The 288,358-nt window shown below is 44.8% G+C and overlaps 2 protein-coding genes, 1 long non-coding RNA gene and 3 other non-coding genes across 9 annotated transcripts in view; 4 read left to right on the top strand and 2 right to left on the bottom strand.

Annotated features, from left to right (window-relative positions):
• The window catches only part of traf7 (TNF receptor-associated factor 7), a 66,179-nt gene extending 30,975 nt beyond the window's left edge, over positions 1–35,204 (bottom strand). For 2 of the 3 annotated variants that reach the window (XR_008725119.1, XM_055651668.1), the window contains exons 1-4: positions 23,165–24,209; positions 10,511–10,632; positions 6,578–6,635; positions 805–896 (exon numbers count right to left, since the gene is read on the bottom strand). Coding sequence is in view for 2 of the 3 variants with exons in the window: in XM_055651668.1 (XP_055507643.1) it covers positions 805–896; positions 6,578–6,635; positions 10,511–10,591 (231 nt within the window). In the remaining variant the exon portion in view is untranslated. Of the gene's footprint in view, positions 1–804; positions 897–6,577; positions 6,636–10,510; positions 10,633–23,164; positions 24,210–35,090 lie in introns of those variants that run through there. The other variant, XM_055651669.1, reaches the window with a different exon arrangement.
• A 182-nt stretch (positions 35,205–35,386) lies between these two features.
• LOC129706971 (uncharacterized) lies at positions 35,387–44,131 on the top strand. 2 transcript variants are annotated; one of them, XR_008725117.1, is made up of 5 exons: positions 35,387–35,514; positions 39,287–40,411; positions 41,064–41,184; positions 42,690–42,741; positions 43,808–44,131. It is a non-coding gene; the product is annotated as an uncharacterized LOC129706971 (long non-coding RNA). The 2 variants fall into 2 exon arrangements; XR_008725118.1 differs by having other exon boundaries at positions 35,450–35,523.
• LOC129707135 (small nucleolar RNA SNORD60) lies at positions 42,529–42,616 on the top strand. Its single transcript, XR_008725148.1, has one exon. It is a non-coding gene; the product is annotated as a small nucleolar RNA SNORD60 (small nucleolar RNA).
• Positions 43,656–43,735, top strand: LOC129707134 (small nucleolar RNA SNORD60). Its single transcript, XR_008725147.1, has one exon. It is a non-coding gene; the product is annotated as a small nucleolar RNA SNORD60 (small nucleolar RNA).
• An 8,624-nt stretch (positions 44,132–52,755) lies between the features above and the next one.
• Positions 52,756–274,788, bottom strand: LOC129706970 (ras-related protein Rab-26-like). Its single transcript, XM_055651667.1, has 9 exons — positions 274,325–274,788; positions 270,105–270,215; positions 134,320–134,361; positions 131,165–131,231; positions 115,785–115,837; positions 59,375–59,440; positions 56,417–56,473; positions 55,501–55,577; positions 52,756–53,512 (listed from the first exon to the last, which is right to left on the bottom strand). The coding sequence occupies exons 1-9, from the start codon at positions 274,511–274,513 to the stop codon at positions 53,410–53,412; spliced, it is 765 nt and encodes a 254-aa protein (XP_055507642.1). The 5' UTR covers positions 274,514–274,788; the 3' UTR covers positions 52,756–53,409.
• On the top strand, positions 69,148–69,220 carry trnaf-gaa (transfer RNA phenylalanine (anticodon GAA)). The gene has a single exon. It is a non-coding gene; the product is annotated as a tRNA-Phe (tRNA).
• Positions 274,789–288,358: the final 13,570 nt, after the last annotated feature.

The raw sequence follows: 288,358 nt of genomic DNA, 5'->3' as shown, positions 1-288,358 counted from the left end.
ATATCGTGCATTTATCCTATCATTCTTCTCAGTCTTATACACCTCTATAAGATCATTACTCATCTTCCTGCTTTCATTGGAATAAAGTCATAGCCTGCTCAACCTCTCCCTATAGCTCAGGCCCTTGGTTGAAAATATTTTTACCCCAGATCTATCTCAGATACACAAACCTATCACTTCTGCTTTTATACATCTTTGTTATGGGGAGAAGTATTTTTCCACTATCCACTCTATCCAGGATCCTCATCATTTTGTACTCCTCTATCAGGTCCCTCCTCACCCATCAGGAAAACAAATCCAGCCTATCCAGGCTCTGCTCCAAACTGAAGCAGGCCAACCTAGACCACATCCTGATGAATCCTCTCTGCACATTTGGCTGTGCATTAGTCTTAAAGTGTGGCATCCAGAACTGCACACACTACTTTAGCTGTGGACTAACCAAAGTTTTATAGAGTTGTACCACAAACCCCATGTCCATATGCACAATGTCCTGATTTATAAAGGCCCAAATCCTGCATTACCCTTTCACCATCTCATCCACCTGTCTTGTCATCTTAAGAGATCTATGGACTTTTACACCCAGGTTGTTGCATTCATCAATGCGCCTCAGGGCTCTATCACTCATGATGTATGTCCTACCTTTATTAAACCTCCAAAAAAAATTTAAAGGCGGCAAGAAAATGTAATTGTGGTGAAGGCTGTTACTTTCAGTACAGATAATTGGTAGAGATCGCTGGAGCAGTTTACCAATGGTGGTGGGTACCAAAGGGGAAGATAAGTTTAATGCAGCTACAAAATACATACCATTGCATCATCCTCATCCCTGGGTGAAAATGGCAGTGTACTAGAGGAAGACGGGGTCCTCCGATGCTGCTTGAAGGTATTTGTCCCATCAGCTGCATATCAAACCAAAGTAAAATGGGTTATCCTTCATTTAACAGTCATGCAAAGATAGCACCTTAAATTCTACGCAGGAGGAAAAAAAAGTGAACCAAACAAACCCCCAACAAGTTGAGAAGGCTGCAATGTTGCCAGTTGGAAGCTTCCATTGGGCTCCAATGTCACACTGTAGGAGACCACAGGTTGCAAGGTTAGGGTGTCATAGTTATACTGTAGCACTGAGACTACAGTCCGTCGGCCCAACTCACCCATGCTGACCAGGTTGCCTAACCAAGCTAGTCCCACTTGCCTGCACCTCGTCCATATCATTCCAAACCTTCCCTATCCATGCACCTGTCTAATTGTCTTTTAAATTCTGTAATTGTACCTGCCTCCAGCACTTCCTCTGGTGGCTCAATCCATTCTCTCTCCCACTCCCTCTCTCCCTCCCTCTCGCTCTCTCTCTCTGGGGAAATGTTGTCTCTTAGGTCTCTTTTAAATCTTTCTTCTCGGTCTCAAATTAAACTTATACCGTCTGCTTTTAGTCTTCCATATCTAGGGGAAAAGACTGTCCATTCACTATATCCATGCTCCCCATGATGCCCTGCTATAAGAAGGCATCATTAAAATGGAATGGCCGCAAAATAAATCTATTTTTTTTTTTATTTTTTTTATTTTTTTTAATTTCGAACGGAATAAAAGAATAAAAAGCAAGTGTGAAACAGCATACAAAAAAACAAAACAAGAATATCTATAAAGTGTCATAAACAATATCTATAAATAAATGAAATCGTATGTGGCCGAAAAGGAGCTGGAAGCCAAAGCTTATTAATTCCCACCCATTATTCAACTGCTTGTAATTATCTTATACAAATTTAGCAGTTATATGTACACCATATGTACACCAGCCACTATATGTACACCAAATTATTTGCATTTATACACTAATCAAATATTTACAAAGCCATACAAAAAAAGCAAAAGAAAAAGAAAAGAAAAAACCCTCATATACTATACAGTATCTTAGTCATATATACAACCCATCACTCTATAATCATCCTTCCCAATACAATCAGTATAACAAATATCCCACTCACAATCACCTATCCTCATCCCAATATCCTTTTAAACAGTGTTTTTGTACATCTTTTTAAACTGAATTATGCTTGTACTAAGTTTTATCTCCTGTTCCAGACCATTTCATAAATTCACACCACAGATTGCTATGCACATAATTTTAAGAGTTGTTCTGACAATGAGTTTTTTAAAATTATGTTCCCCTCTCAAATTATACCCACCCTGTCTTTCCATAAACAGTTTTTGTATATTTCTTGGAAGTAAATTATTTCTTGCTTTGTACATGATTTGCACAGTCTTTAATCAGTCAGTCAATTTAATTGTCATTTGGACCCCTGGAGGTCCAAACGAAATGCCGTTTCTGCAGCCATACATTACATACAAATAGACCCCAGACACACAATAATTACATTTAACATAAACATCCATCACATAGCTGTGATGGAAGGCCAAATAAACTTATCTCTCCACTGCACTCTCTCCCCCCCCCGATGTCAGAGTCAAAGTCATAGCCCCCGGCTGGCGATGGCGATTGTCCCGCGGCCATTAAAGCCACGCCGGGTGGTGCGAGGTCGCACACCGGGTCTTGGTGTTAGAGCCCCCGGTGTGCGCTCGCAGAGTCCGCGGCCATTCCAGCCGCGCGGGGCAGTGGTGTCAGGCCCCGCTCCAGGAGCTCTTCAACCCCGCAACTCGGGCGGGAGAAGTCGCCGTTGCAGGAGCCCTGAGAAGCGGTCTCCCTCCAGGGAGCCGTGGGCTCCCGGTGCCGTCGTCCACAGACCCGTCGTTGGAGTCTCCGACTCTCCGGTAGCAGCAGCAGCAGCAGCAGCAGCAGCAGCGCTCCTCCACCGCTCCACCCGCTCCGGACTCGGCCAGCTCCGCGACGGCAACGGTGAGTCGACACCTGAGTCCCCGGCTTCTTCCTGTTGGAGGCCGCTCCTCGTTGCGGCCCTCAACGACACCTGAGAACCGACGAGAAAAGGTCGGGTCTCCAGTGCAGGGAGAGATTCAAAAAAAGTTCCCCCCCCCTCCCACCCCCCCCCCCCCCCCCCCCCACACACACACCCCCAACATAAAATAACAAAAACTACATAAAAACACAGACAAAAAATAATAAAAACGCGGACAGGCTGCAGAGGCCGCTGCTGGCCAGAGCTTTACAATTTAACCAGATCGGTGAACTTCAGTGTATGTGACTTTAAGAATAATAAATTGGTATGTTCAAGATATCCAACGTTATTGATAATTCTTATTGCTCTTTTTTGTAATGTGCATAACGGCTGTAGGTTGGTTTTGTAGGTGTTACCCCATATCTCCACACAGTAACACAGATATGGCAATAGGAGTGTATTATACAGAGTATGTAATGATTTGTGGTCCAGAATGTGTCTTGATTTTCCCAATATTGCTTTCGACTTTGCCAGTTTTGCTTTGACATGGTTTATATGTGGTTTCCAGCAGATTTTGTGGTCTAAGGTCACACCAAGAAATTTATTTTCATATACTCTTTCTATACTTATGACAAGGACTTTACCGGATCGAGAGGATTTTATATAATTTGATAAACCTCTACAAGGTGATCCTTCAGCCTGCTACGCCTCCAGATAAAAAAGACACAGCCGCTCCTTATAACTCAAACCTTCCAGACCCAGTAACATCCTCAAATCGTTTTTGCACCTGCATACAGCAGGGCAACTAGAACTGTGCATCAAATGTAGGCATACGAATGTCTAGCACAGCTGTATTCAAATATCCTGACTGATGAAGGCAAGCGTACCAATTGTCTTCTTCAACAGCCTATCTATCCGAGTCACCACATACGGGCAACTATGTACTGGCATCCCTTGTACATCTGTTTTACAACATTCTCCTACCATTTACTTATGCCCTGGTTTGTCTTTACAAAACGGAACACTTATCCCAATTTAACTCTATCTGCCACTCCTTGGCCCAATGCTCCAGCAGGTCAAGATCCCGTTGCAATCTCAGGTAACCACAAATGTTTGTATCATCTGCTAACCATGCCACTTATAATCATATCCCAATTGTTAATATAGATAGTGAACAACAGGGGACTCAACACTAATTCCTGTGGCACACCACTCGTACAGTCGGAAAACAAATCTCTATATCATCCTGTCTCTAACCTTGCCTATCTCCACCTAGATCCCATGTGATCCAAATTCCAGACCAGCTTCTACCTTGTCAAAGGCCTCACTAAAGTCCACGGATACAACATTGGTCATGTTTCCCCGTAAATCTTCTCTGTGGCTTCTTCAAAAAACCCATCAAATTTACGTGAGGGCCTGGGAAGTAGATTTAGAGTGGCAGGCAATGGGAATTTCAGGGTCTGTGGACTGAACATAGGTTGGCCGCAAAGCGATAACCCAATATGTGTTTGGTTTCTCCAATGTAGAGCATACCACACGGTGAGCCCCAAACTTTGCTAGAGTGGAAGTAGTAAATGATTTACAAATTAGCCTTAGACCGCACTGCATTGGGTTAGAATTGGCATTTGCCCTCCATCCGTGATTTTAATGTGCAGCTCGTAGTCTCATATGAAAAGCTTTATCAAACTTTTCCTCCAAAATTCACAAAATAGATGTTCTTCTGCCCACTACTTGAGACAATTCCCTAAAACAAAAATCAGTCAGGCTCACAAGGTACGAGTTACCTCTGTAAACCCATGCAGACTCTGATACCTACTCTGCTTCAAGAGTAAAGCATGCAAAAATGTAAAGAAGAAACGGCTATCTTTGAAGGGAATAAATAAAAACAGCAAGTGAATATGTAATAAGGGATACTAGAGGGAATTAATTTACAGAAGAGTTTGCAAAACACAACAGGAAATACTATTATACTTGGCGTGAGGGTGGTTACTTCATTGTGTTCCTCTTAATCACAGTTAATGGTAAAATCATCACGGAATAAAAGAAAATGTTACATCACTATGTCATCATCTATATTTGGGGGGGGAGAGGGCGGCTGGGCCACGCAACTCACAGCTCATGGCTGCGCGTTGAAAACTCTGCGCAGTTTGCCGTGAGGAGCAAAGGCATTGTGACTTCATCCAGCACGTTAGATTTTAAAAAGATGTCAGATTGGTGAACAATTTTTGTACAAAACTGGAGAAATAATGAATTAAATTTTCAGATGAGGGGATTTTCGGAATCATGAGGTAAATCTCTACCGGAATATGTAAAATACACACACACACTAACTACTCCCCGCACACACGTTAACTACCCCCATCGATATTATATTAATATTATTCATTTGCTCCTTTTACCCCATAACTGCCCTATCCACTGACGCATAGCCCCCAACTCGCAGGCACATCGAGAAAGGGGGGGGGGTAGAGAATGATGGCAGAGAGAGAGGGGGCAGAGACCAGGAGAGAGGGGGGTGGAGGGTAGGGGGTGGAGGAGAGGGAGGGTGGGTGATGGGGAGGGTGGGGGAGGGAGGAGAGAGAGAGAGAGAGAGAGAGAGAGAGAGAGAGGGGGAGAGAGAGAAAGATTAAAAATTGTTAAATCTTTTCTTAAGATATGGATAGATGTTTAGATCTAGTAATTGCATTTTGTAATTAGCTACAATTGGGTAACTAACTAATTATATGCTTTAATTTCAAGTCATCCAAGTAAGATTATTTTATATCTGTTTCAGAATGGTTCAATCTATGATAACTGAAAATTTCATTCAGTTCTCTTAATTTTTAAGAAGGTTATGGGCTTTTGACTGCACACGATCACAGCTTTTTTGTTATGTCCATAGAAAATCAATAGGGAACAAGATGCTAATTTCCGAGTATGAAAATGGCCATAACATTTTTATTACTTGAGATATGAAAGTGAATTAGGTGTCAAATTAAACTTCTTTTTATGCTTTATCTGATGGGATAAATTGCAGACTTGATTTTTTAAATCTCAACATTTTGTAACATTGCTACTCTTTGCTGAGGACTGCCAAAAGCAGTGGACGTTACAGACGATCAGGCCGGGGAGACGGAGAGGAGGTCGTCCTCTGTGATGGGTAGAGAGGAGAGGGAAGGAGGTGAGAAGAGGAGGAGGAGGAGGGGGGGGCTGACTCTCTGGAAACCCGCAGCTGGAGTGAGCGGGCGGGGAGGGGTGTGGCTTCACAAGCTGCGCCGGCCGCTAGGAGAGAAAAAGTTCTTCAGTGCGTGAGCGTCAGTGACCTCGGGATCTGCAGTGGCCAGCGGCGATATTTGAAAAAAAAGTCTGTTTGGTGAACAATTTTAGTGAAAATATCGGGAAATAATTGACAAAATTTACAGTGGAGTGGATTTCTAAAATAAGGCAAATCGCTACTGAAATATGTAAAATGACATATATACACACACACACACACACACACACAGAGTTTTAATAAGTATATGATATGATAAATTAACAGAGTAAAAATAATGGCACCAGGACAATTCCAGCGACCAGATAGCCCTCCTTAAACACTGAAGAATAAACGAGGGGCTACGTGTTCCTACCAAGAATAACTTTCAGTTTTGGTACAGTTCTTCAGAGTAACCACAAGTTAAATTAAATAGTAATGTGTGGATCATATGTAGATAACGAAATACTTCGACAAGAGGAACACAAATACACCCGCTTACCTTTAGTGATGGTAGTGACAGTGGAATATGCTGGACCAAAAGTCGTTTCCATTCTTGTCTGTTTTTGAAAGAAAAATAAAAGTTTAAATTCTTGGGATTGTGAAAGACGACATAAATCAACCCTCCACCCCCTCCCCACACCTGTATCCATCTATCACTTGAAGACACAAAGTGCTGGAGTAACTCAGCGGGTCAGGCAGCATCTCTGGTGAACATGGATAGGTGGCGTTTCAGGTCAGGATGCTTCTTCAGTCTGATTACTTATCAAACTGATCATTTATTCACCTATCACTTGCCAGGCTATCTCCTGCCTACTCCTCTCTTCCAGTTTTCCTTCTCCCCCTGCTCCCAATCACAATCAGTTTGAAGAAAGGTCCCGACCAAACACATCACCTGTCCTGTTGCTGCGTGACCTGATGAGTTACTCCAGCACTTTGTGCCCTTTATTATAAGAAGACAGGTTGTGCAATCAAAGCCAAAAGCCTGATTATTAGTATGACCCGTTTATTGTTTAGTATGTAAATAAATTCCGCCAGATTTGACTGCAAACCCATTAAAAATGGTCAATGCTATTACCAGTGAATGAAAACTACTTTTTGTCACATAACATTACAGAGAGAATATTTATGTCAGATATCAAGGATAATATTAAAGGAGAGATGAGTATGCTTTAAAATTAATGTATGCAAGTTGACAGTAATGAAAAGAATAACCGTACTTAAAAACACGACAGATCACGACGTCAAAATCCCAAAGAATTACTGTCATGAGGAAAAATCGGCAGTATGAAATTATACATTTATTGTCCACCTCAGCTTGGAACATCTCTATGATGCAAAAATAAAAATTATTTTTGTAGATATGAGCATCACTGGCAAGGTCAGAAGTCACTGCCCATCCACAATTGTCCCTGATAGAGGTTGTGAACTGCCTTTGTGTACTACTGCAGAACATGCAGTGAAGAATGGTTCAATAGTGCTCTATTGTTATGTGTGCACTGCACAGTGAAATTATTTTTGCTTCAATCACACATGCACGAATCGCCATATTTTGGCACCATTTACAAAAAGACCAAAGATTGGGCATGTTGGTCGGCGTGGGGAAATTGAGCCGAAGGGCCTGTTTCCATGCTGTATGACTCTGTAACTAGTCCACGCTCCAGGAACGCCCCAGGTTGCTGCAGAGCCTCCTCCGTGGCCCTCGACCGATGAACTGACGTCCCACTCCTTGTCCAACCGTCTTTGTGTCTGGTGGCTGCCTCCTGCAGCCGATCATGAAGGCTGTGGAGGCAATACCCCAGCCCCTCTCCAAACGGCCCACTCCTTGTGTCTGTCATCACCAGTGGCTCCCACCTCTTCAGCTCTCTGGTCTTCGGGTCTGAGCTTGGCGTTTTCTGGGCTGAGCTCGGCGGCTTCCGAGCATCCCCTGCGCGGGACGTGGCCCGCAGGGTCTTTCTTTGCGGCGGCGAGCCAGGCCTGCCTCCATGCGTGGCCGCGGGTGACTCAGTGGCAGCTTCTATCATATTGTTATATCTTCGTCAAGCATCCTAGTGTTAGGAGGGAGTGACAGGCCTTGGATCTCGTGAAGGTGAAGTAATGCAGAACAGATCCTGAGCAAATGAGGAACTGGGTAATTTGCCTCTTTTTAAAAATAGTGCTGGATAATTTAAATGGAATGAAAGCTGATAATTTCCCAAGGCCCATATCCCAAAGTTCCTAAACAGCTGTGGAAATAGCTGATGCATTGTTTGCCAGCTGGCAACATTCCAGAGTTACCAGAACACTTCCCACAGATCGGATGATAGCAAATTTAAACCAATTATTTTAGAAGGGAGGGAGGTTAAAAAGCATCGACAAGGACCAGACACAAGGAACTGTAGGTGCTGGTTTACATAAAAATACAAAAAGTCCTGGAGTAACTAAAGTGGCGCAGTGGCACAGCGATAGAATCGCTGTCTTACAGCCTCAGAGACTGTGGTTTGATCCGGACCAGGATGCTGTCTGTTTAGAGCTTGTACGTTCTCCCTGTGAATGTGTGGGTTTTCTCTGGGTGCCCCACTTACCTCCCACTCTCCAAAGATGTGCAAGTTTGTAGGTTAATTGGCTTCAGTAAAAAGTTGTAAATTGTTTCTGGTGTGTAGGATAGTGATCGCTGGTCTATGCAGACTCGGTGGGTCGAAGGGCCTCTTTCTGTGCTGTATCTTTAGAGTCTAAAAGTAAAGTCTAAACTCAGCGGGTCAGGCAGCATCACTTGAGAATATGGATAGGTGATGATTCAGGTCAGGACCCTTCTTCAGACTGGATAAAAGACTGAAGAAGGGTTTTGGCCCGAAACGTTGCCTATTTCCTTCGCTCCATAGATGCTGCTGCACCCGCTGAGTTTCTCCAGCATTTTTGTGTACCTTGGATAAAAGACTAATTCATTTGACATTAGTAGTACAGTGAGGGTATCTTTCATCAAGGATCTCCCACCATTCCGGCTGCACCCTCGTGTTGCTACTACCATACAGCAAGAGGTACAGAAGCTTGAAGTTTCACATCACCAGGTTCAGGAACAACTGCCTTCCTATAACCATTAGGATTTTGAAAACCGACCTGCACAACCCTAAACCTATCCCAACTACGTCTAGCACTCACACAGACTAGTTTTCTAATTGTGTATTTTTGCACTGGTGCCTTATTTATTGCAGGGCCCTTTTCTCTTCACTCGCTTGTGGAATTTGTGTGGAATTTATGCGTCCGTGTGTTGTCTGAGTGTATGTGCCTGCGATGCTGCTGCAAATAAGATTTTCATTGTAACTGGCTCACTGTGCTTGTGCACATGACATTAAACTGAATTTGACTTTATCATTGCGAGATTTCTGCAGCTCCTATTCTTCTGTTAATGTCAAATAAACTTGTTACGGAGAAGAGGTTACTAATAGCCAGAAAAGGTCTCATCTACTCAATTTCTCTGGGAACGCATATGACCTTCAAGTGGCATGACTCAAAATATACATTGATCTGTGTGTGTTAAGGGAAACACAGGTTTAAAGCTACGTTCCATTACACCGTGTCATATTTAATCTCAATATAAACATTTGCCAGACCATGCTTTAGGCTTGAGATACATCGAGGAAACAGGCCCTTCGGCCCAACTAAGCTGCGCTCACCAGTGATCACCTGTACACTAGCACTATCCTACACTAGGGTTATTATAGAAGTTAACTAAACAACAAACCTGCACGTCTTGGGCATGTGGAAAGAAACCAGAGTACCCGGAGAAACCCACAGGGAGAACGTACAAACTGCAGACAACACACATGGTCAGGGTTGAACCCGGGTCCCTGGCACTGTTAAAGGCAGCAACTTTGTGCCGTATTATTTGCTTTATGGTATATTATTCAATTTACTCCAGTTTAAAGGATTTCAGAGAATATCATTTAAACACAAGCAGCTACGAAAAGTTCAACATTTCTGGTTTTACCAGCTAAGAAGCCACTCTGCTTTAAGTTGTGGGCGTAGCCTAAACCATCACACTAGCCAACCTCACTTCCATTAACTCCAACTACAGCAAGGCCGCCAGCATAATCAAGGACCAGTCTCTCCCAGATCACTCCCTCTTCTGCCCTCCTGTCAGGCAAGAGGTACAGAAGTTTGAAAACTCAAACCTCCAGATTCAGGGACAATTGTTATCAGTCAATTGAACCATCCTATCACCAACTAGAGAGTGGTCCTGACGTCCCATCTAGCTCATTGGACACCCTCGGACTATCTTTAATCAGAGTATTTACTGGACTTTATCTTGTACTAACCATTCTTCCCTTCATCCCGTCTCTGTACAGCTTGACTGTAATCATGTATAGTCTTTCCACTGCACACCACAAAAAAGCTTTTCATTGTACCTCGGTACACGTGACAATAATAAACTAAAGGTGTGAGGTGTGGTACTTACAATACTTGTACTGTCTGCTGTGGGTATGTTCGTTGCACCTGCTGAAAAACGGTTGTAGCGATTGATCTTGGTTGAGGTCATAATCTAGAACAGCAGCCAGTTTTCTAATTCATGTCCATTTCCTATATTGTTGGGAAGAAAAAAAAAGTTGCTGAATATACAATTAATAGTTATATTGGCATAGTAAAAACAATTCTTTCAGGATATAGAACATCAAACATTTACTGCAGATGCTGGTTTAAACCGAAGGTAGACACAAAATTCTGGAGTAACTCAGCGGGATGCTGGTTTAAACCGAAGGTAGACACAAAATTCTGGAGTAACTCAGCAGGTCAGGCAGCATCTCTGGAGAGAAGGGCTGGGTGACGTTTCGGGTCGAGACCCTCCTTCAGACATTTACTGCTGCTGTAGAATGTTCAATACAAAATTATGAGCCAGAGACCACCTAAAACCACATTAAAATTATTTGATTAACCTGGAAAGAATGATTTTTCAAGCTCATCTGTTTCCCTTCCCAACCTACAAAAATGGGCAGATGGTAGAGCTGTTGCCTCTCAGCGCCAGCGACCCAAATTCAATTTCTGACCTCGAGTGCTGTCTGTGTGGAGTTTGCATGTCCTCCCTGTGATCGCATGAGTTTCCTCCGGGTTCTCTGGTTTCCTCCCACATCCCAAAGACCTGCGGGTTTATTGGTTAAGCAGCCTCTGCAAAACTACTCCAGGTGTCCGAGTGGGATAACATAGAACTAGTGTGAACGGGTGATCGGTGGTTAGCATGGACTCTGTGGGCTAAATTTTAGGGCCTGTTTTCATGTTGTATCTCTCTAAAAAAACATATAGAAAGGAATGCATGTAAAAAGCAGTGAGTAAATGAATTGTGAAACAAGAAGTACAAGCAAGTTATGGACACAAAATGCTGGAGTAGCTCAGCGAGTCAGACAGCATCTCTGGAATAAAATGGATAGGTGATGTTTCATGATGGAACCCTTCTTCAGACTTGATTATCTTCTCCCCATCCCCCACTATAGTCAGTCAGACTACCAGACAGAGACGGGAATCACCGCCACTGAGTCTTGGTAATCTCTGGCCCACGACCACTCAAAACGGAGGAGGTGCATTTGACATGGTGCTGAGAACCAGGAACACAGGAAAACCCAGCATAAATGGCAGGAGGAGTGAATCATCTTACAAACTACTTTAAAAAAAGAAACCTAAAGTGCTGGAGCAACTCAGTGGGCGAGGCAGCATCTGTGGAAAACACGGACAGATGACGTTTCGGGTCGGGACCCTTCTTCAGTCTGATTAGAATGTTCTCCGGAGATGCTGCCTGACCCACTGAGTTTCTCCAATGCTTTGTGTCTGTTTTGTAAGCCAGCATTTGCAGTTCTTTATTTCTAAGTTTTTACAAACTACTCTATAGCGCATACTGTCCTACAATGGACTTGTCACCACAGAACCAGAACAGATCCTCAATAACAAAGGATGGACTGAAATGAAGGCAGCAATTTTTTGAATCACTAACCTGCAGGATATTGAGATATTTTGATGATATTTATTAATTCTGTTAAAATGAATATTTAAACAATATATGCTGATAAAATTCTATACACCAGAATTGTTTACTTTAGACTATACATCACATAACCAGTTATAATTGAGATTGCAGTTGGGCATTTTTAATTTAAAATTATACCAGTGCAATAGAAACAAAACCAAGTGTCCAAAAGACCACAGGTCCACCACCGATTTTCCGGCAACTGGTGGCCCGGCATCCCATTTAATCCAGAGAAAATTACAAGAGCGCACTTGAAATCCCCCATGGAAGTCCCACTGAAAATGTGGCGCCTACGCTGGGTGAGACGGCCGATCTTGACCTAATCGGGGCTTTCGCGGCCGATAGAATTTGCCCCCTTTGGCCAGGGCACTGGAGCTCCAGACCTGCCGGAGTCGGCAGACCAGTTCCCATAGCCGACTTCCATGCCAACTTTGCAGGCCGGTATCTCGCTAAAACAAATTATACAGCCAGGCCATGGAACCAAGGGTGCTGGGAAATCGGTGGTGGATTATGATACAATCCAAATGTTGAAAATGATATGTTAAGCCAAGTGGTTAGCTTTGTTTAATGTGGCTTTACAACGTGTTGGGTGGAATAAATTTCAGCAAAGGAAATGAAATTGGGCGGAGTGCTGATGGGCATTATGCTGAAACTATGAGCTTTAAACAGCTCCCCATGACTAATCAAGACTCTGTGCTCTTGTGCAGAGCTGTTGGGGAGGGTGTGCAAAGAAGGATTTTATTTCTCATTCAGACCCGATATATTATACAGCACACAAATGTCGCTCGAATCCTTTTTTGACGAAGGTGGTGTTTGACTAAGCTACAAAGCCATCCATGAAACTGTACTATTGTAGCACATTGTACCATGCCGGTAACAACAAACAAAATACTTGAATTTTTTATTTTTTAAAAATATTTTATTTTATTAGAAGTAAGTACAGTCATATGGCACCAAAGTGCCTAATATATATTTTCATAATACATTTTATGTACAACTTCTTTTTTTTTTGTTACATTGAAAAAAGATGAGAATAAGAAAAATAAGTTAGATAGTAACGGATAGAAAGATGTGAAATATATAGTGTGTGAAGAAAGAAAACGAGTAAATGAAGAAAGTTGAGAGAGAAAATAGAGAAAAGAAAATAAAATAAAAAAGAAAAGGAGATCATTATTTATAATCTTGACCAACCCTCGTCCAGTCCTGAAACAGTTATTTTTTACAATTGTGTTGCACCATATGATTCCAAAAAAACGACGAATGGAGACCAACTCGTTATGAATTGGTCTGATTTACCCATTAGGAGGAATCGCATTTCCAACAAAATACTTGAATGATTACAACCAGCAAAGGTTTACTGACAAGGAGCAGAATGGGAATCAAATCAAACCATTAGAGATTGTTCGTTGTCAGTAAATGCAATCTAGAGTGTCACAGCAGGTTGAGCAGCATCTGTGGAGGGAATGGAATCACTTCTTGGAGGGTTTCAACCCAAGAACAACATTCCTTTCCATCAACAAGCAAAGTGCATTTTCACCATCCAACTTTGTGAAGTCTTGGGATATAAGATTAACAATGATGTTCAAAATGAAACATTCCTGATCCGAAACGTCATCTATCCAAGTGTAAGAAAGAGGTTCAAAGGTTTCTTTATTAGTCACATACACCTAGGTGTAGTGAAATTCTTGTTGCCAATGCAGAACATAAAAAAAGAATACAAACATGATTATAATAAAGAACTTTAACATAAAAAACATCCCCCCACAATGGTTCCCATTATGAGGGAAGGCACTAAGTTCAGTCCCATCCCCATGTCCACCCATAGTCAGGCCTATTGAGGCCTCTGCAGTCGCCGCTACGGAGGCCCGATGTTCCAGGCCGTTCTCGCCGGGTGATGGTGCTCCGCCGTCGGGAGAATCCTCTCAGCGGCATGGGACACCTGGAATGGCCGCCTCCTTACTCGAGACCACGGCTTCCGAAGCCGACAAGGCCGCGCCGGATGGAGCTCCACTACTGGCGATCTCGTCGCGAGATCCCAGACTCCCGGCGAAAAGTTCAGCGCCACCGCCCGCGGCTGGCCACTCCGCAGACCCGCAACTCCGCGATGTTTTACTCGGCGGTCTTCAGCTCATCGGAGATCCAGCACGGCGACCCGGGCAAGGCATCGTCCGCTCCGCGATAGCGCTCCAGCGCTGTGCCGCCGCCGAAGCCAAGGCTCCGGGCCGTCCCCTCAGGAAACGCTGCTCCAGGCCCGCTGGAAGGCCGCGAGGACGGGTCGACGGTGCAGACCGGAGAAAAGCTGCATCTCCGACAAGGTAGGGACCCTGAAAGATAGTTTCCCCCTCCCCCACCATAAAAAAGGCTAGAACTCCTAAAAACAAAACACTCAACTAACTAAAAATAAGAAAAAAGATGAAAAACAGACAGCTGCAGGCTGGGCAGCCATACCACTTGGGTCGGCGCCCCCTGGAACTGCAGATGCTGGTTTAAATCGAAGATAGACAAAATGCTGGAGTAACTCAGCGAGGCAGCATCTCTGGAGAGAAGGAACAGGCAACGTTTTGGGTCGCGACCCTTCTGCAGAGAGGGTCTCGACCCGAAACATCGCCCATTCCTTCTCTCTAGAGATGCTGCCTCAACCGCTGAGTTACTCCAGCATTTTGTGTCTACCGTCACCTATCCATGTTCTCCAGAGATGTTGCCTGACCCACTGAGTTACTCAAACATTGCTTCTCTTATCATTGAAGCTGCTGAAACTCCTGAGCACTTCTATCAGTTTCTGTCTTTATTTCAGATTTCCATTTTGCTTTTTATTTGCACCTTACAGAATTATAGTTGAGTGAAGATCAAGAACCACCATTTATGGAAGATACGGGCTGGAAGACGAGTAGGAGCAGCTCGAAGGAAAAGGAAAGAACCTGGAACGACAGGGGACCGTGAACTAGAATGGGGAGGTAGGGAGGGGTTATCATGCATGCCAGGGAAGAGAGAAGTAGAGGGAGATAAGGTTACTGCAACAGCATGTAACCTCAATGCTGACGACAAATAAATCCTTGAACTGTCTACATTTGGTGTTAGAGAGAAGTTTGAAAGGGCAGTGGAGCGTGAAATTTGTCATGAGGAATTGGAGCCATGTTGTCCATCCTCTCTGGAATGATTGTGGAACAATGCACGGCTCTTCCCGGAGTATGGGACACAGAGCTTAATATTATTGAATTGACGGGCTAAGGTTAGACGGGTCAGACATGCACCAGGTGCTCTGCAGCTTATGGTTCTTGGCCTGAAGGAGATGGAAGAGGAAATGTGCCGAGGAAACAGCAGGACAAGAGCATAAACTAACTTGCAAAGAACAGAGGTGAGGGAGCAACTGAGCAGCCCAAACCTAATGGTTGGGTTGCAGGTGAAAAATCAGAGCATTTGTGAAATAAACAGGAAGTTAGTGCTAATTGGTATGTAAATGATTAAAACTCACAGATTTTGTTGTGTAAGTTTAATAACAAATGAAGGAAATAAACACAGAATGACATTCTGCAAAATCTTTAAATTACTAAATTTAAATTAATTTGTAATTAATTTGCTGCAAACTAACCGGGAATAGAATTAATAGCCTTGAGTAAAACCATGCCTTTGTCGCAATAGACATTAGGTGCAGGAGTAGGCCATTTGGCCCTTCATGCCAGCACCGCCATTCAATGTGATCATGGCTGATCATCCATAATCAGTACCCCGTTCCCGCCTTCTCCCCATATCCCCTGATTCCGCTATTTTTAAGAGCCCTATCTAGCTCTCGCTTGAAAGTATCTAGGGAACCTGCCTCCACCGCCCTCTGAGGCAGAGAGTTCCAGACTCACCACTCTGTGAGAAAAAGTGTTTCCTTGTCTCCGTTCTAAATGGCTTACTCCTTATTCTTAAACTGTGGCCCCTGGTTCTGGACTCCCCCAACATCGGGAACATGTTTCCTGCCTCTAGTGTGTCCAAGCCCTTAACAATCTTATACGTTTCAATGAGATCCCCTCTCATCCTTCTAAACTCCAGAGTGTTCAAGCCCAGCTGCTCCATTCTCTCAGCATATGTCAGTCCCGCCATCCCGGGAATTAACCTTGTAAACCTACGCTGCACTCCCTCAATAGCAAGAATGTCCTTCCTCAAATTAGGGGACCAAAACTGCACACAATACTCCAGGTGTGATCTCACTAGTGCTCTGTACAACTGCAGAAGAACCTCTTTGCTCCTATATTCGATTCCTCTTGTGAGAAAGGCCAACATGCCATTCGCTTTCTTCACTGCCTGCTGTACCTGCATGCTTACTTTCATAGACTTATGTACAAGGACCCTCAGATCCCGTTGTACTTCCCCTTTTCCCAACTTGACGCCATTTAGATATTTAGATACTTGACAGTCACACAAGCACATGGTGTATTTGGAGTCCCCACAGTGTACACCGTCTACCCATGCTGTATAACTACCAGCAAATTTAATTTGCACGGCAGTTCCTTTTAATTTAAATAACTACATCAGTGACAGTATTCACTTAGGTTTGTTTTGTATTTGAAATAATGAAGGGCAAACAAGAACATGATAAACATCTGTTTCACCACATATCAATAGCACATAAATGGTTATAAGATTCAGTGAGGACATTGCTGTCACACATTGTTAGCAAGCAGATTAACTTCACTGATACAGCAAATATACAGAAATTATATTAGATGCTTAAAAATAGACCTTACAGAAAACGAGCAACCAGGAACGGCAAATGTTGGTTTACAAGAAAAGCTCACAGTGCCAAAGACACAGGTTCGATTCTGACAATGGATACTCCCTGTGCGGAGTTTGTACATTCTCCCTATGGCCACGTGTGTTTTCTCCAGGTGCACTAGTTACCTCTCATATCCCAAAGATGTGCGAGTTTGTAGGTTAATTGGCGCATGTTGAATTGACCCCAGTGTGCAGGATGCAGAGTGGGATAACATAGAACCAGTGTGAATGGGTATCGATGGTTGACGTGGAATCGAAGGACCTGTTTCCACACTGTGTAACTAAACTATAAACTCAGCAGGTCAAACAGCATCTCTGGATCAAAAGATTGGTGACACTGTGTGTCTGAATAAGGGTCCCAATCCGAAACATCACCCAGCCATGTTCTCCAACTTACTTTACAAACAATTTGCTTGTTCAACACCACAAACAATAACAACACATTACGACAACATGATATAAAATTATTCCCTCACGAGACACTGCACAATCCTTGTTCGAGGCGTACCGTGGCCCTATCCCTGAACTCTACCTCCGCTACATCGACGACTGCAATGGTGCTACCTCCTGCACTCATGCAGAACTCACTGGCTTCATCCATTTCATCACTAACTTCCATCCGGCACTCAATTACCTGGACCATTTCCAACATCTCCCTACTGTTTCTGGACCTCACTATCTCCATCGCAGGTAACAGACTACTGACCGACATTTACTATTAACCCACTGGCTCCCATGGCTACCTGAACTACACTTCTTCCCACCCTGCTTCCTGCAAGGACTCTATCCGCCAATCCTAATTCCTCCGTCTACGCCGCATCTGCACTCAGGATGAGGTGTCCCAAACCAGGGCATCGGAGATGTGAGACCAAGCATAGGCTTGGCGATCGCTTTGCCCAACACCTCCGCTCAGTTCGCAATAACCAACCTGATCTCTCGATGGCTCAGCACTTCAACAGCTCCAGAGTTTCAAGTTTTGTCAGAGCATTTCAGTATTCTAGTAACTGAAAATCAGTATTATTTGCTGAGGAAATCAGTATTTTTATGCGGTGCCACTTGGCTGAAATTTTTTTTTTTTTTAAATATGTGGTCATTCCCGTGTAAGAGTACAAGAATGCATAACTTTGCTGCCCATTGACATGTCTTCTACGCATCTTACTTGACAGTGCATTTGTTGCGATCTCTTTGTATACTTCTGTTTGAACGACTGCTTCCTGCTTTTAGCACCAGATGATGATGTTGAAGCCATTTTGGAAGCCGCCCTCTCCCTCCCTTTCTTTCCCTCCCTCCGTCTTTCCTTCCTTTTTGTCTCCCCCTCTCTCTCTCTCTTATCCCCTCCCTCCCTCTCCTTCTCCCACTCCCTCCCCAAACAGTCTGTGACCCATAGCACTGTGGCCATAGCGCTATGTGTAAAGGCAATAGCGCTCCAGCTGGTAGCGCTGTAATTAGAACCCATAGCGCTGTCCCCACATGCTAAATTGACAACGCTGTTTAAACCTGTAGCGGGACAGGCAGATCAAAGCTTACAAAAATAATCATCCAGATCTTGAAATTTAAAATACTAATAGGTTTAATCTGCTATAATTTTTAGAGTTACAGTATAACCTTTTATATCCTTGCATTTTTTAAGCAGCAAGATGAAACAGGAAGTCGGGTAGATTTTTTTTTAAAATCCGGACTTTACAAAGCAAATCCGTACATCTGTATTCTTATCGCATTTCCATACAAAATACGGAAAATCCGTACTACTTGGCAGCTCTGCCCCTCTCATTCGGAATCCGATCTTTCTGCCTTGGGCTTCCTCCATGGTCAGAGTGAGTCCCACGTTAAATTGGAGGAGCAGCACCTCATATTTCTTGGGTAGTTTACACCCCAGCAGTATGAACATTGACTTCTTCAATTTCAGGTAGTCCTTGCTTTCTCCCTCTTTCCCTTCCCCTTCCCAGCTCCCCCACAGCCCACTGTCTCCACCACTTCCTTTCTTCCCCCCCCCACCCCCCCCCCCCCCCCCCCCCCCCCCCCCCCCCCCCCCCCCCCCCCCCCCCCCTCCCTTTCAGTATCTGAGTGAAAGTGTCTTTGGGATGTGGGAGAAAACAGGAGAACCTGGAGAAAACCCACAAAGCCACAGGGAGAGCGTGCAACTTCCACACAGACAGCACTCAAGGTCAGGATCGAACCCTGATCCCTGCCCCTGTGAGGCAGCAGCTCTACCAGCGGCACTACTCTGCCAACCTTAAAAAAATTGAAAACTATGATCACGCTTGCCATCTTAGCCTAAACAGTATTATAACAATCTTAAAGAAGGATGGTCTGAAATCTCACAGGATTTCATTGTTAACTTTAGAACTAGATTCTTCAATCAGACAATCAAGTTGCAGAAGCTAAAAATGGAAGGATATACATGTTGATATCTGTTGGCTGTGTCAGGCTGTCTATATTAAGTTTAGTTTATTGTTATTAATAGAGAGGTACAGCGAAAAGCTTTTGTTGCGTGCTATCCAGTCAGCAGAAAGACCAAACATGATTACAATCGAACCATTTACAGTGTATAGATACATGATAAGGGAATAACGTTTAATGCAAGGTAAAGCCAGCAAAGTCCTACCAAGGATAGTCTGAGGGTCACCAAAGAGGTCAGCACTGCTCTCTGGTGGTGGAAGGATGATTCAGTTGCCTGATAACAGCTGGGAAGAAACTGTCCCTGAATCTGGAGGTGTGCTGTTTCACACTAAGATTGTTGCAAACTAATTTCACTGAAAACTCCATCAAATTACTAAGACTTCATTACTACATTCTTCGCATGAGTCGCATTCTGCTGCACCCAAATTAAAAGTTTCAGAAAAAAACCCAACAAGTTATCACATGTGAGCAGAAACAATTACATGTTACACCATACACCTATGAGACTCCCTCCCTGAAATAACTACATTATTTCAAATACAGTACCAAATTAAACTTTGAGTGGGCACTATCACCAATGTGGTTTAATTTAGTTTAGAGTTGCATGGAAAAAAGGCCATTCGGCTCACTGATGCCTGTATTACTGGAGATTCCGATGAAGGTTCTTTGTCGTGGAAACTTGCAGCAGGATAATTGAATTTAGTGAGAAAAGCATTAAGAAGTCTGAAAAATGTGCAGCTAAGTGGATAGAAGTGACTTAGTGACTAAGTGGATAGAAGTCATCACTCACACTCACATTCATTCATTCACTCATACATTCATTCACTCACTCATTCACGAAGTTGAGGGCCTAAACTATATGTATCAATAACAAGGTAAATTAAACATTTTCACTAAATGCCAGCTTGTTGTAGAGCAGTGGTTCCCAACCTTTTTTTAGTCATGCCCCACCTAATCACCTCTAAAATCCTGATGCCCCCCCCCCCCATATGGTGATATATAATTCTTATCATTTAAAAAGTGAACTCCGTTTCAGCTGAAGAAGCTTAAAACGCCAATACCTTGGTTTAAACAAGCTTCAAAAGAACATGGCATCCATGAAAAAGAAAAATGAAATAAACAAAAGACAGTTAAAGTTCTGAGCAAGAAATTACTAAAAAATTGTAAAAACAAATAAAACGAAAATTTGGACCCAGACCTCCTCAGTCGCGCTCAATTGCCCCCCTTAAAAATCAAATTGCCCCCCTGTGGGGCGTACGCCCCACGTTGGGAACCACTGTTGTAGAGTAATAAGTCTTAATCATCTAATCTTGGAGCTGCCTGCGATAACTTACTAGGAAAAGGTGCTCCGATCGCGGGGCCTATGTATTTAACATAGTGAAGCCGCGGTCTCATTTAAAAAGTGTCTGATTCGTGAACGCGGAGCTGCGGATCTTCTCCGTGGGCGGGGGGGGGGGGGGGGGGGGGGGGTTGTACATAGTGCCGTCACTAGCGGCCGTTTCCAGGAAAACGGAGGAATATATCTACCTGGAATATATATTGGTATAATAATATATTATCTGCCTGACCCGCTGAGTTACTCCAGAACTTTGTGTCTAATGTCCACAAATGAATCTTCTTTACTCTGCATGCTCTCCAATGCAGTCATATATTTCTTATAGTGCAGTGACCAGAACTGCACACAATGTTCCAAGTGTTATTTATATCATGTTTTTAAAATAATACATTATATTATTATACCTATATTACTATCTGGAATATATGTATAGGCAAAATAAAATATAATATAATATTATTATACGTAAATATAATATTATTATACCTATATTACTATCTGGAATATATATAGGTACAGGTATAATGATATATAGTTTAAATGGACTGCCCATCGTGTAATGTGGGCATTGGCCACTAGATGCCGCTTACTTTCCCAATCTCATTTTCTAATTAGTTTAATTAATTAATGTGCAACTTTCGCCACTGACAAGTTATGACTTCCTTCTCATTTGTATTTCATCTACATCTGTGGAAAATTTCATGTAGTTTGGTGACGGGTCTAGGCACATTTTTGATGCTTGGCCCACAGCCTAGAGAGATAAATCATTCAAAGAGAGGGTGATGGGTAAATGAAATGATCTGCTAGAGAAAGGTAGTAGAGGTAGGAAATATAACAGCACCGAAAAGCCACTTGGGACAGGTACAGTGTCCTCCATAATGTTTGAAACAAAGACCCATCATTTAATTATTTGCCTCTGTACTCCATAATTTGAGATTTGTCACAGAACAAATCACACGTGGTTAAAGAGCACATTGTCAGATTTTAATAAAGCCCATTTTTATACATCTTGGTTTCAGTATGTAGATATTACAGCTGTGTTTATACATAGTTCATTTCAGGGCACCATAATGTTTGAGACACATGGCTTCACAGGCGTTTGTAATTGCACAGGTGGGCTTAATTGCCTCCTTAATGCAGGTATAAGAGTGCTCTCAGCACTTAGTCTTTCCTCCAGTCTCTCCATCACCTTTGGAAACTTTTATTGCTGTTTATCAACGAGGACCAAAGTTGTGCCAATGAAAGTCAAATAAGCTCCTTAACCTCAAGTTCCTGTATCAAATCTGGTTCATTACATAACACTAAATCCAGAATTACCTTCTCCCTGGTAGGCTCCAATACAAGCTGCTCTAAGAATCCATCATGGAGGCACTCCACAAAGTTTCTTTCTTGGGGTCCAGTACCAACCTGATTTTCCCAGTCTATCTACAGGTTGAAATCTCCCATTACAACCGTAGCATTACCTTTACTACGTGCCAATTTTAACTCCTGATTCAACTTGCACCCTATATCCAGACTACTGTTTGGGGGACTACTGTCCATGTTCAACGAGTTCTATGCATCCTCTGCTAGCATGGAAACACTCCCAAAAACCCCATGCCAATTCCTAACACTATACCCAAAGTATACTGGCAATAATCCACAGTACATTATATAAACAATTTTGTTCAAGCTGGATAGCAATAGAAATAATGTGCTTAGTTGACAAAAGCAAAACAGACACTCGAAAACCCTGATCCACAACTGTTTAAATCTCTACTGTCTCAGTACTGGAATAAATTATTAGTTTATCTTAACCAGTTTTCTAATCTGGACCCAATTCCTAACTGAGAATTTTCTGGCTGAAATCAACGCAAAATACAAAGTAAACCAAAAATACTGGATTAATCAAGCCTGCTTCATAGCAATGTTTCAAATGTATCATATTGCCAGTGAAGTGATTTAATCAGGCATTAAATATCTACAGTAAGAAAAATAAATTTTGATCTTTATCTAATTGTGCATGATACACAAGGATCAAAATGATAGAGGTAGAAGAATATTCAGATTCCAAAGCTTTTGAAATAAATCATTCACATTTTAGATTTGGCACAAGATTAGCAGTAACAGAATTGTACTACAAATACCATCTGGAGTTTGAGGAAACTAAAGCCTGAAAATTTCGAGAACTCGTGTTGTGCTAATCAGACTAGATTTGTAAGAGAAAAGCAGCTTGAAATCGTTGGAAGCTTGGTAATCTGTTTCCCTCTGGGTATTAGCGAATGATGCAACATTGCGAAAAAAAAGAGTAGAACTAAGTTAATGAACCGAAGAAGGGTCTGGACCCAAAACATCACCAATTCCTTCTATACAGAGATGCTGCCTGTCCCGCTGAGTTACTCTAGCACTTTGTGTCTACAGCATATCCAGCACAGCATATACAGCACAATGGATTCCAAATAAATATCTTCAAAAGGGAGTATTTTTTTCTTAAGGCCTGCAGTACAGAAGGCTTCAGATTTCATTCCTCTGAACAAATGCTGTTGTTACTTAGAACCCCTCAAAAAAACTATACTCAGGTTCTCTATTGCAATCAATACGTCAGCACCTAATCAAAGTCATATTACCTGCTGCACAGCAAATCAGACGACCAAAATGTATGCAAAATACAATGCAGCTTCATGGGAGAAAGACAATAACATTCTTTTTAAATCGAAGTACCATCTTCTTCCTGTCTTCAGCTGGTTTCGCAAGTGGTCTGATCGGTAATGATGCATGTAGAAAGGCATATGTCTGACAGAAAGATATGCAAATTAAACTGGGAAAAAAACCCCATTCCAAACCAATCAAGTTGTTTGGCAGACTTGAAAGGTTGCACCACTATTGGCCTGACGTCACAGGATCACAAGCTAGAGGCGTGCGAGCACAGTGCAAATTACCAACAGAAGTTGGCCTAACCCACATAAAGACATTGTTGTCAAGGGCAACAAAACAGCCACACACAAAGCGAAAACATAATAAATTCAAATCAGGTTACTTCAACACGAGAACTCAGCCAACTTTAACATTACATACCAGATATTGTCACATCATCTAAAACTCAACAAATCCCACATGAAAACCCAGAATGTTAAGCGATGCCAGAAAACAAATCTCTGAAAGAATTATTCAACCAATCAGCATGTAATAAACAGATCATCATTTCAAGGGAAGATACGATGGGAAAAATAACCACCGAATTATGAATCATAAACAAGAAGTGTAATTCAATATGCAAAAACATCTTCCTTTCTCCCCCTCATCTTTATCTTAAAACTAAACTTTTAAATTGGCACCAGCTTGTCATTCTCAACATTTATTAGAAGTGTTCACATGGTGTTTCATGTAACAAACAACGCTTGTGGTCATAAATCAATATGCCTGGACCAATGCTTCTTTAACCACAGAAGAGCAATTCAGAGCAGTCATCGAACTAGTTTCCTGTTTGTTCTGTGGCTTAATTTTCCAACTTGGGTATTTATGAGAGCATCAAAAAAAAATTCCAGTGCAACTTAAACCAATTTTATTCTCTCATGATGGCCTACAAAAGCCTACTCTCCACCGAATAAATGTCATTAAGTGAATAAAATGAAAAAAATGAAATACCCCCTACTGAGCATGGCAAAAATCAGACTAGGATTAAAAGGTAAAATTTTGTTGAGATAGTTACTGTGAAGAAAAATTAAGAAATTTGTACAGCGGTCAGCAAGGTTCAGCTTATGAGATTTTATTTGATAAATAAAATGCGAAACAAAAATCAGCATTTTGCAGCTGTTGAGATGCAAAGGTTCGCATTTTGCATCTGTAGTCGAACTGCCTAAACCAATAGATATCTTTACCTGAATGTCCTGCACAATAATTATGTAATATGCCATAAAAACATTTCTTACCACACAATTATTTGGCAAAGTATATACTCGATAGCGAGCTGCTTTTTGTGATAGTTTCTCACATCAGTCCCATTTCCCATGTTCCTTCTCACATCTCATTAATTTCCTTTTAGATCGCTTGCTATATACCTGCACTAAGGATTAATACATGGCAGTCAATTAATCTACCAGCATATTATTGGAAATGTACGAGGAAGCTGGAGCATACCCTTGTGGCCAAGACAAAAAGTGTGGAAGTTCCCCACAGGGAGCACGTCAGGATCAAACCTGGGACCCTGGAACTGAGTTCATTGCACTAACTGCTGAGCTAATGTGCCAAAATTAATGCCAAGCTACCAGTGCTGACTGCACTTTCTTGTAGAGGAAATGCAACTACAAGATGGGCGACATATTTGTAAATACAAATGAGGAAATGTGTACTGGCAAAAGATGAGGTGAAATGAATGGTCAAGATTTTAACGTCTATGTTCAGAGAATTATAGATTTTCAATAATATTACCACCTGCCTTCCATGACACTGCAAATGGTGGATCAAATCAGAGTATCCTATTCTAAAACCAGAGCTTAACTGGCCACAAGTGAGAAGGGGAGGAAAAAAAGGAAGCACATAGAGTAGACAATAATGAGAGGGAAGGAATATGGGGAGCAGAGTGTCAGGGCAGGGCTCTTCTTTCTTAATAATCCCAGAATGTAAGAAAAATATGATCTTCCAAATTATTTTTCTTTGTATTTTACATTGTAAACTATGCTGCTGTGCAATTGGGGTCACGTCTTACTAGTATAAGATTCTGCGATTCACAACGCACTGTGAATGACAACTTTCTAGTTAAAAGGGTAATTCCCCTGCATTCACTGAACAAGTGCGTCACTTTTACTTTGTTTTTAAAAATGCCACCAAATTAAGATAGGTTCTGTCCCAGCTATTAATCACTTATCAATTCACACACCTATCAAAATAGTCACTTCAAAATTGTTTTGAATGAAATGCAAAAAGTCTTATCCGAGGTGGCTGCCAAATTTACAAAGAGCTTGTAATAAAATCTAACAAAATAATTTGGCTCATAAGATTAGGAAGGTTTTACAAAACTCAAAATTGTATGGCACATATTCTGTGAAGTCATGAATATCTGTGTGGGCCACAAATCCTTTAAATAAACCATTTAAAAAATCAAATTCACCCAATGTATGGAAAAGATTAATTAAATTATATCTTTGTGAAGCTCATGCAGAAAAGATAATAGCATATAAAACCTTTTTGCATTTGATAAAGCATCAGGCTGTGCTAAAATATCTCACATTATTCAAATTGAAAAGGGCTTTCTGGCTGCAATGTGCTTCTATGTAATCAGATTAACTTGGAAAGCAGCAAAGATAAACCATTCTTCCAATCTTCAGGCTGGAATGATTGTAATCACTCAAGGAAGACTAAATTACCTGTCTATGAAGAATAAAAATGGTACGCATTATGCAAAACAAGGACGGCACAGTGGTGCAGCTGGTTGAGCCGCTGCCTCACAGTGCCAGAGACCCAGGTTCAATCCTGACCTCGGGTGTTGTTCGTGTGAAATTTGCATGTTCTCCCTGGGATTCTTCTGGCTGCTCCAGTTTCTCTCCCATTTCCCAAAGACGTGCGGACTTATAAATTGGTTTATTAATTAGCCTTTATAAATTGCCGCTAGGGTGTAGGGAGTAGATGTAAAAGTGAGATAACGTAGTACTAGCGTGAACAGGTGACTGATGGTCGGCATGGAAGCGGTGGGCCGAAAAGGCCTCTTTTCATGCTCTATCTTTCAAACAAAAGTAGACTAGCTTAGATAATTTACCCACTAAAAATTCAAATTAAGACTTTAAAAGTAACAAAAGTAAGCAAAACTTGGCTATTGTTTTTAATTTAGCAGTCTTTTTCCAACAGTGCATTACTTTCCAAATAGGTAGGTTGGAACTATCAGGAGCATGTACTTGTTCGGGCATCTATCTATTCCAGCCAATTTTCAAGCTGCATTTAAATAGACTTCTTAGAATGCAACTGTAAACATCAACATGTCAATTTCATCTGACATTCACAGACCAATAAAAACAATTCTCCATTCAGTTTGCAAGGATGTGAAGACTTTAGAAAAGGTGCAGAGGAGGTTTACCAGAATGATGCTTCGATTAAAGTATATTATATTAGTTATTCTCCAATAGGGAGAGGTTGGACAGACTAAGTTTGTTTTCCCTGCAGAGGTTGCGGGAGACCAAAGGGAAATATAAAAATCAAAAATACTGGAAGGCATAGGTTTAAGGTGAGAGGCGCAAAGTTTAAAGATGATGTGCTGGGCAAGCTGTTTTTTTACGAGGGTGTTGAGTGCCTGGAACACGCTGCCAGGGGTGGTGGTTGAGGCAGATACGATAGTGGCATTTAAAAGACTTTTGGAAAGGCACATGGATATGCAGGGAATGGAGGGATATGAATTATGTGTAGGCAGATAAGAGTTAGCCTTGACCGTATTTGGTACAGACATTGTAGGCTGAAGAGCCTATACTTGTACTGTACAAAAATCTCTACAAAAAAAATTCAATTCTGCTAAGCCAACCGTTAAAGCTTAGTGGTGCAGTAATTGCTGCAAAAATCCTGTAGTCAAATATATTTCAGCATAAGCTGGTAACCAGAGTAGAGATGACTGCAGTACCTAACATAACCAGCAATTGAAGCAGATGGGAAAATCAACTAGACCAAACGTGGGTAGAATAGTATTTTATTGTTTTGGCTTCAAGTTTGAGCTGGAAAGTACACAAGTACCAGTGACACGAATGTATGGAAAAATATAGTAATGCAAGCTAATAGAGCCGTTGCCTCACAGCACTAGAGACAGCTTCAGTCCTGATCTAAGATGCTGACCGAGTTGAGTTTGCAAGTTCTTGTCACCACGTGGGTTTCCTCCTGGTGCTCTAGTTTCTGAGACTTTTGAGAATATAGCTCTTTGGAGAAGGCAAAGTGTCACTGGATTGCTTATAGAACATAGAACAGGCCCTTCGGTTCACAATATCTAGGTTGAACATAATGCCAAGACCAACCCTTAACTGCATGCACATTGTCCACATTCCCCTCCATTCCCTGCATATCCATGTGTCTATCCAAACGTCTTTTAAATGCCACTCGTATATCTGCCTCCACCACACCCCTAATCTACTATATTTAAAAAAGCAGTCTAATAATATCTATAATATTAAAAACACAAAGTCTAATACAGGAGGTTCCTACACAATCTGTGGCGATCCGAGCCTGCATTGGTTAAAGCCACAACAAGAGTTGTAGCAGAAAGAAACATAACACAAGTTATTGAGTGGACTTTAGGAAACCATTGGATCATGATTTACACAGGAATTATGAACTCAGCAGTCTAAAAATAATTAAACTATGAAAAGTAATAAATTACTGATAATTAAATTAAATAATTAAGCTGACATGTACAATGTTGTAGTAGCATAATTTGTCATGATAGGGAGATAGTGAAGATAAAATCTAAGTTTCTGAACAATTCAATTATGGTGAAAATGTAAACAGACTGAGGCTGTAAACGATTCTAGCGAATAAATGAATGATCAGAAAAATGGCAAATAAAAATTAATAGACTGTACACATATGGAAACAAGGAGCTGCAAAAGGACACAAGGTGCTGGAGTAACTCAGCGAGTCAGGCAGCATATCTGGAGAACATGGACAGTCAACTTTGAATCAGGATCCTTCATAATAAAATAAGGTGGAAAAAGTGCAAAGAAGATTTAAGTGTCTGAAGAAGGGTCCAGATCCAAAACGTCACCTATCCATGTTCTCCAAAGATCTGCCTGACCTGCTGAGTTACTCCAACACTTTTGTGTCCTGACAGTAAATACATGTTACAATGCAAAATGTCCTAAAGACAAACATCAGTCCACACAAAGGATAGAATTGCAGGGCAGAGTGGAAGCGAAACTAGTTACAGAAGTTGTGCACACTTTAAAAGCATATTGCCAAAACCAGAATTATGTTTCATTGTTTAATCAGAAGCACAGAATTTAAACTATTTCACAGTCAACCCCCCCCCCCCCCCCACCCCGATAATAACTGTGAATGGTACTTGGTAACCAGCCTAGGATTTAACTCTGAAAAAGAACAGCAATGAAAACAAGATAATGGTGAGTGAAGACTTAATTCATCTTCTCCCCAAATGTTCCCTTTGGAGTCAAAGAGGACATATTTACATGCAAATATCACTCGAAAAAGAATATGCTATTCTTCATCATTTTTGAACATCCAAAGTGCTTTACAAATAATAAATGGGTGCTATGCCAGTATATCCATGTGGAAAACAGAGCAGCCCATGTTCAGCAAGCTTTCATAAACCAGACAATGACAGGCCAACCAGTTTATTTTCCGAATAGCTTAGACGTAGAGATAAATATTGGCAAAACAATATTAAAAAGCAGCTGTCAACAGCATGCATTTCCCCTATTTTTAATATCTGATTTTATGGCTGCAGGATGAAAAATGATATGGGAAATCACTTATTTATTCTAACAATACAAGTTGCTATTCAGCCCATAGGGTCTATGCTGGTGCTCAATAGGCAATCTCAATACACCATCCTAGTTACCTGCAACCTTGCAACTTAATCTCTCTCATATGTCCGTCTATTCTCCTTTGACTCCATGACAGGCACTTGAACTAAGGGACAATTTATGGTAGGTAATTAACCCACCGGCATGCCATGCAATCACACAGCATGGAAACAGGCCATTCAGCCTACCATACCATTGAGCACCCATTTACACTACCATGCTCTATTCTCCCTAGATTATATTGCTCATTTATATACTTGGGGTAATTTATAGTGACTAGTTTAGAATGGCATCATGGTTAGCGCAGACATGGTAACGCCTGTTCCCGTACTGTATTGTGCTATGTTAATTTTGGCTGAGAAAAGATGTTTGCATCCAGGTCTGTTGGAGTAAAAAGCTTTATAAATTTCAGGGGAAACAGTGATATTGTTCACTTGCACACTTAATTTCACTATTAAGAGCACATGGGGGGGAAAATCGATTTTTTAAGAAACGGACACTTTCAGACACGACTGTTGCCAACTTTGCATATAATTTTTGTATCATATTCTGCATATTTACATTTTTGCAAGAATTAAACCATATTCAACAACCTGTGACATTACATGAAAATCATTTAAAACACATTTTAATTGCAATCAGTAGACAATTCATATCTCACATATCCAGCAGAAATGAGACTAAGAATTTACACTATTTTGTTTCTAATCAACGTGACAAACTTAAATGGGTCACTGAATCAAAAGAGACTCACTTTAATAATTGTATGGTGGAATCTCACAACTCAAAATCCTATTACTTGAAGGTGGGGGTGTACATGTATGTGAGAGAGCAAGTGAAACGGGAAAAAAAGACACTTAAGTGCCGGTGTATCTCAGCAGGTCAGGAGCATCTTTGGAGAATGTGGTTAGGATGTTTTCCAAATGTTCAAATGCACAAATGAATGACAGATCTTTGTATAATCAGTAAATATGCAAGTGAGGAAATTAAATGAAATTATTTCACTGAAGGCTAGTTTTTAATATATTGAGTTGGAGTCATTTAAACATTTTTTTTTCCGCAGAAGGGTCCAACCTGGTTGGTCAGAAAAAAGTAGATTAAAGGACTCCAAACCAAAATGTCTTTATAACATACACAAAGGAAAAATCATTGTCAGTTATGGAACTGAAAATAAATTTACAAGCACTAGCCCTTAGTGAAATAATTACATTTCATTTCCTCTCTTGCTTATTTGTCAGTTATATAAAATCTGCCATTCAGTGATGCATCTGATGGAAGGATTTAAAAGAAAGCAAAAGAGCTGGACGGAGTTCATAGAGAGAAACGGCTCCCATTGGAAGTAAAGTCAAGAAGAGGAGGACATAGGATGAAGGTGTCTTGCAAAAAAACACGTTAAAAATATTTTGTTTAAGAAATCACGTTAAGTGGTTAACATCAGGATCAGCATTTGAGATGGGGAAGGCGGAATATTTAATCATGCTGGTCAAAATGTGACTGGATTCGTACTTCAAAGGAAAAACACATGCAAGTTAATGGTATGGCAACGGAGTGAATCCTTTGGATTGCTCTTGCATATAATCACATGGGCTCGAGGGGCAGAATGGCCTCCTTCCATGCTGAAAATGCATTTCTGTGAATTAATTAAGGCCTTGCATAGAGTGAAAAGATTTTGCTGCATGCTATCTAGTAATAAAAGACTATACATGATTATAATCAAGCTGCCCACAGAGTACAGATAAAGGATAATGGGCACAACATTTAGTGCAAAATAAAAGATGGTCCAAAGGTCTCTGATGAGGTAGATATAGAATTCGGAATGCACTCTGGCTAGTGAGAGGAAGGTTCAGTTGCCTGAACTTCCACATCAAAGATCAACAATCTATCACGGTATTGAATCAATTCACAGATCACGCAGTGCATTGCTGTCTGGGATAGAAATTCCAGAGATTCTTGAGATTGTTAGGTTCGCAATGGAAGAATTACAAGCACAGTTCATATTCACAGGACCTCAGTGCTCCAAGAGCATATAAGTAGACAGAAGAATGCTCAGTCTGATGTTTCCTAGATCAACATTTCTGCTAAGGTTCACTGACAAACCCATTACACAAATAATAAAAACCTGGTGCCTTTAAGGTGTTAAAGGAACCCAACACCTTAAACCAAGAGATGGGGAACAGAAGATTAAAATAAATTTTAATTTAGAGATGCCCACCGAATACCCACGACCATCAATGAGCCGTTCACTCCCGGCGTGGGGGGACCGCCGTGAGTGGGGGAAAGAGGGGAAGAACAATGGTGGACCCGGCGAGGGGGGACCACCGTGAGGGGGAAGGGGACCTCCATGGGGGGGGGGGGACGGGGGGGGTGGACCAAAACCGGCGCAGTCACAGGGAGAACCACAGGGGGTACAGGCAATCTCTGCACAGACAGCACCCGAGGTCAGGATCAAACCCAGGTTTATGCCGCTGTGAGATAGCAGCTTTACCAGCTGTGCCACTTGCAAGACTTAAATCTTTTTGAACTATCAATGGTATTTTCAGATATTAGTTGTGTGAATAGAATCTATTGATTATAAAGTATGTGATAATACATAAAGTTTTTCAAACATGAGCTCTTTATGAAATATTTTAAGAGTTGCAGATTTTACATAGTGTTTCTTTTTCAAACTGATCTATCAGCAATACAATATCAAAATATGATATACAATTTAACAGAGAGACAATATGCTAGTTTAAAAATCACAATAAGTTGTTGCAAGGCTTGAAGGCTGTTGCCACTTGGCTTTTCTGGTTTTAATAGTCTATTTAACAGACAGCCCAAGGTTTCTGAACTTGCCCAATGTACTTTGAAAAGCCAATCAACCACTACACATTACCTTGTTGGATTAATTAGGGCTCCCAACAGTATAATTCCTGTAATCTTAGATAAATTGATAGTTTTGCTTTATTAAAGTCAGAAATATGGTAATACTACAACCTTCCCTATCGATATTTCGATTAAGTGGAAAAATGAAATTCCTACCCAACAACCAACTTCACAAAGCAAATTTCTCTATATGAACTTGTATTCAATATTTCCATCCTAAATTGACAGAAAGACACAAAATGCTAGAGTAACTCAGCGGATCAGGCAGCATAATTGATGTTGCTTTTGTGTCTTTCATTGATGTAAACTAACCCGCAATTCCTTGTGTAGGAAAGAACTGCAGATGCTGGTTTAAATCGAAGGTTTGAAGAAGGGTCTCGACTCGAAACTAAACCCTTTCCTTCTCTCCTGAGATGCTGCCGGTCCCACTGAGTTACTCCAGCATTTTGTGTCTATCTGCAATTCCTTGTTACTAAATGGACTTTCACCTGATCAGGTTTTTGAATGATACAGGAGAGGAAACGAACGTTCTTGAAGATTATAGTTCATGTATCTATGCAGCTTTACAGTACGGAAATGAGCCCTTCAGCCCACCATGTCAATGATGACCTTTGTGTCCATCTACACAAATCCCATTTGGCCACCTTCAGACCACATACCTCTATGCCTTTACATAGAACATAGGTCAGTACAGCACAGGAGCAGGCCCTTCAGCCCACAATGTCCATGTCAAATATGATGCCAAGTTAAGCTAATCTCCTCTGCCTGCATACAATTTGCTTCATTCCCTGCAAATCCATGTGCCTACAAGTACAGCACAGGAGCAGGAACATTTTCCCACAATGTCTGTGCTAAACATGAGATGCAGCTTCACAGTACGGAAATGAGCCCTTCAGCCCACCATGTCAATGATGACCTTTGTGTCCATCTACACAAATCCCATTTGGCCACCTTCAGACCACATACCTCTATGCCTTTACATAGAACATAGGTCAGTACAGCACAGGAGCAGGCCCTTCAGCCCACAATGTCCATGTCAAATATGATGCCAAGTTAAGTTAATCTCCTCTGCCTCCACACGATTCATATTCCTTCAAATCCATGTGCCTATCTTAGCCTCTTAAATGCCACTATCGTATCTGCATCCACCTCTACCCCAACAGCATTAAAACATTTTTTTCCCGCCAAAGTGCCCACTAAAGATGGTCCTCAGCCTTTCCCTAATGCATTATTTTGTTGATATTACAATAACATGCCTTTATATTGTAGAATTGACCTTAAAATGTACCAAGATACTTTATTAATTATGCAAGGAGATATCTAGGTAATTGACCAAAAAAGGAAGGTTTAAGAATGTTTAAGGCATTTAGATCAGCACTTAGATATGCAAGGAGTGGAGAGGAATGGACCAAGGGTCAAGAGTGTTTTATTGTCATATGTCCCGGACGTAACAATGAAATTATTACTTGCTGCAGTACAACAGAATATGTAAACATTGTACATAAAGGGGGAAAAAAAAAGAAAAAGTTCAATAAATAACAAATATAGCGCAAATATAGTGACCATGTGCGAGCAGAGGGGACTAGTTTAACTTGGCATTATGTTCAGCATTGAGGCCGATAGGGTCTGAAGAAGGGTTTCGGCCCGAAACGTTGCCTATTTCCTTCGCTCCATATATGCTGCTGCACCCGCTGAGTTTCTTCAGCTTTTTTGTGTAACCTTCGATTCTCCAGCATCTGCAGTTCCCTCTTAAACAGGGTCTATTCCTCTGCTGTTTCTATGTTCCATGCATTAAGTAACGTAGAAAAGGAGTGAAAAGTAATAAAAAAGACACACGTTTATATAAAAACCTTCCATTAATCTTTCTGTACTTTATAGTCAATTAAATATTTTGAACTGCAGCAATGCAGAAAAGATTGCAGCTCTCTCAAAGACAGTATTGTGGTCATGGCAAGATAATTAATTGGTCTTGGTAATATCAGGAAGATGACAAATATTGCTCAGGATACTAAGCAAAACTACTCTTCATCACACGAGATGCATGTCATTTTTAATAACAACCTGACAAGGAAGACAGACAAAGACACAAAGTGCTCGATCTGTAAATCAGTGGGTTAGGCAGCACCTCCAGAGAACATGGATAGGCGATGTTTTGGGCCAGGTCCTTTTGGCAGACTGATTGTAGTTGGGGTGGGAAAGTTGGAGGGTATAGAGAGAGCTAGTAAAGAAGTGGGGAGGGACAAAGTCTGGCAAGTGATAGAAACATAGAAACATAGAAATTAGGTGCAGGAGTAGGCCATTCGGCCCTTCGAGCCTGCACCGCCATTCAATATGATCATGGCTGATCATCCAACTCAGTATCCCGTACCTGCCTTCTCTCCATACCCCCTGATCCCCTTAGCCAGAAGGACCACATCTAACTCCCTCTTAAATATAGATAGGTGGATACAGCAAGGGGGTTTTGGATGGGCAGACGACGAACAAAGGCTGGAGATGAACAGACAAATATAAAGATGACAAGTGTGTGATAAGGATACAAGAGTTCTGAAGCTCAAGGTACAATTTGAAGCATTTATCAATTATCACAAATCAGCAAACAGCAGCCTAAACCAAGCTCTGGGAGTTTTCCACATGCAATGCAGTAAATAATCTGATAAAGGCACATTTCTGTCTTACACTAACTATAATGCCAACTCGGGCGAGGAAAAATAAGGGAAGAAGCAAGAATGGGGAAAGGAAAGAGATGAATTGTGGGGAGGAGAAGAGACAAATTGGGGGATGAAAGGACAGAAGAATGGGAGGGGGGAATGGGGTAGTAGAAGTGTGAAAAAGGAACACGGGGGGGGGGGGGGGGGGGGGGGAGAGGAGGGAGAGAGGGGAGAGGAGGAACGAAGGGAGGAGGGGAGAGAGGGAGAGGAGGAACGAAGGGAGGAGAGAGGGAGGGGAGAGAGGGGGGGGAAGAAAATGAGGGGGGGGGGGGGGGGGAGCTGGGTCGTCTGCCGCCTCAGACACTGAGCCCCAAAGATAATAGAGCGGATCTTTGCTGATCCCGGCCGCACCGCCAGACACACGGCGTCTGGGGACTTTTTCCAGACAGTCGCGGCCCGTCCGACCGCAGAGCCTCCCCTGAGGTTGATAACAACAAACCGTGAACGCTTTTCTGCACGGACCGCCTTACCCGCAAGCATCCACGGTTGACATTTTGAAACCTCCTCGTCCGCCAACTGTCCCAAATTTCGAGGAACTAGCCGACAGTTCGCGCCGCGCACGCGCGGTCCTCGCGGTGCACTCTGGGGGTTGGAGTCCACCCACCAGCGTCAACGCGCAGGCAGCGGAGTTTTGGACTACAACTCCCACAACGCCGTGCGCGGCATGTCCCGCCTCCGGACATGGACGTTCTAGTCCCGCCTCCACCCGCTGCAGATTGGATGGAATTGAGTCGGACTATTGGCGGCCTCTGATGCTGATTGGCCACCTCGGACGTTAGTTACAGGTCCCTCCAATGGGCACGCGGCAGGCGCGGCGTTTGGCAGTTGGCGACGGCGCCTTTGCCGGACGAGGAAGGTCGAGCGTCCTTTTGGAGAGAGACGGTGTGGTGAGAGGTTGGTTGTGTAGGTCACTCTTTACTCTGAATAAAATATCGTTTTTGAGCGAAATGCTTGTTAAATTGTGGGGGGGTGGAAGTAAAATAATAGGAAATGTTGTACATATGCTTTATTAGAAATCCAGCAAGCGGAAGTTTTGTATAAATGCTTTATCCTGAATAAAGTTTACTTTCGAATATAAAATAGAAATACTTTTTACACATCTTTTGTTTTGCACTTACACTCTTTGTGAATAATAAGTGCATTTTTGCTTTTTTTAAATTGGTACGTTTTTTGTTTTCTATGTTTTGTATTCGATAATTTTAAAATATAAAATTGTGTACGTGGTTAAAATTTGGTAGTATTTAATATATTGACACTGAGAATGTGTTAATAGTTTTGCACGTTTTTTGTTTTGTATATATCTTATCACTTATATATAAAATGTATCTTGGGAAATAAATATGCACGTGGTTAGTCACGGGTGAAAAAATGTAATAAGTCACTAGTTTCACTCTCGGTAATGGCGTTCCTTAACATAGTTGCAGCAAAATGTAATTTTGATTATTCTTTAAAGAAAGTTCTCCGCCGAGAGTTGGGCCTTGCCCTGATTGCAGCCCGGCGCCACATGGCTCATTTCATTAGACGTGGGTTCATTGCATCCTATAACAAAGCGGCCCTTTCGGCCCACCTCCTCCCTGCTGGTCTTCATACAACGATCCCATTTGTCTTTATTTATCTCGCTCCTTGTATTTTCTTATTTCTGCTTCCATCTTGGGCAGCTCGTGGCAGATATTACTGTCCTCTGATTAAAAATCGTTATTGTCGTGTGCATATTACCTTATCAGCGAAAATATTACATATATACATGAAGAAACCATCCTATATAGATTAGATATAGGATAAGGGTATAACGTTTAGTGCAGGAAACAGTCTTATTCAAGATAGCCTGATGTTTCCAATGAGGTAGATGGTAAGTTAGAACCATTTCCTCTTTGGTGAGAACAATTCAGTTAGTTTGGGGAACGTTTGTTGCTGGCTTGGTTTGTCCAGGTCTTTTTCTTTCCCTCCCACAACCAACACCATCTGGGCCCAACCTGAAAGATAGATGCAGCCATAGGTCACCTATTAGTTTACTCTAGAGATGCTGCCTCACGACTCCAGCATTTTGTGTATCTTTGGTACTGGTGGGAAGTCTGAAGAAGGGTTCTGAGATGAGAGCATGGTGTGTGGCACAGTGGTAGAATTGTTGCCTTGCAGCACCAGAGACTCGTGTTTGATCCTGGGGGGGGGGGGGGGGGGGGGGGGGGGGGGGGGGGGGGGGAAGGATTGCATATAAGGTAATTGGATCAAAGGGCGTTAACACACAAAACGTTAACACACAAAACGTGTACTTTCACACCTGTTTAAAAACTGCTGAAATGGTCGATTTTTGCGCTGTAAATAATTGTGGAGGGTGACTGAGCGTTCTGAACCAAATGCTGTAGTATCTTTGCTCTGAACCCGAGCACCAAGGTGTAAGCGGCCGAAGGAGCGCATCCCTCTGAACAGCCCCCACTCTTCCCCTGGGGTCAGCACTGTCTGGCCACGACCACCCGTCTCCCCGTGCGGCAGCACTGCCACGGGCTGCGGGTCGGCTGCGTCCACACACGGGGACGAAACCCAGGCAATGTCCCCGTCAGTTGCAGCGAAGTTGAACTTGGTCTGCCAGGGAGTGTCTGGAGGGAATGGATAGGTCATGTTTGAGGTGCAACTGTTTGTGTTTGGGTAGGAAAGGTGAAGGGAGATGGGTTCAGCATAGATAGGTGTGGGTGAGGGAGGCCTGTTTATAATGCTATTGAATTCTGACAACTTTTGAACATGACAGTTTACCACAGGGGGTCAGCACTGCCCCAACTAAATCTGTAAGCCATGCTGCCATCTGATAGTCAGATTTCTTTCAACAGCATAATAGTCGAGGCGTTTTATTGTCATATAATCCCGATACAGATCAATTAAATTCTTACGGATCGTGGCACAGCAGATGTGCAAGTCTAGTGCTTTGTTAATCACATAATATGAAAAACGAACAAAGGTTCAATGTGTGTTTGTTAATTAGTTAAGGGGCTGTCCCACTGTACGAGCTAATTCAAGAGTTCTGAGTTTCCCCTGATTCGAACTCAGAATTATGGTAATAGCCGCTCGTAACTACTCGGGGCTCTCGTGGACATTTTTCAACATGTTGAGAAAATCTTCACGAGCTTTCCACGTTTCAGAGTACCTGTCGTTAGCGTTACGAGCCGCTAAGAGACGTCCCGAGACCCAACGTAGCCGCTACGTACATTCTACGTGCTTACCACGAGTTTTTTTTTTTTTTTAAACTCGGGAGCGCTCTTGAATTAGCTAGTACAGTGGGACAGCCCCTTTAATGTTTATTGTCACGTGTACTGAGGTACAGTGAAAAGCCTTTGTTGCATGAAAGACTACTCGAGCCATTCGGTGTACAGGTACAGGATAAAGCTTTAGTGCAAAGTATGTATGTATCGGGATTCTTCAATGTGTCTATTTTTGTGTCCCGATACTTGAATGCCGTACAGACGGAAAATCCATTATCTTGTGCTATTTCTTTTTCTAGAGTGTTAATAAACATAATCCTGATAATAAAGATAAAACCCTAGAGAAAGTGTTAAACACGTAAAAACTCCAGTCATATTTATTTGATGGGGGATCTATCATGAAAATACACTTAAATGCTAGGTATTATTCACAAATCTTTTTCACCCTTCAAAGTATGCCTCTTGATAAAATTATAGATCTTACTGTTTTTTTCGAAAAATTCTTGTCCAAACGATTTGAGTCGTACCGTTGCCAACCTATGTAGCGCCATCTATAGGGAGGTTGCATGCAAGGTCAAGGGGTGTTGCGCACGGAGCTGCTCAATCCTTCTGGAGGACATGGCAGCCTCTGGCAAGCACTGTTAACATACGAAACGTGTACTTACCTGTTTAAAAACTGCTGAACTTCATTTTTTTGCGCTTTAAATAATTGTGGAGGGTGATTGAGCGCTCTGAACCAAATGCTGTATCTTTGTTCTGAACCCGAGCACCACTCCCTGGTCAGCGGGGGGGTTCGGGAGCCCCCAGACAACAGAGGGGGATCACTGAATTTTGGAGCCTTCCCTCAGTGGGAAACTTTGATCCCATTATGTGGGGATGTCGGACCGCACATTTCACTGTACCAATTTGTACATGTGGCAAATGTATCTTGTACACCGTCACGGGCATCGCCTTCCAGCGAGCCCATGCTGGGCTAAAGGTTTGGGCCATCATGTCAGTGGCGCTCATCTCCGTCACATTACCCCTGATCTCCCGTGTAACGGATATGACAAGCAGTGAAACTGATAGAACGTTCAATCATGTTTGTATAATTTAGTCATTGTTTTGTTTAGCATTCATTAAAGTTTGTTCTTATAATTCCTTTAGTTTGGTCAGAACCAGACCAGGCATCTTTTTTTTTTGTTTATTTGTTTTAAAGCCAACCAGTATTTAGTCAATTTTTATGTATGCATTGCTGAAGCAAAAAAGGGCAAAAGACTTGGACCAAGTCGCATTTCCATACAAATATTCTGAATTTTAGCAAACATCCTTCATGTTCTCCACCATAACCAAAGATTAATTTGGTGAAAAGGGAATGACATTTGGATTAATATTCTACCAAGTACTCAAGTTTGAGTGCCTAGACTTGTGCCAAGTCAGGTTCATTTAATTCTAGCAAGTTATTAAAGTAAGTTTGCAATTTTGATATATTACAGAATGCCTCGTACACCAGCAGAACGTGCCAAGAGATATCGTGATCGTCAGAAGAATGACCCAGTGCTGAAAGCGCAGTATTTAGAAAAAGAGCGGAATTGCAAGAAAGCTACCTATGCTCCAATTGCAGAGAGACGCGAGCGGGAACAGAGAAAAATAAGAAGAATTTGGCGCACAAGTTCAAAGCAATACCGTGCTCATCACTGTGTCCAGCTTCCAGGCAGTCCACCAGTAACACCAGTGATTTGAAATGCTACAAATCTGCCTCCACCAATTCCACGACGACCAGTTGATCAGAGGACCAAAAGAGGCTGTATGAAGGTCAAGAGAGATCTAGTCAATAGACAACTAGAAGCCATGAAGAAACAATTAGAGGAACAAAAAAGACTGGCGGAGAGGTGGAAGACGAGATACAACAGGGTGAAAGAACAGTTGCTTGACAGGATGAAGGATGAATCAATGCAGATGGTAACTGGCTTCTTTAAACTAGAAGACGCCAGCCACTAATGCCAGGCATTAGACACGATCACGAGAAACAAGATAGAAGCAGAAACAGCTGTTAAATGACCACTTGAGAGTTCTTCATGCAAAGTTCCTGTGAGAAAATGCAATTGTGACAATGCATTGCTCTATGTTCTATAAGATGAGGCCCTGGTGGGTAGTGAAACCAACAATCAGCGACCTACTTGCATGTGTAAGAGATGTGCCAACATGAACCTTATGAATAAGAAACTAGCTACGGAAAGAGTAACGACTACTGTTGAATCAATGAAGTTAACCATTTGCCACGTCCAAAACAAAGCATGTATGTGTGTATGGCTAGTGTGAAACATGCCAGGGGGAACGAGTACATTTCCAGCTGCCTGCATGTCAAGGAAGTTGAATATCAGCAGTGGGTAACAAAGGAAAAGTGGTTTGGTGATGGAAAATCAACCAATGTAACTGAAAGAGACTTTTAAACTTCCTCTCTCCAGTCCTCACTGTGGGAAATATGAAGCTGAGCTGAAACACCCCTATACAACATCGCTTCAACATTTTCCATAAGTATGCAGAGCTTAGAAAGTTGAAGGCTAATCTGGATGGAAAGTCTGTTGTAGGGCACACCGACTTCTCTGAAAATTATGGCTGTAAGTACTCGGAGGAGATCCAAAGTGTTGAGGGAACACTAATCCCCGTTCATATGTTGCTTCCTGTACTCGGCTTTTAACAAACTGTTGGAGCTTGAAGATAGTTTCAGTCATCGCCATCATGTGGCATTCCCATCACGCTGAGTCATATCCGTCACATATTTTATGCTCGTAATGTGTAAAATAATGCAACATTGCCCGTAATTATTTATTGTGATTGATAACACTGATTCTGCCTATTCGTCTGAAGTGAATATTGTTTGAGGAAGTTGGTGAAAAGTTACGTGACAGTTGCCATTTTTGCTGAAAATCACCACTGTTTCCGTGTGTAAACTGATACAAAGGTTTAAAATCAATGCATTAGACTGCAAAGGTACTTTTTTGGGGGTCTATTTGAAGAAGATACTCTAATTTGAAAGTGGGACAAAAACTTGATTTTCTTAAATCAGTTATTTTACAGTGTTGCTCATCATAAAAATGCGATGGATATGACTGAATGCAATGGCCAACCTGGAAAAAGAGGAAAAATTAAATTCTCTAAAAGATTGCGGCAAACATTTTTCCCATAGTAGATCTCTAGAACGTGTATGTGGGACATTCTCATGAGGAACAATAGTTCAAATAATTTAACCGTAACATTTTACCATTTCAGGTATCCTCAAAGGGTGATGACTTTATAGAGATGGGCTGGAAGATGTGTGTTATATGCCTGCAAATTATCCTGATAAACAGGCCGGAAGCTTAAGAGTTGGTGCCTGATTTCTTCATATGCTGTAAGTTTCTACAATTCTACATTAGTGTGTATCTAGGGGTAATGTGCTTGTGCCAGGGGTGTTACAACAAAACTAAATTGGCCAAATTAAGATTGCTTGTCTGCCAATTGTGGTTCTTGGATATTCACATATTTAATTTGACATGTTGAGTCATAGAGTGGTACAGCGTGGAAACAGACCCAACTTGCCCACACGACCAACATGTCCCAGCTACACTAGTCCCACCTGCCTGTGTTTGGTCCATATCCCTCCAAACTTGTCCTGTTCATGTACTTGTAACTGCTTCTTAAACGTTGGATAGTTTCAGCTCTGGCAGCTTGTTCCATAGACCCACCACCCTTTGTGTGAAAAAGTTACCCCTTGCATTTCTATTAAATCTCTTTCCCGTGTTCTCTAGTCATTGATTCCCCTACTCTGGGCAAGAGATTATGTGCATCTACCCGTTCTGTTCCTCTCATGATTTTATACACCTCTGTATCCCCTCTTCCGTGCTCCAAAGAATAGATACCCAGTCTACTCAACCATTCCCTTTAGCTCTGACCTTCTAGTCCAAGGAGTCAATTTGTTGATTCTGGGTTTGTACATTTTTTCTCATTGACCGACTGCTTCTAGGATACCGTTATCTGTTCATCATTAGTTGATCATAAATAAATGAAATAACATTGTTATGTGCTTTTAAAGTTGCTGGGTTAAATGGGCGAAAAATGTTGAGAGCCCCTGCTCTAGTCCTGACAACATCTTCGTAAATCTTCTCTGAACCCTTTCCAGCTTGACAATTTTCCTATGACATGGACTGAACACAATACTCTAAATGCGATCTCGCCAATGTCTTATACAACTGCATCATAACCTCCCAACTTCTATACTCAATACTCTTGACTGGTGAAGGCCAATGTGCCAAAAGCCTTTTGACCACCTTATCTACCTGCGACTTGACCTTCAGGTACCCATGCACCTGCACTACTAGATCCCTCTGTTCTTCTGCACTCCCCAGAGGCCTACCATTCACTGTGTAGGTCTTGCTCTTTCTAGACATCCCAAAATGTTGTTTAATTATCTTGCATTTCTGTTTGGCCAGAGACACTGGTTCAATCCTGACTACGGGTGCTCCAGTTTCCTCCCACATGAGTTAATTGGCTTTGGTAAAATTGTAAATTGTCCTCCGTGTGTACAATAGTGTACAGGGTAATCGCTGTCGGTGCGGACTTGGTGAATCCCAAGGGCGTGTTTCCTTGCTGTATCTAACTCTAAACGAATATACGACACCCTATGTAATGCAGCAACTGTGCCACACCAAAATTCAAGGAACAGATGATGTGGGGGGGGTGCACTTTAGGAGTATTGAGCCTATGATGAAACATTCTATTTCTGACATCTCCACTGAAAGTGTTGCATTTAGCAATGCTTGATTACACACTTGTGGCTGAGGCTCTGCTTTATAATGGGCTGATTCACTGCTTCATTGTTGCTGATTCACTGCTGCTGACACAGGTATGTAATTTCAGGTTGCCATTGCCAACGAGACAGGCCACCACGTGAGCAACATTTGATAAACTGGTAAGTATTTGGTAGTTGGACGATTTTAAATCAGTTTAATGATGAAAGTTTAGAGACTGGCAGCATCTGTGGAAAATAGTTGAATGTTTCAGGTTGGGAATCCTTCATTAAGAAATGTAGACTCCCTTCATTCCTGTCTTCACTCTCCTTGTATCCTTGCAATTCCCTCTCTGCTCATCAATATGGCAGAACAGTGGTGCAGAGCTGTCTGTACATTCTCTCTGTAACTGCATGGGTTTTGCCCGGGTCCTCTGGTTTCCTCCCGCACTCTTAAGACGTACAGGTTAATTGGCTTTGGTATAGACTACCAATTGTCCCTAGCGTGTTGGATAGTGTTAGTGAACTGAGTGATTGCTGGTCGGAGTGGACTGTAGGGTCCGTTTCTGTACTATCTCGAAGCGGAACTACATGATTGCAATGGAATCATCCATGTACAGATACACGATAAAGTGAATAACGTTTAGTGCAAGTTAAAGTTCAGTAAAGGCCAGTTGAAGATTGTCTCCATTGTGGTTGTAACTGAATATATTGATGGCCGATATGTTGTACATCGTATTTTAGAGATACAGCATGGAGACACTCTTCAGCCCACTGAGTCAATGCATATCATTGATCACTCATTCACATTCGTTTCATTTAATCACATTTTCTACACTGGGGGAGGGATGTCAGTTTGCTGAAACATCCAGATGGAGGTGACAGCTAGAGGGCGTGCAGCAGCCTGACTTTAGAAATTGCAGTGGCCTTGGAAAATAATTTCACTGTTTTGCACGTGACAATAAAGCACTGTTGAACCATTGTTACATGTGTGAGCTTGAGGTGCCTATTGCATTTGATGTGTCTTGTTGCATTAGTCCAGGAATCTGCAACATTTTATATTTAATTAGTCAATGTTGACTATTGCATAGCTCCTGAGCCCATGATGAGCCTTTCCTTCTGACACCTCAAATGAGTTGCATAAGCAATACTTGATTATGCTATCTGGCTGAGGCTCTTGCATCTTTTATCTGCTGTTTGAATTGAGAATGTGATGGCACCGACTTGATTTACACTTTTACTATTGCAGATGTTGCTTGGATGATCTCCAAAATTTGGTACAGCAATTTTGAAGAAGGGCCCCGACCCGAAACATCGCCTGATCATTCCTGTGTGTGACTTGCCGCGTTCTTCCAGTGTGTTTTGGTACAGCCAATGAGTGGTTTGTTCATATGTCATTAGGAGCAGAATTGGGCCATTCAGCCAGCCCATCAAGCATGGCTGATCTACCATTCCTCAACCCCATTCTCCCGTCTTCTCCCCATAACCCGTACTAATCAAGAATCTGTTAAACTGTTCAACATGTTTGATTTTTGTACTTGACATTAAAGAAAATCTGGTCTAATTTACTGTTTATCCTTGCCTGTGTACGCTGCTTTTGTTTAGTGCTGTTATCTACCATTTCAGACAGCACAGGGAAGAAACATGCCAGTCAGTCCTCTCAATGTAAACTATCTCCTGCCTTGTATTTATTGATCATTGCAGCTTCTGTAAGTTAATTTCAATAATTGTAGTCCAATTAATAGTTGACCCATTGAGATTTATGAAATAATTTCTGCCTTTACAAAAGTGTCGTCTGTCCTTTAGGGCTCTGGTTTAATTTGATGTTACCCTCAGAATTTCACTCAAAGGTACACTTAATGCCCGATTTCAAGATACAGCACAAACAGTCCACCACATCCGTGCTGACCTTCAATTCTGATATTACACATTAATCTTCCAACCCATCTTTGGGAATAAACTGCAGCACCCAATGAGAACTATGCACTTAAATTGTTAAGAATAGAAGCATGAAAGTTTTTCACATTCCATTTATCTACATTGGATGGTTCAATTGTGATTATGTATTGATCTTTTCCACTGATTTGTTTGCACACAAGTTTTCCACTACCATGGTATACATGACAATAAACTAGAATTCAAAAAGTGAAGCTATTCAGCCCCAGTGTTGGCTCCACCATAATCTAATTTAATAATGCTTTCCTGAGTTAACTAGAGTCTCACAATTTACTGACATCTTGTGTATAATTTGCAATTTAACTAGCTCAACAGGAAGCTTCACAAGAGTCTAAAGGGTCCTTATCCGAAATGTCATGTCCGGGTACGTAGGCCAAAAAGGAGGAGCCAGGGGTCTTGTCTTCGGCACCCTCTCAGGGTACGAAGGTTGAAGCTGCCCAGGCGAGGTACCACTTGGATGGAGGAGACTGCTTCAGTTGGGATTGAAATGGCTGGTGCCCAAACCTGGCAACTATTGCATGTAGACTGGGATGTTTCTATTCATTTAACATATACTGTACCTTGGTACATGTGATAAATGGACCATTTAAGTTATGTCCTGTGCAGTAAGAGTTGCACCCTCCCACCCCAATGTTTATTGTTTTTAGATGTTTAAAAAATCCAATCCAAAGATTGACCTGTGGGTTTTTTATCTGGCTGGTGCTTCCAGCAATTCAAGAGGGTATTGTCATGTGCCAACAACAGAACAATGAAATTCTTCAGAGGACAAAGTGCTGGAGTAACTCAACAGGTTGGGCAACTTCTCTGGAGAACATGGATAGGTGACATTTTGGGTCAAGAACCTTCAATCTACCCATCTTAACAAGCCCAGAAAAACAATACACAGAAAATAAATAATTGAATAACTAATTGCAAAGTCTATAGTGCAATCAAAGACACTCGCCTTTAGCAAAATAGTGACTGTTCCAGGGTGCACATTGGAGCAACACATATTTCGCTTGGGTAGCTTACAACCCAGTGGGGTGACTAGATTTTTCTAACTTCAAGTAACCCTTGCATTCCCTCAGTCTCCCCCACTCTAGTCGTCTTGCAAATTTCACCATTTGTAATCCTTATCACCTTGTCTCTTACCAACAATGAACTATTGTGGGCTCCACATTTCCCAAATCTCCACTTTGTTCTCTACCTTCCCGAACCTAGAGTTTCCCCTCTGTCTTTCAGTCTGAGGAAGGGTCCCAACCTGAAATGTCATCCATCCGTGGTACACAAAAATGCTGGAGAAACTCAGCGGGTGCAGCAGCATCTATGGAGCGAAGGAAATAGGCGACGTTTCGGGCCGAAACCCTTCTTCAGACTTCATCCATCCGTGTTCTCCAAAGATAGGAAGAGTATTGCCCTGAAAATGTTTTCCTTTTCTCCAGAAAAGTTGCCTGGCCCACTGCATTACTCCAACCTTCGTGTCTAAAGCAACAGCATTAGTGCTGGTTTTCCTGGTTAGATGGGAGTTAAGCTCCTGGTTAGACCGTCAAAAAAACGGGCCCATCAGCGACTGCACTTCCTGAGGAAACTAAAACAGGCCTCACTTCCCACCAACATCCTCAGGACTTTCTACAGGGGTACGGTGGAGTCTACTCACGTACTGCATAAATACGTGGTACTGCACCTGCAACTGCTCGGACAGGAAGGCTCTGCAGAGGGTAGTGAGGGGAGCAGAGAGGATCATTGGCGTCTCCCTACCCTCGGTACAAGAACTGTTCCAGAGCCGCTGTCTGAAAAAAGCTCAGAGAATTGCTAAGGACAAGCTGCACCCCCTCCACATGTACTCAGTCACTTGATTCTGCGGCTGGCACGGACACTTTAATAACTGGCACTGGCCACTCAAATCAGCTGCCCCGGACATTTTTATGATTGGTTTATTGTATTTTAACATTGTGTTTTACCTGCTTTTAACTATACTGTTCCATCAGGGACTGGATTGTTTTTAGTGTTATTATGTGTGAAATGTTTTAAATTTCATGTGCGATGCTCCGCTATTCACTGGGAAACGTCTTTTCATTTTGCACTGTACAACTGTTGCTTGCAAGATGACAATAAAGGTTGATTGATTGATTGAGTATAGTACGGATCAGATGCTAAAGGTGCTTCACTAAAAACAACAGCAGAGGGCACTCCAACTCCATATTCATGCCTACCATGGGAGGGATCTACACGAGTCACTGCCTCAAACAGGAAACCAGTAACACCATCCTCACCATCTAACATGCAAAAACACAGATGTTACAAAATCCTTTACAAAAAAGTTTACAAAAAACTGCTGCAGTAACTGAATGGGTCAGGCAGCATCTCTTTTTAGTTTAGAGATAGAGTGGAAACAGCCCCTTTAGTCAGTCCACAACGACCAGTGATCCCCATACACTAGCAATATCCTACACACTAGGGACAGTTTATAATTTTTACTGAAGTCAATCAACATACAAACCTAGCAGGTTATTGGCTGCAACCTTCCCTCCATTTACGAACTGCACACTGCAAGGGCCAGGAAGCGAGTGGATAAGCTAATCTCCAACCCCTCTTTGAACCACTTCCCTCTGGAAGGCGGCTGGGCTGTCAAAGCTGCCACAGCCAGACATAAAAGCAGCTTTTTTCCACGAGAAGTAGCTCGACTGAATAACCAAAAATCTGCAGCCTCCTTTTGCTCCGGCATTTTATTTAATTCACATGTTTAATCGATGTTTTATTATTGATGTTTTATGTGTCATTCCTAACTCACTTGCAGGCAGAGCACCATGGCAAATTCCTTGTATGTGAATACTTGGCCAATAAACTTATTCATTCAAACCTGTATGTATTTGGAGAATGGGAGGGATCCCAAGCACACAGGGAGAACGTACAAACTCCATACAGACAGCGCCCTTAGTTAGGATCGAGCCCATGTCTGATGCTGTGAGGCAGTGACTACCGCGATGCCACCGCACTGCCACGGGTAGGTGATGTTTTGTGGAGTGGCCGGGGGGGGGGGGGGGGGGGGAAGATGAAAGCTGGAAGAGAGGATGGAAAGTGACAGGCGAGGAGGGGTTTGGATTGGCAGAAGTTAGGACAAAGCCCAGAGATTAAAAAAAAGGTGATAGACAAGGATAGAAGACTTGTGAAACCAGAGGAAATAATGTAAATGGAAGAGTAATGGGCAAGAGTCCAGGTGAGGGGGTGCGGTGAGAAGTTGATTAGTTACTTAAAATTGCAGAATTGAGTGCCATACTTGTGTTGTAAGCTACGCAAGCAGAATACGAGGTGCTCTTCCTCCACTTTACACATGGCCTCACTCTGACAATGGACGAGGCTCGGGATACCAAGTTCAGTTTGGAATTAGAAAGTGAAGTTAAAGTGGTTAGCAACCGGGAGATCCGGTAGGCCTCGGTGCAAGTGTTCGGCAAAATGGTGGCCGAGTCTACACTTAGTCTTGCTGATGTAAAGGAGGCCACACCGGTAACAACAGATGCAGTAGATGGTCTAAACATTTGCACTGTGATATTTCCGGTCAATATTGGGAAGCCAATAACATTCCGCTACTTTGACAACCTTATTAGACCTGCAATCTCCTGCACATTCTAATTCGCGTTGATCATTTGGGGGCCTGTAGTACACCTTTCTTGTTTAAGAAGGAACTGCAGATGCTAGAAAAATCGAAGGTAGACAAAAATGCTGGGGAAACTCAGCAGATGAGGCAGCATCTATGGTGAGAAGGAATAGCATCTATGGAGTGAAGGAATATCAATGGCTATTCCTTTGCTCCATAGATGCTGCCTCACCCGCTGAGTTTCTCCAGCATTTTTGTCTACCATCCCTTTCTTGTTCCTCAGCTCCACCCAAATCATCTGTAGTGTCCCCTTTGACCACTGCCGTGATATCCTTCTTAACTGATAACGCAATCCGCCCTCCTATTTTACCCTCACCCCCGTCTCCGCTGAAGCACCTGTACCCCAGAACATTGAGCTGCCAGTCCTGCCCCTCTCTTAACCTGGCTACAATGTCCTAGTCGCACATACCTATCCAGGCCCTGTTAATCTGCCCTACCTGTCAGTGCAATATAAAATTACCATTTCTTCCTCACTTCCTGTCTATTCTGTCCTCTACTTTCATCACCCTCCATAACAACTTCTAACCTCTCACTTGACTCAGTTCTGTATAAGATCTTGCCCCCCCCCATCCCATTCTAGTTAGCATCATTGGTGTAGCACTAGCAAACCTGTGTGCAAGGATATCAATACCACTCCAGTAAAGGTGCAACCCATCCCTCTTGTACAGGTCACCTCTGTCCCAGAAGAGATCCCAATCGTCACAAAATCTGAATCCTTGCCCCAACTCCTCACCCACCCATTAATCCCAATGTTCTTGTTCTTGCTCTCACCAGCACTGGAAGCAATCCCAAGATCACTACACTGGAACCCCTGATTTTCAGCTTTTTACCCAACTCTATACTTATACTGCAGAACCACCTACTTCTTCCCACCTATATCATTTGTGCCAACATGCACAATGACCTCCAGCTGCTCTCCCTCGAGGATATTATGCAGCTGCACAGGGACATCCTGGACCCTGGCACCAGGGAGGCAACGCACCATCCTGGAGTCTCGACTGCTGCTGCAGAACCTCCCATCTGCACCCCTAATTATAGAGTCACTCACCACTATGGCTCTGCCTGATGTCTCCACTCCTTGCTACACTTCTGTGTCAGGGTTGGTATCACAGACAAGCCTGTTACTGCTGCTTAACCTTGTTCTATCATCCTGCTCAACGGCACTCAAGAGGATGTTCCTATTTTGAGGAGGTACAGTCACCTGCGTTTCAAGTCCATTCCATTTCTCAGTCATCCACCTTTCTCTCTTCCTGGATCTTCAGTGTGACAATTTCACTACACATCCTGTCCAAGACACTCTCATTTTTCTGGATAGTCCAGAGGTCATCCAGCTGCTCCTCCAGTTCCCTAACATGGTCTTTAAGGAGCTTCACCTGGAGACAGTTCACACAGGTGTAGTCAGCAGTTTCCCACCTCTTGCAGGTGGAGCATTGTACCAACCATCACAGATAAACCAATAAATAAACATGGAGACTCACCCAAAAGAGTAGATTGAACATCCTCCTATCCGTCTCTGAGATGGCCTCCTTGCCAAAGATTCCTCAACCAATAATCTCCCCACAGCCTCTTTCCCAACATGGCTGCTTCTCCCAATTCCTTACCTTATTTTAATTTGCTACTCAATTAACCAATTTGGATGCTCCAGCCAGTCAAATTGTCTACAGTGGTTCCCTTCAAATTGCCTTCTCACCTTAACTGCTTTCAGCTGACTGCACTAATCAGACTTTCAAACTCTCCCCTCTTATCACACTGAAGGGGAAAAAAAGACAGACACTGCTTACCCTTTAAGCTCTTCAGCTTTGCTCCTGCTTCTCACCTTAACTGTCTTCAGGCCCACTGTGCTAATCAGACTCCTTTCAAAATCTTCTGCTCTTTTCACACTGAAGGGCGGGTAAAGATAAAACATTGCAATTTCTTATGGTCTTGGATGGAGCTGTTGCCAAACGAGGTTGTGAAGCACCCGGATAAAATGCTTTTGATGGCACATCTGTAGATGAGGGTTGGTGAGGGTTGTTGGGGATATGCCAAACTTCCTAACCCCTCTGAAGTTCTCAGGGAAAGTGTAGCTGTAAAGCATTTTTAGTTTGAATGCTCTGCCATTCTGTTTAGTTTACTGTCATGGGTACAGTGAAAAGCATTTGTTGCATGTTAACCAGTCAGCAGAAAGACAATACATGATTACAACCGATCCATTGTATAGATACATGATAAGGTAATAATGTTTAGTGCAAGGTAAAGCCAGTAAAGTTCAGCCAAGGATAGTCCGGGGGACATCAAAGAGGCAGATAGTGGTTCAGCACTGCTCTGTTCTTGTGGTAGGTGCTTCAGTCACCTGATAACAGCTGGGAAGAAACTGACCTTGGTGTGCGTTTTCACACTTCTATACCTCTTGCCTGATGGGAGAGAGAAGAGGAAGAGGCCAGGATGCAACTTGTCCTTGAATATGCTGCTGGCAAGGTATAAATGGAGTCAATAGAAGGGAGGTTGGTTTGCGTGATGGTTTGGGCTGCATCCACAATTCGTTGCAAATATCTTGCGGTCTTCCCAAACCAAGCTGTGATGCATCGTGTTTGTAAGTGCCTAAGAATCTAACATATCAAAGAGAATCTCAAATATTGGGATTGTGTGAGAAAATGATTAATGTTGCACAGAACGGGTACAAGTTTTGTTTATTTCGTCCCTTGTTCCCTTTTGTTTCGAAATGCCCTGGGGCTAGATTAAAAATACCGAGATCTGCAGTGTGGTTAATGCCGTACTTAGTCCCAAATCCTACGATCGTTCAGCCAAAACTTTCCCTTCGAGTCGGTGCTATGTAGTCAGTCAAAATATTCTGGGTGAGAGGCAAGTCTCGAATAAGTGAGTGGCTCGTACTTAAGTAAAATGAGAGCTGATCTAGTTGAGAGATTGAAGGGGTTTACTGAGGAGATATCAAGAGGGTGTTATCTTTGAAGAGTCTAGACGTAGGGGGTCATTGTCTTCATTTAGAGTTCAGCAGTTTTGGGTTTGGAATGAAATATTTCACACATGGTGTTTGTATTTCATGCAGAGAACCTTCACCCTAGACATCTGTCTGTTATTGATTGTATTTAAGTTCTGAGATTCACTGATTTATGGACATTAGGAGAAATTAGGTCAGGTGGGAAAAAGGGCTTAGGTTTATTATTTTCGTCATGTGTACTGAAGTACAGTGAAAGGCTTTGAACTGCAAGCTACCCAATCTTGAGGCGGCATAGTAGTACATCACTAGAGCTGTTGCCTTACAGCACCAGAGACCCGGGTTCGATCCTGGTTTTTAGGTGCTGTCTGTACGGAGTTTGTATGTTCTCTCTGTGGCCACATGGGTTTTCTCCAGGTGCTTCAGCTTCCTCCCACACTCCAAAGACGTACAGGTTTGTAGGTTATTTTGGCTTCGGTAAAATTGTCCCTAGTATGTAAATTGTCCCTAGTATGTAAATTGTTCGCTAGCATGTAGCATAGCACTAGTGTATGGGGTGACCGCTGGCTGGCGCGGACTCAGTGGGCCGAAGGGCCGGTTTCCCCGCTGTACCTCTAAAGTATAAAGATAATACTATATACCATTACATACATAAATAGAATCGTCAAAATCAAGTACAATAGGTAGAGCAAAGGGGAAGATAAAGAGTGCAGAATATAGTTCTCGGCATTGTAGTGCATCAGTTCCTTAGACAAAGTCCAATGTCCACAATGGGGTAGTGATGAACCGTACAGTAGCCTAGCTTATGGAATTCAGAAACATTTCAACAGAGGGAAAGAAGCTGTTCCTGAGTCGGGTGGCGTGAGCTTTCAACCTCCTGTGCCTTCCAACTGACGGGAACAGGGAGATGAATGGCCTGGGTGGGACAAGTCTTTGATTATGTGGCTGCTTTTCGGAGGCAGCGTGAAGTGTAGATGGAGTCTGGTCTGTGTGATGGACAGGGCCACATCTACAACTCTCCACAATTTCTTGCAGTCTTGGGCAGAGTTGTTCCCAAACTGAGGTGTGATGCAACCTGGCAGTGTGCTTTTATAGTTTACATGCAGAAGCTTTTAAGAGAGATTGATTCATCAGGATTAAGCCAAACGTTGAATAACAAAACAGTCAAGCCTTCTATCTCCATCTCACATGATCTGGTATTCTAGTGTCATAGTCATATAGCGTGGAAACAGGCCTATCGGCCTAACTTGCCCACGCCAACCAACATGTTCCATCTACATTAGTCCCACCTACTTGCATTTGACCCATGTTCCTCCAAACCTTTCATCGTTTTGTTCTCTGTACCTTTTCATACCTCTAGGTTCTCAGTCTGAAGAAGGGCCTCGACGCGAAACGTCACCTTTTCCTTCTATCCAGAGATGCTGCCTGTCCCGCTGAGTTAATCCATCGTTTTGTGTCTCTCTAAACCTATCCTATCCATGTCATGTTCTTGCGTGAGAACAGGCTTAAATCTGAAGAATGTGTCTCGATCTGAAACGTCACCCATTCCTTCTATCCAGAGATGCTGCCTGTCCCGCTGAGTTAATCCAGCATTTTGTGTCTATTATGACCAAAATTGACCGTGAAAATAGGATTGGAAACCGATGCTCAGTATAAATAAGACTCACGTGAGAACAGTTTTGAAATGTTTACTTTCTGCAAAAAGCAATATACTACACAATTAACAGACCCGTCAATCATTTACACTGTCACTTTTGTCCACTGTGATGTGGTTATTTCGAAAACACTGTATAGATCCTGCAACTATTATTAAAATTCTAATCAAGTCCAACTACTTTAAGTTAAAAAATTGTTTTCGGCAACTTGCTCAATTGCTTGACAAATTATTCCCTCACAAACAGCACTTTGATTTATGTTCAGACATTTGGACTCTCCACTCTACCCCAATTAAATTAAAGTAAGCTGGTAAAGGATTAAAAAATATACACAAGGTACAATCAAGTACATTTAATGTCCTACAAGTTTTTGTTTTTCTACAGATACAAACTTACTCAGCAAAAGCAGATTTTTGATTAAGTAAACAATTAAGTACAGTCATTTCGATCCTGGTTTAAACACCATTTTACTTACACCTTCTTTATTCCACGCACCCTCTGCATGAATTCAAGGTCTTCTCATTGAATAAAGACTTGTCAAATGAACAGACAACAAGTACGTACATGCAAGGACTTTACAAAGGATGGCGGAGCCGCAAGAGGATCTGGCCAGGCTGTTGTTGAACACTGATCTCTCTTGTACCAGCAGGTCAGCAGGGTGGCTGGAGAAGTTATGAGCTGCAGCAGCCTGTGCCTTTCATCTCCGAGTTCACGTAGTCGTGAAGCTTGAACTTGGGGTCGCTTGGTGACTTCATCGACCTGTGCTTCAGCTCTCTGGAACAAACAGTGCAAAGACAGGACTTACCCCAAATGTAAAATATAGTACCAGTTCACCACCCATTTCTGGCTCCCTTGGTTCCAAGGCAGTGATGGCACAGTGACGCAGCGGTAGACTTGCTGCTTCGCAGCACCGGAGACCGGGGTTCGATCCTGACTCCAGGTGCTGTCTGTATAGAGTTTGAAAATTCCTTGTGACCGCGTGGGTTTTTGTCCAGGTGCTCCAAGTCCCTCCCACACTCCAAAGACAAAGATTTGTAGGTTAATTGGCATTGATAAGTTGTAAAATAAGCGAGTTCAGTATTACAACTGCTCATGCCCAGGTCATGGGTCATTCAGGATAACCATTCTCGCCAGCTGAGCTACTGTGTGTGTACGGAACTGCGTATTCATTTCAATGCGATTTATAAATAAATGTATCCGTCAAATATGTCAGCAGTAGGCCACAACGTACCGCAGGCTGCACAAATCCACAATGGTATCTATTTAAATTATTGACTCAATGCAACACCTGCCTTGAAAACGCAAGAATGCCTAGAACAAACCTATCAATTATCAAATCCCTGGCATTAGCCTGAGTCACAGCCATTCAAATTCGATATTGATTTACACAAATTACAAGTTGTGTGGTCAACTAATTTGAGTTAGTCCTTACATTCCAATCTAAACAACCTTCCTGGATTGAAGGAAACGAGGTGAATGTGCTGTGTGGGGGGTAGGTTGGAAAGTTCAGATTGGATTCGAACAGGCTGGTTAAACTTTCGAGGTGGGTTGGCTTAAATAAAGATGCAGTCACTTTAACCTCTGGGGTTGGTTCCAGTCTGTCAGGGCACACTGTTGGGAGCCGGGTCCGGGTGACCGGCAGTGACACTTATGAGAATTTGCAGCCATTTGAACCGCAGCCAAACTAGAGGCTTCACTCAAGAGTGGGTCGCAGCTCCCCAACTGACCTGTTCTCGCCCCACCGAGTGGGCAAACGTGGAGCCAACCCGTAATATGAGTGGGAGCATTTTCTCAGTCAGACTTTGTCGACAGTTGGGGTGATGGATCTGGGAGAGAGAGAGAGCTGGCAATGCCGCACAGACGGAACAGTTTAATAACGACCCATTAAAATCCGCCCTTTGACCACTTGGCAACCTGGGCTAATCTGATCTGACAGCCCTCTCGCTAGCTCGCTGCGTGACCGATGCTAAGCCAGAACTTCCACAACAGCTTTGGGATTTGGGTAACTCCTGCACAAAGAGCCTCTGCTATCAAGGGCTGGCGATCTGTGCTGGTGAACGTGCACTGGGTGAGATGGCTGGGGGAAACGCACTACAACCACTGCAAACGTGGAACATCACAAACCCTCCACTCAACCTATCCAATATGAAGAGCAGGCATTTTGCAGATAAATGTCTTATATCGGCCAACCCTGTACTCAGTTTTCCTCGTAGATGGATCTTTGCCTTAACGGTACCTTCATACCGCCTGTAGGTAAAGCACCAGCCTACATCACACTGATACTGTCGCCGTCTGCCTCAGATTAAATAAAATTTTACACATAAATTATGAATATAGATAAGAAAATGTTTCAAACACAAGTAAAATTTTCTAATTCCAGTAACAAACAGATTAAGGATTAAATAATAAACTGTTTAACTTTTTGAATCATATACTTATTAAAACTCTGATCTTAGATGTGTGTGTCTTTGTTCGTGTGTGTGCCCGCACTGTAACCTCAGGATTACACCTCATATGAAATGCACACTATTTTTGCTTCATTAGATATTAAGACATTGCTACTTCAGCCAGCACTATGGGAATACCCTCACTGTAAAGCTTACAGTGGTGCATAAAAGTGCAGCTCATCAGTATCGTGAGGGTGATTATAGATGAGCAATAAATGCTGGCCTCACTACAGGGATTTACAGTTTGCTACTGAATTATAAAATATGCCTTTGAAATGGCTGGTCAAGTTGTCTAAAATACCTTGCATAACTTACTTTGCAATGGCTGTAAATGCCAGCTCAACATTTAGACCTGTTTTGGCACTTGTTTCCATAAAAGGCACACCGTACTCCTAAAAGAAAATGAACATTGATCAGTTAAGCCTAAAGTCGGACACCACCAGGTTCAGGCACAGCTACTTTCCTACAAGCATCAGGCTCTTGAACCGACTGCACAATCTGCACAACATGTAATAGGAACTCGAGGGGTAACTTTTTTAAACATAGGGTGGTGGGTCTATGGAACAAGCTGCTGGGGAAGGTAGATGAGGCTGGTACTATTGCAATGTTTAAGAAACATTTATACAGGTTCATGGATAGAATTAGGTTTAGAGGGATATGGCTGTGCAAAAATAACAGATGGAAGCCAGTATAGTCATGGAGTAATACAGCATGGAAATAGGCCCTTCAGCCCTACTTCCCTATGCTGACCAGGAAACGCAGGGAGATGGGACCTCAATGAGATCAGTTTTAATTTGGGTGCTAAAGTTCTTTCTAATGTGTTTAAGTTCTAATTTCTATGTGTTAAGTTCTATGTTCTATATCCAGCATCTGCAGGCTTTTGTCTTTCAACTTGTTGACCTGGGTTCAAATCGACCTGTGATTTGTAGAAACCAGCTCTTTTCCTATTTTCTCTTTATTAGCATTCCTGCTTTCAGGGCATTTGCAGACTATTTACATAGAAACATAGAAAATAGGTGCAGGCGTAGGCCATTCAGCCCTTCGAGCCAGCACTGCCATTCAATATAATCATGGCAGATCATCTAAAAATCAGTACCCCGTTCCTGCTTATCCCCATAATCCCTTGATTCCTTTAGCCCTAAGAGCTAAATCTAACTCTAACTTTCTCGTGAAATCAATTACACAATTTTAAAGACAGCATTATGCAGGGGTATCTTACAGAGTAACGTACCTTGGCTAACTTTTCACCTGCCTCTTTCTTTACTGCTCTCTCTTGTGTTGCATCAGCCTACAAAAAAAAAAGATATTGTAATGAGTAAACTCCACAATCACAGCTTTATGTGAGAGAACATAATAAGAACAGATTGTTAGAAGGATTCCAACCCCGAAATGCCACCCATCCTTTTTCACCAGAGATGCTGCATGACCTGCTGAGTTACTCCAACATTTTGTGTCTGTCTTTGGTATGAACTAGCATCTGCAGTTCCTTTCTATGCAAGAACAGATCTTTGCTTGGTGCCCCTGTTAAAAGAAGTCGCACTTGGCAATACTTGTTTAAGGCAGGACTGCAGTAGCTGGAAAAATCAAAGGTATATGGTCTGATCTGGGGCGCAGTTCACTGTTAAACCAATGGGTGACAGCACCTGACCACGGCAAAATATTTTGAAGACAGGGAACCACAGATGCTGGTTTACAAAATAAATTGCTGGAATAACTCTGCGGGTCTGTAGAAAAGGGATACGTTTCAGGTCGGATCTGAAGAAGTCTCTCGACCCGAAGCATTACCTATCCATTCCCTCCTTCATTACTCTGAAGGGAAGTCCGACCTGAAACGCCACCTGTCTATGTCTCCAGAGGTGCTGCCTGACCTGCTGATTTACTCCAGTACTTTGTGTCTCTTTATCATGGACAGACTGGTCATTCAGCTATAACAAATGTTACCACAACACGAGTTGGATATATCGGTCTGTCTGAAGAAGGGTTCCGATGTGTAACGCCACCAATCCATGTTCCCTAAGGAGCTGTCTGACCCATTGAGTTACTCCAGCACTTTGAGTCCCCTCTCCCATCAGGCAAGAGGTACAGAAGTTTGAAAACACACACCTCCAGATTCAGGGACAGTTTCTTCCCAGCTGTTTTCAGGCAACCGAACCGTCCTTTCATTTAACTAGAGAACGGTCCTGACTTCCTATCTACACCGTTGGAGACATTTGAATTATCTTTTATTGGACTTTATCTTGCACTAAACATTATATCCTTTATCCGCTATCTGTACACTATGGTTGGCTTGATTGTAATTATGTATCGTTTTTACACTGGATAACACACAGCAAAAAATATTTTTTTCAGGTTTCAGGTCAGGTCTGAAGTAGGGTCTCGACCCGAAGCATCACCTACCCATTCCCTCCTTCTTCATTACTCTGAAGGGGAGTCCCTCCCTGAAACATCACCTATCTATGTCTCCAGAGATGTACATGCGACAATAACAATAACCTAAACCAAACTAATTGTGCCAAAATAGTTGTAGAAACGAAGAACTGCAGATGCTGATTTATACCAAAGATAGACACAAAGTGCTGGCCAGGCCACACCTCTGGAGGAAGAGGGTAGGTGACATTTCCGCTTGGGACCCTTCTTTAGACATGAAAATACAGAGAACGGTGTTTTGTAATCAAACCATTACAGAGTATTAGGTGAACCCCAAAAGTATTTATTAAAACCTATGCAGAGAGAATACGCAGCCACGCACACTCATCTCTCCGCTACCATCGGGCAGAAGGTACAGGAGCCTGAAATCTGTTACATCCAGGTTCAGGAACAGCTCCTTCCCCACAGCCATCAGGCTATTAAACTCGCCAACAACCAGACTCTGAACTGTAACAGCGTATTGCACTTTATCTGCTTATTTGTATTTGTGTATGTTGAACTGAACTGTTCTGTATTATGTTTGCAATATTCTGTTGTGCTGCAGTTTGCAATATTCTGTTGTGCTACAGAAAGCAAGAATTTCATTGTCCTATCTGGGACACATGACAATAAACTCTCTTGACTTGACTTGACTAATACATACTGTTGCACTCGTTGCATCATCTTACAGACTGCCGAGCCAGGGACAAGCAGCCGGTTATCAGTAACTGCATTCCTTACTCAAATCCCGGACTGGATTACATGGTGGAATGTGTATCATGCATAATATATGTGGTGAAGGCTATATTGACGGAGATTAATATGGTTGATCTACAGTGGTGGTGGGGGGGGGGGGGGGGGGGGGGGGGGGGGGGGGGGGGGGGGGGGGGGGAACGGACACAGGCCCTTCGGCCCACTAAATTCAGGATAACCGTCGACCCATTCACACTAGATCTATGTTATCCCACTTCCACTCTCACCAGGGATAATTTAGACTTTAGAGATACAGCGCAGAAACAGGCCCTTCGGCCCACCCCATGCAGCAATCAGCCCCTACACTAGCTTCTGTAAACTTGTAAATTGTCCCTAGCGTGTAGGATAGTGCTAGTATACAGGGATCACTGGTCAGCGTGGACTCGGTGGGCATTGCTGGCCAGCGTGGACTCGGTGGGCTGAAGTGCCTGTTTCTGCGTTGTATCAAAATCTAAACTAGCACTATCCTACACACCAGAGACAATTTACAATTTTTATTTAACAGAAGCCAATTAACCTACAAATATGTACATCGTTGGAGTGTGGGAAGAAACCAGAGCACTTGGAGAAAACCCACGTGGTCACAGGGAGAACGTATAAACTCCATACAGACAGCACCCGTGGTGAGGATCGAACCTGGCGCTGTCAGGCAGCAACACTACCGCTGCGCCACCATGTCGCCTTAAATTCCGAGTAGCCTACTAGGCCAGGTCTCAAGAGCTGGAGCTGGGAGACAGACAGACTGGGACTGTGTTGTATTAGGTAAGAGGGTGTCTGTCTAATGAAAACACAGGAACATTCCGTCTTTGGAACGCGGGAGGAAACGGGAGCACAGGGAGAATGTGCAAACTCCGCACAGCCAGCACCCGAGGTCAGGATTATACCATGGTCTCTGGCGCTGTGAGGCTACAACTCTACTGGTGTGCCACCGTGCCACCTTAACCATGCATGAACTGGGCATCAAATTAGAATGTAAGTAGTAGTGCTTCCAAAGTCACATTCGAGTCAAGGTCCCTCCATTTGAACTCACCTTGTTTCCCAGTAACATGATCACCACGTTCTGTGTTGCATATTCGTGAATCTCTGTTAGCCAGGCCTGAAAGGGAAAGGAAGGTGACGTTAGTAACTCACAAATGATGAACCACAGAGAAAAAAATATGTTTAGTTTAGTTTAGAGATACAGCACGGAAACAGACACTTCGGCCCACCAGGTCCATGCCGTCCAGCGATCCCCGCACACTAACACTATCCTACACACACGAGGGACAATTTTTTACATTTACCAAGCCAATTAATCTACAAACCTGTACGTCTTTGGAGTGTGGGAGTGAACTGAAGATCTCTGAGAAAACCCACGCAGGTCACAGGGAGAATGTACAGACAGCACCCGTAGTCGGGATTGAACTCGGGTCACTGCCGCTGCATTCGCTGTAAGGCAGCAACTCTACCTCTGTGCCACCGTAACCGCTGTGACCATGTGAAGTGTGTTAATTTACTTTGGCCAAAGTCACCAATAGTTAGAATCCAAAACGCTGAAGGTAATGTTTCTGTAGCTCTGGGACAAAATAAATTCTAAGTATGGGATTTGTTTAGTTTAGTTTAGAGATACAGCATGGAAACAGACCCTTCGGCCCACCAAGTCCATGCCGACCATCGATCACCCGTTCAGGTTAATTCTACGTTATTCCACTTTCACATTCACTCCCTACACACTTGGGGAAATTTGCAGAGGCCAATTAAGTGCAGACAGTTAAGAGTTGGTCTTGACATCATGTAAGTCATGGACATTGTGAGCCTGTTCCTGCACTGTACTGTTCTGTAGTTTACCTTAGAAAAACAGGCCACTTCAGTCCACCGTGTCTATGCCAACCATTGATCATCCGTTCACACTAGTTGTATGTTTTCCCACTCTCTCATCCACTCCCTACACACTAGGGGCAATTTACAGAGACCAATTAACTTACAAACCCTCACGTCTTTGGGATGTGGGAAGGAACCGGAGCACAGAAACAGGCTCTTTGGCCGACCAATTCTGCGCCAACCAGCGATCCCCGCACACTAACGCACTACACACTAGGAACAATTTACAATTTTACTAAAGCCAATTAACCTACATACCTGTACGTCTTTGGAGTGTGGGAGGAAACCGGAGCACATGGTAAAAACAGGGAGAATGTACAAACTCTGTACAGACAGCACCCGTAGTTAGGATTGAACCTGGGTCTCTGGCGCTGTGAGGCAGCAACTCTACCGCTGCGCCACTGTGTCACCCTGAAGATAGGAGGGTATCTGGCTAGTCTAAATGAACAGTCAGTTCCGTGATTGAGAAAACTCAGTGCCATTCAGTCCACTGGATCCAGTCTGCCCTCAGGTTCGGGTCTTGGGCACGGCAAGGCCTGGCAGGGTCGGCCTTAGAAGGTGCGGAGCAAAATTGGGAACAATTTTTATAGAAATATAAATATACAATTATAAATGAGTCATATTCAGGTACGTGCCGTGAATAATTACTCAGGGAGGGCAGTCGGCTTTTAAAAAATCTTAAACGGCGCATGCGCAGATTGTTCTCCTCTCCGTAGAAATAAAAAATACAAATAAAGAAAGTAACAATTCAATTTGCCCAAGGCTTCCAAATTCCTTCTTTCTGAATTACAGAATGGGTGGGGGTGGAGGGTGACGGCAGGTGGAGAGATGGTGGGAAAAACGGGAGCACACCGTGACAAGTTGAATCAGTTGTCATCTTATTGAATGAGAATACTAGTTCAAAGGGCCAATTGGGGGGGGAGAGTTCCATTCGCAGCGTGTGGGGTGTCTGGCTGGAGGTAACGTTGCAGGGAGGGCAGCAACGTTGAGAAGGAGGGGGTCGGGGGTCATGCCAGTAACCCACTCACTCACCGCCGCCGCCGCGCTCCGGGCGCAGAGCCACCGCATTGTGGCCGGGGAGGGAAGCAGCTCGCGTGGCTGCAAGTGGCTGCCGGGACCTCAGCGCCTTCTGTCGCCCGCTCACCTATGGCAGTGCTCTCTGTCTGAACAGTGAGGGGACCAACTCAAGAGCAAAGATCATAGAGCGCAGTGGATCAGCGGGTGATGGATAACAGGACAGCGGGCAGCGGAGCTTACTCCTGTGTCAGCGCGAACAAGGGACCAATTGAGGTTACTCACACTAACATACGGAGTAAGATCCACCACCCGCTGTCCTGTTATCCATCGCCCGCTGACCCACTCTTGAGCTGGATGCTGGCATGATCCCCGACCTCCGCCTTCTCAACGCTCCTGCCCTCCCCGCAACTTTACCCCTGGCCGGGCTCCTCACACGCTGTGAAAGGAACTCTCCCCCCCAGCGGCGCTGTCCTTTCACAGCCGCTTCCCATCAGCTGCTAGCAATGAGGGATAGACATGGCCATCCCTCAGTACAGCAACATCGTTCTTGATCAATCTTTCTTGGCTATCGATCCACATTCCTCAGTAAATGAAATTGTGTTTTGACCAAGTATTAATTGCACCGCGTTCCTTTGAATTTTATTCAAAGGAACACGGCGTCATTAATACTTGGTCAAAACACAATTACATTTACTGAGGTATGTGGATCGATGCACTGATGACACATTGTATAACTAAGTGTTAACTACTCGCTGTTACCAAGTGCTATCAGTGGTAGTTAACAAATCATTTTTGTCTGAGGGCTGGTGCAGCGGTTTTTAATCCATGTTCGTTAAAAAAAAATATCCGTATTTAACAAGGCAAATGTTTATTAAAGAAATCTGTATTTAACAACACAAATTCGTATTTCCGTACGAAATACGGAAAATTAGCGCGGGGGCCCCCTTAGGCGCGGGGCCCAATTGGGAGCAATCGGTCCAATTGACTTAAGGCCGGCCCTGACCTAGATCTACATTTTACCCATGGCTGAGCTTTCGGGCGAGGTTGGACAGCAATCACCGTACACTCGTTCTAATCTACATGCTAGGGACAATTTACAGAAGCCAATGAACCTACAACTCTGTACATTTTTGGAGTATGGGAGGAAACCGGAGTGCACAGAGAAAACCCACGCGATCACAGGGAGTACTTAGAAACTCCCTATAGACAACACCTGTAGTCAAGATCGAAGCGGGGTCTATGACACTGTGAGTTCAAGTTCAAGTTCAAGTGAGTTTATTGTCATGTGTCCCTGATAGGACAATGACATTTTTGCTTTGCTTCAGCACAACAGAACATAGTCGGCATTGACTACAAGACAGATCAGTGTGTCCATATACCATTATATAAATATACACACACATGAATAAATAAACTGATAAAGTGCAAATAACAGATAATGGGTTATTAATGTTCAGAGTTTTGTCCCAGCCAGGTTTAATAGCCTGATGGCTGTGGGGAAGTAGCTATTCCTGAATCTGGTTGTTGCAATCTTCAGGCTCCTGTACCTTCTACCTGAAGGTAGCAGGGAGATGAGTGTGTGGCCAGGATGGTGTGGGTCTTTGATGATGCTGCCAGCCTTTTTGAGACAGCGACTGCGATAAATTCCCTCAATGGAAGGAAGGTCAGAGCCGATGATGGACTGTGCAGTGTTTACTACTTTGTGTAGTCTTTTCCTCTCCAGGGCGCTCAAGTTGCCGAACCAAGCCACGATGTAACTGGTCAGCATGCTCTCTACTGTGCACCTGTAGACGTTAGAGAGAGTCCTCCTTGGCAAACCGACTCTCCATAATCTTCTCAAGGCGCTGATGTGCTTTCTTGATAATTGCATCAGCGTACTTGGACCAGGAAAGATCTTCAGAGATGTGCACACCCAGGAATTTGAATTTGATCCTTTCAACCATTGATATAAACGGGACTGTGGGTCCCCATCCTACTCCTTCCAAAGTCCACAATCAGTTCCTTGGTTTTGCTGGTGTTGAGGGCCAGGTTATTGTGCTGGCACCATATGGACAGTTGCTCGATCTCTCTTCTATACTCTGACTCATCCCCATCAGTGATACGTCCCACAACAGTGGTGTTGTCAGCGAACTTGATGATGGAGTTCGCACTATGACCGGCTACGCAGTCATGAGTATAGAGCGAGTACAGCAGGGGGCTGAGCACGCAGCCTTGAGGTGCTCCCTTGCAGATTGTTATCGAGCCTGACACATTTCCACCAATATGAACAGACTGTGGTCTGTGAGTGAGGAAGTCGAGGATCCAATTGCAGAGGGATGAGCAGAGATCCAGTTCTGCGAGTTTGGTAACCAGCTTGGAGGGGATAGTATTAAATGCCGAGTTGTAATCAATGAATAACAGCCTGACGTATGAGTTTTTGTTGTCCAAGTGGTCCAGAGCGGAGTGTCGGGCCAGCGAAATCGCATCCACCGTTGATGTGTTGTGGCGGTAAGCAAACTGCAGTGGGTCCAGGATTTTGTCGAGGTAGGAGTTGTTTTGCGCCATGATCAACCTCTCAAAGCTCTTCATCACCACAGGCGTTAGTGCCACAGGTCGATAGTCATTGAGGCACGTCACCTTACTCTTCTTGGGCACTGGTATAATTGATGCCCTTTTGAAGCAGGTGGGAACCTCAGACCTCAGAAGTGAGAGGTTGAAAATGTCTGTAAAAACTCCAGCCAGTTGGCACAGGTTTTTAGAACACGACCAGGTATACCATCAATTCCAGGTGCTTTTCGAGGGTTCACCCCTCTGAAGGATTTCCTGACGTCGGCCTCTGTGACTGAGACTGAAATACCATCACAGCGAATGGGGGCTCGGGAAGGCACATCAGTATTCTCCCTATCAAAGCGTGCGTAAAACGCATTGAGCTCGTCAGGGAGTGATGTTTCGCCGACATTGGAGCTGCCTCCTGATTTCGCCTTGTAGGAGGTGATTGCATTCAGGCCCCGCCACAGCTGCCGATGAGTCCATCACCTATCCATATTTTGGATCACCTATCATATTTTCCGGAGATAGTGCCTGACCCGTTCAGTTACTCCAGCACTTTGGGTCCTTTAATGGCTTGTCTTTCATGTATAACCATAAATTTACTAATTTGATCACTGTTCTGCATTCATAATCCTTACAATAAATTTATTTTAAGAGAGGTACAGCCTGGAAACAGGCCCTCAAATCCACCAAGCTCACACCAACCACTGATCACTCATTCACACTAGTTCTGTTATCCCACTTTTGCATCCTCTCCCTACATACCAGGGAAGTTTCACGGAGGCCAATTAACCTACAAACCCACTCCTCTTTGGGATATGGGAGGAAACCGGAGCACCCGGGGGAAATCCACATGATCACGGGGAGGACATGCAACTCCATACAGACAGATCAGGATTTAACCCAGGTCTCGGGTGCTGTGAGGCAGCAGCTAAACCAGCTGTGCCGCCCACTTTTATAGTTTCACTGGACCAAGTGGGAACCGTTGGGTCCCTGTCACATGGGAGGCTTGGTCCCCCAATACAACCCGTTCCCCCAACGCAATATTCCACCACTCACCCATAGCCCCCAAGGGAGGCTTATTCCACCACTCACTGTTCCCCCGACACAACCCGTTCCCCCAATGCAATATCCCACCACTAACCCACAGCCCCCAACTGTGCTGGGGCAGCTCTTTTCCCCTTTTTCACCCTGCTCTCATTTTAAATTAAAAAAAAATGCTGCCAGGAAAAAAAAATCTGATTTTACTTGCTGCCAGGACTCAGTGTCCTGTGATTGCAACATTGTTGCCGGCAGGGCCAGCAATTGGTTTTGGATTATTCACAGAGAGGTTAAGTGAAAATAAACATTTTCAAAGTTTTAAACGTGAATAACTTGTAAAACTCATCATCAATCTGAAGAAAACATGTTACAATGCACCACAGGACAATGGTGAGTAAGGTGGTCCAAAAATTGTAGTGCTATCATGTATGATTTTGGCATAATTCAGGGCATGGCTCGCACACACGCACGCACGCACACACACACAGACAAATGAGAGTTTTAGTAATATACTAGACCAAGTGCAGACCCATTGGCGTAGTCCTCCATCTCAAGCTGTTCCCGAACGTAAGATTCCAGCACTCCCCTTGCCTCCCTCAGCAGTGCTCTTTAAAAAAAATTCCAATTGCACTTGCCTTGCGTGTTGCAATAGCAATTCACCCTCCCCCGCTAGTCTATCCATTGTGACGTCATCAGTTGAAGCTGCCATTGTGATGTCATCAGTTGAAGCTGGTTGCTTAGAAATTGAAGGTATTTTTTTTTTTTAAACTATAATCAGTAATAAGTCGAGAAATAAAGTATAAAATGTTCAGTGAAAGTGATCTCTGCCTAGAGGGGGAAAATGTGAATCAGAATATGTAAACAATCTTGCGAAAGTTGGCATTTTTAAATGGCTTTAATCGCGAAAAACATGTCAATAATAGGATGAAATCCTCACTGAGGCTCAGCACTGCCAGCTGAGCCATTGTGATGTCATCATTTGAAGTTGGTGGTTTTAATTTCAAAGTATTTTATTTTAAATGAGTCGAGAATAAGTCGAGAAATAAAGCATAAAATGTTCAGATAAGGTGATCCCGGCCTCGACGGGAAAAGTCAATCGGAATATGTAAACATGTAATCGTTACCGCGTAGTATTTTTGCGAAGATGTAAAGGCAACCACATATACACACACATATACACATTAACAAGATCAGACTTTTAATAAGTTTATGATATGATATAGATAGATAGATATGAAAGGGGAAGAGATGAGCTTGAAAAATCATTTTTCTTTCATGGATCCATCTCTATAGTCAAGGATCAAACAGGTCTTTATTATTAATTGTCATGTAGCAGCTCGTATTGTGTACTTCCTATTAAAAGTAATGTCACTCTCAATGCACTTTATTGCCACATAATGTAGCGGACTGAATCATACACTTCAATAAAATTATGAAGAACTTACGGCAGATAATCGCCCCATTTGCTATGACTGGCTCACCACCCATCTTCATCTCAACCCAACAGAACAATTTTATATTGTTTAAGAAGGAACTGCAGATGCTGGAAAATCGAAGGTACACAAAAATGCTGGAGAAACTCAGTGGGTGCAGCAGCATCTATGGAGCGATGGAAATATTCCTTTCCTCAATTTTGGGTGGCACAGTATTGTAGCGGTGGAGTTGCAGCACCAGAGACCCAGATTCAATCCTAACTATGGGTGCTGTCTCTACAGAGTTTGTACGTTCTCCCTGTGGGTTGTCTATGGTGCTCCGGTTTCCCAAAGATGTGGGAGGAAACCCATCTCACCGTAAACCCATGTCCTATAATTTCTGATTCCCCTACCCTGGGTAAAAGACTTCCTATCCATGTCGACTAACTCTAAGAATTATCCAGGGATGATTGATGGTACGGTGGTGCAGCGGTACAATTGCTGCCTTCCAGCGCAAGACACCCAGGTTCGGTCCTGTCTACGGATTCTGTCTGTACCGAGCTCGTACGTTCTCCCTGTGACTGGGTGGGTTTTCCCGGGTCCTCAGGTTTCCTCCCACACTCCAAAGACGTACAGGTTTGTAGATTAATTGGCTTCTTTAAAAATTGGTCCTAGTGTGAAGGATAAAACTAGTGTAGGGAGTGGATGAGAAAGTAAGATAACAGTGTGGACAGGATATCATTGATCGCTGTGGACTCAGTGGGCCGAAGGGTCTGTTTCCACTCTGTATCACTAAACTAAATTAAACTAAACTAAAAAGATGAAGTGCCAGTCTTCTGTTAATACATCTGCCGGGTGTAGTTACATTGTAATTGTAACTGGCTTAGTAATCACACAGTCCACATTATTGATCCAGAGATGAGAAGGCAATTCCAAATTTGCAGGCTGAGAATTTTAAGTAAATAAATCGAGAATGATAAGCTGCATTAGTAAGTGTTCTGTTTAGTTGAGAAATACAGGCCCTTCAACCCACCGAGTCCACGCCGACCATCAATAACCCGTCCACACTAGTTCTATGTTATCTTACTTCCTCACCCACTCCCTACATTTTAGGGGCACTTTCACTGAGGGCAATTAACCTGTAAACCTGCACGTAGTTGAGACATGGGAGGAACCAGAAGAAACCCACGCAGACACAGTGCAAACTAATGGCATTTTGGCCTTCATAACGAGAAGATTTGTGTATAGGAGTAAAGAGGTCCTTCTGCAGTTGTTCAGGGCCCTGGTGAGACCACATCTGGAGTATTGTGTGCAGTTTTGGTCTCCTAATTTGCGGAAGGACATCCTTGCTATTGAGGCAGTGCAGTTTACTTTCCTGAGGTTAATCTCCGGGATGATGGGTCTATCATATGAGGAAAGATTGGAAAGACTGGGCTTGTGTTCGCTGGAATTTAGAAGGATGAGGAGAGATCTTATAGAAACGTATAAAATTATTAAAAAACTGGACAAGCTGGATGCAGGAAAAATGTTCCCATTGTTGGGGGAGCCAGAAACAGGGGACACAGTCTAAGAATAAAGGGGAGGCCATTCAAAACTGAGATAAGAAAAAACGTTTTCACCCAGAGAGTTGTGAATTTGTGGAATTCTCTGCTACAGTACGCAGTGGAGTCCAATTCATTGGATGCATTTAAAAGAGTTAGATAGAGCTCTTGGGGCTAGTGGAATCAAGAGGTATGGGGAGAAGGCAGGCTAGGGTTACTGATTGTGGATGATCAGCCATGATCACAATGAATGACGGTGCTAGCTCAAAGGGCCGAATGGCCTCCTCCTGCACCTATTTTCTATGTCTATATTCTATGTTAACTCAACACAGACTGCACCCAAGGTCAGGATCGAACCGGGGTCTCTGGCACTCTGAGGCAGCTGCTTCTACCAATTCCGCCACTGTGCCGTTCAAGCGATGTTGTGAAATCTTAGCTTGCTCACTTCAAAGGACAAAGGAAAGACCCACTCCACCCTGGCCATGCTCTCATCTCACTGTTACCATCAGGAAGAAGGTAGAGGAGCCTGAGAACTGTGACATCCAGGCTCAAAAACAGTTTCTCCCCATCAACCACCAGGTTCTTGAACCACCCTACACAACTCTAACCGCAGCACATAATTACTATGGACTTTGTATTAGGGTTGCATTACATACTTGCACTATTATGGTCGTTTAGTTTAGCATAGAGATACAGTGTGGAGATAGGCCTTTCAGCCCACCGAGTCCACGCCGACCAGCGATCGTCCGTATGCTTGGACAATCCTGCACACTATGGACATTTACAGAAGCCAATTAACCAACAAACCTGCACGTCTTTGTGACGTGGGGAAAAAACTGGAGCACCTGGAGAAAACCCACTCGGTCACAGGGAGAACGTGCAAACTCCGCACAGACAGCACCCGAGGTCAGGATTGAACCCGAGTCTTAAACATTTCTGACAATTACTTCAGAATTTAATCTCTTTCATGAGGCCTTCTGGAGTTAATCAAGTTTTAGATTGAAACATGTCAACCTCATCACATCTGTGGAAAATAAGATGCAAGCTACATTAATGAAACAATTCCCAAAGGGTATAAAATGATCGTCATTCTCACAGAAGATCAATTATAAACGATGAAACTTCAAAGGGGTGCATTACAAACCCATAATGAGGCAGTTAGACGTGTGTTCAAATTATTATTACATCGAGTTCCTAAAGCAAGCCATTATTTGGGAGGCTGGTGATAATGAAAATTAACACATTTTTAATGACCCTCTTGTTGCAATTTTCAATGCACATGTATCCTCGTAGATCTCCATGTGTTCCACTGAACAAGGAGGTTGAGGGGAGAACATAATAAAATGAGGGAAATGGATAGGGTGGGTGGACAGTTAGAACCTTTTTCCCAGCATGGAAATACAGCCGAAATAGCTCAGTTGGGAGAGCGTTAGACTGAAGATCTAAAGGTCCCTGGTTCAATCCCGGGTTTCGGCATTGATACTTATTACTTTAAATTGATTGATGCATGTATTAACAATTAAGCTTTACTGAAGAAGGGTATCTACTGTAACATCACTTATCCATGTCCAGGCATCTCCAGAGATGCTAATAGAGATCCAGAGATCTCTGCAGAGCTGACCCGTCAAGTTACTTGTATCCTTTTTGAAAACATTAAATACTAGGGAGGCATAGGTTTAAGGTAAGAGCAGCAGAGTTTAAAGGAAATGTGCAGGGTGGGGGTTTTTTTACACAGTGGATGGTGAGTGCCTGGAATGTGCTGCCTTGGGTACTGGTGGAGGCAGATATGAGGTAGGTGTTTAAAGGGCCTGTCCCACGAGCATGCGACCTCCATGCGGCAAGTGCGACCTAAAGGGCCAGTCCCACCAGCATGCACCTTCATGCGGCAAGCGCGACCAAACCAGAAGCGGGGGCCGCGCGGAGGTCAGGTGAGTGACATGAAGTTCGAGCGAAGACCGCAGGAAGTTCGCGCGTGACGTACGGCGTCGAGGCGGCTGCGGGCCGGCAGGCCGTTGCTGCGCGGAATTTTTAAACACGGTCAGATTTTCGGAGCCCCGCGCGATGTCGGGACCAGCTCCGCACAACTCCAAACGGCTCCAGCGATCGAAGTGGGACCGGCCCCGTGAGGCCGTACGGCTCAGGCGACCACGTTTGGTCACGCTTGCTGGCATGGAGTCGCTTAGGTCGCGCTTGCCGCATGGAGTCGCATGCTCGTGGGACAGGCCCTTAAGAGGCTTTTACGTAGGCACATGGAAATGCAGGGGATAGAGGGATATGGGTCACATACAGGCAGTTTTAAGGTACAGGAAGATACTGCTGATGCTGGTTTATACCAACGATGCTGGAATACAAAATGTTGGAATAACTCAACAGGTCTGGCAACATCTCTGAAGAAAAGGAATAGGTGATATTTCAAGTTTGAGGAAGGGTTCTGACCCGCTAAGTTACTCCAGCATTTTGTGTCTATCTTTGCGATTCGTTTAATTTGGCAACATGTTCAGTACAGATCAATACATCAAGGGCCAAAGGGCCTGTTCCTGTGTTGTACTGTTTGATGTTTTATATTAAGAGAATCAAGATGTGAGGTTAGTAGAGAACATTTATGCTGAGGTAACAGATAAGCCATGGTCCCATCGAATGGTGTTGCATCAATAAGTGGCTGAATGGTCTAATCCTGTTTACGTTTCTTATGTTATGAGTAGATTAAGCTACTGATTGGAGCAAGATACCTGGAACAGGACAGCACAGGACAAGGCCATTCAGCCCACAATGTCCATGCCAAATATGATGCTAACTTGAACCTGCCTGCACAGAATCCATGTCCCCCTATTCCCTGCATATCCATGTGCCTACGCAAAAGCCTCTTAAATGCCACTATCATATCTTCCTCCACCACCCCTGGCAGCGTGTTCCAGGCACTCACCACCATCTGTGTACCCAACACATCTCCATTAAACTTTGCCCCCTAGTATTTAATACATCCATCCTGGTAAAAAGGTCTGACTTTCTACCCTACATGTCTGTCATAATGTTATATACTTCTATCAAGTCTTCCTGCAACCTCTGGTGCACCAGAGAAAATGATACACATCTGTCCAAACTCTACTTATAGCTAAAACCCCTTAATCCAGGCATCATTCTTTAAACCTCCTCTGTAGCCTGTCCAAAGCTTACACATGCTTCCTGTAATGGGGCAACTGGGCCAAATGTGGCCTAACCAAAGTCCTACAAAGCTGAAATGGACACAAAGTGCTGGAGTAACTCAGCGGGTCAGGCAACATCTCTGGCGAACGTGGATAGGTGACATTTCGTATCCGGAAACATCACCTATCCACATTCTCCAGAGATGCTTCCTGACCCGCTGAGTTACTCCAGCGCTTTGTATCTTTTCTTGTAAACCAGCATCTGCAGTTCCACGTGTCTACAATATCCTCTCAATCACTTTTGCTCCAGTTTCCCCTCACTAACATTGCAACTGAAACTGTTCGTTCCCAGAACCATTTTAGTAAACATCCTCTCCATGACCTTCACCATTTTCCTAAAGGAAACACCAATTCAATGGTTCAATGGTTCTTTATTGTCACGTATCCACAGCACAGTGCAATTATTTTGCACGATCCATCCACAAATGCATCCTTCCACAGATTTTGCCGCTGTTTACAAAGAAAAAAGTCCCAAGGTCTCTTGATTCATGTGACAGTCTCTTTATGCTTTGTCTCTGGAGCTACCTGCAAGGCCCTTCCTTCCTCAGGTCATTTGTCGCAGAATTCTCGGTCATGTCCCCGTCACCAGTAACCTTCATTCTTCTCACGCACCCCCAAACTAACCTCCTTCCTTCTAACCTAAATAAACTCGCTCATCCAAAACTCTGTCGACATAGCTTTGGATGTGCAAGACGCCGGAGAAAGTTTAAAGAAGATTTTCAGAGATACGTAGAATCATAGAGTCTTACAGCGTGGAAACAGGCTCTTTGGCCCAACTTGTCTACACCGGCCAACATGTCCCACCTGTCCCACCTGCCTACGTTTGGCCTAGATTCTTCGAAAACCTGTCCTATCCACGTACCTGTCTAAACGTCGCGATACTACCTGCGTCAACTACCTCCTCCAGAAGCTCATTCCATACACCCACTACCCTTTCGACCCACTGAGTCAGCACCGACCAGCGATCACACAAGCGCCATCCTGCACACTCAGGACAATTTACAATTTACGTAGGAAACTGGAAGAAAACCCATGCAGTCACAGGGAGATCATCCAGACTCCGTACAGACAGCACTTGTAGTCAGGATCGAACCTGGTCTCTGGCACGGTAAGGCAGTAAAGGGCCTGTCCCACTTTCCCGAGTTACTCACAAATTCTCCCGAGTTTTCCCCTTGATTCAAACGCGGAGAATGTCCGTAGCGAGTCCGTAGGAGGCCGTAGATATATCGTAGCGGCTCGTTATGCCATCCGTAGGTACTCGGGGCATCAGGTAAGTCGGGACGTTTTTTCCAGCATGATAAAAAAGTCCACGAGTAAAATGATAGTCAGGAGTAGGAGTTCGTAGATCACAAAAATCTTGAATCTTTTTTTAAGGTCCTTGCAACTCGGCAGAGCACTCGGGAAAGTGGGACAGGCCCTTAACTCTACCATTGCACCACTGTGCCGCCCTTATGTGACAATAATAAACCTAGACTTTTAGTTCTAAATCTGCCGTAGCTTTCGATAGCAGGGACACCTTCTCTCAGGCCAGATCACCGTTACAACCTTCCCCCGATAAAAACAGGTCATTTGTCAGTACAATCTTTCCACGTCCCACACAGCAGAGACTTTAGAATTAGTTCACTGGCTATAAAACCAATTGTAATGTGGCTGGAATGCAAGTGTGAGATTCTTCTTCTTTTTAACATTGGAGAATTAGTCTGGCTGTTTGAAATGGGGAAGTGTCGGCATTCGGCAACCTTCCATCAGAACTGTGGGCAGGATCAGAATGTGTTCTCAGTAATATTGGGAAAGACTATTAATAAACCGTTTTAATTAGTAAACAAATGCCCTTGAGGTTCGTAGCAGGAATCGATGGCTTTGTGAACAAAAGCTTCACGTTGACAGACTACAGTTGGTGAGAAAACCCACCAACAACACACACAGCTTCAATTCTTTGTCATTGTATAGTTATCCATCTGGACCTAGTGCAAGGTTTGATCTCACACTCGGCCCCAACTATCATCCCCGAGATCAATGTGAAGAAATCCCGTCAAATACCCTCTGTCACAGGGACGGCAGAGTTGCACCCTTACAGCACCAGCGACCCAGGTTTGATCCTGAATGACTATGAGTGTTGTCTGTACAGAGTTTGTACATTCTCCCTGCGACTGTGTGGGTTTTCTCCGGGTGTCCTGGTTTCCTCCCACATTTCAAAGATATGTTAATTGGTCTCTGTGAAGATTACCCCTAGTGTGTAATGTATGGATGATTGTTGGTTGGCCTGGACTTGGTGGGCTGAAGGGCCTGTTTCCAAGGTGTATCTCGAAACTAAACTAAACTAAATACTGCCTCTCCTGGTGCTTATTTCACAGAGGATTATATAGGGTGTCGAGCCCTGAACGAGGCAATTCGGTCCAAAAATTTCACGCTGGAACAGCTTCTCCTTCTGTTATCAGGCTTCTGAACGGTCCTTCGCTAGGCTAGGGTACGGTCCAATTCACCTCTACCCTTGCTTTCCCTCTACTCCGTCTCTCGCCCACCCTAGTTCTCCAACTAGTTTCACTGACCTGATCAATTTCACTGTTTGTAAGCCTCATTGTCACCTTCTCCATCAGCCAACAATGAACCATTCTACATTTCCTTGAACATCGTCTGCTTTAATCTGTCCTTTTCACACCTTACATGCTCTTTGTACCTTTCCATATCGCTAGTTTCCCTCTCCACTTGACTCTCAGTCTGAAAAAGGGTCTCAAGAAGAAACGTCACCCATTCCTAGAGGAGATGCTGCCCCTCCCGCTGAGATTCTCCAGCATGTTGTGTCTATTTTCGGTTGTATAAGACATTAGTGCGGCCACATTTACAGTATCATGTTCGGTTTTCATCACCATGTTCCAGTAAAGATGTTATAGTAAAGCTGGAAAGGGTGCAGCGAAGATTTATGAGGATGTTGCCAGGACTCAAGAGCCTGAGTTATAGGGGGAGGCTGAGCAGGCTAGCACTTTACTGAGCAAAAACAAAACCTGTTGCATTAAGTATTTCCACCATTTTCTGTTTTTGCGTCTAAGAAACATTTAGACAGGTGAATGGATAGGACAAGTTTAGAGTAATATGGGCCAAATGCTGACAGGTGCTAGGTGGGCATGTTGGTCGGCTTGGGCAAGTTGGGCTGAAGGGCCTGTTTCCATGCTGTATGACTCCATGGCTGTGAAAGAGCCTTTGTCATTTCCAACTCCAGTGAGTTTATAAATGATAAACAAAGGTGTTCAAAGTAAAGGGGGGGGGATGGGGGAATGCAATTTTATTTAACGATCCTGTGATATTTTTCTGGTCTGTTGTTGACTCCAGTGTGTTGCTGATTAATCTTCCAAGCCTTGGAGTTCCATGCTTATGCTGGGAAATTGGCAACATTGGTTTGAGTCCCGAAGGAAATGAAAAATGAATCAGTTAACTGCTGACTAATATTTGCACTGTCTACAATAGACAGAGGCTCAGAATTTACTGATGATTCAAAGAAGCCATGACTTCCAGTGAACTCGGTGGAGATCAGTTAGTTTAACAGCAGCAGTGGGAGCATGTTTCGAAGCATTTTATGGTCCACTATCAGTGTTCATTAAATAACCGCCTTCATCCTGCCAAACCCATTGCACAAGCAATTGGCATGTCAACAATTTATCAAATGCTTTGAGCAAGCAGAGAATTCACGATAATGGCTTTGGAAGAAACCATTGGATTTTGAATATCTATGGCTATTTATTTGGTTTGAGGAATATATTGACAATAATTTTTTAGCATTCCTGGCATCTGAGTATCTCTGATTTTAGAACAAAGAACAGTACTGCACAAGAAAAGGCTCTTCAGCCCACAATGTGACACTAAGACCATCTTTAGACTTTAGAGATACAATGCGGAAGCAGGCCCTTCAGCCCACTGCATCTGTGCTGACTACAGATCAACCAATACACTAATAGTTGGGGTAATTTTACAATTTTTACCAAAGCCAGTTAACCTACAAACCTTTACGTCTTTGGAATGTGGGAGGAAACCGAAGCACCCGGGGAAAACCCACGCAGTCACTGGGAGAACATGCAAACTCTGTACAGATAGCACCCATATTCAGGATTGAACCCGAGTCTCTGGCGCTGTAAGGCAGCAGCTTTACTGCTGCCATTCTGTTAACTTGCGTCACAGATACTTCCCACAGAGAGAGGAGAGAGGATGTGGACGAATAGAGATAGAGAGGTAGAGGATAGAGGATGTGGAGGGAGGGGGAGGGAGGTGGAGAAGGCATGCTGATGTGGGTTGGAAAGGATTTCATAGAGCATAGAACATAGAACAGTACAGCACACAAACGGGCACTTCGGCCCACAATGTTTATCCCAAAAACATACTGCCAAGTTAAACATCTCATCAGCCTGAACCTGATCCATGTCCCTCTATTCCCTGCACTTCCATGTTTCTATCTAAAAGCCTCTTAAACGTCACTATCGTATCTGCCCCCACCATCAATCCTGGCAATGCGTTCCAGGCCCTCACCACTCTCTGCGTAAAAAACTTGCCCTGCACATCTCCATTAAACATTCCACTCTCTCACCTAATAGCTCTGCCCTCTAGTGTTTGACATTTTCACACTGGGAAAAGAGTTCTGACTGTCTACCCTATCTATGCCCCTCATCGAACAGTACAATGCAGGCATGGACCTTTCAGCCCACAGTATTCGTGATGGGTTAAACAAATCTCACCAGTCTGTACACAATCCCTCTATTCCCTGCATTTTCATTTGCCCATCTAAAAGCCTCTTAAATGCCACCATTGTATCTTTGATAGTCACTATCGTATCTCATAATTTTATATACGTCTATCAAGTCTCCCGCTCAACCTCCGATGTTCCAGAGAAAACAATCCAAGTTTATCCAACCTTTCCTGGTAGCCAAAACCCTCTAATCCGGGCAGCATTCTGGCAAACCTTCTCAGTACCTACTCCAAAGCCTGATTAGTTTTCGGAGCCAGACTCGTTTATTGTCACATACACCAGGGAACTATGAAATTCCTTGTTCATGGGAAATCTTACAGAGTTAACAAACAAAAAATACAGCAATGATAAATGCAACAATTAATACAAATCAGCAAAATAGCGCAAAGATTGTAGTGTTATCCGAAGTAGTACAAAGAAACTAAATTGTGAAGTACTAAAATATTAAATCCATCAGCGAATGGAGATGATGATTATTTATTTGCTTCATACCCATTTTTGCCTCATTAACAAATCTGCGGCGCTTGCACTTTAAAAAATGTCAACAGTGGCCTTTATCAAAAGGGCAATGAGATCAAATAATAAAATGTATAAAAAACAAACTGATGTAATATTTTAGCATTCTCAAGAATTCCCAAATATATGAAGTGCAGGTACCAATCACACAATCCACAATGACCAGATCATCTGCATAGAACACATAACAGTACAACACAGGAACAGGCCATTCGGCCCACAATGTCTGTGCTGAACATGATGCCCAGATAAACTAATCTCATCTGCCTGCACATAATCCCTCAATTCCCTGCATATCCATGTACCTATCTAAAAGCCTCTTAAAATATTGTATCTGCCTCCAGCACTACCCCTAGCAGCGTGAATCAGGCACCCACCACCCTCTGTCTGAAAAAACATGCCCCGCACATCTCCTTTAATCTTTGCCCCTCTCACCTGAAAGCTGTGCCCTCTTGCCTCTGACATTTCCACTCTAGGGAAAAGATTCTGATTGTCTACCCTGTCTATGCTCTTATAACTTTGTCCACTTTTATCAGGTCTTCCCCTCAACCTTTGTCATTCTAGAGAAAGCAATCCAAACCTGTCCAAGGATGGCCACAAAATGCAGGAGTAACTCAGCGGGTCAGGCAGCATCTCTGGAGAAAATGGGGAGGTGAAGTTTCGCGTCGGGACTCTTCTTCAGATCGGAAACCTTTTTCAGAACTGAATTTTCTTCAGTCCCGACACCAGACGTCACCTCTCCATGTTCTCCAGAGATGCTGCCTGACCCGCTGAGTTACTCCCGCACCTTGTGTCTATTTTTGTTATAAAACTGCATCTGCAGTTCATTTTTTATTAATTCAAGTCTGTTCAACCTCTATTTTAAACTTCTGAGATACAGCGTGGAAACAGGCCTTATGGCCCCCGATCGTTGCACTGACCAGCGATCACCCTGTACGCTAGCACTATCCTACACATACCAGGGGCAATTTACAATTGCAATTACAAGACCGGAGCAGCTGGAGAAAACCCACAGTCACAGATGGAACTCTGTACAGACAGCACTCATAGTCAGGATTGAACCTGGGTCTCTGGCGCTGTAAGGCAGCAAATCTACCACTGTGCCACTGAGCCGCTCTTCTTGCAGCTAATAGCCCCCAATCCAATCGGCATCCTGGTAAACCTCTTCAGCTCCCTCTCCAAAGCCTCCACTTCCTTCCTGTAATGGGATGACCAGAACTGCACGCAATACACCGAATGCAGCCGAACTGAAGGCTAATCAAAATGTAGGTGATCTTGGTAGAGAACTGACTTGTCTGCTCTACTTGAAAGCATTGTCACGGCATTTCTTTCACACACCTGATAAGAAATGAGACCTCAGCATATTCTTTGATCTAAGTGATGGGAACCAAGCCAGGACAGCAATCCCCCAGTGCAATGTTGAAGAGTCCGTCTAAACTAGGCACTCAAATCTCTGCAACAGTATTTAAACCAAAGATGAGAGTGTTCTTCAACACTGTTAATGCATGTTAATCTGCTGCAATTAATTTTGATTCATGTCAGCTCTAGAATGCATCCCACTGACAAAACCATGTAGTGACATGAATTGTCATTGTTCACACCTTATAAAGTAAGGAAGATAGCCTTGAAAATATTCCTTTCTAGTCAGACTGAACAAATACAATCTAAATAAATACAGAACCAAAATGCATTTATGATGGGCTCTGCAAATCTTTAGTTAAGTTTATAGAAACAGCATGGAAACAGGACCTTCGGCCCACCAAGTCCGTGCCTAACAGGAATCACCCGTACACTAGTTCTATCCTGCTCACATAGGAACAGTTTTTTTACGGAAGCCAATTAACCTTCAAAGCCGCATCGTATCTCTCAATAGCAACGACACTAAACTCCTTTCACATCATTCTAAAGGGTTTCATTGCCATAAGTCCTGAAACGGACCAATGAAATTCTTACTTGCAGCAGCACAACAGATATGTAAACATAATGTCCGTAAAACCCATAACAACACAAAAAAACTCAGTATATATATTTAAAAAAAAGTCAAATAAATAGTGCAAAAATAATGTCGCCAAGTCTGTAGAGTTTGGAGCATATTTGGAGGTTGTAGTGTTTAATAGCCTGATGGTTGCGGGGAAGAAGCTGCTCCTGAACATGGTTGTTACAGTTTCCAGGCTCCTACACCAATGGCAGGAGTGAAATGAGAGTTAAATCTATCTGGAGTGTGGACTCTACTCCAGGGGGGAGGTGGGGGAGGGGGGAGAAAAGGGGGTGACTTTGAAATGTAACGCTTTATTACCATTGGGTGATGTTTGGCACCCCAGTTATATTTGAGATATAGCATGGAACCAGGCCTTTCATCCCACCAAGTCCACACTGACCATCAATCAACCATCCACTCACTAGTTCTATGTTATCCCACTTTCCCATCCACTTCCTACACACTCGGGGGGAATTTACAGAGGCCAATTAAACTGCAAACACCGCACGTCTTTGAGATGTGGGAGGAAACCCTCAAGGTTGCAGGGAGAACATGCAAACTCCACGCTGACAACACTCGTGGTCAGGATGGAAACCGGGTCTCAGATGCTGTGAGGCAGGGGCTCTACTAACTGCGTCACTCCGCTGCCCATTAGCTTCACCTCATCTCTGGGGCAGTGGATCAATAGGTTACAGTGGACAGGGTAGAGACAAGTAAGCCCAAGATGTAAATAATATAGACTTTAGACTGGAGATACAGCTTGGAAACAGGCCCTTCGGTCCACCGAGTCCGTGCCACCCATTGATCACCCCATACATTAACACTATCCTACACAATTTACACTTTCACCAAAGTCAATTAACCTCCACATCTGTTTATCTTTGGAATGTGTAATGAAACTGGAAAACCCGGAGAAAACCCACGCGACCACAGGGAGAACGTACAAACTCCGTACAGACAGACCCTTAGTCAGGATCGAACATGGGTCTCTGGCGCTGCGAGGCAGTAACTCTGCTGCTGTCCCTAAATTCCCACGGGATTAAAACACTATCCTCCAGGACCACACACTCAAACAAACCCATCTTGGCTTCAAAACTTTTTTAATTACAGATAGATTACATTGCTGTAAATATCTTGCCTGTTCATCGCTTCACGGGAACGAAATAACCTGGCATCACTTGAAAGGCATTCTAGAGGGATGATACGGCCAGAAAGTGTGTTTACTTCACACACCAGTATGCTGAGCTTGATCATGAACATCACACGGACATTTAACCAACGCTAATGGAAGCAGCCATTTGCTCTGTTTACATCTGAACCAATTACAACTTGGGATGGATGTACCGAGACTTGCTTAATTTGCAAATCGACTGCTAGAATGCTCTTAATTATTTCATTGATTTCCTCACAACATGAAACAAGACCATTCAGCCCATAGAATCTATTTATGTATCATTCAGAGGTGCAAAGGAGAGATTTGGGAGAGCTAGTGCAGGATTCTCAAAAGGTTAATTTTGGAAGTTGAATCGGTAGTAAGGAAGGCAAATGCAACGTTAGCATTTATTATGAGAGGACTAGAATATAAAAGCAGGGGTGTAGGGCCACTGGTCTGACCACATTTGGAGTGTTAAGAAGAGATTTTCATGTTCATATGTTCTAGGAGCAGAATTAGGCCATTCAGCCCATCTACCCGACATTCGTTCATGGCTGATCTATCCTTCCTTCTCAATCCCATTCTCCTGCCTTCTCCCCATAACCCCTGACAGTCTTAATGATCATTTTTGGGGCACATGTTTGAGGAAGGACATGCTGGTGTGGGAGAGGGTCCAGAGGAGGTTTACAAGAATGATCCCGGGGATGATTGGTAACGTATGATGAGCGTTTGAGTTTAGAAGGATGAGAGGGGACCTCATTGAAACACCCTGCACACTAACACTATCTTCCACACACTAGGGACAATTTTATAACAATACCAAGCCAATTAACCTACAAACCCTGTATGTCTTTTGGAGTGTGGGAGGAAACCGGAGATCTTGGCGATGACCCAGCAGGTCAGGGGGAGAACGTACAAACTCCATACAGACAAACACCCATAGTCAGGATCGAACACAGGTCACTGGCGCTGTAAGGCTTGCAACTCGCTGCACCACCGTGCCGCCCATTTTCTGTGGAGCTGACACAAGTGATTGATGAGGGGAGGGCGGTGGATGTTGTCTACATGGATTTAGGTAAGGCATTTGATAAAGTCCCCCATGGCAGGCTGATACAGAAGTTTAAGATTCACAGGAGTAGCAGTGACTTGGTGGTATGGATTGAGAACTGGCTTACTGATAGAAGAGAGAGAGAAGTGGTGGAAGGACAATATTCAGTCTGGAGGTCAGTGTACACTGAATGGGGATAAATATCAAGGCAAACATCTTTTAACCTCATCATTTCAGTGCAATTCATCACACATGGGGAATGATTATGGTTCAGGTTGTGGTTCTGTTATTGCTGAGGTTTCGTTCTGAACCTTCTGATGTTCCTGATTTAATAAGTGCCTTGTAGTTCACTGTTATCCTCTAAATAATCTCTGCTCTGCGTTCAACTCCCACGTTGCAAGATCTGTTAGCGGAATCACAGCGGAATAGTTATTATATTTTTAAAGGGCAGCATTGTGGCGCAACGGTTGAGTTGCTGCCTTACATCGCCACAGACCCAGGTTGGATCCTGACCGCGGATGCTGCCTGTACTGTTTAGTGTAGTTTAGTTTAGAGATACAGCGCGGAAACAGACCCTTCGGCCCACTGAGCCCACACTGACCAGCGATCCCCGCACATTAACACTATCCTACACATAGTAGGGAAAATTTACACTTATATCAAGCCAATTTACCTACGTACCAGTACATCTTTGGAGTGTGGGAGGAAACCAAAGATCTCGGAGAAAACCCACGCAGGTCACAGGGAGAACGTACAAACTCCGTACAGACAGCACCTGTAGTCAGGATCGAACTGAGTTTGTACATTCTCCCGGTGACCGCGTGGGTTTCCCCCAGGTACTCTGGTTTCCTCCCACACTCCAAAGACGTGTAGGTTAAATGGCTTCTGTACACTGTAAATTGCCCTTAGCACATAGAATAGAGCTTGCATACAGGTGATCATCGGTAGGTGTGACTTGATGGGCCAAAGGGCCTGTTGCCACACTTTATCTCTAAACTAAAATAAATAACACAGTATCTTACGGTACTGTCTTGGTTCTTTAATTCCACAGTATCTAACAGTTGATGTTAACAACAGAAGCAGGCCCTGATTGTACAGCCATTAATTTCAAGAGGATGAGAACTGAATTTTAGCATTCTGTGGTTTTATTTTGGTTAGAAATTGCATATGATAAATAAATTAGACACTTACGCATCAATTATTTTAAAATGAAATAAAAATGAAATGAAATGGGGAAAAAAAACATAAATTTAATTGTAATTAATTTAAATGCAAACCTTGGCAACTTGCTCATCAGTGTTTAGATTCCCCTCAATTAATCAGCTCCGGTGTAACAGATAATTAATTAATAACAACCATAAATTATCTTGAGGGAGGTTGATGCTCCCTATTCAGCGGCCAGAGCAGAGAGAATTTTTTGCATAGTTTAGTTTAGTTTAGGCATACAGCGCGGAAACAGGCCCTTCGGCCCACCGAGTCTGTGCTAACCAGCGACTATTGGTGGTGTTGCGCACACCATGTGCTACAATTTTCCCCCCAAACATTAGGCCGCTTCACCTCCTCGAGGATTCTGAGATTATCCTCATGACACCTTGTCCGTGACGGCAACCATTTTGCCTCATGCCTTTGTGGAAACGTTCTAACCTGGAGGAAATTATATCGACAACATTCAGCTTGAGTGCTTGAATTAGAAACTGGAACATAGAAGAGCACACCATCAGAAAAAGCCCTTCGGCCCACCTTGTCTGTGCCGAAAATGATGTTATGATAAATTAGTTCAGTTTAGTTTATTTAGTCAGATGGTGGTGAATCTGTGGAATTCATTGCCACAGTCGACTGTGGAGGCCCAGTTAATTGATATGCATAAGGCGGAGATTGATAGATTCTTGATTAGTTCAGTGGGTAGGGGCTATGGGGATAAGACAGGATAATAGGGTTGAGAGGACAAGATAGATTAGCCAGGATTGAATGGTGGGGTAGACGTGATGGGTGGAATGGCCTAATTCTGTTTGTATAACGTATGAACTTATTGTTGTTTATTATTGCCATGTGTACCGAGGTACAATGAAAAGCTTTTTTGTTGTGTGCTATCCAGTTAGCGGAAGGCCATACATGATTACAATCAAGCCGTATACATCGCACATATACGGGATAAAGGGAATAATCTTTATTGCAAGATAAAGTCCAGTAAAGTCCGATTAAAGATAATCCGAGGGTCAAGCGGGGCAAGTTTCTTTATCCAGGGAGTGGTAGGTGGCTGGAACACATTGCGGTTGGTTGTGGAGACAGATAAGATAGTCGTGTTTAAAAGGCTTTTAGATAGGCACATGGAAGTGCGGGCAACAGAGGGATACGGATCAGTCTGAAGAAGGGTCTCGACCCAAAACGTCGCACATTCCTTCTCTCCAGAGATGCTGCCTCACCCGCTGAATTACTCCAGCATTTTGTGTCTACCTTCGATTTAAACCAGCATCTGCAGTTCCCTCCTTAAACCTCCCTTCCGGCACTGTTCTTTCTGTTCTATACGGTCTCAATTGGCCTATGGGCCGGTGTCCGTGCTGTATGACTCTATGACTTGGTATTATTAATTCAGTCATTTAGTTATTATGCGAGAGCACCCATTGAATGTGTACATTGTGTCTGATATCTGATGATTTCTGTGTTATTGGTATTAAAGTGATTTAGCTATTGTACACTCTACATTAATTTTATGCAAAGGGACTTTAAAATCATTTCAATTATTTTAATGTGCTGACTTCTAAAGATCCCTGAATACAAGTTTAATTGAAACAAGTCATTAGCGCCTTTGGCTTGTTTTGTGTGAAAGGTAAATATTAAAAAGCCTAAGCTTATAGGGTCTGAAGAAGGGTCTCAACCTATTCCTTTTCTCCAGAGATGCTGTCTGACCTGCTCAGTTACTCCAGCTTTTTGTGTCTATTTTCATTTTAAACCAGCATCTGCAGTTCCTTCCTACACTTATAGCGTGTGTGTTGTTTGAGAGCACAAGACCGAGGAGAAGTTAGTCGTACCCTTTCGACATCCCTGAATTTCTTTAAACTCTCTTTTAAAGGGCGGCACAGTGGTGCAGTGGTAGAGCTGCTGCCGTATAATGTCAGAAACCCAGGTTTGATCCTGACTATGGGTACTGTCTGCGTGGAGTTTGTACGTTCTCTCTGTGACTGCATGGGTTTTCCTGGGTGCCCTGATTTCCTCCAAAGATGTGCGGGTTTGTAGGTTACTTGGCTTTTGTAAATTGTCCCTAGTGTGTAGAATGGAATTGGTGAATGGGCGATCAATTGTCGGCGCAGATTCGATGGGCCGAAGGGCCTGTTTCCATGATATATCACTAAATTATACTATACTAAATTAAACTCAACTAAGACATTTGGACACGTACGTGGATAGGAAAGGTTCAGAGGGAAAAGTTTATCTCTGAACTAAAGTAAAATTAAGGAAAGGCAACAGTGACTTTTGTGTCATGTTTAATACGTCAGTCGAGGGTTTGGGAGATTTATTCTCTCATTTGCCGGTGAGAAGCAGCAGGAAAAGAAAGGGAAGCAGCCTATGGACAGAAGCCGCTTTCAACAGTGTTCTGACATCAATCAGCCTACTGTGCTCACCATTTTAGAAAGGAATAAGGCATGGATAAGGCATAAGACAATGTTCGGTGATACGTGACAGTGAATGCAGGTGGTAACGCATGTGCATTGGAGTGTTATCTTGGATCGGACTTTCTCAGGATCATTCACGGGTCAATTTGATTGATATTTTCTCCCTATCAACAATGTCAGGCATGTAGAAACAAGGAACTGCAGATGTGGGTTACAGCGCCAGAGACGCAGGTTCGATCCTGACTACGGCTGTCGTCTGTTCAGTGTTTGCACGATCTCCCTGTGACTGCAAGTCTGCCGTCTGAAGAAGGGTTCAGACCTGAAACATCACTCATCCTTTTTCTCCAGAGATGCTGCCTGACCCGCTGAGTTACTCCAGCACTTTGTGTCTATCTCCCTGTTACTGCATGGGTTTTCTCCGCGTGCTCCAGTTTCCACCCACATGCTAAAGACGTGTAGGTTTGTAGGTTTAATTGGCTTCTGTAAATTGTCCGTCATGTGTAGGATCGAACTAGTGTACGGGTGATCGCTGGTCAGTGCAGACTCAGTGGGCTGAAGGGTCTGTTTTCATGCTGTATCGCTAAATGAAACCAAACTGAAGATAATTAAACTCCCTTTTGAAAACTACAAATGAATCTATCTCCACTCACCTATAATTACTGCAGAGAATATTACAGTAGGACAAATTAGGCTGAGGAACAATGCTATTCTTCAACAAATTACCATCGGAAAGGAGGATTTTTGAAATATTTAAGCATGCTTCACGATGGATAAGTCCCCAGGACCTGATGGGATCTATCGTAGGTTGCTATGGGAGACAGGATAAGAGACTGCTGGGGCCCTGACCAAATTTTTCAAATTGAAGACAGGGAATGCGGTTTCTTATTCAAGAAAGGCAACAGGTAATTATAGGCCAATATATCTAACATCAGTGTTAGGTAGGGGTGGGGGGGGGAATCCACTGAGAAGTATTTGCTCTTGGGGAAGCAGATATTGATCAGGGAAGGTCAGTATGGAATCAGTCCTTATTTGTAGAAACACACAAAGTGCTGGAGGAACTCAGCGGGTCAGGCAGCATGGTATGGGAACAGCTCCATCCAAGACCACAAGAAATTGCAGAGAATTGTGGACGCAGCTCAGGCCTTCACGCAAACCAACCTCCCTTCCATTGACTCCCCATCTACACTTCATGCTGCCTTGGCAAGGCCATCGGCATAATCAAAGATGAGTCGCACCCTAGACACTCCCTCTTCTCCTCTCTCCCAACAGGCAAGAGGCACAGAGGTATGAATATGCACACCTCCAGATTCAGGGGCAGTTTCTTCCCAGCTGTTATCAGGCAGCTGAATCATCCTATCACCAATTAGAGAGCTACCATCTAACACATTGGAGACCGTTGGACTATCTTTAATTGGACTTTACCTTGCACTCTCCCTTTATCCTGTATCTGTACACTGTGGACGGCTTGATTGTAACCATGTACAGGTGCACAACCTTTTATCCGAAAGCCTTGGGACCAGGCACTTTTCGTAATTCAGAATTTTTCGGCTTTCGGAATGGAAGATTTTTAGCGTAGATTTTAACGGCTGGCTCAGTAGCAGAGTGCTCGGCTCGTATCCGCAAGGTCGCGAGTTTGCGCCTCGATCCCGGCAGTTACTCGATCGCGAGTTTGAGTCTTCACTGTAGATTTTTCTTGCAGAATAGGAGAGAATAGGGAGGGTTAGGCTGGGATCATTCTCTGCGAGATGATCTTAGTGCGGGAGACAAGTGTAGGAGAGGTGTACTGACTGTGTGGGCAGAACTTTGGAAGTGATTGCCCACCATTCTCAAAAGCCGCTGTGTCTCCCTGTCCCTCCAACTCCAGAGGAATCCGCTCCCCGATGGGCCGCTACGGCGCCAAGTGGCAGTTCGCCCACAGCCCGAGCTGCGCCCTCTCATCCGCAACCCGGGTTCCTCTGGAGTTGGAGCGGGGCTGGGCTAGAGTTGCTGCTGGCTGTGAGTCTCTGGGATCTCCGTGCTTGCAGTGGGCCTGGGGGTCGGTGTCCCGATGAGGGGGGGCAGCTCGGGCTGTGGGCGACCTGCCACTTGTCGCTGTAGCGGCGCATCGGTGAGCGGCTTCTGGTGGTCCTGAAGTCTCTCAGCTCCTGTCCAGGGGGGTGGCCGGAGACGTCAGGACCAACAAGAACCCGCTCCCCGATGCGCCGCTACAGCGACAATGGGCAGTTCGCCCACAGCCCGAGCTGCGCCCCCTCATCCGCAACCCGGGTTCCTCTGGAGTTGGAGCGGGCCTGGGCTAGAGTTGCTGCTGGCTGTGAGTCTCTGGGATCTGCGTGCTTACAGTCGGTGTCCCGTTGGTCCGGACGTCTCCGGTCACCCCCCTGGAATGGAGCTGAGACTGGGAACTTTACCGCCCTTGCCCCCTCCCTCTGCAACTGCAAACAACCCCACAGTTCCCAGTCTCAGCTCCTGTACAGGGGGGTGGCCGGAGACGTCACAGCCCGAGCCATCAGCTTCTGTCCCTACGGGGACATCGGAGAGCGTGTTCCTCTGGAATTGGAACGGGGCTGGGCTGCTGCTGGCTGTGGGTCTCTGGGATCTCCGTGCTTGCAGTGGGCCTGGGGGTCGGTGTCCCGTTGGTCCTGACGTCTCCGGTGACTGGCACTGGCTCCAACATGAAGGCAGTGCAAAGCCCCCGCGCCGGTGCAATGAGCGGGGAGCTGGAGAGGGGAGGGATGGGGTCACACACATGGCCGGGAAGCAGAGGGGTGTAGGTGGGGTGAAACTGAAGGGAGCGACAATTTGCTGCTGCCTGCCCGCTGTTAAAAGGTTCCCACGCAAGGCTCACGATACACTGTGTATCGTGAGTCTACCGTGGGAACTTTTTAACAGCGGGCAGGCAGCAGCAGCAGATTGTCAATTATTAACCCTCCCGCGCAATATACCCTCACCTTCTCTTTTATGAATGGGGATTTAGTTCCCCTTTCTTCGAGGACCGACCGGAGGTTCCGCGGTCACCTTGGCGGACCGCCCTCGGTGAACGTTTTCAAGGACCTTTCTTCAAGGACCGAAAAGATGTCGCTATTCGGAGCTTTTCGTTATTTGGATCTTCGGATAAAAGGTTGTGCACCTGTATAGTCTTTTGGCTGACAGGATAGCACGCAACAAAAAAGCTTTTAACTGTACTTCGGTAAACGTGACAAAAAACTACTCTAAACTAAACTAGACTAAACTAAAATAAACTAAACTAAAATAATATAAACTAAACTAAACATCTGGGGAGGAACTTGTGTCCCCATTTTACTGCATCATTTGGAGAGTTTTGGATTGATCAACGTTAGTCAGCATGGCATTGGTACGTGAAAGTCTATCTGAAAAATACAAGTGAATTTTTCAAGGGGGTGACTGATAGTATCAATGAAGGCAGTGAGTGATAGGTCTACATAGAATTCAGGGAATCCTTTGATAGACGTGGGAGACATACAAAGGCTAACACCTCAAAGGATCCAAAGAGATTTGGCAAATTAGATCCAGAATTATCTTGGTGATTGGGGCAGAGGGTGATAATAGACTTGTTTAGAGTTTTAGTTTAGAAATACAGCAGGGAAACAGGCCCACTGAGTCCACGCCGACCATCGATCACCCATTCACACTAGTTCCATGTTATCCCACTTTCTCCTGCATAACCTATAAACCAGGAGCAATTTTATAGAGGCCAATTAACCGGGGCGCCCGGAGAAAACCCTGCGGTCACAGGAACAACGTGCAAACTCCACACAATGAGATATCACACAAAAATATGACAGTTACGACAGAGACTTAGGTAAGTGTTGTCACTTCAATATGGCAACTCAGCTTGTGTCAATCTGTTCCTGTGCCGGCTGACAGGTGTTAATTGGAAGCATTACATTACCTTTGTACATCTTAAAGGGAAACACTTTGAGTGCTCGAGTTTCCTCATATATTACAAAGACGTGCAGGTTTGTAGGTTAATTGGCTTCTGTAAATTGTTCCTAGAGTGTAGGATTGAATTAGTGTAAGAGTGATTATTGGTCGAAGTGGACTCGGTGGGCTGGAGGGCCTCCCTCTAAACACTAAATCTAACTGTTCATCGAAACTGTCTCCACCTCCCTCAATACCAGTTTAGTTTAATTTAAAGATACTGCATGGAAGCAGGCCCTTCGGCCCACCGGGTCCACACCGACTATCGATCACCCATTCACACTAGTTCTATGTTTTGCCACGTTCTCATCCTACACACTAGCTGCAGGATTAGTTTAGAGATACAGCATGGAAATAGGCCCTTCAGCCCACTGAGTCCATGCCAGCCAACAATAACCAGTACACTAGTTATATCCGATACCCTAGGGACAATTTACAGACAATTAACTAGGGACAACTAACCTAAAACCTGCCGGCCTTTGTGATTTAGATGGTAACTAGAGCCACCTGGAGGAAACACATGCGGTCACAGGGAGAATGTGCAAACTACGCACAAACTGCACATTTGGTCAGGATCGAACCCGGGTCTCTGGCACGGTGAGGCAGCAACTCTACCGCTGCGCCACCGTGTCTTCCAGTGACAAATGTTCTGGAGGAGCGTTCTATATCTTCACAATACTTTGCCCAAACTGATTCATCACCTTCTTCCCAGCAGAGCTGACCTGATTACAGCCCTTGGAGTTAAAGGTTGTGGGCAAGCTAATGCCAGCATTTACTCCTCATCCCTAATTGTCCTTCAGGAGGTTGTGCAGTGTGCACTGTTGTGGTTTGCTTGGTGAAGCATAGCTTTAGGTAATGTAAGGCAAAGAGTTCCAGGATCTTGGCACAGACACAGAGAAACAAGGCAGGAGGTGCTTCAATGCACTTACTGCCTTTGTCCTTTCAGGTCAGGTCCCCCTGAACCAGAATTGTCCCAATGGATAAACATTTCCATCCATCTATTCTGTCAACAACTTTCACTGGACTTACCTTTTCTAATTGAAACAATCGAAAGAATTCAGTGACGTTCAATTTCTAACATTTTGGTGTCATGCCATTAAATCTTTGGGTATATGTGCCTCTGATTTACAAATCCTTCTTTGCTACAGCTAGTAAGAATCTATAGCAGCAAAGGATTGTGAATAGAACATAACTCATTATCCATAGGAATGACGGCCAAAATACTCACAGTGCATTTTGCCCAGCATTTTTTGATTTATTAATTTACACTCACAAAAAATTTTTTTCTAAATCTTAGCAAACACATGCTCCATGTAATGGAGGCACGGTGGTGCAGCGGTAGAGTTGCTGCCTCACAGCGCCAGAGACCCAAATTCGATCCTGACTACGGGTGCTGTCTGTATGGAGTTTGTACGTTCACCTTGTGATCGTGTGGGTTTTCTCCAGGTGTCCTCTCACACCCAAAGACATAGACGTTTGTGGGTTAATTGGCATATAAATTGTCCCTAGTATGTAGGATAGAGCGAGTGTATGGGTGATCAATGGTCGGTGCAGACTTGGTGGGCCGAAGGGGTCTGTGTGGGGGAGGGGGATGTGGGGGGAGGGGGAGTGTGTGGGGGAGGGGAGATGTGTGGGGGAGGGGGAGTGTGCGTGGGGGGGGGAGATGTGCGGGGCAGGGGGGTGTGTGTGTGGGGGAGTGGGTGTGTTTGCGCCAATTTAAAAACACCGCAAACCGGAAGTGGTCAAGATGGGAGTTTTAGTTATAGTATAGAAGATGGATCGTGTGCAGGCAAAGATGAGTTTATCCTGGCATCATTTTCGGCATTGTCATTGTGGGCCAAAGGGCACGTTTCTGCGCTGCATCTCAAAAGTCTAATCAAGCTCTTAACACAAAGGCTATGCTGAGGTAGAGGGAAAGATATCTATCTACTTCTTCTCAAGATACATGAATTATGAGTGTGTGGGGGGGGGGGGGGTGAAGTCAGTTTGTGATCAAAATTGTTTATATTCATAGTGTTCTGCCCAGGGAAAATAAAAAGGTATTATGGAAATGTGTGTCTGCTGGTTGTCACAAACCAAGAGCACCGTGGGCCTGTTTCCATGGCTCTACTTGATAGCAATTATAATATATTTAATTAATACAGACAAAAATTAGTTGATCTCATTAGCTGAGCACTCGGGGACAGAGATACAAACTTTTTCATACAAGATATGCAGTGGGAATTTGTGCCAAATTAATTTTCTATGCAATAAGTATCTATGCGATTAGAGTTTCTCTTTTAGAAACAATTTCTTTTTCTAATTCTGTTCACATGTAGAACTAAGTTTCTATGCAATCAGAGGGCGGCGCAGCAGCAGAGTTGCTGTCTTACAGCGCCAGAGACCCGAGTTCATCCTAACCACGGGTGCCGTCTGGATGAAGTTTGTCCGTCCACCCTGTGACCGCGTGGGCTCTCTCCGGGTGCTCCGGTTTCGTCCCACACTCCAAAGACATACAGGTTTGTAGGTTGACACAAAGTGCTGGAATAACTCAGAGGGTCTGGAGAAAAATGATGAATGATCTTTCGGGTTGTGACCCTTCTTGAGGCACATACTAGGCAATTCTACTATGGAATTCGTACTAGGCAATTGTTCATAGTGTGTAGGATAGTGCTAGTGCACGGGGTAATCACTGGCCAGCACAGACTTGATGGGTCAATCCGCTGTTTCCACGCTGTATCTCTAAAATTTAAAGTCTGACTTCTTCAGAAGAAGGGTCCCTCCTTCAGACTCATGCAGAGATTCTCCCTGACCCACTGTAACCATAAGAGGACTAGACATAGGATCATCATTGGGCCATTGGGCTCGTAAAGTCTGTTGGGCCATTCGATCGTGGTTGACTTATTTTTCCCTCTCCATTCCCCTGCCGGGGTGGGAGATAGATTGCCACCTTCACGTGGTCCACCCTGTTTTGACTAATGCAATCAACCTGACGTGCACAAACAAGATCAAATAGAACAACTTTAGGCTGTGCGCGCCATACGCAAGAAAAGAAGATTCCCCTGCCTTCTCCCCATATCTTTGACATCCTTCACGATCACGAACCTATCAATCTCCCCTCCAAAAGTACCCAATGACTTGGCCTCCACTGCCGTCTGTGGCAATGAATTCCACCCTTGGCTGAAGAAATTCCTTCCCATCTCCATTCCGAGGCTGTGCCCTTTGGTTCTAGACTCTCCCACTACTGGAACCATCCTCTCCACATCCACTTTATCCTGCCCTTTCCTTATTTGGCAGGTTCCAATGAGATCTCTAATCATCCTTCTAAACTCCAGCGAGTACGGCACTGCAGCATTTTGGGTCGTTTTCTTTTGTAAACCAGCATCCGCAGTTCCTTGATCCTACAAGCATTTAGAACGATTGGGAGAGGCTTTGCTTGGGTGGAACGATGGAAAATGGAATAAAATGGAACTGCAGATGCTGGTTTATACTAAAGATAGCGAGTGAAGCTGCCGGGCCGGTCCCAAATCGTCGCCCTTGACCGGACGCACAACGATCTTGTGGGTCGTGGTCTGTAGGGGGGAAAGCCACTAAACAGGCCCTGCTTGTCCCCGGGACGCCATGGGATAGCGCTGGCGATGACAACGGGCATGACGGGCGAGGAGCAAGGACGGTAGGAGAGGAGAGGGAACTGGTGTCTGGCCTACCGCGCCCTCGAGGTCGGCTGCGGGAGGCACCCCTGGGGAACAAAGGTGGACGGGCGAGGAGAGGGACGTCAGTTTGCTGGTTGATCAAGGAATCCAAGGAAGGTGATAGCCAGAGGCCCCACAGCAGCCTCGGGCTCGCCTGGATCAGGCACTGTTCAGAAGATCCAGAGGGCAGGTTGGATTTAGGAAACGATAGACAATAGACAATAGATGCAGGAGTAGGCCATAAACCTGGCACCTCTTGCTTCTGTACACTTTACGGGGATCGTGCTTAAGTATGGCAATACTTGACTGTATGTAAGAAAATAATTCCACTGTGCATTTGGCAATAGACAATAGGTGCAGGAGTAGGCCATTCGGCCCTTTGAGCCAGCATCGCCATTCGGTAGGTGATGTTTCAGGTTGGGACCTTTCTTCAGACAGATGGAAAATGGAAACTCACCTCTTTCTAAACTGACGGCCCTGTTTTATTACTTACGTCATGTCCAGTTTCAAAGAGCATCCAGCATCACAGGATCAGAATTCACTTAGTCCCAAAGATTTTACCCAGAAGCTCAAGATATCAGACAAAGGCAACAAGCCACTTATAGAGTCTGTGCAGCAAAGCAGAACAGAATCAAATTACACTCTGCCTGAGAGGAGGGAGTGCAGCGTGAAGAATGAGAAATCTTTAACTGAGTCACAGGATGACTTATTCCGATGCTCAAGACTCAATCATCAACGGAGCAGGTAGAAATTGGAGATGAGGTGCTTTGTTCCACTCCATTAGTTCAGCTAAGACCAAATGTGACCAGATTGTAAAGGTTTGACGTCTTCACTAGGGATTTGTGGCCTCCCTAGGGTTCCACAAGAACCTCCTGCTGTCAACATCAGCGGCAAATATTAAAAGCACCAAATGGCCTCCTTACTGTATGTGCCTAAGTTCCTTCAATAGCTAGTCCGATGGCGCAGTAAACCAGTGTGTTCAGGGGATGTGGTCTTGCAGAGTTGCATCTTTAACAAGCAAACAATGCATGCAAACTACAAATATAGAGATGCAAGGAACTGCAGATGCAAATTTACCAAAAGAACATTTACAAAGTGCTGGAGTAATTCAAAGGGTCAGGCACCATCTCTGGAGGACATGGATAGGTGACGTTTCAGCTTGCCTGAAGAAGGGTCCCGACCTGAAATGTCACCTATATGTGTCCTCCAGAGATGCTGCCTGACCCGCTGAGTTGCTCCACAACTTTGTGTCTTTTTAGTTACAAAAATAGTCTGTAATGGGCAGTGTTGGCTGACTGCTCAAACAGTGAGCCCAATGCTGAAATGAATTATTCATTCTGTCGGTCGGTATGGCTGACTTTCAATTAGCTGTGTCTGCTTGTTCAGCTCCACTGCCACAGTTCAACATCCAATTTGACAAATGTTTGGCAACTACACCCAGACAAGGCCAGCAGGGAGGAAGGGCAACAAGGAATGGAGTCACCCTGACTTACTGCCCACAGGGATACACTGACTTTGGTGCTGTCAGTGTGGAGTTTGCACGTTCTCCCTGTGACTGTAAAGGTGCTCCGGTTTCTTTAGACTTTACTGTAGACTTTAGAAGTACAGTGTGGAAACAGGCCCTTCGGCCCTCCATGTCCACACCAACCAGCGATCAGCCTGCACATGAGTACTATCCCACATAATTTACAGAAGCCAATTGAACTCCAAACCTGTGCGTCTTTCGACAGGTGGGAGGAAACCGAAGAAAACCCACGCGGTCACAGGGAGAATGTATGAACTCCGTACAGACAGCATCCTGGCAGCAACTCTACCTCTGTGTCCCTTACTTTCCCTCACCACATATGCTGCCTGACCTGCTGAGATTTACCAGCATTCTCGGCTTTTATTTCAGGCTTACAGCATCTGCAGTATGCTTTGACATGGGAATTCAATTTCTCAGACGTCAGTACATGTTTTCAGGGTTGTATTTTCCCTCCCACTGACTAACACATGTCTTAAGGCAAAGTTTGTATCAAATATTTTCAGTTTACTCGGCATAGTGCATCAGCACCCAGTGATTGTCAATGCAATAAGCGGATTAGAGAAACTGGCTTTTAGAGATATGCCTTTAACAGGATTTTCATGAAAATCTCATCTTCATGATCCACTGTAAGCATAGCTGAGCTTACTTTGTTAGTACAAACAACTAGATTTATGAGGATTTTGCCAGGACTCGAGGAACTAAGCGACAGGGTGGTTCAGCAGGCGAGGGCTTTATTCCTTGGAGCGCAGGAGGATGAGGAATTATTTTATAGTATACTAGACAAAGTGGGACCCATTGGGTCCCAGTTTCACAGGAGGTCGGGGGCGGGGGGGGGGGGGGGGGTGTGGGGGACGGCGTGTAGGGGAGGGGTGTGTAGGGGAGGGTGTGTGTAGGGGAGGGGCGATAGTGTAGGGGAGCGGGGGGGTGTAGGGGAGGGGGGTGTGGGAGGGGTGTATCTGAGCTCACTGGATCCCAGCCCCAGCTCCGATTGCACTCCTGCCTCCTGCACCCGGCTCCGGTCTCACTCATCTGCTCCCGTCCCCAGCGCCTGTCACAGCCCCCGCCCGCAGAACACAGCCCACAATCTGCTGCTTCAGCTTTATTCTCGGCGGTTTGTGGACGGACGGCGCTTCTGGACGGGCAGCAGCTTCTGGACGTGCTCACGGACTCAGCCATTCCTCCGGGGCTTTATTCTCCAGCAGGTGCCAAAAGGGGCGTTACCTTCATGTTGACTGACAGGCGGGCAGACCAATCTGCTGATCTCACGATTTTTAAAAATCCTCATAACTTTTGTAATCTTCCACTGATCGGAACAAAAATTGGTGTGCTTGAAGCAGAGGAGAACGATGAGTAATGTGGTGAGTAATCCTAGCGATATAGGGTAGTGTTTTTGTGCTAATCTATATACAACGCTGACCGGAACTGGTCAGGTTGAGAGTTTTAGTAATAGTATAGATAGATAGGGGCAGCACTGGGGCGCAGCAGCAAAGTTGCTGCCTTATGGGCCCTTCCCACTTACACAAATTTTTCGACTTTTACACGGCCTTTACATGACTGCCGACACCCGTCATGGGTCGTTGCAGGTCGCTGACAATTTTCAACATGTTGAAAATCCAGTGGTGACCAGAGAGACGCTACGACTCTTTGGGCGACTGAGGAGACTACTCACGACCATACAGGCGACAACCTGGCGACATGTTGCGGGGTGAAGCCTGTATGGTCGTGAGTAGTCATCCAAAGAGTCGTACCTTGTTCTGGTCGCCGCTGAATTTTCAACATGTTAAAAATTTTTAGCGACCTGTAACAACCTTGGCTGGGTGCCGGCAGTCGCTGAAAAAGTTGCGTAAGTGGGACATGCCCAGTACAATGCCAGAGACCCAGGTTCCATCCTGACTATGGGTGCTGTTTGCAGGGAGTTTGTACCTTCCCCCTGTGACCGAGTGGGTTTCTGCAGGTGCGCCAGTTTCCTTCCACACTCCGAAGACGTACAGGTCTGTAGGTTAATAGGCTTTGGTATAGATTGTAAATTGTACACTAGATAGTACACCAAGACCATGCGCGTGTCGGCATGGTCTTGGTGGGCCAAAGGGTCTGTTTTAGCACGGTATCTTTCAAGTGTAAAGTCTATAAGATCATGAGAGGAATAGATAGGGTAAATGCACAGTCTGTGAACAAATCTTTGTTCACACCCACCAGACATTGTTGTACATTTACACTTTTACACAGGTGCTGGTCGGTGGCGCAGCGGTAGATTTGCTGCCTTATGGCGCTAGAGACCTGGGTTCGATCCTGACTATTGTGATTTGTGATGATTTTCGTAAGATCATCAGTTCATAAGTCTGTATGGAGTTTGTACATTCTCCCCGTAACTGCGTGGGATTTCCCCGGGTGCTCCAATTTCCACCCACACTCCAAAGACGTACAGTTTTGTATGTTAATTGGCTTCGATAAAGATTGTAAATTGTCCCTAGTGTGTAAGACAGCACAAGGCTACAGGGATTGCTGGTCGGCACATCTCAGTCGGCTAAAGGGCCGCTTCTCCCCGCTGTATCTCTAAACTATGAACACTAAACCAAGAGTACACTTTTCAATGTCTCTCCTTGAATGGAAGATGAACAGAATCAATAAAATTATTTCTTTATGATCATGTGTACCAAGGTGCAGTCAAATATTTTTTTTGCATACACATCAGTAAAGGGCCTGTCCCACTTTCCCGAGTTACTCACAAATACTCCCGAGTTTTCCCCATGATTCAAGCTCGGAGAATTATGGTTATAGCCAGCCGTAGGTACTCGGGTCTATTTTTTTTACTCGTGGACATTTTGCAACATGTTGAAAATACGCCCCAACTTACCTGATGCCCCGAGTACCTACGGCTGGCATTACGAGCCGCTACAAAATATCTACAGACTCCCACTGCCTCCTACGGACATTCTCCGAGTTAGAATCAAGGGGAAAACTCGGGAGAATTCGTGAGTAACTCGGGAAAGTGGGACAGGGCCTTAAGGTTATTGGCACACATAAGTACAATAAGTACAATCCTGATGAAGTACAGAATGCATAGAACCAGCCCACATAGACCATATACAACACTTGCCAGGTGTTTGGTGCTATTTTACAGTCCCAGCTGCAGCTGGTGATAAAGGCCCATTGCAATTCTCGCCTCCATTCCACATCGTTCTGCGAGCCATCGTCCCTCTCCTCACCCAGCCACCTTCAGCCTTCATGCCTCCTTCATGCCTCCAAGCTTGAGGCCACGGAATGTAAAACGCACGGTTCTTCTCACAGCCCTATTCCAGTGTCCACGGCCATCACCAACTCCGGTGGCTTCCATCTCCTGGTTACACCGTGGGTGAGCCAGGCCTACTATCTGGGTCTGGCCGCAGCGAGACCTTCTGCCAATACTGGCAGGAATTGTGATTTTTGTAACTTCATCAGTTCTTAAGTAAAATGAACAGAATGAGGCTATTCGGCCCATCAATCTACTCCGCCATTCAATCGTGGCTGACCTATCTTTCCCTCTCAACCCCATTCTCCTGCCTTCGCCCCATAACCCCTGATACCCGTATTAATGAAGAATTTGTCAATCACTGCCTTAAAAATGTGCATTGACTTGGCCTCGACAGCTGTCTGCGGCAATGAATTCCTGATTCACTACCCTTTGAAGAAATTCCTTCTCATCTCCTTTCTAAAGATACGTCCTTTCATTTTGGGGCATGGCCTTTAGTCCTAGACTCTCCCAGTAGTGGAAACATTTTCTCCATATTTACTCTATCCAGGCCTCTTGTAAATTCTTCCGAGGCCCAAACCAATATCTCCAATGCCTCGATATTGCCATGGTTCTGATCCACCAACACTTGTCAAGACACAAGAGACTCACAGATGGCCTTGCACAATCAAGCTAATCACTGAATCCATCTCCAGGCGATCATAATGTTAAAAATGAAATAGTGAAACATCGAGTGGATGCAGGAATTTGTATTAGTGCTCATTGTAAAGCAGCTACTGAACTCAGTTATTTATGAGCTCTTCAGAAATGGAGGGGGTGGAAAGTTGTTATCAAAATATTGATGATCTGTTTGGGACTGAACACATTGTATTGATTTAGTACAGGAACATTTGCTTGAATTAGATCCATCTATGCATGTGAATTATTTTGGATGCATTTGATTACGTGGGTTTGAGCCAAGGTGTATCATTCAGAGTGCAAGTTATTAGAGGCACGATGAACTGCAGATGCTGGTTTGCAAAAAAACAAGACACCAAGTGCTGGAGTAACTCAGCGGGTCATGCAGCATCTCTGGAGAACATGGACAGGTGACATTGTGGGTCGGGATCCTTCTTCCTCTGACGTCGCCTAATCCATTTTCTCCAACGATGCTGTCTGACCCGCTGAGTTACTCAACACTGTGCCATTGGCTTCGGTAGAAATTGTGAATTGTCCCAAGTTTGTAGGATAGCGTTAGTGTACAGGGTGATCGCTGGTCGGCGTGGACTCGATGGACTGAAGGGCATGTGTCTGTTGCTGTATTTCTTAAGTCTACTCCACAGATAAATAAATAAAATACAAAGAAGCATTTGAACTGTCAACCGGGTGGTCCGGTTTCCTCCCACATTCCAAAGACGTGTGGGTTTTTAGGTTAATTGGCTTCTGTAAATTGACCCTAGTGTGTAGGACGTGGATGCGAAAGTGGGATAACATAGAACTAGTGTGAGCGGGTCAGCATGGACTCAGTGGGCCAAAGGGCCTTGTTGTATCTCTAAACTAAACTATACTTGATGGGAATGGCATAGGTGTACAGTGGATAACTCTGCATGATTATATGTGATGGCGATATGATCACCCCTACACTAGCTCTATCCTACACACTAGGGACAAGTTACAGAAGCCAATTAACCTACAAACCTGCATGTCTTTAGGATGTGGGAGGAAACCGGAGCACCTGGAGGAAACCCACACGGTGACGGGGAAAATGTGCAGACTCCACACAGACAGCACTCGTAGTAAGGATCGGACCCAGGTCTCTGACGCCGTAAGGCAGCAACTTTACCGCTGCGCCACTGTGCCATTCTTACTAACCTACATGGCTTTGGAATGTCTTTAGTTTCTTTAGTTTACTTTATTGTCACGTGTACAGAGGTACAGTGAAATGCTTTTTGTGGCGAGCTATCCAGTCAGCAGAAAGACTATACATGATTACAATCAAGCCGTCCACAGTGTACAGAATGCTGGAGGAAATCGGAGCACCCAGAGAAAACCCAAGCGGTCACGGGGAGAACGTACAAACTCAGTGCAGACAGTATCCGTAGTCAGAATCAAACCTGGATCTCTGGCGCTGTAAGGCTGTGACTCTACCGCTGCGCCACTGTGCTTATATTAATAAAGGCACATTGCAGAGGAAGGCCCTTCTTCCCTGAACAAACAATAGACACAAAACCTGATGCTGGAGCACAGCATGACAGACAACTCTACAGATAAATAAATAAAATACAAAATAACATTTAAACTGTCAACACTGCAGATTGCATTCAGATTTAATTCAGTACGTAAGCTGGCACTTTCTTGTTGCTTATCCTTCTTGTACTCTGACCCCGCTGTGCACAATCTAAAGATCTAAGTCTGCATGGGGTATTATTTAGGTGTCAGGAAATTAAATATTTATCATTCTCATGTTTGCTAGGTGACTGAATGTGAATTTACCCATTAATTTTTAACAATGCAATTCCCTTTGGTTAACTATCACGTGTTTGAGCCTCTTAAGGATCCAGTCACTTACAAAACAATTCACAGCCGTAAGACAGAGTGGCTTTGGGTCAGCAAAGTTTTCAAACCAACATCTTCTTATTCGGTTTAGTTTATTGTCACCTGTACCGAGGTGTAGGGAAAAGCTTTTTGTTGCGTGCTATCCAGTCACCAAAAAGACTATACATGATTACAATCGAGCTGTGCACAGTGTGAAGATGAAGGATAAAGGGAGTATTGTATAGTGCAAGATAATGTACAGTAAAGTCCGATTAAAGACAGTCTGAAGGTCTCCAATGAGGTAGATAGAAGCTCAGGACATCTGCCCAGATGTTTAGTTTAGTTTAGTTTAGAGATACAGTGTGGAAACAGACCCGGCAGCCCACTCCGACCATCGATCACCCGTTCACACTAGTCCCAACTAAACCCACTTTCTCATCCACTCCCTACACATTAGGGGCAATTTACAGAGGCCAATTAATCTACAAACCCGCACTGCTTTGCAATAGAGGTGGAAACCGGAGCACCCGGAGGAAATCCACGGGGTCACAGGGAGCACGTGCAAACTCCACGTAAAAGCACCCGAGGATCGAACACCGGATCTCCTGTGCTGCGAGGCAGCGGCTATACCTGCTGCACGCTGTTTAACGCAGGATAACAGTGTCTGCCAACTAAGCTACAACTGACAAACCGCGACATTAGTGAGGACACTTCCATGTCTCTGGAAAAGCTGAGAGAACAGAAAGCATCCGATCTCCTTCTATGTCGGTGTGCTCCTCCTTAACGATGTACTAGGAGTGTCAGGCTGGTCTTTGTATGCAAGTCTCTGGAGAGGGGTTCCAACACAAAGGCAAGGATGGACCAGCTCTGACCCTGCAGTGCGCCGTGTTGCCGAAGTCATTGCTTACCACATAGAACGGTGCAGCACAAGGACAGGCCCTTCAGCCCATAATATTTGTGCTGGACACAATGCCAAGACCAGCTTGTGAAAGGCCTGGATAGAGTGGATGTGGAGTGGATGTTTTCACTAGTGGGAGAATCTAGAATCAGAGGACACAGCCTCAAAGTAAAAGGATGGACCTTTAGAAAGGAGATGAGGTCAGTGGATGGTGACTCTGTGGTATACCTTGCCAAGTCATTAGGTATGTTTAAAGCAAAGATTGACAGATTCTTGATCAGTAAGCGTGTCCAGGGTTATATGGAGAAGGCAGGAAAATGGGGTTGAGAGGGAAAGATAGATCAGCCATGATGAATGGCCCAATTCTGCTCATCACATGAACTCTGTCTAACTGCACATAACCCATATTCCCCCATTCCCTGCGTATCCATGTGCCTGTCCAAACGTCTCTTGAACGCCACTATCGTATCTGCCTCAACCAGCACCCATGGCAGGGTGTTCCAGGCACTTACCACCCTCTGTGTAATAAAACTTACCCTGCACATCTCTTTCAAATTTTGCCTCTCACCTTAAAGCATTGTTTAGAGAACTTCACGGAGACAGCAAACAAACATTAACTGAAACTGCCTTCTTTTCCAATTTTGGATGATACCCCCAGGGTCCAAGCTATCATGGCAGTAGGTAGAACAATGTTAAAACTTGAATATTTAACACAACATCTCTGGAAGATTCATAAAAAATGTATATCTTTGTTTTGGAGCTATGCCAAAGAATATGCTTGGACTCTGCTCGACAACACTAATGCTTCAACAGAACTCCCCAACACTAACATTCAAAGCACTAAAGGCTGGGATTAGATTTAGCTTCAGGTTTAGCTTTGTTATTGTCACGTGTACTGTGCAGCACAATGGCGCAGAGGTAGAGCTGCCGCCTCACAACGCTAGCGACCTGGGTTCGATCCTGACCTCGGGTGCTGCCTGTACAAAGTTTGGACATTCTCCCCGTGACTGCGTGGGTTTTCTACGGCTGCTCTGCTTCACCACTATATCCAAAAGACGCGCAGGTTTACAGGTTAATTGTCTTCTGTAAACTGCCCCTAGAGGGTAGGATGGAACTAGTGTATGGAGATCGCTGGTCGGCATGGATCTGGTGGGCAGAAGGGCATGTTTTTACACTGTGTTTCTAAAATTAAATTTAGGAATTAGCATGTAAACTGCTATGCTCACTAATATCCTTCAGGGGAATAAAATCTATACCACTGACTCCAAACTTTGCATTTCTATAGCATCTCAGTACATTCAGAGGAACAGCAATATGGCCCAGCGTCAATCTGCTAATGAGCAATGTCATATCCACCTCCTAGGTGCAGGAAACCCTTCAACACTTTTCTAATGCCTCATCCATTACTGTACATTGGGAGACCAAGCATAGACTTGGCGACCATTTCACTGAACACTTGTGATCAGTCCGCCAAGGCCTGCTGGATCTCCCGGGTGCTAACCATCCTAACTATTCTTCCTATTCCCCTGAAGGGCCTGTCCCACTACGAGATAATTCAAGAGTTCTCCCGAGTTCTCCCCTGATTCGAGCTCGTGTAATGTACGTAGCGGGTACGTAGGAGCTCGTGGATGTCGCGTAGCGCCTCGTAGGAGTAACGGTAGGTACTCGGGAAATCCGGTAAACTCGTGATGTTTTTTCAACACGGTGAAAAATGTCCACGGGTAAAAAAATACTTGTGATGAAAAAAATTGTCACTTTTTACTCGTACGAGCTGCTACGTACATTACCGGAGCTCGTATCAGGGGAGAATTCGGGAGAACTCTTTAATTACCTCGTACAGTGGGACGGGCCCTTTAAGGGATAAGTGTTAGCCAAGAGCAAACCAACTCTGCTGCTGTTCTTCCAAAGAGTTCCTCGAGATCTTTTCCCTCCAGTTGGGAGACGAGAAGGACCAAGCTGGAAAGGTGTGCAGAGAAGATTTACGAGAATGTTGCCAGGATTCAGGGGCCTGAGCCATAGGGAAAGGTTGAGCAGGCTAGGACTCTATTCCTTGGAGCTCAGGAGAATGAGGGGTGATCTTATAGAGGTGTACAAAATCATGAGAGGAATAGATTGGGTAAATGCACACAGTTTTGGCCCAGAGTAGGGGAATTGAGAACCAGAGGACATAGGTTTGGGAAGAGGGAAAGATTTAATAGGAACCTGACGGGTAACAAAGGGTGGTAGGTATATGGCATAAACTGGCGGAGGAGGTAGTTGAGGCAGGTACTATCATAACATTTAAGAGGCATTTGGACGGGTACATTGATGGGATAGGTTTAGAGGGTTATGGGCCAAGCGCGGGCAGGTGGGACTAGTGTGGGTGAGGCACGTTGGTCAGTGTGGGCAAGTTGGCAGAAGGGCCTGTTTCCACGTTATATGACTGTGACTCTAAGGAGCCTTAGTTTGATATCCCATCTGTAAGATGACATCTTGTTCCAGCACTCATCCTGAATCGTGTGAGGATTGGGAAGACTGCGCTACTTTTAACATCCTGCAGTTTTCACTGCCAATAATAAACATTTATCAATTTGAAGCATTGTTACCATGGCAATATACGCTCAGGGATCAAAGGCACCTTTGGCAAATGGGTTCTAATTAAGAGGTTAAAAGGCCCTCTATCTTCAGCAGTTTATGGTACAGTGGGACTTAACCCTTTGAAGACTACAGAGTGCTGGAGTAACTCAGCAGGTCAGGCAGCGTATCTGGACAACATGGATATGTGACGTTTCGGGTCAGGATCCTTCTTCAGACTGATTGAAGGGGGGGGGGGGGGGGGGGGGGGGGATGAAGCTGTTAGAGAGGTGGGGCAAGACAAAGCTTGGCATGTAATAGACCAATACAGGTGAGAGGTGCGTTTCATAGGCAGATGGTTGGACAAAGGCCAGAGATGAAAAGACAGAAGATGTGAGACAACAGGATTGAAGAGTTACGAATTGTGAAGCTAGAGGAAGGAATGTACGTGGGAGTGGAGGGGGAGGGGAAATAGGTGCATTCAGGTTGGGGCACAGGGAAGGTGGGAGATTGCCATAAAGGGGGGGATGTTATATGGGGGAAGAAGGGAGAGGGGGAGGATTAGGTGATTAATTAAAGTTGGAGAATTCAATGTTCATACTGTTGTGTTGTACGCTACCTAAGCGGTGTTATGCGACGTTACTCCTCCAGTTTGTCTGTGGCAATGGAGGAGGCCCAGGACAGAAAGGTCAGTATGGCAATGGGAAGGGGAGTTAAAATGGTGAGCATCCTTGAGATCCAGTAGGCCGTGCCGGACGGACCGAGCGCAAGGGTTCGGCAAAGCAGTCGCTGAGTCTATGTTCGGTCTCGCCGATGTAAAGGGGCCACATCGGGAATATGCCACATGGGATGCAGTAGATGAGGTTAAAGGAGGTGCAGGTGAACCTCTGCCTCACCTGGAGGGACTGATGAGGTCCCTGCAAGGAGGCAAGGGAGGAGATGTGGGGACAGGGTTTTTGACATTGATATAGGGTCTAATAATGAAGTGTGAGATTTACTTGTATGGAATTTGATAACCGGTGCTACTTGTCAGCTCAGGTAAGTGACGAGGTAGTGAAAGTGAAGCAAAGTGAAGCAAAGTGTTTCACCCATGATGGGAATATTGACTAGAAGCATCAGTGATGAGCAGTTAAATGTGGCTCAGTAAATTGACTCCATTAATATGTAGCCTGCAGCTTTATGGATTACTGTTTACAGGTAATATAATTTGACAAATAATGATGCAATTTTCTCACACAGAATGTTTTTGAAAATAGACTTGATTTGTGTGCGGAGAGAGCTTTAATGGAGTGGGCTCCACAGCTGTGAAGTGGAATGGAGTGTACGCCAGGCTGCTGAACTGGAATGATTGATGAGAGTTTTCTCTGTTGCTAACTTTTCACGAAGATGAAAATGTGACAAGGAAATAACAGTAATCAGTGGGGACACAGGTTTTCCCAGCTGCTTCCTAGCGAGGGGCCGCCCAGAACAAAGGGGGGTCCCGGCAGTGGGCCCCCGAGAATGAACGGGGGGGGGGGGGGGGGGGGGGGGGGGGGGGCGTGGGAGGGGCGGCAGGCTGTAGATAGGACTGTTCGGTGAACTTATGTAACTTGTACTGCCTAGGTGCTGTATGATCTTACTAGGTTGGATGCAAAACAAAGCATTTCACTGAGCCTAGGTACATGTGACAATAAAAGTATTATCATCAACATCATCATGTGTGAATTAGGCTTTTGAAAGAGGAAGAAACAAGGAACTGCAGATGTTGGTTAAAACAGAAAAGGACACAAAGTAACTCAGCGGGTCAGGCAGCATTTCTGGAGAGCAAGGATAGGTGACGTTTCAGGTAGGGATCCTGAAGACGGATAGAGTTTACAGCCTCACAGCGCCGGAGACCCAGGTTTGATCTTGACTTTGGGTGCTGCATGCATAGAGTTTGTACGTTCTCCCTGTGAACCATGTATGTTTTTTCTGGGTGCTCCGGTTTCCTCCCACATCCCCAAGACGTGTGAGTTTGTAGGTTGATTGGCTTTGTGGAGGTTTTGGCTGGTGGTGTTGGCGGAGGCAGCCACGGGAGGCCCTACAGCACCGAGGGGGCCGAGCGCAGCCTGCGGTAGCTGCACGCAGCGGCAGTGTAGGGTGACACCGGCATCCACTTGTCGCTGAGCCAGGCTGACCCCTACTTCATCAATCCAGTGTCACATTAAGGTCACTAGGCCTTAAAGTGAGAACATGAGAACTTGCACATCTCCTTGGGCTAAGTTTGGACTTTACAGAGACTTGGAAGTGGGAAGATGGCACCAGAATGTGGCGACTCACCGTGTGCCCACCCAGCAGAGGATCTATCTGGTAGATCATACTCCTGTATGGTAGCCCTTGATCATACTCCTGTATGGTAGCCCTTGATCATACTCCTGTATGGTAGCCCTTGACTAGATAACATGCAGAACAAGCCATTCACTGCTTCTCTGCACATGACAATAAATAAACCATTGAACATTGAACTGAGGTGCTACTGTCACCCAGGATCCAGGGCCACAGTGTAGTGTGACTCCCAACAAACATAATTTGCACAAAATGTACAAAACGGACTAAACTCTTGCTTTAAAAATAGACGCAGTTAACTGATGAAATATTTTTAACTTACTGTCATAGAGTGATACAGCATGGCAACAGGCCCTTCAGCCCAACTTGCCCTCTGCCGACCAAGATGCCCCATCTACACTAGTCCCACCGGCCTGCCCTGGGTCTGAATCTCTTTAAATCTTTCCTATCAATGCACCAAATGTCTAAATGTCCAAATGTCTTCTAAATGTTTTTATAGTATCTGACTCAACTACCTCCTATGGCAGCTTGCTCCATATACCCGCCATGCTCTATGTAAAAAAGTTGCCCCTGAGATTCCTATTAAATCTTTCCCCTCTCACCCTAAACCTATGTCCTCAGGATCTTGATTCCCCTGCTCGGGTAAAAAGAATGTGCATCTATCCCCATCATAATTGTATACATCTCTATAGAATCACCCCTCATTCTCCAGCTCTCCAAGGAATAAAGTCCTAGCCAGCCCAACCTCTCCTTCTAGCTCAGGCCCTCAAGCCCTGGCAACATCTTCGTAAATCTTCTCTGCATTCCTTCCAGCTTAAGTTTTTTTGAGAGATGTTGATTCTGTTTGTCTTTCCCCAGGTGCTGCCTGAACTACTGAGTATTTCCAAGTGTTTCTGCTTGTATTTTTGATTTTTGGGAACTGCAGTTTTTCTTAAAACTTATGTGGTTTGTTTGTGCAAAATATAATAGTACTTTTCAGGTCGGCACATTTCTACAGACTGGAGATCCCGAAACGTCACCGATCCATGTTCTCCAGAGATGCTGCCTGACCCACTGAGATACTCCTGCACTTTGTGTCTTTCCTTGGTAAACCAGCCTCTGCAGTTCCTTGTTTCTACATTTAATAGATAGTTCTTGTACTATCAAGGGCAAAATCTGAAGGACATTTTCTGCAGAACAAAGCACTTACATCAGCTTGCTGCAGTCCTCTTTGATGGCAGTGACAGATTGTGCAGTAATATTGTGAGATAGGGGTGAGAGTTATATATAAAAACCAATGATGAATAAAGACATGATCAAGCTGCCACAATTTCCATTTTTAATTCATTTGTCAGACAAAGGAAGGACAGTTGGGGCGGCACGGTGCCCAGCGATAGAGTTGCTGCCTCACAGCACCAGAGACCCAGGTTCAATCCTGACCACGGGTGCTGTATTCACAGAGTTTGTATGTTCTCCCCATGACCACGTGGGTTTTCTTCGGGCGCTCTGGTTTCCTCCCACACTCCAAACGCGTACAGGTTTGTAGGTTAATTGGCTTCTGTTAAATAAAAATTGTAAATTGTCCCTGGTGTGTAGGATAGTGCTAGTTTAGTTTTTGATTAGCACAGAAACAGGCACTTCAGCTCACCGAGTCCACGCTGACCCGCAATGCCCACCGAGTCCACGCTGTCCAGCGATACCTGTACACCAGCACTATCCTACACACTAGGGACAATTAACAATTTTACAGAAGCTAGTGCATGGGCTGATCGCTGGATGTGTAGGCTAGTGTTTGCGTACAGGGATTGCTGGTCGGCATGGACTCGGGGAGGCTGAAAGGCCTGTTTCCACACTGTATCTCTAAAACTAAACTAAAGTATGGTCAGAGCCCTTTGATTTAGATACCAAATATAAGCCCCATCTGTGTTTTGAAAGAATGGCCAAGTACTTAAATAGGCCATTTTTAGTGATAGATTTATACACATGGACAAATGCCCTTCTGCCCATCCTGTCCTGTCCATGCCAACCAACATGCCTTCCTGAGCTGTTCATATCCCCCTCTCATCCTAAACCTTATCCTCTAATGTTAGATGCTCCTACCCTGGGAAAAAGGCAGTGACATTCCTTCCATTTTATCAATGTCCACATGATGTTAGTTTACTTTAGTTTGGTATATTTATTGCTAAATGCACAGAGATACAATGATGGCTTGTTCTGCCTGCTATCTATTCAAACCACACTGTACTTGAGTACCATAGGTCCTATTATAGGCCTCTATAAGGTTATTCCTTAGCCTCCTTCACTTCATGGAATAATAATCCTACCTATGTGGTTTCTTCTCGTTAGTCAAGTCCTTTAGTTAATTTAGTTTTGAGATACAGCGTGGAAACAGGCCCTTCGGCCCACCGGGTCTGCACCAACCAGTGATTCCCGCACATTAACACTACCCTACACACACTAGGGACAATTTTACATTTACACCAAGCCAATTAGCCTACAAACCTGTACGTCTTAGATGTGGGAGGAAACCGAAGATCTCAGAGAAAACGCACGCAGGTCACGAGGAGAATGTATCCGTAGTCAGGATCAAATCTGGATCTCTGGAAGTGTAAGACAGTAGCTACAACACCATGCCGCCCACTTGTCCAGGCAATATCCTTGTGAATCTTTTCTGCACCCGCTCTAACCTTAACCACATCCTTCCTATAGTATGGGGACCAAAACACAGCATCAACCAGCGACCACCCATACACTAGTTCCATCCTATGCACCAGGCACAATTTACCGAAGCCAATTAACCTACAAACCTGCACGTCTTTGGAATGTGGGAAGAACATGGAGCACCCAGAGAAAATCCATGAGGGCACAGGGACGACGTACAAACTCTGTACAGATAGTGCCAGAGACCCGGCTTGATCCTGGCTATACGTGCTGTGTGTACGGAGTTTGCAGGTTCTCCCGTGACCGCGTGGATTTTCTCCAGTAGCTCTGATTTCCTCCCACATTCTAACGACGTACGGGCTTGTAGGCTACTTGGCTAATAACATTGTAAATTGTCCTTAGTGTGTGTGGGATTGTGTTAGTGTGTGGCGATCGCCAGTCAGCATGGAGTCAGTGGGCCGAAGGGCCTGTTTCCGTGCTGTATCTCTAAAACTAAAACTAAAACCCGTAGTCAGGATCGAACCAGGGTCTCCGGTGCTGTAAGGCAGCAGCTATACCTCTGCGCCACTGTGGAGCCCACTGTGGTTCCTTGAAAGATCCCTCAACGCTATCTAAAAGGAGTACAGTGAATGCTGGCAATGTCCTCAGGAACATTCCTCCCTCAGCTCATACCATCAAAAAAAGAACATGCAATAGTTGATGCGAATTTACTCTGTCACAGATGCCTTATAACAATACGTTCAATTCTACAGTAGGTCATCGGTTACGAGGCAATTTGAGACGCCCTGAACAAGAGATTACAAATACAAATCCTTCTGTTGTTAGTTCTTGCTTCAAAGGCTGGCAATGCTTTCAACTGCAGACTTCAAACATCAAAAAAGAAAACAGTCTGACAGAAATATAATAGGAACATGTCAAAACATGCACAAATATAGTTTGGTTCATTCTCGTGAGTGCTATCAAGCTCAAGGCCTCCATTTTAACAGCCCCATCACCGCTGGACATCTATCATAGTTGGAACCCTGTGGACACTGGATGACTCAATTGTAATCATGTGTAGTCTTTCCGCTGACTGGCTAGCACGCAACAAAAAAAACGTTTCAATGTACCTCAGTACATGTGACAATAAACTAAACTAACTAAACCTGTTGGTAGACAAAAAATGGTGGAGAAGTCAGCAGGTGAGGCAGCATCAATGGAGAGATGGAACTGGCGACGTTTCAGGTCGAGACCCTTCTTCGGACTGATGTCGGGGTGGGGGGGGTGGGGGGTGGGAAAAAGAAAGGATGGAGACGGAGACGATAGGACTTGTGGGAGGCAAGGCAAGGCAAGGCAAGTTTATTTGTATAGCACCATTTGTGCAAACAGCAATTCAAGGTGCTTTACAGGAAAGAAAAAATAAAATAGTCAATAATTAAAAATTAGAACTGGGAAGGGGGAGGGGAAGGAGGGAGAAACCAAGGGCCACCTAAAATTAGAGAAGTCAATGTTCATGCCGCTGGGGTGTAAACTACCCAAGCGAAATATGAGGAGCTGTTCCTCCAATTTGCACTAGGCCTCACTCTGGCAAAGGAGGAGGCCCAGGACAGAAAGGTCAGAGTGGGAATGGGAGGGGGAGTTGAAGTACTGAGCAACTGGGTGATCAGGTTGGTTAAGACGGACTGAGCGGAGGTGTTCAGCGAAATGATCGCCGAGCCTGCGCTTGGTCTCGCCGATGTAGAGAAGTTGACACCTGGAACAGTGGATGCAGTAGATGAGGTTGGAGGAGAAGCAAGTGAACCTCTGCTTCATCTGGCAAAACTGATTTGGTCCTTGGATGGAGTCAAGGGGGGAGGTAAATGAACAATCCTGCGGTTTCAGGGGAAAGTACCTGGGGTGGTTTGGGTGGGAAGGGACAAATTGACCAGGGAGATACGGAGGGAACGGTCTCTGCGCAAAGCAGAAAAGGGAGGAGATGGGAAGATGTGGCCAGTAGTGTGATCCCGTTGGAGGCGGCGGAAATGTTGGAGGATTATATGCTGTATGCGACGGCTGATGGGGTGGAAGGTGAGGACAAGGGGGACTCTTGTCCTCACCTTGTCCTCCAGAGCTGCAGGATATAGAGGAGACCCTGGTGAGATCCTCATCTATAATGGAAAAGGGGAACCCCCGTTCCCTAAAGAATGAGGACAACTCCGATGCCCTAGTATGGAACACCTCATCCTGGGCGTAGATGCGTCTTAGACGGAGGAATTGGGAGTAGGAGATTGAGTCTTTACAGGAAACAGAGTGGGAAGTGTAGTCAAGATAGCTATGAGAGTCAGTGGGGTTGTAGTAGATGTCGGTCAGTAGTCTGTTGCCTGCGATGGAGATGGTTCTTGGTTCTTGGTTTCTTGGTCCTCCAAAATATTCCAAATGGAATTTAAACTGGAGGTGGTGAAGGGAGGGCTTAAGCCAGAAAGGGTTATTGGGAAGAAAGAGCTACTTTAAATTTAGTTGCATCTGGTTGGGTAACTATTGTTGGGTGGAGATTATTCCATGCTTTAATTGTGCGGGGGAAGAACAAATTGCTGTATACATCTGTCTTTGTAGCTGGGATCACAAATTGGATCGAATGCCCTCGTCTGCTCCTAATTGGTTTGGGTGAGATTGTGAGATCTAGAAACGATAGGGAGATGTCGGATATGGTCCAGGTGAATTTGAGTGCCGGATGGAAATTAGTGGTGACGTGGATGGTCATTGAGTTCTGCATGGGTGCAGGAGGTAGCACCAATGCAGTCATCAATGTAGCAGAGGTAGAGCTCGGGGATAGGGCCAGTGTGCACCAGGAACAGGGATTGTTCAACGCACCCTACATAGAGGCAGGCATAGCTGGGGCCCATGCACGTGCCCATTGCTACGCCTTGGATCTGGAGAACTAAACCTGTTCTCTGTATTGGATGGATAGGCACAAAATGCTGGAGTAACTCAGTGGGTCAGGCTGCATCTCTGGAGAAAAGGAATAGGTGATGTTTCGGGTCGAGACACTTCTTCCGACTGAGAGTCGGGGAGAGAGAAACTAGAGGTATGAAAAGGTTCAGATCAAATCACAGCCGGCACCGATGACCAAGGAAAGGTGGAGCCCACAAAGGTCAATTGCTGGCTGTGGAAGAGGTGATGACAATGGGATATATGGATGCGAACTGTGGAACTGGCAGGCCGACTTGGGTGGGGAAGGAGCAGAGAGGGGAAAGGCAGGGGTTACTTGAGATTAGAGAAATCAACATTCATACCACGGGTTTAAAGCTGTCCAGATTATCTCTCTGGATTCTCTGAATTATTGGCCCACATTTGATATCTAGACTAGGTTTTTAAAAAAATGGTGTTGAAAAAGGCCCTATGGCCCGCCGAGTCCATGCTGACCACCGATCACTAGTTCTATGTCCCACTTTGCACCCTACACACTAGGGGCAATTCACAGAAGCCAATTAACCTACAAACCCACACGTCTTTGAATGTGGACAGAAAACCAGAGCACCTGGAGGAAACCCGTGGTCATCGGGTGGCGCCAAAATGGCAGCCTCGCCAGCAGCCTGTATGTTATTTCGACTTTTTTGTTAATTTTAGTGTGTGTTTGTTTTAATGTATGTTTTAATGTTTCTCGGTATATTTTTATGGGGGGGGGTGGGGGGGGGGAGGGGGAATAGGGGGAAACCATTTCCAGTCACTTACCTCGACGGAGATGTGATCTTTCTCCATGTCAACTGGATTGGTGCGGACTTTCCTGGAGACCGACCTGGAGCTTCAAGCCGTAAGCGCGGCGCGGACTTTAACATCGCGGAGCTGCGATCCTTTGCTGAGGATCACCAGAAGAAGTGCTCCGACCACAGGGCTTGTGGACTTTAGTACCGTGAAGCCGCGGTCTCCGGTAAGAAAAGGCCGACTCGATGGCGCAACAAATTTTTGGATTTAATCCAACTATGGGTTGGGTGAGGTGGGCGGGGGGGGGGGGGGGGGTGGGGGGGGGGTGGGGGCGGGGTGGGGGGGGGGGGGGTGGGCGGGGGGGGGGCAAGGGGCAGGTATATTTTCCACTTTCCCTTTTTTTTTTCCCTTTTTTTTCGTTTTCTCTCTTATATCTTTATTTACTCTTTGGTATTCTAGGGGTTCTATTTTTTCACTTTTCACTTTTTCTCTCGCTTCTTCTTTCTCTCTACTTTTCCTTCATTTTCAGGTTAAAAGGTCAAAATTGAAGCTGTACAATAATTGTACATGCCGAATGTTTCATTCTTGTACAATTGCTTCAAATAAAAACTTTTTTTTTGTTGAAAAAAGGCCGATTCGGGAGTTTTTCCGTTCCGTTCCGTCCCGACGCTCGACGAGAGGGCTTGAACATCGGGCTGTCGGCAGAGGCAGTGCTGAGGGTTCAAGGCCCCGACCACCACGGGTGAACAAAGGAAGAAGATGACTGAACTTTATTGCCTTCCATCACAGTGAAGAATGTTGATTCCACTGTGGTGGATGTTTATGTTAAAATTATTGTGTATTGATTTCTTTTTTTAATTGTATGGCTGTATGGAAACTCAAACATCACTGTACCTTAATTGGTGCATGTGACAATAAATGTGAACGTGAACGTGAACTTGGTCACAGGGACTCTGTGCAAACTCCATGAGATATGGGCCAAACACAAGCAAATGGGACTGGCTTGGATGGGGCAACTTGGTCGGCATAGGCGATTTGGGCCGAAGGGCCTGTTTCCGTGTTGTACGACTCCATGATTATGATGCATGACATTGACAAGCCCATCTGGGGAGCCGCACGTTGTTTTGAGTGAGAGGGTTAATCTGAAGTTCTTCATCAAATGTCACTGAGTGATGTGCTCTGTGATTAATCAAACTCAGTCTCCAGTGACCATTCGCTGCAGATTTCAGTTCAAGGGCATCTTCAATTGAACCTGTTCCAGCTTTGACAAGCAGATAAAGCACTGCTGTTAGACTGCACGGAACTAATGTGCACACTGACACATACTTCACCTTGTATTGGTTGCCATTTACTCCTCTCCAACATGACGGTGAATCAAAGCGTGCCGTTGTGCTTCCATGATATTTCCACAAGGCTGACACCAAGTTTGTAGGTCAAGGGTCCCTGCCGCATTAAGATGTCAACCTTGATAGAATAACCTCAATCCTAAACATCACACTGTCGACAGAACTCATTGATACAAAAAGAGCAGCACAGTGGCACAGCAATACTGTTGTGTACATAGGAACTGCAGATGCTGGTTTACACCAAAGATAGACACAAAGTGCTGGAGTAACTCAGCAGGTCAGGCAGCATCTCTGGAATAAAATAATAGTCATAGGAGTAGAATTAGGCCATTCGGCCCATCAAGTCTTCTCCGCCATTCAATCATGGCTGATCTATCTCTCCCTCCTAACCCCATTCTCCTGCCTTCTCCCCATAACCTCTGACACCTGTACTAATCAAGAATCTATCTATCTCTGCCTTAAAAATATCCATTGATGACCTCCACAGCTTTCTGTGGCAAAGAATTCCACAGATTCACCACCCTCTGAATAAATACATTTCTCCTCATCTCCTTCGTGAAAGAACATTCTTTAATTCTGAGGCTATAACCTGTAGTCCAAGGCTGTCCCACTAGTGGAAACATCCTCTCTACATCCACTCTGTCCAAGCCCTTCATTATTCTGTATGTTTTAATGAGGTCCCCCCTTCTTCTAAACTCCAGTGCAAACAGGCCCAGTGCCGACAAACGCTCATCATAGGATAACCTACTTATAGGTGATGTTTTGACTCTGGGAAAAGGTTTCGACCCGAAATGTCATGTATTATTTTTCTCCAGAGATACTATCTGACCCGCTGAGTTACTCCAGCACTTTGCGTCTGATCTTAGCAGCAGTACAGTTGCTGCCTTACAGCACCAGAGATCCAGGTTTGATCCTGACTATGGGTGCTGTCTATGCGGAGTTTGTACATTCTTCCTGTGACAGCGTGTGTTTGCTCCGGGTGCTCCGGCTTCCTCCCACATCCCAAAGACGCACAGGTCTGTTGGTTAATTGCAAATTGTCGCTTGTGTGTTGGATAGAACTAGTGTACGAGAGTGATCATTGGTCGGCGCAGGCTCGGTGGGCCGAAGGGCCTATTTCCACGCGAAGGGCCTATTTCCACGCTGTATCTCTTCATGCCAACCATCGATCACCCATTCACACTGGTTCTATGCCATCCTAATTTTACATCTACTTTCTACACACTAGGTTCTATGCCATCCTAATTTCGCATCCACTTTCTACACACTAGGGTGCCAATTAACCGACAATCCTGCATGTCTCTTTGCCCCTTGAAATAATGCATGGGATTCCTCTCCGCTCATTTTGCAAATCTCATCAGCACATTTCACACGTAACTCTATGAAGTTCACTGACGCATTACACAGAGTCTTGGAGTCGTACAGCACGGAAAACTGCCCTTCGGTCCTAACTCTGCCACGCCGCTCAAGGTGACCCATCGAAGCTAGTCCCACGTTTGGTCCATATCCCACTAAACCTTTCAATAGACTTTAGAGATACTGCATGGAAACAGGCGCTTCGGCCCACTGAACCCATGCCGGCCAGCGATCGCCCCATACACTACCATTATCCTACACACTAGGGACAATTTATAAACACACAAGCCACAACCCTCGAAACCTGTATGTCTTTGGAAACATACAAACTATGTATTGACCTGTAGTCAGGATCAAGCCTGGGTCTTTGGCGCCTGTAAAGGGCCTGTCCCACTTACGTGTCTTTGGCACGTAAATTACTCGTCCTCGTCGCGATGGTCCCGTGAAGGTCGAGCGCAATTTCATGCATACGCACAGCCGTCTGGAGCGCGTGACGTCATTTGAAGATGGACGCAAAATGCCGGAGTAACTCAGCGGGACCGGCAGCATCGCTGGAGAGAAGGAATGGATGATGTTTCGGGTTGAGACCCTTCTTAAATCTGAAAGAAGGGTCTTGACCCGAATCGTCTTTCATTGCTTCTCTCCAGAGATGCTGCCGGTCCCGCTGAGTTACTCCTGCATTTTGTGTCTATCTTCAATTTTCTTGGCCCCGCTCTGGGAGTAGTAGTGGGGGCGGATCCGGACCGCAACATCCGTGAGCCCCAGGCCGAGTTCGGCGATCGTTTGCCTGCTTCTGCTGCTGTTAGAGGTGAGACGTTGCGTCGCGCCAGGGTCTTGGTCCTGTCCCACTTTGGCCGTCAGTTCCGCGACAGGCCGTTGGCGCACGAAGATTTTGTTCGCTACAAAAATTTCGGAGCCCCGAGCGATATCACGCACAACTACATACCCCTCCGCGTTTCTCAGTGGGACCGGCCACGCGCGGCCATACGATACATATGCACCTCAACGCGACCGCGAGGTCGCGTAATTTGCATGCCAAGGACACGTAAGTGGGACAGGCCCTTAAGGCAGCAACTCTACCGCTGCGCCACTGTGCCGTCCTGTCCATGTACCTCTCCAGATGACCTTTAAATGTTATTATTGAATCTTCACATGAATTTCAATGCTTCTCCCTCTCAGGGTTGGGACTTTACAACCCGAAGGCTTGGCCTCAGCTGATACTCAAGCACTGTGTAATCGGTTTATACCTTTGCAATCCCAGCTAATCTCTGATCTCTGGGCAACTGTAATCCAAATTTGGACGTCACGGTCAGATTCCATTAGTGAGCACTTGTACCATGTTTTTAGTAGCAAACATCTAACATTACCTTGCTGCCTTAGCGATGATGAGCAGCGATGGACTGGTGCCATGGTTAATTAGCCTTGTAAGACAGTACCCTGCAGTACACCAACATCTTTCACCACTGATTATGAGTTATGAGTAAAAGGAGCTCGTAACTCAAACACACCACAGAACGTCTCACGCTACGGTGACACTGTTCTACAAGAGTGCAGAGCTGTCGGGAGCTGGCACTGGTCATGAAACAGACGCCTTCATAAACCTCAACGTGGGGCTGTAGTTACCAGAATGCACCGGCATTTAAATTTTACACCTGTTGGTGGCACAAAGGTTTACGGTGAGTCATGGGGGGGGGGAAAGTTTAATAGGAACCTGAGGGGCAACTTCTTTTACCCAAAGGGTGGTGGGTATATGGAATGTGCTGCCGAATGAGATAGTTGAGGCAGATACTAACACTACGTTTAAGAAACATTTAAACAGGTATGTAGATAGGATAGGCTTAGAAGAATATGGGCAGATGGGATTGGTGTCGATAGGGCATGTTGGTTGACATTATCCATGATCGGACTTCACTGGACTTTATCTTGCACTAAACATTATACCTTTTATCCTGTATATTTACACTGTGGGCGGCTTGATTGTGCTCATGCATGGATAGTACGCAAAAAATAAAGCTTTGTATTGTACCTCGGCACTTGTGACAACAATAAGCTAAACTAAACTATTCACGTTTAACCTCAGAATCCAGAGCTATCATTCTCAAAGCTCTAGTCATTCCTTGATGCAATATACAGAAATTACCTGAGCTGAATTGAACTCTGCTTACCTGAATGTTGTCAAATGATGTTTTGTTCGTGACATCATACAGCAACAAAAGAGCTAGGATGAGAAAAGAGACCGTTTATTTGATGAAACTTTTTGCATCAGATGTAATTAATACGCACAAAAAAATCTTGTTGCTTTGACCCTTGATTAAAAATTAGTAACCAAATGCTTATGGCAAACATAGGTTAATGTAGGTACAGCTAATAATGCAAAGTTAACCAGTTTTTGAGACCGCATGTCTGATTAGATGGTTCTTGTAAAAAAGCAGTCAGGTTCCAGGTATAAATGTCACCAACAATCTGTCCTGGTCTAATTATATTGACGCTATGGCCAAGAAAGCACTTCAACGCCTCGACTTCAGAAGGATTTGCCTCCAATGGTTTAGTTTAGTTTAGTTTAGTTTTGAGGTCCAGCATTGAAACAGGCCTTTTGGCCCACGGAGTCCGTACACTAGTCCCCGTGCACTAGCACTATCCTACACACTAGGGATAATTTACAATTTTTTACCAAAGCCAATTAACCAACAAACCTGTACATCTTCGGAGCGTGGGAGGGAACCAGAGCACCCGGGGAAACCCCATGTGCTCATGGGGGGAAGGAACAAACTCCCAACAGACAACACCCTGAGCCAGGATCGAACTCGGGTCTCTGGTGCTGTAAGGCAGCATCTGTACACCTGCGCCACCATTGAATTGAGTCATACATACAATAATACAATAAACCTGGACTCAGGCCGCCACCGCCAGAACGCCGTCTCAACCACCGGAGCACCGTTCCAGCCCCGAGCCGGGTCGCCCTCATGTGAGCGTCTCAGCCCCGTGCCAGGCCGCCCTCACGGGAGCGCCGTTACCCTCGAGTTGGGCGCCCCAACGTGAGCGCCGTTACCCTCGGGCTGGGTCCGCCCCGACGGCTCAGCGAGCTCCGCCCTCGGGCTGTTCGCCCTCACGGGAGGGTCTCGAAGCTGCCCAGGCGCCCTCACGGAGCGAGCCCAGGGACGACGTCCTGACAGGCCCGCGGCCGGAAGCCCGGACTCGGCCAGCTCCGCCATTAGGCCTCAGCGCAGACGGAGGCGGAGAAGGGGGATACGACAAAGTCGCATTCCCCTGAAGGGGAGAGACAGCAAGCCCCGTTTCAGGCCCCCCCCACCCCCCACATAAACACGAGCTAAAAAAACAAAAAGCTTAGTTACCCTCGAGCTAAAAAAAACCTCACGGGGAAAATTAAAAACGAACGGGCCGCCCCGATGGGAGCGTCTCAGCCCCGCGCCAGGCCGCCCTTCGGGAACGCCATGCTGCCCTCGAGCTTACTCGCCCCGACTGGAGTGCAGTTACCCTCGAGGTATGTGCCCTCAGGAAGTGTTTAGAGGGATGGGACCAAACACGGGGAAGCCGTGGCACTAGGCTGTAGATGGGAGCACCTTTACTCTCGGGATGGGCGCCCTCACAGGTTGAACTCAGGGCCTTTTTCCATAACTGCATGCTTCTTTGACTCTAAAATTAAGGCGCATGTTGCAATCAAAAATGCTTGAACAAATGGTTGGGAAGAAAACCAAACTGTAAGAAAGCGTCACAGCCCCTCACGGGAGCGCCGTTCCAGCCCCGAGCTGGGCTGCCCTCACGGGAGCGAGCCCAGGGCGAGTCCTGACAGGCTGCCTCCGGAGCCTCGAGGTCGCCAGCTCTGCCATTAGGCCTCAGCGCAGACAGAGGCAGAGAAGGGGGATATGACAAAAAAGTCGCATAGAGTAACCTCAACTATTAACCTTTATGGACTGTCTTTGGTTGCACTGAGATCTTTGGAATTTTTGTTTGCAAATGTTTTCTGGTTATTAATTCATTGATTTTTTTGTTATTATATATTATTTGTGTGTACTGTGTTTACAGGCTTGCTATGCAGCTGGCAGTAAGAATTTCCCCATTATCATCGGGAAACATTTGAAAATACAGGAACATAATGTAACCTCAACTAGTAATGCCTTTATGCTACTGTCTTGGGCGTCAAGCTTGGGATCTTTGGACTGTCACCTGTTGCACTAATGGGCCCCTTGGTTATTAAAACAACTTGATTTTTTGTTATTATGGCGCATTTGTGGGTAGACTGCTGCCTCACAGCGCTTGGACCCGAGTTCAATCGTGACCTCAGGTACTGTCTGCGTCGACTTCACGAATTCTTACTGTGACGGAGTGGGTTTGCTCCAGGTGCTCCGGCTTCCTCCCACGCTCCAAAGGGGTACAGGTTTGTAGGTTAATTGCCTTTGGTATAAATTATCCCTAGTGCGTAGGATAGTGCCGGTCGGCGTGGACTGGGTGGGCTGACGGGCCTGTTTCCGCGCTGTATCTCTCAACTAAAAAAACTAAACTAAAGTAAACTGAAGTAAAGTAAACTGTATTGTCTAAAGTTTAAGCTGCTTGGCTCATCTTTATTCAAACCGAAGTCCATCACATCTGCTGTCTGTGGTAATCACATCTGAAGAGCCATTAACTTGGGATTGTGCAAGACAAATAACAGAGTAGAACACCGCAGGGAGCCCGACAATTATTAAACATCTTCCTGACCGCTTTGGCTTGGAGAGAGAGACCAGGTTTTTAAAAATCTACTCACAACTTCTGTTTGCCTACAATGCTACACTGACAAATGCCGTGGGAAGCTGGGTGTCCCTGCAAGGACACTGTTGCTTCCTTAAGCCCCTGTCTCACTTAGGCAATTTTTTCGGCGACTACAGGTGATTAGGCTGTCGCCACATGTTCGCATGGTGACGCCTGTATGGTCGTGAGTCGTCTCCTCAAGTTGCCTAAAGAGTCGTAACATTTTTCTGGTCGCCGTTGTTCAACACCTTTTGGCGAATGTGGGCTTGACGTAGTTTGTATTTTCTTGTCGTAGGTGCTGTCGTAGGTTGTCACCAGGATGACGCAGGTTGTCGCCAGGTGACGTTGGTTGTCACCGGGTGCTGGCTTTGGTGAATTCGATTGGGCGATTACCTACGTCAACCGGCGACAGGTACCGGCGACTGAATTGTCTTCAGTCGCCTTCAGTTGTCGCTGACATGGTCGTTGCTTGTCGTAGCTTGTCACGAGTGGACGTAGGTTGACTTTGGTTGTCGGAGGTTATCGCCTGTGTGGTCGTAGGTTGTTGTAGGTGTGGTCGTAGGTGGATGTCCTAATGTGTCGCCGGATATCGGTAGCTAGCTGTAGCTTGACGTCGACTAGGTTGTAGGTTGGTGTAGCTTGTCGAAGACATTGTCGTTTGGGAGGTCCAGTCGTCGCTCTTTCAGCGATCTGCTATTACTGTGACAGTCGCCGGAAAAAATCGCCTAAAGTGGGACAGCGATCCTTCAGTATTTCAACAGAAGTAAAGGGACCCTTTTCTTTGCCCTTCATCTTTGTATCGACAAAATTAATTAAATAATACTTTATTCCTTGATCTAAGTCCTTCACATAGGTTGTATGTTGCACTGAACGCTGTGGTATTCCACTAGTTACTGTGGGCCAATCTGGGTGTGATGTTTGGTGGACTGTGTGGGGTGGGAGTGGCTAAATTGCTGAGGCTAGGACTTCAAAATGGGGTAAAATCATACACAAGTAAATGAGTGGAATAGAGTGGACAGTTTCTTCCCAGCTGTTATCAGACAAATGAACCATCCTTCACCAACTAGAGAGCACCCTGGACTCCCATCTACCTCATTGGAGACCTTCGATCTATCGTTAATTGGACTTTACTGGACTTTATTTTGCATTAAACATTATTCCCTTTATCCACGATGTTGCCGGCTTGGTTGTAATCATTGATGGTCTTTTCGCTGACTGGATAGCATGCAATAAAAAAAGCTTTTCACTACACCTCGGTACACGTGATAATAATAATAAACACAACTAGAATGACTGTAGTGCATTATAATAGATCCTTTTCTGGAACAACACACAAAGAGTCACCATGTTCTGGCACCATGTCACATCTATCGAGTCTCAACTCTCTGAAATCAATCAAGTCTGATCTTGGCCAAAGGGAGATAGACATTTCTCATTTTCTCATGTCAGGGCCCGGCGAAAATGAGAAATGAATATCGCTTTAGGCCAAGATCAGACTTGATTTCACAGACTTGTGACTCGATAGATATAACACGGGTGCCAGAAGGTGGCAAATCTTTTTTACCTGTAAGATATTAATCTTGAACTCCTGGACAATCCAGTGGAGTTGGAAGCCTTAGACCTGTCCAAGCCACATTCGGCCCTTTGTTTAGTTTACTTTACTTTAGTATATTATTGTCATGGGTACCAATGTAGAGTGAAAAGACTTTAGACTTTGGAGATACAGCGTGGAAACAGGCTCTTCGACCAACTGAGTCCGCACCGACCAGCGATCACCCCATGCACCAGCACTATCCAACACACTGGGGGCAATATACACATTTTACTGAAGCCAATTAACCTACAAACCTTGTCTTTGGAGTATGGAAGCAAAACGTAGCACCTGGAGAAAACCCACGTGGTCACAGGGAGAGGGTACAAACTCTGTACAGACAGCACCCGTAGTCAGGATTGAACTAGGGTCACTGGCGCTGCGAGGCAGCAACTCTACCACGGTGCCCACAGTGCCATTGAGTTTAGTTTCGTTTATTATTGTCATGTGTACCAAAGTACAGTGAAAATCCTTTTTGTTGTGTGCTATCCACTTAGTGAAAAAACTACGCATGATTATAATCAGGCCGGCCACAGTGTACAAATGCAGGATAAAGGGAATAACGTTTAGTGCAAGGTAAAGGCCGATTGCAGATTGTCCAAGGGTCCAATGAGATAGATGGTAGGTCAGGACTGCTCTCTAGTTGGTGGTCAAAGCTTTGTTTCTTTATAATGTAGAGTGCTGTGTGCTCTCAGTTCACTCCAATGACATCAGCAGAAAAGGTGCAGTCACTAATTCCTTCAGAGATTACCACACCTGCATGTTGGTACATCAGGCCATTGTGCCGGTGGAATCTCCTTAACAGAGTTAATTAGTCCTTCTGTGCTGCTCTGTAACATGCTGTGGAACTCTACACTGCCACAGGAGATGAAGATTAATCTCTTACACATGAAACAGTACACTGCAGTCCTGTCTGCCCTCAGGTCGATGTAAGAGATCTCAAGATAATACCCTGAAGAAGAGTGCAAGAGTTATTTCCATAGCCTGAGCGGTTCTTAATCCAACAATTAACCCTACTCACGCAGTTTTACTTCTTCTCCCTGCACCTGTCGGGCAGAAGGTACAGAAGCGTGAAAACACGCACCACTAGACTCAAGAACATCTTCTTCCCCTCTGTTATCAAGCTCATGAACGGTCTTGCCATGGCATGGCTAGGCATGTTGGCCTTCATAACGAGAGGGCTTAAGGAGTAAAGAGGTCCTTATGCAGTTGTACAGGGCCCTAGTGAGATCACATCTGGAGTATTGTGTGCAGTTTTGGTCTCCTGATTTGAGGAAGGACATCCTTGCTATTGAGTGAGTGCAGCGTAGGTTCATGGGGTGGCGGGTAGTCATATGAAGAAAGATTGGAAAGACTGGGCTTATATTCACTGGAATTTATAATGATGATCTTATAAAAACATACAAAATAATGAAAGGACTCCAGTCTGAGGGGGGATCTTATAAAAACATACAAAAGCTTTTTTGTGTAACCAATAAAAGGACTGGACAAGCTTGATGTAGGAAAAAATGTTCCCAATGTTGGGGGAGCCCAGAACCAGGGACCACAGTCTAAGAATAAAGGGGAGGCCATTTAAAGCTGAAATGAGAAAAAAAACTTTCTCACTCAGAGAGTTGTGAATTTGTGGAATTCTCTGCCATGGAAGGCAGTGGAGTCCAATTCACTGGATGGATTTAAAAGAGAGTTAGATAGAGCTCTTGGGGATAGCAGAATCAAGGGGTATGGGGAGAAGGCAGGCACGGGTCACTGATTGTGGATGATCAGCCATGATCACAATGAATGGCGGTGCTGGCACGAAGGGCCAAAGGGCCGAATGGCCTCCTCCTGCACCTATTTTCTACGTTTCTAAGCTAGGGTATTGTCCGATTCACATTTATCCCAATTCTGTCTGTTCTGAGGTGACCGATGAAACTTCCCACATTGACTCCATCAACACTTAACGCTCAAAACATAATCAAAGTCTTGTGCCACCCTGGTCATTCCTTCTTCTCCCCATTCCTGCTGGATAAAAAATACAGAAGCTTGAAAGCGCACACCACCAGACTAAAGAACAGCTTTTTCTCCCTCTGTTATCAGACTTCTGAATGGTCCTTCCATTTGCAAGGTTACTGTCCGAATCACCTCCACCCCATTGTGGACATTGGACTTTGTCTATGGAACTGATGCGCTACAAAACTGAGAACTATATTCTGCACTCTGTATCTTCCCCTTTGCTCCATCTATTGTAGGAGTTTGCCTTGATTGTATTGATGTATGGTATTACCTGGTATTACACAAAAAAGCTGGAGAAACTCAGCGGGTGCAGAGCATCTATGGAGCGAAGGAAATAGGCAACGTTTCGGGCCGAAACCCTTTTCAGGCCTCACTTCGCTCCATAGATGCTGCTGCACCCGCTGAGTTTCTCCAGCTTTTTTTGTGTAACCTTCGAATCCAGCATCTGCAGTTCCCTCTAAACACTATGGTTTACCTGATCTGATTGACTAGCATGCAAAATAACATTTTCACTGTATCTCAGCACACGTGACAATAATAAACCTAAACCTTCTTTTTAGAGAGATACTGCCCTTCGGCCCACTCAGTCCAAACTGATCATCCATTATCCAGTCTGAAGAAGGGTCTGGACCCGAAACGTCACCCATTCCTTCTCTAAAATGATGCTGCCTGTCCCGTTGAGTTACTCCAGCTTTTTGTGTCTATTCATTCACACTAGTTCTATGTTATCCAACCTTCACATCCACTCTCTACACGATAAGGGCAATTTTACAGAGGCCAATTAACCTACAAACATGCATGTATTTGGGATGTGGGAGGAATCCTGAGAACAGTGGGCTGCACGGTGGCGCTGAGGTAGAGCCACTGCATTACAGCGGCAGAGGCCCATGTTTGATCCTGATGATGGGTGCTGTAGATTGGCTATTTCATACTAGCCAATTATAGTGTTTGTTAGTAGTGACTCCCACCTATTATCAATGCTTCATATTATCAAAAGCGTGCTTACGCTAGTTAGTATGAGTAGCAGCTCGGAGATGTAATGTCTGCAGATCCTAGCTGTAAGTAGATTTAATAAACTTGTGTTGTATCTTGACGTGTGTTCGAATCGGCTCATTACAGGTGCTCTCTGTACAGAGTTTGTACATTCTCTCTGTGACCGCGTGGGTTTTCTCTGGGTGCATCTGTTTCCTCCCACACCAAAGATGTACAGGTTTGTAGGTTAATTGGCCTCCTTTCGAAGAAGAGTCCTGTCCTGAAACGTCACCTATCCATGTTCTTCAGGGATGCTACCTGACCTGCTGAGTTTCTCCAGCACTTGTGTCCTTTTTCGTACATCAACATCTGCAGTTCCTTGTTTCGACAAGAAGATCTAAAGTGAGTCGACGTTTATGGTTACCAAACTGGTGACTGCCACTACACTACCACCGAGTCCATGGGGTGATGAGGGGTGTAAATGCCAGGGATGTATATTATGAGGCAATTAATGCCACCTTGGCCATTGATACAGCCATCCTGTGTCTCAACCCGAAACGTCGACCATCCCTCTGTCACTACAGATGCTTCCTGACCTGCTCAGTTCCTACAGCAGTTTCTTCGTTACTGCAGATAAATGACTTTAAAAGTTCAAAGTTTGAATCATAAAGCACCATTGAAACATTGAAGTTCATGTTATAGGAGCAGAATTAGGCCATTCGGCCCATCTGTCTACTGCCATTCAATCATGGCTGATTTATATTTCCCTTACAGCCACATTCTCCAGCCTTCTCCCCATAACCTTTGACCCCCTACCTAATTAAGGTCATGCAAATCTTTGCTTTAAAATGCCATTGATTTGGCCTCCACAGCCATCTGTGGCAATGAATTCCACAGATTCACCATCCTCTGGCTAAAGAAATACCTCATCATCTCTTTTTTAAAGGCACCTCCTTTTATTATGAGACTGTGCCCTCTGGTCCTAGACTCTTCCACTAGTGACACCATCCTCTTCACATCCACTCTATCTCGGCCTTTCACGATTCGGTAAGTTTCAATGAGGTCCCCTCATCCTTCTAAATTTGAGCGAGTACAGTCCCAGTGCCGTCACACGCTCATCACATGTTAACCCAATCATCCCCGGAATCATTCCCATTAACCTCCTCTGGACTCTCTCCAACGCCAGCACATTGTTCGTCAGTATTGGGCCCAAAACTACTCACAATACTCCAAATGTGGTCTGACCAGCACCTTATGCCTCAGCATTACATACCTGCCTTCATATGCTAGTTTTATGGACTTTCTCTCCTCTTACTTTACAACCAACAGGCTGGCATAAACACTCCGAGCCGCCAACTGTAGTGTCCATTCTCCCCGCACTGCGTAAGGAGTTCACATCTTCCCACGCACACTCGAATCCTGTCACTCTGCCAGATAAACGTTGGCAAATTATAGCCCACTCCAAGAGCAAACCTCTCCAGGGTGAGATGACATCCAATGTAGGACCGGGTGTGTTGCTTTGTTTCATGACAGAATTATTCCTCTGTTTCGTCCACTTTGCTTGCACACAGTCAACACCAAATTATCCTTTCCCAATCGCTCTCTTGCAGAACAACATTCCCTTAATTAAAACTCTGTGCATCTGCTACATGTGCAAGTGTGTCAGTTGGACATCACAGGGCTGATTTAGGTGTTGCACTCAATTAAATACTCATTTGTATTCCTGGTCGCTTTCCAGCACCGTATGAACTGAATGTGACAACAAGTGTTTTTTTTTCCAACCTACCTTGCGAAGATTCTGAGAGCTTTTTGTGCCACTTCTTTGCTGCCATGATAAGCAATCCAAAGGCAATCGCTCGATGTTGCCTTGGCAATTGATCGCTGCACTAAGTCAATAGAGTCAACAGGGTATTGATTGTGGACGCAGCCCAGACCATCACACAAACCAACGTCCCTTCCACTGACTCCATTTATACTTCACGCTGCCTCGGCAAGGCCACCAGCAAGGATGAGTCGCACCCAGGCCACTCCCTCTTCTCCCCTCTCCCAACGGGCAAAAGGTATAGAAGTGTGATTCAGGGACAGTTTCTTCCCAGCTGTCATCAGGCAACTGAACCATCCTACCAACAACTAGAGACCAGTCCTGAACTGCTATCTACCTCATTGGAGCCCCTCAGACTATCTTTGATCAGACTTTACTGCCTTTATCTTACACTAAACGTTAATCACGTCAATCCCTTTATCATGTATCTGTACACTGTGGATGGCTTGATTGTAATTATGTATAGTCTTTCCTCTGACTGTTTAGCGTGCAACACAAGCTTTTCACTGTATCTTGGTCCACGTGACAATAAACTAAACTAAACTCATATCACGCAGCAGGGAAACAGACCCTACCACCCAACTCATCTCTGTTGACCAAGATACCCCACCTACACTGGTCCCACCTTCCCGTTTAACAATGGCCACCAAGTTACAAAGAAGGGGACCTGCCCACTGCCCACCAAGGGTCTGAAGAAGGGTTCCAACCTGAGACGTCACCTGTTCCTTTTCTCCGGAGATGCTACCTGACCAGCTGAATTACTCCAGCACTCTGTGTCCATCCACCAAGCTCATGTCTAACCTGTGGCCTGAGTAGATTTGTGGATATTGTGCATGACAAGTTTTATATCATCTCCTGAATGATTTCAGTCACACTAACAGCCACACCGTGTTGTGCCTAGGTCATGACTAAGTCAGTGAGTCATCGAGTTATATAGCATAGAAACTTGCCCATGCCGACCAAGAACCCCCCATCTACACTAGTCCCACATGCCCACGTTTATTAATTTGCAGGTTCTAGGAGCAGAATTAGGCCATTCAGCCCATCAAATTAACTGCCATTCAATCATGGCTGATCTATCTTTCCCTCTCAACCGCATTTTCCTGCTTTCACCCCATAACCCCTGACACCCTTACTATCAAGAATCTGTCAATCTCGGCCTTGAATTGGCCTCCACAGCCGCTTGGCCCATATCCACCTAAAGCTTTCCTATCCCTGTACCTGTCTACATTTCTTTTAAATGTTGCTATAGTAACTGCCTCAACTATTTCCTCTTACCGTTCAATCCATTTACCCACCACCCTCTGTGTGGTGTTGTGCCTCAGGTTCCTGTTACATCTATTCTCCTTTCACCTTGAACCTGTGTCGTTTGGCTCTTGATTGCCCTACTCTGTGCATTTACCTTATCTATTCCTCTCATGATCTTATATGGAGCAAAGCACATTTAGAGCATAGATATTGGGTGCAGGTGGCACTAAAGAATCAAACAATATCTGTAGCCGCTGCCTGTGAACACAAACTAGTTAATCATGGTGACGTTACTGAATTTGACCTTAGCACTGGACGGCTTCTTTCTTTCTTTTTAATTCTCTTTTAGTTTAGTTTAGTTTTGATTAGTTTAACTTGGCATCCTGTTGAGCACAGACACTGTGGGCCGAATGGCCTGTTCCAGTGCTACATTGTACATAAGGCTGTGGAGGCCAGGTCGATAGAGATTGATAGATTCATGATTAGTACCGGTGTTAGGGGTTATGGGGAGAAGGCAGGAGAATGGGATTGAAAGGGAAAGATAGATGAGCTATGATTGAATGGCGGAGTAGACTTGATGGGCTGAATGGCCTAATTCTGCTCCTATAACAAACTTATAAACCGTTTTATATGTTTTGCTATTTGATTTGACTCTAATTCTCCCTCATTACTTTCTGCTCGAAGTGTACACTGATTCCCTTCATTCTTATCCCCTCTTATATCCTTGTAGTCCTCTCTCTCCACTCAACAAAGTATAAAATTTCTACATCCCGTCTTTTCCTCTTTACTGCTGGATCAACATCACCACCACACGTGGAGTGAAAGGTCGGTATCATGTGCGCTATTGGAAGGCAAACCTTCTCCAATCTGCTCTATTTACTCTGCCACCACTGAGTTGTGGGATTCATACATCGAGAATGATCGCTCTTAATGACTCATTCACAACCCTCCAGCAGAAAAATGGCAAGGAGACAGGAAAAATAATCAATAATACTTAAGGAACAGATTAAGCAACGGACAAAGAGGTAGAGAAGTGCATTTGTCCCAGGCATTCAATGTCTGATTGTGATGCTTTCGATCTTACAACCAATCTTCCAGTGCATAATCACATCGCCAGTAACACAGCATTCATTTGAGTTTAAAGATACACCATTGAAATAGGCCCTTCGGCTCACTGAGTCTACGCCGACCATCGATCAGCATGTGGAAAGCATTTTATCGGGAGACATCACAGCATGGCTTGGGATCAGCTTCATCGAAGACCGCACGAAATTGCAGGAAATTGTGGATGCAACCCAGACCATCACACAAACCAACCTCTCTTCATTTACGCCTCATTCTACCTCGGCAAGGCCACCAGCATAATCAAGGACGAACCGCACCCCGGCCACTCCCTCTTCTCCCCTCTCCCTTCGGGCAAAAGGTATAGAAGTGTGAAAACGCACACCTCCAGGTTCAGGGACAGTTTCTTCCCAGCTGTTGTCAGGCAAATAAACCATCCTAACAACAAGTAGCGAGCAGTCCTGAACTATTATCGACCTCATTGGAGACCAACGGACTATTTTGATCAGATTTTATTGGACATTATCTTGCACTAAACGTTGTTCAAGATATTCCCTTTATCATATACCTGTACACTGTGGATGGCTCAATTGTTATCACGTCATGTCTTCCCGCTGACTGTTTAGCAGGTAACAGTTTTTCACTGTACCTCAGTACACATGAGAATAAACTAAACTCAAACTTGTACCACGCTGTCCCACTTTCTCATCCACTCCCTGCAAACTAGGGGTCATTTATAGAAGCTACAATGAGAAGGGGAGAGTGATGCTGAGAAAGGGGAAGGAGGTGAATCAGATCAGACCTGTGATTACAGGAAGATTACAACAGACTCGGACACCATTTAGCGCATATAGTCCATACTGGCTCTATATAGTATCAGATACAAAGAAATGCAGATGTTGGTCTACAAAAAAAGACTCAAAGTGCTGGAGTAACTCAGCGGGTCAGACGGCATCTTTGGAGGACATAGCAAGGTGATGTTCAGAGTAATGAAGAAGGGTCCCAACCCAAAACATCACTCATCCATGACCTCCACAGATGCACCTTACTCAGCACTTTATGTCTATATAATAGCAATCTAACTGGTCCCACTTAATTGCCCTCTCCCCTATCCCTTCAGATTCTTCCTGTCAATAGTTTTCTAGTTCCCTTTCAAACATAAAAGAACCTTTTGAGTCAGAATCTGAAGGTAGATTGGGTATTGAAATGTCTCGATCCAAAACGTTGCTATCCACTTTTCCTCCGTAGATGTTGCCTGACCTGCTGAGTAACTCCAAGCACTTTGTGCTTTCACTCAAAAATCTCCAGCATCTGCTTCAGTCTCTATGACTGAATCTGCCCATAATACCACCCCTGCGATACTTTTGTGCTATGCTTCACGCTGCCTCGGCAAGACCACCAGCATGATCAGGGACCAGTCTCACCCTTCATTACTCCCTCTTCTCCCCTCTCCCATCAGGCAGGTGTGAAACACATACCTCCAGGTTCCGGAACAGTTTCTTTCGAGCTGATATCAGGCAACTGAACCGTCCTCTCACCAGCTAGAGTGTGATCCTGACCTCTTATCTACCTCATTGGAGAAACCCCGATCCTGGCCTCTCTCCACTGGCTCCCTGTGCGGTTCCGTATACATTTCAAGACCCTCCTCTATGTCTACAAAGCCCTCAATGGCTGTGGAACAGCATCCCCCTTCCCATCAGAACTGCCTCCTCCATCGACTCCTTTAAGTCAAGACTAAAAACTTATCTATACTCCCAAGCCTTTCCTAGCGTCCACTGAGCGAGGGCTATATGTAGAAATGTATGTCGTTTGTTTGTTTGTTTATACTATTTTTATAACAAATGTAAAGCACTTTGGCCAACGAGAGTTGCTTTTTAAATGTGACTTGACATGACTTGACATATATTCGGACATTATTGGACTTTATCTTGCATTAAACGTTAGGCCCTTTATCCTATAGCTGAACACTATGGATGGCTTTATTTTTCTCAGTCTGACGAAGGGTCTCCATCTGAAATGTTACCTCTTCCTTTTCACCAGAGACTCGCTGAGTAACTCCAGCTTTGTGTGTCTATCAATCCAGCATCTGCAGTTCCTTCCTCCACATTGATTGTAATGATGCGTAGTCTTTTTGCTGACTGGATAGCACGCAACAAAAAGCTTTTCACCGTACCTCAGTATACGTGCAATAATAAACTAAACTACAATTTCTAGATCCTAAACACTTGCAGAGAGAAAGAAATGTCACTTTAGACGAATGGAAATCAGATAGAAAGTCAAGAAATAAAATAATCCATGGAAGAACAACAAGGAAGGAACATTATGGACTAGTTGCTGAAAGAGAGCCCTCAACCTCTGCTTCACTGTGGGACAATGGAGAGGAAAATAAAGCTATTCTTTCCACATCAACCTTGATGGACCAAACAACAAGTGACAACATCTGTTTTCAATAAAAATGACAGATCCTTGTGAAATAAATTGTTTTGATGACTGACATGAAAGCTTTTTTGACTTTTATTGTGGTTTATTGATCTTGGCCACAGCATAGTTCACTTGCTTCTAATATAAGGTTCCCTAATCTGCACTGGATGTGTCCAAGAAATACTGGATGATAGGGGAATAACTGAGAACTTGTCTCCCCCACCCCTCCTCTCCCATTCCATTTAAATAGTGCAACAGACATTCCAAGGCATCACACGGGAGCCAAATAAAAAGCAGAAAAAATAACATCAAGCATCATAAAGACATCCTCAGACAGTTGATCAAAGGAGCGGCACCAGGGACAAGTTTGAAGAAGTAATTGAAAATTTGAAAGATGGAGAGAGAGGTTAAGAGGCATGGCAAGGGAAGTCTAAATCTCGGCAACTAAAGATATAGCTGTCAATGGCGTGTGATTAAATTCAGGGATAAGGTCCTAAAGTTACACAGCACGGAAAAGAGGACATAGGATTAAGGTGAGGGGGGGAAAGATCTAATTGGAACCTGGGGGGTAACATTTTCACACAAAGGGTGGTGGGTTTATGGAACGAGCTACTGGAGGAGGTCGTTGAGGCAGGTAGTATCACAACATTTAAGAAATATTTAGACAGGTACGTGGATAGGGTAGAGGGATATAGGCCAAATGCAGGCAAGTGGGACTAGTGTAGATGGGACATGTTGGTTGATGTGCGCAAGTTGGACCAAAGGGCCTGTTCTACGCTGTATGACGCTATGACTGGGAACAGGCTCTTTGGCCCAACTTGTCCACGCCGATCAAGATGCCCCATCGAAGGAAGCTCCCTTTGCACATTTCCTACCCAGGTAGCTGTCCAAATGTTTTAAAAAATGTTTCTGTATCTGCCTCGACTAGCTCCTCTGGCAGCTCGTTCCATACACCCACCTACACTCAACGACCTAGAATGGGAGTAGAGTAGAGGTTGTGGGGAGTTGTGGAGTTGGCAGAAAAACGATGGGAGGAAAATCCCAAGCAAGGGGACTGTGAAGAAAGATCAACCTTTTAAAATCAGGATAAAGATTGAATGGAGTTAGAGTAGGTTCCTGAGAGGAGGAGCGAAGAGCCTGTTTCAATGCTGTACCTCTAAACTAAGTTTAGTTTAGTTTAGTGTCAAAGTACTGAGGTACAGTGTTTGTTGTGTACTATTCAGTCAGCGGAAAGACTATACATGATTACATTCAAACTGCCCACAGTGTACACTTACAGGATAACGGGAATATCATTTAGTACAAGGTAAAATCCAATATAGTCTGATTAAAGACAGTCCGAAGGGTCTCTAATGAGGTAGATGGGAGGTCAGAACTGCTTTCTAGTTGGTGATAGGATGGTTAAATTGTCCGATAACAGCCGGGAAGAAACTTTCCCTGAACCTGGGGGCTTGTGTTTTCACACCAGAGTGACCAGGGTCCATGACAACGCTGGTGGCCTTGCTGAGGCAGCGTGAAGTGATAGGTCCCCTGATGAATCAAAGTAAACATTTCTCCAGATCCACCAACATGATGCATTTAGGGCTGGTCATGATAAAAAATAACCAACAGAAACTTCCTTACACAGTGAACATGGACCATGCTCCCACACACAACGAGACAATAAACAGGCGGGCAGATATATCCCTTACCATGAGCGTCTCGATAATAGGCATGAGTTACACTGCGAAACCGCTCCTGGCCGGCGGTGTCCCAGATCTGGAATCAGAAGGCAAAGCCATGTGTTATTCTCGTTAAAGTGCCCTGTTGAAACATCAGAGGCTTTCATTCTGCCGCTCGTCTGTCTGATGGAATTTCAATGTCCCACACATCAGACTGTGTTACTTTGACACAAACATATACAAATGGGCAGTAAGACACTTTGCGTGAGGCACTCTATGTGGAGGATATCTATGGGATTAAACCTTTCACTATTTTACATTTTTGGCAGCTATTGGTTTGGGACAGCACGGTGGCGCAGCGGCAGAGTGCTGCCTTAACAGAGCCAAAGTCGTGGATTTGATCCTGACGACGGGTGCTGTCTATACGGAGTTTGTACATTCGCCCCATGATCCAGTTTTTCTCCGGGTGCTGCAGTTTCCTCCCAAGCTCTAAAGACGTTCAGGTTTGTGGTTTAATTGGCTTCCGTAAATTGTAAATTGTCCCTAGTGTATAGGATTGTGCTAGTGTACAAGGTGATCGCTGGTCAGCGTGTACAAAGATGATGTCAGGACTCAAGTGCCTGAGCTATAGGGAGAGGTTGGGTAGGCTAAGACTTTATTCCTTGGAGCGCAGGAGGATGAGGGGTCGACATCTGGAGATGTAGAAATTCATGAGAGGAATAGATTGGATAAATGCACAGTCTTTTGCCCAGAGTAGGAGAATCGAGAACAAGAGGACACGGGTTTAAGGTGAGGGGAGAAAGAATTAATAGGAATCTGAGAGGTAACTTCTTCACATGAAGGGTGGTAGGTATATGGCATGATCTGCCAGAGGATGTAGTTGAGGCAGGTATTATTATAACATTTAAGAGACATTTGGACGGGTATATGGAAAAGATATGTTTCATGGGTTACGGGCCAAGTGCGGGCTGTTCCTCAAGTGGGGCTAGTGGGGCTAGTTTTGATGGGGCAATTTTGTTGCCATTGGCAAGTTGGGCTGAAGGGCCTGTTTTCACGCTATATGATTCTAGGACTAAGGAAAGAAGAAATGACCAGGGTGGGACAAGTCTTTGATTATGTGGCTGCTTTTCCTTGGCAGCATGGTGTAGATGGGGTCAATGATGGAGAGTCCAATTCAAGTCAATGCAACTGTTCCTTGTAGCTACTATCTCCGAATCTAGGTATCACTGCTTGCTGCTTGTCACTGTCAGAGCGACTCAATTTAACGTGGGTCTGGAAAACCATTTGCTCAGCGCAGTCATTTTAACTTGATTTTTAAACAGACCTCCAAAGCATTTCAAAGGGCAGCAAAGAACATTTTACTTGTAGCTGCCATTGCAAGAAGCTCTGGGGCCAATATGTGCCAAGCAAGATCCAATAGACAGCAACACAATTGCTGCCATGCAAAGATTTTCAATGAGGAACCGTGAGCCCAGGATAATATTTAAAAGACTCTTGAAAGATATTTAAAAGACACTTGAGACAGAAATATGGATAGCAAAGGATCAGAGGCCAAATGTGGGCAAATGGGACCATCTTAGATGGGGTATGGTTGTCGGCATGGGCGAGTTAGGCTGAAGGAGCTATTTCTGTGCTGTATGATTCTGTGTCTCCATGATGCCAAGACAATTTCTTCTTTGAAAACACTGCCAAAGGATTGGTAATGCCCTGGTAGCTGGCAGAGGCTCAGTCGAGAAACACCAGCGCCTTGGGACAAGGATCAGAATTACTCAGGATTAGTCTTCGCAGTCTAACCATGTAGATAGTCACAAATTCAAATATAAAGAGATTATCCTAATCTCACTAGCAGGCACCTTGCATCACAGGGATGTGACAAATAAGAAACTTAGGCTGGTTCATTTAGTTATACTTCATGTCAAAGTATAGGACATTCAACTCTCCAAGCCATGGGAGAGACTCTCCATAAAGAAATGTTTGAAGTCAGTATAACAATTGTTTTAGGTGCCACATCAGCTGATGGGCATCTCAGTGATGTCTGAGCAAGAGGGAAGGGATTGAAGATGGTGCAAATTGTGAAGTGGAGGGTTTAGTTTAGTTTAGGTTTAGTTTAGTTTAGTTTAGTTTAGAGATACAGCATGGAAACAAGCCTTCAGCTCACCGAGTCCACGCCGACCATCAATCACCCGTTCACACTAGTTCCATGTTATCCCGCTTTTGCATCCACTCCCTACACACTCGGAACAATTTACAAAGGTCCAATTAACCGACAAACACCCACGTCTTTGGGATGTGGGAGGAAATCGGTGCACCGGGAGGAAACACCCGCGGTCACAGGGAGCACGTGCAAACTCCACACAGACAGCACCCAAGTTCAGGATCAAACCCGGGTCCCTGACGATGTGAGGCAGCAACTCTACCAGCTGTGCTGCACTTACTGCATGCTATTTTCCCAGTGTACCATGCCATGCACCAGATGAAGAGAGTCCTGGGAGGAAATTTGGAAGAAGGTTGCAAATCCTAGACACAATAATCAAAAACAAGAAAAAAAAAGGTTTCTTATATTCTGTTTACTTATTTCCAATCGAGTCTCTGAGGCATAAAGCAGTAATTCTGAACTATTGATTCTCTCCTAAAGATAAAACCTACAAAGACTGCAGGTAATCACATCTAGCAGGAAACTGACATAGAAATTCTCACTATTTCATTGAGTCCCAAAAGACTGGAACAAATATCTTGAGCAGAAATTAAACCTAAGTTTAGTTTATAGCTTAATTTACTTTAGTTTAGCTTAGTTTATTATTGCCACGTGTACTGAGGTGCATTGAAAAGCATTTTTGTTGCATGCTATCCAGCCAGCGAAAAGACTAAATGTGATTACAATGAAGCCGTCCACAGAGTACAGATACAGGATAAAGGGTATACAGTTTAGTGCAAGATAATGTCCAGTAAAGTGCGATTAAAAATAGTTCAAAGGTCTCCAATGAGGTAAATGGGAGGTCAAGGCCACTCTCTAGTTGGTGAGAGGATAGTTCAGTTAGTTGTCTGATAACAGCAGGGAACAAACTGTTCCTGAATCTGGAGGTATCTTTTTTTAAGTTTTCATTCACCGAGAAAATTGTTTTATTGTGATACCTCCCACAACATGTGTTCCCTCCGCTATATATTGGATGGGAGGACCAACATACCTGCAGTTTAACCTTCACTCCGTCCACGTTTAGCACTTTATTCTGAAATAAAGAAAGGGAGAAGATAAGTGAGCTGCACTTTAAAATTATTTGACATCTCAAAATATCAATGCCAAACTGGTGGAGGAGCCCAGGTACTGTTTGTCAGTTATAATGTAGATGGAATCCCAAATATACATAGTTGGGAAACACAACAACTATATCCATATCTCTTTGAACCTTTCAGATCCATTTACCGGTCCAAATGTCTTTTAAACATTGTTATAGTACCTGCCTCAACTACTTCCTTCTGGTGTCTTGGTCTATATATCTACCACTCTCTGAGTTATTTTTAGCAATTTTTATGACATTCACTTTCTAGATTGTCCTGAGGTTGACAGCCTGGTGCTCAGAAAACAATCTGGCTCTGAACACCAAGAAAACAAAAGAGCTCATTGTCGACTTCAGGAAGCACAGCACCGACTTAGCCCCCCTACACATCAACGGCGAGTGTGTGGAGAGGGTCTACACCTTCCGGTTTCTTGGCATCCTCATCTCCGCTGACATCTCCTGGACAGACAACATCACGGAGGTTATCAAGAAAACTCAGCAGCGGCTGCACTTCCTGAGGGTCCTCAGGAAGTACAACCTGGACTCCAACCTGCTGCTGACCTTCTACCGCTCGTCCATTGAGAGCCTGCTGACATACTGCATTACAGCATGGTATGGCAGCTGCACCATGGCAGATAGGGAGAGGCTTCAGAGGGTAGTTAGGGCAGCACAGAAGATCACTGGCTGCCCTCTCCCCTCTCTGATGGACATATACGTCTCCCGCTGCCTCAGCAGGGCGAAGAACATCATCAAGGACAGCTCCCATCCTGCGTTTGGCCTGTTCGACCTGCTGCCCTCAGGGAGGCGCTATAGGTGCATCAGAACAAGGACAAACAGATTCAAAAACAGTTGCTTTCCAAAAGCCATAACCTCCCTGAACTCATACATGTATTGACTTCACAGCCAAACTCCCGGACTTCCATCTATCCACCTACTGTAATTTGTACTGTAATTGCATATAGGAATCCTATTTATTCACTCTATTCATCCATTGTCTTTTTATAGATATGTATATAGCGCCGCAGAACTGTGTACCTTATCCCCCCCCCTTTGTTTTTGTCTTTGTTTTTTGATTAATTACATGTCTGCACTGAGTAGGAGCTGCTTTTAATCTCATTGTACATGTGTATAGTGACAATAAAATGGCATTATTATTATTATTATTATCATTATTATTAGATAAGACATTGCCAATGCCCATCGATCTCCAGAACTTCCAATCAGTCTTTCTATTTTTCTTGCCCTGTACCATACCTCACCTGGTCTATTATCTCTTCACAAGGTTCAGTGAAAGACAACATTTGGGTATCTGATGTAGCTCTGATATAACTCTTCTAATAGGAGTTGTATTAGAAGTATTAGTAGTACGTCTAATACAGGTCCATCATCGATTTTTCAGGCAACTGATGATCCAGCACCTCCTTTAATCTACGTAAAAATAAGAGAGCACACATAAAATCCCCCCTATGGAAGTTCCCCAAATATGTGGCACCTAGGCAGGTTGAGGCGGCCGAACTAGACTTCATCGGGACTTCCATGGCCGATCGGCGAGTCAAATTTGTCCCCTGTGGTCGGTTCCGGAAATGCAGCCCAGCTGGAGCCAGCAGATACAATCCCATCCATCTGTCTGTCTATCTATCTATCTATCTATCTATCTATCTATCTATCTATCTATCTATCTATCTATCTATCTATCTATCTATCTATCTATCTATCTATCTATCTATCTATCTATCTGTCTATCTGTCTATCTGTCTATCTATCTATCTATCTATCATATAAAACTCTCATGCCATCCGACCGGCTGCCGTCCGGCTGCCTTTCTGCCTTTTGATTCGTTCCACGTGTGATGTCACAATGCCCAATGCTCGCAGATGTCCAATCGGAATGGCCGATGCTCACAGATGTCCAATCGGAATAGATCCATTTACATGTACGGCTGCCGACTGCATTTCTTCCTTTGATTCCTTGCCACGCCGAATCCAGACGCACAATCGCCGAGGTCTTTTCCGTTTCGGTAGAGATTTCACTTTTCTTTCTAAGTATCCGCTCATCATTACATTTCGTCGTGATTAAGTAGACGTTTTTAATCAAATCCTCCCCCCCCCCACACCCCCCAATATTTCAAAAATAAACTGGCTTCTCACCCATAGAAGCAGCCATTTGGGTAGACATTTCACTTTTCATTCCAACTATCCACTCATCATTAGATTTCATTATGTTTATGTCCACATTTTTTTTCATTAAATCCCCCCCCCCCCCCCCCCCCCCCCCCCCCCCTCACTCACTCATTTTGTCGCCTCCTGCTGGCCAGCGACCATAATGGCTGCTGGCGCCCGCATCTCGCCTCAAAGACGCCATTTAAAACCAGCCGCACTGCTCATTCCTGAGCCGCTTGAGTTGGAGGACCACGTCTCCCGTGGGGGCTACGGGTAGGGAACGGCTGCGTTGGGGGAGCAGACCCAACGGGTCTGCCCTTGGTCTAGTTAATATATAAAACTCTCGTGCCATCCGACCGGCTGCCGTCCGGCTGCCTTTCTGCCTTTTGATTCGTTGACGGCTGCTCCTTCCTATCAGCTTCCAGCACACTTCGAAACAAAGTTGCAAGACAGGAACACTCTGAACTTTTCACTGCTGCAGCAGGCAGGGGAGGTGCAATTGGATTTTTTTTTTAATCCACTGCTGAGGGAGGCAGGGGAGTGCTGGAATCTTACATTTGGGAACGGGTTCAGTTCCGTTGGAGGAGACGGGTGCATGGTGGAATATTGGGTTGGGGGATCACATCATTGGGGGAGCAGACCCAACGGGTCTGCACTTGGTCTAGTAGACTTTAAACTTTAGACCTTCGGCCCACCGAGTCCATGCCCACCAGCGATCACCCTGTACATTAGCATTATCCTACACACTAGGTACAATTTGCAATTTTTTTTTAACATTAGCCAAATAACCTACAAACCTATACGTATTTGGAATGTGGGAGGAATCCGGAGCACCCAGAGAAAACCCACTCTAACATGGCGAACGTACAAACTCTGTACAGGCAGCACCCGTGGTCAGGATTACAACTGGTTCTATGCCTACCAGTTAACATGATTGTGGTTATAAAGTCCAATTACTTAGTACTCTGCTATTTAGTTTCCCTGCAAACCCGGACAAAGATAAGAAACCGAGGTGAGTTTTTATTCCTATCTGGTAATAATCCATGCAGCTGTCGGCCTGTGAGGAATGGTGGTGCTCAGTCCGATCCTTGTTATTAACAGGTGCAGGACATCAATGTGGTTGAAAATTGTTCAGATACAAGGAACTGCAGATGCTGAATCTTGAGAAAAACCCAAAGTGCCGGAGTAACTTAGCGGGTCATGCAGCATATGTGGAGAACACGGATAGGTGACGATTTGGGTTGGGACTATCTTCACTCTGAAGAAGGGTCCTGACTCGAAACATCACCTATCCATGTTCTCTAGAAATGCTGCCAGACTCGCTGAGTTACTCCAGCACTGTGCCGTCTCTTATAACAGCTTTGTGGTGAAGCTTTCAGTGGGTGTTTTAGGTTCAGTATGTATGAAGCAAGTCTTGGCTTACTTTCAATTATCTGATTGAAGAAAGGTCTGAAGAGGGTCTCGACCCGAAACATTACCCATTCCTTCTCTCCAGAGATGCTGCCTGTCCCGCTGAGTTACTCCAGCATTTTGTGTCTATCTGATTAGTGGCACAAAGTGCTGGAGTAACTTATTGGGTCAGGCAGCATCTCTGAAGAACATGGACGGGTGACGATTTAGGTCGGGATCCTGACAGGCAGAAGGGGAAATTGTGGATCTTGGTAAAAGTTACATAGATGCCACAAGCCAATTCTGATTTGACAATTCAGTGCCTGATTGGAGATTCTGCTTCTGAACCCAACATTTATTCAATGGTGTTTTGTGAAAGAGAAGTTAATCCTGGACTGCCTCTCCGGCCCTGCTAAAGCAATGCTTAATGCGTCTTTCATCAAACACTGCCTATGTTTGTTAAAGTCTCCATTAACTCTTCCAATTCCCACAATGACCTTTCTATCCTGGTATAGTTACAGGCCAAAGGCCAAAAGTAGGCTGGTGGGTAGTGTCGATGGGGCATGTTAGTGGGCGTGGGCAAATTGGGCCAAAGGGCCTGTTTTCACACTGCGTATTGTTCCCTCCTGTTTTGTTTGGGTAGCTAACAACTCAACGGTATGAACATTGAATTCTCCAATTTCAGGTAACCTCTAACAAACCCTCTCCCCCTCCCCTTTCTCCCCCCCATTTTCCTACCTCCCCCCCCCCTCCCCCCCCCCCCCCCCCCTCCCCTCCCCTGTGCCCCAACTGGGCTCGCACCAAATTCTCTCCTCCCCCTCTTACATTCCTTTCGCTGGCTTTACAATTTCTAACTCTTCAATCCTTCTGTCTCACAAGTGTCATCACAAGGAGACAGGGTGATCAAGAAGGCTTTTGGCACATTGGCTTTCATCAGTCAGAGTAGTAAGTTTAGAAGTTTGGAAGTCATGTTACTGTTGTACAAGACATTGGTGAGGCCACAATTAGAATATTGTGTTAAATTTGGTCACACTGTTATAGGAAAGATGTTGTTAAGCTGCAAAGGGTGCAGTGAAGATTTACGAGGATGTTGCCAGGACTCGAGGGCCTGAGCTCCAGGGAGAGGTTGAGTAGGCGAGGGGTTTATTCCTTGGAGTGCAGGAGGATGAAGGGTGATCTTATAGAGGTGTACAAAATCACGAGAGGAATAGATTGGGTAAACGCACCAGAGTAGGGGAATCGAGAACCTGAGGACATAGGTTTAAGGTGAGGGGGGAATGATTTGATGGAACCTGAGGTGTAACTATTTTACACAGTGTGTGGAACAAGCTGCTGCAGGAGGTAGTTGAGACAGGTACTATTGCAACATTTAAAAAACAGGTACATGGATTGGATAGGTTTAGCGGGATATTGACCAACGCAGGCAGGTGGGACTAGTATCGATAGGGCATGTTGGCCGATGTGGGAAAGATGAGCCTGTTTCCACACTGTATGACTATCACTCTATGCTTTGTAAGTTCTCTCTATACCAAATAGAAACATAGAAACATAGAAATTAGGTGCAGGAGTAGGCCATTCGGCCCTTCGAGCGTGCACCGCCATTCAATATGATCATGGCTGATCATCCAACTCAGTATCCCATACCTGCCTTCTCTCCATACCCCCTGATCCCCTTAGCCACAAGGGCCACATCTAACTCCCTCTTAAATATAGCCAATGAACTGGCCTCGACCACCCTCTGCGGCAGAGAGTTCCAGAGATTCACCACTCTCTGTGTGAAAAAAGTTATTCTCATCTCGGTTTTAAAGGATTTTCCCCTTATCCTTAAGCTGTGACCCCTTGTCCTGGACTTCCCCAACATCGGGAGCAATCTTCCTGCATCTAGCCTGTCCTACCCCCTAAGAATTTTGTAAGTTTCTATAAGATCCCCTCTCAATCTCCTAAATTCTAGAGAGTATAAACCAAATCTATCTAGTCTTTCTTCATAAGACAGTCCTGACATCCCAGGAATCAGTCTGGTGAACCTTCTCTGCACTACCTCTATGGCAATAATGTACTTCCTCAGATTTGGAGACCAAAACTGTACGCAATACTCCAGGTGCGGTCTCACCAAGACCCTGTACAACTGCAGTAGAACCTCCCTGCTCCTATACTCAAATCCTTTTGCTATGAAAGCTAACATACCATTCGCTTTCTTCACTGCCGCTGCACCTGCATGCCTACTTTCAATGACTGGTGTACCATGACACCCAGGTCTCGCTGCATCTCCCCTTTTCCTAGTCGGCCACCATTTAGATAATAGTCTGCTTTCCTGTTTTTGCCACCAAAATGGATAACCTCACATTTATCCACATTATACTGCATCTGCCAAACATTTGCCCACTCACCCAGCCTATCCAAGTCACCTTGCAGTCTCCTAGCATCCTCCTCACAGCTAACACTGCCCCCCAGCTTAGTGTCATCCGCAAACTTGGAGATATTGCCTTCAATTCCCTCATCCAGATCATTAATATATATTGTAAATAGCTGGGGTCCCAGCACTGAGCCTTGCGGTACCCCACTAGTCACTGCCTGCCATTGTGAAAAGGAATCGTTTACTCCTACTCTTTGCTTCCTGCTTGCCAGCCAGTTCTCTATCCACATCAATACTGAACCCCCAATGCCGTGTACTTTAAGTTTGTATACTAATCTCTTATGTGGGACCTTGTCGAAAGCCTTCTGGAAGTCTAGATACACCACATCCACTGTATAAATCATCGGTATAGATGATAAACAGCAATGGACCCAGCATCGAATCCTCAGGGACACCAGTAGTCACAGGCAACTCCGTTAACTCACAACTTGCAAATATTCATTGGTGCAGATGCGTAAACAGGCTGTTGTAAACCTCTGAATAATTTATCTATGACTGTGTTAACATCTGTTTTGATGACGGCTGCAAGGAAACTGTTTCAATGCATCATTCCCTCCCACTGTCACAGATGAAATCAGAATAAATATTAATTTTCATCCATTTAAATAATAGCACAAGTAACCAAATGAAGAATAGCATTTGCACCATTTAACTCGAGAGCCGAATTTACATAATTTTTCATTAGCAGACTGATATGAAAATTTCCAACAAATCTGACTGGGAATTGAAGTAAAGTTTAATTCTCTGGAATAAGACTGATTAGAAAATGAATCCTATTACACCAAGCTGACAGGCATTGTTAATGCCTCAACACACAAGGACAAATGGAATAGGACCCAAAGAAAGGTCCTGACCTAATCGTTGTCTATCCATGTTCTCTAAGATACTGCCTGACCTGTTGAATTATTCAAATAGAATAGGTTTAGACTGAAGAAGGGTCCCAACCCAAAAATGTCATCTATCCATGTCCTCCAGAGATGCTGTCTCACCCACTGAGTTACTCCAGCACTTTATGTCATTTTTTATAAACTGCCATCTGCAATTGCGTCAACGTCCAACCGTACATTAGAAGTATAGTTAATACTTCTAATTTTAGAGCTTACAGATACAGTATGGAAACAGGCCCGTCGGCACACTGAGCCCACACTGAACAGTGAACGAGGTCTATCCTACACACCAGGGACAATTTACAGAAGCCACAAACATGCACATCTTTGGAACGAGGGTGGATATCGGAGCACCCAGAGAAACATGGTCCCAGGGAGAACGTACAAACTCCGTACAGACAACGCTCGGTCAGGAAAGAACCTGAGTTTCTGGCGCTGTAAGGCCGCAACTCTACCGCTGTGCCGCCGTGCCGGCCCTGTTTATTTTGTTTGAGTTTATACCTGTTGGATGCCACGACGGGTGGGAAAGCTCACTTTGAACATCAATACTAGCATGGACTAGATGGATCGAGTGGCCAGGAACTATTCTGTATGCCCCAGGTAAAGTTTTGAAAGCCATTGCGTTCCTTCACAGTTGAGGGAAAAGTGAAGACTTCCCAGACAAGAGTGAGGATTCAGAACGTTTTCCTCATTCCGACTGCAAATAAGCCTTTACACGCCAAACACAGGCAAAGACATATTCCTTATCTCACTTTGACCTCCATGGGATTTTTCCACATACCCGGCCTTCATTGAAGTTTTCCAGCACAATTTGTGTCATGTGGCACCTTTAATGTGGTAAAGCGTATCTGCAAACGAGGAGCTCACAAGGCAAGGTGACTAAAAGCTCGATCAAAGTGGTCGTTTTTAAGGAAAACAGTGTTGGAATAAATCAACAGGTCAGGCAGAATTTTAGTGAAACATGGATAGGAAATGTTTCAGGACAGAAACATTCAGTTTTAGTTTTAGAGTTACAGCACGGAAAAAGGCTTTTCGGACCACCAGCTGCACGCCGACCAACACTAGCACTATCCTACACACTAGGCAGAATTTACAATCTTTACCAAAGCCAATTAACGTACAAACCTCTATGTCTTTGGAGTTTGAGAGGAAACAGGAGCACCCGGGGAAAACCCACGCGATCACAGGGAGAACATCCAAACTCCGTACAGACAGCACCTGTAGTCAGGATCGAATCTGGGTCTCTGGCACAGTAAGGCAGCAACTCTACCGCTGTGCCACTATGCCGCCCTTCGTCAGTTTGAAAGAGCCCCCACCATTTTATCAGCTTTTTGCCCCAACTACAATGTCTGAAGAAGGGTTAGAACATAGACGAGCAGAAGACATTGTGGGCTGAAGGGCCTGTTCTTGTATTGTATGTTCTATGTTTTTTTGGGGTCACTGGGGCACTAATGAAAACTATTAGATTGCCCCTTCATTCATCACTGCTAATACTGATTGCTGGAAATAAAGTACCAGCTTTTCACGCCTTTGCCAACACTTTACGGAAAATAAATCGCGATCCACTGGAGTAAGAAATTGATTGTCATTCCTAATTCACTCAAAGTCTAATCTGTGCCGTCCGGTAAAAGCAGGGTGGTACTTTGCAAACACACAATCTGATTTAAAAAGATATTTTAGATACCACATTTGACGAGGAATTTCAGAGGGTGGTGAATCTGTGGAATTCTTTGCCACAGACGGCCGTGGAAGCCAAATCAATGGATATTTTTAAGGAGGAAATTGACATATTCTCGATTAGTACGGGTGTCAGGGGTCATGGGGAGAACACAGGAGATTGGGGTTGAGAGGGACAGATAACTGCCATGATTGAATGGGAGAGTGGACTTGATGGGCCAAATGGCCTAATTCTGCTCTTAGAATGTGTTAACTTATGACACTCAGTTATGTAGAGTATAAGGTATTTCCCGAATGGTTTGACTGACAAATCAAGGTCGGCTTAACTCCACAGATATGTCATGTCACGGGAACTATTTGTCCCTAGCTCTGTCAGGTCCGGATTCGATCCTGACTACGGGCACTGTCTGTACAGATTTTGTTTGTTCTCCCTGTGACCGCGTGGGTTTTCTCTGAGTGCTCCGGTATCCCCCACACACTCCAAAGACGTGCAGGTTAATAGACTTCTGTTAAAAAAAAGTTGTCCCCAATGTGTAGGATAGAACTAGTGTACGCAGACTCTTTACTTTAAGAGATGGGCCCAACGAGTCCGTACCAACCAGCCATCACCTCGTACACTAGCACTATCCTACACACTAGGAACAATTCACAATTTTTCTTTAACCAAAGCTAATTAACCTACAAACCTGTATGAACTTGGAGTGTGGGAGGAAACCGGAGCACCCGGAGAAAACCCACGCGGTCACTGGAAGAATGTACAAACTCCGTACAGACAGCATCCATAGTCAGGATCAAACATGGTTTCTCTGGCGCTGTAGGGCAGCAGCTCAGTTGTTGCCTTACATCACCAGAGTCCTGGGTTCTATCCTGACTATGGGTGCTGTCTGTAAGGAGTTGTGACCGTGTGGGATTTCTCCGCTGTGCCACTGTGCCACCCTAATATGGCATGGATTCAGGTCCTTCAGTCCACTGCATCCATGCTGACCATTATAATCCCATTATATTCCCATATTTCTCTTGCATCTCGACCAGACTTTATTCTGAGTTTTAGGATGGCAACAGTTAATGCCTCGTGTATTCCCTCGCCTAGCCTTCTTCTTCACAACATTCCTTGTGAAATAAATACTTCAATTCCACTTAGCCTTTAGATCGGCGACGTTGCAGCACAAACGACATATTGAATATTAAAAAGCGGATACTTATTTCCTTATCTTTTAATTAGTAATAAGTCACCTGGAGCTCTGCACAATGGTTTCGAAAGGGATTCGGGGGATACGCAGAGATCGGCTTCAAACTGTATCGGATTTCCATGCTGGTTAACAGCGCTTTGACTAAAATCAATGCAGCAGCATTTTGTCTTCTATTGCAGCAGTAAGGCATGCATCAAAGCAGCACGAATGAAACTTGCTTCAAGTATTCATGTCCACTGAAATCAATGCACGCAACATCGCTCAGTGAACAATAAAACATAATCCTTTTATGTTTTATTGTTCAGACACAAGGAACTGCAGGTGCTGGTCATTAAAAAAAGACCCAAAGTGCTGGAGTAACTCAGCAGGTCTGGCAGCATCTCTGGAGTACATGGATAGGTGACGTTTTGGGTTGGGACCCGTCTTTAGATTCCATGTTTTCCAGAGATGCTGCCTGATCTGGTGAGTTACTCCAGCACTTTGTGTCTTTCCTGTGCTGTGTTGTTCTGTGATCTACAACAGGGGTGAAAGCAAGTTTTCTTCCATCCCAACGTGTCTGCCTAAAAAGTAGGCAGTCTATTTTACTGACTCAAATACCAGTTCAGCTCTCCGACTTATTTATAACTGCAGATGCAAGAGACACAAAGTGCTGGAGTAACTCAGCAGGTCGGGCCTGTTTCCCGCGCTGTGTGTTTAAAAGGAATAACGTTTAGTGTAAAATAAAGTCCAGTGAAGTCCAATTAAAAATCGTTTGAACGTCTTCAATGTGTTCGATGGGACATCAGAACCGCATTCTAGCTGATGAGAGAATGGTTCAGTTGCCTGATCACAGTCGGGAAGAAACTATCCCTGAATCTGGAGGTATACATTTTCACACTTCTGTACTTCTTACCTAATGGGAGAGGGGAGAAAAGGGAGTGACCGGCGTGAGACTCGTCCTTGATTATGCTGGTGGCCTTGCCGCGGCATTGTGAAGTGTAGATGCAGTCCATGGAAGGGAGGTTGCTTTGCGTGTTGGACTGGGCTGTGTCCACAGCTCTGACATTTTTTTTAAATAAACCAGCTACTGCAGTTCCTTGTTTCTCAAAGTAGTTGACTTTTGATTTACAAATTTCTCTTAATTAAAATTAGTATTTTTAATTAATTTACACACATTGAGCGTGTTTTAAATGTATTTATATTTTCATGAATACTTTATATGTTTTTAATTATTTATGTTTTTCTGCTGTTTTTATGTGTCCCTGATAAATTAGAGACATTCAGGGACTGAGTGGAAGATCTCTGTCAGCAAAATCTGTTATATGATACCAGGCCAAGCCAGGGGCAAGAGTACAAGATAAATAGGAGCAAAAGTAGGTCATTTGGCCCATCAAACCTTCCTGCCATGCAGTGTCCTCATGGCTCACCTACTCTGGGCTTTAACTCGCTAGGGTACCACTTAGGCTATTGTTTAGGAGACTACAGGCGACTAGGCTGTTGCCACATGGCCCCCGGGGTGTCGCCTGTATGGTCTTGAACAGTCTCCTCAGTCGCCCAAAGAGTTGTAGCGTCTTTTTGGACGCCGCTGGATTTTCAACATGTTGAACATTTTTCGGAGACAGTCGGCGACAGTGGGTTTGACGCCAATGAGCGTAGCTTGACTTCTCCTGACGTAGGTGCTGTCGTAGTTGTCGCCAGGTGACGTAGGTTGTCACCGGTGCTGACTTCATTTTTTTGTTATTGTTAAAGTAATGAGTCTATTTCAAATTTTATGTCGAAGGGTGGTCCAGTCACCGGTTTATCGAATAACGTTTAGTGTAAGATAAAGTCCGATTAAAGATAGTCCAAGGGTTTCCAATGAGATAGATGGTGGTTCAGGACTGTTTTCTACTTGGAGGTAGGATGGTTCAATTGCCTAATAAGAGCTGGGAAGAAACTGTCCCTGAATCTGGAGGTTTGATTTTTTTTGTTGTAAACTATTTTCCTTTCCCCCTTCCTCCCCCTTCCCTGTGTCCCACCTGGACTCACACCCATTTCTCCCCATCCCCCTCTCTTTCCACCTATATTCCTTCCTCTGGCTTCACAATTTGCTCATTGTCGACCTTTACCTCACATCTTTTGTCTTTTCACCTCCAGCCATTGTCAACCATCGGCCTATCAAAACCGCCTAACTTGTATGTAGGGGGATTTGAGAAGACGAGGAAATAGGTTTAAGGTGATGGGGGAAAGATTTAATACGAACCTGAGGGATAACTTTTTTACACAAAAGGTGGTGGGTGTATGGGACAAGCTGCCGGATGAAGTAGCTAAGGCAGGTACTATCATAACGTTTAAGACACATTTGGACAGGTACATGGATAGGACAAGTTTAGAGGGTTATGGGCCAGGCATCGGCAGGTGGGACTAATATAGCTGGGGCACTATGGTCGGCGTGGGCAAGTTGGGCCGAAGGGCCTGTTTCCATGTTGCATGACACTATGACTATCTATGTACCTGTTCTTTAAATACTGTCATTGTATCTCCTCACTTATTTCCTCTGGCAACTCATTCAATATACCCACCACCTGGGTACAAATCGTGCCCCTCAGGTTCGTAATAAATGTTTTTTCTCTCACCTTAAAACTATGTGCTCTGGTTCTTGATTCCCCTATCTTTAGTAAAAGGTCACATCATCAATTCCCCTCATGATTTTATACATCTCTACAAGATCACCCCACAGCCTCTTGTGCTCCACAGGATAAAGTTCTAACTTGCCCATGTAACTCAGATGTTGAAAATACACTTAGTCTTAGACATTTACAGTATGGAATCAGGCCCTTCAGCCCAACTTGCCAACACCAACCAACATGCCCCATCTACACTTCCGCCCAGTAGCTACCCACCACCTCCACCGGTTGTGCCTGTGCCAAAGGATACCGTGGCCAGCGGGCGGGCCGGCAGAAGCCGCTGAGGTGGCGGCGGGTTCAGCTGTCTGGTCCCGGCAGACGCTCGCAGCCACCCGAGCTACTTCCCTCTCTGGGCCAGACTCCCCACACGCTGTGAAAGGAACTCTCCCCCCCCCCCACCCCCCCAGCGGCGCTGTCCTTTTACAGCCGCTTCCCATCAGCTGGTCAGCAATGAGGGATAGACTTGGCTATCGTTCTTGATGTTGCTGTACTGAGGGATAGCCAAGTCTATCTTTCTTGGCTAACAACCTAACCTTCGTTCTCCAAGATGCCGGTAAATTTTCGTGCCTTACTTTTGTGTAAACAATAGCATCTTCATTACCGGAATATACGGTACCTCTAAACCTATCCCTATGTACCTGTCTAAATTTCTTTTAAATGCTGTTATATTACCTGCCTCAACTACCTTCTCTGGCAGCCTGTTCCATATAGCTACCCACCCTTTGAGTAAATCTATTAAATCTTCCCCCCACCTCACTTGCTGCATTTCGGTGCGGCACAGTGGTGCAGCGGTAGAGTTGCTGCCTGTACAGCACCAGAGACCCAGTTTCGATCCTGTAAGGGTGCTGTTTGTACGTTCCCCCATGTGACCACGTGGGTATTTTCCGGGAGCTCTGGTTTCCTAACACATTCCATAGATGTACAGGTTTGTAAGTTAATTGGCTTTGGTAAGAATTGTAAATTATCCCTAGTGCTAGTATTCGGTTATTGATCATTGGCGTGGGTCTGTTTCCACTCTGTTTCTCCTAACTAAATTTGTATGGAAAAATTAGCCTCTTTTTCCTGGGAGAAGATCCTGCAGTTTCTGCTTCTCTACTTCTTTAAGTAGAGTCTCTCGTCTGAACAATTGAAATTGTTTCATGTATAAAGGTCTGTTGGCTGAGTTATATCCCATCTCTAACTCATTAGGACATACACTGTCGTCAATTGGCACTGAATTTGAAAAAACATTTTTTGACCACACAAAAGATCAATAAAATCTCAGTGAAGATATTTCCTATTTAGGAACTTGTAATGTTGAGGGCCTTAATATTTTTGGCATGGACTAATCTCCAGAAAGTAAAGTAAATTGTAATGTTACATTAGAGCTGCAACTTGCTCCTGCATCATCCATTTTGACTGACGATGGCCCTTTGCACACCAAGCCATTATTAATCAACAAAACAATTTGGTCAGACATGTAGGTGACATGTCACATTTACTTGTTACTTGCACTGAATAAGAATTTCCTTAATCAGAAAAAAGACAATAGAGATAAGTGTAATTTAAATCAAGATCGATTGCAAGGTCTCATATTTTAAATTGGTTACACTTAGAACTCAAGACTGAGATTTGCCTCATTTTCTCCTGCAGGCTAAATGCACACGTCCTAATTTTGAGGCCACCTGTTTATTAACTCTTGATATATCTCATCTTTTTTCATCATGATTTTGTCTCAAATTCTCATTAACAGCATATCGAAGGCAGAAACATAGGTTGGCCCATTTTGTGCAGCAATCCATCTAAATCAAAATGCGACGAGAAAACAGAAAGGATTTGTATCCTCCCAGGGGCCAAGGCACTTTGTTCTTTCCTTCGGGGCTGCATAGAATTGAGAGTCTTGCAGCTCAGAAACAGGCCCTTCGACCCATCAACTCCATGCCAGCCATCATGCATGTAGGATCCCGACCCGAAACGTAGCCTGTCTATTACCTCCACTGATGCTGCCTGATCAGCAGAGTTCCTCCAGCACTTTGTGTTTTGCTCAAGGTTGCTGCATCTGCAGTCCTTTGTGCAACTGTGCATTCACACTAGTCCTACATTAAACACATTTTTAATTCTCCACTTACTCATCAACTCCCCAGATTCTTCTGCACACTGGTGCAAAAATAGCCAGTTAAAAATTGGGTTACTTCAGACTGAAACGCCCCGACCTAAAACGTCACCTATCCATGTTCTCCAGAGATGCTGCCTGACCAGCTAAGTTATTCCATCACTTTGTGTCTTTTTTGGAAACTGGCATCTGCAGTTGCTTGTTCAGTTTATTATTGGCACGTGTACCGAGATACAGTGAAAAGTTTTGGTTTGCATGCTATTTAGTCAGAGTAAAGATTACATGAATGCAATCAAGTTGCCCACAGTGCACAGATAAAGGATAAAGGGGACAGTGACTAGTTCTATGTTATCCCACTTTCTCATCCACTCCTTAGATGCTTGGGGCAATTTACAGAAGCCAAATAACCCTCAAACCTGTGTAGAAAGGAACTATAGATACTGGTTTACACCAAAGTAAGGTACAAAATGCTGGAGTAACTCATCGAGTCAGGCAGCATTTCTGAAGGAAAAGGACGGGTAAAGTTTTGGGTTCTTCAGACCTGTCAACCTGCAAACCTGCACATATTTGGGATGTGGGAAGAAATGGAGGCCCCCTGAGGAAACACACGCGGTTACGGGGGCAACATGCAAACACCACACAGACAGCAACTGAGGTCAGGATCGAAGCTGGATCGCTGGCATTGTGAGGCAGCAACTCTACCACTGCGCCACTGTACTGCACTAAGTTGCAATGAGTGGCTCTCAAAGTACCAACTCCGCTAGTCAAGCTTTCTCCAGGATCTGTTGAATGCTTTAACCCAACCTCTGCACATACTGCCCTTTGTTACACAAGTGCTGGCACTTTGCAAAATGAACCCTTGGAAGATAGAACATAGAACAGTACAGCACAGGAACTGGTCTTTCAGCCCACGATATCTGTGCCATACATGCTGCTAAGACCAACTCTTATCTGCCTGCATATAATCCATATCCACCCATCCCCTGCATATCCATATTCCTTTCCAAAAATCTCTAAAATACCATTATCGTATCTGGCTCAACCACCAACCGTGGCAGCGCGTTCCAGGCACCCACCACCCTCTGTGTAAAAAAACATGCCCCGCACATCGCCTTTACATTTTTCCCCTCTCATCTGTAAAGCTATGGCCACTGATAAAGTTGATATTTCCATCGTGGGAAAAAGGTTCTGAATGTCTACCCTATCTATGCCTCACATAATTTTATACACTTCCAACAGGTTTCCCCGTAACCTCCAGCGTTCCAGAGAAAACCGTCCAAGTCTGTCCAACCCCCTCTAGCAAATACCACCTGTGGCCAATTGAAGGTCAAAATAGGCAGTGCAAGAGATGGAGCAAAAATAGATCTGTCCATTTCAAATTTTTTTTATGAATGCCCTGTAGTATTTGATATTAGCATCCAGGGAAAAAGGCTTTGTCAACTCTATGCCTCATAATTTTATATAATTCTTGTGCATTTATTTTATGCTCCTTTGGAATCTTCTTAGAAAAGAAGAGATTTTAAATTAGCATCAGAGCTTCTGTCTCTGGGGCTGCCATTGATAAGATAGAAGAAAGAAAGCCTTTCTCTCAGATCTCAGATGTGCTTCTTTCATTCCAGCTGCCAACAGCCTTAAGGAAGGCATCCGTAATGTGCAAGGATTCTATTCTTTCAAGGTTCCTTTAGTTCCACCGCATTTGTTCTGACAATTCCACCCTGCACACCAGTGCTTTCATCCCATCTGCTTATTTTGGCAAACAAGTATTCAATTCCCCTGTGACCCTGGTTCACATGCTGACAATTGAAACACCGTGAGGAGGGATGCCTGTGAGAGCAGAGGTCCGTCGGAGAGCTGTCGCCCACGTGAGTCCCGGCGGTCAGTTGGTCGAAGACACGCCACCGAGAGAACAGAGAGGGACGCGGAGTGGGGGGGCGGGCACCGAGGGAATAAAGAGGGACTTGGGGGGGGGATGTCAGATATGTGACAATAAAGTATCAACCAATCACTGGAAGTGTGAAGTAAAGCCATATTATAAAATAACTGCCCTGTTGCAGTGAACTTCCTTAGAAGGCTTCGGCATGTCCCCAACAGCTCTCACCAACTTCTACAGATGCGCCGTAGAAAATATTTTATCGGGATGCATCACGGCATGGTTTGGGAACAGCACCATCCAAGGCCGCAAGAAATTGCAGAGAATTGTGGATGCAGCCCAGACCATCACACAAACCAACCTTCCATTGACAGGTACAGAAGTGTGAAAACAGACACCTCCACATTCAGGGACATTTTTTCCCAGCTGTTATCAGGCAACTGAACCGTTCTATCAACAACTAGAGAACGGTCCTGAGCTACTGTCCATTTCATTGGAGACCCTTCGACTATCTTTAGTCGGACTTTACAGGACTTTATCTTGCACTAAATGTTATTCCCTCTGTTGTGTTTCTGTACACTATGGATGGCTCAATTGTAATCATGTATAGCCTTTCCATTGACTGGTTAGAATGCAACAAAAAGCTGTTAACTGTACCTCGATACACATGACAATAAATTTACCTAAACCAAACTAAACTGAGGTGGGTTGGGGAGATTGGGGCAACTCCCTTAGTTTATGGGAGGTCGTCAGTTCAGCAGAGTGATAACAGCGGGGAAGAAGGTGTCCCTGAATCTGGTTTAGAGATACATCATGGGAAACAGGCCCTTCGGCCCACCGAGTATACACTAGCCATCAATCATCCATTCACACTACTTTGTTATTGCACTTTCGCATCCATTCCCTCCACATTAGGGGGAATTTACAAAGACCAGTTAATCTACAAACCCGCACATCTTGGGGATATGACAGGAAACTGGAGCACCTGGAGGAAACCCACACGGTCGCAGGGGAGAATGTGCAAACTCCACACAGACAGCACCCGAGATCAGGATCAAACCCGGGTCTCTGGCGCTGTGAGGCAGCAACTCTAGCTGCGGCGCTACTTCTGGAGTCTTCTCGAGGAACTGGTCAATTCTGCCAACTCTCATGTCACCCAACAGCTCGGTTGATGAATTCACAGCCACGACAAGAAACACGGTGGCATATTCAAGCTCCCAGTGTGGTTGGAATGGCCATCCCCAAGACTATTGTAGGACAGCAATCAGTAGCCAACCTCGGCTGAAATTTTGCCCATCAATCTTCGGTCACAAGCACTGACCCACCAACAGATGAGAGTGAAGCACAGAAGGTTTGAGGCCGGAGAGTGATGAATGGGCTGAGGATGAATGTTGTGGTGACATTGGACTGATTCCCAAGCTCCTGAGAGAGTGCAAAATCAATCTTTGTCAAGTTCACTGCCCTAATAATTCTAAAGGCGCAGAATGAAAGCGTTTACTTGTATCTCATCAGGCCAGGTGATTTTATAAATATTAATGGAGTCAGCAGCCTCAAGGCTTTTGGGAGCAGGTAACAGACAGAAAATACTTGTATAAATATATCCGTGGAAGGAGACTCGGGTAATGACAGTGCCTGTTGGCTGTGTTCGATGTACAAAGTGAAATTATTCAATGCTTTCTTGATTGTCATGTGTACAGTGAGACAGCAAAGTGCTTGTTCTGTATGCTGTCTGTCACAGGCAGAGTGGTGCAGTTGGTAGAGCTGCTGCCTCACAGCGCCAGAGATCTGGGTTCGATTCTGACTTCGGGTGCTGTCTGTGTGGAGTTTGCACGTTCTCCTTGTGACTGCGAGGGTTTTCGCCCGGGTGGCCAGCTTCCTCCAATATTCCCCAGGACGTGCAGGTTTGTAGGTTAATTGGCCCCCTGTAAATTGCCCCTTAGTGAGAAGGGAGTGGATGGGAAAGTGGGATAACATAGGACTAGTGTGAACGGGAGATCGATGATTGGCATGGACTCGGTGGGCCGAAGGGCCTGTTCCCATGCTGTATCTTTCAATCAATCAATTAAATCCATACCATACATTAATACAATAGGTTCGGGGCAGCACAGTGATGCAGAGTAGACCCGGGTTCGATCCTGACTGCGGGTGCTGTCTGTACGGAGTTTGTACATTCTTCCTGTGACCGTGTGGGTTTTTCCCGGGTACTCTGGTTTCCTCCCACACTTTGAAGACATACAGGTTTGTACGTTAATTGGCTTCGGTGTAGATTGTAAATTGTCGCTAGTGTGTAGGCTAGTGCTAGTGTACAAGGTGATCGCTGGTCGTCACGGACTCAGTGGGCTGAAGGACCTATTTCTGCACTGTATCTCTAAACAAAACTACAGATTCTCTTCATGAGCAGCACGCAAAGAGTTGCAACATTCCGGTGCCATCTTGCAACTTGTCAATGTCTGAAAAGTCCAATTTTGATCCAAGGTGATATCCAATTCTTACTTTAAGGCCTAGTATCCTCATGGCGTTGCTGCCTCAAGAAGGCAGCCAGCATCATCAAGGACCCACACCACCCTGGCCACTCTCTCATTTCACTTCTGCCATCGGGAAGAAGCTACAGGAGTCTGAAAATCGTAATGTCCGGGTTCAAGAGCAGCTTCTTCCCAACAACAGTCAGGCTCTTGAACACTACAAACATTAGCTAAACTATAGGTAGACACAAAATCTTTGGAGAGAAGGAATGGATGACATTTCGGGTCGAGGCCCTTCTTCAGACTAATTAACCAAAGTAACAAAACCTGAAACTACGAACCGTCTAGGTTGCACTAAGGACTTTGGGATTTTTGGAATACTATTTGGGTTTTTAACATATTGTTTTTTTTTGTTTATTATGCTGCTCATGAGTACTGTGTTTACAAGCTTGTTATGCGGCTACAAGTAAAAAATTAATTGTTCTGTTTTCGGTACATGTAACAATTAAACACTCTAGACTCTTGGCAGATTGGGTCAGTTGGGCTAGAGCTTAGAAGAGATTAGAATGAACATACTGCCCGAGGAAGTGGCAAAAATAGATACAATTACTATGATTAAGCAGCATATGGACCGACATTTAGACAGGTAAGGCGAAGAGGAATATTTTAGTGTAGTTTAATTTAGTTTATTGTCGTCATGTGATCCGAGATACAATGAAAAGCTTTTGTTTGCGTGCTATCCAGTTAAAGAAAAGACTATGTGAATACAATCATCGTCCACAGCGCACCGAGAAAGGATAAAAGGTACAACATTTAGCGCGAGAAAGTCTGATAAAGTCCGATTAAAGATAAAACGTATCTGCAGCTTATTTTTAAACTGGAGATAAACTACAGATGCTGGTTTATACTAAAAATAGGCACCAAATGCTGGAGAAACTCAGCGGGTCACACAGCATATCTGGGGAAAATGGTTAGGTGATGTTTCGGGTCGGGACCCTTCTTCCAGAGTTGCTGCCTGACCCGCTAAATTACTCCAGCATTTTCCATCTATCTCTAGCAGAAAACCAACATCTGCAGAATCTTTTAATACATTATTGGTACACTTATGGATTCTCAACCAAGCCATGTTAACACAATTCAAGGACACTTTGCCACGTTTTATTGAACAGTAATTGTGAAGGTCAAAGCAGACCTGAGAGAGTTTAATTGTCATATGTGCCGAAAACCTGCAGTAGCATAACAGGCCTGTAAACACAATATTCAAGTCAAGAGTGTTTTATTGTCATATGTCCCAGACAGAACAATGAAATAGACTCCTCTTCAGTCTTAGAAGGGTCCTGACCCCAAATGCATTTTGTGTCTAATTAATTAGCGAACCATCTCCAATTAAAGATAGTTCAAAGATCTCCAGTGAGGCAGATGGGAGCTGAGTTTATTGTCAGGTGTACCAAGGCACAGTAAAAAGCTTTTGTTGCGTGCTAACCAGTCAGCAGAAAGACAATACACAATTACCATCGAGCCATCCACAGTGTAAAGATACATGATAACGGTAATAAGATGAATAATGTTTAGTGCAAGATAAAGTCCAATAAAGATAGACTATGGACAGACACACAATGCCGGAGTAACTCAGCGGGATAGGCAGGATTTCTGGAGAGAAAGGATGGTTGACGTTACGGATCAAGACCCTTCTTCAGTCTGAGGGTCTCCAATGAGGTAGATAGTAGTTCAGGACTGCTCTTTAGTTGTTAAGGGAGGTCCTGATGTGTGCAAATGAGATTAGCGTAGATGGGCAAAATGATTGGCATGGTCATTGTGGACATGTTTCTGTGCTGTACAACACTATGACTCTAGTCTGAAGTTCACTTTACTACAACCCCCAAACCGTACAAGTATTTACTGCAATTAGAATTTGGGAGACGCTCACCACCAACTGCTAATAACACACGATTTATGGGTGGTCTAAATAATTTGGCCCAGCATTATACCACATCCGTCCATATCTGGGGGACATATCATCTCTTGCACCAGCGCTGCAGTGAAAAATGAGCACAATATTCCATCCTGTCACCTCAAGAAACAAAGCTCTGATTGAAATCTATGTGGCAGTAAGCCAGATGCTGAGAATTAAGCAAGCTTCACAAGTCACAATTTATTTTTCTCCCCTAAGGATGATGAAAGATAATCCTGTAGACATCCTCATAGTCACCTGTCATCATCACATTGGTGCTTTTTATTTATGATTTATTTGCTCTCTGATTTAATCACTGTATTTGCAAGAGTGATCTCCATTGAATTCACCGTCGCATCTGAGTAGAAGATTGTTGGGTTAAAATCAACCCTTAAACTCAAATACAAGTAGAAGCCAAACCCAATGCAGCAATAATGGGGACCAGGGGTGTATACTGCTGGAGGGGACATCTTTTCAATAAGATTGAAATGCTTGCTCTGGTTTGCCAAATTATCTTGCAGTGTAGAGGCTGGTAGAGCTGCTGCCTCGCAGTGCCAGAGACCCAGGTTCGAAATCAAGAGAAGCCAAGACAAGCAATGCAAGACACAAAGAACTGTGGGCGGCGCAGTGGCACAGCGGTAGAGTTGCTGCCTTACAACGCCAAAGACCCGGGTTCGATCCTAACCACAGGCACTATCTGTGTGGAAATTGCACGTTCTTTCCGTGACTGCGTGTGTTTTCTCTGGCTGCTCCGGTTTCCCCCCACATCTCAAAAATGTAGGGATTTGTAACTTAATTGTAAATTGCCGAGTGTATAGGGAGTGGATGAGAAAGTGGGGTAACATGGAACTAAGAAAAAGGACGCAGAGTGCTGGAGTAACTCAGCGGGTCACGGCAGCATCTCTGGAGAACACGAGCAGCTGACGTTTCAAGTCGGGACCTTTCTTCAAACAATAGAACTCGTGTGAACAAATAGTTGGTATGGTGTTGGTGTGCCGAAGGGCCTGTTTCCAGGCTGTCATTTTCAAACAATCAATTCATCAATATAATTATAGTGGGAAAGACACAAAGTGTGGAATTAACTCAGTGGATCAGGCAGCATCTCTGGAGAACATGGATAGGTGACGTTTCCAAATTGGACCCTTCTTCAGACATCAGTTTGACATCAGTCTGAAGAAGGCAACCAACCCAATCCAAAGCCACCTATCCATGTTCTTATGGGATGCTACCTGACCCACTAAGTTACTCCAGCATTTTGAGTTTTTTCTTGGTAAACCAGCATCTGCTGTTCCTTACAGCACCTAATTATGTTGGGAGTTGTTAACTGGAAGGGAATGAGGGTGAGACCATCAATCACCCATTCACATGAAATGTGCAGGAAGCAACTGCGGGTGCTGGTTTATACCGAAGATAGACACACAAAGCTGGAGCAACTTGCGGGTCAGGCAACATCTCTGGAGAAAAGGAATAGGCGATGTATCAGGTCAAGACCCTTCTTCAGATTGAGTTCACATGAGTTCGACGTTATCCCACTTTCTCATCCACTCCCTACACACAAATGGCAATTTTACACAGGGTGAACGTGACAGACTTCACACAGACATCGCCCGAGGTCGGGATCAAACCCAGCAGCAGCTCCACCAGATGCGCTACTGTGCCACTCTTTTCAGAGTATATTTCTCATATTTTTTGCAAAGCCTTCTATAAAGCTCCTTGCCATAAAGGGGAGGGTGGTGAGCGAGCAGTAGTCCATCTGTTGTTAATGCCTGAGTAACAAAGGCTGCCACTATTTTCATATTATTTCAGGAGAATGGAAAATGGCCAAATATCTGTCAAGAGACACCGATGTCCCAAGGCAGTCTGTCAACAGGCTCAAATCATCAGGATGGGGCCTTTTATCCCCCATTAACAAGGTTTAATCCAACAAGTCATGCACAGACGTTCTAATAACAGATTTAATGAAAAAGCTCTTTAAATATGGCCAGCTATTAAAAATGTTACGTTCTCCAGTACCCATTGAAAGGCCAGTTTAACATGCCCGTCTCTTGAAAATTGGCCCATAATGGGCTTTGAACCCTCGTCATTAAATCGCAAAGCAGGCAAAGTGCCAACTTCAAACCACATGCTAATTGTAATCATTTGTTTGCCCAATGCAAAGTTGCAATGTATTGGCTGGAAGCCTCACTCAGGGGTGAGCGAGTGCTTAAAGGTGGCACTCACCTCTTAAAACATAGGTGCTGTGCAGTGGTGGCAAGAGTTTTACCACTAAAACTGATGAGGGGAACAGTGACTGTGGGAAGAAATTAGGCTCTGCATTAAGATGATGCTGTGGTCGTGAGCTGGTTAGAGGTGGAGAAGGTTTGGTTTCATCTGGTGGCCATGGAGATCAATACCATTAGTGTAAATCCAAGGAACAAGAACTTTAGTTTAGAGATATAGTGTGGAAACAAGCCCTTCGGCCCACCTATGCCAACCCGTACACTAGTTCTATTCTGCATGCTAGGGATAATTTATGGAAACCAATTAACCTGCAATCCCGCACATCTTTGGAATGTGTGAGGAAAGGGACAACCCAGGCGATCGGGGGAGGATATACAAACTCTTTGCAGGCGGCACCCTTTGTCAGGATCAACCCCGGCTCTCTGGGTCTGTAAGGCAGCAATTCTACCGCTGCGCCACTGTGCCGTAGATAACAAGGAACTTCATAATGCACATATGGTCAGGACTAATGAAAGCATCTTCAGATGCCACGTCCCAACAAATGCGCCATTAACGTCAGACACTACAATAGTCCCATTGCTCAGCTACCAATAATCTCTATTAATCAAAATAAAAACCGAGACTAACTGTATATGCACCACTTCTGACTTTCTTTTCCACCCCACCGGCTGGAATCAGTCTAAAGAAGGGGCTTGGCAAAATGTCAGCAATACATTCCCCTATTCTGGATACAAGATTAGGTGGATTCAACATGTTGATTGCATCATATGATCCACCTCTATCTTGAATATATTTAATATCTCGGCCGTTGCAACTTCCTGTGGTAGAAAATTCCACAAGTTCCTCAGGGGCAGCACAGTATAGTTGCTGCCTTACAGCGCCAGAGACTCGGGTTTAATCCTGACTACAGGTGCTGTCTGTACTGTGCAACTCAGCGGATCAGGCAGCATCGCTGGAGAACATGTATAGGTAACATTTTGGGTTGGGACCATTCTTCAGACTGCCTTGGTTGCACTAAGTACTTCAGGTTTTTGCCATTAATATTGGGGTTTTAAATTTATTGATTTTTTTTTCTTCCACATATCACTTATGAGTATACTGTGTTTACAGGTCTGCGTTGCTGCTGCAAGTTAGAATTTCATTGTTCTGTTTTTTGTAAATTTGACAATTAAACACTCTTGACTTGACAAATTGGGTGGGTTGGGCTAAAGCTTAAAAGAATGAGGTCAATCTTTGGCAACTGATACAATTCTAACAGGTTAGGCCAAACTAGCTACAGGAAGAATGGTCAGGGCCACCGCCTCAAGGTATGTCTCATCGAAAATGCATGATAATGAGATACTTCTTCACCCAAAGGATGGTGAACCTTTAGTTTAGTTTTGTTTAGAGATACAGCGTGGAAACAGGCCCTTCTGTCCACTGAGCCCGCGTCGACCAGAGATCCGTGTACATTAGAACTATCCTGCCCACTAGGGACAATTTACAATTTTTAACGTAGCCAATTAGCCTACACACCTCTATGTCTTTAGTGTGGGAAGAAAACAAAGCACCTGGAGAAAACCCACAGGAAGAACGTCCAAACACAGTACAGACTGCAGCCGTAGTCAGGATCAAACCCAAGTCTCTGGCGCTGCATGGCAGAACTCTACCGCTGCGCCATCGTGCGCCCCTGGGGAACGTGGAATTTTCTACCACAAGAAGTTGCAAAGGCCAAGATATTAAATATATTTAAGATAGAGGTAGATACATTTTTTTAACGCAAGGGTTCTGGGGAACGCATAGAACAGGGTGCTGAAATGGTTGATTAGTTATGATCATATAGATCATATGATGGAATAGACACTTTGAATGTACTGGGTCTCTTACCTAGAATAAGGGAATCAGATCCAGAGGACATATGCTTAAGATGAGAGCGACAATATTTAATACAAACCCGAGGGGAAACTTTTTCCACATAGCGAGGTGGGTATTTGGAACGAGTAGCCAGAGGTGGTAGTTGAGAGATAATATAACAACATTTAATAGGACAATAGGACAGAAACATGGAATGGAAAGGTTTAGAGGGATATGGGCCAAACATGGGCAAATGGGATCAACTTAGATAGGCTATCTTGATCGGTATGGGCAAATTGGACTGAAGTGTCCAATTCCGTAGAGTGTGGTTCTGACCTCCCATCTACCTCATTGGAGACCTTTGAACGATCTTTAATCAGTCTTTACTTTGCACTAAATGTTGTACCCTTTATCTTTTATCTGTACACTGTCAACGGCTTGATTGTAATCATGTGTAGTCTTTTCTTTGACTGGATAGCACGCAAAAAGCTTAACACAGTACCTCAGTACCCATGGAAACACTAAACTAAACTAAATGAAGACTCTATGACTATGTTGAAAGGTAGAGAAGGTTTATTCCTGCTCATATTTTCTCTGCTTTCTCTTCTCAATTTATTCATTCCAACAACACATTCGGTAAACAACACTAGTTCGAAGTGATTCTGCAGAACTAACAGTTGAGAGTATCCTGCGGGATTTTTCAAGAGGGTATTACGACTGTCATCGCTATAACAGATTTAAAAGGTGCCATCATGTTGTGAAGGGTGATATATTTATTTTACTTTAGATTTTACAGATACAGTGCGGAAACAGGCCCTTCGGCCCGCCAGGTCCGTACCGACCAGCAATCATCCCGTAAAACCACAACAATCCTACATACTGCACAATCCTACACAATTTTACTGAAGCCAATTAACCTACAAACCTGCATGACTTTAGGATGCGGGAGGAAACCGGAGCAGCTGCAGAAAACCCACACGGTTACCGGGAGAAGGTGCAAACTCCACATAGACAGCATCCGTAGTCAGGATTGAACCCGGGTCTCTGGCTCTGTAAGGCAGCAACTTTACCACTGAGACACTGTTCTTTCTGCCGTTTTTCTTTGAAGTTGTCACCAGTTTTGTTTTGAGTTTGCTTCACGCAAGTGAGAATGACTGTTAATCCATCATCAGCGTCTGTGGGCCTTGTGTGAACTCTTACACAGCATCAAACCCATCACAAATTCATGAATCTTATCCTGTCCACACTCGAGATCAACGGAATAGACCGTGTGGGTTTTACCCAGCTTCTGTCAACCTCCAACTCACAGACACATCAACCGAGGCACAACTTTTGAAGCTACCCATCCAGAGAAAGGCCCCTTTACAAGGATTGTTGCTAGGACTTGAGGGCCTGAGCTATAAGGATAGTTTGAGCAGGCTAGGACTTTATTCCTTGGAGCGCAGGATGATGAGGGGTGATCTTATAGAGGTGTTTGAGGAAGGACATCCTTGCTATTGTGGCAGTGCAGCATAGGTTCAACAGGTTAATCCCCATGATGGCGGGACTGTCATTTGAGGAACGATTGGAAAGCCTGGGCTTGTATTCACTGGAATTAGAAGGATGAGAGAATATAGAAAAGTATAAAATTATAAAAGGACTGGACAAGCTAGATTTTTCCCCAATGCTGGGCTGGGGGAGTCCAGAACCAGGGACAACAGTCTAAGAATAAAGGGAAGGCCATTTAGAACTGAGGTGAGAAAAAACGTTTTCACCCAGAGATTTGTGGATTCGAGGAATTCTCTGCCACAGAAGGCAGTAGAGGCCAATTCACTAGATGAATTTAAAAGAGAGTTAGATAGAGTTCTAGGGGCTAGGGGAATCAAGGGATATGGGGAGAAGGCAGGCACGGGTTACTGATTGTGGATGATCAGCCATGATGACAATGAATGGTGGTGCAGGCTCGAAGGACCAAATGGCCTCCTCCTGCACCTATTTTCTATGTTTCTTTGTTTCAGATCATGAGTGGAACAGTCTGGGTGGATGCACAGTGTCTTTTTCCCCAGAGTAATGAAATCAAGAACCAGAGGACATCAATTTAAGGTGAGGGAGGAAAAATTTACTAGGGGCAAATTTTTAACAGACATATATAATGAGTATATGGAATGAGCTGCCAGAGGAGGTAGTTGAGGCAGGTACTATAACAACATTTAAAAGATATTTGGACAGGTCATGATTAGGAAAGATTTATAGGAATGTGGGACTAGTGGAGATGGGGCATCTTGGTTGTCATGGACAGGTTGAGCTCAAGGCCTGTTCCCACACTGTATGATCCTAGGATTCTTTAGGAAGAGGGGAGAATAAGTGTTCGGCACGGACTAGAAGGGCCGAGATGGCCTGTTTCCGTGCTGTAATTGTTATATGGTTATATGGTATATGACTGGTCAACCAGTGGTTTTCTAAATTGAATAAATTTAAGCCAAATGCAATATACCACAGATGCTTAAAATCTGAAATACATCAGAAAATGCTGGAAATACATATAGTATGTCAGGCAGTATGTGGCAACACTGGGTCTCTAGCGCTGTTAGGCAGCAACTCTACCGCTGCGCGACTGTGGCACCCTGACTTTTGCTGCGACTGCATGGGTGTCCTCCAGCGTGCTCCGGCCCACTCGCCCACTCCTAAGAAGTGTGGATTTGCAGTTTAGTTGGGTTCTGTAAAATGACCCTCAGTAAAAGTGTGTAGGGAGTTGTATTCGAAGGTGGACTAACATGGAACTGGCATGAACTGGGGTAATCGATGGCAATGTGCAGACTCGGTGGGCCGGAGGACCTTTTTCCATGCCGTATCTCTAACCTAAACTAAAGTGACAAAACTAAACTCAAGGATTTGTGGCAAGACTTTCACTTAAGCGGCCCAAGGATGCCGATGTAAGTCCTGTGGCAATGTGACATTGTATGATCCTGTCCTGGTTATGAAGTTAAAACAGGATTCTGCCACACTTCCTCCAGATTGTTACGTTTCTGCAATCCCTGTCCTTTGAAGAGAGTTCTGCTATAAAAAGGAGAAGTATTGAGCCTGGTATATGTCTATTAAAAAAAAAATCCAGTTGTATAGTAATTACATTTGAGATCAATAATTAACTGCATGAGGGAAATGTGCATGCAATTGTCCAAATCAAGGCAATGTTGGTGTTTTAATTCATTTTATAAAGAATTATTCACTTTGACTAAGTTCCAATTAAGTCACACGCTCCTTTATCAGTGATATCCAAGGGCTCTGTTTGTCCCTTATCAAAAGGCAAATAATCATTTAATAGATTAAATCTGTTAAATGCCCCAAGCATCAATTAAATAAATGAAAGTTTCACAGACGGATCCAGTCCTTGCATGTTAGATAACCAGCTGTAGTTCTATAGGCAGCACTCAAACGGGAGGGGTGCAGCGGTGGACCCGCTGCCTCACAGAGCCAGAAACCTGGGTTCGATCCTGAATGTGGGTGCTGTCTGTACGGAGTTTGCATGTTCTCCCTGTGACCATGTGGGATTCCTTCGGGTGCTGTGGTTTCCTGCCACATTCCAAAAACACACATTTGTAGGAAAGTGTCAATTTTCCCTAGTGTGTAGGACAGTGCTAGTGTACAGGGTGATTGCGCGGACTCGGTAAGCTGAAGGGCCTGTTTCTTTGCTGTATCTCTAAAGTCACGTGCCCTATCTTTCTTAAGCAGGTTCAGATTGTCACGTGTAATATATTATTTTTCAAGTTATTGTGAACCTGTATTTGTTGTACCTGTACTCGTATTTGTGCAATTGTTGAATCTAATCTAATCTAAAAAACTGTCGACCAATCCAATACATAGGAGATAATTTGCCGTGCCTTTCACAATGTGTTTCTTGCCGTCATCTTAACTCACTTGGTCTTGCCCTAACTGAGATATTCTCTTTTTTCTACCCCTCCCTCTTCTTCCCTGCAGCTAAAAATGTTGTTCTTCTCTTTCCCAGCCTGAAACCAGGCCTGAAATACTAACTCGCCATAGATTGGAGGAACATTGAATTTTCAATATAACCTGCAACCCCCCCCCCCCCCCCCCCCCTTTCTCCTAACCCCCTGCCCCCATTTTCATCACCCCCCCCTCCAGTGACCCACCTGGTCTTGTGCTCATGTTTCCCCTCCCCCTCCTTCTACATTCCTTCCTCTAGCTTCACAATTTGCAACTCATACCTTCTGCTTTATTCCCTGCTACATCAATGCTGTTTTGTGTTCGGACCTTTCTTCTTTTACAATAATCTGACTGTTTCACAGTTTTGCTTCATCTCGGGCATTTCAAATGATTTGATGTTAGACAGCCTAACATTCAAATCACAGTATTACTGTAGTAATACTGTGATTTGAACTTGCGTCTCCAAGTCAATAAACCACGCCTCAGGCTACTGGCTTGGAAGATATCTGCACTGCAACAGTATTTAAATATATAGTTCCCAGCTCTCCCTCCTGATCCAGCCCCAAATATAACACCATATACTTTTAGAAATGAGTGTAGCTTTTTTTATTGTGAATAGGAGAAACGCATGCTACATGTTTAGAGATACAGCATGAAAACAGGTCCCTTGGCCCACCGACCACTGATCGCCCATTCACACTAGTATTATGTTATCCCACTTTCTGATCTACTTTCTACATATTGAGGTCTGACCTTTGGTCAGGCTGATTAGAATTGACAAGTTCTACCTTATCCTATTCCCTACAAACTAGGGGGGAATGTACAGAGGGCCAATTAACCGACAAACCCGCACCTCTTGCCAATCTTGCGAATTTACAGTTTAGCGTTTAGAGTTACAGCGTGGAAATAGGCCATTCGGCCCAGCGAGACAATGCCGACTATCGACCGCCAATCACCTGTACACTAGTTCTGTATTATCTCACTCTCTCATCCCACACATTAAGGCTATTTTTTTTTACAGGAGCCAATTAACCTACATAACTGTGCATCTTTGGGATGTGGGAGGAAACCGAAGCACCCGGAAAAATGGGGAGAACTACAAACTCTGCAGAGACGGCACCCGTAGTCAGGATCGAACACAGGTCTGTGGCGCTGTAAGGCAGCAACTCTGCCACCCATAAATGTTGGTGTGATTTCAGGAACAAAGGAAGCAGGTACAACGATCAGGGTGCGGAAAGCGCCATGTGATAATTCTGTCACTTATTTCAATTCACTCTCTTCTTCCGGTGAACCTTGCTGCCCTCGCGATGGGTAGTTGGTGTCGGATAAGCTTCTAACATATTGATTTTACTTTTCAGCAGTGTCCCTTAGAGCCTTCACACTCTGTCAAAAGTAACAATGGCTACACACTGACAAATGGCTCTATTTATACTACAATTTTTCATGACTTCAAGATGTGTTAAAGCGGTTTGCAGCTGTTTGAGGTGTTGAAATAAGAGAAAAGCAGCAGCCAATGTTTCCAGAGGGAGGACCTCAAAAAAAGAGCAACATGAAAATTCAGGACGCATGCGCAACCCAACCCTCTTCTCTAGGAAAGCATGTTATCACAACCTGACGCAAGGAATTGCAGAGAGTAGTGAATGTAGCCCAGACCATCACACAAACCAACTCCACCTACACTTCACGCTGCCTCGGCAAGGCCGCTAGCATATTCAAGGACGAGTCTCTCTCTCCAGTCACTCCCTCTTCTCCTCGCTCCCATCTGGCCAGAGGTCATGGCTATCCCTCGAGATCAAGAATGATGGTCTACATTATTATGTTTTTATGGACTCTCGGGTGACTTATGAGTCCAATCCTGGCTTTGAAAGTTCTTCGACATTCAGGACAGGTAATTCCAGATGTGGTTGTTGCTGCCTCTCTTTCCATTTTCCTCTCTTTTCTTCTAATTCTGCGCATCTCTTGGCCGCTGTTCCTTCTTGGATGATGGTTCGCCATAGTTTCCTGTCCTTGTCATTGGTTTCCCAATAGTCGATGTGGATTACATATGTCTTCGTGCAGGCTTTGAAGACGTCTTTGAATCTCTTCTTTTGTCCGCCTCTTTTACGTTTGCCTTCTTTAAGCTGGGAGTAGAAGGTTTGCTTTGGTAGACGCTCGTCTTCCATCTGAACAACATGACCGACCCATCTTAGTTGGTCCTTGATGACGAAGAGTTCGATGCTAGATGTTTTTGCTTCATTCAGCAAGCTGACGTTGGTTCTTCTGTCTCCCCAACTGATCCTTAAGCTGCTTCGAAGACATCGTTGATGGAACTTTTCAAGTGTTTTCAGATGGCGTCGGTATGTCCAGGTTTCTGATGCATACAGGAGTGTTGGAATCACCACTGCCTTGCAAACTAACATTTTGGTGTCTGTTCGGATGTTAAGATTCGGACGTCAGAGGTACAGAAGTGACAAAACGCACACTTCCAGATTCAGGGACAGTTTCTTCCCAGCTGTTGTTGGGCTATTGAACCGTCCTATCACCAACTAGAGAGCGGGCCCTGACCTCCCATTTACTTAATTGGAGGCATTTTGACCCATCTTTCATCAGACTTCAATGTTATATCTTTGCATTAAATCCTTTCCTTTACCTGTGCACTGTGGACGGCTTGATTGTATTCATGTATATTATTTTCTTTGACTGAATAGCACACAAAAAAAAGCTATTTCACTATACATGTAATAATAATAAACCAAACTAAATTAAATTAAACTTTTACTCTACTGGGCTGAGCAAAGCCTGCTGATCCTCAAACCAGGGTTGAGAGATCATTAACATTCAATCAAGGGAATGGGCAGCACAGCGGTAGAGTTGCTGCCTTACAGTGCCAGAGACCTGGCTTCGATCCTGACCTCGGGTGCTGCCGGCATGTAGTTTGCACGTTCTGCCTGTGGGTTTTCCCCGAGTGCTCTGGTTTCCTCCCATATTCCAAAGACGTGCAGGTTTGTAGGTTAATTGACTTCTGTGTGGAGGATATGGTATGGGTGATTGTTGGTCGGCACGGATTCGGTGGGCCGAAGAGCCTTCTTTCCACATTGCTTCTCTAAACTAAACTATGAAAGAGACGAGCTCAGTTTAACTTTCATTCCCACAGTGGACTGGTGAGAGGTCAGTATATTTCCAGAGTACCAACAAGCATCCATTTATAATTCAATGTCGCATTCCACTGGTGCAGAACAGGTACCATTCAGAGATAGAGAACATCGTTATAAACTGCAATCCTCCGACCTTGACTCTAACTCTGCCACTCCCGCGTCTGAAATGCCACTGGTATTGAAGAGGGAAAGGGCGCATGTGGTGTGTGGGAAGGCATTATAATGTCTTGTACAGGACTTTGACAGGGAGAGGATTTCAATCGGCTCTCTGCCCGATGAAGAAGGTGATAAAGGACCAGATTTAGACAAGAAAGACGTAGACCTAGATTGAGGTACCATAGTGGAGCTCCAGTAGTTTTGTTACCTTATGGGTCTGTCCCACTTAGGCGACTCTTTAGGCGAGTGCCAGGGGCGAGTTTTAATGGAATTCACCTACAACACCTGGCAACAACCTACAACAGCACCTATGTCAATCTACGACGGCAAAGATTGTCGCCGCTGTCACCCAAAAATTCGCCTAAGTGGGACAGGCCCATTACAGTGCCAGGAACCTGACTACGGGTGTTGTCTGTACAGAGTTTGTATGTTCTTCCTGTCACCGTGTGAGTTTTCTTCGGGTGTTCTGGTTTCCTCCCAAATCCCAAAGACGTGCAGGCTTGCAGGTTAATTGGCTTCTATAAATTGTCCCCTAGTGTGTAGGATGATCACTGATCGTTGGCCGGCACGGACTCGGTGGGCCGATGGATCTGTTTCTCTCCAAACTTGCTCGGTTGAATAAAGACACAAAGTGCTGGAGTAACTCAGCGGGTCAGGCAGCATCTCTGGAGAACACGAATTGGTGACGTTTCGAGTCGGGATCCTTCTTCAGACTTCAGATCAGAGATGCTGCCTGACCCGTCGGTCGAAGAGGAGGAGGGGAAAGGCAGAAATGTGTGAATATCCTGATGGGGCTGAAGGATGAGAGGGTTAAAGACAAAACATGTGAAACAAGGAGAGAAGAGGTAGGCCCGAAAACTCACCTACCATGTTCTTCAGAGATGCTGCCTTACCCGCTGAGTTATTCCAGCACTTTTGTGTCTATTCTTGTTAACCAGCGCCTGCAGTTCCTTATGTGACTGGTGTTTTATTTGGATTTAGTTCTAAAGATACAGCGTAGGATCGAACCTGTGGCTTCTGGCGCTATGAGGCAGCAACTCTACCAGCTCTGCCCCTGTGGTGTCAGAGCCTTAAATGTTTTGCTTTAAGGTGAATGTTGGGTTACACCGGGTGCTCTCGATTCCTCCCACATCCTATTTGCGCATGCACGGTGGACACACACACACAGAGTTCTCCCCGTACGAGCCTGCCGTGGGCTGGATTTCTCGTGGAGATCTTCAGCATGTGGCCCGCATGCTCCAAAGATTTGGAGGTTTGTCCTAAAGACATTGGCTTGTAGATTAATTTTAAAAATTGATCCCTACTTCAGTTGTACCAAGTCAGTGTTAATTCAGTCGCGGGATCACTTGGCCATTAAGGACTTGCGAGTGGACTGCAAAGGTGGGACTAAGGGCCTATTTCCGTGCTGTATCTCTAAACTACACTAAACTAAAATGAAGGGCAATTTACAGAGGCAAATTATCCCACAAATCTGCATGTCTTTTGGAAGCAGCAGCACCCAGAGAAAAGCCAAATGGTCAGAGGTAGAACGTGCAAACTCCACACAGACACCCGAGGTTAGGATCGAACCTGTGGCTTCTGGCGTTATGAGGCAGCAACTCTACCAGCTCTGCCCCCGTGGTGTCAGAGCCTTAAATGTTTTGCTTTAAGGTGAATGTTGGGTTACACTGGGTGCTCTCGATTCGTCCCACATCCTATTTGTGTGTGTGTGTGTGCGCGCGCACACACACACACACACACACACACACACACACACACACACACACGCACACACACACACAAGTCACACACACACACACCTTGCCGTTACGAGCTTGCCGTGGGCTGGATAAAATCTCGTGGCGGGTAGCATGTGGCCCGCGGGCCAAAATTTGGAGACCCCTGTCCTAAAGACATCCGTGTTTGTAGGTTAATTTGAGAAAATATTGAGGGAATAATTAATACTTCAGTTCCACCAAGTCATTGCGAATTCAGTCACAACTCAACTTAGCCCATTAAGGACTTGCTGAGTGGACTGCAAAGCCTGGGGAAAGTTTGAATGCTTCACAACAGCCAGCACAGTAATGTTAGTCTTGTAAGCTACACCAATCAGTCAACGTTATAACAAGTCACGGTTATTGTTTCATCTCTTGAAGCAATGGTTCCCTTGCTGAGAGTATTGGCTTCCCTCCAACACCTTGGACAAGCTACAATGTGTTCGGTAGTCTCACCACTGAATAACAGCGAGGAGCATCATAGATTGATGCAGCACAGAAACAGGCCAACTCGCCCATGCCGACTAAGTTGTCCCATCAAAGCTGGTCTTACCCCTATCTAGTTCTCTCTTGAATGCATCCAGAGAACCTGCCTCCACTGCCCAAAGTGGTGTCACAGGTAAATAGGGTGGTCCAGAAAGCTCTCGGCACATTGGCCTTCATTGGTCAGAGTATTGAGCTTGGGTCATGCTACAGTTGTACAGATATTTGTGAGACCACGTTTAGAGTATTGCGTTCAGGTTTGGTCACCCTGTTATAGGAAAGATGTTGTTGGAAAGGGTGCTGAGAAGATTTATGATGATGTTGCCAGGACTCGAGAGCCTGAGCTACAAGGAGTGGTTGAACAGGTCAGGAATGTATTCCTTCGAGTACAGGAGGATAAGGGGGTGATCTTACAGAGGTGTATAAGATCATGAGGGGAATAGCTAGGGTAGATGCTCACAGTCTTTTACCTAGAGTAGGGGAATCAAGAACCAGAGGACGTAGATTTAAGGTGAGGAGGGAAGGATGGAAGGGCCTGTCCCACTTAGGTGATTTTTTTCGGCGACTAGGCTGTCGCCACATGGTTGCGGGGTGACGCCTGTATCGTCATGTGTTGTCTCCTCAAGTGCCTAAAGAGACGGAACTTTTTTCTTGTCGCCACTGAAATTTGGAATGTTCAAAACCTTTCGGCGACTTGGGCTTGGCGGAACTTGTCTTCTCCTGTCGTAGGTGTCGTAGGTTTCGCCAGGTGATGTAGGTTGTCGCCTGGTGATGACTTTGGTAAGTTCCATTGGCGATTACCTAGGTCAACCGGCAACAGGTACCAGCGACTGAATTGTCTTCAGTTGTCGCAGACAGGGTCGTAGCTTGTCGCGAGTGGAAGTAGGTTTTGACTGTGGTTATTGTAGGTTGTCGCCTTTGTGCTTGTAGGTTGTCGTCAGTGTGGTCGTAGGTGGATGTCCTAATGGGTCGCCGATTGTCGGTAGCTTACCGTAGCTTGATGTCGACTAGGTGGTAGATTGTTGTAGGTTGTCGTAGACATTGTCGTGGGGGGGGGGGTCCAGTCGACGGTTTTTCGGCGACCTGATACGACTGTGAGTGTCGCCGGCAGTTGCCGAAAAAATCGCCTAAGTGGGTCAGGCCCTTTAATGAGCAACCTGTTTCCACAGTACAATTCTCTATGATCTCTCCTTCCCCGTTTTCATTCCCCCCCCCCCCCCCCCCCCCCCCTCCTTTTATCTCAAATGATACTAGGTATATGGATTAAGCTGCCAGAGAAGGTAGTTGTTCCAAGTCTTATAACGACATTTTTAAAAAAACATTTGGGCAGGCAAGTCAAGTCAGGTCAAGTCAAGTTTATTTGTAACATACACATACGAGATGTGCAGTGAAATGAAAGTGGCAATGCTCGCGGACTTTTGTGCAAAAGACAAACAACCAAACAACCAAACAAACTATAAACACAATCATAACACCCATATTCTTTTACATAATAAATAATGGAAGGAAAAACGTTCAGTAGAGTTAGTCCCTGGTGAGATAGGCGTTTACAGTCCGAATGGCCTCTGGGAAGAAACTCCTTCTCAACCTCTCCGTTCTCACCGCATGGCAACAGAAGCGTTTGCCTGACCGTAGCAGCTGGAACAGTCCGTTGCAGGGGTGGAAGGGGTCTCTCATGATATTGTTGGCTCTGGAGTTGCACCTCCTGATGTATAGTTCCTGCAGGGGGGCAAGTGAAGTTCCCATAGTGCGTTCGGCCGAACGCACTACTCTCTGCCGAGCCTTCTTGTCCTTGGCAGAGCAATTCCCAAACCAGATGGTAATGATCCCGGACAAGATGCTTTCCACCGACGCTGCGTAGAAGCACTGGAGGATCCTCGGAGACACTCTGAATTTCCTCAATTGCCTGAGGTGGTAAAGGCGCTGCCTTACCTTACTCACGAGTGCTGAGGCGTGTGATGCCCATGTCATATCCTCGGAGATGTGGACTCCCAGATATTTAAAACAGTTCACCCTATCCACAGGATCCCCATTTATCCTCAATGGAGTGTACGTCCTCGGATGATGTGCCCTCCTAAAGTCCATGATCAGCTCCTTCGTTTTTTTGATGTTCAAGAGGAGGCTGTTATCCTGGCACCAGCCACCTCCTCCCGGTAGGCCTTCTCGTCGTTGTCTGAGATCAGGCCCACCACCACAGTGTCATCAGCAAACTTAATTATTGAGTTGGAGCTGAACCTAGCCACACAGTCATGTGTGTACAGGGAGTACAATAGGGGGCTGAGGACGCAACCCTGGGGCGATCCTGTGCTCAGGGTGAGGGACTTCGATGTATTCCCTCCCATCTTGACTACCTGGGGCCTGGCGGTGAGAAAGTCCAGGACCCAGGCACACAGAGAGGTGTTGAGCCCCAATTCCAGTAGCTTCCCGGCCAGTCTGGTGGGGACTATCGTGTTGAAGGCTGAACTGTAGTCTATGAACAGCATCCTCACGTAGCCCCCCTTCTGGCTTTCCAGATGGGAGAGAGCGGTGTGCAAGACCTGGGAGACCGCATCGTCCGTGGACCTGTTCGGACGGTATCCGAACTGCAACGGGTCCATGTTCCGAGGGAGGAAGGCGCAGATGTGTTTCTTCACCAGCCTCTCAAAGCATTTCATGACTACCGAGGGCCACCGGACGGTAGTCATTCAGACAGGCTGGGGAGGCATTGTTTGGTACCGGTACAATGATGGATTTTTTGAAGCAGGCAGGGACCACGGACTTGTCCAGGGAGAGGTTGAATAATGTAGTGAGCACTGGAGCTAGCTGCGTAGCACAGGACTTGAGTACTCGCCCCGAGATGCCATCGGGGCCTGCAGCTTTTCTTGTGTTCACCCGTGTCAGAGCCCTCCTCACGTCGTGCTCGGACAGCGAGAATGTGTGCACATTCCTCCCTTCAGCTTCGGTAGCCAGGATACGAAAGGTTTAGAAGGATATGGGCCAAACGTTGGTGGGTAGGACCAGTGAAGATGGGGTATCCTGGTCAGCATGGACAAGTTGTGCTGAAGGGTCTGTTTCCACACTACATCCCTCCATGTTTCCCCCCACCTTTTATCTGCCCTCTCTACACTGAGCCCCACATGGATGTGCACCCATTTTTCCCTTTCCTTTATTTCTTTGACGGAGCTTTTAGTTTTAGTTTAGAGAAATAGCATGGAAACAGGCCCTACGGCCCACCGAGTCTGCGCCGACCAGCGATCCACCCACACTAACTCTATCCTACACACATGCTTGGGAATATTTACAATTTTACCAAAGCCAATTAACCTACAAAACTGTATGTCTTTGGAACGTGGGAGGAAACTGGAGCACTCGGATAAAACCCATGCGGGGGGGGGGGGAAAGTACAAACTCCATTCAGACCTGGGTCCTGGACTGTGGCAGGATTGAACCCGGGTCTCTGGCGCAGCAACTCTACCACTGTGCCACTGAGCCAATGTTGCTGAAGGTATTTTTGCTACTAGTTTCTAGTTTGCTTGTTTTCTTTTTGACTTGCTTCAAGTTGGTTTTTGTGGCAGACCTCCAATGAATTTGAATCATTGAGGAGCTCGTATCAGGGAATCTATCTGGCCTGTCTGACACTGCAGACAGAGATAGACGGCAACACAAATCACTGACTGTGAGGACAGTCTATGATGGGTTTGCAATATCTGGGGTACCCACGACGATTAAATATTTGCCGAAAGAAAATGACTTTTTATCACCTCCGCTGTGGGAAAATCTTCAAGATATTTCTCATGCATTGTTGCACAAAAGCTGAATCAAATGATAACTCCCTACTGACAAGATCATCGCCTGTGAGGTTCCTGGGTACATTGAGATGAAAAATTAATTGGCTTTGGACAGCAAATGTCTCTCTGCTGACAAAGATAAAGCTACACAGAGAAAGTTTAAGGCAAATGTCTCAATTAGCAGATGCCGCAATCACATCATGGACTAGTTTCAAAGGGCATATGCAGGAACGACGTTGGTTGAAGTCTGAAACATTTTGTCAGTAATCTTAATTCAAACACTGAACATTGGGTAGATACAAGGAACTGCAGATGCTGGTTTATGAGAAAATACACGGCACGGTGGCGCAGCGGTGGAATTGCTGCCTTACAGCGCTTGCAGCACCAGAGACCCGGGTTCCATCCCGATTACGGGTGCTGCCTGTACGGAGTTTGTATACGTTCTCCCCATTGGTTTTCTCCGAGATATTCAGTTTCCTCCCACACTCCAAAAATGTACAGGTTTGTAGGTTAATTGGCATGGGTTTGTATACTTGGTATAAGTGTAAATAGACCCTAGTGTGTGTAGGCTCGTGTTAATGTGCGGGGATCGCTGGTCAGTACAGATTCTGTGGGCCGAAAGGCCTGTTCCCGCACTGAATCTCTAAACTAAACTAAACACAAAGTTTAAGATGGGGGGGGGGGGGGGGGGGAAGATCGCATTGAAACGTACCAAATAGTGAAAGGCCTGGATAGAGTGGATGATACCAGAAATGTGAGGGGGTACGAACCAGGAACGGATGACTAACAACCCAGCGAAATGAGTTGAATTATCTCATTTTAAGTAACTTCTATTAACACTACTCTCCCCCCTTGCCCCCTTCCTCCACCCTGATTGCTTAACCAGTTCCACAGTTCATAGAAACATAGAAAAATAGGTGCTGAAGTAGGCCATTCGGCCCTTCAAACCAGCACCGCCATTCAATATGATCATGGCTGATCATCTAAAATCAGTATCCCGTTCCTGCATTTTCCCCATATTCCTTGATTCCTTTAGCCCTAAGAGCTAAATCTAACTCTCTTTTGAAAACATCCAGTGGATTGGCCTCCACTGCCTTCTGTGGCAGAGAATTCCACAGATTCACAACTCTCTAGGTGAAAATGTTTTTCCTCATCTCAGTCCAAAATGGCTACCCTTTATTCTTATATTGTGACCCCTGGTTCTGGACTCCCCCAACATCAGGAACATTTTTTCCTGCATCTAGCCTGCCAATCCTTTAAGAATTTTATATGGTTCTATAAGATATCCTCTCATCCTTCTAAATTCCAGCAAATACAAGCCCAGTCAACCCATTCTTTCATCATGACAGTCCCGCCATCCGGGGAATTAACCTGGTGAACCTACGCTGCACTCCCTCAATATCAATAATGTCTTTCCTCAAATTAGGAGACCAAAATTACACACAATACTCCACATGTGGTCTCACCAGGGCCCTGTACAACTGCAGTAGGACCTCCTTGCTCCTAAACTCAAATCCTCTCGCAATGAAGGCCAACATGCCATGAGCTCTTTTCATTTGCTGTACCTGCATGCTTACTTTCAGGGACTGATGTACCAGCACACCCAGGTCTCGTTGCACCTCCCCTTTTCCTAATCTGACACCATTCAGATAATAATCTGCCTTCCTGTCCTTGCCACCAAAGTGGATAACCTCACGCTGCTTTACCCAGGAAAGACACAAAGTGCTGGAGTAACTCAACGGGTTAGGCAGCATCTCTGGAGAACATGGATATGTGATGTTTCGGGTCGGGACCCTTCTTCAGCTTGAAATGGAATGGAATGGGATGGAGTAATGGTGTTTAGTTTAGAGATACAGCATGTAAACAGGCCATTCAGCCCACCGAGTCCATGCTGACCAGCAATCACGCATACACTAGTAGCACTATCCAACACACAATACCACAGAACCAATTAGCCTACAAACCTGCACGTCTTTGGAATGTAGGAGGAAACCAGAGCATCTGGAGGAAACCCACGCGGTCACAGGGAGAAGCCACAAATTCCACACAGACAGAAGCCTTAGTCAAGATCGAATCTGCATTGCTGGCGCTGTGAGGCAGCAAATCTACCGCTCTGTGGAATATCTGATCATTAATGGCATAGCTAATTGTACGATGTGGCTGTCTTCCAAGCTACAGCTGTTTAAAATGCCTTTAATTCACTGTAAAACCCTCGGGATGTCTGGGGATTGAGGAGGTTGCAGTCAAAATACAGATTCCGTTTTTATTGATTTGCTGCCCAGACAGTGGTGGAATAAGGAGCATCATTTCCCGTTCCTGAGAACAGGAAGAGAGACAAAAGCATCTGAAAGCAGCATCTTTAAAGGCAGAGCACATCACTTGCCATTATGAAACATTGTGCAAAGCTGCTCCTTCCTCTGAGAAATACGATTGAGAAAGGATCCCGTGGGCTTGATCAACATGAAACAAATCACATCAACAATTTAAGGATTTCGACTCTGGGAGAAATTTCATTCATATTGATTTAAGAGAAGATGCAGAAGTAGGGGGGAACAACGACTTTTAAAGGAATCATGTTTGGCATGAATCACTTTGGAAATGTTTACTCTAGTAGGTGATAGGTAGACCACAGGAGAGGGGGGGGAGGGAGTGAGGGTTTTGATAAGCAGATTGTTGCAACAAAGGCCAGAGATAAAAACAGGAGGTATGAGACAGATGGGTTGAAGAGTTACAGGGAAAGGAATATAAGAGGGGAGGAAGAGGTGTGAATAACTGGGGTACAGGGAAGGGGGGGGGGGGCTCCGAAATTCTGACCGTGGCTGAAATCTGACGGCACGCAGGCGCATTGCGGTCGTACGCAGCGTCTTGACGCCGTACGCAGCTTCTTGACGGCGTACGCCTAGTGCCTGGTGTTGTGCGATGACGTCACCGCCCGGCGCCGTGCAACGCCCAAATTCAGTCGGCCCGCCTCCTGCCCAGCTGGTTGGTAAGCATGACGCAAATGACTTCACGCGCGTACTTAGCGCGAACTTCGCGTGAACTCGCTTCCGTTTGGTCGCGCCAAATGCACGCAATCGCATGCAAGTGGGACAGGCCCTTTAGAGAGCCAGAGATACGGGTTCGATCCTGACTACGGGTGCTGTCTGTATGGAGTTTGTACATTCTCCATGTGACTGCAGGGGTTTTCTCTGGGAGCTCCAGTTTCCTCCCACATTCCAAAGACGTACAGGTTTGTTGGTTGTAGGAAGGAACTGCAGATGCTGGTTTAAACCGAAGAAGGGTCTCGACCTGAAACATCACTCATTCCTTCTTTCCAGAGATGCTGCCTGTTCCGCTGAGTTACTCCAGCTTTTTATGCTTATCACATTTGTAGGTTCATTGGCTTTGGTAAGAATGATAAATTGTCCATCGTGTGCAGGATAGTGCTAGTGTATGGGGATCGCTGGTCGGTAGAGACTCAGTGGGCCGAAGGGCCTGTTTCTGCACGGTGTTTCTAAACTAAACTAAACTGATGAGGTGCTGTTCCTCCAGTTTGCATGTGGTCTCACTCCGGCAATGGAGGGGGCCCAGCATGGTAGTTTGGTTACTTGGCCTGCAGCCAGTTTCAAAGACTTGATTCTTGGGGAATTTATGTTCAAGAAAATGCATAAATGCATAAATATGCAACTCATACAGATGGTCGTATACGGATAGCTACAAAACTGCCGGGGTTACCACAGCCATGATTGAATGGCAGAGTAGACTCGATCTGCCGAATGGCCTAATTCTGTTCCTAGAACTGATGGGAACACATCTGGTTCATGGATCTCCTTTACCCAGTCTGATCTGTATGTACCCAGAATCATTAGTGCAGTTAACTTGTAACTGGCTCCTCGGTTAGGGGGCAATCAGGGCTGGACTATCAATGCCAACATTGACTACCTCATTGAAACTTACCAAACCGTGAAAGGCCTGGATACGGTGAATATGGAGAAGTTGTTTCCACTAGTGGGAGAGTCTACTACCAAAGGCCCTCATAACCGCATAAAGAATAAATAATGTTCCTTTAGAAAGGAGATGAAGAGAGAAATTTAGAGGGTGGTGAACCTGCAGAATTCTTTGCCGCAGAAGGCCATGTAGGCCCTCGATGGACATTTTTAGGCAGAGATTGACAGATTCTTGATTAGTATTCATTGTCAGGGGTTATGGGGAGAAGGCAGGAGTATGGGGTTGAGTGGGAAAGATAAATCAGCCATGACGAATGGTAGAGTATACTTGATGGGCCGAATGGCCTAATTCTAGTCCTATACCTTATGAAGTTATGAAGATTGTTGGTCAGAATATCTACTCCTGATTTCAAGCTTCCTGATCGCATCAATAAATGATCCCGCGTCAGCTAATGTTTTAAAGCTAAATTAATTGCCTTGTGAATGAATCTCAGCAGTTAATCAATCTACTTTAGCAGGCAATGTGGGCAGCTCGGAATGTGACACCTTCAGTTCATCTTTCTATATTTCTCACAGCTTTGTACGAGGCTTGACAAGGTTAAAACCTCTGACAACAGCAATTATCTCACGCTCTCCACCAACTTTTACATCAAGCCCATTCACCCAGAGGTATCTTTCAATGAAACGTTATATAAGTGTGCAAATGCCTCTTTGACGCAGAGCCTATTTCAGAATTAATGGTGCATTGGACCTATGCTCTCCGGCAGTTGAGTGGTGATGAGACAGCAAAATTGAAGACTTAAACTTGTTTCATGTCACTGTGCCCAATCCCAAAGGGAAGATACATAACCAAAGACCAACTCTCAACTCTGGAGCTAACCCAGTGAACAATGTGAAATAAAGTTGTCCATTTGATCAACTGGTCCCATTCATAGTCTAAGAGTCATACAGCATGGAAACTGGCTCTTCTGCCCAACTTGCCCACACTTGCCCAACATGTCCCATCTACACTAATCCCACTTGCCTGCATTTGACCCATATCCGTCTAAATCTCCCCTATCCGTCTAATTGCTACTTAAAAGTAGCGATAGTCCCTACCTCAACTACCTCGTTCCATACACCAACCACCCTTTGTGTGAAAAAGTGACTCCTCAGATTCCTAAAAAATCATCCCCCCTTCACCTTAAACATTTGCCCTCTGCTTCTCGATTCCCCTACTCTGGGCAAGAGGCTCTGTGTGTCTACCCAATCTAACCCTCTCATCTAGAAAGATCACCCCTCATCCTCTTGCTCTCCAGGGAATAGAGTCCCAGCTTGCTCAACCTCTCCATATAGTTCAACCATTTGGTCCTGGCAACATCCTCGTAAATCTTCTCTGCAGACTTTCCAACTTACCAACACCTTGCTGCAACTACAACATGCTGCCCAGAACTAAACACAATACTCTAAACGTGACCTCACCAACATCTTATATAACTGCAACATAATCTCCCAATTTCTGTACTCAATACTCTGACGGATGAAGGTCAGCGTGATTTGTTGGTCTAAATGCCCACTCCCTCTGCCACAGGCCCACGGTGGATGCATTGTCTTCCTAAAGTTTCCTACCTTCTGAATGTTAGCCGCACACACCGTCACTTGACACATGTCTCTCTAAACCACTTTCCATCAAATTGGCATCCATTTTCTCCGAGTCAAGACAACACCTTATGACATAATTTAGCGTGAGGCTACTTCATTACAGAGTCTTAGAGCTAAGCAACATGGAAGCAGGCTTTTTGGCCCACCTTGTCCACGCTGACCAAGTTGGTTCACTGGGCTTGTTTTTTGTCTATTGGCTTCTGGACCCTTCCTATGCATTGCCACACAGACGGCACCCGAGGTCAGGATCGAACCCGGGTGTCTGGCATTGTGAGGCAACGGCTCTGCCAGCTGCACCACCGTGCCACCCTTATTGCTGGTACAAGTCTGATATTTTCTTCACACCTTCTGTTGTGCTAAGTCCCCAAATATGCAAAACAATTCAAAGGAAAAAAAACAATTTTAAATTGTCAATAATCATTAGAGAAAACTTGAAAATAAATGCAGAAGAATCTTATATTTAAAGGACTTCAAAAGCTTTTATATATGTTACATTCAACGCTAATAATAGTTAAGTACTTCGAGCAGAACATTGGGTTTGGCCAGAGTGCATATACAGGCTGACTAGTTACTTATGCTTAAAGACTGAGTGGAAAATAAGTGGAAATGTTATTTTGAACTATTCGTAATAGCAGCTATTAAAGCAGATTCCATTAGAACATCAGCTCTGTATCTCTTCTATTCCTTTTAGAGCCCTCTCGTTCTGCCAACAAAAACAATTTAAACTCCTCGGTTCAAATCTCTGTTCCACACCAGCCAACATTATCACTTTTTACTACTTAATAATTTTCCACCTATTGCCTCAGCGCAACATGTTAAAGTCACGAGAAATGAAGAACATTGCAGAACGGCATTTCTCTAAAGTGAAGGACTGCGGGGAGTTGAACCGACACCTAATTATTTAATTTAGTTTAGAGATACAGCAGGGAAACAGGTCCTTCGGCCCATCGTGTCCACGCCGACCAATGATCACCCACACACTAGTTCTATTGCTGTTGAGGGAGTGCAGCGTAGGTTAATTCCCGGGATGGCGGGATTGACATATGATGAAAGAATGGATCGCTACTGGGCTTATGTTCACTGGAATTTAGAAGGATGAGAGGGCATCTTATAGAAACAGATACAATTATTAAGGGATTGGACAGGCTAGATGCAGGAACAATGTTCCCGATGTTGGCGGAGTCCAGACCAGGGGTCACAGTTTAAGAATAAGGGGCAGGCCATTTAGGACTGAGATGAGAAAAACATTTTCATCCAGAGAGTTGTGAATCTGTGGAATTCTCTGCCACAGAAGGTAGTGGGGGCCAATTCACCAGATGTTTTCAAGGGAGAGTTAGATACAGTTCTTAGGGACTAACAGAATTAAGGGATATGGGAAAAAAGCAGGAACGGGGTACTGATTTTGGATGATCAGCCAAAATCTTATTGAATGGCGGTGCTGGCTCGCAGGGCTGAATGGCCTACTCCTGCACCTATTTTCTATGTTACTATGTTATCCCTGTTTAGCATCCTAAAATTGTAAGGAAAATGTTTGATCTTCTTTCTCACCCTAACCCCGCAGTGAATACTTTTTGCGTAACCTCAAAGCACGTTACTGAATAGCATCTCCTCTCTCTGCTAGGTTCATTGCATGCTTCCAGAAATAACAGTTGAATCCATCCCGGAGTGAGAGAGCCTGTTCGGGAATATTATGGAACGTAGGAACATGGGTGCTGTTGTTGATAGTGAAGATGGTTGTCAAAGATTGCAGCAGGATCTTGATCGTTTGGGCATTTGGGCTGACGAATGGTTGATGAAACTAAATGCAGAGAAATGTGAGGTGCTGCATTTTCTGAAGACTACTATGGACAGGACCTACGGTGAACAGTAGAGCTCTGGGGAGTGTTGTAGGGCAGAGGGATGTAGGAGTGCCGGTTGTATGTTACCTAAAAGTGTTCCAATGATGTTGGATTGAAGATAACTTCAAATACATTCTATTCAAGCAAGCAGAACAGGATCAAAGAAAATCCCCTGTGAGAGCTCCTCTTTAAATATTCATCAGCGACTGTGTTACATATTGCTGAATATATCCTCAACATCAACAGGTAACGCAGACATGGGTAATTTAATTATCTTATCCAGTGTTGGGAGATGTACAGGATATGTAAATCCACCTCAAGCTGCCAGAGGAGGTAGTTAAGGCTGGGACTATTCCAACGTTTAAAAAACAGTTATACAGGTACATGGATAAGACAGGTTTGGAGGGATATGGACCAAGCGCAGGCAGGTGGGACTGGGACAGCTGGGACTGGGTAGCTGGGACATGTTGGCCGGTGTGGGCAAGTTGGGCCGAAGGGCCTGTTTCCACACTGTATCACTCGATGAGTCTAGTTGGACAACACAGAAACCAGACCTTTGGGACCATGATCTCCATCTACGCTAATCCCATTTGCCCACATTGAAGTCCATGCCACTCTAAGACTTTCTTATCCAAGTGCCAACATTTTTAAAACAATGCAGTTGTATCTGCCTCCACCACCGCCTCTGGCAGTTTGTTCCACATAACCAAGTGAAAAACTTGCCCCTTTTCAAGATATAGAAACAATGAACTGCAGATGCTGGTTTATGCTATAGATAGACACAGTGTGCTGGAATAACTCAACAGGACAGGCAGCATCTCTGGAGAAAACAGATAGGTTTTTCAATCAATGTTAGCTGAATTTAAGGACAATTTGCCTTGTTTTATTGAACAGTAATTGTGAAGTCCCACCCCTTTTCTCCAGAGATGCTGCCCAACCCATTGCGTTACTCCAGCACTTTGTGTCCATCATTTTTATAAAGATGCCAACAAGTTAGAGTCATATGGGACAAAAGCTTAAAGTCAATAGTGTTGTATTTGTCACATATGCAACTGCACAATGAAATTATTTTTGCAATACTTTATATTACACATGTGGGCACTACCGTTTTTTGCCGCCATTATTCAAAGTCCATAGTCTGGTCAGCCTGTCCATTCATCTTTGTGTACTGGGGGCACCTCCTGCAGCCGAGCTTGACGGCGTTGGATGGCATTACCCCATGCCACTTCCCAATGTTGCTCCTCTCAATTACGTTAATAATTACCAGTGTGCACCCACTCTGGCCAGATTTAGTTCCTGGTGTATCCCACAGCTTACAGCACTTTACAGTTTACAAAGATAAGAGAGTCACGAACTTCTTTAGTCGAGTCTAAAGTGTTTTATTGTTATATATGTCCCAGACAGAACAATGAAATTCTTACTCGCAGCAGCACAAACATAGTACTCTGTAAACAATATAATGAACCACTTTGGAAGGCCAAGGTCAAAGTGGAGGAAAGCCAAGTTTCCATGTAAATAAAGGACAAAGGACAAACCTTTTATTCGTGGCCATTGGCACCTTGCTAAGGACAAGGCAAAATATTAACAACATTTTAGCAACTAAGAGCATACTACAAAACATTGTACTAAACTAGTTTGCAACCAGTGAGAAGAATAGGAATAATCTTCTAAGTGCCACTATTAGAGCCAAAGATGAAGGATCCCAACCCGAAATGTCACCTATTCCTTTTCTCCAGAGATGCTGCCAGACTTTCTCTGAGTTACTCCAGCCTTTTGTGTCTGTCTTCATCTTTAATAATCTAGGCCCTGTTGGACAGATCCACCACTATGTTATGGTGAATAAAATTATCCTAACTCATCTGCACTGCACCAATCCTTGTATAATTCACAGGCCCCATTTAATAAGCCCAGAACATCTTCCTCAGCACTATCTCCAAAGATTATTTTTTTGAAATAACCAAATTCTGCAGTTGTGCCAGTGACCTATTCTGTAGCAACAAATACCCAGTAGCTTCATGGGAAGAGGAGAGATTGAGTAGAACACAAGAAACTGCAGATGCCGTCATCTTGAGCAAAACACAAAGTGCTGGAGGAACTCAGCGGGTCGGGCAACATCTACGGAGGGAAAAGACAGGTGATGTTCGGGGTCGGGACCCGTTTTCAAACTGGAAGGAGATTATGGAGATTATACATAGATACATAGAAAATAGGTGCAGGAGCCTTCGAGCCTGCACCGCCATTCAATATGATCATGGCTGATCATCCAACTCAGTATCCCGTACCTGCCTTCTCTCCATACCCCCTGATCCCTTTAGCCACAAGGGCTACATCTAACTCCCTCTTAAATATAGCCAATGAACTGGCCTCAACTACCCTCTGTGGCAGAGAGTTCCAGAGATTCACCACTCTATGTGTGAAAAATGTTTTTCTCATCTCGGTCTTAAAGGATTTCCCCCTTATCCTTAAGCTGTGACCCCTTGGCCTGAACTTCCCCAAAATCGGGAACAATCTTCCTGCATCTAGCCTGTCCAACCCCTTAAGAATTTTGTAAGTTTCTATGAGATCCCCCCTCAATCTCCTAAATTCTAGCAAGTGTAAGCCGAGTCTATCCAGTCTTTCTGAAGTGGAACAGCAAAATGGAGACAAAAGAAACTGAAGATGCTGGAATCTTGAGAAAAATACAAAGTGCCGGAGGAATTATGCAGGTTAGGAAGCATCTGGGGATGGGAGGGACAAGCGTCATTTTGGATTGGGACCTTTCTTCAGATTCCAGAGATTGAATAGACTAGCTTTTCACCGTACCTCGATGCAAGTAACAGTAATAAACAAAACTAGACTGTACTATAGGCCTATATTGTTTCGACTTTAGAGACACAGCGTGCTAACAGGCCCTTCGACCCACTGAGCCCACGCCAACCATTGATTCCCATGCACACTGGTTCCATGTTATCCCAGTTTCTCACCCACTCCCTACACACTAGGGGCAATTTACAGAAGCCAATTAACCTAAAAACCCACACATCTTTGAAGTGTGGGAGGAAACTGGAGAAAACCCATGTGGTCACAGGGCGAATGTACAAACTCTGCACAGAGAGCACCCGAGGTCATGATTGAACCCATGACTGGCGCTATGAGACAGCAGTTCTACCGTCCTCCTAACTCTGGACATTTGGAGAATCAAGGCATGTGGGAAGTGTGCTGGAAAATGATACTGAGGTAGAAGATCAGGAGTGATCTTAATGAACTTCAGAGCAAACGCAAAGAGTCAAATGACTGCCCTTATTTCCGACAATTACCATTGCTTATTTTTTTTTAATTCCAGCCGTACAGCACTTCATTTATTGATTTTAAACTCCTAGCCGCCAACGTGGGTTTAAACTCATGTCTCTGAATCAACTACACTCAGCTGAATGCAATTCCAGTAACCTAACCACCAGTCCCAGAAAGAGTCCCGACCCGAAACATCAGCGATCGATATTCTCTTGAGATGCTGCCTGACCCGCTGAGTTACTCCAGCATTTTGAGTCTTTCCTTGGTAAACCAGCATCTTCAGTTCCTTGTTTCTACACCATGATATCATACTCCGCTCCACACAGTTCCCTGATAATTACACTTTTAAAGTTTCTGCCTTACAGCGCCAAAGACCCAGGTTCAATCCTGACTGATCGGTGCTGTCTGTATGGAGTTTGCATGTCCATCCTGTGACCATGGGTTTTCATAAGTTGAGCAGAGGCTTATATTCACTTGAGTTTAGGAGAATGACGGGTATTATTGAAATTTAGTTAATTAAATAAGTTTTTGATTTTGTATTCATTTAATAGGTTTGCATACAGCTTTCTCCGGGTGCTCCGGTTTCATCCCAAAGACGTGCAGGCTTGTGGGTTAATTGGCTTCTTTAAATTGTTCCTAGTGTATAGAACGAGAACTAGGTTGCGGTGATCGTTGGTCGGCACGTACTCGGTGGGCCATAGGGTCTTTTCCCACACGGTATCACTAAAACTATCTAGAAAGATGCAGGAATGTTGCCACGTAAAAGCTTAGCTACGCGCAGGTCTGGGAGATACAGAAGGAATGGTTTTGATTTACTGCTCTTGTGAAGTGCAGGCGTATGTTTTGTTCAACATGCCAATCCTCTCCTTCAAGCTATAAGTTGGTTGAAGCCACAAGTTGATTGGAAACCACAAAACTGCATGGAACTTCCGTTTCGTGAAGGTAGGAGCAGCCTTTAATCCTTTGCCCCATTCTATCCCACTCCCTTCCTGTGCTCCAAACTCTGCCAATTGCAACATCAGTCTAGCAAGTAAGAATTTCATTCTTCCGGTCCTGCTGCATATGACAATTAAATCCTCTTACCTCTTGGTTTAATGCAGTTCAACTGCAAGGGAGACACAAGGAATTGCAGATGCTGGTTTACAAAAAAAAAAGACACAAAGTACTGGAGTAACTCAGTGGGGTCAGGCAGCATCTCAGGAAAATGTCGATAGGTGATGGTTCAGGTCGAGACCCTTCTTCGGACAGTAGAGGACATTCCAGATCAAGACCCTCCTTCAGACTGGATAGGTGACGTTTCAGGTCGGGACCTTCTTCAGACTGAAGAAGGATCCTGATCGGAAACTTTACCTATCCACGTTCTCCAGGGATGCTGCCTGACCCGCTGAGTTTCTCCAGCACTTTGTGTCACAAGCACGGGAAATGTTTTGAATACTCACCTTGCTCAAAATATTCATTACCACTCAACCACTGAATTATCATAGTGTCTTACAGCATGGAAAGAGGCCCTTAGGTCCATGTTGTTTTCTCCCATCTTTCCTCTCCCATTTAGCTACGTAATGGAGGACATGATGCCTAGATAAACCAATCTCTTTACCTGCACATGTTCCAAATCCCCCTGTTCCCTGCATATCATGTTTAGAACTCATTGGAGCAGAATTAGACCATTCGGCCCATCGAGCTTACTCGTCTATTCATTCATGGCTGATCTATCTTTCCCTCTCAATACCATTCTTCTGCCTTCTTCCCATAATCTTTGGCACCCTTACTGTCAATCTTCATCTTAAAAATGTTCTCAAATCAAACTCTTCTTCACTTTTCATGCTGTTCAGTCCCACACGCTTCCTCTGACCATTCTAGTGATGGTTAACCCAATGAAAAATCATTTATTTCCAAGTCGGCACTGGTGGGGCGGCACAGTGGCGCAGCGTTAAAGTTGCTGCCTTACAGCGCAAGAAACCCGGGTTCGATCCCGACCACGATCTGGTCGGAGTTTGCACATTCTCCCCGTGACCTGTGTGGGTCTTCTCCGGGTGGTCCGGTTTCCTCCCACACTCCAGAGATGTACGGGATTGTAGGTTAATTGGCTTCAGTAAGATTGTAAATTGTCCCATTGTGTGTAGGATACTGCTAGCGTATGGGGTGATTGCTGATCGGCATGGATCAGTCGGCAGAAGAGCCAGTTTCTGTGCTGTATCTTAAAAAATAATAAATGAAATGCAGTGCTGCAGGATAAGAAATCCAAGGCTTTAACGCAACACTTACTTTCTTATTTCATTAAGACTTTGTGCTTGAGATCAGTCACACAGCTTGGTTCACCAGCTGACAAAATGTCTAACTCTAATGATGCACAAAAGCAATATCAGAAAAATGTAATGTGAAACATGTAACAATATTAATGGCAACATAAATGGCCTAAACAATCAGATTTTGATACAGTATGTTTCCTCTTCATCAGTTTATCAGAGCATTGCCTAGACAGTAGCCAGAATCTCAGTTGAACCTGCAAATAAATAGTGTGCTCTTGTATTCTGTTGATTCATCTCCTACCCCCACAATACTCATTGCCCCCAAATCCCTTAAGGTTGAAATTAGAGAATGGTGGACGATATTCCACTTGTCTTGACCAGTGGGACTACACCAATCCTGTTGGCATTGGTTATTATTGCCATGTGGGTGGCACAGTGGTGTAGCGGTAGAGTTGCTGCCTTACAGCGCCTGAGACCCAGGTTCGATCTGGATCTCGGCTGCTGTCTGTACGGAGTTTGTAAGTTCTCCCTGTGATCGCCCACACATGCAGGTTAACAGGTTAATTGTCCTCTGTAAATTATCCCTAGTGTGTAGAGTAGAACTAGTGTATGGGTGATCATTGGTCGGCGCAGACTTGATGCGCTAAAAGGCCTGTTTCCACGCTGTATCTCTAAACCAGGGGTCGGCAACCTACAGCCCCTGGCCCCCGGGCCGAATGCGGCCCATAACCCTAAATGATCCGGCCCGCAGGCGTATTATTATTCCCGTATTCGTCCAGCCAGCAGACTTCCGTCATCTGCGGTACCTCCCAGGACGGAGGCCGTGGCGCCCAGACGCAGTGAAGCAAGGACGCAAGGACGCAATGGAGGCCTGCACTGGCGGAGCTGCCGAGTGTGGAGATCTGGCTGTACCGCATCCTGCGCAAAGCCGCCGGCACGGCCGCGCATCTTCTGTGTCTGGGTTTAACTGTCAGGATCAGGGTTGTCTGGTGTACTTGGTGAGCCAAAGGGCCTGTTTCCACACTATATCCTTAAACTAATCTAAACATGTACTGAGATGCAGTGAAAAATTTTGTTTTGCAATCCATCCAGTCAAATCATATCATGCAATTAAGTCACACACACGTCCAACTGGTAGTGCAAAGAGAAAAGTACCAGAGTGCATGGTGGCGCAACAAGTAGAGTTGCTGCCTTACAGCGCCAGAGCTCCAGGTCCCAGGTTCAATCCTGACTATGCGTGCTTGTCTGTACGTAGTTTGTACTTAGTTTGTGACCGGCGTGGGTTTTCTCCGAGATCTTCGGTTTCCACCCACATTCCAAAGACGTACAGGTTTGTAGGTTAATTGGCTTGGTATGAATGTAAATTGTCCTTAGCATGTGTAGCTGGTGTTAAGTGCTGGGGTCACTGGCCGGTGCGGACTCAGTGGGCGGAAGGGCCTGTTTCCATATCTCTAAACTAAAGTGCAGAATTATAGCATTACAGTGACAAAGAAAGTGCAGATTATTTTTAAAGTGCAAGGGTCGCAATGAGGTAGGTTGGAAGCTCAGATCTTCCTGGGACAAAGCAACTGCTTGGTGGTAATAATTTAACATCCATTCCCTCTAAGACAAGCACTATAATGGGATCAGCTACTAAATGTTACTTGCTGAGGTTATTCTTACAGCACATCCCAAAACGTTGACCACTGCCAAAAACAATGACAGGGTTGGAAGGTCCACCCCCTATAGGTTCCATTCCAAATCACACACCACTCTGACATGGAAACATATCACCATTCCTTCACTGTGCACAATATTCCCAAAGGACAAAATACACCAGGAATCAAGAGGCATATATGGGATAGCCATCACTGATCCCAAAAAATAGAGGAATTTGTACTGGGAATTCACGGTATGATGTGGAAATGATTAATGTTGAAAAGTTAGAAGAAAAAAAATTGGCTTTGATTTTTCTATATACCAGATAAAGGAGCAAAATTAGGCCATTCGGCCCATCAAGTCTATGCCATTCCACCATGAGTGATCTATCTTTCCCTCTCAGCCCCATTCTCCTGCCTTCTCCCTGTAACATTTGACACCCTCACTTATCGAAAACCTATCAATCTCCCCTTTAAAAATACCCAATGTCTTGGCTTCCCCCGCCTTCTGTGGCAATGAATTCCACAGATTCACCACCCCCTGGCGAAAGAGATTCCGCCTACAAGGAACAAGGAGCTGCAGAGTATCGAGCGATAGAAGGAACTGCAGATGCTGGCTTCCAAACAAAGACACAAAGTTCCAGAGTAACTACATCCATGGAGAGCATGGATTGGTGACTTTTTGGGCCGTGACCCGACTTCAGACGCATTGTGGTAGATGGGGGGAGAAGAAAGCTGGAAGTGAAAAGGGGCAGGACAAAGCCAAGTGGTGGGCGGATACAAGGAACTGCAGATGCTGGTTTACAAAAACATGGATAGGCGACGTTTCGCATTGGGTACTGGGTCTGAGGAAGAGTCCCAACTCAAAACGTTACCTATCCATGTTCTCCAGTGAAACCACTTGAACCGTTGAATTACTCCAACACTCTATGACTTTTCTATCTCCGAGTCATAATGGGTAACAAATACTAACCTGCCCAGCAATGTCCAGATCCAAAAAAAGATTAATTCAATGGGCAGCATGGTGGCGCTGCAGCGGAGTTACAGCGCCAGAGAGCTGGGTTCGATCCTGACTACAGGTGCTGTCTGCACGTAGTTTGTACGTTCTCCCTGTGACCTGCGTAGGTTTTCTCCGGGTGCTCCAGTTTCCTCCCACACTCCAAAGACGCACAGGTTTGTCGGCTAATTGGATTCAATAAAATTGTAAATGTGTCGGAGAGTGCCAGTGTATGGGGATTGCTGTCGACACAGACTCGGTGGGCTGCAGGGCCTGTTTCTCCAACTAAAACTAAACAGATAAATGTACAGATGTTTACTAAACCAGTAAACTATTGAAGCGCAGCCAACATTCCCTTCATCTTTCCTGCAGTATTAAAATGCAACTGATAGCTCATTCACAGCACGGAAGAACCCAAATCCATAAAGCAATGCAAAAACAATTAAACTACAAGATGTTCATTAATCCACAAGTCAAATAAGGATGAAACTAAGGAAAATTTGTGATTCTTGCTGCAGGCTGCCACAACAAAGGCATTAGCAGAACAGTGGTGGGTCAGCTGAAAGCATTTTCTTTTTTATAGACATTTAGAGATACAGGTGGAAACCGACACTTTGGATCACCGAGTCAATAGCAGAATAATGTTGAGTTTGTACATTTTTTGCATTAATCTTTACATTAATGTTGAGTTTTACAGTTTTTTAAGACTTTTTTTCCTATTATTTTGTGGACAAGCAACTGTTCCATTAAAGAACGTGTAATTTTCTGCAATATTTTTTAAATTATCAGGAAGAAGGTTCCCTTCCTTAATATCGTGTTGTAAATCTCAGCCGAGAGATTCACAGTGAACACAAGCTCCGTCCAAATTAATGATGTGTGTTATTTCTACTGATGGAGAGTGGCAGCTCCGTATTTCATTCCAAACAGATCCCATTAACTCTGAGCTCGTTCCGACAAATCTATTATTTTATGAAAGCTGTTGACGATGAATTAAGAGTGTGCAGTGGAACAGACAACAATGAAATGCAGCAAAGGCTAACTCCACCCGGTGCCTCAACTCAAGGGAGGAAATCTTTCTGAAATGTTTAATGCACTATTATATTTATGTTTTGCCAATATCACAACCAATCTTGACATTTGATGCTCTTTACTTTGAATGGCGGGAAGACTACAAGGACATTTTCTCCTCACGTTTCCCTTTGGACTTTCCAAATCTTGTCTAGTTGGAAAGGGAAGAGAGAAGATTCACGAGGCTGTTGCTAGGACTCGAGGGTCTGAGCTCTAGGGTGAGATTGAGCAGGCTGGGACTTCATTCCTTGGAGCGCAGGGGGATGAGGGGTGATCTTATAGAGGTGTACAAGATCATGAGAGGAATAGATCTAGTAGACGCACAGAGTCACTTGTCCAGAGTAGGGTAAATCGAGAACCAGAAGACCTAGTCTGAGGAGTTCCTTTTTCACACAAAGGGTAGTTGGTGTATGGAACGAGCTGTCAGAGGAGGTAGTTGAGGCTTAGACTTTTGCAACGTTTAAGAAACAATTAGACGGGTAAATGGATAAGAAAGCTTTAGAGAGTTAGGGGCCAAATGCAGGCAGGTGGGACTAGTGTGGATGGGACATGTTGGTCAATGCGGGCAAGTTAGGCCAAAGGGCCTGTTTCCACACTGTCTGACTCTCTGACTCTGCTTCATGACTTGGTGCTGTTTCCCTTTGGTTGGCGGGTCGAGGCGGTCGAGGTTGACGGAGGAGGCCCTGCAGAAGCCTGGGGCATTTAGACATTTGGATCTGAGGAGCTTCAGTACATCCAGCAGGTGCACCGGACTTTTTAGACTTTTTTCTTTGTTTAAATGGCGTAAAAATACGGCGACTTGTGCATGTGTAAGTATGCAAAAAGAATGCCATTGTGCAATGCACAATAAAGACCCATTGAAGAACAATTGTCTTTGCAGCTGACAAATGAACGGGTCTTTCAGTGGGTTAGTTTGAGCAAGGTGAACCCAGACATTGTGTCATAGAGTCATAGCTAGATACATACAGCAAGGAACCAGGCTCTTTGGCCCAACTTGCACGTGCCGGCTATGGGATCCATCTACAATAGTCCCACCTGCCCGCGTTTGGCCCACATCACTCTAAACCTTTCCTATCCATGTACCTGTCTAAATGTCCATGTGCCTGTTCACATCCAGGCAAGTGGGACTAGCTCAGTATCCCAACTTGGTCAAAGTGGCGCCTAGGCCGGGTGAGGCAGCAAATCTCAACCGCATCGGGGCTTTCCGCGGCCGATCTGCAGGTCGAGTTTGCCCCCTGCAGCCGGGGCTCTGGAACTCAGGCCCGGCCGGAGCCGACAGATCCGTTCCCACCGCCGAATACCGAAGCCGACTCTGCGGGCCGGAACCTCGGCTTCCCGGAGGCCTAGGCAGAGCATTCCGGTACCATTAGACACAACTCCGAGGCCGTGACCTCCGTCCCTCCAGCAAAACAGATAATCTAGAAAGGTTCTGGCAGCAAGGGTGCCAGCCAATCAGTGGTGGACCTGTACTTGGGAGGTGTTGAAGCACAGATTCACTATGTCCATTGAGGTGAGATTAAGATCGGCAAATACAACGCATTTTTCTACGGAGAGATTGAGAAGGGAAGATTAGAACTAAAAGAGATGGGCTCAAGTCAAAGGGGTTGGTATTTTATGTTGTACAAACCCTTAAACAAAAAGATTACCTAGTTGACTATTCTTTGAGATTAAGGGCGGCAAAGTGGCGCAGCGGTAGAGTTGCTGCTTTACAGCAGCAGAGACCCAGGTTCAATCCTGACTACGGGTGCTGTCTGTACGGAGTTTGTACATTCTCCCGGTGACTGCAGGGGTTTATTCCAGGTGCTCTAGTCTCCACAAAGACGTATACGTTTGTAGCTTAAATAGCTCTGTAAAAATTGTAAATTGTCCCTCGTGTGTAGGATAGTGCAAGTGTACGGGCTGACCCGTGCGGACGGTCTCAGTGGGTCGAAGGGCCTGTTTCCAAGCTGTATCTCTAAAGTCTAAAGATGTGTTTATGAAGTACGTATATCTGAAGATATCATAGGAAACAAGTTTAATTACTTGAAGCTGGACTGATCCATTGGGGGGGAAAAATGACTCTGATTAAAGCTAAAATATATGTACTGTTCCATCAGCTAATCAATAAATGCTAAGGCCAGAACAAGCCACTGGTTCAAACGCTGACAGACTGCAGATAAATGGATCAATCTAGTGATATATAGACATCAATGTACATGAAAAATCATTGTGGTGATTAAAGGGTAATTATTACGTCCATACCATCAGTGGTCTTGTCTCAGTCTATGAGGAATCTATCTAATGACGACATTAAGCTGGAAGGACTGCAGAAAAGGCTTGAATTTGCCAGTACTCAAGGATCTGAGTTATAGCAAATTGGGTAGGCTAGGACTTTATTCCTAGGGAGAGATGTGATGCTGAGGTTTTATAAGGCACTGGTCAGACCGCATTTGAAGTATTGCGAGCAGTTTTGGGCACCATATCTGAGAAATGATGTGCTGGCTTTGGAGAGGGTCCAGAAGCAGTTTACAAGAATGATCCCATGAATTATTGGGTTAAAATATGATGAGCTTTTGACGGCACTGGGCCTGTACTTGCTGGAGTTTATAAGGATGAGCGGGTACCTCATTACCGAATCGTGAAAGACCTAGATAGTGGATGTAGAAAGGAAGTTTCCACTAGTGGGAGAGTCTAGGAACAGAGGCCGTAGGTCACAGGGAGGATGCGCAAACACTGCACCCGAAGTCAGGATCGAACCAGGAGTCTCTAGAGCTCTGAGATAGCAGCTCAACCAACAGTGCCACAGTGCTGCCCACAGAATCATGCTGATCAACATATACTGTGTGGTAGTACAGCGGTAGAGTTGCTGCCTTACAGCGCCAGAGACCCAGGTTCGATCCTGACTCCAGGTGCTGTCTGTATGGAGTTTGTACATTCTCACCATCACCGTGTGGATTTTCTCTGGGTGCTCCAATTTCCTCCTACACGCCAAAGATGTACAGGTTTGTGGGAAAGATTGGCTTTGGTAAAGATGGTAAGTTGTCCCTAGCTAGTGTACGGGGATCACTGGTCGGCGCAGACTCGTTCGGCCGAAGGGCCTGTTTCCACGCTATATCTCTAAATTAAACATTGTGTTGTAACCTTTACTTCCCTGCCCGCTAAACCATTAATTTTGGTGTCATCTGCAAATTTGTCAATCATTCCACCTGCATTCACATCTAAATCATTAACATCTATGACAAACATCAGGCGACCCAATGCGGATACCTATGGCACACAGCCAGTCACAAACCTTCAGTGTGTAAACCAAAGCTTCACCTCCACCCTCTCACACCTACCACCAAGCCAATTTTGTATTCATAAGGTCATAAGTAATAGAAGCAGAATTCAGACATTCAGCCCATCAAGTCTACTCCACCACTAACCCCATTCTCCTTCCTTCTCCCCATAACCCCTGACACCCGTACTAATAAAGAATCTATATATCTCTGCCTTAAAAATATCCATTGACATGGCCTCCACAGCTTCTGTGGTAAAGAATTCCACAGATTCACCACCTTCTGACTAAAGACATTCCTTCTCATCTCCTTCCTAAAGGAATGTCCATTAATGCCGAGGTTATTACCTCTATTCCTCGACTCTCCCATTTATGGAAACATCGTCTCCACATCCACTCTATCCAAGCCTTACACTATTCACCTGGCTTGCTCACTCTGAATTCCATGCATTCTACCCTTCAGGGATCTTGTGGGTTCTTGCCTTGCTAAAGTCTAGGTAGACAACATCTACCACCCTGCCCTCATCAATCCTCTCAGTCGTCGCTCCAAAAAGCTCAATCAAATGCGCAAGACACGTTTTGTAATTTATAGAGGTATTTAGATGAACATTTAAGTAAGCCTGAAAATGGTCCCAGATGGGCAAACAGGGTGCCATGGATTGGAAGAGGGTGCTCAAGGACTCATTTTTCACTCATACGACGGAAAGCATTTCATGAAGATCAATAGAAATTCAACACAAGGTTTTGAATATACCCACCATCCTCCAAGGTGAGAGGGGAAAGATTGAATAGACAGCCTTTTCCACACAGAGGGTGGTGAATACATGGAACAAGCTGCCAGAGGAGGTAGTTGAGGCGGGTGCTCTAACAACATTTAAAATACATTTGGACAGATACATGCAATACAAATAATTGCAAATACTGCTTTATGCCAACATTTGACATAAAATACTGGAGTAACTCAGCAGGTCACTGGAGAAAATGGAAAATGGATAGGCAATGTTTCGGACCAGGACCCTTAAAGAAGAGTTCTGACCCGAAACGTCACCTATCCATCTTCTCCAGTGTTTCTACCTAACCTGCTGGGTTACTCCAGCACTTTGTGTCTATCATTGGACAGGTACATGGGTGGGGAAAGTTTAGAGATGTGGGTCAAACGCAGGCAGGTGGGACGAACATACAGTGCAAAGTATTCAGACACCTTCACTTTTGCCACATTTTGGTACATTATAGCCTTATTCTAAAATTGATTAAATTCTTTTTTTTAAATCATCAATCTACACACAAAACCCCAGAATAAAAAAAGCAAAAACAGGTGTTTAGACATTTTTGCAAAGTAATTATAAAGAAATAACTGAAATATCACATATACAATAGTATTCAGACCCTTTACTCAGTACTTTGTTGAGGCACCTTTGGCAGCGATAATAGCCTCAAGTCTTCTTGGGTTTACTTATGTTTACATATTCTGTTGTGCTGCAGCAAGTAATGCCCCTGTCCCAATTAGGAAATCTGAACGGAAACCTCTGGAGACCTTGCGCCCCACCTAAGGTTTCCATGAGGTTCCCAGAGGTTCCGGTCACTCTCCCTAATGGTGGAAAATGGTTTCCACGTAGTCGAGGCTTCTTCTATGTTCCTGCGATTATTTCAAAAAACCAAAACCGGCCTCGACTAAAAATAGGTTGCCGTTTGGTCGAAGCCAGTGGAGTGGGGTCGCTATTTACTTACAGGCAGTCAAAGGCAATCTCCTTCGCTGACTGGCCATTTTGATTGGCTCATTAGAGTTTTCAGCAAAGACCCTGTCGGATCTTTGTTTTCAGGACCTAGAAGAAGCGCCGGAAGGTAAAATGCCCGCTAACTTTATTAAACTTCTTACAACTGTCTCCACTCCTTCTCCCCCCACGTTCTCCCCCCTTCTCTCTCCCTTTCTCTGTCCTTCTCTCCCCTTCTTTCCCTCCCGCGCTCTCTAAAGGACTTGCCGTGCTCTGTGGCAGCCGTTTACCTTCCACTTCATCGGGCAGACAGCGCTCCTCCGCAGTCCCTGGCCCCCACCTTCGTGGGTGTGTGTGTGTATGTGTGTGTGTGTGTGTGTGCAGTCGGTAGCAAAGATCCTGTAGGATCTTTGATCAGTTGATGCAGCTCACGCTTCAGTCAAGGCTTTCCAGGCAAGTGACCAAAACCTCTGGTGAATCATGGAGAGTGACCGGAACCAATCAATCAATCAATCAACCTTTATTGTCATCTTGCAAGCAACAGTTGTTACAGTGCAAAATGAAAAGACGTTTCCCAGTGAATAGCGGAGCATCGCACATGAAATTTAAACACTTCACACATAATAACACTAAAAACAATCCAGTCCCTGATGGAACAGTATAAATAGTTAAAAGCAGGTAAAAAAACACAATGTTAAAATTCAATAAACCAATCATAAAAATGTCCGGGGCCGCTGATTTGAGTGGCCAGTGCCAGTATTAAAGTGTCCGTGCCAGCCGCAGAGTCAAGTCAAGTGACTGTGGGTGCAGAGTGACTGTTTAGCAGCCTCACAGCCTGTGGTAGGAAGCTGTTTAGCAGCCTCGTAGTCCGGGCTTTGATGCTTCGATACCTCCGGGAACCTCACGGAAACCTTGGGTGGGGGCGCAAGGTCTCCAGAGGTTTCCGTTCAGGTTTCCTAAGTGGGACAGGGGCATAAGAATTTCATTGCCCTATCTGAGACATATGACAATAAAACACTCTTGACTTCTCCCATTCTTCTCTGCAGATCCTTTCAAGCTCTGTCAGGTTGGATGGGGAGGATCGATGCACACTATTTTCAGGTCCATCCAGAGATATTCGATCGGGTTCAAGTCCGGGCTCTGGCTGGGCCACTCAAGGACATTTACAAAGCCCCCCCTGCATTGTCTTGGCTGTGTGCTCAAGGTTGTTGTCCTGTTGGAAGGTGAACCTCCACCCCAGTCTGAGGTCCAGAACGTTCTGGAGCAGGTTTTCATCAATGATCTCTCTGTACTTTGCTCCGTTCATCTTTCCCTCGATCCTAACTAGTCTCCCAGTTCCTGCCGCTGAAAAACATCCCCTCAGCATGATGTGGCCACCACCATGCTTCACCGTGATGAGCGGTGCCTCGTTTCCTCCAGACTTGTCCCTTGGCATTCAGGCCAATTAGTTCAATCTTGGTTTCATCAGACCGGAGAATCTTGTTTCTCATGGTCTGAGAGTCCTTTAGGTGCCTTTTGGCAAACAACTCTTCCGTCTTCAAGGCTTGGTTTTTGCTCTGACGTGCACTGTCAACTGTGGGACCTTATATAGACAGGTGTGTGCCTTTCCAAATCATGTCCAATCAATTTAATTTACCACTGGTGGACTCCAATCAAGTTGTAGAAACATCTCAAGGATAATCAATGGAAACAGGATGAAGCTAAGCTCAATTTTGACACATGAGTGTCATAGCAAAGGGTCTGAATTCTTATGTAAATGTGATCTTTCAGTTATTTATTTTTAATTACTTTGCAAAAATTTCTAAAAATCACCTGTTTTCGCTTCTTTATTCTGGGGTAATATGTGTAGATTGATGATAAAAAAAAGTTTTCATCCATTTTAAAATAAGGCTGTAGTGCCAAAATTTGGAAAAAGTGAAGGGGTCTGAATACTTTCTGAACGCACTGTAGATGGGCCATCTTGGTTGGCCGTAGGGCCTGTTTCTGTGCTGCACGACTCTACGACTCTGTGCTGGTAATGATGAATAGTTTCTGGCTGTGCTGTACATTCTCTGTGCTTTGAAATTTTCCACACTCTCACCGTGACAACTCCTTAAATAAATGCTAATTCCTAGTAGTCGAAACACAAAAATTACAGTAATTATCGTGTGTGTTCAGTGATAGTAGATGGGATAATTGACTCTCAATGAATGAACAGACCTGTCTCAGTTAATACTGCTCGGCTATGGATCCATGTATGCAGATGGATCTGTCACAAGCAGAGGCAATGAAGGGCAGAATTTCTGCAGTATCCTTCACACTTATGGACCCGTCCCACTTAGACGATTTTTCAGCGGACTTCCGGCAACTGTTGAGTTGCCGGCAGTCACCTGAAAAACCGGCAACTGGAATGGCGACTGGAACACACACACACAAACGCACCGCTTCCTTCACCAGACCGTTATGCAGGCGGGGGACAGGGCAAGCAGGGGGAGCGCTGTCTGAAAAATTCACATGGTGCAAAGCCAAGGTGATACAGACACACCCCACGATGAACAGGAAGGTTGGCACTGTAAAAAGACGGCTAAAGCTCAGTGTACGGTAAGTCCTTTAAAAGAGGAGGGGAGCGCGGGGAGCAGGGGGGAGAAGGGGGGAGAAGGAGTGGAGACAACTTTTAAGAAGCCAGAGATACACGGGTGTGAAGCTCGGCGGACATTTAACATTACCAGTCGGTTATCCTTGGTTCTGAAAACTACTGCTTACCTTTTTTTCCCCCAATGAGCCAATGAAATTCACCGGTCAGCACCGGCTACAACCTACGGGAACCTTCAAGAACCTTCAACCTCCTGACAACCCACCTACGGCATGAGAATTCTCGCTACTCTCCATATCGGCTTCATTCTAGTCGAAAAATTCTTTGTTGAAAAATGCACAGTGACCATAATGAGGCCGAGACTAGTTCCCAGAATGTGGGAACTCATCACGACCATGAAGGCGAATCCCCGGCAATATGTGGCAACATCTGGTGACTGCAAAGTCTCCTGCAGTCGCCTAAGTGGGACAGGCCCATTAGTGATTAATTTTAATCATAGACCTTGCAGATGTGCCTTATGCAGATGTGAAAGTTTGAGCATTCTTAGACTTTACTTCAGACTTTACGGCACTGTTCCACGCTGACCAGCGTTCACCCCATACACTAGCACTATCCTACACACTGGGGACAAATTACTCATTCTTTTTTTAAGCAAAGCCAATGAAACGTACAACCTGTACGTGTGGGAGGAAACCAGAGAACCCGGAGAAAACTCACGCAGTCACAGGGAGAATGTGCAAACTCCGTACAGACAGCACCCACAGTCAGGATGGAACCCAGGTCTCCGGCATGAACTCTACCGCTGTGCTGCCGTGCTGCTGCGGCATTAGACATTCCAAAGCATTGTTCAAATATATTATGGAAAGAGAAAATGCTGGAGAAACTCAGCGTAAAAAATAGCAGTCTTAACATATTGAATTTTCCAATTACAATAACTTGCCCCCCTTTCTCTGTCCCAACCTGCATCCATCCCTCTTCTGATTCCCATAGTTCACCTTTTATTCCCCTTCTGTCCCCCCCCCCCCCCTACCTTGGCACATCTCTCCGACAACCGTTTACATTTTTTCTCACCATCTCTACTTCTTTTTTCCCCCCCAAACAATATACTTTATTCAGAATTAAAAATGTACATAAAACATGAACTGTGCAATAACGTTTCGGCCATTCTCCACCACTATACACACATTCATAAGCGTTGGACTTGGTAGTGTTCAAACAAAAAATCATTATGCGAGGCACCCTGGCCACTCCTGGGGTGATACCCCTTCCCTCGTTTGAGGGGCATCTCCACCACACTCTGCCCCCCAATGTGCAGCAGCAGAAGGACCCTACACTGTGGTCCTCCCCCACAGAGCCTTGGCGTTGGTTGCACCGAGCTTCAGTGCCTCTCAGCACGTACTCCTGCAGTCTGGAGCGGGCCAGTCGGCAACATTCCCTGATGGACATCTCGCTCTGCTGGGAGACCATCAAGGTTCGGGCCGACCAAAGACCGTCTTTCACCAAGTTGATGACCTTGATGTCCATCTCTGAATGAGTCCCTGGGAACAGTCTGTAAATTAGAGAGTCCTCTGTTACGCTGTTCGGAATAAACGGTAACAAGGACCCTTGCATCATTCTCCTGACTCTCTTCGCAAATCCGGACTGCATAGAGGTGGGCAACCGTCTCCTCTCTGCAGCAGCCGTCCCAAAGGCAGAGAGCGCTGGTAGTGAAATGCCGACGGTGTCGGAAGGATCTGGCTGGGAGGACCCCTCTCACTGCCAGCCGTGAGGTCCTGGTGCTTGGTGGTGAGTTCTGGCGACACTACCTCAGTCACCCTGCTCCTTTCCCCTTCTTTGCATGCTCAACTCCCATCCACGTCCCACAGTTCGCTTTTAATCCCTCCCCGTACTTTTCCCTCCCTCCCTCCAGCTTTATATTTCACTCTTCCGCTTCTTCCTTAGTCTCATCCCCTTTAGTCTCCTTCCACCTCTAGCCTTTGTCGCTATCTCCATACATCTACCAATCCCCAACCCCCCCTCCCCCCCTTCCGCATTTGTATCCATCTATTACTTAAGCTCGACACAAAGTGCTGAAGAAACTCAACGGGTCAGGCAGCATCTCTGGAGAAAGGAAATAGGTGACGCTTTGGGTCAGAACCCCTTTTCAGACAGGAAGAGAGGTGGAGGGTTGTGGGGGGGGGGGGGGGGGGGGGGGGACGGGACTGGAGGCGAGAAAGGGCCAGGACAAATCAGGGCTGGCATCACATGACATCGGGAAGGGTGAAGTCCAGAATGGCCCGGTGGTGTTGGGTGGGGAAGATGTGCTACCGAGAGGGATACAAGGATGCGATCAGTGGAATTCCTTTCCCCTCCTTCATACGCTCATCCCTCTTCTGATTCCCATAGTTCACTTTTATTCCCCTTCTGTCCCCTCCTCCCTGTATCCTTCCACCCACATCTCTCCGACAACCTTTACATTTCACTCTTCTTCATCCACTCCGTCCATCTATCTATTACTTGCCTGTCTTTGTCCCAACCCCATCTCACTTTGACAGCTTCTCCCCCCACTCCCCCAACTCCTGCCAGACTGAAGGAAGGACACGATCAGAATCATGTTCTGTCCATTCCCCTCCACAGATGCTGCCTGACCCACTGAGTTCCTCCAGCACTTTCCGTTTTGCTGACGTTTTTATGTATTGCCTGAGTCTATTTCCCTGTAAAGCAAGGTTTTCATTGTACCTGCACCTCTCTGTAATTTGTGCATGTGACAATAAAGCTTGACTTTACATTTGTGGAATGAGAAACAGTTAAAATTTCAGATCTGGACCCTTCAACAGGATCATGAAAGAGAAAAGCAAATTAGCGAAGGCAATAGAAAAGCTGGAGCAAAACCTCGGGAGAAAATAAAGAGAATTCCTCTGATAAGGTGAGATAATGGGAGCAATTAAGATAACATTAAGCTTCTTTATCTGTGTAGTGCGTTGATAATATTGCAGAATTTGTGTAATGTTCAGGAAAAGATTAGGAATGATGTAGAAGGAACACTGATATATTTCCAAGAGTTTGTGTGATGTGCAAGCAGGAATATTTAGGATGAAGACACAAGATGCTAGAATTCTGTGTCGAACACAAAGTGCTGGAGAAACTCAGCGGGTCAGGCAGCGTCTCTGGAGGACGTGGAGAGGTGACGTTTCTGGTCATAGAAACGTAGAAAATAGGTGCAGGAGGAGGCCATTTGGCCCTTCGAGCCTGCACCGCCATTCATTGTGATCATGGCTGATCATCCACAATCAGTAACCCGTGCCTGCCTTTTCCCCATATCCCTTGATTCTGCTAGCCCCTAGAGCTCTATCTAACTCTCTTTTAAATTCATCCAATAAATTGGCCTCTCCTGCCTTCTATGACAGAGAATTCCACAACTCTCTGGGTGAAAAAGTTTTTTCTCATCTCAGTTTTAAATGGCCTCCCCTTTATTTTTAGACTGTGGCCCCTGCATCTGGACTCCCCCATCACTGGGAAAAAAATTCCTGCATCTAGCTTGTCCAGTCCTTTTATAATTTTGTACGTTTCTACAGACGGTCGGAACCGTTCTGCAGAATTCACATGGAATTGCTAATGCTGGAATCTTATGTAGAGCACAATGTGCTATGGGAACTCAGCGGGTCAGGCAGCATCTCTGGAGGATGTGGAGAGGTGACCTTTCTGGTCAGGACACTTCTTGAGACTTCACAAGGAATTGCTAATGCTGGAATCTTGCGTAGAGCACACAGTGCTGGAGGGGAACTCAGCAGGTCAGGCAGCATCTGGGGAGCCTTCGTCAGGCTGAAGTAGGGTCCTGACCTGAAACATCGTTGGTCCATTTCCAACCACAGATGTTGTCTGACCGGCTGAGTTCCTCCAGAACTTTGTTTTATTAAAGAATATTTAAGAAGTTGGTTGATTGATTCCCCTCATGATTTTATACACCTCCATAAAATCAGCATGGTGGCACAGCAGTAGAGTGGCTGCCTTAAAGCGCCAGAGACCCGGGTTCGATCCTGACTATGGGTGCTGTCTATATGCAGTTTGAAAGTTTTCCCTGTGACAGCGTGGGTTCTCTCCGGGTGCTCCGGTTTCCTCCCACAATCCAAAGACGTGCAGGTCTGCAGTTTAATTGGCTTCTGTAAATTGTCTCTAGTGCGGAGGATAGAACTAGTTTAGTTTAGAGATACAGCATGGAAACAAGCCATTCGGCCCACCAAGTCCATGTCAACCAACAATCACCCCATGCGCTAGCTTTATCCTACACACTAGGGATAATTTATAGAAGTCAATTAACACAGTGAACGGGTAATCATTGGTCATCATGGAGTCAGTGGGCTGAAGGGTCTGTTTCTGCACTGTATCTCTAAACTAAAATCTATAAACCACCCTCAGATTTTATGCACTCCAAAGAAATAAATCCTAGCCTGCCCAACCTCTCTCAGTCACTCTGTAGTGACTTATCATTGTTCATCCACATAAAGAGGTCAGGATTACAATTTTAAACTGCTCATTTAGGCAAGAGGGACAGAAGTGTGAAAACACACACTTCCTGACTTAGGGCAGTTTCTTCCCAGCTGTTAATAGATAACTGAACCATCCTATCAACAACTGGAGAGCAGTCCTGACCTATTATCGACCTCATTGGAGACCCTTGAACTATCTTTAATCGGACTTTAATGGACTTTACCTTGCACAAAATTATATTCCACTTCTCCTGTAGCTGTACACTATGGATGGCTTGATTGTAATCATGTATCGCCTTTCCACAGACCAGTTAGCACACAACAATTCTGGCGCAGCGGCAGAGTTGCCAGAGACCCGGGTTCGATCCTGACTACAGGTGCTTGTCTGTACAGAGTTTGTACATTCTAACCGAGACCTGCGTGGGTTTTCTCTGAGATCTCTGGTTGTCTCCCACACTCCAAAGATGTACAGGATTGCAGGTTGATTGGCTTGGTATAATTGTAGATTGTCTCTATCGATCGAAGGTTGGCATGGACTCGGTGGGCCGAAGGCCTGTTTTCCGCTCTGTGTCTCTAAACTAAACAAAAAAGCTTCCCACGGTTCCATGTCCATTTGACAATAAATTAAATTAAACCAAACTAGTCTTTCTGCCGACTGGATAGCATGCAACATAAATGCTTTTTACTGTATCTCAGTACATGTGGCAATAAACTAAAGGTTAAACATTTTAGAAAGTGCACAATAAAGATTGGAACATACATGCAGGATTAAGGTCGAAGCTGAAATATCAAAAACAAGCTTTCAAAGTTATTTTAAAAGCCCCAAATCTTGAAATATTTAGCCGATGGAATGACAGTAGATTTGTAATTAACCAATGTAATTATGGATTAGCACACCATTTCAAAACTCACTGACATCTTCTGCGACAAAGCATAACATTTTCGCAGCATACGAAGCTCATAAATACTTGTGGCTAAAAATTAATTTGCATAATGCTATTATTTTTACCCTCACAGTAGGCACCAAAAAATCTATTTTACTCAAGAGACAATTAGTTCCAGTTCAAATTCTACTAAAGAGTTCCAGCTGGAAACATGCGATCAAATCCAAGCCAAAACCAACACAACTATAACTAAGGGAGGCACAGTTGGTGTAGCAGTAGTTGGTGCCTTACAGCGCCAGTGATCCCAACCTTGATTGCTGGCTGTGTGGAGTTTGCACGTTCTGACTGTGACCCGGTGGGTTTCCTCCCACACTCCAAAGACATGCAGGTTTGTGGGTTAATTGGCTTCTGTAAACTGCCCCTAGTGTGTAGGATGGGATAACATAGAACTAATGTGAACGGGTTTAGTTTAGTTTATTGTCATGTGTACCATAGTATAGCGTAAAGCTTTTGTTGCATGCTAACCAGTCAGCAGAAAGACAATACAATTACAATCGAGTCATCCACAGTGTATAGATACATTTTAAAAGGAATAACGTTTAGTGCAAGATAAGGTCCAGAAAAGTCCAATTAATGATAGTCCCGAGGATCTCCAATGAAGTAGTTGGATGTTTAGGACGAGTTGTTGAAAGAATGGGTTGGTTCTTCAGCCCAGCGCGTCCATGCCAACCATCGATCGATAGAGACAATCTGCAAATATACCAAGCCAATTAACCTACAATCCTGTACTCGATGGGCCGAAGGGTCTGTTCCCACGCTGTAATTCTAAACTAAATGCTTGTTTGGTCGAGTCAAAGGGTCTCAACCAAGAACGTTACCTATCCATGTTCTGCGGGGATGATGCCTGACCTGCTGAGTTACCCCAGCAATCTGTGTCCTTTTGTGATTTGACCAGCATCTGTAGTTCTTTGTATTTTCATATCAATGCATGTGATGCGCATTGCAGCCACTGTCCACGGAATGGGTGTCAATCGGTTGCTTTGTCTTGGATGCTGTTGAATTGTCAGTTGTCTTCTGTCTCAGCAGTGATTGCTGACAGACTCACTGTGATTGCCGCATAATATATTTGTCTTTTGTTTCTCTTTCCACAATACCCTTGGGAGGCGAGTTTTGTTTTCCTTAAGTTTGCATGTGGCGTGTATTATCACCACCGAACACGCACATTTAATTGTTAACCAACTGGGCTTCCTACCTTTATTGTAACCGAGCACAAAGACGCACAGCATCAGGTTCTGCCTTCAAGCTGATGTGTGGCATTAGCACAGTAAATGTTTATGAGTGAACAACATAAAACAGTGCAATGGTGCATTTGTTCCTTCATTATCCCCTGTACCGAGGGACAGTGAGATAGACACAAAAAACTGGAGTAACATAGCGGGTCAGACAGCGTCCTTGGAGAAAAGGAATAGATGACGTTTCGGGTCGAGTCCTTTCTTCAGACATACAGATCAGCAAGATTATTGGCATATATAAATACAATCCACCAGTGTACAGACACATGAAAAAGGGAATAACATGAATAATGTTTAGTGCTGGATAAAGCCAGTAAAGTCTGTTCAAAGATAGTCTGGGGGTCTCCAATGAGGTAGATAGTAGTCAGGGCTGCTCTTTAGTTACCTGAAAACAGCCGTAAAGAGGGGTAGAAGATTGCAACCAAATCAAGTCAAGTTTATTCATCACATACACAGACGAGATGTGCAGTGAATTGAAAAGTGGCAATGCTCGCAGACTTTTTGCAAAAAGACAAACAAACAAACAACCAAACAAACTACAAACAGAATGGAATAGAATCACAAATTCTTTTTCATATTAAATATTGTGGGCGGAAGGAAAAAGGGAAAAAAATTGCAATTTTAAAAAAAGCAGTAGAGTGGTTCAGTAAAGTCAGTCCCTGGTGAGATAGGAGTTTACAGTCCTAATGGCCTCTGGGAAGAAACTCCTTCTCAACCTCTCCGTTCTCACAGCATGGCAACTGAGGCGTTTGCCTGACCGTAGCAGCTGGAACAGTCCGTTGCAGGGGTGGAAGGGGGTCTCCCATGATTTTATTGGTTCTGGAGTTGCACCACCTCCTCCTCCTTCAGGTGGTCCGCCCTGTTTCGACTAATGCAATCAACTCGACGTGCACAAGCGGAAGATCAAATAGAACAAGTTGTCCAACAACTTTAGGCTGTGCACGCCACACGAAAGAAGAAGAAGCCGTGAAGAAATGGCCCTGAATCTGGAGGTGTGTGTTTTCACACTTCTATATCTTTCGCTACTTTTCTATTACCTTATAATCAAGGACTGAAAGTGATAAAAAAACAATTAACCACAGGGTCTAACAAAACAAAGCTTGATTGGAATACAAATAAGTAAATATCTTGTTTAATCATTCACTGCCCCAGGGAAGACACAGGACAGCACCTAAATGTAATTACATTATCGATGCATCTTATTAACAGGTTGTTGCAAACTTTCTGCTTTGTCAGCAGAGATGTGATTTTATTATACTTACATGCTTCTGCCAACTAATTATTATTGTCTTTCCCATTATAACTGCATCCTGATTGTCACTTTTCAGCTAATAGGCAATTATCTTGTGTTTAGCCTTCCATATCTCTCATCTCCCTCTCCCTTGACGCTCAGTCTGAAGAAGGGTCTCGACCTGAAACGACACCCATTCCTTCTCTTCGGAGATGTTGCCTGTCCCGCTGAGTTACTACAGTATCTTCGGTGTAACTACAGCATCTGCAGTTCCTCCCTATACATATCTTGTGCTTGGATTAGGTGCCTCTCCAATGGTCCTGACCTGAAATTTCACCCATCCATGTTCTCCAGAGATGCTGCCTGACCCGTTGAGTAACACCAGCACTTTGTGCCACTCCAATGAACTCTGACCTTCATTCATTAAGCTCCATTGAGAAGCATCTTTAAAATCTATCGCTACACTATGGGCTGTAGAAAAGGCATCTCTCCCTTGACTCTTGCCTGCCATTGAGCTACAGAGTGGCAGGGGATGGAAAAGTGGCGTATGGTAGGGAAACCTCCTCACATCTTTTACACCAAGAGTTGTCCTGTTGAACTACTGATCTAGGACTCTGATCTAGATCCATCCTTGTCCATTAATAAGATGGGTAAACAAAATAGTCACGTCTCACGATCACCCTTCAAATATGTTATGGTCCACTGTGTTTAAGAGGGAACTGCAGATGCTGGAGAATCGAAGGTTACACAGAAAAGCTGGAGAAACTCAGCGGGCCTGCTTTGGTGCCACCTCCTGCACCCGCACACAACTGACTGACTTCATCCACTTCACCACTAATTTCCATCCGGCACTGAAATACACCTGGACCATTTCCGACACTTCCCTACCATTCCTTGACCTCACTATCTCCATTGCAGGTGATAGACTTCTAACCGACATACACTATAAACCCACTGACTCCCATGGCTATCTGGACTACACTTCTTCCCACCCTGCTTCCTGTAAGGACTCCATCCCCTACTCCCAATTCCTCCGTCTACGCCGCATCTGCTCCACGGATGAGGCGTTCCACACCAGGACATCTGAAATGTCCTCACTATTCAGGGAACGGGGGTTCCCCTCCTCCACCATAAATGAGGCTCGCACCAGGGTCTCTTCCATACCCCGCAACACTGCTCTCTCTCCCCATCCCCGCACTCGCAACAAGGGCCGAGTCCCCCCAGTCCTCACCTTTCACCCCACCAGCCGTCACATACAAAAAATAATCCTCCGTCAGTTTCGCCACCTCCAACGTGACCCCACTACTCGCCACATCTTCCCATCTCCCCCCATATCTGCCTTCCGCAAAGACCGCTCCCTCCATAACTCCCTTGTCAATTCTTCCCTTCCCTCTCGGTCCCCCCCTCCCCGGGCACTTTCCCTTGCGGCCGCAGGAGATGCAACACTTGTCCCTTTGCCTCCCCCCTCGACTCCGTTCAAGGACCCAAGCAGTCGTTCCAGGTGCGACAGAGGTTTACCTGCATCTCTTCCAACCTCATCTATTGCGTCCGCTGCTCTAGATGCCAGCAGATCTATATCGGTGAGACCAAGCGGAGGTTGGGCGATCGTTTCGCCGAACACCTCCGCTCGGTCCGCAATAACCAAGCTGACCTCCCGGTGGCTCAGCACTTCAACTCCCCCTCCCACTCCGCCTCCGACCTCTCTGTCCTGGGTCTCCTCCATGGCCACAGCGAGCAGCACCGGAAATTGGAGGAACAGCACCTCATATTCCGTTTGGGGAGTCTACACCCCCGGGGCATGAACATCGAATTCTCCCAATTCTGTTAGTCCTTGCTGTCTCCTCCCCTTCCTCAGCTCCCCTGCTGTCTCCTCCCACCCTCCAGCCTTCTGGCTACTCCTCCTTTTCCCTTTCTTGTCCCCACCCACCCCCACCCCCGATCAGTCTGAAGAAGGGTTTCGGCCCGAAACGTTGCCTATTTCCTTCGCTCCATAGATGCTGCTGCGCCCGCTGAGTTTCTCCAGCTTTTCTGTGTAACCATGTTATGGTCCACTGTTTCCTGGTTATATTTAGAACATAGAACATTACAGCACAAGAAGAGGCCCTTCGGCCCACAATGTCTGTGCTGAACATGATGCCAAAATCATCTCTTATTTACCTGCACATACCCATATCCCTCCATTCCCTTCGCCTATCCTAAAGGCTCCTAAATGACTATCAGGGGAAAATGGGCCAAATGCAGACGAATGGGAATCTGCGTTGGTATGGACGAGTTTATGTCCATGTTGTAGGGTTCTCTAGGACTCGATGAAAGTGGAGGGGATAAAAACACTGAGTCTATCAAGGATCTGCAGAACTGATTCAGTCTCTGACGAGACAACACAGTGGCGCAGTGGCACTTACAGCGACAGAGACCCGAGTTAGATCCTGACTAGAGGCACTGTCTGTGCGGGGTTTATACATTCTCCCTGTGACCACGTGGACTTTCTCTGGGTGCTCCGGTTTCCTCCCACATTGCAAAGACATGCAGGTTTGTAGGTTAATTAGCTTCTGTAAATTGTCCCTGGTGTATAGGATGGAACTAGTGTACGAGGTGATCGATGGTCGGCCCAGACTCGTGGACCGAAGGGCCCGTTTTCCACTCTGTATCTCTGCTTTAGCACTTGTGTTTCGAGCCTACAAGCATATTAAACATCCTCACTATAGATGCGTTCATCTCCACTGCACAACCCCCATAACAACACACGCGTGGAATTGCAACCAGGGTCAGATGGGTGGTTTCATTTCACCAGCGGGGATGGGACTGAGATACACAGACTTATTAAAGTGAAGAAGAACCATCCATTCATTAAAGACAGTCAAAAACCGGGAGTGCAGACAGATGTCAGCTCAGTGTGTATCCACTACAGACTCTATCTACACTTCACGCTGGCTCAGGAAAGCAGCCAACATAATCAAAGACATCCCAACACAGTCATTACTTCTTCTCCCTGATCCCATCCAAATGAAGGTGCAGATGCTTGAAAAAGCACATCATCAGATTCAGAAACAGCTTCTTCCCCACAGTTATCAGGCTTCTCAATGATTCATCCATAAACTGTGGTGCTGCCCAATTCATCTCTTCCCCATTGTGGATGTTTGACTTTGTCTTTCGAACTGATGTGCTACAATGCTGAGAATTGCAATATATCTTTCCCTTTTATCTACCTATTATACGTGTTGGGTTTGATTGTGGTTTTGTCTGAACTGGTAAGACAGCATGCAAAACAAAGCTTTTTACTGTACCTTGGTACAGGTGACAATAATAAAACTAAATGTTGCACGCACTCCAGTGAGAAGGCCCTATTTTGCTTCACTGAAAAAACGTAATTGCTGGTTGGCTCAACAATTAGACCGTAAGACACTGGAACAGAATTAGGCCATTCGGTCCATCGAGTCTACTCTGCCATTCGATCATGGCTGATCTATTTTTCTCTCTGAATCCTATTCTCCTGCCTTCTCCCATAACCTTTGACACCCTTTCTAATCAAGAACCTGTCAATCTCCGCTTTAAAAATACCCAATGACTAGGCCTCCACTGCCATCTATGGCAATGAATTCCACAGATTCACCACCCTCTGGACACAGAAATTCCTCCTCATCTCTATTCTAAAGCTACATCCTTTTTATTCCGAGGCTATGCCCATTGGTCCTAGACTTTCCCACTAGTGGAAACATCCTCTCCGCCCGCATCCACTCCATCCAGTCCTTTCACTATTCTCTAAGAAGTTTCAATGAGGTCCCCCCCTTATCCTCTAAACTCCAGTGAGTACCGGCCCGCTGCTGTCAAACGCTCATCACACGTTAACCCAATCGCTCCTGTGATCATTCTCATAAATCTCCTCTGGATCCTCTCAAAAGCCAGCACGTTCTTCCTCAGATGTGGGGCCCAAAACCTCTCACAATTCTGCAGATAATTTATGCTGTTGCGCAGAGAACTGGGACTGACCTGTTTGGCAAGGTCAGGTTGAAAATGTAGCACGTGGCTAATGGTAGATACCTTTTGCTTCACAGCGGATATCGGGCAGTTTGCCCAGTGTTGGGATTAGTATGGGAGACGCATCACCGCACCTGTTGTACAATTACCCAGCAGTAAACACGGAAAGCAGACACATGCTTTGTGATGCAGAGAGCACAGCCCTCGACCGACAGTCACTATTCGCCAGGGCATTCAACCAGTGAATCTGCACGGATGATGTAGTATTAGATGAAGCTTACCTTTAAAATGGATGTGGAGAGGATGATTCCAGTAGTCAGAGAGTCTAGGACCAGACGGCACAACCTCAGATTAAAAAGGATGTACCGTCAGAATGGAGACGAGGCGGCATTTCTTCAGCCAGAGGGTGGTGAATCTGTGGAATTTATTGCCACAGACGGCTGTGGAGTATTTTTAAGGCCGAGATTGACCGATTCTTAATTAGTGTGGGTGTCAGCGGTTACGGGGAGAAGGCAGGAGAATGGGATTGAGAGGGAAAGACAGATCAGCCATGATTGAAAAGCGAGTAAAATGATGGGCCGAATGGCCTAATTCTGCTCCTATCACCTATGAATGAAGAATAGACACAAAGCGCTGGAATAACTTAGTGGGTCAGGGACCAACTTTGGAGAAAAAGGATAAGTTACTTTCGGTGCAGGAATCTTCTGTTTTACTTCCAGTCTGAAGAAGGGTCCTCGGCCCAAAATATCACATAGAAACATAAAAACATAGAAATTAGGTGCAGGAGTAGGCCATTCGGCCCTTCGAGCCTGCACCGCCATTCAACATGATCATGGCTGATCATCCAACTCAGTATCCCGTACCTGCCTTCTCTCCATACCCCCTGATCCCCTTAGCCACAAGGGCCACATCTAACTCCCTCTTAAATATAGCCAATGAACTGGCCTCAACTACCCTCTGTGGCAGAGATTTCCAGAGATTCACCACTCTCTGTGTGTGAAAAAAGTTCTTCTCATCTCGGTTTTAAAGGATTTCCCCCTTATCCTTAAGCTGTGACCCCTTGTCCTGGACTTCCCCAACATCGGGAACAATCTTCCTGCATCTAGCCTGTCCAACCCCTTAAGAATTTTGTAAGTTTCTATAAGATCCACTCTCAATCTCCTAAATTCTAGAGAGTATAAACCAAGTCTATCCAGTCTTTCTTCATAAGATAGTCCTGACATCCCAGGAATCAGTCTGGTGAACCTTCTCTGCACTCCCTCTATGGCAATAATGTCCTTCCTCAGATTTGGAGACCAAAACTGTTTGCAATACTCCAGGTGTGGTCTCACCAAGACCCTGTACAACTGCAGTAGAACCTCCCTGCTCCTATACTCAAATCCTTTTGCAATGAAAGCTAGCATACATTCGCTTTCTTTACTGCCTGCTGCACCTGCATGCCTACCTTCAATGACTGGTGTACCATGACACCCAGGTCTCGCTGCATCTCCCCCCTTTCCCAATCGGCCACCATTTAGATAATAGTCTGCTTTCCCCGTTTTTGCCACCAAAATGGATAACCTCACATTTATCCACATTATACTGCATCTGCCAAACATTTGCCCACTCACCCAGCCTATCCAAGTCACCTTGCAGTCTCCTAGCATCCTCCTCACAGCTAACGCTGCCCCCCAGCTTAGTGTCATCCGCAAACTTGGAGATATTGCCTTCAATTCCCTCATCCAGATCATTAATATATATTGTAAATAGCTGGGGTCCCAGCACTGAGCCTTGCGGTACCCCACTAGTCACTGCCTGCCATTGTGAAAAGGACCCGTTTACTCCTACTCTTTGCACCTATCCTTTCTCTCCAGAAATGTTGCCTGACCCACTGAATTACTCCAGCACTTTGTATCAGTCTTTGGTACAAACCAGCATTTGCAGTTCTTTGTTTCTACAGCATAAATCAAGACCTTTTATCCACTGGCGCCTGGACGTATCAGGACAACTGAAGAAGAGATTGGCCAATAAAGCAGCTCTTATGGAGCATCTTATTGAAGCAAAATGATGTAGAGAGGCAGAGGGGTTACCCCAGAGAAGCAGAGAGTAAGGTGAGAATCCTAGGGTGGCACGGTGGTGCAGCTGTATTGCTGCCTTACAGCGCTTGCAGTGCCGGAGATCTGGGTTCATTCCGACTACAGCTGCTTATCTGTACGGAGTTTGTACATTCTCCCCGTAACCGGTTTTCTCTGAGATCTTCGGTTTCCTCCCACACTCCAAAGACGTACAAGTATGTAGGTTAATTGGCTTGGTGTATGTGTAAATTGTCCCTAGTGTGTGTAAGATAGTTTTAATGTGCAGGAATCACTGGTTGATGCCGACTCGGTGAGCCGAAGGGCCTGTTTCCGTGCTGTATCTCCAAACTAAACTAAACTAAGAAAAGAGCATTCCGTAGGACTCTGATTCACCTCATCCCATTGTGGACATTGGACATTGCCTGAGGAATTAGTAAGTTACAATGTTGAGAACTATATTCTGCACTCTGCATCTTCCCCTTTGCTCTACCTAGTTTACCTGTGCATGTTTAAAAGTAGTTTTATTTGGTTTAGTTTGGAGATACAGCATGAAAACAGGCCCTTGGGACCAGCGAGTCCAAGCCAACCGGCAATCACCTGTACACGAGTACTATCTTAGGGACAATTTTACAAAAGCCAATTATCCTACTAACTTGCATGTCTTTGGAATAAGGGAAGAAACCTGGAGAAAACCCAAGTGGTCACAGGGAGAACGTACAAACTATGCACAAACACCACCCGTAGTCAGGATCAAACCCGGCTCTCTGGCGCCGTAAGACAGCAACACTACCACTGCGCCACTGTGTCGCCCTTGATTGACTTGATAGTATATCTGATCTGTTTGGATAACATGTAAAACAAAGCTTTTCACTGTAACTCACTACACGTGACAATAATAAAACTAAACCCAAGCCAAATTCTAACCTCTATTATAAAAAGTAGTAAGAAAGTGCTGGAGGAACACAATGGGGTCAGGCAGCATCAATGCTGAAAACGGCAGGCAACATTTTGGGTCAGGACTCTTCTTTGAACCCAACCCAAAATGTCGCTTGTTCATTCCCTCCACTGATGCTTCCTGACCCACTGAGTTCCTCCAGCACTTTGTGTTTCGGTTAAGTTTCCAGCATCGCACAGTTCCTTGTGTCTCAATTAAATGACATGATGTCTACCAAGGGAGGGGAAGGAAATGGCCTCTAAAAATAATCTATTGTAAACAATGACTGATTCCTGCTTTGTGATATCTTTATTACTCATTTACGATTCAATAAACAAACCTAGGGGCAAGAATATTTAGAGATGATCTCTTGCAATGAGTCACATTAATCCTTCCTCAACAATGCTTCAATGGTATTTTATTGTTACATGTGCCCATGTACAGTGAAATCATTTTGCATACAGTTCAGTAATAATTTTACCATATATCTAGGCACAATCATACTTAAGTACACGAGTGTAAAAGAGTATGTTGTCAGAGATTAGTAGTTTGTGATGTGTTTATCCTGAGAGCTAACATACTGGGGAAGCATTATTAGAAAAATGGCCAAGAGAGGGAATCTAACGATCTTAATGAGGCAATAAATAGATTTATCATGGTGTTTAAGTTCCACACCACAGCTAGTTTAGTTAAAATAAACATTGAGGGTAATAAAACTGATCAGGGGTATTGACATTTAAGGCGCATATTTTGTAATGCAAATGGAAGAGTGGGTTTGTAAATACCAGGGAACATAAGGTTGAAGATAACTCTGGAGAAAGACAAAGATGAAAGGCTACAGAGACAGGATCAATGACGACATTTCAAAATTGTAGAATAAAATTGTGTCGTGAGAATGTTAAAATGCTGTGAATCTTTGAAACACTTTTAGTTCTTGCAGTGTTTGTTTATTCAGTGCACACTGTTAAGACCTTCAATAAACCAACTCACAGTAAACTGGCGTACGAGATGTTTTATTTGGTGTCCCTATCTGAGCTGGGCCCCGATTCAGGGTACAGGTGTAACACAAAGATCTAGAGTAGATTACACTGAGGCAGTACCCAAGAGTCGTCATGTTTCCCACGCCATCTTGTACCCTTCAAGTTCTGTGCTGTTAAAAATATTAAGAGTTTTAACTTAGCCATAAAGGCCTCAACTACTATCTACCTCATTGGTGACCCGCAGACTATCCTTGATCTGATTGTGTTGGCTTTACCTTGCACTAAACGTTATTACCTCAACATGTATTTACACACTGTAAATGGCTCAATTGTAATCACGTATTGTCTTTCCACTGAGTGGATAGCACACAACAAAAGCTTTCCACTGTACCGCTGAGATGTGGCTGCAGGAGGATCGGGTCTGGGAATTCATGGTTCATACATCCTATAGAAAGGACAGGCAGGTGGGCAGAGGATGGGGGGTAGCTCTGCTGGTGAGGGATGGAATTGAGTCACTGTGGATTGAGTTGAGGAGGAATTGTAAAGGCAAAAATACACTAATTGGTGTTATCTACAGACCCCCAAATAGTAGCCCGGATGTAGGGTGTAAGTTGCAGCAGGAGTTAAAACTGGCATGTAACAAAGGTAATGCCATTATAGTGATGGGGATTTCAATTGCAGGTAGATTGGGGAAATCAGGTTGGTTCAGGACCCCAAGAAAGAGAGTTTGTAGAATGCCTCCGAGATGGATTCTTAGAGCAGCTTGTAATGGAGCCGACCAGAGAAAAGGCAATTCTGGATTTAGTGTTGTCCAATGAACCAGATATGATAAGAGAACTCGAGGTAAAGAAACCGCTTGGAGGAAGTGATCATAATATGATTAGGTTTAATCTGCAATTGAGAAGGAGAAGGTTAAATCGGAAGTGTCAGTGATGCAGTTGCACAAAGGGGACTATGAAGGCATGAGATGGGAGCTGGCCAAGGTAGACTGGAAAGGGATACTAGCAGAAATGACGGTGGAACAGCAATGGCAAGAATTTCTGGGCATAATCCGGAAGACGCAGGATCATTTCATACCAAAAAGGAAGAAAGATTCTAAGGGGAGTAGGAGGCAACCGTGGCTGACAAGAGAAGTTAGGGATAGAATATAACTAAAAGAAAAGATGTATAACACAGCAAAGAGTAGCTGGAAGCCAGAGGATTGGGAAACTTTCATAGGACAAAAGAAGGAAGCAAAACAAGCAATACGGGCTGAAAAGATGAAGTACGAAGGGATGCTGGCCAGGAATATAAAGAAGGACAGTAAAAGCTTCTTTAGATATGTTAAGGGAAAAAGAGTAGCAAAGTCAAATGTGGGTCCCTTGAAGGCAGACACGGGTGAAATTATTATGGGCAACAAGGAAATGGCAGAAGAGTTGAACAGGTACTTCGGATCTGTCTTCACTAAGGAAGACACAAACAATCTCCCAGATGTACTGGAGGACAGAGGATCTAAGAGGGAACTGAAAGAAATCTTCATTAGGTGAGAAATAGTATTGGGTAGGCTAATGGGACTGAAGGATGATAAATCCCCTGGGCCTGATGGTCTGCATCCCAGGGTCCTCAGGGAGGTGGCTCTAAAAATAGTGGACGCATTGGTGATCATTTTCCAAACATTAGCAATTGATTCAGGATCAGTTCCTGTGGATTGGAGGATAGCTAATGTTATCCCACTTTTCAAGAAAGGAGCGAGAGATACGTGGAATTACAGACCAGTTAGCCTGACTTCGGTGGTGGGAAAGGTGGTGGGAAAGATGCTGGAGTCAATTATTAAAGAGGTAATAATGGGGTATTTGGATAGCAGTAAAAGGATTAGTCCAAGTCAACATGGATTTATGAAAGGAAAATCATGCTTGACTAATCTTCTGGTATTTTTTGAGGATGTGACAAGTAAAATGGATGAAGGGGTGCCAGTGGATGTAGTGTATCTAGACTTTCAGAAAGCCTTTGATAAGGTCCCGCACGGGAGACTGGTGACTAAAATTAGAGCACATGGTATTGGGGGTAGGGTATTGACATGGATAGAAAATTGTTTGGCAGACCGGAAGCAAAGAATAGGAGTGAACGGGTCCTTTTCAGAATGGCAGGCAGTGGCGAGTGGAGTGCCGCTAGGCTCGGTGTTGGGGCCGCAACCGGTTACCATATATATTAATGATTTGGAAAAGAGAATTAGGGGCACCACTAGCAAGTTTGCGGATGACACAAAGCTGGGTGGCAGTGTGAACTGTGAAGAGGATGTTCGGAGGTTGCAGCGTGACCTGGACAGGTTGAGTGAGTGGGCAGATGCGTGGCAGATGCAGTATAATATCGATAAATGTGAGGTTATCCACTTTGATGGCAAAAACAAGGGGGCAGATTATTATCTCAATGGGGTTAGGTTAGGTAAGGGGGAGGAACAGTGAGACCTGGGTGTCCTTGTACACCGGTCACTGAAAGTTGGCGTGCAGGTACAGTATAGGAGTAAAGAGGTTCTTCTGCAGTTGTATAGGGCTCTGGTGAGACCACATCTGGAGTATTGTGTACAGCTTTGGTCTCCTAATTTGAGGAAGGACATCCTTGTGATTGAGGCAGTGCAGCGTATGTTCACGAGATTGATCCCTGTGATGGCGGGGCTGTCATATGAGGAAAGATTGAAAAGACTAGGCTTGTATTCACAGGAGTTTAGAAGGATAAGGGGGTTTCTTATAAAAACATATACAATTATAAAAGGATTCGACAAGCTAGATGCAGGAAAAATGTTCCCAATGTGGGGCGGGTCCAGAATCAGGGGCCACAGTCTTAGAATAAAGGGGAGGTCATTTAAGACTGAGGTGAGAAAAAAGTTTTCACCCAGAGAGTTGTGAATTTATGGAATTCCCAGCCACAGAGGGCAGTGGAGGCCAAATCACTGGATGGATTTAAGAGAAAGTTATATAGAGCTCTAGGGGCTAGTGGAGTCACGGGATATGGGGAGAAGGCAGGCACAGGTTATTGATAGGGGACGATCAGCCATGATTACAATGAATGGCGGTGCTGGCTTGAAGGGCCGAATGGCCGCCTCCTGCACCTATTTTCTATGTTTCTATGGTAATTGAGACATTAAATTAAACAAAAGGCCCATTGTCCTGGCAACGGCACTGGGTTGGAGTTGCGGGGGTCGGCCTGGCCAGGTGAAGTTGTTGGTGTCCAACACCGCTGCTCCGCCATTCCAGACCACGTCTGATCTGCGCACTCAGCCACTAGAAGCGATGCCCGATCTAATCAAGCCTCTTATTGTCAACCTCTTCCAATCTATCTCAAAGTCTATCGTTCCCAGCTTTTCATCCAGCTATAGAGGTCAATGTACTTTCATCCATCTCATTGTACCCATGTTATTAACATGAACATCTGGCAAGTATTCGATCTTTAGATTTGAGCTATTCTGGGAGTGGAGAGTCAAGTCACTGGACAGATACAAGCACCAGTGTCAACTTCGACTCATCTGCAGATTTACCTAGATACTAGATATCTTAGTGTTCAAGAAGGAACTGCAGATGCTGGAAAATCGAAGAAGGGTTTCGGAGAAGGGTTTCGGCCCGAAACGTTACCTATTTCCTTCGCTCCATAGATGCTGCTGCACCCGCTGAGTTTCTCCAGCATTTTTGTGTACCTACTAGATATCTTAGTTTAGTTTAAAGATACTCTGTAATTGCTCCGAGTGTGTAGGACATGGACATGTACAGGTGATAGATGGTCAGCATGGACTTTGTATCTTGATGTATCTCTAAACTATACTAAAATAAATTAACTGCAGCATGAAAAAAGGCCTTTCTGCCCACCAAGTCCATGCCGACCAGCAGTTCCAGCATTCAGGCCAGTTCTATGTTATCCCACTTTCCCATCCACTCCCAACACGCTAGGGGCAATTTACAGACACCAATAAACCTACAAAACCCGCATGTCTTTGGGATGTGGGAGGAAACCGAGATACCTGGAGGAAACCCACGGGGTCACGCGAGGAACGTGCAAAGCTCCACTCAGACAGTACCCGAGGTCGGGATCAAACCCAAGAGTCTGGCGCTATGAGGCAGCGGCTCTACCCGCTGTGCCGCCATGCTGTCCCATCTGGAACTGGCTTTGTCTTGTCCTTGAAATCCCAACAAATAGTGTGCCCGGGTTCCATTGATCCATGCCACACTTGTTGATTCATAGGATATTAATGTCAGTCCCAGGGCTAGCATTTGGTGCTCTTCACGAATGGCCATTGAAATGGCAGTCTTGCTTGGTATTATCAAGGGGAATTAAGGGTTAAGCATATCAGTGGGTGTAGTTGTGGTATTGGGTCATTTTTGTCACGTATACTGAGATAGTGAAAAACTTTGTTTGCATGCTATCCAGTCAAATCATACTCTACATGAGTACAATCAAACCATGCCCAAGTACAACATGTTGTGCAAGGAGAAAAATACCAGAGTGTAGAATATAGTGTTACCACAGAAAGTGCAGATAAGGGGGAAAAAAGTGCAAGGTCTACAACGGTGAAGATCGGAAGATCGAGTCTACACTCTAGCTTTTGGGAGGACTGTTCAGTATAATAACGGCTGGGAAAAAGCTGTTCCTGAATCTGGTGGTAGACACGAGGAACTGCAGATGTTGGAATCTTTTAGCAAAAAACACAAAGTGCTGGAGTAACTCAACAGGTCAAGCAGCATTTGTGGAGGACATGAATAGGCGACATTACGTGTCAGGACCCTTCTTCTGAATCAGGTGGTGTGTGCTTCTCAGCTTTTGTATTCTTTGCCCAGTGGGAGGGCAGAGGGAATGACCAGGATGAATATTGGATCTGGGGCTACACATTGGCAAGACCATCTCAAGGGTGTGTGGAACCAGACTTAAAGGATATTAGCGATCGAGATATGTTTTAACGATAATTGAACGGTTTCACAATCACCTTTATACCAGCATCTGCAATAACTTCACACACTTTTAGTGTTACTAATTTATCAATGCAGATTTATCTAATCGACTCTATTTAAATCCCAAGCTGCTGTTGTGCAGAGACACAGCGACACAGGCATACATATACAAGCACAGACACAGAGATACGCACATACACACACTTCCAAACACAGAAGCAGATACAAATACACACAGACATACACACCCATATACGTACGCAGATTCACACCAACACAGAAGCAAATGCACACGCATACATAGATTCAGAAATACTTAAGTAAACACCGACACAAAAGCAGACACGCACATCCACACACGCACACAGATAAACACACATATACACACAAACACAAGCAGACAGAGAAACACACATGCATACACGCACAGGGACACACACAATCACATTGAGACGGAGAGAGAGAGAGAGAAACACACACACACACACACACACAAACAGAAACACACACACACCCACACAGAGACACACAGCCACACACACACAAACAGAGACACACACACACACACACAGACACACACACACACACCCACCCACGCAGAGACACACCCACGCAGCCACAGAGACACACGCACACTCACGGGCAAACACACACACCCACACAGAGACATAGGCACACACACAGAGACACTCACGCGCAACACACACACACACACAAAGATGAGAATTACAGTAACTCCCCGTTTGCAAAAAATCAACATTTTATTCCTCAAGAAATCGCAAAACACATTTTCCACTTCAATGGATACGAGGGAATGAATCGCTGTTCATGACACCTATGAAGACAAACATGTACTCGTGGCTTTTCTCTAACTGCGACAGAGAATCATTATGATTTATGCACATCCATACAGTTTTGCTAGCAGTGCACTTTTCCCATGCTCTCTAAAATGTTAATGATCTAAGGTACATTTGCTTTGTGACACCATCAGCCAGGTTCTGTTAATATTTATGCCAATTAACCTGAACAGTTGCAAGCTAAAGTACAGTAATTGCTTGAACAGGCACCTAATTACGGAACAATTTCAGTGCAGCTCACAGTCTCGTATATACATAGAACCTGCATTTTGGTAGCACCTTTTACAATCTCACAATGGAGCAAAGGACTTTAGTGATCAACGAAGTAGCTTAAAAAGTCACTGTGAAATTGTCACAGCCTATTTGTGCAGAGCAACTCCCAGGAACGGCAACTTGATAATGGTCAGATGATGTGTAAGCAATGATGATTTATGACAAAAATATTTCGCATGCCAGTGGCACAGCAAGAGCGGCTTTGGTGGCACAGTGCTGGAGTTGCTGCCTTATAGCGCCAGAGTCCCGGCTTTGATCCTCACCATGGGTGCTGTCTATATAGAGTTTGCACATTCTCCCTGTGACCATGTGCGTTTTCTCGAGGTCCTCCGGTTTCCTCCCACATTCCAAAGACATTTGTAGGTTAATTGGCTTTGGTAAAATTGTAAATTGTCCCTAGTGTGTAGGATAGTGCTACTGTGCGGGCCGATCGCTGGTCAGTGCAAACTTGGTGGGCCAAAGGGCCTGTTTCTAAAGATACAGCGCTGTATCTAAAGATACCCCCAACATCCTCCCCCAAGCACAAATAGTATTGGAGTTATTCATTTATTTTTGTTTATTATAGGTTATCTATGAATATTGTGTACACAGGCCTGTTCTGATGCTGCAAGCATTGATTCCATTGTTCCGTTGTGCAAGTGATGATTAAACTCTTGAACCAACTTCCTCAGATTTTAAAGGAGATGGACACAAAATGCTGGAGTAACTCAGCGGGACAGGCAGCATCTCTGGAGAGAAGGAATAGGTGACGTTTAGGGTTGAGATCCTTGTTCAGACTGAGGGTCAGGAGAGAGGGAAACTAGAAATATGGAAGGTTACAGAGAATGCAAGGGGTGAATACCTATCCATGTTCTCCATAGATGCTGCCTGACTCACTGTTTGTCCTGCATTTTGTGTCTTTCTTTGTAGAATCAATGTTGCAAAAGTTGCAAATCATTTAAAATCTAAATCTAAATCTAAACAAAATAAAACAAAATCAAAATGTGATCAAAATCTAAATCTAAATCTAAATCTAAACCTAAACTTAGATCAGAACCTAAATTGAAATGAAAATCTAATCATTCGTTTAACTGCAGTGATGTCACACAATGAAACACAATAGTTTTGAAGGCAGGCGTATCCTCTTGGCTTTTTCCTATACAAACTGTGATAGAAAGGCTTCATTTGTTAACAGCGCTCTGAAAGGAATTGGATTGAGAGCAGAGCCACAGCTTGATCAGCGTAACTTCTGATTTATACAGCCAATCAGTCAGCCTTGTCATACTGGTGAAAGAATTACAGCTCAGATTCAATCCTTCAGGTCGATGATGAATGAAAGAAAGACAGACACCGGGTCTACTCCTCTCACTTCCCAGCTCACAACATCCAATGAAGTTACAGTACGTTTCACACTTCATGGAAGATCATCAGCATAGTCACAGGCCAGCCTTACCACGGATGCCCGTTCTCCACTCTGACAAAAGGTACAGAAGTGTGAAAACCTCCACACCTTCATATTCAGGGACAGTTTCTTCAGAGCTGTTATCAGGCAACTGAACCGTCCTCTCACCAACTAGAGAGTGGTCCTGACCTACCATCTAATTCACTGGAGATGCTCGGACTATCTTTAAATGGACTTTACTGGACTTTATATTGCACTAGACTTTATCCCCTTTATCCTGTACGTGAACACTGGAGGCAGCTTGATTGTAATCGTGTATAGTCTTTCTGCTGACTGGATAGCACACAACTCATTGTAGCTCGATAAACGTGACAAGAAATTAAACTTATCTGTACAAGCACAGTAGGGGAATCAGGAAACTAGAGGGCACAGGTATAAGGTGGGAGAAGAAAGAATAGGAACCTGAGGGGCAACTTTTTCCAACAGAGAGAGAGAGATGCATGGAATAGGATACCAGAGGATGTCGTTGAGGCAAGTACTATAACATTTAAAGACATTTGGACAGGTAAGAGTCCCAACCCGAAACATCACCCATCCATGTTCTCCGAAATTTTACCAAAACCAACTAACTTACGTCTATGGAGTGTGGGAGGAAACCGGAGCACACGGAGAAAACCCACGGCATCAGAGAGAGAACGTACAAGCTCCATACAGGCAGCGCTGGTAGCTAGGGTTGAATCCAACCTCTGGCACTGTAAAGCAGCAACTCTAGTGTAACGCCACTGTGCCGCCTCAAAGCGGCAACATTTTAGAATTTTTAATATTACAAAAAGATTGCTAAAGTTTAAAAATTAAAATCTATATCACTAAAAGTCTGATCTTGACCACTTCCTGTTGTTCTGTATATTGATTCTAGAAAAAACGCTGCCACTTACGGCTGTGATTTTTCCCATCGATGAAAAATAAGTTATTAGTGTTTAAAAAATGTTGAGATTCTCTCTCCTGAAGGCCGCGCCCCTTCCGGAGGGACTATAAAATCCAGAAGTGTTGAGTGCCTCAATCAGTCTCTGCAAGGTGGGGGAGCGAGAGGGTCACGTCTCTCAGTCTGAGCTGTGAATAGCACTGAACACATGTCTACTAAACTGTTAGTGGTTTTACTGACCTGTCAGTGCCCTTAATGTGGTTTGAAAATATAGTTTGGAAATGCTAAAGTTGTGTTGCCTTTGGTTTAGAAATGCTAAAGCTGTGTTGCCTTTGGTTTGGAAATACTAAAGCTGTGTTGCCGAATTAAAGTTGCCTTGCTTAATTAAAGTTGCCTTGCCTAATTAAAGTTGCCTTGCCCAATTAAAGTTTCCTTGCCCAATTAAAGTTGCCTTGCCTAATTAAATTTGCCTTGCCTAATTAAATTTGCCTTGCCTAATTAAAGTTGCCTTGCCTAATTAAATTTGCCTTGCCTTCTATATAATTAAAAGCTTAATCTTGACTACTTCCTGTTTGCGCTTTATATTGATATTAGTAAAAACGCTACCATGTACGGTTGTGATTTTGGGCCATCTTTGAGTAATCCGCTAATCAGGTGCCGAGGATTTTACCCATCGATAAAAAAATAAAAGAGTTATTGGTGTTTAAAAAATGTTTATATTCTCTCTCCTGTCAATCACGCCATGAAGGCCACGCCCCTTCTGGTGGGAGGAGGAGAGACTATAAAACCCAGAAGTGTGGGCGTGGCTCATTCTCTGCAAGATGGAGCAGAGAGAGGTCACGACTCGCTGTCTTTAGTGGCCCTGCACCCTGCTTGAAGTGGTAAGAAACTGCACTTGAATTTGGTGGCCTTGCACCCTGCTTGAAATGGAATTTCAAGGAATAGCCGTGTCAACTGCCAGCCCACCAACCGTGAGTGAGTTAGCTGCCAGCACAACAGGCTTGAGTGACTGAGCCGCCAGCCCAAGAATCCATTCGGCACACAATGTCCATACTAGCCCTCTGGAAACCAGTCCCTTTAGACCACAACACCCATAGTAGCACTCCAGAAAGCCCCCCACTGGCCACTCCAGAAAGCCCCCCACTGGCCACCAATGTTGGAATTGGTGGAGAGGTGGAATATTGCGTTGAGGGACCAGTCCTCCCATGTGATGCTGGGACCCAACGGGTCCCACTTAGTCTAGTGTATTAATATAATTTAGTCATCAGCTCCTTAAACAGCTTTTAGGACCATCCATATAGCTATTTAAGGCCCTGACTGCTTAATTTAGTTAATACATTTTATCTTTAAAAGTTTAATATAACAAAATGATTACTAAAGTTTAAACAATAAAATGTATTGATACTTAAATTTTGGAAAAGTACAACCACACCAACTGTTAAAATGTGGATTAGGAATATGATGGACATAGCACGCCTTGAAGAAATGAGACTCCGACTAATAGATAAATATGACCAATTCTTAAAGAGTTGGTCTCCTTTCATCGACTTTTTGGAATCATGTGATGCAGCGGTGCCGTAAGGATTGCCGATTTCAGTTCATGACGCGGATAGATCTACATCTCCGAATACAGATTTGAAAAATTCTCTTTTAAGGGGCCTTCTCTTCTATTTCTACTCTCCTCTTTCTCTCTTCCTTTTTTTATTTTTTATATACACACTTCACGTTTTTCTACTCTCTGCCATCTATTTTTCCACTTTTTCCCCTTTCTATTGCTTTCTTTTTCTTGATCTGCTTACTTTTTTCTTATAACATAAAACTAGAGGTTGTACATAGAATGGATTACGGTATTACATAGTTGGCACCTAAAATTAGGCGCCACTGTACTGTTTTGTGCTGTATTAACTTCTAATAAAATAAAAAAAAAAAAAAAAAAAAAAAAAAAAAATGTATTAATGAAACTAAGTGGTCAGCCCCATAAACGGCTTATAGGGCGACGATCATAGACGCCAACAGCAAGGAAGGATTTGCCTACCAGCACCTTTTTGTCAACAAAGAACAGCTGCTGCCACATAGCGGCAGAGACCCGGGTAGGATCCTGACCTCAGATGCTGTCTGTGTAGAGTTTGCACGTTCTCCAGGTGACCGTGTGGGTTTCCTCACGGTGCTCCGGTTTCCTCCCACATCCCAAAGATGTGCAGGTTTGTAGTTTAATTGGCTTCTGTAAATTTCCAGCTAGTGTGTGGGGAGAGGATGTGAAAGTGGAATAACATAGAACTAGTGTGAACGGGTGATTGGTGGTCAGCATGAACTCGATGGGCCGAGGTGACTCTTTCCATTACCTCTAAAGGGAGTGAAACATCATGAACGCCAACACTCGTCCTGCACACTAGGGACAATTCACTATTTTACCAAAGCCAATTAATGTGCAAACCTGTATGTCTTTGGAGTGTGGGAGGAAACCAGAGCACCCTGAGGAAATCCCACATGGTCACTGGGAGAACATACAAACTCCGTATGTGCAGCACCCGTAGGCAGATCAAACCCAGGTCTCTGGCGCTGTAAGGCAGCAACGCTACCATTGCGCCACTGTGCCACCCCTTAAAGTCTAGCGAGCTCTCGAGATGTTAATTAAAACCAGCCCTCTAGAGCTCTCTCAGCAGAACTGCACAGAGACACGTGTCACTCCAACCAGCTGGTGTTGACAAATGTGCCAGCTAATTGGAGACATTGTCCCCTCTGTGAACAGGGATGAGACCGAGCCGTAATCCACAGTGAATGTGACAACACTGTGTTGGCACAGCATTGACAGCCAGTCATTCCGTTAGATTGCTCAAAGCGCCATCACTGAGCTAATCGTTACCAAGGATTGCAATCACCCACACACTTTGATTGATGCTATTCAATATGCTATTGAAGCAAGTCCAGCTGTGTTTTATATCTATCAAGACCTGATGATTGTCAAAGGAAAGCACAAAGGGCGGTGGATGTATGGAACAAGCTGCCAGAGGAGGTAGTTGAGGCAGGGACTATTCGAACATTTAAGAAACAGACATGTACATGGATAGGACAGGTTTAGAGGGCTGTGGACCAAACGCGGGCAGGTGGGATAGAGTGGCCGGTGTGGGCAAGATGGGCCAAAGGGACTGTTTCCGCACTGTATCACTCTATGACTCAATGGAAGCAATGAAATTGACCTTCAAGGATTGACTCGCTCTGAGGTTCCAGCACGTGGAAGTGTATGCGAGGTGGGAGGATGGGAAGGGTTAACGTTCATCCCATTGTGCGGTGTAGGGAAGAAGGTTGGCACCTTTCCCGCCCAGTCACAGTCACAGTCATGTTAACATGGCTCATTGGTCCTGTAGTTCCTTGCACTAAATCACAGTTGAACAACTGTGGCTAAAATTGCTCTTTGCAAATGTCTCACTACATGGTTATTAATGTATTGAATTCCTAGTTGTTTTGTTATATACCTGTATTATCTGTGTGCTTTGTGTTTGCCGACTTGTTCTGCTATTGCAAGTAAAAATTCATTGTCGGTTAATCTGACAATTATACCCTCTCTGGAGGTTTAGCTCCTTCGCTGGCCCCTCTATGTGTCCTCTCTGTGGCCCCCCTCTCTCGCTGCCCCCCCTCTGCCTCCCCCTCTTTCTGGGCCCCCTTCTCTGGACCCCCCACCCCCCCCCCCCCCACTCAACCCTCCTCCTCTCTGCACCCCCCCCTTCTTCTGTGGACCCCCCCCCCCCCCTCCACTCTGGGCCTCTGACCATGCCAGAAATATAGGGCCTGACTGTAGGTATGTTACAAAACTTAGCTTCAGCGGCACTGCAGTTCTGTCACTGGCCGTGTGTGCGACTTTGTGCCTTGGGGGGGGGGGGGGTGGTTCTGGGAATTTTTTTTTTAAACTGGGGGCCATTTTCAGTGCTGGAGTAAAATAAAAATCCACTTCTAACGCCATCAACGCCAACAATGGGACGGATCTCCCGTACGGGCCAAAACATAAGGTAAGTCATTTATTTTACATATAATCTTACTCCTTAGGATTACTTTAATCAAAATTTCACCAGCGAAAATGTGAAATATACGAACCGGCTGTGTTTTTCCTGCTGATAAGGGGTTTAAATTCACCGTAAACCGCAACGTTGCAATCAATCGCGTTCCACAAAATCTCACTCGCAAGATGATTAAAATGGCTATTAATTTACGGGAATTAAACACTAAATTCCTTCCATTTGGCCTATAAATTCATGACAATGAGAATTAAAAATCGTGTTATATTGTGAATTCTTGTGTGAATGTTATTTGAACACTTAGGCTATTTAAAAATGTTAACCTTTTCTTAAGAAATGGATAGATGTTTAGATCTAGTAATTGAATTTTGAAATTAGCTACAATTAGATAACTAACTAATTATATGCTTTAATTTCAGGTCAACCAAGTAAGATTGTTTCATATTTGTTTCAAAATGCTTCAATCTATAATAACTGAAAAATTCATTCAGTTCTCTTAATTTTTAAGAAAGTTATGTCCTCGATCACAGCTTTTGTGTTAAGTCAATGGAAAGGCAATAGGGAACAAGATGCTAATTTCAGAGTATGAAAATGGCCATACTGAAGATATGAAAGTGAATTAGGTGTCAAATTAAACTTATTTTTATGCTTTATCTGATGGGATAAATTGCAGGCTTGATTTTTTAAATCTCAAAATGTTGTAACATTGCTACTGACTACAGCTCCAACAAGCCATATTTAATTCCAACCTTGATTGCCGTACGTGCGGAATTTGTACCGTTCTTCCTGAGACCATGTGGTCTCCCCAGGTCATCGCGGGACGTTTGCTCCCCCCCCCCCCCCTTGAGATAGGGCTGCCCTCTTGCATTCCTTACACATCTCGTGGACCTGTTTCCACATTATATCTCTGAACTGAACTGAAATAAACTAAACCAACATGTCCCATGCATTCTAGTTCCACCTGCCCACTTTGGCCCATATCCTTCCAAACCTATCCTATCCATGTACCTGTCTAAATGTTTCTTAAATGTTGTGATAGACCCGGCCTCAACTACCTCCTCCAGCAGCTCGTTCCATACTCTTTGTGTGAAAATGTTACCCCTCAGATTCCTATAAAATCTTTCCCCCTTTACCTTAAACCTATGCCCTCAAGTGCTCGATTCCCCTACGGTGGGCAAGAGACTCTGTGCATCTACCCAATCTATTCCTCTCATAATTTTATACACCTCTATAACATCACCCCTCATCCTCCTGCGCTCCAGGGTATTGAATCCCAGCCAAGGTACCACACGTACCAAGGTACAGGGAAAGATAGACCAAAAGTGCTGGAATAACTCAACGGGTCAGGTAGCATTTCTGGAGAGAAAGCATGGGTGATTTTTCAGGCTGGGTCCCTTCTTCAGACCCGACCCAAAAACGTCACCCATCATTTTTCTCCAGAGATGCTGCCTGACTAACTGAGTTACTCCAGCCCTTTGTGTCTATCTTCAGCATAAACCAGCATCCGCAGTCCTTTCTACACAAGGTACAGTGAAATGTATTTTTTGCATGCAATTCAGTACAAGCAGTATACATGAGCATAGGCATACAAAGATGCGTGAGTTTGAGAATACTCAGGCAGTACACAAATGCCTCTTTTGATAATAGCTTTCTATCAATCACCACCCAAACGAGATTAACAGATATCTGTACTTTGCTATTTGCAAAACAATGATAGTGTTTAGCTGCGTAATGACTACTCCAGGAAACCAGCTGCAAAAACCCTATGGGACATGTATGAGAAATGGGATTGAGTTTCATAGATGGATGTATGTAGATTGAGTTTCATAGATGGATGCTTGGATTACCCCTGTTGGGAATCATTTTGCTGTTTTAAATATGTACACAGGCCATGTTTTAGTTTAGTTTAGTTGAGGGATACAACACGGAAACAGGCCCTTCGGCCCACAGAGTTCCTGCCGACCCATTCACACTGGCTCTGTTATCTCACTTTCTCATCCATTCCTTACACACTAGGCGCAATTTACAGAGGCCAATTAACTTACAAACACTCCTTACAATCCACCCCTTTTATTCATTTGCATTCCTGTGCCATCCCACCGGACTCACCACCCACTGTGAAAAACAAATTTGCCTCGGGCATCTTGTTTAAACTATGCCCCTCTCAAATTACATTCTTGTATTCGATTTTTTCATCCTGGTGAAATGGTTCCGACTGTCTGTCCTACCTATGCATCTGATATTTTTACATACTTCTATCGGGTCTCCTGCAAACCTCCGCGATCCACAGTAAACAATTCTAGTCTGTCTAACTCTGGTGCTAATACTCTTTATAAATCTGGGAAACCTCAATTGCATTTTACGGCCGGAATGTGACTGGGCAACTGGACAGAGTAAAGGGCCTGTCCCACTTACGTGTCCTTGGCACGCAAATTATGCGACCTCGTGGTCGCGTTGAGACACACGGGCATCGTATAGGCCACGCGGGGCCGGTCCCACTTAGAAGAGCGGAGGAGTATGGAGTTGTGCGCGACATTGCACGGGGCTCCGAAATTTTTGTAGTGAACAAAATCTTTGCGCGCCAACGGCCTGTCGTGGAACTGACGGCCAAAGTGGGACGGGCCCAAGACCTTGGCGTGACGCAACGTCTCACCTTCAACAGCAGCAGAAGCAGGCAAACGATCGCCGAACTCGGCCTGGGGCTCATGGCCGTTGCGGTCCTGATCCGCCCCCAATTCTACTCCCAGAGCGGGGCCAAGAAAATTGAAGATAGACACAAAATGAAGGAGTAACTCAGCGGGACCGGCAGCATCTCTGGAGAGAAGCAATCGGTGACATTTCGGGTCAAGACCCGTCTTTTCAGACTGAAGAAGAGTCTCGACATGAAACGTCACCCATTGCTTCTCTCCAGAGATGCTGTGGGTCCCGTTGAGTTACTCCAGCTTTGTGTCCATCTTCAAATGACATCACGCACTCCAGACGGCTGTGCGTATGCATGTAATCGCGCCCGACCTTCGCAGAACCTTCTCAGCTCAATGCGACCACGAGGTCGTGTAATTTGCATGTCAAGGACACGTAAGTGGGACAGGCCCTTTACAGTGCAAAGGCAGTGAATGGGATGAAGGAATGCATTGCAAAGTCAGACTGATAACATGGAAATACTGGTCCCTGAGATGCGATGCGCTCTGTTGTACCAAAGCATTAACTGCACGGGATTACGTGGTGGAACTGCAAGCCTGCAAACCACTCTGGACAAAATCGAGGAATGAATTAAAGTATTTGAGACATCACTTGACATCTGTTCACTGAAGGGTCAACTCATTATTAATGAAGTGCATGATACTACTCAATTTAGAAATAAGTAATGTGCTAACGTTCCAACTAAGTATTGACAAGGTCTGTACTTCTAGTGAGATCGAGAATCTGATTTGTATTCTAATGGACTGATTCCTTACAGTCTTGGAGTGATTATGTAATTCTGAACTCCAGGAATTTGATACAGGTACATAATTCACAAAATTGAAATGATTGATTAAAAGATACAGCATGAGAAGAAGCTCTTTGGCCCACCAAGTCCGTGGACACAATCGTTCACCCATTCAGACTAGTTCCATGTTATTCCACTTTCGCATCCATTACCTACATACTAGGGGCAATTTTACTGAGGCCATATAACCCGCACGCCTTTGAGATGTTGGAGGAAACTGGAGCACTTGGGGGAGACCCATGCGGTCACAGGGAGAATGTGTAAAGTCCATCCAGACACCACCCGAGGTCAGGATCGAACCTGGGTCTCTGGCGCTGTTAAACGTCAGGCATTCGGCCCATCGAGTGCATGCCGGCAAATGATCACCCTATATGATAACACAATCCTACACACAAGGGAAAATGGACAATTTACCAAAGCCAATTAACGTACAAACCTATATGTCTTTGGAGTGTGGGAGGAAACCGGAGCGTCCGGAGAAAACCCCCGTGGTCACAGGGAGAACTGGCCTGCTTGTCTCCTGAGGACCAGAGAACCAGAGAGGAGGATGGAGGGAGCCAGTGACGGTGTACACAAGGGCTGGAAAGAGAGTGAACCGTGGCCTTCAAGGTCGACTGCAGGAGGCACCTCCAGGGCACAAGTGCAGAAGGTGGCAAAGCGAGGAGAGGGACTTTGAAAATGGCGTCAAAGACTGACGACTCTTGGATGAGGTCACAGTGGACTGTTTAAATGTGTTTTGTTCTAATCGTGGATTGTGCTTGGGTATGGCCACTCTTTACTGAACTGTATGTAAAAAAAAAGAATTTCTCTGTACAGTGTGATAATAAAGAACACACTGAACCATTGGAAATAAGACTCAAGGTTCTTACAGGTCTTGCCCTTAATGACATCAGACACAGGATAAGTTAACACAAAGTGTTGGAGTAATTCAGCGGGTCAGGCAGCATCTTTGGAGAAAAAGAATATGTGACGTTTTGGGTCGAGATCCTTCTGCAGACTGAAAGTAGAGGGGAGGGAACTGAAGGAAGAAAAGGCCAGAAGCAAGCAGGCCCAGCAACAAGGAAGAGTGGAGCCCATAATGGCCCATTGTTGTGAATATAACGGCCCAATAATGCGAACAGTGGAACTAGTAGGACGTCTGGGGTGGAGGGGGAGAGAGGGAGAGAGAGAGGGAATGCAAACTTGAAATGTCATTCACAATTGACTGCAGTAATTCGTGTAAGCAAGATGGCACAGTGGTAAATTTGCTGTTTTACAGCCCCAGAGACTCGGATTCGATCCTGACTGTGGGTGCTGTCTGTATGGAGTTTGTACGTTCTCCCTGTGACTGCCTGGGTTTTCTCCAGGTGATCTGGTTTCCTCCACACTCCAAACACGTACAGGTTGTAATTGGCTTCAGTAAAAAAAATGTTAAGTCATCCATAGTGTGTAGGATAGTGCTAGAGTACGGGGTGATCGCGGGTAGGCGCAGACTCGGTGGGCCGAGCGGCCCGTTTTCGCTCTGGATCTCTAAAGTCTAAAGTAAAGAAGACCAGCCTTTAGTCAGGCACCTCAAACATACAATATGTTCCCAGTCTACTGCAACCTCACTATTTTGACTGTTCTCAAGTAGTTTTGCAGTTGTGAATAGATCAATACTAATGATTAACTTCAACATGGTCTGCAGTGATAGCGGTGTCTTGTTACCCTGCCCGAGGTGAGTGGGAGAGAAGCCCATGCATATCTAATGGACTCTGATATATAATTCACTGATGTTCCAAACTGCTGTGTGTTGTGTACCAGGTTATCCCTATCACAGGAAAATGTATGTTTATCTGGTGTTAAACTGAAGCCTGCATGATCCTATTTGATACTTTCATCTTTCACTGGACGGAGGCAATGCAGCCAAGGCCAGCATTTATAGCTCATCTGTGGCTGCTCTTGTCGAGCAGTTTTGGCCCCATATCTGAGGAAGGATGTGCAAGCATTGGAGAGGGTACAGAGGAAGTTTATGAGAAATCTTATCCCGGGGATGATTAGGGCGGTACGGTGGCGCAGCAGTAGAGTTGTTGCCTTATCGTGCCAGAGTCCTGGGTTTGATCCTGACCACGGATCCTGTCAGTACGGAATATGTATATTCTCCCTGTGACCACGTGGGTTTTCTACGGGTGCTCTGGCTTCCTCCCATACCCCAAAGATGTGCAGGTTTGTACGTGAATTGGCATTGATAAATTTGCAAATTGTCCCTAGTGTGTAGGATAGTGCGAGTATACGGGGTGATCGCTGGTCAGCATGGACTCAGACAGCTGAAGGGCCTGTTTCTGTGCTGTATCTCTAAAGACTAAAGTCTAAACATATGATGAGCGTTTGATGTCATTGGACCTGAACTTTAGACTGGAGTTTAAAAGGATGAGGGGAAAACCTCGTTGAAAAATGCCAAATAGTGGAAGGTCTGGGTAGAGTGCAGGTGGAGAGGATGTTTCTATTAGTGGGAGAGTTTCTGGCCAGAGTATGTAGGAAGTGGATGAGAAAGTGGGATAACATAGTACTAGTGTGAACAGGTTGGCGTTGATTTGGTGGGCCAAAGGGCCTGTTTCAATACTGAATCACTAAACAACAAATTCACAAGTTAAGAATGCAGCCATTCACATGTCCCACAGTTGTGAAATTGTATAACCTTCAGCCAGCCCCCTTTGGGGACCACAATATGGGATTTGACACTCGAATCAGAGAGCAGCCACCATGATGCATTTTCACCCTTCACCAAAGGTTATTGAGTTCTCTGGAGATAAAGCAGGATAGGGATGTTGTGTTTGTGCTTTATTAATGGATTTTCAACACAGTCAAGATAAGGCACAATACAAAAGTGGTTTTCAAAATACTGGCAGACGAAATGAACTGGAAACATGAACAAATGGAAGGAGAAATGGTTGCAGGGCAGAGAGCACACGCTAAGGTTAAAAGGATTTGTCCATGCTGGAATGATGCACAAATGGATGGTTTAGAGTTTTGTTTTACAAGAACCTCACTTACATGTTAGAATTTACTTTAGACTTTAGAGATATAGCGTGGAAAGGCCTTTTGGCCCACCGAGTCCACACCAACCAGAGATGACCCATACATTAGCACTATCCCACACACTAAGGACAATTTACAATTTTTGTTTACGGAAGCCAATTAACCCACAAACCTGCACATCTTTGGAGTGTGGGAGGAAAATGTAGCATCTGGAGAAAAAGCACGCGATCACAGGGAGAACGTACAAACTCCGTGCAGACAGCGCCTGTAGTCAGGATCGAACCAGGGTCTCTCACGCTACCACTGCGCCCCCTTCGGGGCTATTATAGGACTGAAACTCTGCAGTGCTTGACTGTGCCATAATGCATCACGAGATCATTATAAATAATAGGGTGGTGTTGAGGACGCAGCCCAGACCATCACGCAAACCGACCGGCCTTCCATTGACTCCACCCATACTTCACGCTGCCTCGGCAAGACCACCTTTTGTGGAAGGGTCCCGACCCAAAACATCACCTATCCATGCTCTCCTGAGATGCTGCCTGACCCGTTGAGTTATTCCAGCACACTGTGTCCTTCTGTGTAAACCAGCAGTTCCTTGTTTCTATACATTGATGTAATTTCCTTCTGAATGGTATAAAGAGCAAGAGTCAAGAGAAATATATATAATAGTGCATAAAGTGAAAACCAAGTCTATGTAGTTCGGCGATAATTTGGAGATTGTGGTGTTTAATAGCCTAATGGACTGTATGGAGAAGCTGCTCCTGAACCTGGATGTTACAGTTTTCAGGCTCCTATATCTTTTCCCAATGGCAGGAGTGAAATGACTGTGTGGCCAGGGTGGTGTGGATCTCTGAAGATGCTGGCTACATTTTTGAGGCAGCGACTCCTGTAGATCCCTTTGATGGCGGGGAGGTCAGAACCCGTGGTGTTCACCACTTTCTGTACAGAATTCAGACTCTGTACATAATTCAGAGAAGGTTTAGTAATGGCACAAACTCAGCCTTGATCATAACAATAGAAACATGGAACTGCAGATGCTAGTTAATATACAATAGGGCACTGAGCGCTGGAGTAACTCAGCAGGTCAGACAGCATTTCTGGAGAACATGGATAGGGGTAGTTTCGGATCAAGAGTACGTTTTGGATCAAGGCAAGTTGACCAAGGGTTTCCATGTTTCCAGAGATGCTGACTGACCTGCTGAGTTAGTTACTCCAGCACTCTGTGTACTTTGATGTTAAAAGAATCCCCATTCAGCATTGTCATTAATTATTCAAAAGGATGTTGCCTGAGTGATCTCCCCTTCCACATTTGGTCGCTGTAACATGTAACAGGCATCAACTTACTGATCGATTCCGAACAGCAAGAATTCTAATATTGACCCCTGGGCAAACATTCTCTTGGCATAAAAGTTGAATTCTTTCCTTGAAACTGCATCACGGCGAAATGCAAGCATGGAAAGTGAAATTGGGTCAAACTCACCTGGAAAAGGAAGCAACAGTTGCAATGTTTATTTAAAATGTTCTAATCTGATTCAAAAGATGGGAGTTTGACTCACACTTTCAATTTAGTTGAGAGAAGCAGCATGTAAACTGGCCGAGTCTACGACGACCATCGATCACAACTGTTCCAGAGCCGCTGTCTGAAAAAAGCTCAGAGAATTGCTAAGGACAAACTGCACCCCCTCCACATACACCTGGAACTCCTGCCATCAGGCAAGAGATATCGAAGCATCAAAGCCCGGACTACAAGACTGCTAAACAGCTTCCTACCACAGGCTGTGAGGCTGCTAAACAGTCACTCTGTACTCACAGTCACTTGATTCTGCGGCTGGCACTGGCCACTTTAACAACTGGCACTGGCCACTCTAATCAGCTGCCCCGGACATTTTTATGATTGGTTTATTGTATTTTAACGTTGTGTTTTACCTGCTTTTTATTATTTATAAACTATTTATTTATACTGTTCCATCAGGGACTGGATTGTTTTTAGTGTTATTATGTGTGAAACGTTTTAAATTTCATGTGCAATGCTCCGCTATTCCCTGGGAAACGTCTTTTCATTTTGCACTGTACAACTGTTGCTTGCAAGATGACAATAAAGGTTGATTGATTGATTGATTGATTGATATTCACACTAGTTCTATGTTATTTATTTCATTTTTCGCATCCTACACACCAGGGTTATTTACAGAAGCCAATTATCCTACAAAGCTGAATGCCTTTGGAATGTGGGAGGAAGAAACCGGAGCACCTGGAGAACATTCACGTGGTCATAGGGAGAACGGGCAAACTCCACAAAGACAGCACCCGAGGTCAGAATCAAACTTGGATCTCTGGCCCTAAGAGGGAGCATCTCTACCAGTTGCGCCATTGTGCCACCCATAACTAAATTGGCTGCTTTAATTAGATAGCCTGCAAACAGAAGCTTTTCACCATCTCAATACACGTTACAATAATAAACCAATACCAACATACATTGGGACATATCTATCTATCTATATACTATTAAAAGTCTTATCGTGTGTGTGCGTGATGGCATCTACGCCAAAACGGTACATGGTTGCGCTAACATTTTTGCAGAACCTTACTCAGCTTTTTCCCGTCATCGCCCTTGACAAGTTTGCTTCAAATTTGATGTTATATTTCACATTATTGATATTTAATGGTCTAAAAAAAAAAGTCAAACCTGGGTTTCTAGTGCTGTGAGGCAGCAGCTCTACCACTGCGCCACTGTGTTGCCACTTGTTTGTGCTTTTGTCTGAAATAATAGGAGTAACTTTACTTGCTTCAAAACACGTTTGAAGGATTTTGCTGCAACTTATTTTTGTTGTGGTTGGATACAATTTTAGTGACACATTGTTCTTACAGTTGCTAACTTCATAGAAAGAGTAAAGTTACTCAGCTTCCCACCAGCATCAACGTTTGCACACCCCCTCAATCTCTCTCTATCCTAGCAAACCTCTTTGCAGCTTCCGATAAATACATCTCTGCTGCTTATCCCAACCTGCACCTGTGCTAAACAGAGCCATACTCTCCATTTTTAAATGGTTCAGCTGAAATCCCCAGTGTAATTCAACAGTCAAGAGTGTTTTATTGTCATATCTCCCAGACAGAACAAGTGACATTCTTACTTGCAGCAGCACGACAGGAGATTTTTAAGGCAGAGATTGATAGGTTTTTGATTAGTGAGGGTGTCAAAAGTTACGGGGAGAAGGCAGGAGAGAGGAGTTGAGTGAGGAAAATAGATCGGCCTCAATGGGTTAAATGGACTAATTCTGCTCCTATGTCATGATTCGGACCTTAACTCAGTGCTTCCAACTCGGAGAATGGGACAAAAGCAAGTAGTGTCAGCATAGAGCAGTGGAGTTGCTGCCCCACAGCGCCAGAGACCCAGGTTCGATCCCGACTACGGGCGCTGTCTGTACCCAGTTTGTAAGTTCCCCCTGGGATCGCGTGAGTTTTCTCCGGGAACTCTGGTTTCCTCCCACGTCACAAGACCTGTGGATCTGTAGGTTAATTGGCTTTGGTAAACTCTCCCCAGAGTGTAGGATAGAACTAGTATACATGTGATAATTGGTTGGAGCAGACTTGGTGGGTTGAAGGGCTAGTTTCCACACATTATCTCTGAACTAAATTAGTGTGAATGGGTGATCGATGGCCGATGTGGACTCAGTTGTCCGAAGAGCCTGTTTCCACGCTGCAGCTCCAAACTGAACATATTTAGTTCAGATAAAGATATTCTTTAAAATTGCACTGTAACTGGGATGACTCCAAGTGTTAGTGCTTGACCTAACAGGATGTACATTTATATCAGGCTGCACTACACAGTTAAAGAGGTTGCAAAAAACAACACACAAGGGTGTTATAGATGAGAGACTGTTACTTCCGTATTTGTACTTTAAAGAAACCTTCCTTCATAGTGTAGGAAGAAACTGCAGATGCTGGTTTAAACCAAAGATAGACACAAAAAGCCGGAATAACTCAGTGGGACAGGCAGCATCCCTGGAGAGAAGGGCTGGGTGACGTTTTGGGTCGATATATCACCCATTCCTTCTCTCCAGGGATGCTGCCTGTCCCGCTGAGTTACTCCAGCTTTTTGTGTCTACCTTCCTTCATAATCTTCCTTCTCCCGCCTCGGAAGCACCGTGCAAGAGGTGAGCAAGATCGGCAGAGCTACAGCTGACACAATGGACGTGCCGCCACAATCACCCTCCCAGCTCCCTGCAGGCTGAAGAGGACGGTTGCCGAGAGATGCGAATGATGCTTGACTGTTGCCGTAGAGACGCAGTCATCAACAAAAAGGCACCGCGGCAACAACATCCATTTCCCCGAGTGCTCCAGCCGGCACACGTGAGAGATGAGATGGGAAGACAAAATAAAACAGAATAGAAAGACCTCTTGCTATCTGCAGGAGATGAGTTGGCAGCGGATGAGCCATTTATAGACATTCTCAGTCACGAGCTATGTAGCTCAGTTTAGTTTATTGTCACGTGTACCGAGGTAGTGCAAAGCTTTTTTTGCGTGCTAACCCAGTCTGCAGAAAGACAATACATGATTACAATCGAGCTATCCAGATACATGACACAGATACATGAAAGGGAATAATGTGAATAATGTTTAGTGCAAGATAAGATCGAGTATAGTCCGATCAAAGATAGTCTGAGGGTTTCCAATGTGGTAGATGATAGTTCAGGACTGCTCTCTAGTTGTTGGTAGGATGGCTCTGTTACCTGATAACAGCTGAGAAGAAACAGTACCTGAATCTGGAGGTACTTTTTCACACTTCTGTACCTCTTGCCTGATGGGAGAGGGGAGAGGATGGAGTGACCAAGGTGAGACTAGTCCTTGATGATGCTGGTGGCCTTGCCGAAGCAGCGTGAAGTGTAAACGGAGACAATGGAGGAGAGGTTGGTTTGTTCGACGGTCTAGGCCATGTCCACAATTCTCTGCAATTTTTGTTTCTTCTGCTTTCCACGTTGGTCTCCAGCACAGTGGCGGCGCAGCCTGCAGTCCGTTTGTCTTTTTTAGTTTTCTTTTGTCCTATTTCAGTTTATTTAGTTGTGTATGTGCGGGGGGGGTTCACACTAGAACTAATCGCGGAGCTGGTGACCTCCAACTGGGACCGACCTCAAGGCTCCGGAGGCAGAGCCAGGACTTACCAACGCGAGGCTGGCTGACCGGGGCTGTGGTGGCGTTGCGGCGGTGGCGACCCGACTTCGTAGCCTCCGCCGCGGGCCCAGTGGACGACAGTGTCGGGAGCTCTCAGGTCCCAGGTTGGTGACCGGTTCTCCGGAGCTCCCACAACAACAGCTTCGTCCGCTGGACTGGAGGGTGGCAGCTTCGACCGCCCCGGGCCGCGGAGTTTGAACTGGCCCGTTTGCGGAGCTCGGATTCGGCTGCGGGACTTACTATCACCCGGCGGGGTTACAACATCGGAAGCCTGGATCGCCTCAATGCAGAGGGAGAACAAGGAGGGAAGAGACAAGGACTTTAAGACTTGTGCCTTCCATCACAGTGAGGAGGACCTGGTAGACTCACTGTGGTGGATGTTAAATCTGTGTTTATTGTGTGTTTTGTTATTTTATTCTATGTTATGACTGCAAGGAATGACATTCCGTTCAGACTGAAAAGTCTGAATGACAATAAAGGATACTTTACTTTAGTTTAGTGGTGGAGTTGCTGCCTCACATCTCCAGAGACCCGGGTTCCATCCTGACAATGGGTGCTGCTTGCATGGAGTTTGAACATTCACCCCGTGACCACGTGGGTTTCCTCCCACATCTCAAAGATGTGTGGGTTTGTAGGTTAATCTGTAAAGGTGCCTCAAGTGTGTAGAGAGTGGATCCGAAGGTAGGGTAACATGGAACTAGTGTGAGCTTTTCTCCATGTTGTATCTCTTTTAAAAGGACAACTTTTAAAACTCTTTCTAAATTTCACTACTCACCTGCACGCTGGAAAGGATTTACAGAGGCTTATTGATACTGCTGGCCCTTGCATATTCGGGATGCGAGAAGGAACTGGAGTACATGGGACAAACCCATGTGTTCACAGGCAGAACATGCAAACTTCACACAGACAGCACCCGAGATTGAGCATGGTCTTTGGCACTGTGAGGCAGCGGCACTACCCACTGCATCATTGGGCTGCCCTGAACAGATAATGCGGTGCTTTCAGGGAATATATTTTTCCTCTCTGTTAAAGATTCAGGTCTCTTTTTGCTCTTGCAACAAGTGCAAAGGTTTCTGAGCATCCAGTTGAAAGCTTGCTCATGTCTTGATAACTTTTCAGCTACAGTCAGAAGAATTAATGCGTTGATAGTGAAAGGTTTTGTGTAGCATATTAGGTTCTAGTATGGCATACTGTGGAAAGAAGCACAGATCTGTCAAAATGAGCTCAGTCACGTGCTAAAATGGTTCCACTTTTAGTGGGGAGGGAGTTCATAAGATCATGTTATAGGAACAGCGTTAGGCCATTCGGTCCAACATGGCTACACCATTCAATCATGGCTGATCTATCTTCCCATCTCAACCCCATTCTCCTGCCTTTTCCCCATAACCCCTGACATCCTTCTAATCAAGTCTATCAATCTCCACCTTAAAAATATCTATAGACTTGGCCTCCACAGCCGTCTGTGGCAATGAATTCCACAGATTCACCACCCTCTGGCTAAAGAAATTCCTCCTCGTTTCCTTTCTAAAAGTACGACCTTTTATTCTGAGGCCGTGCCCTCTGGACCTAGGCTCTCCCACTGGTGGAAACATCCTCACCGCATCTAGGCCTTTCACTATTTGGTAAGTTTCAACAAGGTCAATGTCAGTTAATATCCATGAGGAACAGATAGGGCAAATCATCAAAGGGTGGTAGGTATATGGAATTAGCTGCGAGAGGAGATAGTTGAGGCAGGTATTATCACAACATTTAAGAAACATTTAGACAGGCACATGGATAGGATAGGTTTAGAGTGGTATTGGCCAAACACAGGCAGGTGGACTAGTGCAGATTATTGCTCTTAGATATGTTTAGAGTTTGATTCAGTTTTACAATCGCCTGCCCACTAGTTCCACATTATCCCATTTTTGCATCTTACTCACAAGGTGGCAATTTACAGAAGGCAATTAACCTGCAAACCAGCAAGTCTTAGGGATGTGCGAGGACACTGGAGGAAACTCACCCAGTCAGAGGGAGAACATGCAAACTCCGCACAGTCAGCACCTGATGTTGGGATCGAACTCGGGTCTCTGACGCTGTGAGGCAGCAGCTCTACCAGCTGCGCTACTGTGCTGCCTGCAGACCCTGCATAATGGAGGCCGCACGCCAATGTGGTTATTGATGTGCCTGCAACTTTTGCTCATTAATCTACGAACACGTTGCTGTCAGTTAATGAACGTGATGCTTTCTTTTACAAATTATTTTTAGTCAGTTCCCTTATTATGCACTCAACAGATGCCTTTTGTGAAATGTTGTAATGACGTTAGTATTGCACAATAAGAGCTGTTTAGCTGAGCCGTTGTCTGAGTCGGCTTCATCTGCCCAAGTGGTAATTGGATTCAGTGTTAAAGCAGCCGGTCCCTGCAAATTGCAAACAGACCCATTGTGTGAGGTGTGCCTGTGTGTGTGTGTGTGTGTGTGTGCGCTATTCTACATTTCTGATTCTGATAAAGTTCTGTTGAGTTTATTAACAAAGAGTATAGAAGTTGGGAGGACATGTTGCACTCACAGAGGACGTTGGTGATGCCGCATTTATTGTATGGTGTTCAGTTCTATGCGGCACGGTGGTGCAGCGGTAGAGTTGCCAACTTACAGTTCCAAAGACCCCGGTTCAATCCTAACTACGGGTGCTTGTCAGCGCCAAGTTTGCACGTTCTCCCTGTGATCACGTGGGTTTTCCCCAGGAGCCCCGGTTTCCTGCCACACTCCGAAGACTACAGATTTGTAATTGGCTTCTATAAATTGTAGGATAGAACTAGTGTATGGATGATCGCTGGTTGGCACCGACTCAGTGGGCCAAAGGGTCGGTTTCCACAATGTATCTGTAAACTAAACCATTCACGCCCTTGAACTTAACCTCCGATTACTCACCACCAAATTAGCTTCAGAAAAGTTAAAACTAAATTGCATTCTGGAAACTAATTAGAAGCAGCATCAGTTTCTTTTGAGCTCATATTAGTAAGGAAATCTCAGAGAAAAAAAATATGAAATATTAATGGCAGTGATATAATATGGACAATTACATTCATATTCCAATCTGTAGTATACTAACCAACCTCTGTAACTAACCTCTGTAATTATTACCTATTGTATCCAGCCAGGGGAATCTGATTTGTTCACTTGAGATGCGAGCGTTATGTTTGTGCCCGATACAATAGAAGAACCTCATTATCAGGATTGTGGGAAAAAAATGTCTGTGCCATGAAGGTTCAATTTAATCTCATCTCAATTTAATAAGAAGGTGATTCAGAAATGATACTCTGAGGCAATGATTGTTCATTGTTCACTGGTGCGAATATTGGTTTCTTGGGTCGAAAAAAATAATCCTACATTTAAAGAAACTGACAACTTCCAGATTGAAGGTACTACATTTGTAGGATCTTGTGGATCTTATTCAGGAAGGGGAAGCCCGCCGACCTGATCCCAGCTTATCCCCCGAAGACCAGAGACCGTGAGGAAGGAGGTTACGACGACAGGCACAACGGGCGAGGAGTGAAGCCAGAGGAGAGGAGAGGGAACCAGGTCTGGCCTACCATGTCCTCGAGGTCGACTGTGGGAGGCACCCTCGGGGGAACAAAGGTTGACGGGCGAGGCGAGGCGAGGGACATTGATCGAGACATCCAAGGAAGGTGATGGCTGGAGGCCCCACAGCAGCCTCGGGCTCGCCTGGAATGGACACCGCTCATAACAACTAGAGCGCAGAAAGGACTTTGAAAATGGCTCCCAAACCTGGCGCCCCTTGAATGTGGGGTCAGTGGATATTTTCTGTACAATTTGCCAAACTGGGATGTGCTTAGGTATGGAAATATTCCACTGGACAGTTTGTAAGAAAATAATTTCACCGTGCGTTTGTACTTCATGCATGTGACAATAAAATCAAAATTGAACCTGAAACATCACTGCACAGATGCTGCCTGACCCCTTCACTTCCTCCAGCACTTTGGGATTTGCTCAAGATTCTAGCATCTGCAGTGTCTCCACCCTGCAAATAAGCTTTCCCCACATCTCCCTAAAAACTCCCCACCACCTCCAACCGATCCCATGGGCATATGATGAAGGGGCAAGGAACTGTAGATGCAGGAATCTTGAGCATGACACAGTGCTGGAGTAACACAGCAGGTCAAGCAGCATCTGTGGAGGGAATGGAAAAACGACTTCAGACCTCTGACCATTCTCCAATCTGTAAGAGGCTCCCATCCAGAAACATCACCTATCTACGTTCTCCAGTGATGCTGCCTGGCCCCCAGAGCAAGGGCTCCTTCCTTCTCCCCCCCCCCCACCCCCCATCAGTCTGAAGAAGGGTTTTGGCCCGAAACGTCACCCATTTCCTTCGCTCCATAGATGCTGCTGCACCCGCTGAGTTTCTCCAGCATTTTTCTGTACCTTCGATCTTCCAGCATCTGCAGTTCCTTCTTGAACACATGCTGCCTGACCCACCGAGTTACTCCAGCACTTTCTGTCTCTTTTTGTAATCCAGCATCTGCAGTTCCTTGCGTCCTTTTGGACTGCCGTGAAGTCACCACTCTATGGAGCTGGATGCAGGCTTCATTAAAATCCAAGATTAAACTCAAACTCAATCCTAATTAGATTTATTCAGCCTTAAAAAACTTCACACATAGCTGGTCTGAGTAAATCACAACTTCCATTGTGAAGAATTAATCCACCCAGTTGTCTAATTGATACCTTCTTGTGTACTTGTTGCTTAGAGACTGTTCATGAATGTCCATAATATAATTTGTTACTCACCTATTTCTTTTCAGTCTTAGGTTGTGGTGTCAGAGATGGGCAATGTCTTTATATAGCATTGTGTAGGGCAACATCTTTATGCCAAGTGTACCTATGCTTGTGGCTATGCCTTATGCTTGTAGCCACATTGCCTAGGTTTGTGGTAATGGTAGGGAGCCAGAGTTGTCGGACATGAGGAGCAAGGGCTGGTAGTAGGATGAACCAGGGTAATGCCTCCATTGCCTTCAAGGACGGCTGCAGGAGGTGCCCCAGAGTTCACACATTTCCCCTGTGACATTTCTCCAGGTGCTCCGGTTTCCTCCTGCACACTAGGGACAATTTACTGAAGCCAATTAACCTGCATGTCCTTGGAATGTGGGAGGAAACCGGAGCACCCGGAGAAAACCCACGCGGTCATAGGGAGAAAGTACAAATTCCCTACAGACAGCTGTTGCAGTCAGGGTCGAATCTGGGTCTCTGAAGATGTAAAGCAATGTTTGGTCAAAACCCCTAGATCTGAGACATGACAGTACAAAGTGTTGTCTCGCTCTCTCAACCCATGAAAGAGATTTTATTCATTCATTAGACTAAGTGGGACCCGTTGGGTCCCATGTTCACACGGGAGGGCTGTTCCCCCAACGCAATATTCCCTCTCTCCACCAAATCCAATATTCCTATGGGGGGGGGGGGGGGGGGGGAGACGGGACATTCTGGAGCACTAGTATGTGTAATGTGGGCTGAAGGGACTGGTTCCCAGAGAGCTAGTATGGACATTGTGGGCCAAATGGATTCTTGGGGTGGCAACTCAGTCACTCAAGCCTGATGTGCTGGCAGCTCAGTCACTCAAGCCTGATGTGCTGGCAGCTCACTCACGGCTGGTGGGCTGGCAGTTGACAAGGTTATTCCTTGAAATTCCATTTCATGCAGGGTGCAAGGCCACCGAATTCAAGTGCAGTTTCCGACCCCTTCATGCAGGGTGCAAGGCCACCGAATTCAAGTGCAGTTTCATACCACTTCAAGCAGGGTGCAAGGCCACCAAATAGAAATACAGTTTCATACCACTTCAAGCAAGGTGCAAGGCCACCAAATTCAAATGCAGTTTCATACAATTTCAAGCAGGGTGAAACCAACATAAAACACCACATAAACACCACATAAACATCACATAAACACCACACACACAGACATTCAGTGTGTTCAGTTGAATCACAGCTCAGCAGAGTCGTGACCTCTCCCTCCCCCATCTTGCAGAGACTGAGCCACACCCACCCATCCGGGTTTTATAATCCCTCCCCCCTCCCGGGACGTGGCGTTCATGGTGTGATTGACAGGAGAGAGATTCTCAACATTTTTAAATCACAGATAACACTTTTATTTTTCATTGATGGGAAGAATCCTCTGCACCTGATGGGCGGAGGGGGACTGAGTAAGATGGTCAAAAATCACAGCCGTAAGTGGTAGCATTTTATCTAAAATCAATATACAGTGCAAACAGGATGTTGTCAAGCTGTGCTTTATTTCAAAACAACCACATTTTCATTTTCAAACCACATTAACGGCACTCAAGGTCAGTAAAACCACACTCACAGTTTAGTAGACATGTGTTCAGTGTTATTCACAGCTCAGACTGAGAGACGTGACCCTCTCGCTCCCCCATCTTGCAGAGACTGACTGAGGCACTCAACACCTCTGGGTTTATAGTCCTCCGGAAGGGGCGTGGCTTTCAGGAGAGAGAATCTCAACATTTTTTAAACACTAATAACTCGTTTATTTTTAATCGATGGGAAAAATCCTCTTGTCCTGCACAGCGGAGGGGGAATCTGAGTAAGATGGTCAAAAATCACAGCCGTAAGTGGCAGCATTTTTTCTAAAATCAATATACAGAACAGGAAGTGGTCAAGATCAGACTTTTAGTAATATAATAATAATAATAATACAGGTGCACAACCTTTTATCCGAAAGCCTTGGGACCAGACACTTGTCGGATTTCGGACATTTTCGGATTTCCGAATGGTAGATTTTTAGCGTAGATTAGGCGGCTTGAAAAGTCTCGAGCAGCTGCCTCCTCCCCGGAGACCGGGAGAATCATTGCATAAATGTTAGTCAGTTAGTTTGGAGGGATTTTATGTGGTGGTGATGGAGTAGGGGTGAAGGGGGAAACTTTAATTCTTAGTCCCCTACCTGGTCGGCGACTCCCAACCTCGCGGAGCTGGGGGCTCCGTCCGGCCGCGGGCGGCGCCAGTTGGAGCTCCGACCCCGGCAACTCTACCCCTGGCTGCGCGGCTCCAAATCCAGCGAGCTCCAACATTCGCGGAGCTGGGGCGTCCGGCCGCGGGCGGCGCTGGATTTGGAGCGCCTCGCAGCCAGGGGTAGAGTTGCCGGGGTCGGAGCTACAACCGGCGACGCCCACAGCCCCACCGGCCACAGCGCTGCGGAGCTTACTGCACGGCGACCGGGTAAGGCATTGACCGCTCCCCGCCTCTCCGACCAGGTAGGGGACTAAGAATTAAAGTTTACCCCTTCACCCCCCCTTCACATAAAAGCCCTCCAAACTAACTGACTAACTTTTAAGCAATGATTTACAGATGTTTAAGCGTCTCCGGGGAGGAGGCAGCCGCTGCAGTAATACAGACCTGGGTTGACCGTGGGTCGTTTAGGGTCAAGTTTGGCGCCAAACGCGAACTTTGGTGCGCAGACGACATCTGGAAAAAATGGCCGGTTTTCGGAGTTTTTCGGTTTCCGGAACACCGGATAAAAGGTTGTGCACCTGTAATAATAACTTTATTTGTTAAGCACCTTAAAAACAACCAAAGCTGACCAAAGTGCTGTACAGAAAAAAAGAAAACAAGCAAGACATCATAAAACAGGCAGAACAACAGAACATACAGCTAACACGAGGCTGTACAGGCCACGGAGAATAGATATGTCTTCAGGAGTGACTTAAAAACAGCTAGAGAAGGGGCCTGTTTAACGTGCAGAGGCAATTCATTCCACAATCTCGGAGCCGACACAGCAAAGGCACGGTCCCCTCTGAGCTTCCGCTTAGTCTTTGGCTCAATCAGGAGCAGCTGATCATCTGACCTGAGAGAGCGGGAGGGCGAATAAGGGTGAAGAAGCTCAGATAGGTAGGATGGGGCAAGACCACTTAGGGATTTAAAAGTAAATAAAAGAATTTTAAAACGAATCCTACACTGAATAGACAGCCAGTGGAGAGAGGCCAAAAGGTGTGAAACACGATCATGCTTTCGTGTGCCAGTCAAGAGACGAACAGCTGCATTCTGTACCATCTGGAGACGGGCGATGGGGGACCGACTAACCCCCAGATACAGTGCATTGCAGTAATCCAGCCGGGTGGTAACAAAGGCATGGATTACCGTCTCAAAGTGCTGCCTTGACAAAATCGGCTTTAATTTTGCCAGCTGCCTCAGATGGAAAAAAACAGATTTAACAACATATAATATAATATTATATAATATTAATATAGATAATATGTGTGCCTGGCATACAGACCCGACTGTAGGACATTAAACATCTTTTCTGGAATCGTTTGGGTTTTATGATCATCTGGTGGTTTTGTGTTTATATATCATGTATCCTACGATCATATATGGTAGGACAATGTCATGTCATTGTTCTCATCATTTAAAGTTCTGAATTCAGTAGCTGAGAAATTTAAATTCAATTAATCGAATAAATCTGAGATTTAAAAAGCTAAACTCAGTAATGGTGACTACGGGTTGTCATAGAAACTCTATGTAACTCTAACATCATGGTAATATTGGTGACACTTTTCATAGGTTCATAACTCATAGGAGGAAAAGTATACCATTTGGCCCATCGAGGCCATTCTCTGCCAATCAATCATGGCTGATCTATCTTTCCCTCTCAACCTCATTCTAATGCCGTGTCCCCATAATCCGTGACACAGTGGCAGCTCAGTGGCACAGAGGTAGAGTTGTTGCCTCAGTGCCAGAGACCGCAGTTCAATACCGACCAGGGACTCTGCACGTACAGTTTGTATGTTCTCCTTGTGACTGCATGGGTTTCCTCCATGTGCTCCGGTTTCCTCCCACACTCCAAAGATATACAAGTTTGTAGGCTTCGTAAAAATTGTAAATTGCCTAGTGTGTAGGATAGTGCTAGTGTATGGGGTAATCGCTGGTTGGCACGGACTCAGTGGGCTGTAGGGCTTGTCTCCTGTATCTCTGAAGTCAAAGTCTAAAGACACCTTTACTAATCTTGGTAATTGATAACTCAAATTTCCCTGTACCGTAATTGGTACATGAGACAATAAACTGACCTTGAAACCTTCAAACCTAATCAAGTATCTATCAATCTCCACCTTAAAAATACCCAATGACCCAAACTCCACAGCCAGGCTGAGGCAATGAATTCCACAGAGTCTCGGGCTAAAGGAATTCCTCCGCATCTCCTTTCTACAGGTATGCGCTTTTATTCTAGGTTTTAGTGCGGAAACAGGCCTTTCGGCCCACCGAGTCCGCACTTACCAGCAATAGCTGTACAATAGCTCTACAAACTAGGGACAATTTACAAAAGCCAATTAACCTACAAACCTGTACGACTTTGGCGTGTGGGAGGAAATTGGAACACCGGGTGAAACCCAAGTGGTCACGGGGCAAAGGTACAGACAACACCCATAGATAGGATCGAACCTGGGTCACTGGCGCTGGAAGGCAGCAACTCTACCACTGCGCCACTGGTTCTGAGGTTTTAAATTGTTGACGAGATGGATACAGGGATAGGAAAGGTTCTGAGGGATTGGAGCCAGTGACAGGCAGATGGGACCATCTCAGGGGGATATCTTGGTTGTTATAGACGGATTGTGCCAGAGGGCCTGTTCCCATGCTGTCTAAATCAGACTACACAACTCTAATGTCCCAGCACTTAGTTGAACAGAGTCTGGGAATAGATCTTGCCAATGTCTCCCACATACTCGATATAAAAAGAAATGAAAGCTTTTTATTCCAGATTTATGTAATTAAATTTAAACTCTCCAGCTGCTACGATGAGATTGGACGTCAGGAATGTAGACTGCTGGATTAATAATGCAATCATTTCTGTGCTGTTGAGTATGAAAGAGTTTTACTTCTCTCCACTTACTTCATGACCTTTTCTGCTAGTTCCTATTTCATCGCAGTGAAAGGTTCCTGATATTTCCCTTGTTTAATGGGACAGAAATGGAGGTTTACGCAAAGCCAATGGCCCTCAGCTGCTTTATATCCAAAGACATACTTATGAAGAGTTGCCATTAGGAAACATGATGCAAAATACAGTGGTACACTGGGTAGAGTTGCTGCATCTATGGAGCGAAGGAAATAGGCAACGTTTCGGGCCAAAACCCTTCTTCAGAGATGGGGAGAAGGCAGGAACAGGGTACTGATTGGGATGATCAGCCATGATAACATTTAATGGCGGTACTGGCTCGAAGGGTCGAATGGCCTACGCCTGCACCCATTGTCTATTGGCTTTTGTGTGTAGAGAGTGGATGAGTAAGTGAGATATCATAGAATGAGCGTGAACAGGTCACACAAAATGGTTGGTGTGAGCTCAATGGGCCAAAGGGCCTGTTTCCATGTAGTTTATTTCAATCAATCAATGCTTTGAGTAGCAAGTTAGTTTAGAGTAATTTTTTGAAAAGGTTTAGTTTAGTTTATTATTGTCACAAACACCATGGCGGCAGGGTGGCACAGCAGTAGAGTTGCTGCCTTACAGCGCCAGAGGTCCAGGTTCGATCCTGACTAAGGGTGCTGTCTGTATAGAGTTTGTATATTCACCCTGTGCATGTGTGGGTTTTATCCGAGTGCTCTGCTATTTCCTCCCACACTCCAAAGATGTACAGGTTTTGTAGGTTTATCGACTATGGTAAAATTGTAAAAGTTGTCTCTAGTGTGAAGGATAGTGCTAGTGGACAAAGTGATTGCTGGTTGGCTGGGACTCGGTGGGCCAAAGAACCTGTTTCTACGCTGTATCTCTAAAGTCTAAAATGAAAAGCTTTTGTTTGCATGCTATGCAGTCAAAGAAAAGACAATGCACAATTACAATCAAGCCATCTACAGTGATCAGATAAAGAGTACATTTAGTGCAAAATAAATGTTAAAGATTGTTCAAAGTTCTCCAATGAGGTAGATGGACCGCACTCTAGCCGATGAGAAGACAGTTCCGTTGCCTAATAACAGCTGCCAAGGACCCTGGTTCAATCCCAACCGCAGGGGCTGTCGGTACAGGGTTTGTACGTTCTACCCGTGACCACTTGGGTTTCCCCGGGTGCTCCGATTTCTTTCCAAATTAATGCTGATATCAATTTAGTTTAGGAAGGACAGCAGATACAAAAAGCTGGAGTAAACCAGCAGGACAAGGAACTGCAGATATTTGTTTACACCGAGGATAGACACCAAATGGTGGTGTAACTCAGCGGATCAGGCAGCATCTCTGGAGAATAGGTGATGTTTTGGGTCGAGACCCTTTTTCAAACTGAGAGTCAGGGGCAAGAGAAACGAGAGGTACGAAAAGGTACAGAACAAATCACAGCCAACACTGATGACTGAAGGGGGAGCTCACAATGGTCCATTGTTGGCCGTGGAAGAGGTGATAATGAAGAGATACAGACTGTGAAACTAGCAAGACAACTAGGGTAAGGGATGGACAGAGAGAAAGGGAATGCAAGGGTTATTTGAGATTAGAGAATGCAATGTTCATATCGCAGGGTTGTAAGCTGCCCAAGCTTTAGCACTATCCTACGCACCAGGGACAATTTAAATTTTTACCGAAGCCAATAAACCTACAAACCTGTAAGTCTTTGGAGTTTGGGAGGAAACCAGAGCACCCGCAAATTCACCACCTGGAAAACTCACGCGGTCACAGGGAGAATGTACAAACTCCACACTGACACTCCACGTAGTCAGGGTTAAACCCGGGACTCTGAAGCTGTAAGATAGCACCTCTACTGCTGCTCTTTAAACTGAGAGCAGCGTAGAAATCAAGATTAGTGAATGTAGACTTAACGTGCCTGATGCAGTATTCCGTTTCATGAGTTTGAGTGGAGACACATAAGCAGCGCATCACAATTACCCATTAAACATTTATGCACTAACCTCACACTTTGCGCTTTGTTAGCAAGGCCAACAGCAAGATAAGAAAAATAGGCCAATTAGAAGATAAGTAAGTCAAGGTTAACTTGGGCAACGGAGCCATTAATTTCCCCCTGGTCCATGCCATGTTGATTTTAAAATACTTATTTACTCGGGGAAACTTCTAAAATAAAACCTATACTGATTTTCCAAATTGGTGCAACTAATGGAGCTGCTGCCTCACAGTGCCAGAGGCTCATTTCACTGCATTTAGTTCCGTTTTAGTTAGTAGATATAGCGTGGAAATAGGCCCTTCGGCCCACCTTCAGATTCAGGGACAGTATCTTCCCAGCTGTCATCAGGCAACTGAACCATCATACCAACAACTCGAGAGCAGACCTGAACTACAATCTACCACATTGAAGATAGCCCAAGCTCTCCAATCGGACTTTACATTGCACTAAATATATTATTCACATTATTCCCTTTTATCATGGATCCGTACACTGTGGATGGCTCAATTGTAATAGCGTTTTGTCTTTTCACTGACTGGTTAGCACGCAACAAATGCTTTTCACTGTACCTCGGTACACGTGACAAACTAAATGCAAACTCAAACTAAATTAAATTCATGCCCGCCATCGATCACCCATTCACACTATTCTATGTTATCCCTCTTTCTCATCCACTTTCTACATATTGGATCCTGACCTCAGGTGCTGTCGGTGTGGAGTTTGCACGAACGGGATGCCTCCGGATGATCCAGTTTCCTCCCACATCAAAGACGTGCAGATTTGTAGGTTAATTGGCCTGTGTAAATGGCCTGTCTAATATGTAGAGAATGTATGAGAAAGTGGGATAACACAGAGCTAGTGTCAATGGGTGATCGATGGTGGGCATGGATTCGATGGGCTGAAGGGCCTGTTTCCATGCTGTATCACTAATCTAAAACTAGCTGGGCGACAGGTGGGTGACAGGTGGTGCAATGGGCTAAGTGTTCGGCTGGCGACCGGAAGGTAGCCGGTTCGAATCTCGCTTGGAGTGCATACAGTCGTTGTGTCCTTGGGCAAGACACTTCACCCACCGTTGCCTGCGTGTGAATGTGTGTGAGTGATTGGTGGTGGTCGGTGGGGCCGTAGGCGCAGATTAGCAGCCACGCTTCCGTCAGTCTGCCCCAGGGCAGCTGTGGCTACAGAAGTAGCTCACCACAACCGAGTGTGATTGAGGAGTGAATGAATAATGCGATGTAAAGCGCCTTGAGTATCTAGAAAGGCGCTATATAAATCCCATCCATTATTATTATTTTTATTAAAACTAAACTAAATACAGAGAGAAATGAAATCGGCTGCCAATATAAATGAAAAAAAGATTGCAACTGCTGCAAACCTGAAATAAAATTGAAAATGCTGGAAAAACTCAGCAGGTCAGTCAGCATCCAGGGAAAGATAAACAGTCACCGTTTCAGCTGAGTTCCGATGAGAGGTCTCCGACCTGAAACATTAGCTGCTTCTCTGTACACTGATGCTGTCTGGCCTGCTATTCTTTTCCAGTCTGCAGAAGGGTCCCAACCCGAAACATCACCTGTCTATGTTGTTCAGAGATGCTGTCTTACCCGGTGAGTTACTCCAGCACTTTGTGTCTTTTTTGTGTAAACCAGCACCTGCAGTTCTTTATTCCTAGCTACAGTTGCTGCATTGGAATTACTCTGAATCAGAACCAGATGCAGTTGATCTGCCCTGACATTATTCCCAACATGATCATACAGCATAGAAACAGGCCCTTCAGCCCAACCTGCCCATACCAACCAACATGTCCCATCTACACTAGTCCCACCTGCCTGCGTTTGGCCCATATCCCTCCAAACCCACCCTATCCATGTATATGTCTAAATGTTTCTTATATGTTGCAATAGCAAGCACCTGCCTCAACTACCGCCTCTGAAAGCTCGATCCATGCACCCACCATTCTGTGTGTGAAAAAGGTTATCCCTCAGATTTCTATTAAATCTTCCCCCCTCCCTCACTTTAAATTACTCTGGAATGTCCTCTGGACGTCTCGACCCGAAACGTCGCCCATTCCTTCTCTCCAGAGATGCTGCCTGTCCCGCTGAGTTACTCCAGCATTTTGTGTCTCCCTTCAATTTAAACCACATACACACACATAGTGTGACGCACGCACATATACAGAGTGAGATGCGCTCGCACACACGAAGAGAGAGACACACACACACACACACACACACACACACACACACACACACACACACACACACACACACACACACACACACACACACACACACACACACACACACACACACACACACACACACACACACACACACACACACACACACACACACACACACAATTGGTTTGAGAATGATTTTCCATGCATTTTCCCCCAGAGTTGATCTTGAAGATGAGTCACGGGCCTGAAACATTAAACTCTATTTCATGCTCCACAGATGCTACCCAACCTGCGGTTCAAACCCAGCATTCTCTGTCGTTAATACAGATGCTGGTGAGTTGGCAGCTTCAACCAATCCCAGAAATTATTCTGTTCTCACCTCTGGCCAGCTGTCAGAGAAAAAAGTGGCATCTTATTCCGTTGTCTCTACGGAGACAAAATACTGTGAAAGCTGGAAATCTGCAAAAAGGAAAATGCTATCCAGCCAGCTGAGTATTTCTAGCAATTTATGGAAATTATGTCCATTCTTTGTTCTAGTCTAGCAAAGAGTCTCACAAGGAGCCCGGTGGTAATGCAATTCTACTCTGGGTAATGCCCCTCTTTGTTCTTCTCTGTAATAATTCCCTGTCTATCACTGAAGCTTGAATATAATCACAGCGGTTTAGTTTAGAGAAACAGGCCTCTTCAACCCACCGAGTCCGCACCGACCAGCGATCCCCACACACGAACACCATCCCCGATTCGCCAGATCAGTACCTGGGATGGGCATTTGCCTGAGAAGGGGAGATTAAGTTGACTGGGCCTGTGCGACAGGCACAAGAAAAATGCAGATGCTGGAATCTTGGGAAAAAGATTGTAAATGTCTACACTAGCCATGCCTCTCATTTGCCTGCGTTTGGCCCATTTCCTTCTCTGTACCTGGATTCAGCCTGTGTACTTGCTAAAATGCAACATCTAACTGTGTATGCACCATACCTGTTGGACTCACTTCATGGAGAGTGCAAGAGCAAGAGTCATACAGCAAGGAAACAGGCTCTTCCGCCTAACTTGTCCTTGCCGACCGGGATGCACCATCTAACATAGTCCCATTTAGAACATAGAACAACGCAGCACAGGAACTGGCCCTTCGGCCCGCAATGCTTGTGCCAAACATGATGCCAAGTTAGACACCCAGAGTGTCATACCCAGAGTTGGAATTGAGAACCAGAGTTCATTGGTTTAAGGCGAGGGGGAAAGGTTTAACAGGAACCCAAACGGTAACTTTTTCACACAAAAGATGATGGGCGTATAGAACGACCTGCCAGAGGAGGTAATTGAGGCAGGTACTATCGCAATGTTTAAAAATGTACATGGATAGGACAGGTCTAGAGGGATATGGGCCAAATGCAGGCAGTAGCTAGCATACTAGCATTGATGGGGCATGTTGGTCAGTGTGAGCAAGTTGGGCCGAAGGGCCTGTTTCCACACTATATGACTATGACTAAGTTACACGGATCTCATCTGCCTGTATATGATCGTTATTCCCTCTATACCTTGCACTTCCATGTGTCTATCTAAAAGCTTTAAACACCACAGTTAGCAACGTGTTCCAGGCCTCCAGTACCCTCTGTGCACAAAAAATACCTTGTCCCGCACACCTCCATTCAACTTTCCCCCACTCACCTCAAAGCTATGCCCTCTGGTGTTGAACATTTCCATCCTTGGGAAAAAGGCTTTGACTGTCTACCCCATTTGCCTGCGTTTGGCTCATAACCGCCGCTGTATCTGAATTCAGCTTACATAGTTGCTAAAATGCAACATCTAAAAGTGCGTGCGGAAGCAACCCTTGCCAAAACTAGAGCTCTTAAAACAGCTCGGGCTCCAACATCTGACGCCATTCACTCCGGGGGTGGGGGGGGGGGGGGCTCTATATTTAGGCACTCACTGTGGTTTGGAATCGTTCCCAGTGACTGGAGGGTGGGAGGAGAGGAGGAGGGAGATAACGCCATGTGTGCTTCTAATTCCAAATCTGAATCACTAAATCTCAGGCCCATCACTTTAAAGTTTAGCTGGGTTTAGTTTTATCCCCGAAGCCTAGACATTGTCCTCTGGGGGAAGACACGAGCCACCTTTCAGTGTCAGAGACCCGGGTTCGATCCTGACTATGGGTTTTCTCTGGCTGATCTGGTTTCCTCCCACACTCCAAAGACGTGCATGTTTATACTTTACGATAAATAGTAAATGGTCTTTAGTGTGTAGGATACTGCTAGTGTACGGGGGGAAATCTTTGGTCGGCGCAGACTCAGAAGGCCGAAGGGCCTATTTCCACACTGCATCTCTAAACTAAACTGCTGGAAGCATTCTCTCCATCCCGTTGTGGATATTGGGCTTTGTCTATGGAACGGATGCGCCACAATTATAACAGCGGCCAGCATCCAAGATGGCAGCACTGGCTTAACAACTGCGGCCCACCTGCAGTCCGTCTGCTTTTTTTTTTTCTTTCTTTTTGCTCCTTTGTCATGATTTAGTTAATTTTGTTTTATTAAGTTGTGTATGTGTGTGGGTGGGGTGGGAGAAACACGTTTTAGTCTCTTCCTTCGGGGGATGCAACTTTTTTCTGTCGTATTCCCCATCCCCGTCTGCTGACGGTCTCGGAGCTGTGGCGGCAGCAGCGGAAGCGGAGACCCGACTCGGAGACCCGACTCGGCCCCGAAGCTGTGGCGGCGGCAGCGACCACCCGCGGAGTTTGAATCGGACCGTTCGCGGAGCACGGTTGAGCCGCGGGATTTACCATCACCCGGTGAGGTCACAACAACTGGAGCCTGGATCGCCTTGGCGCAGAGGGAGAACAAGAGGGAAGAGACAGAGACTTTAAGATTTTGCCTTCCACCACAGTGAGGAGGTGTTTGGTGAACTCATTGTGGTGGATGTTAAATTTGTGTTGATTGTGTGTTTTTGTCATTTCTTATTATATGTATGAATGCAGGGAAATGAAATTTTGTTGAGACCGAAATGTCTAAATGACAATAAACAAATCTAAAGCGGCCAACATAATCAAAGATGTAATAAAAAATGAACTGCAGATGGTTTATACAAAAGATAGACTCAAAATGTTGGAGTAACTCAGCGGGTCAGGCAACATCTCTGGAGAACATGGATAGCTGACGTTTCGGGTCGAGACATTTCCAAGTAAGCATGCAGTGAAAAAGCTAGTGGCATGTGAAGGCAGTGCAGACAGGCACAGCAGGCAGTGAAGAAAGCTAATGGCATGTTGGCCTTCATAGCGAGAGGATTTGAGTTTAGGAGCAAGGAGGTACTACTGCAGTTATACAAGGACAAGTATTGTGTGCAATTTTGATCTCCTAATTTGAGGAAGGACATTATTGCTATTGAGGGAGTGCAACATAGGTTATAATTAACCAGGTTAATTCCCAGGATGGCAGGACTGACATATGATGAAAGAATAGGTCGACTGGGCTTGTATTCACTGAAATTTAGGATGAGAGGAGATCTTATAGAAATATATAAAATTCTTAAAGGATTGTACAGGCTAGACGCAGGAAAACTGTTTCCGATGTTGGGGGAGTCCAGAACCAGGGGTCACAGTTTAACAATAAGGTGTAGGCCATTTCGGACTGAGATGAGGAAAAACCCCAGCCAGAGATTTATGAATCTGTGGAATTCTCTGCCACAGAAGGCAGTGGAGGCCAATTCACTGGATGCTTTCAAGAGAGAGTTAGATTTAGCTCTTAGGGGTAAAGGAATCAAGGGATATGGGGAAAATACAGGAACGGGGTACTAATTTTACATGATCAAGCATGATCATATTGAATGGCAGTGCTGGCTAGAAGGGCCGAATGGCCTACTCCTGCACCTATTTTTCTATGTTTCTATTTCACATAATCAAAGACGTGACCCACCCCACTCCCGTCAGGCAGAAGGTACAGAAGCTTCAAAGCAGACACCATCAGACATACCATCATCAGAAGAACGGCTTATTCCCCCGTTATGAGAATATCCTGGTTATGAAATAGTTGAAGTGTAAAATATTTTATTGAGTGAAAGATTAGCTTGACTTTTTTGGGGGGTTCTGAATAAGCTGAAGTTTGTTATTCTGTAGTATACTAGAAAAGCGGTGGTAATCTGGACGCCTGCATCCAAGGTGTTCTGATAGTGCTTCCTGTTATGCCCAAGCAAAAGACGATTGACACTAGTGGGAGAGGATGCATTTCCTGGGGACTCGGTAGTGTCTGTAAACAGAAACCTTCTGTGCTGCTACTGATATTGATGCTTACATTGTTAGGATGGAATTGCACATGTTGGGCTTTTGACTAAGTTCCTATTGTTCGGGAGTTAGTAGGACAAGTATTGTCAGTGACAAGTATACTTTGAGTGGGTACAGCCTATGATTGATTCTTGGTGAACGCCACTGCTGCAACTCTGAATAAACATCTGACTATGTTTCCAAAATACTATAAAATATGCTGTATGTCTTCGTTCATTAGAGTGGTGGCTCAGGGAGAGTTAAGTGTCTGTTGCATACTTGACTCTGTATCCCTGACACTCTCGCCGGCTGATGATCAGTAAAGCTTGTGTTGGTTTACCTAACCCATTGTGAGTTGGCTGTCTTTAAGAAATGAACCTTCACAGTTATCTGGCTTCTCAACAGTCCTTCCATCAGCAAGAGTACTGTCCGATTCACCTCCACCCCATTTCAGACATTGGACTATGTCTCTGGCACTAATGTGCTACAAAGTTGAGACCTATATTCTGCACTCTGTGCCTTCCCCATTGCTCTACCTATTGTATTTGAGTTTTACCTGATCTGTTTAGATATCATGCAAATCAATGCTATTTACTGTACCTCGGTGCCCATGACAATAGTAAACCTAAACCAGAAGATGTGGGATATTTGTCTCCAATAACTGGGATAAATGGATTAACCATCCGTCACCGATGTCATTTATATCTCCCCAGGTCCAGATCATCCCCTTGAGAGGTTACCACTCCCCTGCACATCAGGGGTGATTTACAATTGGCAATTGATGTCCCAAACCCTTGGCTTTGGGATGAAGGATGAAAGCGGAGCCCCCATCCACATGGGGAAATGGGCAAACTTCACACAGACAGCATCAGAGGTCAGGATCAAATCCAGGTCACTGGAGCTGTGAAGCAGTAGTGCTATCTGCACCATTGTGTTGCCCTGGGCAATGGAGAACCTATACTGAAGTACTACAGCCACTATCTTTCAGTTCATTATCCCGAGACAGTGATAGAACAGTACAGCACAGGCCCACAATGTCCAAGCTGAATATGATGCCAAAACCATCTCTTCCCTGCCTGCGCTAGTCCATATCCCTGCATGTCCATGTGTCTATCCATGTGTCTATCCAAAAGTCTCTTAAATGCCACGATCGAATCTGCCTCAACCACCAGTGGACCCTGGCAGTGTGGTCCACGCACTCAAGTTCAAGTGAGTTTATTGTCATGTGTCCCTGTATAGGAAAATGAAATTCTTGCTTTGCTTAAGCACACAGAAAATAGTAGGCATTTACTACAAAACAGATAAATGTGTCCATATACCATGATGGTATATCCCTCTTTTTGAAAAGACTTGCTACGCACATCTCATTTAAACTTTGCCTCTCTCCCCTTAAGGCTACGGCCTCTAGTATTTGATTTTTAGTTTAGTTTTCTGCGCTGTATCTGTAACAGGCCCTGCGGCCCATCTAGTCCGTGCCAAACAGCGAATAACCCCTACACTAGCACTATCCTATACGCTAAGACCAATTTATAATTTTACCAAAGTCAATTAACCTATCTCTGTACAGACAGAACTCTGTACAACCAAAAGCCTTAGTCAGGATTGAACCCGGGTCTCTGGCATAGAAAGGCAGCAACTCTACTGTGCTGCCCAATCCTGGGGAAAAGGTTCTGACTGTCCACCTTGTCTATGCTTTTCATAATTGTATACGCTATCATCAGGTCTTCCCTTAACTCCTGCTGTTTTTGAGAAAGCAACCCAAGTCTGCCCAACCTCTCCCATTAACTAACAGCCTTAAACCCAGGCATTAAACCTTACCTACACGAGGTAAGCCATCAAAAGCACAGTCAATTTCCCTCGACAGATTTATTGACTAAGTAGTATCAGCATCAGGTACGTTTGTGCTGCTAGCCTCTTTCACACTTTATTTTGTGCAAATGCAACACTTACTAGGTGAGAGTGAAGTTCTGCAAAGCTTTTCTCTGCATGGGGGGGGAACACTTCTGAAACTGTCAGATCCTTGTCAAACAGTCATTGCATTTGGTGACCAGGTACCGCATCCAATTGGCTTGCCCTACCTCAACTTTGCAGGCACAAGAGCAGGTCATTGCCAAGGAAATAAACAGTCAATATAACCAAAGACTTGTCCCATCCCGCTCATCCTTTCCACTCCCCCGCTCCATTCAGGCAGAAGATACAGAAGCTTGAAAGCACACACCACCAAACTCAGGAGCAGTTCTCTCCCTGTTCTAACATTGCATTCCACAGCTAATACAGCACCGTTTGACAGGGGTATCTTAATCCCCTTATCTACAGTCAGTCATAGAGTCATGGGCCTTCAGCCTAACTTGCCCACACTGACCAACATGTACCCTCTGCATTAGTCCCACCTGCTTGCACTTGGCTCATATCCTTCTAAATAAGAATTATAAATTGTCCCTAGTGTGTGGGATAGTGCTAATGTACAGGGAATTCAGAGGAACATGTATGCAGGAGGAATATCTACTTTGCTCCATCTATTGTACCAGCGTTTGACTCTATTGTATTTATGCATGGTATATCTGATCTGTTTGAATATCATGCAGAACAATGAATTATACTGTACCACCATACACATAAGATTAATAATCCTAAAAGGTTAGGTATCCAGTACCAAGCGACTGACACAGCAATACCTTCCCATCATCTACAAGGATAAAGGGACCAGTCGAATGAGTAAGTCATGCTTGCCTGGACAATGGCACTGCTGATGGAGTCGATGGGGAGGGAGGATGGAATGTGTGATGGTCTGAATGCATCCACAACTCTGTAATGTCTATCAGTCTAGGGCAGAGCAGTAATAATAATAATAATAATGTTTATTTATATAGCACTTTTCAACAAAACCAGTATTTGAACCAAAGTGCTTTACAGAGATTGATTAAATTAATTGAACAGATCAATGCAATAAATTCATACAAATCAAAAAAAGTGAAAAAGAAAAAAATAAATAAATAAATAAATAAATGTATCCAGCTGTAATGTATCCAGACATGATGTTTTCTACCGTGCATATGTAGACGTTGGGAAGAGACATTGGAGACATGCCGACTTTCCATTGTAATGGATCTTCCTGGGAAGAGACATTGTGTATGCATTAGAGTATTTCTCCAAATATGATTGAAGTTGGGGAAATCAGTAAAAAGCATTAAATTGAAGGCTCTCTAGCCTAATGCATGCAGAATTCATAAGATAGAGAAATTAATAGAGAAATAACTGGCACTGGCCACTTTAATAACGCACTGGCCACTCAAATCAGCTGCCCCGGACATTTTTATGATTGGTTTTACTGTATTTTAACGTTGCTGTTTTACCTGCTTTTAACTATTTATACTGTTCCATCAGGGACTGGATTGTTTTTAGTGTTATTATGTGTGAAATGTTTTAAATTTCAAGTGTGATGCTCCGGTATTCCCTGGGAAACGTCTTTTCATTTTGCACTGTACAACTGTTGCTTGCAAGATGACAATAAAGATTGATTGATTGATCGATTGATATAGACACATGAAGATGCAGATACTGTAATCTTGAACCAACACCAAGTGCTGGATGAACTCAGTGGGTCAGGCAGCATCTATTAGGTATGTTATAATACTTACCTTCAGCAGCACTGCAGTTCTGCCACTGGCCGTACGCGATTTTGGCGCTTTGGGGGGGGGGGGGGGCCGGGGTTAAAACACGATTTTCTCTTACCTTGTCCTGGATTATATTTTGCCGGAGTCCAAACGTTTGCTGAAGAATCGTTCCGACGGCTGTTCTGTATCATTTTTGGTTTTTGTTTTTATAAATCGCCCGACAATTTCAACGCTGGAGTCATTTTAAACCCAGCTTCTAAAGCCGTCAACACCGACAACGGGGACGGATTTCATGTAGGTGACAGGTAAAAGAAAGTAGTTTATTTTTATGGATAAAAGTGTTTCTTAAGATGACTTTAGTTCACATTTTATGTTGCGAAACGGCGATTTAGTCCCCATACAAACTGGCATGCAGATATGGGGGTATAAATCACCACAACCGCAACGTTCCAAATGGTCCCGTTCCAGTAAAACCCACTCGCACGTTGATTTAAATGGCCATTAATTTACAGGTATTAAACATTAAATTCCTTCCATTTGGCCTATAAATCCATGACAATGAGATTTAAAAAAACATGTTTTATTGTGAATTCTTGTGTGAATGTTATTTGGACACTTAGGCTATTTAAAAATGTTAATCTATTCTTAAGAAATTGATAGATGTTTAGATCTAGTAATTGAATTTTGTAATTAGCTACAATTAGGTAACTAACTAATTATATGCTTTAATTTCAAGTCATCTAAGTAAGATTGTTTCATATTTGTTTCAGAATGCTTCAATCTATAACTGAAAATTTCTTTCAGTTCTCTTAATTTTTAATAAAGTTATAGGCTTTTGACTGTCCTCGATCACAGCTTTTGTGTTCAGTCAATGGAAAAGCAATAGGGAGCAAGATGCTTATTTCAGAGTATGAAAATGGCCATAACTTTTTTAATACTGAAGATATGAAAGTGAATTGGGTGTCAAATTAAACTTCTTTTTATGCTTTATCGGATGGGATAAATTACAGACTTGATTTTTAAAATCTCAAGATTTTGTAACATTGCTACATCTATGGAGGGAAATAAGTCTGGCCATTGGGCCCACAGTCCAGCATGACCAGCTGAGTTCCTCCAATGCTTTGTGTTTGTACACAAATCAATGCCATCAATTGGCTTGGATCCAACAAACATTCTCAACCCGAAACGTCACCTTTCGTTCTCCAGACCTACTCTCCAGATGTTTGTCTCCTTTTGTATATTAACCAGCATCTGCAGTTCTTTCTTTCTACAACCATACTGGAGCTGTGCTTTGTCACCAGCCAGTCCAGGATATTTAAATTTAGTAAGAAAAATTGTAATGAAGGAAGGATGGTTCTAAAAAATAAGATGGAATAAAGATGTAGCTGTTTGCGTGAATGTGCAAGATGCTATTATTGTCCATTTCAATTTAATTGCACTATTTGGCGACTGAGATTCAATGCCAAAATCTTTTCAAAAATAACCAAGAATACTCATCGAGTTGCATTAATATAAACCAACCTTTAATTATTTCCCACAGATATTTTGCATTTAGATACAGTCTCGGCAAAGTGCCTTTATCTTCATGAATCACATTCAGACGCTTCACAGATATGTTATTAAAAATAACCTGGCATCGAGTCGCTCCGGGAGGTGTAACAGTAGGTAGAAGGGAGAGTTGACTGAGGGTCACAAAGGGAGGAGAGAGAGAGGCAGCCAAGGTAGCAAGAACATTTTAGAAATTAGTGGGCAACACAGTGGCAGAGCCACTGCCTCACAGCCCCAGATTCGAGCCTAACCTCGGGGGCCATCTGTGTGGAGTTTGCACGTTCTCCCCGTGACTGCGTGGGTTTCCTCCGGGTGGTCTGGTTTCCACCCATGCCCCAAAGACGTGTGGGTTTGCAGGTTAATTGGCCTCTGTAAATTGTCCCCAGTGTGTAGGGAGTGGATGAGAAAGTGGATTAACAGAAAACTAGTGTGAGTGGGTTAGCGATGGTCGGCTCGGACTCTATTTGGTCGAAGGGCCTGATTCCATGCTATATCTTTCAATCAATCAATAATATTGATATCAGAAGGTAGAGGGGTATAACGATTTGCAGCACCATAGTTGGATAAACAAAAACAAAAATTTGTTGATCAGGTGATCAATGGCATTTGATGGATTTGGTGGGCCGAAAGGCCTGTATCCATGCTGTAATCTTCAATTCAATTCTATTCAATTCTCAGAAGCTGGAAGTGTAGCTGCCAGTGATAGAGTTCGAGTCATTACAGCAAAGAAACAGGCCCTTTGGCCCAGTGACCTTGCCATCCGTCAACCACCCATCTACAGCTTCCCTCCGATTCTATCCCTCACTCACACACCGAGGGGCGCAATTTACAGCAGCCAATTAACATACTGACCCTTGCCTTATCATGTATTTGTACACTGTGGATGGCACGATTGGAATCGTATACTGCTTTCCACTGACTGGTTAGCCCGCAACAATGCTTTTCAATTTACCTCGGTCCACGTGACAATAAACTAAGCATCTTTGGGATGTGGCTGGAAACCGGAGCACCCGGAGGAAACCCAAGCGGTCGCAGGGAGAACATGCAAACTCCACACAGGCAGCGGCCAAGGTCAGGATCGAACATGGGCCTCCAACGCTCTAACCGCTGTGCCACACCCTTCTCATTGGCGATGCAATTCACGTTGATGATTGGAATTGGAAGAGCTCGGGATGGGAGAGGATTGAAGAACCAGAGGAGGTAACAGAGAGAGAAAGAGAGAGAAGAATTTGAAGACGAGGTTAAAAGAAATCAAACTGAAAGCCAATTCAGGTCACAATGCATGGATTAAAATGTTCACGACTTTGAAGAGCTGATCAGAAAAGCTGAAATAGCAGTTAAAAGTTGAATGTTCCACGGGAAATTGGGCAGAGACTTTACACCTAATAAACTGGCAGGATAGGTTGTAATTGAAGGATGCTGAAGCAGGCATTCTGTGACAATTAAGTACCATTCTGAAGGAGATTTTATGGGAAAGAAGAACAAGAAATTGAGGCAATTCATCAAAACAAGATGGATTTGTCAATCTAAAACCCTGTCACTACTTCTCAAGATGTGCAAAAATCTAGATCTTCACCTGAAAAAGGGTCGCAAGCCGAAATATCACCAGCCCATGTACTCCAGAGATGCCGCTTGGCCCACCGAGTTACTCCTGCACTTTGTGTCTTTCCTTGGGAAGCCAGCATCTGCAGTTACTCGTTTCTATCTCTTTCTCTTCACAAGTGTTTCTCTCCTTCCCCAAAAACTCCCATTAAATTAAATCATGTGTACAAAATCATGAGGGGAATAGATCGGATAGACGCACAGAGTCTCTTACCCAGAGTAGGGAAATCGAGAACCAGAGGGCATGGGTTTAAGGTGAAGGGGGGGAAACTTTTATAGGAATTTGAGGGGTAACTTTTTCACACAAATGGTGGTGGGTGTATGGAACGAGCTGTCCGAGGAGGTAGTTGAGGGATGAACAAACACAACATTTAAGAAACAATTAGGCAGGTACGTGGATAGGACAGGTTTAGAGGAATATGGGCCAAACGCATGCAAGTGGGACTAGGGTAGATGGGACATGTTGGTTAGCAGGCACGGAACTCGCTATCAAAACATGGAGGGGACCGGGGTGGGACACAATTTTTTGGCGGCCACACACGCATGCGCACACTCACACTCACACATGCGCGATGCTTCGGAGGCTCAATCCAGCGCTAAATGCAGCTCAACTGCCTGTCTCGCCGGGTTAACCTACAAGCCCTGACTGGACTGACGGGATACCAGTGCTGCTTCTCCACGCTGGCCATATTTCCCGCAAGCCCAGGCAGGTTAACCTGTTGGGACAGGCAGAGTTGAGCTGGGTTTAGCGCTGCTTCTCTGCGCTGGATGTGGGCCTGGCGGTACAGCTCCCGTCTGACTGCCGACGTCTCTGGCCACCCATGGGGGTGGAGGGGGGCGGCAGTCGGGTGGGGACGGGAGAGCCAGCTGGGATCAATCCTGGCTGCGGATGAGGCGCAGGTCTGTGCCACATCACCCTCCTCCAATCACCACACTCTATCCTCAGTCCAACCCCCCCCCCCCCCCCCCCTGCACTCCTCCCTCCTCCAATCATCGTGCTGAATCATCATGCCCCCATTGCCTGCTGACCGATGTCTCTCTCGTCCAATGGGCACCTTCGATCAGCAGTCCCACCTCCACTGTCTCGCGGAAATTTTAAAATCTGGATGACAAAAACTTGGGGGGGGGGGGGGGGGGGGGAACGGGGGGGGGACGTGTCCCCTCTGGCTCCCCCGGGTGTTCTGCCCCGTTGGTCGGTGAGGGCAAGTTGGGCCGGAAGGTCAGTTTCTCACAGCGGACAGTCCCTGTTCTCCCCTCTCCCAACAGACAGGAGGTACAGAAGTGTGAAAACGCACCCCTTCCAGATTCAGGGACAGTTTCTTCCCAGCTGTTAAAAGACAACTGAACCATCCTTTCAACATCAAGAGAGTGGTCCTTCCTTGGAGATCTTCAGACTATCTTTAATCGGGGAGGGAAGGTGGGGAGTAAAATAGCCCAGAAAATCCTGTGTGAGCTGGATTATTGGAGGTTTACTCTACAGGCACTCCCCGACTTATGCAAGTAATACGTTCCGTGATCCCTTGCACATGTTAGGATGGAATCACCATCCCCAACCGCTGCCCAAAATTACTCAGAGTGTATTAACTGTGTCAGCAGCGTTCAGCTCTGTCCAGGGCACTGTCCGTGGTGCGCGGCCTTCTGGATAAGAACCACCGCCATGAATTTAGTTTTGCCGTTGGGGCACTGTCTGAGGTGTACAGCCTTTTGGGTAAGCACCGCCGCCATTGCCTGCTTGTTTCCGAGGTAAATTTGAGTGATCGCACAGTATTGTGGAAATTACAAAGTGCCTTGTTCGCACCGGGGACTGTGCAGAACGGTTTACGCAAGTGCGAGTTCACGCAAGCCGCCCATTGCGTAAATTGGGGCGAGCCTGTACTTGGATCCTGGTGTGTAGAGAGGAGTCTGAACAGACGGCGCGATAATATAATTTACACTTCACCAGACAAACTGCAGTGTAGAAATCAGTGCTGGCAGCACAATTACTCTCAGCAATAAAAGTGCAACATCGCTCTGGATTAAATCTAAGGCTTGGTCTCCCAGTTTATCAATGTAATTTTGTTGTAATGTAATGGCCTTTGCCATTTCTCCCAATCTGCAAAAACAAAATGAACTGCACACAGTCGGAACCAATGTTTCATTGTACCTCAAACATCAATTGGAATTTGCATGTCTCTTTTTATAAAATTCACATTTGCAACATTACTGTCTTAGTATCAATCTCTCGAGCACCAAGATGCTGGAAAATACATGCCGATTTAAATTAGCAAGGATGCTTTATTAAAGAAAGGTTTACATTAAGGGACCACATCCTTGCTAGGGCTTAAATCTCACACAGGCAAATCATTTCTGGCCTGATCTACGCTGCTAATTGTTACAACATAAACTGAACAATTGTTCATACACTTTCATCCTTAACAACAGAGATCATTAACCCAACATTACTTATTACACAGATTACAGGTAGGACATAAATGTACCTCTGGACCAGGTCTGTACACACAATAGGGAAGATCTCAGCCAACAAAGCAAATCAATGGGCGGCAGATGGTTGAGCTGCTGCTTCACAGCGCCAGAGGCCCAGGTTCGATGCTCTACTCAATATCCTGACCGATGAAGGCAAGCCTGCCAAATACCTCTTTCACCAGTCCATCCCAGCACAAGAACAGGCCCTTCAGCCCACAACGTCAAAAGTAATCCACTGAACATACAACATTGTGTGACATATTCAAAAGGAGGAAAAATAAATCCTTAAACAAAAACAGCATGAAGAAAGATCCTTACCCAAAATGTCATCCATTCCCATCCCATCTGCCTGACCCATTGAGTTCATCCAGCACTTTGTGTTAGGCTCAAGATTCAAGCATCTGCAGTTCCTCATTTCTCCAACAAAAAACACGAAATGCTGAAGTAACTCAAGCAGCATATCTGGAAAGAAGGAATAGGTGACGTTTTGGGTCAGAACCCTTCATCAGACTGAAGAAGGGTTTCAACCCGAAACGTCACCTATTCCTTTTCTCCAGAGATGCTAATTGACCCACAGGGTTACTCTCACATTTTGTGTCTATCTTCGGTGTAAACCAGTATCTGCAGTTCCTTCCTACACAAACAAAACCAGTTATTGGCTTATTTAATTGACTGCAGTTATGATCACTGCAGTCATACTAAGAAACCACAATATGAAATTATATATCCACCAGCATAGATTCCTCTGTCTTTTTTTATTTTCACTGGTTCACACTCTCTATCACATTATAATTAGATACAGAGGTAGTGTCTGGAGCAAGTGCCTGAAGCATTAATAGAGACAATCTGTGACCATTGTTCCAGAGTAGAGCAAAGCTTGCTACCAGCAGGCTAGAGTCACGAGCAGAGAAAAGTCTACATGCTTGGAAAAGCAGGGAAATGCAAAAGACGCTTCAGCAGAAGCACACCAAAGCCTCTACTTCCTCAGAAGGCTTATGAAAGTTTGGCATGTCCCAACAACTCAGTACACCTTAGTAAGATCACCTCCTAGCGTCTTGTGCTCCAAGGAATGAAGTCCTAGTATGGAATAAATCCTCAAATCCAACCAAAGAGGTGGCATAGACAGAATGATAAATGAGGATATTCAGCAGAAAAAAAATCCCAGGCAGCCGACAGTGAAAAACCTGGTTCAAATTATTCCTCTTGGGAGTACTCGCATCTAATAAATACCACTTTCTAATAAATACCAACAGTAGAGAATTACATGCCCAAAATTATTGAATTAGAGTAGAAACAAGGAGCGGCAGCTGTTGGTTTATACCAAAAGTAGGCACAGTGCTAGAGTAACTCAGCTGTCAGGCAGCATCTCTGGAGAACAAGGATGGTGATATTTTGGGTCGAGACCCTATCCAGCACTTTGTGTCTATTAATGAATTATCTATCTGTCATTGAGTTATACAGCATGGAAACAGGCCCTTCTACCCAACTTGCAGGCACAGGTTATTGATAGGGGATGATCAGCCATGATCACAATGAATGGCGGTGATAGCTCAAAGGGCCGAATGGCCTCCTCCTGCACCTATTTTCTATGTTTATATGTTTTTACACGAGATCCACCTGCCTGCATTTAGCCCCTATATCTCTAAACCTATCCTACCCAAGTACCTGCCTAAATGTTTCTTCAACGATGCGCTAATACTTGCCTTAACTACTTCCTCCGGCAGCTCAGTCCATGCACCATTGCCCTGTGTGTGGAAAAAGTTACCTCTCAAGTTCCTATCTTTCCTTCCTCACCTTAAACATGTGTCCTATGCCCGCTGGTTCTCAGAGGAAGGGTCTTGACCCAAACGCCACTTATCCATGTTCTCCAGGGATGCTGCCTGACCCGCTGAGTTATTCCTACATCTAATGTGATTGCCCAAGGTTATTCATGTTTTCACAATGATAAAGAAAGCGTTGTCTTAAATCAGTTTATCAATGTTCAGGGAAAGAACAGCATTTTCCATGAAAAAAATATATTTTTTGCATATTTATGTAGAAATAGTATCTTGGTTTCAGGGGTACCGCAACTCACATATAATCTATAAGGATCGTCCAATTAAGAACATATCAATGTACTCCAAAGAGTGAGGCAGCGTGAAAATGACTCACTGTAAATCAAGAATAGAACCATGCTTTAAAATTCATTTCTTGGATGTGGGTGCTGGTGGCAAGACTAGGGTTTATTGATCATCGCCAACTACTTTTGTAGAGATGACTCCCAGCTGGAAAGGGTGCAGTGACGTTTTCCAAGGATGTTGCCAGGACTTGAGGGCCTGACCTATAGGGGGAGGTTGAGCAGGCTACGACTTTATTCCTTGGAGTGTAGGATGCTGAAGGTGCATATAAAGGTGTACAAAATCATGAGAGTAATAGATAGGGCGAATGCACGGTCTTTTACCCAGAGGAGAATGAAGAATCAGAGGACATAGGTTTGAGGTGAGGGAGAAAAAGATTTTATAGGTACCCAAGGACAATTATTTGATTTGGTTTTAATTGTAGTTTTTAATAATATTATTATTATTTTTATTATTAACAACACACACACGGTGGGTATATGGAATGAGCTACCAGAAGTGGTGGTTGAGATAGGTACTTCAACTACATTAAAAAGACATTTGGACAGGTACATGGATAGGATAGGTTCAGAAGGATATGGGCCAAACACAGGCTTTTGACAGATGTAGACTGTGTTGGGCCGAAAGGCCTGTTTCCTCATGAATGACTCTCAAATGCTGGAGTAACTCGGCAGGTCAGGCAGCATCTTTGGAGAACATGGATAGATGATGTTTTGGGTAGGGACCCTTCACACTGCTTTCATCCCAGTAGTCTCTGAGCCAGTGTCTGACCCAGAAAAGTTAACTGAATGGATAAGAAGTTGACAGAAAGAGTATAATGTGGGGAAATGCGAGGCTGTCTACTTTGGAATGAACAATTGGATAGGAAAGGTTCAGAGGGATAGAGATTCCTCTAATAAATGGCAAATGAGACTAGGTAGATCTTGGTCGGCATGAACAAATTGCGCCGAAGGGCCTGTTTCCCTGCTGTATGACAATGACTAATGAACTGGAGACACATGTTTAACGCAAGGGATTTCAAACTTTATTCTAAATTTACAAACTCCAAAACTTCGAAATTGCTCTTCCATAATTTAAGTAGCCCATCATTCATTTAATACATTTGCTTCCCAATATATTCAATTGGATAATCAAATAGCACATCTGTTCTGCAGGATAAACATTTGGATATTTTGTATGCAAATGCATCCACTACTCACAATCGTGTAGAGGAATTAATGTTCAAGTCTGCTGGAGACACGAGATCATAAAACATCAGAGCAGAATTAGGCCATTTGCTGCCCATGCGAAATACAAGGTGCTTTTCCTCCAATTTGCATGTGACCTCACTCTAACAGTGGAGGAGGACACCATTCTGGGTGTTAACCAAGTAAACCTTCACTGAGTTGCTTTCTCACAGCTCCAAAGACCCGCATTCAACCCTAACCATGGTGCTGTCTGTGTGGAGTTTGCACATTCTCCCTGTGACCACGTGGGTTTTCTCCGGATGCTCCAGTTTCTTCCCACATTCCAAAGACGTGGGGTTTATAGGTGGAAGGGGATGGGGGAAGTGAAAAGAGGGCCGGAGTGTAAGAAATGGTTGTGCATCCAGGTGAAGCATAGGTAAGGGGGGGGGGGGGGGGGGGGGGGATGACAAGAAAGGGTGGGGCATTGTTGGTTGGTTACCTAAAACTGGAGAATCCAATGTTCATTCTAATGGTAAAACAAGGAACTGCAGATAGGACACAAAGTGCTGGAATAAATCAGCGGATCAGGCAGCATCTCTGAAGAACACGGATAGGCAAATTTTTGGGTCAGTATCCTTCCGGTTGACGTTTCTGGTCAGGATCAGTCTGAAGAAACATCGCCTATCTATGTTCTCCAGAGATGCTGTCTGACCCCTTGAATTACGCCAGCACTTTGCCGTGAATGTCAATGTAACTCACATTATCTAAACTAAGGGCGTCACAAATCGTACTATACACAAGTGCTATCAGGATATTTCACAAGTTCAACAGGTAGTGCAGAGAGAAAATTACTGGAGAATATAGTGTTATAGAATTAGTTACAGCGAAAGCGAAAAGAAAAAAGTACTTAAGGGCCTGTCCAAACGAGCATGCGACTGCATGCGGCAAGTGTGACCTAACGTGGTCACTCGAGCTGTACGGCCTCGCGGGGCCGGTCCCACTTCGATCACCGGAGTCGTATGGAGTTGTGCAGAGCAGGTCCCAACGTCACGCGGGGCTCCGAAAAACTGACACTGTTCAAAAATTCCGCGTGGCAACGGCCTGCCGGCCTGCAGCCGCATTGAGGCCGTACGCACCGTCTCGAAGGCGTATGAACTTCACGCGGACTTCGCTCGAACTTTGCGCCATCTTTGCGCCATCTCGTACGGGATCACTCGACCTCCGCGCAGCCCCTGCTTCCGGTTTGGTTGCGCATGCTGGTGGGACAGGCCCTGTACGGGGATCACTCGACCTCCGCTTCCGGTTTGGTCATGCTTGCCGCATGCAGTCGCATGCTCGTGGGACAGACTGCACTAAACCTAGGCAGCACAGTGGTAGAGTTGCTGCTTTACAGTGCCAGAGACCCGGGTTTGATCCTGACCACGGGTGCTATCTGTACCGAGTTTATACGTCTCCGTGCAACCACGTGGGTTTTCTCCAGGTGTTCTGGATCCCCCCCCTCTGGTTAATTCCTGGTTAATTGGCTTCAGTAAAATTGTAAATTGTCTCTAGTGTGTCTTAGTGTTAGCGTGCGTGGATCACTGGTTGGCGCGGACTCGTTGGGCCGAGAGGCCAGTTTCCATGCTGCCTCTCTAAACTAAGCAATAAGCTAATCTTGGCACGGCTAAGGATTGAACCAAGGCCCATCTCAGATACAAGCTCAGCATCCTCCAGCAATGGCTAATGGGTGTGCTAGACTTCAGCAGCTGCCACTCAGTTTTGCAAAGACGATACGAGCTATGGGAAGATGCACATACACAGTAACTCCTCATCATAACGGACCGAGGGGGGGGTGTCCGTTATTGGTGAATGTCCTAGAAAACCCGAGTAAGGGATTCGCTCCAACCACTTAGCAGTCACTCCGTGAAACGACGACTTGTTTTCAATTGCAAAGTTCTTCTTGACAGCTGAAAATTTATGTTTGTTATTGCAAGCTAAAAATACTAAAGGCTGTCTGTTACATTGTTTAATAGAGTTAAAGTGTGGATCCAAGTCATGCCTCCTCATCAATGGCAATGCCTTGTCAATGGCTCGTCAATGGCAACGGCTCGTCAAAGGACATGCCCTCCACTGCGTAATTAGCGGCCTGTGTTCTTAAAGAGACAGTCCGCTATAACTGAAGTCAGTTCTGCAATAGTGAGGATTTACTGTATTGTTGATTTCATGATATTGGAACAGAATTAGGCCATCCGGCCCATCGCGTTTACTCCGCCATTCAATTATAGCTGATCTATCTTTCCCTCAACCCCATTCTCCTGCCTTCTCCCCATAACCTCTGACATTAACAAATAATCTGTCATTCTTCATCTTAAAAATACTCAATGACTCGGTCCATGCAGCTGCTTACGGCAATGAATTGAACAGATTTACCACCCTCCGACCAAAAGTAATTCCTCCTCATCTCCTTTCTAAAAGTGCGTCCTTTTATTCAGAGGCTATGGCCACTGGTCCTAGACTCACCCACTAGTGGAAACAACCTTGCCACATCCACTGGATTCAGGCCTTTCACTAGTGGGTAAGTTTCAATGAGGACCCCTCTTCACCCTTGCAAACTCCAGCGAGTACAGGCCCAGTGCCGCCAAATACTCATCTGCTCACATATGTAAAAATCACTCAGTGGCAAGAGAGCGTTAACAAGATAGGTTCTGTGACCACTGGCATGAAGAGAACCCAGTAAATATCAAGCAATAATACGAATATAAATGTAGATACCAACAGATGCACGCAGTCAGTAGGACTCCCAAATAGCAGGCACAGGGACAGGTAGACATGTCACCCCCCTCCGCTCCCATGCTCCAAGATTCATCTCACAGTCCAGCAGCACATTTAAACAGAAGGAAAAATAAAATGAAAGACAGCCTCACCCTGAAGTCAATTCCCACTGTCGAAATAAAACTTCCTGCCAAGAAAGCTCCATCCTTAAAGCGCACCAGCAAGCAGGTTTTGCCTACGCCAGAGTCTCCAACTAACATTACCTGAAATGAAACAAGTAGTGATTAATCCAGCAGGCACAGAAACAGTCATTAACAATTCCCCCCCCCACAATGAACTAGAAGCCGTGCCCATCCTGGAATTCTCAGCCTGAAATTCTTTGATCAGTAGGGGGTGACACAGTGGCACAGCGGTAGAGTTGCTACCTCACAGCGCCTGAGACCCGGCTTTGATCCTGACTGGGCACTGTCTGTATGCAGTCCCAGTGATCACGTGGGTATTCTCTGGGTGCTCCAGTCTCCCCCAACACTCAGATTTGTAGGTAGCAATTGTCCCTAGTGTGCAGGATAGTCCGAGTGCACGGGTGATCGCGGGTCGGCGCGCACCCGGTGGTCCGAAGGAGCTGTTTCCGTGCTATATCTCTAAATCTAAAACAGTAACAGCTGAACCAGTTCATATATTAGTTTTATGTTACATTGAACAAAATATATAGCATAAATTACTTGCGAGTTCCTCATATGACATAGAATGTACAGCATAGAGTTTATGCTCTACTCTAACCTGTTGTTTATTGGAATTCATCGAAGGCACAAAGTGCCCCAGTAATTCAGCGGGTCAGGCAGTATCACTGGGTCTGATGAAGGATTCCAACCCAAAACGTCACATGTCCTTTTTCTCCAGATGTACTGCCTGACCCACTGAGTTATTCCAGCACTTCATGCCTATCTCTGGAAAACATGGATACATGACATCTCGAATGAATACATTTCTTCAGAAAGACCCAAAATGTCGAATAAACAATAAACACAAAGTGCTGGGGTAACTCAGTGGGTCAGGCCACATCTCTGGAGAACATGGATAGATGACATTTCAGGTTGGGACATTTCTTCCAATGGATTGGGGGGGGGGGGGGGGGGGGGGGGGGGGGGGGGGATGGAGAGGTTTGGAAGCGCGAAAAAAAGACCGGCCAAATAGGGGCCGGCAACAGACGACCTCAGGCAGGGTTGTTCCCCGATAGGCCAATTGTTGGCCAGGGACAGTGCCTCCTTGTTTCTATGCTGCATCTGTAAAATTAAAACTAGTGTATGAATGGGTGGCACAATGGTGCAGTGGTAGAGCTGCTGCCTCACAGCACCAGAGACCTGCTTACAATCCCGACTACAGGTGCTGTTGGTACACAGTTTGGTCGCTCGCCCTGTGACCATGTGGGTTTCCTCAGGGAACTCCGATTTTTTCCCACAATCCAAAGACGTGCAGGTTTGTAGATTAATTGACTTTGGTGAAATTGTAATGTGTAAGATAGTGCTAGAAACAGGATGATTGCTGGCCGGCGCAGACTAGGTGGGCACAAGAGCCTGTTTCTGCATTGTATCTCTAAAGTCAAAAGGGTGATCAATGATCAGCATTGGCTAGGAGGGCCAAAGAGCCCGTTTCCGTGCTATCTCCTTCAGTCAATTAATAACATTGATATCTCAGCGCTTAAGGAGAAGAAGCGAGTTCCAGCACCATGGTTGGATAAACAAGAACAAACTATTGTTCATTACTAAACTGCTATGGTTTAGCCACAAGCAATAAATGTAAGCATGAGTAAGCAGAAAAGGGAGCAACTTGCTTCTTATCTCAGTTGGTGACAGGAGCACAGACTGAACAAGAGCCGTTGAACAAGGAGCAGCACAGTGGCACAGCGGTAGAGTTTCTGCCTTATAGCACCAGAGGCTCAGGTTCGATCCCGACTACAGGTGCTGTCTGTACGGAGTTTGTACGTTCTCTCTGTGTACGTTCATCCCACACTCCGAAGACTTGCAGGTTCATTGGCTTATGTAAATTGGCCTTAGCGCGTGGGATAGTACTAGTGTACAGGATGATCACTGGTCAGTGCGGGCTCGGTCTGTTCTACGCTGTATCTCCAAACTAAAGTAAACAGCGTAAATGCCCAGTCTTCCTTGAAGGGTCACGGTCTGCTTCCTGCCTTATCTCAGAAGGGCAACTCCCTGGTGAAGACTCCACCAGCATCAATTCTGCTCTTCAAACAAACACCGTATGATCGATTATTCCAGCTCTAATGTATAAAGAATCCTAAATATTAAAAATCAAGTGGGGCCTGAAAATGCGAGCAGCACAGTGGCACACTGGTAGAGCTGCTGCCTTGCAGTGCCAGAGACCCCGGTTCGATCCTGACCTCGGGTGCTCTCTATGTGGAGTTTGCACGTTCTCCCCCTGACCCCATGGGTTTCCTCCAGCTTCCTCTCACATCCCAATGACATGCGGGATTGTAGGTGAATCGGCTTCTGTAAATTGCCCCTAGTGTGTAGGGAGTGGATGAGAATGTGGGATAACAGTGTGAACAGTTGAGTGATGGGCACGGTGGGCTGAAGGGCTCGTCTCCCTGCTGTACCTCTTTTAAAAAAAAAAAAACTCCTAAATTCACTTTTCACCTCAAATTCCCCCTGGTGTGTAGGGAATGGATGAGAAAGTGGGATGACATAGAACTAGTGTTAATGGGTGATCGATGGGTCAGTGTGGGCCGAAGGGCCTGTTTCCACCCTGTATCCTAAACCAAAACTAAAGAGGTCTAGTGGCTTGTGGGCTCCGGGCAAAAACAAAATTCATTTTTTTCCTCCAGTACACAGAAAGAGGGATAATTCTGTAGATTTACTTTTTTTTTTTTTTAATTACAAAAGGATTAAGTGAAAACCTTCCCCTCACTACAGAGTCCTGACCTACTTGCTACACCTTGACTGAGAACACTGGGAGGTTTCAAGTGGTGGATAAGAGAGTTAACACGGCTCTCTATTGACAATAAGACATTTATCTCCTCTGGTCTGTTATTGAATGAAATGTGTTTTCTTTCCAGATTTGCAATACTTAGCAAAGACGGCAATCCAACCAGCAAATAATAGGTGAATTCTCAAGGGCCCTTCAACCTGACACGCTATACAGTAGATGACATGTCTACCTGTCCCTGGTATCGTGTCCATTGGCCATTACAAAACCTTATTGATTTACCTCATAATCAAGCAGTCAATAACTATACTAGTTACGCCCAAGGAAAGATTGGCATATTAATGGTGTAATTACGGTAACATCAGAATGGACATAGAACAGTGCAGCACAGGAACAGACCCTTCGGCTCAGGATGTCAGTGCTAGTCAGAATGCCATGACAGCACTTATCTGCCTGCACATAATCCATATCCATGTGCCTATCCAGAAGTCTCTTAAGCGCCACTATCATATCTGTCTCTACCACCTCAGCAGCACATTCGAGCACCCCCCCACCCTCAAAACCTTGCCCCTCTCATCTTAAAATTATGCATTTGAATATTTGATATTTGCATCCTGGGGGCGGGGGGAGGAATGATCTGGCGGTCTACTCTATCTATGCCTCTCTATGCCCCTCTCTATGCCTCTCCCCCCCCCCCCCCCCCTAACCTCCAACGTTCCAGAGAAATCAATCCAAGTCTGTCCAACCTCCCCCTATAGCTGATATCCCCCTAGCCGGCATCATCCTGATAGATCTCCTCGGCATCCTTTCCAAAATCTCCACATCCTTCTTGTAACGGGAAAGAGGAACACATTTTAACAAAAGAGGGCTTCAAATGACTTGGATATGCGATGCTAAATATTTACAAGGCTGCATAGAAAGAATAGTGACTGGGGCTGTATTTCGTTGAGATAGCACAAGCAGAACGGGTTGAATGGCCCCTCTTCTGGACTGCCAAGAGAATACGGACAAATAGACCCGTACAATCCTGCTTAATTTAGCTAGCGCTTAAGATAGAAGACAGACACGTCAGTGGGTGCAAGTGCTTTGATTAGAAATGAATATTGAATGATATGGGCAAGGCATCAGATAATGCGTAGAGCACAAAGAGTTAACTTAAATGGCCCGTCTTTGTTGTACATTCTATGTCAAAACAACAACTAGTTCTTCTATTTTAAAATAAACAATAAATAAATAAAATTCGGTCACGCGAAGGGCTATTTATTTGCCCGAGCCCAGTTTCCGTCAGCTTTTCATTTGATTTTCCAAGTGACTTTTGACAATAAGGACCGTGCATCATGCAAACACATGCTCGCGTACATTAAACCCGGTGATGCACATGCACACAACTCGACCATAGGTCTGCCAGCCTCCCTGGCAAGGAACTAACCTTAAACGCGATGTCGTAGAACTCGCTGCTGTTACTCAGTGAAGGTCTGTTTGGAAGGGACACCCCGTTGATCGGACCCCGGGGCTCGGAATTGCCTTTCGCCGACTTCTGTCCTTTGCTTCTCCCGGCTGGCAAGGTGGTGCTTGGGGGCGTGCTACTTTTGCTCCTGAGTGTCTTTTTCCTCGACATTACGGATTTCTGCTCCCGCAGCCTCTGAACTAAGAAGGAGTTTGGTTCAGAACCAAATGCACTGTTTGCGAGTTTTTTTTGTTTTGTTTTCCCCGAGCCGTGTCGACCACCAAGCAGGATTTCCGCAGTGCTCGCTGTTCACCTGGTTGGACTGGTCATGCCTGTTGTCAAAGCTGGGACGTGCATGGCACACATCTTCACTGCTACTTGTCCACCAGCCCGGATTCCAGCTTCCAACACGCGATGCCTTCTCACCCAAACACACAGCCACTCCCACCTGCCCTAACAGGCAGGGCGGCGAGCAAATCAGTAAAGCCCCTGTCAACCCCAGCGCCTGCTTCTTGTCCAATGGGACCCAGATAGGTGGGTGGGACGTCGTGAAATTAACAGTAAACACCACACACCTTTGGTGTTTAACCCTTCGAGAGCTGGTCCCTCTCCATCAAAGAAACACTTGCACCAACACAGTGTTCCCCCTTGCCCAGACCATCGCGCAAACCAACCTCCCTTCCACTGACTCCATCTACACTTCCCACTGCCTGGGCAAGGCCACCAGCATAATCAAGGACCCTCTTCTCCCCTCTTCCATCAGGCAAGAGGTACAGAAGTGTGAAAACGCACACCTTCAGATTCAGGAACCGTTTTCATCCCGGCTGTTATCAGGCAACTGAACTGTGCTTGAATAGCAATGGACAATGGAGGACCTGGCGTGGGGAGACCACTGCGAGAGTGTGGGGACAAAAAGGGGGGACAAGGCACATGGGGTGGGGGGATTTGTAACTTTGTAAGTGCCCTTTATGGGCGACTATTTGCATTCCTTGGCTATGCGAGCAAAGAGTTTCACTGTGACTTGTCACATGTGACAATAAAGTATTCAATCAATGTTTCCAACAACTAGAGGGCAGCCCTGCAATACTATCAATCTAATTGGAGATCCTTGGACAATGTTTAATCAGACTTTACTGGATTGATCATGCATTAAACGTTATTCCCCTTATTATGTACCTGTACAGTGTGGACAGCTCAAGTTTAATCATGTATAGAAAGGAACTGCAGAGGCTGGTATGTACCGAAGATAGACACAAAGTGCTGGAGTAACTCAATGGGCCAGGCAGCATCTCTGGAGAAACAGGATGGGTGTCGTTTTGGGTCAGGATCCTTCTTCAGACTATATAATGTATCACCTGGATAGCATGTAAAAAAAAACCATTTCGCTATACCTCAGTAATGACAATAAACTAAACTAAATTAAACCTGTGCAGTAACAACCCTCTGATGCGCTGAATTGGGCCTTGAACCCACAACCTTCAGCTTCGGGAACCAGGGTTCTGTTTACTGCATCGTAGCTCAACAATCCCTGTGATGATTTTACTGCGAATCTGTGACCTTCAAGCTCTGATTAATTTTTTTTTTTTGCAGGTCCAAAATAACGTTCTGGGTGTATTGAAAAGTCACTTAACATTATTCTCATACTCTCCCAGTCTAGCAAAGAACACAATTATATGGAGAACCAGCAGCACCGGTCACTGCAAGTTTGGCATCTATAAGGCGCCTTTCACAATGACAGAATCCTGCCCTCCAAAATTTATTTCGAGATTTTTAGACTTTACAGATACAGCGTGGAAATAGGCCCCTCCACCTACTGAGTCCGTGTGCACCAGTGATCGCCCCATACACTAGCACTATCCTACACGCTGGGGACAATTTACAGTTATTACCAAAGCGAATTATCCTACGAACCAGCACGTCTTTGGAATGTGGGTGGAAACCGGAGAAAACCCACGCAGTCACAAGGAGAAGATACGAACTCCGTACAGACACCTTCCGTAGCCAGAATCGAACCTAGGTCTCTGGCGCTGTAATGCAGCAGCTCTGCCGCTGCACCACTGTTCCGCCTTTAAGCCAGCTAAGTGTTGGCAGCTAATGGAGGAACGGAACAATATAGCTGGAAGAGCTTCTGTTTCCATTTCTGTGAAGCTCGATTTAATTCTGACTTCCGGTACTATCTGTGTGGAGTTTGCACGCTCTCCCTGCGACTATGTAATCTTTTTCCACATTCTCTGGTTTCCTCCCACATCCCGAGGTCGTACTCGTTGGCAGCGTGGTTGAACATTATAAATTATCCCTAGTGGGATCAGTGAGCACTTTATGGTGAGCATGGACTCAGTGGGCTGAAGGGCCTCATGATATGCTTCATGGCACTGACCTAGTAGGCCGAAAGGTCTGTTCCTGTGCTGTACTTTGTTCTATGTTCTATGTTCTATTATTCAATGACTAATAATCAAATAATCTGTCTCAGAGGTGTTACTTCAAAATAGTTCTTTACGATTTTACCACAAGATCTTTGCATTTAAATGAGGGATGATTGTGAGGAGGTGTAAAGAGATCTTATTTAAACAGCTTATCTGATAGAATTATCTTGCCTTAGTACAATACTGGAGTGTCAGACTAGGTTTATACCAATACATTTCTGAAGTGGCTGTGACGTCTTGGCTCTGAGAAAAGACAGAGCCAAATTGAATACCTATCTGGCATTCTAAATAAATGTCAACCCGGTTTCAATCACCACAGATGCTACCTGACCTGCTGAGTTTCCTCTGCATATTTTGCTAATGATTCTCATTTTTGTTCACACAAAATTCCTAGATGATCGTTGTCCCTTTTTGGAAGATCAACGGACAGTATAGCCAATTGCAATTCTTAATTTATTTGCAGATCCAGTGTTTTCTACTTTTACTTTTATTGTTAATATAAATACAGGGGTGGCAAGGTGGCACAGCGGTGGAGTTGCTGCCTCACAATGCCAGAGACCCAGGTTCGATCCTAACTGGGGCACCGTCTGTGTGGAGTTTGTACGTTTTCCCCATGACCGCATGGGCTTTCTCCAGGTGCAACGGTTTTCTCTCACATTTCAGGTTTGTACGTTAATTGGTTTCTGTAAAATTGTAAATTGTCCCAAATCTGTAGGATGGTGCTAGTGTATGGGGTGATCACTAATTGGTGCAGACATGGTGGGCTGAAGGGCCTGTTTTTATGCTGTATCTCTATAGTCTAGAGTCTAAAATATATATATTACATACAGTATGAGTAAGAAGGAACTGCAGAAGCTGGTTTGCACCAATATTTACTGGTTACTCATTGCATACAGTAGGTTTTCTACATATTGCATTCAATAGTTTTTCTCTGCCTATCTCTGAATTCAAACACTCTCTGGAGTGCAGCTTAGTTTCTACATCAAGCAATTCTCATTAACACGAGGAGTGTACCAGAAGGCTTTCAGTGTTATGAGATGTTCGATTGTAAAAGAGAATAAGACACCAGTTGAATTTAAACAATTCAAACTATCATCGCTATAACACTAAAGGTGGCACGGTAGCCCAGCTGGTAGAGCTGCTGCCGCACATTGCTGGAGACCATGGTTCAATCCTGACCTCGGTTGCTCTCTGTATGAGTTTGAGCATTCTCCATGATCACGCACACACACACACATATATATATATATATATATATGTGTATATATACATATATGTGTGTATCCATATGCGTGTGTGTGTGTGTTTGTATATATAAGTATATATATGTGTGCGTATGTGTATATATGCATATGTGTGTGGACCAAATGGCCTGTTTCCACGCTGTATGACTATGGCTTTCTGTGCACCATTTGATCCTTGTGTGTATATATGTGTGTATATGTGTGTGTGTGTATATGTATGTGTTTGTATATATATGTGTATGTGTATATATATGTATATGTATATATGTGTATATATATGAGTGTGTGTGTATATATATATATATATATATATATATATATATATATATATATATATACATATATATACACAGCTGTTCAATGCAAATTACTTGCCATTTACTCTTTCATTTTATTTTCTTTAAGCACTTCATCAGCCTCTGATTTATGCAATTGTTCCCAAGCGTCAGTGTATATAATAGACACAGGCAACAGAATTTCCTGGCAATCAGATGAGTGTTTCTGATCAGTAACAGTAATATTAACCTCTTAGTGGCTGCGTCAACAGTGTGATTTGACCTGGAAGTCTGATGCACTGTTTACAAGGATGTTGCCACAACTGGAGGGCCTGACCTAAGGGATTGGTTGGTCAGGCTAGGGCTTTATTCCTTCGAGTGCAGGAGGATGAGGGGTGATCCTGTGGAGGTGTGTAAGATTATGAGTGGAATAGATGGAGTCTTTTACCCAGAGTAGGGGAATCAAAAACCAGTGGACATTGATTTAATGTGAGGGGGAACAGATTTAAAAGGAACCTGAGGGGCACCTTTTTTTACACAAATGGTGGTAGGTTTGCTGAAGGAGGTAGTTGAGCAGGTACTTTCACAGCATTTAAAAAAAAAATTTGAACAGGTACATGGATAGGAAAGGTTTAGAGGGATATGGACCAAATGCAGGCAGGTGGGACTAGTATAGTTGGGGCATCTTGGTTTAGGTGGGCAAGGTGGGCTAAAGGTTCTGTTTCCACGCTGTATGACTATGGTTCTATGTTCAGAGCCATTTGATCATGGTCCAAAGACACAGCCGTGCTTTCAATGAACAAGTACAATATTGACCTTTAGCCTCATCGAGGTTATCAGGTTAAAATCCCTCAGTCTCGCTGTGTACAATAGTTCTGATACAAAGGCCTGGACTGGACTGGGCTGGAAGTAGGATGATTCAGTGCTTCTGGATCAGCACTGCGGTCTCAGATCATTTCCTTTTGGGTGAAATATTTAACATAAGGTGGATGAGTTGAATGTGCAGATAGCTATTAATGACTATGATATAGTTGGGATCACGGAGACATGGCTCCAGGGTGACCAAGGCTGGGAGCTGAACATCCAGAGATATTCAATATTCAGGAGGGATAGAGAGAAAGGAAAAGGAGGTGGGGTAGCGTTACTGATTAGAGAAAAGATTAATGCAATGGAAAGGAAGGACATTAGTTTGGAGGATGTGGAATCGGTATGGGTAGAGCTGCGAAACACTAAGGGGCAGAAAACGCTGGTGGGTGTTGTGTACAGGCCACCTAACAGTAGTAGTGAAGTTGGAGATGGTATCAAACAGGAAATTAGAAATGCGTGCGACAAAGGCAAAAGAGTTATAATGGGTGACTTCAATCTACATATAGATTGGGTGAATCAAATTGGCAGGGGTGCTGAGGAAGAGAATTTCTTGGAATGTATGCGGGATAGTTATCTAAATCAACATGTAGAGGAACCAACGAGAGAACAGGCTATTTTAGACTGGGTATTGAGTAATGAGGAAGGGTTAGTTAGCAATCTTGTGACCATAATATGGTTGAGTTCTTCATTAGGATGGAGAGTGACATTGTTAATTCAGAAACAATGGTTCTGAACTTAAAGAAAGGTAACTTTGAGGGTATGAGACGTGAATTGGCCAAGATTGACTGGCAATTAATTCTAAAAGGGTTGACGGTGGATATGCAATGGAAGACATTTAAAGACTGCATGGATGAACTACAAAAATTGTTCATCCCAGTTTGGCAAAAGAATAAATCAGGGAAGGTAGTACAGCCGTGGATAACAAGGGAAATCAGGGATAGTATCAAAGCGAAAGATGATGCGTACAAATTAGCCAGAAAAAGCAGCATACCGGAGGACTGGGAGAAATTCAGAGACCAGCAGAGGAGGACAAAGGGCTTAATTAGGAAAGGAAAAATAGATTATGAAAGAAAACTGGCAGGGAACATAAAAACTGACTGCAAAAGTTTTTATAGATATGTGAAAAGAAAGAGATTAGTTAAAACAAATGTAGGTCCTTTGCAGTCAGAACAGGTGAGTTGATCATGGGGAACAAGGATATGGCGGACCAATTGAATAACTACTTTGGTTCCGTCTTCACTAAGGAAGACATAAATAATTTGCCGGAAATAGCAGGGGACCGCGGGTCAAAGGAGTTGGAGGAATTGAGTGAAATCCAGGTTAGCCGGGAAGTGGTGTTGGGTAAATTGAATGGATTAAAGGCCGATAAATCCCCAGGGCCAGATAGGCTGCATCCCAGAGTACTTAAGGAAGTAGTTCCAGAAATAGTGGATGCATTAGTAATAATCTTTCAAAACTCTTTAGATTCTGGAGTAGTTCCTGAGGATTGGCGGGTAGCAAACATAACCCCACTTTTTAAGAAGGGAGGGAGAGAGAAAACAGGGAATTACAGACCAGTTAGTCTAACATCGGTAGTGGGGAAACTGCTAGAGTCAGTTATTAAAGATGGGATAGCAGCACATTTGGAAAGTGGTGAAATCATTGGACAAAGTCAGCATGGATTTACGAAAGGTAAATCATGTCTGACGAATCTTATAGAATTTTTCGAGGATGTAACCAGTAGCGTGGATAGGGGAGAACCAGTGGATGTGGTGTATCTGGACTTCCAGAAGGCTTTTGACAAGGTCCCACATAAGAGATTAGTATACAAACTTAAAGTACACGGCATTGGGGGTTCAGTATTGATGTGGATAGAGAACTGGCTGGCAAACAGGAAGCAAAGAGTAGGAGTAAACGGGTCCTTTTCACAATGGCAGGCAGTGACTAGTGGGGTACCGCAAAGCTCAGTGCTGGGACACCAGCTATTTACAATATATATTAATGATCTGGATGAGGGAATTGAAGGCAATATCTCCAAGTTTGCGGATGACACTAAGCTGGGGGGCAGTGTTAGCTGTGAGGAGGATGCTAGGAGACTGCAAGGTGACTTGGATAGGCTGGGTGAGTGGGCAAATGTTTGGCAGATGCAGGATAATGTGGATAAATGTGAGGCTATCCATTTTGGTGGCAAAAACAGGAAAGCAGACTATTATCTAAATGGTGGCCGACTAGGAAAAGGGGAGATGCAGCGAGACCTGGGTGTCATGGTACACCAGTCATTGAAAGTAGGCATGCAGGTGCAGCAGGCAGTGAAGAAAGCGAATGGTATGTTAGCTTTCATAGCAAAAGGATTTGAGTATAGGAGCAGGGAGGTTCTACTGCAGTTGTACAGGGTCTTGGTGAGACCACACCTGGAGTATTGCGTACAGTTTTGTCTCCAAATCTGAGGAAGGACATTATTGCCATAGAGGGAGTGCAGAGAAGGTTCACCAGACTGATTACTGGGATGTCAGGACTGTCTTATGAAGAAAGACTGGATAGACTTGGTTTATACTCTCTAGAATTTAGGAGATTGAGAGGGTATCTTATAGAAACTTACAAAATTCTTAAGGGGTTGGACAGGCTAGATGCAGGAAGATTGCTCCCGATGTTGGGGAAGTCCAGGACAAGGGGTCACAGCTTAAGGATAAGGGGGAAATCCTTTAAAACCGAGATGTGAAGAACTTTTTTCACACAGAGAGTGGTGAATCTCTGGAACTCTCTGCCACAGAGGGTAGTCGAGGCCAGTTCATTGGCTATATTTAAGAGGGAGTTAGATGTGGCCCTTGTGGCTAAGGGGATCAGAGGGTATGGAGAGAAGGCAGGTATGGGATACCGAGTTGGATGATCAGTCATGATCATATTGAATGGCGGTGCAGGCTCGAAGGGCTGAATGGCCTACTCCTGCATCTAATTTCTATGTTTCCATGTTTCTATTATGCAGTGTCTGAGGTGCAGTACTAAGATGCCCCATCACTCTTCAGAGATGAGCAAGGAAGTTGTCCATCCCGTCCTGGCCGACTTCACTGCAACGATCCATCACATTCCTGCGCATTCTTCAGTCTGAAGAAGGGTCCCGATCTGAGACGTAGTCTGCCCATTTCCCACCCTGGCCTGCTGAGTTCCTCCACCAATCTGTTTCTTGCACACTGTAGATGGCTTCACAGAAATCTCTGCAGAAGGTGAGATGGTGGAACATGCAACAGTACAGCAGCAGGCCCTTCAGCCCACCATGTCCGTGCCAAACATAATGTCAGGTTAAAGTTCATCTCCTCTGCCTGCACGTGATCCATATCCCTCCATTCCCTCCATTCCCTGCATATGGATAGTTATATGGACGGGAAGGGAATGGAGGGTTATGGTCTGAGCGCAGGTATATTGGACTAGGGGAGATTATGTGTTCGGCACGGACTAGAAGGGTCGAGATGGCCTGTTTCCGTGCTGTAATTGTTATATGGTTATATGGTTATATCCATGTGCCTATCTAAAAGCTTTTCAAATATCACCACCCATGGTGGGTGTGTTCCAAGTACCCACCACTCTATATAAAATAACTTGCCCCACATATCTCCTTTAAACTTTACCCCTCTCATCTCAAAGCTCTGTCCTCTCGCCCTTGACATTTCTACCTTGAGGGAAAAAAAGTTCTGACTGTCTACCCTATCTGTGCCTCTCATAATCTTATTTACTTAGAAGAGCTCAGAGAGTGTACCAGGCCACAGTGCCTAAGCAGGCAAGTGTGGAAGTGTAGAAGGGGCATTGAATGGAGGTGATAGCCCAGCGTGAGGGTGTTAGCAAGTGAAGTGGGAATGGGCCAACAATGACCTGAAATACGTAGCTAACGAAAATCGGGATGTTGTCTATTTGGAAAAGGTGCAGAGAAGATTTACGAGGATGTTGCCAGGACTCGAGGGCTTGAGCTCTAGGGAGAGCTTAAGCTGGCTAGGACTTGGAGCGTAGGAGCGTAGTGAGGAGTGATCTTAGAGAGTGTACAAAATCATGAGAGGAATAGATCGGGTAGATGCACAGAGTCTCTTGCCCAGAGTAGGGGTATCAAGAACCAAAGGACATAGGTTGAAGGTGAGGAGGGAAAGATTTAATAGGAACCCGACGGGTAACTTTTTCACCCACCACCCTCAGGCAGTTGGTGGAAGTAGTTAAGGCAGGTGGTATTGTAACGTTTAAGAAACATTTGGACAGGTACATCGATAGGACCGGTTTAGAGGGATATGGGCTAAACGCAGGCTGGTGGGACAATTGTAGATGGGACATGTTGGCCGGTGTGGGCAAGGTGGGCCGACGGGCCTGTTTCCACACTGTATGACTGTATGACTCTATGACTCTAATGTTAGGGTTCTAGAACTGACTTCAGATTGTGTTTATTTTCCTGACAGCTAACCCTTTGCTTTGTAAAGGGATGTCAGCCTTATATGGGAGGAAGGAGAATTATAAAATCATGAATGGTCAAGGCAGAACAGATAGGCAGGGCTTGTTACCCTGAACAGAAATATCAGTTACACAAAAAAGCTGGAGAAACTCCGTGGGTGCAGCAGCATCTATGGAGCGAAGGAAATAGACAACGTTTCGGGCCCGAAACATTGCCTATTTCCTTTGCTCCATAGATGCTGCTGCACCCGCTGAGGTTCTCCAGCTTTTTTGTGTACTTTCGATTTTCCAGCATCTGCAGTTCCTTCTTAAACAGAGATATCAGTTACAAGGCAGAGGTTAAAGATTATTGCTGGAAGGATTAAAGGGGAGTTTTATTTTTACCTTTCAGCATGTGGTGGAGGTCTGGATGAAGAAAGACTGAAATCACCCTCATCTTTAAAAGAACTGTAATATTCTACAACCCAGTTATGAACTGATATTATCCCTATGGACTGAGAATTAGAATGTGAGATTGTGTTGGATAACACTTTTCCAAAGGAGGCAGGCACAATGGGCGAACTGGCTTCCCTCTATCTGTAGAAGCAAGGAACTGCAGATGCTGATGTACAAAAAGAGTGCTGGAATAACGCAGTGGGTCAGGCAGCATCCCTGGAGAACATGGATAGGCGTTGTTTCGGGTTGGAACCCTTCCTCAGTCTGGAGAAGGGACCTGAAACATCACTTATCCATGTTCTCCAGTGTGATGCTGCCTGACCCGCTGAGTTACTCCAGCACTTGGTGTCTTTCCTTCCATCTGTAGTGGGTACAGCTCTCTGAAAAGAAACATTCAATTTCACTGCAGCAAAACTGATGTCTGCCATTTAATTTTCACAGCCCGAGTCGTATAATTTTGGGTTTTTTATGAATAAAATTTATCCTTTGAGAAAGCAATTTCAGGACTCTGCTTTCAATATCTTATAAAATAGTACATTTTATGAATAAATATTTCCTATATATACACACATATCAGTTCACATGAGAAAAAAAACATTTCCCTTAATGTTGGAACATAAACTGAAGGATGAATCATGTGCTGGTTTGGCAAAATAACACATTTATTTCTTGATTGCTATTTCAACTTGCATTACTGTTGTAAGTTTATAAACCAGGAAATCATCATTGATAATATTGGATAATTGCTTCACTCTCCACTTGTCACCTTTTAGTATGTTATTCAAGTCAGAAGTTAAAGCATTCTTTTAAACAGGGTAAAAGAAAAATGTTAAAATATCAGAAACACGTATCAAATATGTCTGAAGAAGGGTCCCGTCCCAAAATGTTGCCTATCTACGTCCTCCAGAGATATTGCTTGTCCCGCTGAGTTCCTCCACCACTCCGTATTCTATGCAAGGTTCCAGCACCGCTATGATAGAAATGAAAGCCATTCATTGCGTCTCTTACATAGAGTCATTGAGTCTCACAGCATGGAAACAGGCCCTTTGGCCTAACTTGTCCATGCCAACCAAAATATTCCATCTAAGCTAAACACCACTTCCCCGCATTTGGCCCATACCCCTCTAACCCTTTCCTATCCATGAACCTGTCTGTATCTTTTAGATGTACTTGTTCCAGGGTCTTTGAAATAAGCCTGTCCAAGTTTATTTTAGATCTATCAAATGTATCTATCCCCTTCTAATAACAACAATGACTTCTAGCATTGGCCATAACTACAATTCTAAAGAATTAATAGTCTTTTAATAACTCCCTATGATTTTTAATCACAAGCTAGTCTTCGTATTACATTTAAGGAGATACATGGAACTGCAAATGCTGGTTTACAAAAAAAATGCACAAAGTACTGGAAACTGCAGGTCAGTCAGCATCTCTGGAGAACATAGATAGGTGACGATTTGGGTTGGGACCCTTCTTGGAACTGATTTCAAATCCCAAAGTCCCTACAAGATCTCCTCTCATTCTATTTCTATCTACAGCTTACAGGGAGCTGTGCAACCATGCGATTAGTCACCATGCTTTCATTCATCGGGGTCCTCGGCCCCAGAGTTCACTCCACCCCTTGAAACATCCTGGCCTCCCTCATCTGCTTCTCTCTGATGATGTTTAGTGCCGGAGTTTATTGAACATAGATCGTGTGAACTAATAATCCTAAAGTGAAACATTAGTTGCACTAATTCATTATTCAGCACATTCTTTGAAATGTATAAGGAGGTAAAGTGTTGGCGTAACTCAATGGTTCAGGCAGCATCTCTAGAGAACATGGATTGGTGATGTTTTGGGTCCAGACTCTTCTTCAGACTGAGGGTAATCTTTTTATTAAATCTCTCCCCTCTCACCATTGGAGTGGGGCGGAAAGAAAGCTGGAAGACTGGAGATGAAGGACAAAGCGTGGCAGGTGGATAGAGGCGAGGGGGGTTTTGATGGGCAGATTTAGTTTTGATTAGAGATACAGTGTGGAAACAGGCCCTTTGGTCCACCAAGTCCGCGGCAACCAACAATCACCCTGTACACTAGTTCTAACTTACACACTAGGGACAAGTTACAGAAGCCAATTAACCTGCAGACCTGCACGTCTTTAGAATGTGGGAGGAAACAGGACCACCCAGAGGAACCCATGCAGTCACTGGGAGAACGTACAGACAGCACCTCTGGTCATGTTCGAACTCGGGGCTCGGGCGGTGTGAGGCAGCAACTCTACCGCTGGGCCACCGTGTCGCCCTAAATGGTTGGAACAAATCCGGACATGAGAGCTGAAGGTGTGAAACAGACAGATTGAAGAGTTGCAAATCGTGAAGCCAGAGGAAGGAATGTAGGAGGAGGCTGAGGAGGAGGAGAGAAATGTGTGCAAGTCCAGATCGGGCAAAGGGGAGTAGGTTGGAGGGGTGGGGAGGAGAAAGTGGAGTGCAAGAGTGGTGATGTCAGTGATTACCTAGAGGTCACTTTTATTGATCCATTGAAACGTGTTACTGTCCAGCTCTGGTGAGAAGTGGAGGCTGGCATTGCCTGCCAGTAGATGAACGTATCTCTTATTCAGCTCCCAAAGATACATTGTTCAACTATATCATGACAGTGCCCTCTGCAGTCTACTCACCAAAACAACAACATTCAAGAGAGCCTAGTACATGCATTCATCATATAGTGCAAAGTCCAATAAACACATTGCAGTTTTCAGTGCTCATCCCAGTATATGGACAATAAAAATTATACAATCATACTGCTCTCCTGCGAAATCTCATCAACGTATGCCACCTTTGAAGATGTTCTTCTCCTCTCTCCGATAGTCTGATAGGCTCAGGAGTCAAGAGAAGGCGCAAAATGCTGGAGTAACTCAGTGGGTCAGGCAGCATCTCTGGAGAACATGGATAGGAGATGTTTTGGGTCATGTTTTGTAAACCAGCATCTGCAGTTCCTTGTTTCTACAAGAGTCAGTAGTGTTTAATTGTCTTATGTACTAAAACAGTACAATAGAAACATAGAAACATAGAAATTAGGTGCAGGAGTAGGCCATTCGGCTCTTCGAGCCTGCACCGCCATTCAATATGATCATGGCTGATCATTCAACTCAGTATCCCGTACCTGCCTTCTCTCCATACCCTCTGATCCCCTTAGCCACAAGGGCCACATCTAACTCCCTCTTAAATATAGCCAATGAACTGGCCTCAACTACCCTCTGTGGCAGAGAGTTCCAGAGATTCACCACTCTCTGTGTGAAAACATGGAAAACAATGACATTTTTACTTATAGAAGCATAACAGGTCTACATAGAAATCATATTAAACAAATACATAAAAAGGAGCAACATTAGTGCAAAACAAAACAGAAGCTCAGTCCCTAATGCAATTAAGATAGTTCGGAGAAGGGTCCAAAACATTGCCTATCCATTCCCTCCAGCACTAACCCACTGTTACTCCAGAACCTCGTTTTTTATGTCAAAATTCCAGCATCTGCAGTCCTTGTGTCTCCGTACAATATTCAAACCAGCCACAAAACAGTGCAGTCCAGTGCATATACTTTTATTGGGTAGCTAGCATGCAAAACTAAACTTTTCACTATACCTCAGTGCACATGACAATAATAAATATAAACTTAAGAGGAATGGTTACCGAATTGAATGATTTTTATATATTTTTCAATTTACAGACAATATCTACTCATGGATGTTAGTAAGAACAGAACTTGTTTAGTACTCGGGAAAGTATCTATAAAATCATAGCGCGTACATCAGGGAACAGACTGCCAATAAACATTATTAGCCTGAACATGTGTGGACGTACAAATTCTCTGCAAGCAAATCACAACGAGCTTTGTACATTCATACATTCATAATACAATGCAAAATCCAATAAATACATATTAGGTTTCACTGCTGATCCCAATATATAAACAATGAATCAAAGCTTTATTTTAGATATGTCCCATTGTATGTTGGTATTGGTTTATTATTGCAGCGTGCACTACGATACAGTGAAAAGCTAATTAAAGCAGACAAGTTAGTTATGGGTGGCACAATGCCACAACGGTAGAAATGCTCCCTCATAGCGCCAGAGATCCAAGTTTGATCCCAATCTTGGGTACTGCCTGTGTGGAGTTTTCATGTTCTCCCTGTGACAGCGTTGATTTGCTCTGGGTGCTCCGGTTTCCTCCCACATCTCAAAGACGTGCGGGTTTGTACATTAATTGGTTTCTCTAAATTGTTCCTGGTGTGCAGGGAGTGAATGAGAAAGTGAGATAACTTGGAACTACTGTTAATGGGTGATCGATGGTTGGCATGGGCTAAGTGGGCTGAAGGGCCTGTTTCCATGCTTT

This window comes from Leucoraja erinacea, chromosome 20, assembly GCF_028641065.1.
Source record: "Leucoraja erinacea ecotype New England chromosome 20, Leri_hhj_1, whole genome shotgun sequence".
NCBI classification, from domain to species: domain Eukaryota; kingdom Metazoa; phylum Chordata; class Chondrichthyes; order Rajiformes; family Rajidae; genus Leucoraja; species Leucoraja erinaceus.
Note: the sequence above shows the minus strand (reverse complement) of the source record. Positions and strands in the feature narration are given on the sequence as shown.

Excerpts from the sequence above, each read along its gene's own strand:
- LOC129706970 (XM_055651667.1), bottom strand. The coding sequence starts at position 274,513 with ATGTCGAGGAAAAAGACACTCAGGAGCAAAAGTAGCACGCCCCCAAGC. Across the intron at positions 115,838-131,164 it reads CTATTATCGAGACGCTCATG|CTCTTTTGTTGCTGTATGAT; the intron begins GTAAGGGATATA and ends TTCTCATCCTAG. Across the intron at positions 55,578-56,416 it reads CAGGTGAAAAGTTAGCCAAG|GAGTACGGTGTGCCTTTTAT; the intron begins GTACGTTACTCT and ends ATTTTCTTTTAG.